The sequence below is a fragment of the Lithobates pipiens genome, unplaced genomic scaffold (genome assembly GCF_037356315.1).
Source record: "Lithobates pipiens isolate NorthernLeopardFrog02 unplaced genomic scaffold, aLitPip1_a1.2 Scaffold_23, whole genome shotgun sequence".
NCBI lineage: Eukaryota > Metazoa > Chordata > Amphibia > Anura > Ranidae > Lithobates > Lithobates pipiens.
This window is the reverse complement of record NW_027507785.1, coordinates 141856216-142124176: the sequence shown is the minus strand read 5'-3', so window position 1 is coordinate 142124176 and position 267961 is coordinate 141856216. Positions and strand designations below refer to the sequence as shown.

Genomic DNA, 267961 nt, shown 5'->3' with positions numbered 1-267961 from the left:
CTATCTCTCCCCTTTTCTTCTCCCTCTTTTTTCACTCCCCCCTTTTCCTAGGAGCCTGCTGTTGCTGCGGTCCTTACACCAGGCGGGTTGGGACGCTTGCCCAGTCCTCCACCCTCCAACTCTTCCATGTCTACACTCCAGGTAATTTCCTACAATTTACGGGGTCTCTGCTCTCCGGGGAAGAGGAACAAATTGTGGTGGGAACTTAAAAAGTTGAAGGCCCAAGTGGTCTTCCTGCAGGAAACACATTTCACCAGCCATTCCCTACCCAGGTTGCCCACCCATATGTTTAATCAGTGGTTTCACAGTACATCTCCTAAGGCCAAGTCCAGAGGGACTGCCATAGCGTTCCATAAGACGTGCCCTTTTCAGCCAGTGGATAGCAAAATTGACCCTCAGGGCCGATTTGTTTTCCTAAAGGGCACCTTCCTGGACGCTACCCTTGACCTATTGACAGACTTTAAAGCCGGGTATTTAATTTTAGGCGGGGACTTTAATGTCTGCCCGGACCATCCACACTTCGAGCACCCGACCCTCACACTCCCATGCCTTTTTCAAACACTTTCGCAAATCACTGCAGGCACACCTTTTACTTGATATCTGGAGGATTTTGCATCCCTCGGGATGAGACTTTAGCTATTACTCGTCCGTCCATGACGTATACACGTGCATAGACCATGTCTATGTTGACCGTCCCACGCTTGAGCTTCTGTAGACGGCATCCATTGGCAGCATCACCCTTTCGGACCATGCACCGGTTGGCGTGACCATTCAATTACCATCTGGTCCCCACAGGGCCTGGACGTGGAGACTGAACGAAAATCTCTTGGATGACTCTGCTGCGGTTGCCAAGGTGTCGGAGACCATCTCCCACTATTTTAGGGAAAACGCCTCGGATGAGATAAGTGCGGGTGTGCTTTGGGAGGGGCACAAAGCCGTGATTAGAGGGGAACTGATATCATTGGGTTCCCAAATCAAGAAAGCACGTCAAGAGGATTTCAACAGGGTTCTGGCCGCCTTACAGGCGGCAGAACTCTCCCATAGGCAGGGGGGGAGCCCAGAGGCTAAGCAGAAGCTTTTTGAATTGCGTGACCTGTTTTTACGTTTATTAGATCGCCACACGTGTAGGCAGGCCAGGCATCTTTCACACAGGTACTATGAACATGGAAACAAATGCGGCCGTATGCTGGCCAGGGCCCTTCGCAAGAAACATGCTCAAGCTTATGTACAGAAGCTCCGTTCCCCCTCGGCTGCCGTTTGGGTCCAATCCAACAAGATTGCCTCGGGGTTCCAGGAATTTTACGCCCAACTTTATAACCTTTCCCCGGCCTCGCCCGCACACGCTCAGCCTCCCAAGTCTGCTGCCATTCAAGAATTTTTAGCGTCGGCGAGAGTCCCTACACTTACGGCGGAACAATGCGTCGACTTGGAGCGGCCGATTTCGCCGGAGGAAATTGCGCTAACGGTGAAATCCCTGCCCAAGGGCAAGAGCCCGGGATCGGATGGTTTTTCGGGTTCCTACTATAAGATCTTCCTGCCCCTCTTAACGCCACATATGTGCACCTACTTTAATTCCATCACGGAGGGGAAGCCTATCCCAACCGAAGCACTGTTGGCACACATTACGGTGCTGCCAAAAGAGGGCAAAGATCCTACCGTCCCCCAGAGCTATCGACCGATTTCCCTTCTTAACGTCGATATTAAGATTCTAGCAAAAGTCCTGGCAAACAGAATTTGGAGTCTTATGCCCCAAATTATTCACCCAGACCAAGCAGGGTTTATTCGTGGCAGGGAGGCGAGAGATAACTCCATCAGGGCAATCCAACTCATTCATTGGGCACGTAACAGTCCTGATCCTAAACCTTGTATCGTCCTTTCGATGGACGCCGAAAAGGCGTTTGACCGCGTCGACTGGGGGTACTTATGGGCGGTACTGGAGGCTCAGGGGTTGGGGACGCATATGATGTCCTCGATTATGGCCTTGTACTCCACTCCGTGTGCACAGGTGAAGGTGAATGGGGTGCTTTCCTCCTGGTTCCCGATTCGAAACGGCACGAGACAGGGGTGTCCACTGTCTCCTCTCCTTTTTGCCTTGGTACTGGAACCACTGCTCTGCAGGGTGAGGGCGAACGCAGACATTAGAGGCCTGAAGGTTGGGATGACGGAGCACAAACTGTCGGCGTATGCGGACGATGTGCTCCTTTATCTCTCTGAACCCCTGATCTCGTTGCCGGTTCTGTTGAAGGAGCTGAGGACTTTTGGTGAGTTATCCAATTTCAAGATAAACCTTTCCAAATCGGAGATTTTGCCTATTCACCTCGCCCCGCCTCAAGCGGACCACCTGCAATTAGCATTCCCCTTTACCTGGGCCACGTCTTCTATTAAATACCTGGGCATCCAGTTGACCAACTGCTTTGATGCCTTATATGCCGCTAATTTCCCCCCCTTATTACATGCGATCAAGGCGGATTTGTTGCAGTGGACCAAAACCGCTTTTACGTGGTTCGGCCGCATTAATATTATTAAAATGAATATCCTGCCCCGAGTATTATTCTTTTTACAAATGATACCCATCTCCCTCCCTAAACTGTTTTTTACCCAATTGAATAGCATTCTGTCGACATTTGTGTGGAACACAAAGAAACCTAGAATAGCCATGGCCTTGCTGAAACGCTCGAAGCTGACGGGGGGTCTGGGGGTTCCGGATATCCAGAGGTACCACAGGGCTATTGTTCTACAGAGGATACTTAATTGGAAATTTCATACTAAGTCAAAAGTGTGGGTCTCTCTGTAAAAATGGCTAGCTGGGAGAGATTTGGCTTATGCGCCCTGGTTGTCCCCAGAATATAGGGGGTTATCGGTGGATGTCTCCCCGCTCACTGTACAGTCTCTTTTGATTTGGGACAAACTGAACAAGACGCTGGGCCTATCCCCCCCTGTTTCTCCGCTTGCCCTGCTGGGAGGGTTCTTATGGTTCCCGCCAGGGGAGCGGAGGGCCTTTTTTGTCCCCTGGGCAGCTGACGGGAATGCCAGTTGTGGACAGTTTCTCAGCGGTGGCTAAACGGTCAGCTATGAATCCCTGCAGACCGGGCATGCGCAGACAGCTATGAATTTTTGGCGATACAGGCAATTGCACCACTTTTTTGAAGCCCATGGCCACTTAATCAGGGACGAAGCGCACCTTACACCATTTGAGCGTTTTTTTGTAGCAGATGAACCCACTCCCCACCTGATCTCCGAATTATATCACTTGCTGGGCTGTGTTACCGAGGTCGCTAGACCGACATACATACGGGTCTGGGAGAGGGAGCTACAACTTGACTTTTCCGTGGCCCAACTGTCCCACCTCTACAAACTCACGTACGCTAGCTCCATGGAGTCCAAAACCCAAGAAACTAATTTTAAAGTACTGTCTCGCTGGTACAGAGTGCCGGCAGACTTAGCACGTATCTACCCTTCGGTATCGGACCGGTGCTGGAGGGAATGTGGCCAATTGGGCACCCTCCTTCATATTTGGTGGGATTGCCCACGAATCAAGCCATTCTGGGAGGACATCCGATCCCGCATAGAGGCAGTTTTGCATCTTGATGTGCCACTGTCTCCGGCCAACTATCTTTTGCACATTCCTCCGATCCCGATTGGTAGATACAAAAAAAGCCCTCTGCCGCATCTGTTGAACGCGGCCAGACGTCTTATACCGATTTACTGGAAACAAACTAGGACTCCCACAGTGGAGGACTGGGTCAAAAAAGTGAATCACATCAGAGAAGCGGAATATTGGGTGGCAACCTGTAGGGGTACACGGGCTAAGTGTGACAGCATATGGCAATCATGGACAGTCTACATGTCCGAAACTATATACGCTACCTCCAGTCTGGACTTGGCTCTACTGGAGCTAGCGGAACCCTCTTTGAGATCCCGCACACACAATGATGTTCCCACCTAGTGGCTGTTTTTCACCTTCTTGCCCCATGGACGGAGAGACGACTTTGCTGCTGAGACTCGCCTGGTGCTGGACCGCTGCACTTCGCAGGGATGTCAAGTAGGCTCCACCCTCCTCCCTTACCCTATCCCCCAATCCCCTCTCTACCCCTTCTTGCCTCTCTCTCACCCTTCCTACTGTTGTTTTTTACCTTCTTTCTCTGTATTCCACACTATAAGATGTTGCCTTTTTTTGTATAATTTGTGTTTATTAGAGAATAAAGCATAAGAAAACAGTGACATACAGTGTAATGTCAGCAATATACCATACATAGTGAGTAACATCAGGGTTACAAAAGATACATATGACGGAACATGTAACTATAACTCGCTAACCACACACTTCAACTAGGGAGCTTCTGAGTACCAGCGAAGCACACCCAAAATGCATAACAGAAGTGCTCTCCGACCCAAGTATTTGGGTAGTAGTTTTACAATCCTGCAACCCTTGATGGACCAACCAACGTGTTTTGAACCAAGTCACTGAAGAAAAAGAAAAAGACGAAAGAAAGAACAGAAGACAAAGAGAGAGTATAGTCAGAGAGAGTAAAGAGAGGGGGGATGAAGAAAGAAAAAAGAGGAGGAAAAAAAAAAGGGAGAAAAAGGAGGGGTGACAGAGGGGGGGAAGAGAAGAAGAGGGGAGCTGCCCGGTCCTGTCTCGAACCAGAAAATAAATAACACACACAAGAAAATAAAAAATAAGAAAGAATTACATCCAAACCTAAGGGTTCACCCAGGTTGCGCCATTATTTGCACATAATCTGATGTGTACTTAAAGGCTACCCAGCAGGCCCAAATCCGTTTCCCCAAGTCTGCTTTTCCTCGGAGGGAGTAGGTAAGATCTTCCAGATGATACGTACGATCCACCTCCAGCAGCCATTGGCGTAGGGATGGGATCGTGGATTGCTTCCACTGACGTGGAATAAGCGCTTTTGCAGCGTTAAGCAAGTGAGGGGTCACAGACTTCTTATAGGACCCTGCTGGGGAGCCTGTGCAGTGAAATAGTATTACCCAGGGATCATTCGGAACCTCATACCCTAAAATAACCTTCAGCCAGTGTAAAACTGTTACCCAATACGGTCTGATGAGGGGACAAAACCACCAGATATGGGCGTGAGAGGCACATTCCCCACAACCTCTCCAACAGAGAGGTGACGTTTGCGGGAAGAGTTTATGCAGGACAACCGGGGTATAATGCCATCTCGTTAACAACTTATAGTTCACTTCTGCAGCCCTTGAAGCCGTAGAAGACAAGTGGGCCATAGACAAGATAGTGAATTTTTGTGCCTCCGAGATCGTGCTGTGCAAATCGTGCTCCCATTTGGCCAAAAAGGTGGGGATACCAGTAGTCGACAGAAGCTGTAGGGTGTGGTAAAAAAAGGACAAGGGTCGCTCCACCGGTTGGTCTTCTAGAAAAGCAGATTCAATGGGGGTTAAATCCGAAAGAGAGCGAAGAGGTTTCGGGAGGGAATGAACAAAATCCACTAGTTGTCTGTAAGTCCATTGATCCATAAGAGTCGCCCTCGCAGAGGGTATCAGTTGCGGCAAGGGTAAAATACCCGCATGGTTGGCAACATGGTGCAAAAGGGGTGAATCCGCCAGCTGCCAGGAATAGATTCTGGGGTCAATATTTCCCGGAGGGAAGTAATTATGTCCGGTCAAAGGCATGATGGGGGAGTTAAAGAGCCACCCGTGTTTTCTACAGAGCAAGTCCCAATTCCGGAGAGTAGAGTGGGTCAGAGTGGAGGTATTGGGAGCCACCGACCTATATTTCTGGGGAATCCAAACTAGAGTGTATAAGTCAGTGCCGCTGAGTGCATGGTCGAGAGCAACCCACAGTTTTGAGTTTTTATGAAATTTCCAATCTGAAATCCTGCATAAGACAGTAGCCATATAATACAATTTAACATTCGGCAGAGCCAAACCCCCCAGCCGCTTGGGCCTATATAAAAGGGCTCTGGACAACCTCGGACGCCTTCTGCTCCACACGTACTGACCAATCAGAGACTCCAAGAGCCCGAAAAAACTCGCCGGGATACCCACATGGACCATCTGGAAGAGGAACAACACCCTGGGCAGGACATTCATTTTAATCACTCCAATCTTACCTAGCCATGAATGAGCAACCTGTGACCATCGACGTAGATCAGATCTAATGGCGTTAATGAGGGGAATGTAATTAGCACTAAAGAGGGCTTGGGGCATGGAGGTAAGATAAATACCTAAGTACTTCATTTTGTGGGCTTGCCATGTAAATGGGAAGGAAGCTTGGAGACGACGAACCTCCTCCACCGGGACAGTGACATTTAGAATTTCCGACTTGGACATGTTGATTTTAAAATTGGATATAAGGCCGAATTGTGCGAAGGCAGACATCAAATTGGGGAGGGTAATCATGGGTTGTTGGACATAAAACAGGATGTCATCGGCATAGGCCGCATATTTGTGTTCGGTAGCTGCAACAGTGATCCCATGAATGTTTGGGTTATTTTTAATTGTAGAGAGGAAGGGTTCTAAAGAGATGGCGAAGAGTAGCGGGGAGAGGGGGCACCCCTGACGCGTACCATTATATAGCGTAAACGAGTCGCTTAAGGAGCCATTAACCCGGATTTGAGCCGTTGGGGACTGATATAAAGCCGCGATATGGGACAAGAGAGTCCGCCCGACTCCCAGATGAGATAGGGTAGCCATCAGATACTCCCAGTCCACCCTGTCAAACGCTTTTTCAGCATCCGTTGAAAGTAACAGGGTGGACTGGGAGGTCTTCCGCACATAGTCCATCAATAAGAAAGTGCGAAGGGCATTGTCACGTGCCTCCCTACCCGGAATAAACCCAGTCTGCGCATTAGAAACCCAGCGCGGGAGGAGAGGAAGTAACCGATTCGCGAGAACTTTAGCGTATAATTTAGCATCTAAGTTCAGGAGGGATATTGGGCGATAGCTCCCGCATAGGCTAGGATCTTTCTCCGGCTTAGGAAGCACAGAGATATGTGCGTGCAAAGTTTCAGGGCGAAAAGACCCCCCCCTCGATATCGTGTTCGCGTAAGAGGCAAGGCGGGGCAGCAAGGTCCCTGCAAAGGTTTTATAATACAAGGCCGTAAAGCCATCTGGACCAGGGGCCTTGCCACTCGCCATACCCCTCAGTGCCACACTGAACTCCTGGACCGAGAGTTCCCCATCCAAAGAGTCAAGTACCGCCGGGTCCAGCTTGGGCAAATCCGCCTGTTGTAAATACTCCCGGATTAAAGACTTTTTAGCCTCCACATCCGGCACCGCTGAGGGGACTCGGTAGAGATCTTGATAAAATGCCTGGAATTCTTTGGCAATTCCGGAGGTCTCATACGTAAGTGTATCAGAAGGTGTTTTAATTTTTTCAATATACGTCCTAGTCTTAGTCAGACGTAGGGAGCGCGCCAGTAGCCTCCCCGGCTTGTTACCCCACTCATGATAAGTTTGGGACACTCTACGGGCTTCTCGCTTCCATTGCTCATGGAATAAAACCTTCAATTCCTCCCTTTTCTCCGTTAGTAAGTGAAGGGTAGCTTGCGCCAGGCTGGCCTTATGTTGGGATTCAAGAGAAGCAATGTCCGACAATAGCTTAGTCTGTCGCAATACCGCTTCCCTTTTCCTCCTAGCCCCTAACTCCATAAACTTACCCCGTATGTGGGCCTTATGGGCTTCCCAAAGTGTTCCCGGGGAAATGTCCGGTTGGGCGTTATCGAGAAAATATTGGGTGAGTTCATCCCGCATAGATATGATGTCTGCCTCCTCACTAATCAGGCTCTCATTCAACTTCCAGTTGGTAGCTTTATGGGGCAGTGAAGAAATATTAAGGGTAAGTAAAATAGGGGCATGGTCAGACAGGGGCGAAGATGCGATACTGGAATTTGCCAAGAGAGAAAGATGGTGATGGTCAAGGAAGAAATAGTCAATCCTGGAGTAAGATTGGTGAACACTCGAGAAATATGAGTAGTCCCTCGCCCTCGGATGCATTGTCCTCCAAACCTCAATTAACTGAGCGTCAAAGAGGCGTTTACGTATAAACGCCAGGCTTTTATATGAGACCGAGGACCTCCCCAGGGAGGTATCAAGCATGGGTTCTAACGGTGTATTAAAGTCCCCGGCTAGGACAACGCATCCATAAGATGTTGCCTTTTATTGACCTACGTGGTATTGAGCTGTGGTGGTGCGTTAGGCTTCCTGTGGGCTGGCTGGCCCTGCGGCCACTTTGTTTGGCTGACGGGGGGAATCCCTCTGTCCGGAGGGGTCCATGCTGGGACGTCCCTCCTGGGCGGGGGGGTTGCTGTGGGCCTGTCCTACCCCCGGGGGACGCTCGGGAGAGGTTGCTGGAGGTGATTGTGCCCCCCTCTCCTGGGCGGCCCCTGGGGGTGGTCCCATGCCTCCCCGGCCTTTTGTATGACGGGAGGTGGGGGACTGGGCTCCGGCCCGTCCTCTCCTTTCCGCTCAGAGGCACCTTGGAGCGGGGCCCTAGCCCACGGAGGCCGGACTTGATGTGTATGAGCTAGAAGACACTCCAGACGTTCATCTCCACCCGTTTGCCTAATTCATGTGTCTGGTTTGAGCCGCCAACTCTTGGCCACTGGGTCAGTTTTTATGGGTGTCATTGTTTCCTACAGTTTATTTGTTCTTTGTTTGGTCCTGACACAGCTGTCTAATGTATACTCAAGTGTGTTTCAATGTCAAAATATCTCAAAATAAAGATTTTACAAAAAAAAAAAAAGCCTCCTTTTCCATGACTGGCACTGTAGTGCAACTTACAGTCGCAGCTGTGGGGTTGTGTCAGTTCCTCAAGGAACAGGTTAAGCAGATGCTTGGCCTCCTTCCCAGTGAGGAAGTGGAGAATTATGCAGAAATACCTCAAATTCTGTGTTTCCTGATTGATGCGATTTCGGATTCTGTCCAACAAGCATCTCGTTTGTCTCTCCTGTTGGTACACATGCGAAGGGCCCTATGGCTAAATAATTGGGCAAGCTGAGCTATCATGCAAGAAGCATTTGATTGGGTTCCCGTTTAAAGGGGAACGTTTGTTTGTAGAAGAATTAGACAAATTCGTCCAAAAAATTTCAGGGGGTAAATCTACTCTCCTTCCAGTCAAAAGGAGAAAACGTCCATCATTTAGGCGTTCTCTCTCTCCCGGAGCATCAAGCTCTAAGCAGTGGTGACGGCCTTCTCAACCCCCCTCTACAGGAAAGGCTCAAGGCCGGGCCCAGGGGCAGAAGAAATCCTGAGGGCGAAAGCCTGCCAAGCAGAGCCCGAAAGCTTCCTTGTGAAGGAGCGCCCCCGCTCGGCCAAGTGGGGGGAAGGCTCTTGCAGTTTGCAGAAGCCTGGCGGGAAGAGATCCGGGATGAGTGGGTGGTCTCTTCGGTATCTCTGGGCTACAAGCTGGAGTTTCAGGAGATTCCACCTTCTCGCTTTCTAAGGTCAAGGATCCCCAGAGACCCAGTAAAGCAAAGACCGCTATTTCTGGCCTTAGATCACTTACTATCCCAGGGGGTGATAGTAGAAGTGGACCCAAAAGAACAGGGTTCAGGGTTTTACTCGAATCTCTTCACCGTTCCAAAGCCAAATGGAAGTGTCAGACCTATCCTGGATCTGAAGGATCTGAACCGGTTTTTACGCATCCGGTCCTTCTGAATACAGTCAATTCGCACTGTGGTCTCCTCCCTGCAAGGGGGAGAGTTTATGGCATCAATAGACATCAAGGATGCATATCTCCATGTGCCAATTTTTCTCGCACACCAAAAGAATCTAAGGTTTGCGGTAGAGCGGCGCCATTTTCAATTTGTGGCCTTGCCGTTCGGGCTAGCTACGGCCCCTCGAGTCTTCACAAAGATTCTGGACCCTCTCTTGGCAAACCTAAGAGCTCAGGGTATAGCCGTCATGGCTTATCTAGACGATTTGCTTCTCATAGAGAAAACAGTAGCGCTCCTGAACCACAGTGTTACCAGAACGCTAGAACAGCTGGAACGCCTAGGTTGGATTATAAACCTAGAAAAGTCGTCCCTACAGCCTGCTACCAGGTTGGAATACCTAGGTATGGTTATCGACACTGCTCAGGGCAAGGTGTTTCTACCAAGGCCAAAAGCCTTGGCCATTGTGGATCTGGTGCGTCTAATTCTGGGCAGAAGATCTTCCCCCATTCGGTTGTGCATGAGACTCTTTGGGAAAATGGTCGCCTCCTTCGAGGCCGTTCCATTCGCCCAGTTCCACTCAAGGCCTCTGCAAAGATTCATCCTTGCGGCTTGGAACAGGAAGCCCCAGTCCTTGGATCTTCCTATGCGTCTATCCCCAGGGACACGCAAGAGACTCGTCTAACGAGTCTAAGAGTCTCGTTACAAACCGAGAATTTGCTGAAAGGCAAAACTTTTCTTCCTCTTCCACGGAAGATTATTATGACAAATGGCAGCCTGACAGGCTGGGGAGCAGTGTTGGAGGAGACGTGCTCGCAGTGGAAATGGTCTGCGATCGAGAAGCTATTGCCCATAAATGTCTTGGAGATCCGGGCAGTTTATATGGCTCTCATAAACTGGTCTTTCAGACCTGTTCGGGTTCAGTCCGACAATGCCACAGCAGTGGCCTATATCAATCACCAGGGCGGTACCAGAAGTCTGGTTGCGCAAAAAGAGGTGAATCGTATACTTGTCTGGGCAGAAAGGCATGTTCCATGCCTTTCTGCAGTCTTCATTCCAGGAGTGGAAAATTGGCAGACAGATTTTCTGCGCCGCCAGCAGTTGTGCCTAGGAGAATGGGCTCTGCACCCCGACGTGTTTTGGAACATATGTCGCAGGTGGGGTACTCCAGACGTAGATCTGTTTGCGTCCAGGTTCAACAGAAAACTGGACAAATTCGTGTCAAGGACAAGAGATACACTCGCTCAGGGGTCGGATGCTCTGACAGTTCCCTGGGATCAGTACAATTTGATTTATGCCTTCCCCCCGTGCCCGCTTCTGTCGCGGTTCCTGGGAAGAGTCTAGAGGGAAACAAAGTTGCTTCTTTTGGTAGCCCCGGCTTGGCCCAGGCGACCGTGGTACGCAGAGATCATGAAGTTGGCAGTAGGCAGGCCGTGGATCCTCCCTCTCCGGCCAGATCTGCTCTCACAGGGTCCAATTTACCATGCTGCTTTACACAGTCTGAATTTGACGGTTTGGCTGCTGAGACCCACATTCTGAGAGACCGTGGGCTTTCGGGGCCAGTCCTTTCTACTCTGGTCAATGCCAGAAAGCCGGCCTCCAGGCTTATTTACTACAAAATCTGGAGGGCATATGTTTCCTGTTGTGAACTCAGGGAATGTCATCCTAGAAAGTATGTCATTAGCAGGATCTTGGCCTTCCTCCAGTCAGGCCTAGAAATGAATTTGGCCATAAGCACTATCAAGGTGCATATTTCGGCCTTGTCAGTGTTTTTTCAGAAACCACTTGCATCACATTCCCTGGTGCGGGCTTTCATCCAGGGGGCTATGCGGATAAGGCCGCCAGTCAAACCTCCGGTATGCCCATGGGATCTGAATTTGGTTCTCTCAGCTTTGCAGGGGCAACCTTTTGAACCTTTGCATCAGGCTTCGTTAGTTCTTTTGACTAAAAAATTGGTTTTCTTGGTAGCCATATCCACGGCTAGAAGAGTGTCAGAACTAGCAGCTCTCTCCAGTAAAGAACCGTATCTAATTATTCATAAGGACCTGGTGGTAATGCGTCCCAACAGGTCCTTTCTGCCTAAGGTGGTTTCAGGATTCCATTTGAATCAAGATGTAAGCCTACCATCCTTTTTTCTGGACCCACAGTCTGCAGAAGAAGAATCTTTGCACACTTTGGATGTGGTAAGGGCAATCAGTATCTATCTTCAGGCAACTGCACAGATAAGGAAAACTGATTGCTTATTTATTTTGCCGGAAGGCCCTAGGAAGGGTCAGGTGGCATCAAAATCCACTCTCTCATGGTGGATTAGACAGATTATTTCTCAGGCCTATAGTGTTAAAGGGAAGATCCCTCCTTTTCAAGTGAAAGCGCACTCAACTAGGGCTGTAAGTGCTTCTTGGGCAGTGCATCACCAGGCCTCCCTGGCTCAGATCTGTAAGGCTGCAACTTGGTCATCAGTCCACATATTCACCAGATTCTATCAGGTGGATGTCAGAGGGCAAGAGGATATCGCCTTTGGGCGCAGTGTACTGCAGGCTGCAGTTTAGGTCCTCCGGTCCTTGGCGGTCTATATATTATGATCTGTGTCTCCCTCCCCTCAATCTGAGCATTGCTTTGGGACATCCCACTATGTAATGAAGCTCCTGTGTCCCCTGATGTATGATCAAGAAAATAGGATTTTTATACACAGCTTACCTGTAAAATCCTTTTCTTGAGAGTACATCACGGGACACAGGGCTCCCACCCCTCTTGGGTTTTACGTGGTTTCCTATTGCTTTGCTACAAAACTGAGGTGCCTCCCATATGGGAGGGGTAATATAGGGGAGGAATTCTCCTTAATTGGGGGTTAACCAGTGTCCAATCACCAGAGGTGCCTATATAATTGGTTTTCTTGGTAGCCATATCCACGGCTAGAAGAGTGTCAGAACTAGCAGCTCTCTCCAGTAAAGAACCGTATCTAATTATTCATAAGGACCTGGTGGTAATGCGTCCCAACAGGTCCTTTCTGCCTAAGGTGGTTTCAGGATTCCATTTGAATCAAGATGTAAGCCTACCATCCTTTTTTCTGGACCCACAGTCTGCAGAAGAAGAATCTTTGCACACTTTGGATGTGGTAAGGGCAATCAGTATCTATCTTCAGGCAACTGCACAGATAAGGAAAACTGATTGCTTATTTATTTTGCCGGAAGGCCCTAGGAAGGGTCAGGTGGCATCAAAATCCACTCTCTCATGGTGGATTAGACAGATTATTTCTCAGGCCTATAGTGTTAAAGGGAAGATCCCTCCTTTTCAAGTGAAAGCGCACTCAACTAGGGCTGTAAGTGCTTCTTGGGCAGTGCATCACCAGGCCTCCCTGGCTCAGATCGGTAAGGCTGCAACTTGGTCATCAGTCCACATATTCACCAGATTCTATCAGGTGGATGTCAGAGGGCAAGAGGATATCGCCTTTGGGCGCAGTGTACTGCAGGCTGCAGTTTAGGTCCTCCGGTCCTTGGCGGTCTATATATTATGATCTGTGTCTCCCTCCCCTCAATCTGAGCATTGCTTTGGGACATCCCACTATGTAATGAAGCTCCTGTGTCCCCTGATGTATGATCAAGAAAATAGGATTTTTATACACAGCTTACCTGTAAAATCCTTTTCTTGAGAGTACATCACGGGACACAGGGCTCCCACCCCTCTTGGGTTTTACGTGGTTTCCTATTGCTTTGCTACAAAACTGAGGTGCCTCCCATATGGGAGGGGTTATATAGGGGAGGAATTCTCCTTAATTGGGGGTTAACCAGTGTCCAATCACCAGAGGTGCCTATATAACCCACTATGTAATGAAGCTCCTGTGTCCCGTGATGTACTCTCAAGAAAAGGATTTTACAGGTAAGCTGTATATAAAAATTCTATTTTTTATGTTGTTGGCGTTGACCTGTTTTTTTTTCACTTGTTTCCCAAGATGACCATCTTGGCGTTTGTCAAGAGGGTGAGAGTGCCCAAAGAAAGTGCCTACGGCCAAATCACCCTGAAAGTGCCCGATCTTGTCTGATCTCGGAGGTTAAGCATTGTCGGGCCTGATTAGTAACTGGATGGGAGACCGACTGGGAATACCAGGTGCCGTAGGCTTCTTTTTATGCTGTTGGCGTTGACATTTTTTTTTTTCCGCTTGTTTCCCAAGGTGACCATCTTGGCATTTGTCAAGAGGGCTGAGAGAGCCCGAAGAAATCTCCTACGGCCACATCACCCTGAAAGCGCCCGATCTCATCTGATCTCGGAGGCTAAGCAGGGTCCGGTCTGGATAGTACCTAATTACAGGTGCCGTAGGAATCTTTTTATATTGTTGGCTTTGACCTGTTTTTTTTTCGCTTGTTTCCCAAGGTGACCATTTTAGCATCTGTCAAGAGTTTTGAGTATGTCCCGAAGCATTCGCCTAAGGCCACATCACCCTGAAAGCGCCCGATCTCAGAGGCTAAGCAGGGTCAGGGTCAGGGTCAGATGGGAGACCGCCAGGGTCTATGTTGTTGGCGTTGACCTGTTTTTTTTTCACTTTTTTCCCAAGATGACCATCTTGGCATTTGTCAAGAGGGTTGAGAGTGTCTGAATAGAACACCTATGGCCACATCACCCTGAAAGCGCACAATCTCATCTGATCTCAGAGGCCTAGCAGTGTACGGCCTGGTTAATACCTGTATGGGAGACCATCTGTGAATACCAGGTGCCGTAGGCTTCTTTTTATGTTGTTGGTGTTGACCTGTTTATTTTCGCTTGTTTCCCAAGGTGACCATCTTGGCTTTTAAAAAGAGGGTCGAGAGTGCCTAAAGAGATCACCTACGGCCCCATCACCTTGAAAACACCCGATCTTGTCTGATCTTGGAGGCTAAGCCGTGTTGGGCCTGGTTAATACCAGGATAGGAGAACGTCTGGGAATAACAGGTGCCGTATGCTTCTTTTTCTGTTATTGACCTTGACCTGTTTTTTTTTTTTCACTTGTTTCCCAAGGTGACCATCTTGGCATTTGTCAAGAGGGTTGAGAGTGCCCGAAGAGATCACCTACGGCCCCATCACCCTGAAAGCGTCCAATCTCGTCTGATCTCGGAGGCTAAACAGTGTCAGGCCTGGTTAGTACCTGGATGGGAGACCGCCTGGGAATACCAGGTGCCATAGGCTTCTTTTTATGTTGTTGGCTTTGACCTGTTTTTTTCGCTTGTTTCTGAAGGCGACCATCTTGGCGTTTGTCAAGAGGGTTGGGCGTGTCTTGAAGAGAATGCTTACGGCCACATCACCCTGAAAGCACCCAATCTCGTCTGATTTCAGAGGCTAAGCAGTGTCAGGCCTGGTTAGTACCTGGATGGGAGACTGCCTGGGAAGACCAGGTGCCATAGAAGGATCTGGCCTGGTTAGTGTCTTGATTGGGAGATCGCCTGGGAATACCGGATGCCGTAGACTTCTTTTTATGTTGTTGGCTTTGACCTGTTTTTTTTAGCTTTTTTCCCAAGGTGAGCATCTTGGCCTTTGTCAAGAGGCTTCAGAGTGCCCAAAGAGAGTGCCTACGGCCAAATCACCCTGAGAGAGCCCAATCTCATCTGATCTTGGAGGCTAAGCAGCGATGGGCCTGGTTAGTACCTGGACGGGAGACAGCCTGGGAATACCAGGTGCCGTAGGCTTCTCATTATGTTGTCGGCGTTGACCTGTGTTTTTTCCCTTTTTTCCCAAGGTGACCATCTTGCCATTTGTCAAGAGGGTTGAGAGTGCGCAAAGAAATTGCCTACGGCCACAACACCCTTAAAGCACCCAATCTCGTCTGGTCTCAGAGGCTAAGCAGGGTTGGGCCTGGTTTGTACCTGGATGGGAGACCGCCTGGGTTTTCCAGATGCCGCAGGCTTCTTTTTATGTTGTTGGTGTTGACCTGTTTTTTTCGCTTGTTTCCCAAAGTGATCATCTTGGCATTTGTCAAGAGGGTAGAGAGTGCTTAAAGAGATCGCTTACAGCAGCATCACCCTGAAAGCACCCTATCTCTTCTGATCTCGGAGGCTAAGAAGGGTTGGGCCTAGTTAGTACTTGAATGGGAGATGGCCTTGGAATACCAGGTGCCGTATTCTTCTTTTCATGTTGTTGGCGTTGACCTGTTTTTTTTCGCTTGTTTCCCAGGGTGACTATCTTGGCATTTTTCAAGAGGGATGAGAGTGCCCAAAGAGATTGCCTATGGGCCCATCACCCTGAAAGCACCCAATCTCCTCTGATCTCAGAGGCTAGAAAGGGTCGTGCCTTGTTAATACCTGGATGGGAGACCGCCTGGGAATACTAGGTGCTGTAGGCTTCTTTTTATGTTGTTGGCGTTGACTTGATTTTTTGTTTGCTTCCCAAGGTGACCATCTTGGCGTTTGTCAAGAGGGTTGAGCGTGCCTGAAAAAAATCTACTATGGCTGCATCACCCTGAAGGAGCCCAATCTCATTTGATCTCAGAGGCTAAGCAGGGTTGGGACCTGGTTAGTACCTGGATGGGAGACCGCCTGGGATTTCTCAATGCCATAGGCTTTTTTTTTAAGTTGTTGCTTGATTCCCAAGGTGACCATCTTGGCGTTTGTCAAGAGGGTTGAAATTGCCTGAAGGGATTGCCTACGGGCACATAACCCTGAAAGCACCCGATCTCATTTGATGTTGGAGGCTAAGAAGAGTCAGGCCTTGTTAGTACGCGGATGGGAGACCGCCTGGGAATACCAGGTGTCGTAGGCTTCTTTTTATATTGTTGGCGTTGACCTGTTTTTTTAGCTTGTTTCCCAAGGTCACCATCTTGGTGTTTGTCAAGAGGGTTGAGAGTGCCTGAAGAGATTGCCTATGGCCACATCACTCTGAAAGCACCCAATCTTGTCTGATCTTGGAGGCTAAGAATAGTCAGGCCTGGTTAGTACCTGGATGGGAGACCACCTGGGAATACCAGTTATTGTAGGCTTCTATTTATGTTGTTGGCGTTGATTCGTTTGTTTTTTTCCGCTTGTTTCCCAAGGTGACCATCTTGGCATTTGTCAAGAGGGTTGAGAGTGCCCAAAGAGATCGCTTACAGCAGCATCACCCTGAAAAAGCCCTAGCTCTTCTTATCTCTGAGGCTAAGAAGGGTTGGGCCTAGTTAGTACCTGTATGGGAGATGGCGTTGGAATACCAGGTGCCGTATTCTTCTTTTTATGTTGTTGACATTGACCTGTCTTTTTTCGCTTGTATCTCAAGGTGACTATCTTGGCATTTGTCAAGAGGGTTGAGAGTGCCCAAAGAGATTGCATATGGGCACATAACCCTGAAAGCGCCCGATCTCCTCTGATCTCAGAGGCTAAACAGGGTTGGGCCTTGCTAGTACCTGGATTGGAGACAACCTGGGAATACTAGGTGCTGTAGGCTTCTTTTTATGTTGTTGGCGTTGACTTGTTTTTGTTTTGTTTGTTTACCAAGGTGACCATCTTGGTGTTTGTCAAGAGGGTTGAGAGTGCCTGAAGAGCTTGCCTATGGCCACATAACCCTGAAAGCACCAGATCTCGTCTGATCTCAGAGACTAAACAGGGTCGGGCCTTGTTAATACCTGGATGAGAGACCACCTGGGAATACTAGGTGCTGTAGACTTCTTTTTATGTTGTTGGTGTTGACTTGTTTTTTTTTTGTTTCTTTCCCAAGGTGACCATCTTGGCGTTTGTCAAGAGAGTTGAGAGTGCCTGAAGTTATTGGCTACGGCCACATCCCCCTGAATCTGTTCCATCTCGTCTGATCTTGGAGGCTAAGCAGGGTCGGGCCTGGTTAATGCCTGGATGGCAGACCGCCTGGGAATACCAGGTGTCGTAGGCTTCTTTTTTTTTTCAAATATAATTTTTTCTCCAAACAGGGGAAGACGGTCCCCCGAGTACATAATGCAACAGAGAAATACAGAGCAAAAAGCAGCTGAACAATACTTGATACAGGTATATTCGCAACTGTGAGTCTGCCTTCCATCAATCATAATGATTCAAGGCACGGATAAAGTACTGTACCAAGATCCAGGGTCACACAAACCCCAGGTCCCTCCGGCATAATCCATCCAGAGGGGGGGGGTGGGGCCGTCATTCCCAATTTTCCACTTTTTCCAAAAGAGAGAGTGGGTGGAGGGGGTGAGAGATAGGGGAGGAAGGCAGAAAAGAGAAGGGGTGAAAGATCAGGAAAGGAGAAGAGGGGACGAGACACAATGGCAGCCACTGTCCAAGGGGCCAGTCAAGGAAAGCTCAGAGCATTAAGGTGATAGCAGGCGACATCCTTCCAGCGAGAATATAAAGGTATTCCAGATGTCCCAGGTTTGTTTAAAAAATTCTTGTTTACCTTGTGATGTGAGGATCAAGTCCTCCATTTTTTTTAATGTCCTCTATTTTCCTAAGCCAGTGAGTAATGAAAGGGGGGGGACATTTTTTCCAATAGAGAGGGATGCAGGATTTCGCCACATTTATCACATGCCGTAAAATTTATTTTTTTGTACTTCTTAATGGGAATCTGTCAATGGTGCAAGAGAAAGAATGCAGCCTCTTCCGGGATGGAGAAGTCTGTGAATTTTTGTGTTATGCATCGGATCTCTGTCCAGAAGTCCACCAAGCTGGGGCAGGACCAAAAAATGTGGATCAACGTGCCCTCTTCTTCTCCACACCTCCAGCATATGTTCGAGGAAGAGGGGAATTATTTATGCAGCTTTGATGGTGTCAAATACCACCTGGTGAGAAGTTTAAAATTTGTCTCCTGTATCTTCGTGCACAGCGAGGTTTTGAGAGCCAAAGTGATAATGCGTTGTCTCTATGCTGGGGAAAACGAGCAATTAAGGTCCTTTTCCCAGTTGGACAGGCAGGTTAAGTGTGGGTGATCTGTTTGAGAGAGAATGTGGACCAAAGGGCCTTCGCTCCTGCATAGAGCCTCAAACTCCGTCTGAGGGCGTGCGAAAGTTTGAGTATTGGGGATGGAATGGAAAAAATGATGTTGTTGCGCCGCTCTCCAAAAAGGCATTTGGAAAAGCCCTGTCGGATCTGTTAGGGTTGAGAAAGAAGGTCATTTTCCATCAATGACGAATTTAGACGCATGGTCTAGGTTGGAATTTCTAAGTGGGTCCCCGGTTCCAAGTTCGGATGGCCACGTATAGGGAATAGGGGGGAAGTCAAAGACGTGAGTGTGTTTTGGGTAGCGATCAGGTGACTGACTTTCAATGAAGCCCCTATAGTGGGATATGACGTCAATTCTGTGGGTAAATCCTTATAGCACCACATGGTGCTTCTTAGCGGAATTTGGGAGTGAGATTGTCCTAGTAGCACCCAGAGCTTAGAAAGTTTGTTTCCATTCCAGTCCAATACACGCCCCAGATGGGAGGCCAGGTAGTAGCATCGCAAGTCAGGGAGAACCAACCCTCCCTGTTGTTTAGACAATGTCAGCTGTGACCACTTAAGTCTGGGATTTTTGTGGGCCCAGTTAAATTGAGTGAGCAGGGATTGAGCTTGCTTAAAAAACGGGACTGGAATCTGGATCGGGAGAGCTTGGAAAAGATAGGTAAATTTAGGGAGTATGTTCATTTTAATGAGATTGCATCTCCTGAACCAGGAATGGAGGCCAGAATGCCACCCGTGAAGCAAACTGCGGATCTTAGTGACAAGGGGTGGGGGGAAGTTCAACATAAACGTATGCGCGTTGTCCTGTGGAATGTAAGTACCTAAGTACTTAAGGGCTGTATGGGTCCATTTAAATCGAAAATTGGACTACAAGTCTAGTAACGTTTGCGGGCGGACTTCGACCCCCATGGCCTCTGATTTCAAGAAGTATCCTGTATATCTGGAATTCCCGAAGGAGATTTGGCAAGGAAACTCTGGGATTCGTCAATGAGAACAGCATGTCATCTACGTAGGCAGATGTCAATAGTACCGATTTGGAGTCGCGTTATGTCTGAGTTTTGTCGAATTGTGGAGAGAAAGGGTTCCAATGACAGTGCGAATAACTGGGGCGACAGGGGGCAACCCTGTCTGGTCCCATTCCCGATGTCAAGGGGAGATGAGAGCACCCCATTCGCTTTGAGTTGAGCTGAAGGGCGTGAGTATATCTTACTTATCCATGCCAACATCCGTTCACTCAGACCTATATGGCGAAGGACCGAGAACATGAATGTCCATTTGACCCGATCAAAAGCCTTCTCGGCATCAGTACTTACGAAAAGACAAGGGGTCCCAGATGACTTTGCTTTATGGACCAGGGTAAGCACCTTAATGGTGTTGTCCCTATCTTCCCTGGTGGGAATAAAACCTAACTGGTCAATATGTATAAGGGACTGCAAGTGCTGTGCCAATCACGTGGCGAGGATTTTAGAGAATCGTTTTAGGACCGAATTTAGGAGGGAAATGGGTCTGTAGCTCCCACATAGGCCCGGGTCTTTGCCCTCCTTAGGTATCAACGAGATGTGGGCTCTAAGGGTATGCTCAGGAAAATCCCCATTCAAGCTCAGAGTATTCAATAAATTCACCAAGCGCGGGCCGAGAAAAGGGAGGAAGGTCTTATAGTATTGTGCGGTATATCCGTCAGGGCCGGGAGCCTTACCCACCTTCGGAGGTCCCACGGCCATCTGGACTTCTTCCAGTGTGATCGGGTTGGTAGACCAGAACCGGTTACATATCTGTCTATATTGTCCTGTCCGGACCCTGAATCGGGCAGGTTGTAGAGATCAGAGTAGCATTTTTCAAAGACTTTGGCTATTTGGGTTGGGGTAGAGCCCCTCTGGCCATTCTCATCTATCAACTGTTGTATGTAAGAGGCAGATTTCCACTCCTTTTACTGACCTGGCAAAGATTTTTCCGCATTTGTCCCCTGATTCCTACATCAGTTTACGACAAAACTGGAGTACTGCTTTCGCTTTATAATGGAGTAGGTCAGTAATCTGGGTACGGAGTGTCCCCAATTCAATCTCTAAGGTCCGTGAGGGGGCATGTTTATGTTTCGCTTCCACAGAGGCAAGTTCACAAAACAGATTAGCAATTTGTTCCTTCCGTGTTCGTTTGATGCGTGCCCCGTGCCTGATAAGTACCCTGCGGAGTACTGACTTGTGAGCCTCCCAAATTATCCCCGGGTCGCAGTCCTGCGTTTAGTTTTCTTGGAAATAAAGGTCCAATTCCCTGGTCACATCTGCTAAAACTTCCGGTATCTGGAGGAGGCTCTCATTAAGGTGCCAGAATAGAGACCTAGGTGAGGGGTTCCTAGGGAGAGTGTAGGTAAGGGCTACAGGAGCGTGGTCGGACCAAGTAATATGGCCGATGGAGGAAGAGCTCACCAAGTGCAGTTGGTCATGTGGAATCAAGAAGAAGTCTATCCTCAAGTATGATTTGTGAGGGGAAGAGCAAAAAGAGTAGTCCCTTTCCCCGGAGTGTTGCAGACACCAGACATCAACTAATTGGTCATTCAGTAAACACTTAGTAATCCGCTTTCTAGAGGAAATGAGGAGCGAGGAGCAAGAGGCAGAAGTGTCAACCGATGGCGAAAGGGGACATTAAAGTCCCCACCTAATATCAACTGGCCCTCCCGAAAGTCACATCATCTGTGCAGGGTAGTTCTGAGGAATGTGTCTTGGTGATCATTGGGAGTGTACACAGTGGCAAATGTAAAAAGGAGTTCTCCAATGTGGCCCCTAAGAAAAAGATATCGGCCCCAGGGTCCACCAGAGAATCCTGGAGAACCGAGGGGAGCCTGCTAGAGATCAGAATGGAGATTCCCTTGGTCTTAGAGGAGGGGTTAGTAGAGTGGTAGACCTTAGCGAAGGATCTTGACCGTAGAAAGGGGAGGCTAGTATTTTTAAAATGTGTTTCTTGTATAAAGGCCACATCAGTACAGGAAGTCTTCAGTTCTCACAGGAGGATCCACCGTTTTTCAGAGGAGTTCAGTCCCTTAACGTTTAGAGAGGTGACCTTGACTGAGTCTGCCATCGCTCCTCGGGGAGGGGAAGGGGGACGTCCGAGAAAAGCAAAGAAAGTTGAACCAAGGTAGGTATTGGGTAGGTAATGGATGGAGGGAACTAAGGGGGAAAAAGGAAGGGCAAATGGAAGGAAAGGTAAGGGGAAAAAGAGGCCGGGCACCTCAACCCCAGGGGGAGAGGGAAATTAAGGGTTGTCCGCACTCAACAGTACAGGAATTGTATACTAAAACAGCACAATTATGCTATAGCGTTTACCAGATGTACACTGGGTTTAAAGCGCCGTCCTACTTGGGTTGGTGGGTAGACAGGTCGGAGAGGGAGCCCCCGGATCCCAGTCTCCCCAGTCCCGGCAGTGGTAAATGTCACGTCTGATACCGGTATGCAAATAAAAGACAATCAGTAACATCATAGAACCAAAAAACAATAGTATAATTAAAACAGAGGTAGAGCATAGAACTGTCAGCACTGAGGGGTCTCCTCAGCTCGTCCTAAATGTAGGCATGCATGAGGGAGCCCGTCACAACAGAAAAGGCATCACAGAATGGGATCCACCACCCCCCGTCCCATACCCCAAAAGTACATGCAGCCCCCGAACAAATGTATTTCTCTCTTTGGCAGATTGTCCTCTTCTTACCCCCTCTCCTCCATCCACGCCCCGGGGGAAAAGGGGGAGGGAAGGGGGGAAAAGAGGGGGGTAAGGGGGGAAAGGGGGAGTGAAAGGGGGGAGGGAAGGGGGGAGGGAAGGGAAGGAGGTAAGGGAGGGAAGGGGGGAGGGAAGGAGGGGCAGCAAAGGAGAGGGGACAAACATGCGGAAAGGTCAAGTCCTTTAGCGTGCTCACACCAGCAACCACCCGGACCCCATAAGTTTCAACTCCTCCCCTCCATGGTCACCACATGAAGATGAAAGAGGAGCAGCCCTGGTCGGTGCATGGAGAATCCGGCAGGCAAGGGGCTGGGGCCACCATCCCTCCATCCAACGGGAGACTTCACCCGAGCAGCAGTTCTGGGGCCCGCCAATTAGTGTCTCTCCTGCATCACCTTTGGGGGCTGTGTAGAGCATCCAGAGGGAGGCTGGGACCGCCAAAACAGTAAGGGGTAAATCCTCCAGGGGGGTCCAGAGTCAAACTGGAGGGAAGCAGTGTCTCGCACCAATAGGCTCAATAAATAAGTCATCCAGGGTGTCCCCGAAAGCTGCAGAAGGCAATCTCGGCAAAGAGTAGGTGGGGGCCAGAGGGGGGGACGAGGGGCGCAACCAGGGAGAGGGGACACATATGCGGGAATGTCAAGCCCTTCCAGTACAGCGCACTAGGTATCACTCAGACCCCCCAAAGTGCAACTCCCCCCTCTAAGGTCAAGAATCCAGAAGGGAAGATGAGCCGCCCTGGTCTGTACATGAAAGAACCTGCTGCCAAGGGGTTGGGGCCATCATCCCTTCCTCCAATGGGAGATGCCACCTGTCAAGTGGTGCCCCTCCGACAATGTCGTCGGGGTATATGTGGAGCATCCAGGGGGAGGCAGGGACCACCCAAACAGTGAGGGGTAACGCCTCCAATGGGGACCGGTGTCAGACAGGAGGATAGCGGTGTCTTGTACAAGTTGGTTAATTAGACAAGTCATCCAGTATGTTCCTGTGAGCAGCGGAAGGAAAGGTCGGTAAGGATTATGAATGGGTGGGGGCCAGGGAATGCATAAAACTGCCACCAGATGACCGGGGCAGAGAGGGCAAGGGGATGAAAGTCGGATCTGGTAGGTGGGGGGGGGGGGGTGAGGAGTCTCACTCATATTACTCACGTTGGCCATCCCTTGAAGCTGAGCTCTCTGCATACCCAGGATGTTCTTCTGTATAATCTAGCCTATCTGTATACATTAGCCTGTCTTTTGTACACATTAGCCTCTCTGTATCAACTAGCCGGTCTTCTGTATACACTAGTCCGTCCCTAGCTTGTCTTTTATACACATAGTCTCTCGGTATACCCCGCCTTTCTGTATACATCTTTATACCCTAGCCTCTATGTATAATCTTGCCTCTCATTATACCCCAGCCTGTATTCTGTTTACCCAATTTTGTCTTTTATATAAACTAGCCTGTCTACTGTATAACGTAGCTTCTCATTATACCCCGGCCTCACTGTCAGCTTGTCTCTGTACACTAGCCTCTCTGTTTTCCCTAGTCTCTCTGTTTAAAATAGCCTCTCTGTATACACTAGTCTGTCCGTATACTTTAGCAAGTCTGCACACACTAGCCTCTTTGTGTAAAACAGCCTCTCCCTCAGTATAACCTCGCCTCCATCTCTGCATATCCAGTACGTTCTTCTGTATAATCTAGCCTGTCTTTTGTACACATTAGCCTCTCTGTATAAACTAGCTGGTCTTCTGTATACACTATTCCGTCTGTATACACTAGCAAGTCTGTGTAACCCGGTCTCTCTCTCCCTAGAAAACACCAACCCTGACCCTGACAGAGGAGGAGGGTTTAATAGTCCCTCAGACTCCTCCCACAAATACGGGCTGGCCTGCGGCCAGCCTTCCCACTTGTAATCGGAGTCTTCAAGTGGGAAATGCGATATTACTTAACCACTTCCCACCCGGCCAATGCACATATATGGCCGGGTGGGAGCCGTCTACTTCTGATAGGACGTTCAGGAATGTCAATCAGGGCTCTGTGATTGGCCCTCCTGATCACATGACGTCCGTGTCCAATCACGGCCGTCATGTGATGTAAACAAACAGCAGGTTGCTAGGCAATCGGCTCCTCCTCTCCTCACACAGAAGTCATCGCTGAGGAGAGGAGAGTAGATTGCTGCAGCCGGCTGATGATCAGTGAGTATGAGCTGTTTTTTACAGCTTTTTACTCACTGATCTTCAGTCTAGTGTAAACACACAACACACCACACAGTGTAAACACAGTCCCCACATATGTCCCCATAACACACATGTCCCCAAAACATACATGTCCCCAAAAAATAAAAACACATGTCCCTAATAATAAAAACATGTCCCCCACATATGTCCCACTAAAATCACTTGTCCCAATGATTATGTGCACACATATGTACGTGATCACCTGCACACATATGTACATGATCATTTGCGTACATATGTCCGTGATCACACAAACCAATTATTATACACTTAACGGATTTTTTTTTACCAAAAACATGTAGCAGAATACATTTTGGCTTAAATTTATGACAAAATTTGATTTTATTGGATTTCTTTTAAAATAGAAAAAAGAAAATATTGTTTTTTTTCCAAATTTCCGCTTTTTTGCGCTTATATCGCAAAAAATAAAAAACGGAGTCGTGAATAAATACCACCAAAATAAATCTCTATTTGTGCGAACAAAATGATAAAAATTTCATTTGGGTACAGTGTAGCATGACCGCGCAATTGTCACTGAAAGCGCTAGAGTGATGAAAGCTGAAAATTGGGCTGGGAAGGAAGGGGGCGAAAGTGCCCTGTATTGTAGTGGTTAAGAACCAAGGCCTGAGGTGTGCCATGGCCTGGATGGTCAGTATGCTTGAAAAGAGGGCAAAAAGACACAAGTATAGGTGGAAAAGGAAAGGTAAAGATCCCATCCATAAAATGACATATGCCCAAACGCCAACTGTAAGTTACCGCTGTGAGAGTAGAACCCACCGACTCTTGACCTGAAGATGAGAAGGAACCCCTTAAGAGCCTGCAAGCTACGCAAACCCAAATGAATGTCCCGTGAAGGATAGGATGAGCCTGATGCCCAAGGTAACCCAGACATGAGAATGAACTTCTTGTGAATGAGAGGATACGTGGGGAAAAGGGAGCAAGGGCTGACCCAAAGAACCCTACAAGAAGATGGCTGAGCAGACTGAAAAAACCCAACACAAGACTGCCTGGGGTATACAGTGAGGCTATTATAATTGGAATGAGGCTGGGGTAATAAGATTGGCTTGGGTATACGGCGAGGTAGACCCTAGAAAAGAAACAGAAATCAGAAAAGTCAAACAAGGTAATACAGATAGGCTAATGTTATTCCCCTGAGCCTGGTGTATACAGAAGAATGGCTAGTGTATACAGAGAGGCTAGTGTGTACAGATGACAAGCTATTGTTTACAGATAGGCTTGTGTATACAGAAGAGAGTCTGGGGAATTCAGTGAGGCTAGTGTATGCAGAGAGGCTGGGACACCGAGACTATTGTAAAAAGAAGGCAGGCTAGTGTATATAGGTTACGGGCACGTGTATACAGAAGACAGAGAGGCTAGTCTATATAGAGGGACTGGTGTACACAGAAAGATTACTGTATACAGAAAGGCTAGCGTGTACAGAAGACATGATTTTATTTTTTGCTAATGCAACTACTTCTAATTAATGTAAAGAGTTACAGTGCTTTTTTCATATTTGGTGCTGTTAAAAGGTCAGTAGTGTGTTGTCAGTGGTGATATCAATGTGACAGTTAATGTAGAGAACCACATATATAAAAAATAGAGCAAAAGAGTGCTAAGTTTATTTTGTTAAGTCATTGACTGATAGACGTTAAGTAATTGGCCGTTATTGGTTTGGCAGTACATGGTTTATTTTGATGTAAGATAGTTTTATTCTCTACCTATAGCCGAGTTTTAGACGACTTTATTATTAGCATTAGTCGCATTAATCATATTTATTATGCAGAGTGTAAGTATTGTAGTGAGACGATATTGCTTTTGAAATATTTGTATTATTATACATAGCATTGTTAGTAGACCAATAGGACAATTTACATGGCTTAATATTGCAGAGCGTAATTTAACAGGAAAGAAATCCAAAGCGTTAGTTGCAGTAGCTTCATAAAACTGAGAAATCGTTGCATTACTCTAAATGTAAAAGTTGTTCCGGTAGCACTGAGAAGACTGATATTAGATGAGTGATCTACCCATTCCGTTTACTATTGCAGAGAGATACCGGTTAAATGTTAATATCTTAATATTTATTGCTGCGTGTAAGGTAGAAATAAGATGGTTTTGTGTGAGTTGGTTTACCAGGATATAGAGATCGTAATCTGGTTATTCTAATAATAAATATAGCAAAATAACACAGATTAATATTGAGACGGTATATACAAGTCGAGTTTAAGTGGAAATACAGGAAATGACAGCAACGACGTGTGTAGGTTTTTATCAATCGGGTTCATTACGTGTCTTTAATAATGTAGTAAATATACCCCAAATATAGCATAAGGATAAGAAAGGAAAATAACTGGCAGAGGATGACATGGCAAAAAGACAAACTGCATTAGAAATGTGAATGTGAATTAGAGATGAAATGTCAATCCCCATTGGTAACCATTAATAAAGTTAACACGGCTACGTACAGCAAAGTTTGAGCTAAGCAGCTAAATATTCCTTTATATTGCAGAGCTTAAGTATTGCAGTTGAAAAGAGATCGGAAGCGTTTTTTGCAGTAGCTTCAAAATGACTGAGAAATCATTTCATTACTCTAAATGAAAAAGTTATCCCGGTAGCACTGAGTGGACTGATATTAGATGAGTTATCGTTGTAATACAAATTCAGTTTCCTATGGCAGAGAGATACCAGCTAAATGTAAGAAGAGCAATTGAACTGTTCACATCGGTAGCATTGCATTACTCTTAATATGTGAAGCGTGTAAAGAAGCAAAAGATGGTTTTGTATTATCCTAAAAGTAGCAGTATACGTAATAAAGGTGGATTTAGACATAGCAAACCCTATAATCTAATTTAGCAAAATTAGAAAGGATAATATTGAGACAGTATAAACAGGTCGAGTTTAAGTGGAAATACACAAAATATCTAGCTTACCTTTACATTGTTCAATAGAGCCTTGCAAAGTAATACCAAGTTAGAATATCGGACTAGCAATTAGATGAGATGATTGCTGTAATCATAAAATATCAGCAACTTGTCTTTAAGGATGAGAAAGTATAATAACCGGAAAAGTATGAAATTTTAAAGAGACAAATTGCATTAGAGATGTGAGATAGACATGAAATGTCAATCCCCATTGGTTACTTACATGAAACCATTAATACAGTTAACGCGGCTACATACAGCAAAGTGTGAGCTAAGCAGCTAAAGGGTATACATTATTTAAGAGTAAATTAACGTAGCTTGTAAATTCCAACGTGTAAATCGTTCCATTAATTTTGTTACGCACGAAGACGGCTTACACTGACTTTTCTCCGTTTCCACTGGTTATCCGCATAATGTATCAGTAACCCTGAAAATTAATAGTGATAGACAGTTTACAATAGGATGTATGCTTGATGTGAATGTAAAATAGTTGCATTATGTGTTATTAATGTAATCAAACTTTATAGCTATCCTTTGCTACTGCAACCACTTTCTCGCATTTTGCTGCTTTTAAAAAATGTGTTGCCAGTGTTATGTGTTACAAATGGTTATCAGTGTGACAGTTGAAGTAATATACAAAATAGAGTCAGAAAGAGAATCCTATTGCATAGGGGTAGAGAGATGGTTGCATTATTCTTAATGTGCCGGCTTTAAAAGGTTTTAAAAAGATGGTTTTGTGTGAATTTTGCTTTAACGTAAAATTAGCTGTAGACATTATATCTATGGTTACGTTTACAATGATTTAGAGATAGTAATCTCTATAATATAATAATAATAAGTATATTGAGGCAGTAAATATAAATACAGATAAAGTGAATACACAAAAGTGATCAAGAGATTGTTGCAAAGTAATATGCTCATTAAGGCCGATTGTCGGAATAGCAACATAACACGAAATATGAGCACGGCTAAAATACAGAAAAACAGTACATTATTTAGGAGTACAGTAGAATATAGTATAAATTATTTAAGATTAAATTGACTTAGCCTGAAAAAATCTAAGTTTAAATCGTTGAGTAAATCGTAAATTTATCAGCTAAGTTAACTCTGAGATTATGATTAATTTGACAATTCCATTACGCGGTCCATTTCCACTGGTATAATCATAATGTAATATCAGTAATTGCTTTCAGTAAATGTTAAAATTTTAGACAGTTTACATTAGGATGTGGAATTGATATGGATTTAAAAGCGGTACATTAATTTTCTGAAGCATATGGCAGAAAGACGGCTTACACTGCTTTTCTCACATTTTGCTGCGGTAAAAAGAAATGTTTTGTCACTGTGTTTTAACTGTGCAATGATCCTAGTGCAGAGAGATACTCAGTTAATGTCAGAGATTCTCGGTTAATGTCAGAAAAGCAATAAAACTTTTTACATCGTTAGCGAGCGATAGTTACATTACTCATAATATGTGCAGCATGTCTGGTAGCAAATGGATGGTTTTGTGAACATTTTGCATTACCGTACAATTAGCGGTAGACCTCATCGAAGTGAATAGATTTAACTGGTTTTGAGATAGTACTCTCTATTTCTAATAATAAATAAAGCAAAATAAGTCAGGATGGTGTGTCGTCAGTGGTGATATCAAAGTGACAGTTGATGTGGAGAATTACAAATATGCAAAATAGAGCAAAAGAGTGCAAAGTTTATTTTGTTAAGTCATTGACTGATAAGTAATTTTTTAAGTTATTGGCCGTTATTGTTTTGGCAGTACATGGTTTATTTTGATGTATGATAGTTTTATTGCATGCTTGATGTGGGTGATTAAAATCGTGTAGTCTATATTTAGCATAAGAATGAAAAGGCATAACATGGCAATGAGACAAACTCCATTAGAGATGCGAACTAGATGAAATGATGAAATGTGTCTGTATATCCAAGATTGTCTATTGTTATCACTTAGCCTACCCTCTAAATTCACTAGCCTCTCTATATACACGAGCATGTTTTCTGTTTCTGTATACATTACTCTGTCTTCTTTACACCCTGGCCTGTCTTCTATATACACTCTGTTATACACTAGTTTCTCTGTATACACTAGCCGGTCTTCTGCATACAAAAGCCTGTCTTCGGTATACACTAGCCTATTTTCTGAATACACTAGCCCGTCTTCTGTATGCCCTAGCCTGTCTTCTGTATACATTAGTCTCTCTGTATAAACTAGCATCTCTCTATACCCCAAACTGTCCTCTGTAAACACTTGTCTCTCTTTATAGCCTGTCTAGCCTTTCATCTGTACACACTAGCTTCTCTGTATACACTAAACAGGCTTCTATATAAAATAGCTTCACTGTATGCACTAGCCTCTCTGTATAATCTAGCCTTTATTCTGTATTCACTAGCCTTTCTTCTGTATGCTGTAGTCTTCTATATATACTAGCTTCTCTGTACACCCTTGCATCTCTATAAACACTGTGTAAACTAGCCAGTCTTATTTACACACTCGCCGACTGTATACACTAGACTCTCTGAATACCTAGCCTATGTTCTGAATACACTAGCCCGTCTTCTGTCTTCTGTATGCCCTCTCTGTATAAACTAGCATCTCTCTATACCCCAAACTGTCCTCTGTAAACACTTGTCTCTCTTTATAGCCTTTCTAGCCTTTATTCTGTACACACTAGCTTCTCTGTATACACTAAACAGGCTTCTATATAAAATAGCTTCACTGTATGCACTAGCCTCTCTGTATAATCTAGCCTCTCTTTATACCCTAGATAGTGTTCTGCATACACTAGCCTCTCCGTAGAAGCCAGCCTTTATTCTGTATTCACTAGCCTTTCTTCTGTATGCTGTAGTCTTCTATATATACTAGCTTCTCTGTACACCCTTGCATCTCTGTAAACCCTGTGTAAACTAGCCAGTCTTATGTATACACTCGCCGACTGTATACACCAGACTCTCTGAATACACTAAACCCTCTGTATACTACATCCTGTCTTCTGTATACACTAGACTGTAAAAATTAGCTAGAATACACCAGCCTGTCTTCTGTACCCACTAGACTCTCTGTATAAACTACCCAGTCTTCTGTATACACTATCAGCTTTGATGTATACCCAAGCCTATCTTCTGTATATGCACTGTCCTTTCTGTATACACTCGACTCTCTCTTTACACTAATCTCTCTATATACACTAACATCTTTGTATATACTAGCCTCTCTTTAAACTAGCATCTCTGTATACTCAAGCCTATCTGCATGCACGAGTCTGTATTCTGTATTCACTAGCGTTTCTTCTGTATGCTGTAGTCTTCTTTATATACCAGCTGCTCTGTACACCCTTGCATCTCTGTAAACACTGTGTAAACTAGCCAGTCTTATTTATACACTCGCCGACTGTATACACTAGACTCTCTGAATACCTAGCCTATGTTCTGAATACACTAGCCCGTCTTCTGTCTTCTGTATGCCCTCTCTGTATAAACTAGCATCTTTCTATACCCCAAACTGTCCTCTGTAAACACTTTTCTCTCTTTATAGCCTGTTTAGCCTTTCTTCTGTACACACTAGCTTCTCTGTATACACTAACCAGGCTTCTATATAAAATAGCTTCACTGTATGCACTAGCCTCTCTGTATAATCTACCCTCTCTTTATACCCTAGAGAGTGTTCTGCATACACTAGCCTCTCCGTAGAAGCCAGCCTTTATTCTGTATTCACTAGCCTTTCTTCTGTATGCTGTAGTCTTCTATATATACTAGCTTCTCTGTACACCCTTGCATCTCTATACACCAGACTCTCTGAATACACTAAACCCTCTGTATACCACAGCCTGTCTTCTGTTTACACTAGACTTTAAAAACTAGCTAGAATACACCAGCCTGTCTTCTGTATCCACTAGATTCTCTGTATACACTACCCAGGCTTCTGTATACACTGTCAGCTTGGATGTATACCCAAGCCTGTCTTCTGTATACACTAGTCTCTCTATATGCACTGTCCTATCTGTATACACTCGACTCTCTCTATACACCAACATCTTTGTATATACTAGCCTCTCTTTAAACTAGCCTCTCTGTGTACCCCAGCCTCACTGTTCACTCTAGCATCTCTGTATACTCAAGCCTATCTGCATACACGAGTCTGTATTCTGTATACACTAGCCTCTCTTTAAACTAGCCTCTCTGTATACCCCAGAATAACTGTATACTATAGCCTCTCTGTATACACTAGCATTTCTGTACACATCACCCTATCTGTATTCACTAGCCTCTCTGTATACCCCAGCCTGCCTCTCTCTATACACTAGCTTTTCTTCTGAATATAATAGTCTCAGTCTCTCTCTATAACCAAGCCTGTTTTCTCTATACATTAGCATGTGTCCTGTATACACTAGCCTGTCTTCTTTATTCTCTAGCCTACCTTCTGTATACCTTAGCCTCTCTGTATAAACTAGCCTTCCTTCTATATACACTGCCATTTATGAGGTAAACAAAGAGTCTAGTGTACATAAACGACATGCTAGAGTATAAAGAGAGGATAGGGTATACAGAAGAAAGCCTAGTGTATACAGAACACAGGCTAGTACCCTGAGCCTGGGTGAGAGAGGATGAGGAGCATTAGGAGGGCTTGGTCTTTCACATCCAACCAAGCCATGATGTGGCTCAACACGTCCAGCTGCCGAAAATAAGGACAAGCGTGGGAGGCACACAACACCCACTGTAACAGTGCTAGGTTCCTGCATTACAGAAACAGAACACCAGCAATAAGGGGTATCTTCAGGTGTATACTGTGCAGGAGGCACACAACACCCACTCTAACTTCTGCACTGCCGATGCCTGTATTGCAAAAATTGAACACCAGTAATAAAGGGTAGCTTCAGGTGTGTACTGTGCAGGAGGCACAAAACACCCACTGTAACAGTGCTAGGTTCCCAAGCAGTAAAGACACTGTCCCTGCCTATCGTCCTCTTTCCCTGACCGCCGCAACACACTATACAAGGCCGCCGCGCTGGCTGCCTTATATAGTGTGGGGTGTGTACTAAACCCCCTTGAGCTATAATTGGCCACAGGAATACTATTCCTGTGGTCAATTGTGGCTCTCCTCTCAGAGGATGTCACATCTGTTCTTATTATATAGAACTTATTATGCTCCTCGTAAACTTTTTCAATTTGGCCGAACGGCCGGACGCAAGTTGCCCCCGGTGCGGGAACATGGGGGGAGACATGATGCACATGTTTTGGAGATGCCCGAAGTTGATCTGCTACTGGACGGAGGTGACAGGAACCATTGATCGGGTGTTTGGAACCTCCACCAGGATGGAGGCGAAGTATTGTCTCCTGGGATTAGTTGAAGGAGTTGGAAACCCGGGAAGCAGCCAGATGGCAGTTCTGAGATGCCTATTTCAGGCAAGTAAACTGATTGCCCAACCCTGCTTAGCCTCCAATGTTGGCATTGACTTGGTTTTTTTAGCTTGTTTCCCAAGATCACCATGTTGGCGTTTGTCAAGATGGTTGAGAGTGCCCAAAGAGATCGCCTATGGCCCCATCCCCTTGAAAGTGCCCGATCTTGTCTGATCTCGGAGGTTAAGCATTGTCGGGCCTGATTAGTAACTGGATGGAAGACCGACTGGGAATACCAGGTGCCGTATGCTTATTTCTTGATCATACATCACGGGACACAGGATCATTACATAATGAGTTATATAGGCACCTCTGGTGATGGGACACTGGTTAACCCCCAATTAAGGAGAATTCCTTCCCTATATAACCCCTCCCATATGGGAGGCACCTAATTTTTCCCTTTGCCAGTGGTGGTTTGTCACATAAAACATGTTCTATGAAGAAAGTTCTGTGCAGGTCCCTGCGGGGGCCTAAGGGCTACAACAAACCGGATCCATATCTCGGGCCGATATTTTGACTCCCAAGATGTTTTGCCTGTAAGTCCTCTCCTATTGGAAGACTGGGCTCTGGGAAAACCAGACTTACTGTACTATTTACATAGTGGCACGAAAGTTTCTGGCAGAGTCTTTTACAAGGTCCAGGTAGGAGGTTCTTCTGAGAAGGAACCCCAAAAAAAACCTGAAGGTTGGCACAATTCTGCCCGCCGTGATGGGTGAAGGCTGGAATCTGTCTGTTTTCAGCAATTCCTGCGGCGAGGACAGGTAAGGGAAGTTAATCCTGTATAAATTATATTATGGATTTCTTCATTGAGTAGTTGTATGTCTTACTTGGTTTCCACCACTAGGGGGAGTAAGAGCAGCCTGATGCATACTTACATGCCTTTCAGATGCACACGCTCAGTGAAGCCTGGTTCTCCCAGATGACTCATGTCTCCACTGCAATCTCAGCCACAATGAAGGTAATACGTAGTCTGGGGGTCCCAGACAGCTCCGATGGCAATTCCCTTCCCCCCTGGATACCGGCAGTCCTCGTGCATGCACACCAAGCACGCTTCCGTGCTAATGGAGGAGGCGGGAGTGTGTTTGCGAGCCGCGTCGTTCGGTGTGCACGGCGCTGTACTGCGCAGTTTTACAGCCCAGAGCGTCAGGGGGCTGTAAGTGGAGACACAGGAGCTGTGGGCAGTAAGCATCCCAAGGGATTGGATCCAGGCAAACCTAAGACAAACCTACTCAGCATCAGGTTGTGCAGTTTAAGCATATGTATTTATTGTGAGACTTTAAGCACAACAGTGATTGCACTTTGTACTAGTACCTCTGCTTTGTAGCTTAGGGCTATGTCTCCTTGTAAGAGGGTCTCAGGGGGAGATAACAAGGACACTGGTAAGTCACCGCCTAGGTCTAGGGGTTCTAAAAATGCCAGTAGGTTACCATCCCCCCCCTGCAAGACTGGAGTCAGCCTCACAGGATGAGTCAGTGCCCCTGTCAGGATTTGCAGCCTCTCCTGATATTTCAGCCCCGGTATACATCACTGAGGACTCCCTTAGGGCTACATTGGAAGGTTTTGAAGGGAGAATCAAGAATTTTATTTCAGCTTCCCTGAAAGAAAGCAGGAAAAGGGGTAGATCCCCTCCCTCTGCTGAGATTCCTCTTTCAGATGACACTTCTGACAATGAGGAGAGATCCCTATCTTGGGACAGGTATCTTGAGCAGTCGGATGAATCAGAGGAAGAGGAGAGAGTCCCCTCCTCCCAGGCGCTCAGAAAACAGGTGCAGTATTATACTGAATTGGTGCGTACCACATTCAGAATGCCTGCTGCTGAGATCGCTACGTCCTCTGTTTCTTCCCTGGGAGTCAGGAAAATCCCACAACCTGCCTTTTCCTTTCCAATTAATCCCTTAATGGATAAATTGTTGTATGAGGATTGGGGACATCCCGATAAACTGTTTGCTCCTCCTAAAAGGTTTTCTATGCTTTATCCTCTGGAGGAAAGTTTCACCAAGAAATGGGGGGTCCCATCTGTCGATGCGGCTGTTTCTTGCGTGAATAGAAATCTGACCTGTCCTTTGGATAATGCTCAGGTATTTAAAGATCCAACTGATAAGAAGCTGGAAACATTATTAAAAGCCTCCTTTTGGGGGGGCGTGTCCTGACCATGGAGGAGTGAGGAAGTACTTCACCTCAGCTCCGCTCCATCGCCGCACATATCAGCTGCCCTCAGCGGGGAAATCCGATCCACATCACCGGGCTCAATGTCCCAACGATCCCGGCAGTCTTCCCGACCGCCGCAGGGTAACAAGAAGCGGCAGGGACAGCTGGATCAGTTCTTCCCGGGCCCCCACAGACAGGGCCGCGATGGACCCAATATCGACCGGGAAACTTCAGAAAGCTGGGAAATCCTCACAGCCTGCTACAGCGACGCCTTCCCAGTCGACCGGACCGTCTCCCCTGGCTTCTCCGGTGCCCTCCCCAGGATCGGTAAGCGATTCGGCCCCCCCTGCATCCCCCGGGTCCCTGGATGGCCGCTCAGAGGTCTCAGACCTCATGGGAGATGACACAATACGCCGCCATATTATGTCTCTCCCCACCAGAGAGGACCTAGAAAAGTTCACTAGCAGAGTGGAGAAGGCTTTCACCGCTGATATTGCCCAGCTTAAAGCTGATACTACACATCTGGGTCACAGAGTGGAGGCCCTGGAGGAAAAACTAGAGGAGACTCTCCCCGCTATTGCTCTGCTGCAATCTAGGTGCCAAACACAAGACCATCAGCTTGAGGTACTGCTGGGGCAATTGGATGATGTTGAAAACCGCAGCAGGAGGGCCAATATCAGGATCAGGGGGCTCCCGGAGGCTACTGGACCCAGGGATATTGTCCCCACTCTGACTGATATCTTTAGGGACATATTGGGAGTCCCAGCCACTGCTCCTATTGAAATAGACCGAGCCCACAGAGCACTGCGCCCCCCGTCTCAAGACGCTGACAATCCCAGGGATATAATCTGTAAACTTCACAAATATACTATCAAGGACCGGATTATGAAAAAAGTGCGGGGTAAGCCCTTTTATGATTTTGATGGTGCTCGACTGACTTTCTATCAGGATCTCTCGCGGCGCACCCTCATGCGGCGGAGAGCCCTTCGCCCGCTCCTTTCTGTGCTCCAGGCTGCAGGACTGTCCTACCGCTGGGGCTTCCCCTTCTCTCTGCATGTGCTTAAGGATGGCAGGCAGGTGACCCTGTGCACAAAAGACGATCTTCCACATTTTCTATCCTCTCTGGGGCTGAATCCCGTGGACTTTCTGGATTGGAGAGGACCCCCGAGCGACTTGCTTGTCCCCCCCCTTCCTCACAGATGGTCTACAGTCACACGCAAGCATCGAGGGACAGACATAGTTCAACCCGCAACTCTTCAGTGGTTCCTTCTACCACCCGAGACTGATACCGAGCCTGGGCTGTGTGATAGACGGCTGATTGCGGACTTTTTCTACTATGATTGCTGGTGTCTGGGCCTCCCCCCACGGGAATTGTAAATGGGATGTTTTGACCCTGTACCCCCCCCCCCCGGGTGTTCCAGGGACCTGGATGTGCCCTATGCGGCCGAAGACTGTGGCTGCCGTGGCCGCAAGAATTTTTGGTGACTTCTCTCCAGCCCTTGTTACTGTTTGACTATCAGATTAGGCCTACAGGGTGGAGAATGTTTACATTCCCAATGTTGTAAGGTGGTCTGCCACGGCGCCCCCTTTTTCTTCCCTTTGCGGGGCACCAGGGGTGGGGGGAGGGGGGTTTTTTAATGTGTTTTGGTTTCTGTTTTTATTTCCCCCTTTTCTTTTGCCATCGTAGCTACCTCCGTGACCCCCCCCCCCTCCGCGGTCTGCAGTTTGCTGTGCGGCTACCGTGGCGGGGGGGCCTCTGCCAGGGATCGGCCAGACTCCACGTCCCCGAATGCAATCAGCCCACACTGGGCTTCACCCCTTTTTTCCTCCTCTTTTATTTTTTACTTTTGTTGCTTTTTTGGATCGGTTTTTCTCCCGAATTGAGGCTATTCTGCTCTCAGATGTGGTGGGCGGGGCGGGGACCTTCCTTTTCCCCCTTGTTTTGGTTTACGTTCCCCACATAGGCCATCCATCCATGGGTTTAGTTCCCTGTTGGGACTTTAGGAGGGGGCTAGGAGCCCCCCCGGATAGTGGGGTGGGTCCCATCTCCCCCCAAACTGCTGCATTGTCTAATTTTGATGTAGCTGTTTTGTTTTTATGTTGTTGGTATTTTTGTACTATTTTTTTGTGTTTTTTATCTCCCTATCTCTCCCCTTTTCTTCTCCCTCTTTTTTCACTCCCCCCTTTTCCTAGGAGCCTGCTGTTGCTGCGGTCCTTACACCAGGCGGGTTGGGACGCTTGCCCAGTCCTCCACCCTCCAACTCTCCCATGTCTACACTCCAGGTAATTTCCTACAATTTACGGGGTCTCTGCTCTCCGGGGAAGAGGAACAAATTGTGGTGGGAACTTAAAAAGTTGAAGGCCCAAGTGGTCTTCCTGCAGGAAACACATTTCACCAGCCATTCCCTACCCAGGTTGCCCACCCATATGTTTAATCAGTGGTTTCACAGTACATCTCCTAAGGCCAAGTCCAGAGGGACTGCCATAGCGTTCCATAAGACGTGCCCTTTTCAGCCAGTGGATAGCAAAATTGACCCTCAGGGCCGATTTGTTTTCCTAAAGGGCACCTTCCTGGACGCTACCCTTGACCTATTGACAGACTTTAAAGCCGGGTATTTAATTTTAGGCGGGGACTTTAATGTCTGCCCGGACCATCTGCTCGACACTTCGAGCACCCGACCCTCACACTCCCATGCCTTTTTCAAACACTTTCGCAAATCACTGCAGGCACACCTTTTACTTGATATCTGGAGGATTTTGCATCCCTCGGGACGAGACTTTAGCTATTACTCGTCCGTCCATGACGTATAACCATGCATAGACCATGTCTATGTTGACCGTCCCACGCTTGAGCTTCTGTAGACGGCATCCATTGGCAGCATCACCCTTTCGGACCATGCACCGGTTGGCGTGACCATTCAATTACCATCTGGTCCCCACAGGGCCTGGACGTGGAGACTGAACGAAAATCTCTTGGATGACTCTGCTGCGGTTGCCAAGGTGTCGGAGACCATCTCCCACTATTTTAGGGAAAACGCCTCGGATGAGATAAGTGCGGGTGTGCTTTGGGAGGGGCACAAAGCCGTGATTAGAGGGGAACTGATATCATTGGGTTCCCAAATCAAGAAAGCACGTCAAGAGGATTTCAACAGGGTTCTGGCCGCCTTACAGGCGGCAGAACTCTCCCATAAGCAGGGGGGGAGCCCAGAGGCTAAGCAGAAGCTTTTTGAATTGCGTGACCTGTTTTTACGTTTATTAGATCGCCACACGTGTAGGCAGGCCAGGCATCTTTCACACAGGTACTATGAACATGGAAACAAATGCGGCCGTATGCTGGCCAGGGCCCTTCGCAAGAAACATGCTCAAGCTTATGTACAGAAGCTCCGTTCCCCCTCGGGTGCCGTTTGGGTCCAATCCAACAAGATTGCCTCGGGGTTCCAGGAATTTTACGCCCAACTTTATAACCTTTCCCCGGCCTCGCCCGCACACGCTCAGCCTCCCAAGTCTGCTGCCATTCAATAATTTTTAGCGTCGGCGAGAGTCCCTACACTTACGGCGGAACAATGCGTCGACTTGGAGCGGCCGATTTCGCCGGAGGAAATTGCGCTAACGGTGAAATCCCTGCCCAAGGGCAAGAGCCCGGGATCGGATGGTTTTTCGGGTTCCTACTATAAGATCTTCCTGCCCCTCTTAACGCCACATATGTGCACCTACTTTAATTCCATCGCGGAGGGGAAGCCTATCCCAACCGAAGCACTGTTGGCACACATTACGGTGCTGCCAAAAGAGGGCAAAGATCCTACCGTCCCCCAGAGCTATCGACCGATTTCCCTTCTTAACGTCGATATTAAGATTCTAGCAAAAGTCCTGGCAAACAGACTTTGGAGTCTTATGCCCCAAATTATTCACCCAGACCAAGCAGGGTTTATTCGTGGCAGGGAGGCGAGAGATAACTCCATCAGGGCAATCCAACTCATTCATTGGGCACGTAACAGTCCTGATCCTAAACCTTGTATCGTCCTTTCGACGGACGCCGAAAAGGCGTTTGACCGCGTCGACTGGGGGTACTTATGGGTGGTACTGGAGGCTCAGGGGTTGGGGACGCATATGATGTCCTCGATTATGGCCTTGTACTCCACTCCGTGTGCACAGGTGAAGGTGAATGGGGTGCTTTCCTCCCGGTTCCCGATTCGAAACGGCACGAGACAGGGGTGTCCACTGTCTCCTCTCCTTTTTGCCTTGGTACTGGAACCACTGCTCTGCAGGGTGAGGGCGAACGCAGACATTAGAGGCCTGAAGGTTGGGATGACGGAGCACAAACTGTCGGCGTATGCGGACGATGTGCTCCTTTATCTCTCTGAACCCCTGATCTCGTTGCCGGTTCTGTTGAAGGAGCTGAGGACTTTTGGTGAGTTATCCAATTTCAAGATAAACCTTTCCAAATCGGAGATTTTGCCTATTCACCTCGCCCCGCCTCAAGCGGACCACCTGCAATTAGCATTCCCCTTTACCTGGGCCACGTCTTCTATTAAATACCTGGGCATCCAGTTGACCAACTGCTTTGATGCCTTATATGCCGCTAATTTCCCCCCCTTATTACATGCGATCAAGGCGGATTTGTTGCAGTGGACCAAAACCGCTTTTACGTGGTTCGGCCGCATTAATATTATTAAAATGAATATCCTGCCCCGAGTATTATTCTTTTTACAAATGATACCCATCTCCCTCCCTAAACTGTTTTTTACCCAATTGAATAGCATTCTGTCGACATTTGTGTGGAACACAAAGAAACCTAGAATAGCCATGGCCTTGCTGAAACGCTCGAAGCTGACGGGGGGTCTGGGGGTTCCGGATATCCAGAGGTACCACAGGGCTATTGTTCTACAGAGGATACTTAATTGGAAATTTCATACTAAGTCAAAAGTGTGGGTCTCTCTGTAAAAATGGCTAGCTGGGAGAGATTTGGCTTATGCGCCCTGGTTGTCCCCGGAATATAGGGGGTTATCGGTGGATGTCTCCCCGCTCACTGTACAGTCTCTTTTGATTTGGGACAAACTGAACAAGACGCTGGGCCTATCCCCCCCTGTTTCTCCGCTTGCCCTGCTGGGAGGGTTCCTATGGTTCCCGCCAGGGGAGCGGAGGGCCTTTTTTGTCCCCTGGGGAGCTGACGGGAATGCCAGTTGTGGACAGTTTCTCAGCGGTGGCCAAATGGTCAGCTATGAATCCCTGCAGACCGGGCATGCGCAGACAGCTATGAATTTTTGGCGATACAGGCAATTGCACCACTTTTTTGAAGCCCATGGCCACTTAATCAGGGACGAAGCGCTCCTTACACCATTTGAGCGTTTTTTTGTAGCAGATGAACCCACTCCCCACCTGATCTCCGAATTATATCACTTGCTGGGCTGTGTTACCGAGGTCGCTAGACCGACATACATACGGGTCTGGGAGAGGGAGCTACAACTTGACTTTTCCGCGGCCCAACTGTCCCACCTCTACAAACTCACGTACGCTAGCTCCATGGAGTCCAAAACCCAAGAAACTAATTTTAAAGTACTGTCTCGCTGGTACAGAGTGCCGGCAGACTTAGCACGTATCTACCCTTCGGTATCGGACCGGTGCTGGAGGGAATGTGGCCAATTGGGCACCCTCCTTCATATTTGGTGGGATTGCCCACGAATCAAGCCATTCTGGGAGGACATCCGATCCCGCATAGAGGCAGTTTTGCATCTTGATGTGCCACTGTCTCCGGCCAACTATCTTTTGCACATTCCTCCGATCCCGATTGGTAGATACAAAAAAAGCCCTCTGCCGCATCTGTTGAACGCGGCCAGACGTCTTATACCGATTTACTGGAAACAAACTAGGACTCCCACAGTGGAGGACTGGGTCAAAAAAGTGAATGACATCAGAGAAGCGGAATATTGGGTGGCAACCTGTAGGGGTACACGGGCTAAGTGTGACAGCATATGGCAATCATGGACAGTCTACATGTCCGAAACTATATACGCTACCTCCAGTCTGGACTTGGCTCTACTGGAGCTAGCGGAACCCTCTTTGAGATCCCGCACACACAATGATGTTCCCACCTAGTGGCTGTTTTTCACCTTCTTGCCCCATGGACGGAGAGACGACTTTGCTGCTGAGACTCGCCTGGTGCTGGACCGCTGCACTTCGCAGGGATGTCAAGTAGGCTCCACCCTCCTCCCTTACCCTATCCCCCAATCCCCTCTCTACCCCTTCTTGCCTCTCTCTCACCCTTCCTACTGTTCTTTTTTACCTTCTTTCTCTGTATTCCACACTATAAGATGTTGCCTTTTATTGACCTACGTGGTATTGAGCTGTGGTGGTGCGTTAGGCTTCCTGTGGGCTGGCTGGCCCTGCGGCCACTTTGTTTGGCTGACGGGGGGAATCCCTCTGTCCGGAGGGGTCCATGCTGGGACGTCCCTCCTGGGCGGGGGGGTTGCTGTGGGCCTGTCCTACCCCCGGGGGACGCTCGGGAGAGGTTGCTGGAGGTGATTGTGCCCCCCTCTCCTGGGCGGCCCCTGGGGGTGGTCCCATGCCTCCCCGGCCTTTTGTATGACGGGAGGTGGGGGACTGGGCTCCGGCCCGTCCTCTCCTTTCCGCTCAGAGGCACCTTGGAGCGGGGCCCTAGCCCACGGAGGCCGGACTTGATGTGTATGAGCTAGAAGACACTCCAGACGTTCATCTCCACCCGTTTGCCTAATTCATGTGTCTGGTTTGAGCCGCCAACTCTTGGCCACTGGGTCAGTTTTTATGGGTGTCATTGTTTCCTACAGTTTATTTGTTCTTTGTTTGGTCCTGACACAGCTGTCTAATGTATACTCAAGTGTGTTTCAATGTCAAAATATCTCAAAATAAAGATTTTACAAAAAAAAAAAAAGCCTCCTTTTCCATGACTGGCACTGTAGTGCAACTTACAGTCGCAGCTGTGGGGTTGTGTCAGTTCCTCAAGGAACAGGTTAAGCAGATGCTTGGCCTCCTTCCCAGTGAGGAAGTGGAGAATTATGCAGAAATACCTCAAATTCTGTGTTTCCTGATTGATGCGATTTCGGATTCTGTCCTACAAGCATCTCGTTTGTCTCTCCTGTTGGTACACATGCGAAGGGCCCTATGGCTAAAGAATTGGGCAAGCTGAGCTATCATGCAAGAAGCATTTGATTGGGTTCCCGTTTAAAGGGGAACGTTTGTTTGTAGAAGAATTAGACAAATTCGTCCAAAAAATTTCAGGGGGTAAATCTACTCTCCTTCCAGTCAAAAGGAGCAAACGTCCATCATTTAGGCGTTCTCTCTCTCCCGGAGCATCAAGCTCTAAGCAGTGGTGACGGCCTTCTCAACCCCCCTCTACAGGAAAGGCTCAAGGCCGGGCCCAGGGGCAGAAGAAATCCTGAGGGCGAAAGCCTGCCAAGCAGAGCCCGAAAGCTTCCTTGTGAAGGAGCGCCCCCGCTCGGCCAAGTGGGGGGAAGGCTCTTGCAGTTTGCAGAAGCCTGGCGGGAAGAGATCCGGGATGAGTGGGTGGTCTCTTCGGTATCTCTGGGCTACAAGCTGGAGTTTCAGGAGATTCCACCTTCTCGCTTTCTAAGGTCAAGGATCCCCAGGGACCCAGTAAAGCAAAAACCGCTATTTCTGGCCTTAGATCACTTACTATCCCAGGGGGTGATAGTAGAAGTGGACCCAAAAGAACAGGGTTCAGGGTTTTACTCGAATCTCTTCACCGTTCCAAAGCCAAATGGAAGTGTCAGACCTATCCTAGATCTGAAGGATCTGAACCGGTTTTTACGCATCCGGTCCTTCTGAATACAGTCAATTCGCACTGTGGTCTCCTCCCTGCAAGGGGGAGAGTTTATGGCATCAATAGACATCAAGGATGCATATCTCCATGTGCCAATTTTTCCCGCACACCAAAAGAATCTAAGGTTTGCGGTAGAGCGGCGCCATTTTCAATTTGTGGCCTTGCCGTTCGGGCTAGCTACGGCCCCTCGAGTCTTCACAAAGATTCTGGACCCTCTCTTGGCAAACCTAAGAGCTCAGGGTATAGCCGTCATGGCTTATCTAGACGATTTGCTTCTCATAGAGAAAACAGTAGCGCTCCTGAACCACAGTGTTACCAGAACGCTAGAACAGCTGGAACGCCTAGGTTGGATTATAAACCTAGAAAAGTCGTCCCTACAGCCTGCTACCAGGTTGGAATACCTGGGTATGGTTATCGACACTGCTCAGGGCAAGGTGTTTCTACCAAGGCCAAAAGCCTTGGCCATTGGGGATCTGGTGCGTCTAATTCTGGGTAGAAGATCTTCCCCCATTCGGTTGTGCATGAGACTCTTTGGGAAAATGGTCGCCTCCTTCGAGGCCGTTCCATTCGCCCAGTTCCACTCAAGGCCTCTGCAAAGATTCATCCTTGCAGCTTGGAACAGGAAGCCCCAGTCCTTGGATCTTCCTATGCGTCTATCCCCAGGGACACGCAAGAGTCTCGTCTAACGAGTCTAAGAGTCTCGTTACAAACCGAGAATTTGCTGAAAGGCAAAACTTTTCTTCCTCTTCCATGGAAGATTATTATGACAAATGGCAGCCTGACAGGCTGGGGAGCAGTGTTGGAGGAGACGTGCTCGCAGTGGAAATGGTCTGCGATCGAGAAGCTATTGCCCATAAATGTCTTGGAGATCCGGGCAGTTTATATGGCTCTCATAAACTGGTCTTTCAGACCTGTTCGGGTTCAGTCCGACAATGCCACAGCAGTGGCCTATATCAATCACCAGGGCGGTACCAGAAGTCTGGTTGCGCAAAAAGAGGTGAATCGTATACTTGTCTGGGCAGAAAGGCATGTTCCATGCCTTTCTGCAGTCTTCATTCCAGGAGTGGAAAATTGGCAGACAGATTTTCTGCGCCGCCAGCAGTTGTGCCTAGGAGAATGGGCTCTGCACCCCGACGTGTTTTGGAACATATGTCGCAGGTGGGGTACTCCAGACGTAGATCTGTTTGCGTCCAGGTTCAACAGAAAACTGGACAAATTCGTGTCAAGGACAAGAGATACACTCGCTCAGGGGTCGGATGCTCTGACAGTTCCCTGGGATCAGTACAATTTGATTTATGCCTTCCCCCCGTGCCCGCTTCTGTCGCGGTTCCTGGGAAGAGTCTAGAGGGAAACAAAGTCGCTTCTTTTGGTAGCCCCGGCTTGGCCCAGGCGACCGTGGTACGCAGAGATCATGAAGTTGGCAGTAGGCAGGCCGTGGATCCTCCCTCTCCGGCCAGATCTGCTCTCACAGGGTCCAATTTACCATGCTGCTTTACACAGTCTGAATTTGACGGTTTGGCTGCTGAGACCCACATTCTGAGAGACCGTGGGCTTTCGGGGCCAGTCCTTTCTACTCTGGTCAATGCCAGAAAGCCGGCCTCCAGGCTTATTTACTACAAAATCTGGAGGGCATATGTTTCCTGTTGTGAACTCAGGGAATGTCATCCTAGAAAGTATGTCATTAGCAGGATCTTGGCCTTCCTCCAGTCAGGCCTAGAAATGAATTTGGCCATAAGCACTATCAAGGTGCATATTTCGGCCTTGTCAGTGTTTTTTCAGAAACCACTTGCATCACATTCCCTGGTGCGGGCTTTCATCCAGGGGGCTATGCGGATAAGGCCGCCAGTCAAACCTCCGGTATGCCCATGGGATCTGAATTTGGTTCTCTCAGCTTTGCAGGGGCAACCTTTTGAACCTTTGCATCAGGCTTCGTTAGTTCTTTTGACTAAAAAATTGGTTTTCTTGGTAGCCATATCCACGGCTAGAAGAGTGTCAGAACTAGCAGCTCTCTCCAGTAAAGAACCGTATCTAATTATTCATAAGGACCTGGTGGTAATGCGTCCCAACAGGTCCTTTCTGCCTAAGGTGGTTTCAGGATTCCATTTGAATCAAGATGTAAGCCTACCATCCTTTTTTCTGGACCCACAGTCTGCAGAAGAAGAATCTTTGCACACTTTGGATGTGGTAAGGGCAATCAGTATCTATCTTCAGGCAACTGCACAGATAAGGAAAACTGATTGCTTATTTATTTTGCCGGAAGGCCCTAGGAAGGGTCAGGTGGCATCAAAATCCACTCTCTCAAGGTGGATTAGACAGATTATTTCTCAGGCCTATAGTGTTAAAGGGAAGATCCCTCCTTTTCAAGTGAAAGCGCACTCAACTAGGGCTGTAAGTGCTTCTTGGGCAGTGCATCACCAGGCCTCCCTGGCTCAGATCTGTAAGGCTGCAACTTGGTCATCAGTCCACATATTCACCAGATTCTATCAGGTGGATGTCAGAGGGCAAGAGGATATCGCCTTTGGGCGCAGTGTACTGCAGGCTGCAGTTTAGGTCCTCCGGTCCTTGGCGATCTATATATTATGATCTGTGTCTCCCTCCCCTCAATCTGAGCATTGCTTTGGGACATCCCACTATGTAATGAAGCTCCTGTGTCCCCTGATGTATGATCAAGAAAATAGGATTTTTATACACAGCTTACCTGTAAAATCCTTTTCTTGAGAGTACATCACGGGACACAGGGCTCCCACCCCTCTTGGGTTTTACGTGGTTTCCTATTGCTTTGCTACAAAACTGAGGTGCCTCCCATATGGGAGGGGTTATATAGGGGAGGAATTCTCCTTAATTGGGGGTTAACCAGTGTCCAATCACCAGAGGTGCCTATATAACCCACTATGTAATGAAGCTCCTGTGTCCCGTGATGTACTCTCAAGAAAAGGATTTTACAGGTAAGCTGTATATAAAAATTCTATTTTTTATGTTGTTGGCGTTGACCTGTTTTTTTTCACTTGTTTCCCAAGATGACCATCTTGGCGTTTGTCAAGAGGGTGAGAGTGCCCAAAGAAAGTGCCTACGGCCAAATCACCCTGAAAGTGCCCGATCTTGTCTGATCTCGGAGGTTAAGCATTGTCGGGCCTGATTAGTAACTGGATGGGAGACCGACTGGGAATACCAGGTGCCGTAGGCTTCTTTTTATGCTGTTGGCGTTGACATTTTTTTTTTTTTCCGCTTCTTTCCCAAGGTGACAATCTTGGCATTTGTCAAGAGGGCTGAGAGAGCCCGAAGAAATCTCCTACGGCCACATCACCCTGAAAGCGCCCGATCTCATCTGATCTCGGAGGCTAAGCAGGGTCCGGTCTGGATAGTACCTAATTACAGGTGCCGTAGGAATCTTTTTATATTGTTGGCTTTGACCTGTTTTTTTTTCGCTTGTTTCCCAAGGTGACCATTTTAGCATCTGTCAAGAGTTTTGAGTATGTCCCGAAGCGTTCGCCTAAGGCCACATCACCCTGAAAGCGCCCGATCTCAGAGGCTAAGCAGGGTCAGGGTCAGATGGGAGACCGCCAGGGTCTATGTTTTTGGCGTTGACCTGTTTTTTTTTCACTTTTTTCCCAAGATGACCATCTTGGCATTTGTCAAGAGGGTTGAGAGTGTCTGAATAGAACACCTATGGCCACATCACCCTGAAAGCGCACAATCTCATCTGATCTCAGAGGCCTAGCAGTGTACGGCCTGGTTAATACCTGTATGGGAGACCATCTGTGAATACCAGGTGCCGTAGGCTTCTTTTTATGTTGTTGGTGTTGACCTGTTTATTTTCGCTTGTTTCCCAAGGTGACCATCTTGGCTTTTAAAAAGAGGGTCGAGAGTGCCTAAAGAGATCACCTACGGCCCCATCACCCTGAAAACACCCGATCTTGTCTGATCTCGGAGGCTAAGCCGTGTTGGGCCTGGTTAATACCAGGATAGGAGAACGTCTGGGAATAATAGGTGCCGTAGGCTTCTTTTTATGTTATTGACCTTGACCTGTTTTTTTTTTTTTCACTTGTTTCCCAAGGTGACCATCTTGGCATTTGTCAAGAGGGTTGAGAGTGCCCGAAGAGATCACCTACAGCCCCATCACCCTGAAAGCGTCCAATCTCGTCTGATCTCGGAGGCTAAACAGTGTCAGGCCTGGTTAGTACCTGGATGGGAGACCGCCTGGGTATACCAGGTGCCATAGGCTTCTTTTTATGTTGTTGGCTTTGACCTGTTTTTTTCGCTTGTTTCTGAAGGCGACCATCTTGGCGTTTGTCAAGAGGGTTGGGCGTGTCTTGAAGAGAATGCTTACGGCCACATCACCCTGAAAGCACCCGATCTCGTCTGATTTCAGAGGCTAAGCAGTGTCAGGCCTGGTTAGTACCTGGATGGGAGACTGCCTGGGAAGACCAGGTGCCATAGAAGGATCTGGCCTGGTTAGTGTCTTGATTGGGAGATCGCCTGGGAATACCGGATGCCGTAGACTTCTTTTTATGTTGTTGGCTTTGACCTGTTTTTTTTAGCTTTTTTCCCAAGGTGAGCATCTTGGCCTTTGTCAAGAGGCTTCAGAGTGCCCAAAGAGAGTGCCTACAGCCAAATCACCCTGAGAGAGCCCAATCTCATCTGATCTCGGAGGCTAAGCAGCGATGGGCCTGGTTAGTACCTGGACGGGAGACAGCCTGGGAATACCAGGTGCCGTAGGCTTCTCATTATGTTGTCGGCGTTGACCTGTGTTTTTTCCCTTTTTTCCCAAGGTGACCATCTTGCCATTTGTCAAGAGGGTTGAGAGTGCACAAAGAAATTGCCTACGGCCACAACACCCTTAAAGCACCCAATCTCGTCTGGTCTCAGAGGCTAAGCAGGGTTGGGCCTGGTTTGTACCTGGATGGGAGACCGCCTGGGTTTTCCAGATGCCGCAGGCTTCTTTTTATGTTGTTGGTGTTGACCTGTTTTTTTTCGCTTGTTTCCCAAAGTGATCATCTTGGCATTTGTCAAGAGGGTAGAGAGTGCTTAAAGAGATCGCTTACAGCAGCATCACCCTGAAAGCACCCTATCTCTTCTGATCTCGGAGGCTAAGAAGGGTTGGGCCTAGTTAGTACTTGAATGGGAGACGGCCTTGGAATACCAGGTGCCGTATTCTTCTTTTCATGTTGTTGGCGTTGACCTGTTTTTTTTCGCTTGTTTCCCAGGGTGACTATCTTGGCATTTTTCAAGAGGGATGAGAGTGCCCAAAGAGATTGCCTATGGGCACATCACCCTGAAAGCACCCAATCTCCTCTGATCTCAGAGGCTAGAAAGGGTCGTGCCTTGTTAATACCTGGATGGGAGACCGCCTGGGAATACTAGGTGCTGTAGGCTTCTTTTTATGTTGTTGGCGTTGACTTGATTTTTTGTTTGCTTCCCAAGGTGACCATCTTGGCATTTGTCAAGAGGGTTGAGCGTGCCTGAAAAAAATCTACTATGGCTGCATCACCCTGAAGGAGCCCAATCTCATTTGATCTCAGAGGCTAAGCAGGGTTGGGACCTGGTTAGTACCTGGATGGGAGACCGCCTGGGATTTCTCAATGCCATAGGCTTTTTTTTTAAGTTGTTGCTTGATTCCCAAGGTGACCATCTTGGCGTTTGTCAAGAGGGTTGAAAGTGCCTGAAGGGATTGCCTACGGGCAATCTTAGAAGTTGGCAGTAGGCAGGCCGTGGATCCTCCCTCTCCGGCCAGATCTGCTCTCACAGGGTCCAATTTACCATGCTGCTTTACACAGTCTGAATTTGACGGTTTGGCTGCTGAGACCCACATTCTGAGAGACCGTGGGCTTTCGGGGCCAGTCCTTTCTACTCTGGTCAATGCCAGAAAGCCGGCCTCCAGGCTTATTTACTACAAAATCTGGAGGGCATATGTTTCCTGTTGTGAACTCAGGGAATGTCATCCTAGAAAGTATGTCATTAGCAGGATCTTGGCCTTCCTCCAGTCAGGCCTAGAAATGAATTTGGCCATAAGCACTATCAAGGTGCATATTTCGGCCTTGTCAGTGTTTTTTCAGAAACCACTTGCATCACATTCCCTGGTGCAGGCTTTCATCCAGGGGGCTATGCGGATAAGGCCGCCAGTCAAACCTCCGGTATGCCCATGGGATCTGAATTTGGTTCTCTCAGCTTTGCAGGGGCAACCTTTTGAACCTTTGCATCAGGCTTCGTTAGTTCTTTTGACTAAAAAATTGGTTTTCTTGGTAGCCATATCCACGGCTAGAAGAGTGTCAGAACTAGCAGCTCTCTCCAGTAAAGAACCGTATCTAATTATTCATAAGGACCTGGTGGTAATGCGTCCCAACAGGTCCTTTCTGCCTAAGGTGGTTTCAGGATTCCATTTGAATCAAGATGTAAGCCTACCATCCTTTTTTCTGGACCCACAGTCTGCAGAAGAAGAATCTTTGCACACTTTGGATGTGGTAAGGGCAATCAGTATCTATCTTCAGGCAACTGCACAGATAAGGAAAACTGATTGCTTATTTATTTTGCCGGAAGGCCCTAGGAAGGGTCAGGTGGCATCAAAATCCACTCTCTCATGGTGGATTAGACAGATTATTTCTCAGGCCTATAGTGTTAAAGGGAAGATCCCTCCTTTTCAAGTAAAAGCGCACTCAACTAGGGCTGTAAGTGCTTCTTGGGCAGTGCATCACCAGGCCTCCCTGGCTCAGATCTGTAAGGCTGCAACTTGGTCATCAGTCCACATATTCACCAGATTCTATCAGGTGGATGTCAGAGGGCAAGAGGATATCGCCTTTGGGCGCAGTGTACTGCAGGCTGCAGTTTAGGTCCTCCGGTCCTTGGCGGTCTATATATTATGATCTGTGTCTCCCTCCCCTCAATCTGAGCATTGCTTTGGGACATCCCACTATGTAATGAAGCTCCTGTGTCCCCTGATGTATGATCAAGAAAATAGGATTTTTATACACAGCTTACCTGTAAAATCCTTTTCTTGAGAGTACATCACGGGACACAGGGCTCCCACCCCTCTTGGGTTTTACGTGGTTTCCTATTGCTTTGCTACAAAACTGAGGTGCCTCCCATATGGGAGGGGTAATATAGGGGAGGAATTCTCCTTAATTGGGGGTTAACCAGTGTCCAATCACCAGAGGTGCCTATATAACCCACTATGTAATGAAGCTCCTGTGTCCCGTGATGTACTCTCAAGAAAAGGATTTTACAGGTAAGCTGTATATAAAAATTCTATTTTTTATGTTGTTGGCGTTGACCTGTTTTTTTTCACTTGTTTCCCAAGATGACCATCTTGGCGTTTGTCAAGAGGGTGAGAGTGCCCAAAGAAAGTGCCTACGGCCAAATCACCCTGAAAGTGCCCGATCTTGTCTGATCTCGGAGGTTAAGCATTGTCGGGCCTGATTAGTAACTGGATGGGAGACCGACTGGGAATACCAGGTGCCGTAGGCTTCTTTTTATGCTGTTGGCGTTGACATTTTTTTTTTTCCGCTTGTTTCCCAAGGTGACAATCTTGGCATTTGTCAAGAGGGCTGAGAGAGCCCGAAGAAATCTCCTACGGCCACATCACCCTGAAAGCGCCCGATCTCATCTGATCTCGGAGGCTAAGCAGGGTCCGGTCTGGATAGTACCTAATTACAGGTACCGTAGGAATCTTTTTATATTGTTGGCTTTGACCTGTTTTTTTTTCGCTTGTTTCCCAAGGTGACCATTTTAGCATCTGTCAAGAGTTTTGAGTATGTCCCGAAGCATTCGCCTAAGGCCACATCACCCTGAAAGCGCCCGATCTCAGAGGCTAAGCAGGGTCAGGGTCAGGGTCAGATGGGAGAATGCCAGGGTCTATGTTGTTGGCGTTGACCTGTTTTTTTTTCACTTTTTTCCCAAGATGACCATCTTGGCATTTGTCAAGAGGGTTGAGAGTGTCTGAATAGAACACCTATGGCCACATCACCCTGAAAGCGCACAATCTCATCTGATCTCAGAGGCCTAGCAGTGTACGGCCTGGTTAATACCTGTATGGGAGACCATCTGTGAATACCAGGTGCCGTAGGCTTCTTTTTATGTTGTTGGTGTTGACCTGTTTATTTTCGCTTGTTTCCCAAGGTGACCATCTTGGCTTTTAAAAAGAGGGTCGAGAGTGCCTAAAGAGATCACCTACGGCCCCATCACCCTGAAAACACCCGATCTTGTCTGATCTCGGAGGCTAAGCCGTGTTGGGCCTGGTTAATACCAGGATAGGAGAACGTCTGGGAATAACAGGTGCCGTATGCTTCTTTTTATGTTATTGACCTTGACCTGTTTTTTTTTTTCACTTGTTTCCCAAGGTGACCATCTTGGCATTTGTCAAGAGGGTTGAGAGTGCCCGAAGAGATCACCTACGGCCCCATCACCCTGAAAGCGTCCAATCTCGTCTGATCTCGGAGGCTAAACAGTGTCAGGCCTGGTTAGTACCTGGATGGGAGACCGCCTGGGAATACCAGGTGCCATAGGCTTCTTTTTATGTTGTTGGCTTTGACCTGTTTTTTTCGCTTGTTTCTGAAGGCGACCATCTTGGCGTTTGTCAAGAGGGTTGGGCGTGTCTTGAAGAGAATGCTTACGGCCACATCACCCTGAAAGCACCCGATCTCGTCTGATTTCAGAGGCTAAGCAGTGTCAGGCCTGGTTAGTACCTGGATGGGAGACTGCCTGGGAAGACCAGGTGCCATAGAAGGATCTGGCCTGGTTAGTGTCTTGATTGGGAGATCGCCTGGGAATACCGGATGCCGTAGACTTCTTTTTATGTTGTTGGCTTTGACCTGTTTTTTTTAGCTTTTTTCCCAAGGTGAGCATCTTGGCCTTTGTCAAGAGGCTTCAGAGTGCCCAAAGAGAGTGCCTACGGCCAAATCACCCTGAGAGAGCCCAATCTCATCTGATTCTTGGAGGCTAAGCAGCGATGGGCCTGGTTAGTACCTGGACGGGAGACAGCCTGGGAATACCAGGTGCCGTAGGCTTCTCATTATGTTGTCGGCGTTGACCTGTGTTTTTTCCCTTTTTTCCCAAGGTGACCATCTTGCCATTTGTCAAGAGGGTTGAGAGTGCACAAAGAAATTGCCTACGGCCACAACACCCTTAAAGCACCCAATCTCGTCTGGTCTCAGAGGCTAAGCAGGGTTGGGCCTGGTTTGTACCTGGATGGGAGACCGCCTGGATTTTCCAGATGCCGCAGGCTTCTTTTTATGTTGTTGGTGTTGACCTGTTTTTTTTCGCTTGTTTCCCAAAGTGATCATCTTGGCATTTGTCAAGAGGGTAGAGAGTGCTTAAAGAGATCGCTTACAGCAGCATCACCCTGAAAGCACCCTATCTCTTCTGATCTCGGAGGCTAAGAAGGGTTGGGCCTAGTTAGTACTTGAATGGGAGATGGCCTTGGAATACCAGGTGCCGTATTCTTCTTTTCATGTTGTTGGCGTTGACCTGTTTTTTTTCGCTTGTTTCCCAGGGTGACTATCTTGGCATTTTTCAAGAGGGATGAGAGTGCCCAAAGAGATTGCCTATGGGCACATCACCCTGAAAGCACCCAATCTCCTCTGATCTCAGAGGCTAGAAAGGGTCGTGCCTTGTTAATACCTGGATGGGAGACCGCCTGGGAATACTAGGTGCTGTAGGCTTCTTTTTATGTTGTTGGCGTTGACTTGATTTTTTGTTTGCTTCCCAAGGTGACCATCTTGGCGTTTGTCAAGAGGGTTGAGCGTGCCTGAAAAAAATCTACTATGGCTGCATCACCCTGAAGGAGCCCAATCTCATTTGATCTCAGAGGCTAAGCAGGGTTGGGACCTGGTTAGTACCTGGATGGGAGACCGCCTGGGATTTCTCAATGCCATAGGCTTTTTTTTTAAGTTGTTGCTTGATTCCCAAGGTGACCATCTTGGCGTTTGTCAAGAGGGTTGAAAGTGCCTGAAGGGATTGCCTACGGGCACATCACCCTGAAAGCACCCGATCTCATTTGATGTTGGAGGCTAAGAAGAGTCAGGCCTTGTTAGTACGCGGCTGGGAGACCGCCTGGGAATACCAGGTGTCGTAGGCTTCTTTTTATGTTGTTGGCGTTGACCTGTTTTTTTTAGCTTGTTTCCCAAGGTCACCATCTTGGTGTTTGTCAAGAGGGTTGAGAGTGCCTGAAGAGATTGCCTATGGCCACATCACTCTGAAAGCACCCAATCTTGTCTGATCTTGGAGGCTAAGAATAGTCAGGCCTGGTTAGTACCTGGATGGGAGACCACCTGGGAATACCAGTTATTGTAGGCTTCTTTTTATGTTGTTGGCGTTGATTCGTTTGTTTTTTTCCGCTTGTTTCCCAAGGTGACCATCTTGGCATTTGTCAAGAGGGTTGAGAGTGCCCAAAGAGATCGCTTACAGCAGCATCACCCTGAAAAAGCCCTAGCTCTTCTTATCTCTGAGGCTAAGAAGGGTTGGGCCTAGTTAGTACCTGGATGGGAGATGGCGTTGGAATACCAGGTGCCGTATTCTTCTTTTTATGTTGTTGACATTGACCTGTCTTTTTTCGCTTGTATCTCAAGGTGACTATCTTGGCATTTGTCAAGAGGGTTGAGAGTGCCCAAAGAGATTGCATATGGGCACATAACCCTGAAAGCGCCCGATCTCCTCTGATCTCAGAGGCTAAACAGGGTTGGGCCTTGCTAGTACCTGGATTGGAGACAACCTGGGAATACTAGGTGCTGTAGGCTTCTTTTTATGTTGTTGGCGTTGACTTGTTTTTGTTTTGTTTGTTTACCAAGGTGACCATCTTGGTGTTTGTCAAGAGGGTTGAGAGTGCCTGAAGAGCTTGCCTATGGCCACATAACCCTGAAAGCACCAGATCTCGTCTGATCTCAGAGACTAAACAGGGTCGGGCCTTGTTAATACCTGGATGAGAGACCACCTGGGAATACTAGGTGCTGTAGACTTCTTTTTATGTTGTTGGTGTTGACTTGTTTTTTTTTTTGTTTCTTTCCCAAGGTGACCATCTTGGCGTTTGTCAAGAGAGTTGAGAGTGCCTGAAGTTATTGGCTACGGCCACATCCCCCTGAATCTGTTCCATCTCGTCTGATCTTGGAGGCTAAGCAGGGTCGGGCCTGGTTAATGCCTGGATGGCAGACCGCCTGGGAATACCAGGTGTCGTAGGCTTCTTTTTTTTTTCAAATATAATTTTTTCTCCAAACAGGGGAAGACGGTCCCCCGAGTACATAATGCAACAGAGAAATACAGAGCAAAAAGCAGCTGAACAATACTTGATACAGGTATATTCGCAACTGTGAGTCTGCCTTCCATCAATCATAATGATTCAAGGCACGGATAAAGTACTGTACCAAGATCCAGGGTCACACAAACCCCAGGTCCCTCCGGCATAATCCATCCAGAGGGGGGGGGTGGGGCCGTCATTCCCAATTTTCCACTTTTTCCAAAAGAGAGAGTGGGTGGAGGGGGTGAGAGATAGGGGAGGAAGGCAGAAAAGAGAAGGGGTGAAAGATCAGGAAAGGAGAAGAGGGGACGAGACACAATGGCAGCCACTGTCCAAGGGGCCAGTCAAGGAAAGCTCAGAGCATTAAGGTGATAGCAGGCGACATCCTTCCAGCGAGAATATAAAGGTATTCCAGATGTCCCAGGTTTGTTTAAAAAATTCTTGTTTACCTTGTGATGTGAGGATCAAGTCCTCCATTTTTTTTAATGTCCTCTATTTTCCTAAGCCAGTGAGTAATGAAAGGGGGGGAACATTTTTTCCAATAGAGAGGGATGCAGGATTTCGCCACATTTATCACATGCCGTAAAATTTATTTTTTTGTACTTCTTAATGGGAATCTGTCAATGGTGCAAGAGAAAGAATGCAGCCTCTTCCGGGATGGAGAAGTCTGTGAATTTTTGTGTTATGCATCGGATCTCTGTCCAGAAGTCCACCAAGCTGGGGCAGGACCAAAAAATGTGGATCAACGTGCCCTCTTCTTCTCCACACCTCCAGCATATGTTCGAGGAAGAGGGGAATTATTTATGCAGCTTTGATGGTGTCAAATACCACCTGGTGAGAAGTTTAAAATTTGTCTCCTGTATCTTCGTGCACAGCGAGGTTTTGAGAGCCAAAGTGATAATGCGTTGTCTCTGTGCTGGGGAAAACGAGCAATTAAGGTCCTTTTCCCAGTTGGACAGGCAGGTTAAGTGTGGGTGATCTGTTTGAGAGAGAATGTGGACCAAAGGGCCTTCGCTCCTGCATAGAGCCTCAAACTCCGTCTGAGGGCGTGCGAAAGTTTGAGTATTGGGGATGGAATGGAAAAAATGATGTTGTTGCGCCGCTCTCCAAAAAGGCATTTGGAAAAGCCCAGTAAGGGGTAAATCCTCCAGGGGGGTCCAGAGTCAAACTGGAGGGAAGCAGTGTCTCGCACCAATAGGCTCAATAAATAAGTCATCCAGGGTGTCCCCGAAAGCTGCAGAAGGCAATCTCGGCAAAGAGTAGGTGGGGGCCAGAGGGGGGGACGAGGGGCGCAACCAGGGAGAGGGGACACATATGCGGGAATGTCAAGCCCTTCCAGTACAGCGCACTAGGTATCACTCAGACCCCCCAAAGTGCAACTCCCCCCTCTAAGGTCAAGACTCCAGAAGGGAAGATGAGCCGCCCTGGTCTGTACATGAAAGAACCTGCTGCCAAGGGGTTGGGGCCATCATCCCTTCCTCCAATGGGAGATGCCACCTGTCAAGTGGTGCCCCTCCGACAATGTCGTCGGGGTATATGTGGAGCATCCAGGGGGAGGCAGGGACCACCCAAACAGTGAGGGGTAACGCCTCCAATGGGGACCGGTGTCAGACAGGAGGATAGCGGTGTCTTGTACAAGTTGGTTAATTAGACAAGTCATCCAGTATGTTCCTGTGAGCAGCGGAAGGAAAGGTCGGTAAGGATTATGAATGGGTGGGGGCCAGGGAGTGCATAAAACTGCCACCAGATGACCGGGGCCGAGAGGGCAAGGGGATGAAAGTCGGATCTGGTAGGTGGGGGGGGGGTGAGGAGTCTCACTCATATTACTCACGTTGGCCATCCCTTGAAGCTGAGCTCTCTGCATACCCAGGATGTTCTTCTGTATAATCTAGCCTATCTGTATACATTAGCCTGTCTTTTGTACACATTAGCCTCTCTGTATCAACTAGCCGGTCTTCTGTATACACTAGTCCGTCCCTAGCTTGTCTTTTATACACATAGTCTCTCGGTATACCCCGCCTTTCTGTATACATCTTTATACCCTAGCCTCTATGTATAATCTTGCCTCTCATTATACCCCAGCCTGTATTCTGTTTACCCAATTTTGTCTTTTATATAAACTAGCCTGTCTACTGTATAACGTAGCTTCTCATTATACCCCGGCCTCACTGTCAGCTTGTCTCTGTACACTAGCCTCTCTGTTTTCCCTAGTCTCTCTGTTTAAAATAGCCTCTCTGTATACACTAGTCTGTCTGTATACTTTAGCAAGTCTGCACACACTAGCCTCTTTGTGTAAAACAGCCTCTCCCTCAGTATAACCTCGCCTCCATCTCTGCATATCCAGTACGTTCTTCTGTATAATCTAGCCTGTCTTTTGTACACATTAGCCTCTCTGTATAAACTAGCTGGTCTTCTGTATACACTATTCCGTCTGTATACACTAGCAAGTCTGTGTAACCCGGTCTCTCTCTCCCTAGAAAACACCAACCCTGACCCTGACAGAGGAGGAGGGTTTAATAGTCCCTCAGACTCCTCCCACAAATACGGGCTGGCCTGCGGCCAGCCTTCCCACTTGTAATTGGAGTCTTCAAGTGGGAAATGCGATATTACTTAACCACTTCCCACCCGGCCAATGCACATATACGGCCGGGTGGGAGCCGTCTACTTCTGATAGGACGTTCAGGAATGTCAATCAGGGCTCTGTGATTGGCCCTCCTGATCACATGACGGCCGTGTCCAATCACGGCCGTCATGTGATGTAAACAAACAGCCGGTTGCTAGGCAATCGGCTCCTCCTCTCCTCACACAGAAGTCATCGCTGAGGAGAGGAGAGTAGATTGCTGCAGCCGGTGTCTTGTGAAATAGGGTCCTCCATCAGATGCTGTCCCCTGCGTACTGCGCATGCGCAGTACACAGGAGCACAGATTCCGAAAATTGCCGAGGACGAACGGCGCCTGCGCCGTGAGTCCAGGTTCTATCCCCACTATCCAAGTGGACATAGAGTTAGAATAAAAAAGAGCCGAGCGCAGCGAGGCCGAGCCCGAAGCGTGGCGAGCGAAGCTCGCCCGCGAGGGGCCCTCTAAAATTCTAAACCCTATGTCCGCTTGGATAGTGGGGCTACCTCCTCCACTCACGGCGCAGGCGCCGTTCAGCTTCGGAGATTTTCCGAAGCTCCGTCTGCTCCGTACTGCGCATGCGCAGTACGGAACGGACACATATCGATGGCCGGACTCTATTAGGCAGAACACCGGCTGATGATCAGTGAGTATGAGCTGTTTTTTACAGCTTTTTACTCACTGATCTTCAGTCTAGTGTAAACACACAACACACCACACAGTGTAAACACAGTCCCCACATATGTCCCCATAACACACATGTCCCCAAAACATACATGTCCCCAAAAAATAAAAACACATGTCCCTAATAATAAAAACATGTCCCCCACATATGTCCCACTAAAATCACTTGTCCCAATGATTATGTGCACACATATGTACGTGATCACCTGCACACATATGTACATGATCATTTGCGTACATATGTCCGTGATCACACAAACCAATTATTATACACTTAACGGATTTTTTTTTACCAAAAACATGTAGCAGAATACATTTTGGCTTAAATTTATGACAAAATTTGATTTTATTGGATTTCTTTTAAAATAGAAAAACGAAAATATTGTTTTTTTTCCAAATTTCCGCTTTTTTGCGCTTATATCGCAAAAAATAAAAAACGGAGTCGTGAATAAATACCACCAAAATAAATCTCTATTTGTGCGAACAAAATGATAAAAACTTCATTTGGGTACAGTGTAGCATGACCGCACAATTGTCACTGAAAGCGCTAGAGCGATGAAAGCTGAAAATTGGGCTGGGAAGGAAGGGGGCGAAAGTGCCCTGTATTGTAGTGGTTAAGAACCAAGGCCTGAGGTGTGCCATGGCCTGGATGGTCAGTATGCTTGAAAAGAGGGCAAAAAGACACAAGTATAGGTAGAAAAGGAAAGGTAAAGATCCCATCCATTAAATGACATATGCCCAAACGCCAACTGTAAGTTACCGCTGTGAGAGTAGAATCCACCGACTCTTGACCTGAAGATGAGAAGGAACCCCCTAAGAGTCTGCAAGCTACGCAAACCCAAATTAATGTCCCGTGAAGGATAGGATGAGCCTGATGCCCAAGGTAACCCAGACATGAGAATGAACTTCTTGTGAATGAGAGGATACGTGGGGAAAAGGGAGCAAGGGCTGACCCGAAGAACCCTACAAGAAGATGGCTGAGCAGACTGAAAAAACCCAACACAAGACTGCCTGGGGTATACAGTGAGGCTATTATAATTGGAATGAGGCTGGGGTAATAAGATTGGCTTGGGTATACGGCGAGGTAGACCCTAGAAAAGAAACAGAAATCAGAAAAGTCAAACAAGGTAATACAGATAGGCTAATGTTATTCCCCTGAGCCTGGTATATACAGAAGAATGGCTAGTGTATACAGAGAGGCTAGTGTGTACAGATGACAAGCTATTGTTTACAGATAGGCTTGTGTATACAGAAGAGAGTCTTGGGAATTCAGTGAGGCTAGTGTATGCAGAGAGGCTGGGACACCGAGACTATTGTAAAAAGAAGGCAGGCTAGTGTATATAGGTTACGGGCACGTGTATACAGAAGACAGAGAGGCTAGTCTATATAGAGGGACTGGTGTACACAGAAAGATTAATGTATACAGAAAGGCTAGCGTGTACAGAAGACATGACTTTATTTTTTGCTAATGCAACTACATCTAAATCATGTAAAGAGTTACAGTGCTTTTTTCATATTTGGTGCTGTTAAAAGGTCAGTAGTGTGTTGTCAGTGGTGATATCAATGTGACAGTTAATGTAGAGAACTACATATATAAAAAATAGAGCAAAAGAGGGCTAAGTTTATTTTGTTAAGTCATTGACTGATAGACGTTAAGTAATTGGCCGTTATTGGTTTGGCAGTACATGGTTTATTTTGATGTAAGATAGTTTTATTCTCTACCTATAGCCGAGTTTTAGACGACTTTATTATTAGCATTAGTCGCATTAATCATATTTATTATGCAGAGTGTAAGTATTGTAGTGAGACGATATTGCTTTTGAAAGATTTGTATTATTATACATAGCATTGTTAGTAGACCAATAGGACAATTTACATGGCTTAATATTGCAGAGCGTAATTTAACAGGAAAGAAATCCAAAGCGTTAGTTGCAGTAGCTTCATAAAACTGAGAAATCGTTGCATTACTCTAAATGTAAAAGTTGTTCCGGTAGCACTGAGAAGACTGATATTAGATGAGTGATCTACCCATTCCGTTTACTATTGCAGAGAGATACCGGTTAAATCTTAATATCTTAATATTTATTGCTGCGTGTAAGGTAGAAATAAGATGGTTTTGTGTGAGTTGGTTTACCAGGATATAGAGATCGTAATCTGGTTATTCTAATAATAAATATAGCAAAATAACACAGATTAATATTGAGACAGTATATACAAGTCGAGTTTAAGTGGAAATACACGAAATGACAGCAACGACGTGTGTAGGTTTTTATCAATCGGGTTCATTACGTGTCTTTAATAATGTAGTAAATATACCCCAAATACAGTATAAGGATAAGAAAGGAAAATAACTGGCAGAGGATGACATGGCAAAAAGACAAACTGCATTAGAAATGTGAATGTGAATTAGAGATGAAATGTCAATCCCCATTGGTAACCATTAATAAAGTTAACACGGCTACGTACAGCAAAGTTTGAGCTAAGCAGCTAAATATTCCTTTATATTGCAGAGCTTAAGTATTGCAGTTGAAAAGAGATCGGAAGCGTTTTTTGCAGTAGCTTCAAAATGACTGAGAAATTGAGAGCAATTGAACTGTTCACATCGGTAGCATTGCATTACTCTTAATATGTGAAGCGTGTAAAGAAGCAAAAGATGGTTTTGTATTATCCTAAAAGTAGCAGTATACGTAATAAAGGTGGATTTAGACATAGCAAACCCTATAATCTAATTTAGCAAAATTAGAAAGGATAATATTGAGACAGTATAAACAGGTCGAGTTTAAGTGGAAATACACAAAAGCTTACCTTTACATTGTTCAATAGAGCCTTGCAAAGTAATACCAAGTTAGAATATCGGACTAGCAATTAGATGAGATGATTGCTGTAATCATAAAATATCAGCAACTTGTCTTTAAGGATGAGAAAGTATAATAACCGGAAAAGTATGAAATTTTAAAGAGACAAATTGCATTAGAGATGTGAGATAGACATGAAATGTCAATCCCCATTGGTTACTTACATGAAACCATTAATACAGTTAACGCGGCTACATACAGCAAAGTGTGAGCTAAGCAGCTAAAGGGTATACATTATTTAAGAGTAAATTAACGTAGCTTGTAAATTCCAACGTGTAAATCGTGCCATTAATTTTGTTACGCACGAAGGCGGCTTACACTGACTTTTCTCCGTTTCCACTGGTTATCCGCATAATGTATCAGTAACCCTGAAAATTAATAGTGATAGACAGTTTACAATAGGATGTATGCTTGATGTGAATGTAAAATAGTTGCATTATGTGTTATTAATGTAATCAAACTTTATTGCTATCCTTTGATACTGCAACCACTTTCTCGCATTTTGCTGCTTTTAAAAAATGTGTTGCCAGTGTTATGTGTTACAAATGGTTATCAGTGTGACAGTTGAAGTAATATACAAAATAGAGTCAGAAAGAGAATCCTATTGCATAGAGGTAGAGAGATGGTTGCATTATTCTTAATGTGCCGGCTTTAAAAGGTTTTAAAAAGATGGTTTTGTGTGAATTTTGCTTTAACGTAAAATTAGCTGTAGACATTATATCTATGGTTACGTTTACAATGATTTAGAGATAGTAATCTCTATAATATAATAATAATAAGTATATTGAGGCAGTAAATATAAATACAGATAAAGTGAATACACAAAAGATTGTTGCAAAGTAATATCCTCATTAAGGCCGATTGTCGGAATAGCAACATAACACGAAATATGAGCACGGCTAAAATACAGAAAAACAGTACATTATTTAGGAGTACAGTAGAATATAGTATAAATTATTTAAGATTAAATTGACTTAGCCTGAAAATATCTAAGTTTAAATCGTTGAGTAAATCGTTGAGTAAATCGTAAATTTATCAGCTAAGTTAACTCTGAGATTATGATTAATTTGACAATTCCATTACGCGGTCCATTTCCACTGGTATAATCATAATGTAATATCAGTAATTGCTATCAGTAAATGTTAAAATTTTAGACAGTTTACATTAGGATGTGGAAATGATATGGATTTAAAAGCGGTACATTAATTTTCTGAAGCATATGGCAGAAAGACGGCTTACACTGCTTTTCTCACATTTTGCTGCGGTAAAAAGAAATGTTTTGTCACTGTGTTTTAACTGTGCAATGATCCTAGTGCAGAGAGATACTCAGTTAATGTCAGAGATACTCGGTTAATGTCAGAAAAGCAATAAAACTTTTTACATCGTTAGCGAGCGATAGTTACATTACTCATAATATGTGCAGCATGTCTGGTAGCAAATGGATGGTTTTGTGAACATTTTGCATTACCGTACAATTAGCGGTAGACCTCATCGAAGTGAATAGATTTAACTGGTTTTGAGATAGTACTCTCTATTTCTAATAATAAATAAAGCAAAATAAGTCAGGATGGTGTGTCGTCAGTGGTGATATCAAAGTGACAGTTGATGTGGAGAATTACAAATATGCAAAATAGAGCAAAAGAGTGCAAAGTTTATTTTGTTAAGTCATTGACTGATAAGTAATTTTTTAAGTTATTGGCCGTTATTGTTTTGGCAGTACATGGTTTATTTTGATGTATGATAGTTTTATTGCATGCTTGATGTGGGTGATTAAAATCGTGTAATCTATATTTAGCATAAGAATGAAAAGGCATAACATGGCAATGAGACAAACTCCATTAGAGATGCGAACTAGATGAAATGATGAAATGTGTCTGTATATCCAAGATTGTCTATTGTTATCACTTAGCCTACCCTCTAAATTCACTAACCTCTCTATACACACGAGCATGTTTTCTGTTTCTGTATACATTACTCTGTCTTCTTTACACCCTGGCCTGTCTTCTATATACACTCTGTTATACACTAGTTTCTCTGTATACACTAGCCGGTCTTCTGCATACAAAAGCCTGTCTTCGGTATACACTAGCCTATTTTCTGAATACACTAGCCCGTCTTCTGTATGCCCTAGCCTGTCTTCTGTATACATTAGTCTCTCTGTATAAACTAGCATCTCTCTATACCCCAAACTGTCCTCTGTAAACACCTGTCTCTCTTTATAGCCTGTCTAGCCTTTCATCTGTACACACTAGCTTCTCTGTATACACTAAACAGGCTTCTATATAAAATAGCTTCACTGTATGCACTAGCCTCTCTGTATAATCTAGCCTTTATTCTGTATTCACTAGCCTTTCTTCTGTATGCTGTAGTCTTCTATATATACTAGCTTCTCTGTACACCCTTGCATCTCTATAAACACTGTGTAAACTAGCCAGTCTTATGTATACACTCGCCGACTGTATACACCAGACTCTCTGAATACACTAAACCCTCTGTATACCACATCCTGTCTTCTGTATACACTAGACTGTAAAAAATAGCTAGAATACACCAGCCTGTCTTCTGTACCCACTAGACACTCTGTATACACTACCCAGTCTTCTGTATACACTGTCAGCTTTGATGTATACCCAAGCCTGTCTTCTGTATATGCACTGTCCTTTCTGTATACACTCGACTCTCTCTATACACTAATCTCTCTATATACACTAACATCTTTGTATATACTAGCCTCTCTTTAAACTAGCCTCTCTGTGTACCCCAGCCTCACTGTTTACCCTAGCATCTCTGTATACTCAAGCCTATCTGCATGCACGAGTCTGTATTCTGTATTCACTAGCCTTTCTTCTGTATGCTGTAGTCTTCTTTATATACCAGCTTCTCTGTACACCCTTGCATCTCTGTAAACACTGTGTAAACTAGCCAGTCTTATTTATACACTCGCCGACTGTATACACTAGACTCTCTGAATACCTAGCCTATGTTCTGAATACACTAGCCCGTCTTCTGTCTTCTGTATGCCCTCTCTGTATAAACTAGCATCTTTCTATACCCCAAACTGTCCTCTGTAAACACTTGTCTCTCTTTATAGCCTGTTTAGCCTTTCTTCTGTACACACTAGCTTCTCTGTATACACTAACCAGGCTTCTATATAAAATAGCTTCACTGTATGCACTAGCCTCTCTGTATAATCTAGCCTCTCTTTATACCCTAGATAGTGTTCTGCATACACTAGCCTCTCCGTAGAAGCCAGCCTTTATTCTGTATTCACTAGCCTTTCTTCTGTATGCTGTAGTCTTCTATATATACTAGCTTCTCTGTACACCCTTGCATCTCTATACACCAGACTCTCTGAATACACTAAACCCTCTGTATACCACAGCCTGTCTTCTGTATGCACTAGACTTTAAAAACTAGCTAGAATACACCAGCCTGTCTTCTGTATCCACTAGATTCTCTGTATACACTACCCAGGCTTCTGTATACACTGTCAGCTTGGATGTATACCCAAGCCTGTCTTCTGTATACACTAGTCTCTCTATATGCACTGTCCTATCTGTATACACTCGACTCTCTCTATACACTAACATCTTTGTATATACTAGCCTCTCTTTAAACTAGCCTTTCTGTGTACCCCAGCCTCACTGTTTACTCTAGCATCTCTGTATACTCAAGCCTATCTGCATACACGAGTCTGTATTCTGTATACACTAGCCTCTCTTTAAACTAGTCTCTGTATACCCCAGAATAACTGTATACTCTAGCCTCTCAGTATACACGAGCATTTCTGTACACATCACCCTATCTGTATTCACTAGCCTCTCTGTATACCCCAGCCTGCCTCTCTGTATACACTAGCTTTTCTTCTGAATATAATAGTCTCAGTCTCTCTCTTTAACCAAGCCTGTTTTCTCTATACATTAGCATGTGTCCTGTATACACTAGCCTGTCTTCTTTATTCTCTAGCCTACCTTCTGTATACCTTAGCCTCTCTGTATAAACTAGCCTTCCTTCTATATACACTGCCATTTATGAGGTAAACAAAGAGTCTAGTGTACATAAACGACAGGCTAGAGTATAAAGAGAGGATAGGGTATACAGAAGAAAGCCTAGTGTATACAGAACACAGGCTAGTACCCTGAGCCTGGGTGAGAGAGGATGAGGAGCATTAGGAGGGCTTGGTCTTTCACATCCGACCAAGCCATGATGTGGCTCAACACGTCCAGCTGCCGAAAATAAGGACAAGCGTGGGAGGCACACAACACCCACTGTAACAGTGCTAGGTTCCTGCATTACAGAAACAGAACACCAGCAATAAGGGGTATCTTCAGGTGTATGCACGGCGCTGTACTGCGCAGTTTTACAGCCCAGAGCGTCAGGGGGCTGTAAGTGGAGACACAGGAGCTGTGGGCAGTAAGCATCCCAAGGGATTGGATCCAGGCAAACCTAAGACAAACCTACTCAGCATCAGGTTGTGCAGTTTAAGCATATATATTTATTGTGAGACTTTAAGCACAACAGTGATTGCACTTTGTACTAGTACCTCTGCTTTGTAGCTTAGGACTATGTCTCCTTGTAAGAGGGTCTCAGGGGGAGATAACAAGGACACTGGTAAGTCACCGCCTAGGTCTAGGGGTTCTAAAAATGCCTGTAGGTTACCATCCCCCCCCTGCAAGACTGGAGTCAGCCTCACAGGATGAGTCAGTGCCCCTGTCAGGATTTGCAGCCTCTCCTGATATTTCAGCCCCGGTATACATCACTGAGGACTCCCTTAGGGCTACATTGGAAGGTTTTGAAGGGAGAATCATGAATTTTATTTCAGCTTCCCTGAAAGAAAGCAGGAAAAGGGGTAGATCCCCTCCCTCTGCTGAGATTCCTCTTTCAGATGACACTTCTGACAATGAGGAGAGATCCCTATCTTGGGACAGGTATCTTGAGCAGTCGGATGAATCAGAGGAAGAGGAGAGAGTCCCCTCCTCCCAGGCGCTCAGAAAACAGGTGCAGTATTATACTGAATTGGTGCGTACCACATTCAGAATGCCTGCTGCTGAGATCGCTACGTCCTCTGTTTCTTCCCTGGGAGTCAGGAAAATCCCACAACCTGCCTTTTCCTTTCCAATTAATCCCTTAATGGATAAATTGTTGTATGAGGATTGGGGACATCCCGATAAACTGTTTGCTCCTCCTAAAAGGTTTTCTATGCTTTATCCTCTGGAGGAAAGTTTCACCAAGAAATGGGGGGTCCCATCTGTCGATGCGGCTGTTTCTTGCGTGAATAGAAATCTGACCTGTCCTTTGGATAATGCTCAGGTATTTAAAGATCCAACTGATAAGAAGCTGGAAACATTATTAAAAGCCTCCTTTTGGGGGGGCGTGTCCTGACCATGGAGGAGTGAGGAAGTGCTTCACCTCAGCTCCGCTCCATCGCCGCACATATCAGCTGCCCTCAGCGGGGAAATCCGATCCACATCACCGGGCTCAATGTCCCAACGATCCCGGCAGTCTTCCTGACCGCCGCAGGGTAACAAGAAGCGGCAGGGACAGCTGGATCAGTTCTTCCCGGGCCCCCACAGACAGGGCCGCGATGGACCCAATATTAACCGGGAAACTTCAGAAAGCTGGGAAATCCTCACAGCCTGCTACAGCGACGCCTTCCCAGTCGACCGGACCGTCTCCCCTGGCTTCTCCGGTGCCCTCCCCAGGATCGGTAAGCGATTCGGCCCCCCCTGCATCCCCCGGGTCCCTGGATGGCCGCTCAGAGGTCTCAGACCTCATGGGAGATGACACAATACGCCGCCATATTATGTCTCTCCCCACCAGAGAGGACCTAGAAAAGTTCACTAGCAGAGTGGAGAAGGCTTTCACCGCTGATATTGCCCAGCTTAAAGCTGATACTACACATCTGGGTCACAGAGTGGAGGCCCTGGAGGAAAAACTAGAGGAGACTCTCCCCGCTATTGCTCTGCTGCAATCTAGGTGCCAAACACAAGACCATCAGCTTGAGGTACTGCTGGGGCAATTGGATGATGTTGAAAACCGCAGCAGGAGGGCCAATATCAGGATCAGGGGGCTCCCGGAGGCTACTGGACCCAGGGATATTGTCCCCACTCTGACTGATATCTTTAGGGACATATTGGGAGTCCCAGCCACTGCTCCTATTGAAATAGACCGAGCCCACAGAGCACTGCGCCCCCCGTCTCAAGACGCTGACAATCCCAGGGATATAATCTGTAAACTTCACAAATATACTATCAAGGACCGGATTATGAAAAAAGTGCGGGGTAAGCCCTTTTATGATTTTGATGGTGCTCGACTGACTTTCTATCAGGATCTCTCGCGGCGCACCCTCATGCGGCGGAGAGCCCTTCGCCCGCTGCTTTCTGTGCTCCAGGCTGCAGGACTGTCCTACCGCTGGGGCTTCCCCTTCTCTCTGCATGTGCTTAAGGATGGCAGGCAGGTGACCCTGCGCACAAAAGACGATCTTCCACATTTTCTATCCTCTCTGGGGCTGAATCCCGTGGACTTTCTGGATTGTAGAGGACCCCCGAGCGACTTGCTTGTCCCCCCCCTTCCTCACAGATGGTCTACAGTCACACGCAAGCATCGACGGAGGGACAGACATAGTTCAACCCGCAACTCTTCAGTGGTTCCTTCTACCACCCGAGACTGATACCGAGCCTGGGCTGTGTGATAGACGGCTGATTGCGGACTTTTTCTACTATGATTGCTGGTGTCTGGGCCTCCCCCCACGGGAATTGTAAATGGGATGTTTTGACCCTGTACCCCCCCCCCGGGTGTTCCAGGGACCTGGATGTGCCCTATGTGGCCGAAGACTGTGGCTGCCGTGGCCGCAAGAATTTTTGGTGACTTCTCTCCAGCCCTTGTTACTGTTTGACTATCAGATTAGGCCTACAGGGCGGAGAATGTTTACATTCCCAATGTTGGAAGGTGGTCTGCCACGGCGCCCCCTTTTTCTTCCCTTTGCGGGGCACCAGGGGTGGGGGGAGTTTTTTTTTTAATGTGTTTTGGTTTCTGTTTTTATTTCCCCCTTTTCTTTTGCCATCGTAGCTACCTCCGTGACCCCCCCCCCTCCGCGGTCTGCAGTTTGCTGTGCGGCTACCGTGGTGGGGGGGCCTCTGCCAGGGATCGGCCAGACTCCACGTCCCCGAATGCAATCAGCCCACACTGGGCTTCACCCCTTTTTTCCTCCTCTTTTATTTTTTACTTTTGTTGCTTTTTTGGATCGGTTTTTCTCCCGAATTGAGGCTATTCTGCTCTCAGATGTGGTGGGCGGGGCGGCGACCTTCCTTTTCCCCCTTGTTTTGGTTTACGTTCCCCACATAGGCCATCCATCCATGGGTTTAGTTCCCTGTTGGGACTTTAGGAGGGAGCTAGGAGCCCCCTCGGATAGTGGGGTGGGTCCCATCTCCCCCCAAACTGCTGCATTGTCTAATTTTGATGTAGCTGTTTTGTTTTTATGTTGTTGGTATTTTTGTACTATTTTTTTGTGTTTTTTATCTCCCTATCTCTGCCCTTTTCTTCTCCCTCTTTTTTCACTCCCCCCTTTTCCTAGGAGCCTGCTGTTGCTGCGGTCCTTACACCAGGCGGGTTGGGACGCTTGCCCAGTCCTCCACCCTCCAACTGTCCCATGTCTACACTCCAGGTAATTTCCTACAATTTACGGGGTCTCTGCTCTCCGGGGAAGAGGAACAAATTGTGGTGGGAACTTAAAAAGTTGAAGGCCCAAGTGGTCTTCCTGCAGGAAACACATTTCACCAGCCATTCCCTACCCAGGTTGCCCACCCATATGTTTAATCAGTGGTTTCACAGTACATCTCCTAAGGCCAAGTCCAGAGGGACTGCCATAGCGTTCCATAAGACGTGCCCTTTTCAGCCAGTGGATAACAAAATTGACCCTCAGGGCCGATTTGTTTTCCTAAAGGGCACCTTCCTGGACGCTACCCTTGACCTATTGACAGACTTTAAAGCCGGGTATTTAATTTTAGGCGGGGACTTTAATGTCTGCCCGGACCATCTGCTCGACACTTCGAGCACCCGACCCTCACACTCCCATGCCTTTTTCAAACACTTTCGCAAATCACTGCAGGCACACCTTTTACTTGATATCTGGAGGATTTTGCATCCCTCGGGACGAGACTTTAGCTATTACTCGTCCGTCCATGACGTATACACGTGCATAGACCATGTCTATGTTGACCGTCCCACGCTTGAGCTTCTGTAGACGGCATCCATTGGCAGCATCACCCTTTCGGACCATGCACCGGTTGGCGTGACCATTCAATTACCATCTGGTCCCCACAGGGCCTGGACGTGGAGACTGAACGAAAATCTCTTGGATGACTCTGCTGCGGTTGCCAAGGTGTCGGAGACCATCTCCCACTATTTTAGGGAAAACGCCTCGGATGAGATAAGTGCGGGTGTGCTTTGGGAGGGGCACAAAGCCGTGATTAGAGGGGAACTGATATCATTGGGTTCCCAAATCAAGAAAGCACATCAAGAGGATTTCAACAGGGTTCTGGCCGCCTTACAGGCGGCAGAACTCTCCCATAAGCAGGGGGGGAGCCCAGAGGCTAAGCAGAAGCTTTTTGAATTGCGTGACCTGTTTTTACATTTATTAGATCGCCACACGTGTAGGCAGGCCAGGCATCTTTCACACAGGTACTATGAACATGGAAACAAATGCGGCCGTATGCTGGCCAGGGCCCTTCGCAAGAAACATGCTCAAGCTTATGTACAGAAGCTCCGTTCCCCCTCGGGTGCCGTTTTGGGTCCAATCCAACAAGATTGCCTCGGGGTTCCAGGAATTTTACGCCCAACTTTATAACCTTTCCCCAGCCTCGCCCGCACACGCTCAGCCTCCCAAGTCTGCTGCCATTCAAGAATTTTTAGCGTCGGCGAGAGTCCCTACACTTACGGCGGAACAATGCGTCGACTTGGAGCGGCCGATTTCGCCGGAGGAAATTGCGCTAACGGTGAAATCCATGCCCAAGGGCAAGAGCCTGGGATCGGATGGTTTTTCGGGTTCCTACTATAAGATCTTCCTGCCCCTCTTAACGCCACATATGTGCACCTACTTTAATTCCATCGCGGAGGGGAAGCCTATCCCAACCGAAGCACTGTTGGCACACATTACGGTGCTGCCAAAAGAGGGCAAAGATCCTACCGTCCCCCAGAGCTATCGACCGATTTCCCTTCTTAACGTTGATATTAAGATTCTAGCAAAAGTCCTGGCAAACAGACTTTGGAGTCTTATGCCCCAAATTATTCACTCAGACCAAGGAGGGTTTATTCGTGGCAGGGAGGCGAGAGATAACTCCATCAGGGCAATCCAACTCATTCATTGGGCACGTAACAGTCCTGATCCTAAACCTTGTATCGTCCTTTCGATGGACGCCGAAAAGGCGTTTGACCGCGTCGACTGGGGGTACTTATGGGCGGTACTGGAGGCTCAGGGGTTGGGGACGCATATGATGTCCTCGATTATGGCCTTGTACTCCACTCCGTGTGCACAGGTGAAGGTGAATGGGGTGCTTTCCTCCCGGTTCCCGATTCGAAACGGCACGAGACAGGGGTGTCCACTGTCTCCTCTCCTTTTTGCCTTGGTACTGGAACCACTGCTCTGCAGGGTGAGGGTGAACGCAGACATTAGAGGCCTGAAGGTTGGGATGACGGAGCACAAACTGTCGGCGTATGCGGACGATGTGCTCCTTTATCTCTCTGAACCCCTGATCTCGTTGCCGGTTCTGTTGAAGGAGCTGAGGACTTTTGGTGAGTTATCCAATTTCAAGATAAACCTTTCCAAATCGGAGATTTTGCCTATTCACCTCGCCCCGCCTCAAGCGGACCACCTGCAATTAGCATTCCCCTTTACCTGGGCCACGTCTTCTATTAAATACCTGGGCATCCAGTTGACCAACTGCTTTGATGCCTTATATGCCGCTAATTTCCCCCCCTTATTACATGCGATCAAGGCGGATTTGTTGCAGTGGACCAAAACCGCTTTTACGTGGTTCGGCCGCATTAATATTATTAAAATGAATATCCTGCCCCGAGTATTATTCTTTTTACAAATGATACCCATCTCCCTCCCTAAACTGTTTTTTACCCAATTGAATAGCATTCTGTCGACATTTGTGTGGAACACAAAGAAACCTCGAATAGCCATGGCCTTGCTGAAACGCTCGAAGCTGACGGGGGGTCTGGGGGTTCCGGATATCCAGAGGTACCACAGGGCTATTGTTCTACAGAGGATACTTAATTGGAAATTTCATACTAAGTCAAAAGTGTGGGTCTCTCTGTAAAAATGGCAAGCTGGGAGAGATTTGGCTTATGCGCCCTGGTTGTCCCCGGAATATAGGGGGTTATCGGTGGATGTCTCCCCGCTCACTGTACAGTCTCTTTTGATTTGGGACAAACTGAACAAGACGCTGGGCCTATCCCCCCCTGTTTCTCCGCTTGCCCTGCTGGGAGGGTTCTTATGGTTCCCGCCAGGGGAGCGGAGGGCCTTTTTTGTCCCCTGGGCAGCTGACGGGAATGCCAGTTGTGGACAGTTTCTCAGCGGTGGCCAAATGGTCAGCTATGAATCCCTGCAGACCGGGCATGCGCAGACAGCTATGAATTTTTGGCGATACAGGCAATTGCACCACTTTTTTGAAGCCCATGGCCACTTAATCAGGGACGAAGCGCACCTTACACCATTTGAGCGTTTTTTTGTAGCAGATGAACCCACTCCCCACCTGATCTCCGAATTATATCACTTGCTGGGCTGTGTTACCGAGGTCGCTAGACCGACATACATACGGGTCTGGGAGAGGGAGCTACAACCGCGGCCCAACTGTCCCACCTCTACAAACTCACGTACGCTAGCTCCATGGAGTCCAAAACCCAAGAAACTAATTTTAAAGTACTGTCTCGCTGGTACAGAGTGCCGGCAGACTTAGCACGTATCTACCCTTCGGTATCGGACCGGTGCTGGAGGGAATGTGGCCAATTGGGCACCCTCCTTCATATTTGGTGGGATTGCCCACGAATCAAGCCATTCTGGGAGGACATCCGATCCCGCATAGAGGCAGTTTTGCATCTTGATGTGCCACTTTCTCCGGCCAACTATCTTTTGCACATTCCTCCGATCCCGATTGGTAGATACAAAAAAAGCCCTCTGCCGCATCTGTTGAACGCGGCCAGACGTCTTATACCGATTTACTGGAAACAAACTAGGACTCCCACAGTGGAGGACTGGGTCAAAAAAGTGAATGACATCAGAGAAGCGGAATATTGGGTGGCAACCTGTAGGGGTACACGGGCTAAGTGTGACAGCATATGGCAATCATGGACAGTCTACATGTCCGAAACTATATACGCTACCTCCAGTCTGGACTTGGCTCTACTGGAGCTAGCGGAACCCTCTTTGAGATCCCGCACACACAATGATGTTCCCACCTAGTGGCTGTTTTTCACCTTCTTGCCCCATGGACGGAGAGACGACTTTGCTGCTGAGACTCGCCTGGTGCTGGACCGCTGCACTTCGCAGGGATGTCAAGTAGGCTCCACCCTCCTCCCTTACCCTATCCCCCAATCCCCTCTCTACCCCTTCTTGCCTCTCTCTCACCCTTCCTACTGTTCTTTTTTACCTTCTTTCTCTGTATTCCACACTATAAGATGTTGCCTTTTATTGACCTACGTGGTATTGAGCTGTGGTGGTGCGTTAGGCTTCCTGTGGGCTGGCTGGCCCTGCGGCCACTTTGTTTGGCTGACGAGGGGAATCCCTCTGTCCGGAGGGGTCCATGCTGGGACGTCCCTCCTGGGCGGGGGGGTTGCTGTGGGCCTGTCCTACCCCCGGGGGACGCTCGGGAGAGGTTGCTGGAGGTGATTGTGCCCCCCTCTCCTGGGCGGCCCCTGGGGGTGGTCCCATGCCTCCCCGGCTTTTTGTATGACGGGAGGTGGGGGACTGGGCTCCGGCCCGTCCTCTCCTTTCTGCTCAGAGGCACCTTGGAGCGGGGCCCTAGCCCACGGAGGCCGGACTTGATGTGTATGAGCTAGAAGACACTCCAGACGTTCATCTCCACCCGTTTGCCTAATAAGTTCTATATAATAAGAACAGATGTGACATCCTCTGAGAGGAGAGCCACAATTGACCACAGGCAGTATTCCTGTGGCAGAAGAAATCCTGAGGGAGAAAGCCTGCCAAGCAGAGCCCGAAAGCTTCCTTGTGAAGGAGCGCCCCCGCTCGGCCAAGTGGGGGGAAGGCTCTTGCAGTTTGCAGAAGCCTGGCGGGAAGAGATCCGGGATGAGTGGGTGGTCTCTTCGGTATCTCTGGGCTACAAGCTGGAGTTTCAGGAGATTCCACCTTCTCGCTTTCTAAGGTCAAGGATCCCCAGGGACCCAGTAAAGCAAAAACCGCTATTTCTGGCCTTAGATCACTTACTATCCCAGGGGGTGATAGTAGAAGTGGACCCAAAAGAACAGGGTTCAGGGTTTTACTCGAATCTCTTCACTGTTCCAAAGCCAAATGGAAGTGTCAGACCTATCCTAGATCTGAAGGATCTGAACCGGTTTTTACGCATCCGGTCCTTCTGAATACAGTCAATTCGCACTGTGGTCTCCTCCCTGCAAGGGGGAGAGTTTATGGCATCAATAGACATCAAGGATGCATATCTCCATGTGCCAATTTTTCCCGCACACCAAAAGAATCTAAGGTTTGCGGTAGAGCGGCGCCATTTTCAATTTGTGGCCTTGCCGTTCGGGCTAGCTACGGCCCCTCGAGTCTTCACAAAGATTCTGGACCCTCTCTTGGCAAACCTAAGAGCTCAGGGTATAGCCGTCATGGCTTATCTAGACGATTTGCTTCTCATAGAGAAAACAGTAGCGCTCCTGAACCACAGTGTTACCAGAACGCTAGAACAGCTGGAACGCCTAGGTTGGATTATAAACCTAGAAAAGTCGTCCCTACAGCCTGCTACCAGGTTGGAATACCTGGGTATGGTTATCGACACTGCTCAGGGCAAGGTGTTTCTACCAAGGCCAAAAGCCTTGGCCATTGGTGATCTGGTGCGTCTAATTCTGGGCAGAAGATCTTCCCCCATTCGGTTGTGCATGAGACTCTTTGGGAAAATGGTCGCCTCCTTCGAGGCCGTTCCATTCGCCCAGTTCCACTCAAGGCCTCTGCAAAGATTCATCCTTGCGGCTTGGAACAGGAAGCCCCAGTCCTTGGATCTTCCTATGCGTCTATCCCCAGGGACACGCAAGAGTCTCGTCTAACGAGTCTAAGAGTCTCGTTACAAACCGAGAATTTGCTGAAAGGCAAAACTTTTCTTCCTCTTCCATGGAAGATTATTATGACAAATGGCAGCCTGACAGGCTGGGGAGCAGTGTTGGAGGAGACGTGCTCGCAGTGGAAATGGTCTGCGATCGAGAAGCTATTGCCCATAAATGTCTTGGAGATCCGGGCAGTTTATATGGCTCTCATAAACTGGTCTTTCAGACCTGTTCGGGTTCAGGCCGACAATGCCACAGCAGTGGCCTATATCAATCACCAGGGCGGTACCAGAAGTCTGGTTGCGCAAAAAGAGGTGAATCGTATACTTGTCTGGGCAGAAAGGCATGTTCCATGCCTTTCTGCAGTCTTCATTCCAGGAGTGGAAAATTGGCAGACAGATTTTCTGCGCCGCCAGCAGTTGTGCCTAGGAGGATGGGCTCTGCACCCCGACGTGTTTTGGAACATATGTCGCAGGTGGGGTACTCCAGACGTAGATCTGTTTGCGTCCAGGTTCAACAGAAAACTGGACAAATTCGTGTCAAGGACAAGAGATACACTCGCTCAGGGGTCGGATGCTCTGACAGTTCCCTGGGATCAGTACAATTTGATTTATGTCTTCCCCCCGTGCCCGCTTCTGTCGCGGTTCCTGGGAAGAGTCTAGAGGGAAACAAAGTCGCTTCTTTTGGTAGCCCCGGCTTGGCCCAGGCGACCGTGGTACGCAGAGATCATGAAGTTGGCAGTAGGCAGGCCGTGGATCCTCCCTCTCCGGCCAGATCTGCTCTCACAGGGTCCAATTTACCATGCTGCTTTACACAGTCTGAATTTGACGGTTTGGCTGCTGAGACCCACATTCTGAGAGACCGTGGGCTTTCGGGGCCAGTCCTTTCTACTCTGGTCAATGCCAGAAAGCCGGCCTCCAGGCTTATTTACTACAAAATCTGGAGGGCATATGTTTCCTGTTGTGAACTCAGGGAATGTCATCCTAGAAAGTATGTCATTAGCAGGATCTTGGCCTTCCTCCAGTCAGGCCTAGAAATGAATTTGGCCATAAGCACTATCAAGGTGCATATTTCGGCCTTGTCAGTGTTTTTTCAGAAACCACTTGCATCACATTCCCTGGTGCGGGCTTTCATCCAGGGGGCTATGCGGATAAGGCCGCCAGTCAAACCTCCGGTATGCCCATGGGATCTGAATTTGGTTCTCTCAGCTTTGCAGGGGCAACCTTTTGAACCTTTGCATCAGGCTTCGTTAGTTCTTTTGACTAAAAAATTGGTTTTCTTGGTAGCCATATCCACGGCTAGAAGAGTGTCAGAACTAGCAGCTCTCTCCAGTAAAGAACCGTATCTAATTATTCATAAGGACCTGGTGGTAATGCGGCCCAACAGGTCCTTTCTGCCTAAGGTGGTTTCAGGATTCCATTTGAATCAAGATGTAAGCCTACCATCCTTTTTTCTGGACCCACAGTCTGCAGAAGAAGAATCTTTGCACACTTTGGATGTGGTTAGGGCAATCAGTATCCATCTTCAGGCAACTGCACAGATAAGGAAAACTGATTGCTTATTTATTTTGCCGGAAGGCCCTAGGAAGGGTCAGGTGGCATCAAAATCCACTCTCTCATGGTGGATTAGACAGATTATTTCTCAGGCCTATAGTGTTAAAGGGAAGATCCCTCCTTTTCAAGTGAAAGCGCACTCAACTAGGGCTGTAAGTGCTTCTTGGGCAGTGCATCACCAGGCCTCCCTGGCTCAGATCTGTAAGGCTGCAACTTGGTCATCAGTCCACATATTCACCAGATTCTATCAGGTGGATGTCAGAGGGCAAGAGGATATCGCCTTTGGGCGCAGTGTACTGCAGGCTGCAGTTTAGGTCCTCCGGTCCTTGGCGGTCTATATATTATGATCTGTGTCTCCCTCCCCTCAATCTGAGCATTGCTTTGGGACATCCCACTATGTAATGAAGCTCCTGTGTCCCCTGATGTATGATCAAGAAAATAGGATTTTTATACACAGCTTACCTGTAAAATCCTTTTCTTGAGAGTACATCACGGGACACAGGGCTCCCACCCCTCTTGGGTTTTACGTGGTTTCCTATTGCTTTGCTACAAAACTGAGGTGCCTCCCATATGGGAGGGGTTATATAGGGGAGGAATTCTCCTTAATTGGGGGTTAACCAGTGTCCAATCACCAGAGGTGCCTATATAACCCACTATGTAATGAAGCTCCTGTGTCCCGTGATGTACTCTCAAGAAAAGGATTTTACAGGTAAGCTGTATATAAAAATTCTATTTTTTATGTTGTTGGCGTTGACCTGTTTTTTTTCACTTGTTTCCCAAGATGACCATCTTGGCGTTTGTCAAGAGGGTGAGAGTGCCCAAAGAAAGTGCCTACGGCCAAATCACCCTGAAAGTGCCCGATCTTGTCTGATCTCAGAGGTTAAGCATTGTCGGGCCTGATTAGTAACTGGATGGGAGACCGACTGGGAATACCAGGTGCCGTAGGCTTCTTTTTATGCTGTTGGCGTTGACATTTATTTTTTTTTCCGCTTGTTTCCCAAGGTGACCATCTTGGCATTTGTCAAGAGGGCTGAGAGAGCCCGAAGAAATCTCCTACGGCCACATCACCCTGAAAGCGCCCGATCTCATCTGATCTCGGAGGCTAAGCAGGGTCCGGTCTGGATAGTACCTAATTACAGGTGCCGTAGGAATCTTTTTATATTGTTGGCTTTGACCTGTTTTTTTTTCGCTTGTTTCCCAAGGTGACCATTTTAGCATCTGTCAAGAGTTTTGAGTATGTCCCGAAGCGTTCGACTAAGGCCACATCACCCTGAAAGCGCCCGATCTCAGAGGCTAAGCAGGGTCAGGGTCAGGGTCAGATGGGAGACCGCCAGGGTCTATGTTGTTGGCGTTGACCTGTTTTTTTTTCACTTTTTTCCCAAGATGACCATCTTGGCATTTGTCAAGAGGGTTGAGAGTGTCTGAATAGAACACCTATGGCCACATCACCCTGAAAGCGCACAATCTCATCTGATCTCAGAGGCCTAGCAGTGTACGGCCTGGTTAATACCTGTATGGGAGACCATCTGTGAATACCAGGTGCCGTAGGCTTCTTTTTATGTTGTTGGTGTTGACCTGTTTATTTTCGCTTGTTTCCCAAGGTGACCATCTTGGCTTTTAAAAAGAGGGTCGAGAGTGCCTAAAGAGATCACCTACGGCCCCATCACCCTGAAAACACCCGATCTTGTCTGATCTCGGAGGCTAAGCCGTGTTGGGCCTGGTTAATACCAGGATAGGAGAACGTCTGGGAATAACAGGTGCCGTAGGCTTCTTTTTATGTTATTGACCTTGACCTGTTTTTTTTTTTTCACTTGTTTCCCAAGGTGACCATCTTGGCATTTGTCAAGAGGGTTGAGAGTGCCCGAAGAGATCACCTACGGCCCCATCACCCTGAAAGCGTCCAATCTCGTCTGATCTCGGAGGCTAAACAGTGTCAGGCCTGGTTAGCCATAGGCTTCTTTTTATGTTGTTGGCTTTGACCTGTTTTTTTTCGCTTGTTTCTGAAGGCGACCATCTTGGCGTTTGTCAAGAGGGTTGGGCGTGTCTTGAAGAGAATGCTTACGGCCACATCACCCTGAAAGCACCCGATCTCGTCTGATTTCAGAGGCTAAGCAGTGTCAGGCCTGGTTAGTACCTGGATGGGAGACTGCCTGGGAAGACCAGGTGCCATAGAAGGATCTGGCCTGGTTAGTGTCTTGATTGGGAGATCGCCTGGGAATACCGGATGCCGTAGACTTCTTTTTATGTTGTTGGCTTTGACCTGTTTTTTTTAGCTTTTTTCCCAAGGTGAGCATCTTGGCCTTTGTCAAGAGGCTTCAGAGTGCCCAAAGAGAGTGCCTACGGCCAAATCACCCTGAGAGAGCCCAATCTCATCTGATCTTGGAGGCTAAGCAGCGATGGGCCTGGTTAGTACCTGGACGGGAGACAGCCTGGGAATACCAGGTGCCGTAGGCTTCTCATTATGTTGTCGGCGTTGACCTGTGTTTTTTCCCTTTTTTCCCAAGGTGACCATCTTGCCATTTGTCAAGAGGGTTGAGAGTGCACAAAGAAATTGCCTACGGCCACAACGCCCTTAAAGCACCCAATCTCATCTGGTCTCAGAGGCTAAGCAGGGTTGGGCCTGGTTTGTACCTGGATGGGAGACCGCCTGGGTTTTCCAGATGCCGCAGGCTTCTTTTTATGTTGTTGGTGTTGACCTGTTTTTTTTCGCTTGTTTCCCAAAGTGATCATCTTGGCATTTGTCAAGAGGGTAGAGAGTGCTTAAAGAGATCGCTTACAGCAGCATCACCCTGAAAGCACCCTATCTCTTCTGATCTCGGAGGCTAAGAAGGGTTGGGCCTAGTTAGTACTTGAATGGGAGACGGCCTTGGAATACCAGGTGCCGTATTCTTCTTTTCATGTTGTTGGCGTTGACCTGTTTTTTTTCGCTTGTTTCCCAGGGTGACTATCTTGGCATTTTTCAAGAGGGATGAGAGTGCCCAAAGAGATTGCCTATGGGCACATCACCCTGAAAGCACCCAATCTCCTCTGATCTCAGAGGCTAGAAAGGGTCGTGCCTTGTTAATACCTGGATGGGAGACCGCCTGGGAATACTAGGTGCTGTAGGCTTCTTTTTATGTTGTTGGCGTTGACTTGATTTTTTGTTTGCTTCCCAAGGTGACCATCTTGGCGTTTGTCAAGAGGGTTGAGCGTGCCTGAAAAAAATCTACTATGGCTGCATCACCCTGAAGGAGCCCAATCTCATTTGATCTCAGAGGCTAAGCAGGGTTGGGACCTGGTTAGTACCTGGATGGGAGACCGCCTGGGATTTCTCAATGCCATAGGCTTTTTTTTTAAGTTGTTGCTTGATTCCCAAGGTGACCATCTTGGCGTTTGTCAAGAGGGTTGAAAGTGCCTGAAGGGATTGCCTACGGGCACATCACCCTGAAAGCACCCGATCTCATTTGATGTTGGAGGCTAAGAAGAGTCAGGCCTTGTTAGTACGCGGATGGGAGACCGCCTGGGAATACCAGGTGTCGTAGGCTTCTTTTTATGTTGTTGGCGTTGACCTGTTTTTTTTAGCTTGTTTCCCAAGGTCACCATCTTGGTGTTTGTCAAGAGGGTTGAGAGTGCCTGAAGAGATTGCCTATGGCCACATCACTCTGAAAGCACCCAATCTTGTCTGATCTTGGAGGCTAAGAATAGTCAGGCCTGGTTAGTACCTGGATGGGAGACCACCTGGGAATACCAGTTATTGTAGGCTTCTTTTTATGTTGTTGGCGTTGATTGCTCAGCTGCCCAATTCTTTAGCCATAGGGCCCTTCGCATGTGTACCAACAGGAGAGACAAACGAGATGCTTGTAGGACAGAATCCGAAATCGCATCAATCAGGAAACACAGAATTTGAGGTATTTCTGCATAATTCTCCACTTCCTCACTGGGAAGGAGGCCAAGCATCTGCTTAACCTGTTCCTTGAGGAACTGACACAACCCCACAGCTGCGACTGTAAGTTGCACTACAGTGCCAGTCATGGAAAAGGAGGCTTTTAATAATGTTTCCAGCTTCTTATCAGTTAGATCTTTAAATACCTGAGCATTATCCAAAGGACAGGTCAGGTTTCTATTCACGCAAGAAACAGCCGCATCGACAGATGGGACCCCCCATTTCTTGGTGAAACTTTCCTCCAGAGGATAAAGCATAGAAAAACTTTTAGGAGGAGCAAACAGTGTATCGGGATGTCCCCAATCCTCATACAACAATTTATCCATTAAGGGATTAATTGGAAAGGAAAAGGCAGGTTGTGGGATTTTCCTGACTCCCAGGGAAGAAACAGAGGATGTAGCGATCTCAGCAGCAGGCATTCTGAATGTGGTACGCACCAATTCAGTATAATACTGCACCTGTTTTCTGAGCGCCTGGGAGGAGGGACTCTCTCCTCTTCCTCTGATTCATCCGACTGCTTAAGATAGGGATCTCTCCTCATTGTCAGAAGTGTCATCTGAAAGAGGAATCTCAGCAGAGGGAGGGGATCTACCCCTTTTCCTGCTATCTTTCAGGGAAGCTGAAATAAAATTCATGATTCTCCCTTCAAAACCCTCCAATGTAGCCCTAAGGGAGTCCTCAGTGATGTATACCGGGGCTGAAATATTAGGAGAGGCTGCAAATCCTGACAGGGGCACTGACTTATCAGTCATGCAGGGGGGGGGATGGTAACCTACAGGCATTTTTAGAACCCCTAGACCCCTAGACCTAGGCGGTGCCTTACCATTGTCCTTGTTATCTCCCCCTGAGACCCTCTTACGAGGAGACATAGTCCTAAGCTACAAAGCAGAGGTACTAGTAAGTGCAATCACTGTTGTGCTTAAAGTCTCACAATAAATTTATATGCTTAAACTGCACAACCTGATGCTGAGTAGGTGTCTTAGGTTTGCCTGGATCCAATCCCTTGGGATGCTTACTGCCCATAGCTCCTGTGTCTCCACTTACAGCCCCCTGACGCTCTGGGCTGTAAAACTGCCGCCTGGCGCCTGCGCAGTACAGCGCCGTGCACACCGAACGACGCGGCTCGCAAACACACTCCCGCCTCCTCCATTAGCACGGGAGTGTGCTTGGCGCGCATGCACGAGGACTGCCGGTATCCAGGGGGGAAGGGAATTGCCATCTGAGCTGTCTGGGACCCCCAGACTACGTGGGACCCCTGTATTACCTTCATTGTGGCAGAGATTGCAGTGGAGACATGAGTCATCTGAGAGAACCAGGCTTCACTGAGCGTGTGTATCTGAAAGGCATGTAAGTATGCATCAGGCTGCTCTTACTCCCCCTAGTGGTGGAAACCAGGTAAGACATACAACTACTCAATGAAGAAATCCATAATATAATTTATACAGGATTAACTTCCCTTACCTGTCCTCGCCGCAGGAATTGCTGAAAACAGACAGATTCCAGCCTTCACCCATCACGGCGGGCAGAGTTGTGACAACCTTCAGGTTTTTTTGGGGTTCCTTCTCAGAAGAACCTCCTACCTGGACCTTGTAAAAGACTCTGCCAGAAACTTTCGTGCCACTATGTAAATAGTACAGTAAGTCTGGTTTTCCCAGAGCCCAGTCTTCCAATAGGAGAGGACTTACAGGCAAAACCTCGTTTCTTCAGATGACGAGGCCCGGGTACCATATCATCTTGGGAGTCAAAATATCGGCCCGAGATATGGATCCGGTTTGTTGTAGCCCTTAGGCCCCCGCAGGGACCTGCACAGAACTTTCTTCATAGCACATGTTTTACGTGACCAACCACCACTGGCGAAGGAAAAAATGAGGTGCCTCCCATATGGGAGGGGTTATATAGGGAAGGAATTCTCCTTAATTGGGGGTTAACCAGTGTCCAATCACCAGAGGTGCCTATATAACCCACTATGTAATGATCCTGCGTCCCGTGATGTATGATCAAGAAATAAGCATACGGCACCTGGTATTCCCAGTCGGTCTTCCATCCAGTTACTAATCAGGCCCGACAATGCTTAGCCTCCGAGATCAGACAAGATCGGGCACTTTCAAGGTGATGGGGCCATAGGCGATCTCTTTGGGCACTCTCAACCATCTTGACAAACGCCAACATGGTCATCTTGGGAAACAAGCGAAAAAAAACAAGTCATTGCCAACATTGGAGACTAAGCAGGGTTGGGCAATCAGTTTTCTTGCCTGAAATAGGCATCTCAGAACTGCCATCTGGCTGCTTCCCGGGTTTCCAACTCCTTCAACTAATCCCAGGAGACAATACTTCGCCTCCATCCTGGTGGAGGTTCCAAACACCCGATCAATGGTTCCTGTCACCTTCGTCCAGTAGCAGATCAACTTCGGGCATCTCCAAAACATGTGCATCATGTCTCCCCCCATGTTCAAATTGAAAAAGTTTACGAGGAGCATAATATATAATAAGAACTTATTCTATATAATAAGAACAGATGCGACATCCTCTGAGAGGAGAGCCACAATTGACCACAGGCAGTATTCCTGTGGCCAATTATAGCTCAAGGGGGTTTAGTACACACCCCACACTATATAAGGCCGCCAGCGCGGCGGCCTTGTATAGTGTGTTGCGGCGGTCAGGGAAAGAGGACGATAGGCAGGGACAGTGTCTTTACTGCTTGGGAACCTAGCACTGTTACAGTGGGTGTTATGTGTCTCCTGCACAGTACACACCTGAAGCTACCCTTTATTACTGGTGTTCAATTGTTGCAATACAGGCATCTGCAGTGCAGAAGTTAGAGTGGGTGTTGTGTGCCTCCTGCACAGTACACACCTGAAGATACCCCTTATTGCTGGTGTTCTGTTTCTGTATTGCAGGAACCTAGCACTGTTACAGTGGGTGTTGTGTGCCTCCCACGCTTGTCCTTATTTTCGGCAGCTGGACGTGTTGAGCCACATCATGCCGAACACTTGGTCGGATGTGAAAGACCAAGCCCTCCTAATGCTCCTCATCCTCTCTCACCCAGGCTCAGGGTACTAGCCTGTGTTCTGTATACACTAGGCTTTCTTCTGTATACCCTATCCTCTCTTTATACTCTAGCCTGTCGTTTATGTACACTAGACTCTTTGTTTACCTCATAAATGGCAGTGTATATAGAAGGAAGGCTAGTTTATACAGAGAGGCTAAGGTATACAGAAGGTAGGCTAGAGAATAAAGAAGACAGGCTAGTGTATACAGGACACATGCTAATGTATACAGAAAACAGGCTTGGTTATAGAGAGAGACTGAGACTATTATATTCAGAAGAAAAGCTAGTGTATAGAGAGAGGCAGGCTGGGGTATACAGAGAGGCTAGTGAATACAGATAGGGTGATGTATACAGAAATGCTAGTGTATACAGAGAGGCTAGAGTATACAGTTATTCTGGGGTATACAGAGAGGCTAGTTTAAAGAGAGGCTAGTGTATACAGAATACAGACTCGTGTATGCAGATAGGCTTGAGTATACAGAGATGCTAGAGTAAACAGTGAGTCTGGGGTACACAGAGAGGCTAGTTTAAAGAGAGGCTAGTATATACAAAGATGTTAGTGTATAGAGAGAGTCGAGTGTATACAGATAGGACAGTGCATATAGAGAGACTAGTGTATACAGAAGACAGGCTTGGGTATACATCCAAGCTGACAGTGTATACAGAAGCCTGGGTAGTGTATACAGAGAATCTAGTGGGTACAGAAGACAGGCTGGTGTATTCTAGCTAGTTTTTACAGTCTAGTGTATACAGAAGACAGGCTGTGGTATACAGAGGGTTTAGTGTATTCAGAGAGTCTGGTGTATAGAGATGCAAGGGTGTACAGAGAAGCTAGTATATATAGAAGACTACAGCATACAGAAGAAAGGCTAGTGAATACAGAATAAAGGCTGGCTTCTACGGAGAGGCTAGTGTATGCAGAACACTATCTAGTGTATAAAGAGAGGCTAGATTATACAGAGAGGCTAGTGCATACAGTGAAGCTATTTTATATAGAAGCCTGGTTAGTGTATACAGAGAAGCTAGTGTGTACAGAAGAAAGGCTAGACAGACTATAAAGAGAGACAAGTGTTTACAGAGGACAGTTTGGGGTATAGAGAGATGCTAGTTTATACAGAGAGGGCATACAGAAGACAGAAGACGGGCTAGTGTATTCAGAACATAGGCTAGGTATTCAGAGAGTCTAGTGTATACAGTCGGCGAGTGTATAAATAAGACTGGCTAGTTTACAGAGATGCAAGGGTGTACAGAGAAGCTGGCATATAAAGAAGACTACAGCATACAAAAGAAAGGCTAGTGAATACAGAATACAGACTCGTGCATGCAGATAGGCTTGAGTATACAGAGATGCTAGAGTAAACAGTGAGGCTGGGGTACACAGAGAGGCTAGTTTAAAGAGAGGCTAGTATATACAAAGATGTTAGTGTATATAGAGAGGTTAGTGTATACAGAGGGTCGAGTGTATACAGAAAGGACAGTGCATATAGAGAAACTAGTGTATACAGAAGACAGGCTTGGGTATACATCAAAGCTGACAGTGTATACAGAAGACTGGGTAGTGTATACAGAGTGTCTAGTTGGTACAGAAGACAGGCTGGTGTATTCTAGCTAATTTTTACAGTCTAGTGTATACAGAAGACAGGATGTGGTATACAGAGGGTTTAGTGTATTCAGAGAGTCTGGTGTATACAGTCGGCGAGTGTATACATAAGACTGGCTAGTTTACACAGTGTTTACAGAGATGCAAGGGTGTACAGAGAAGCTAGTATATATAGAAGACTACAGCATACAGAAGAAAGGCTAGTGAATACAGAATAAAGGCTGGCTTCTACAGAGAGGCTAGTGCATACAGTGAAGCTATTTTATATAGAAGCCTGGTTAGTGTATACAGAGAAGCTAGTGTGTAAAGAAGAAAGGCTAGACAGGCTATAAAGAGAGACAAGTGTTTACAGAGGACAGTTTGGGGTATAGAGAGATGCTAGTTTATACAGAGAGACTAATGTATACAGAAGACAGGCTAGGGCATACAGAAGACGGGCTAGTGTATTCAGAAAATAGGCTAGTGTATACCGAAGACAGGCTATTGTATGCAGAAGACCGGCTAGTGTATACAGAGAAACTAGTGTATAACAGAGTGTATATAGAAGACAGGCCAGGGTGTAAAGAAGACAGAGTAATGTATACAGAAACAGAAAACATGCTCGTGTATATAGAGAGGCTTGTGAATTTAGGGGGTAGGCTAAGTGATAACAGAAGACAATCTTGGATATACAGACACATTTCATCATTTCATCTAGTTCGCATCTCTAATGGAGTTTGTCTCATTGCCATGTTATGCCTTTTCATTCTTAAGCTAAATATAGATTATACTCACTACACGATTTTAATCACCCACATCAAGCATGCAATAAAACTATCATACATCAAAATAAACCATGTACTGCCAAAACAATAACGGCCAATAACTTAAAAAATGACTTATCAGTCAATGACTTAACAAAATAAACTTTGCACTCTTTTGCTCTATTTTGCATATTTGTAATTCTCCACATCAACTGTCACTTTGATATCACCACTGACGACACACCATCCTGACTTATTTTGCTTTATTTATTATTAGTACTATCTCAAAAGCAGTTAAATCTATTCACTTCGATGAGGTCTACCGCTAATTGTACGGTAATGCAAAATGTTCACAAAACCATCCATTTGCTACCAGACATGCTGCACATATTATGAGTAATGTAACTATCGCTCGCTAACAATGTAAACAGTTTTATTGTTTTTCTGACATTAACCGAGTATCTCTGACATTAACTGAGTAACTCTCTGCACTAGGATTTGCACAGTTAAAACACAGTGACAAAACATTTCTTTTTACCGCAGCAAAATGTGAGAAAAGCAGTTTAAGCCGTCTTTCTGCCATATGCTTCAGAAAATTAATGTACCGCTTTTAAATCCATATCAATTCCACATCCTAATGTAAACCGTCTAAAATTTTAACATTTACTCATAGCAATTACTGATATTACATTATGATTATACCAGTGGAAATGGACCGCGTAATGGAATTGTCAAATTAATCATAATCTCAGAGTTAACTTAGCTGATAAATTTACGATTTACTCAACCATTTACTCAACGATTTAAAGTTAGATTTTTTCAGGCTAAGTCAATTTAATCTTAAATAATTTATACTATATTCTACTGTACTCCTAAATAATGTACTGTTTTTCTGTATTTTAGCCGTGCTCATATTTCGTGTTATGTTGCTATTCCGACAATCGGCCTTAATGAGGATATTACTTTGCAACTATCTCTTGATCCCTTTTGTGTATTCACTTTATCTGTATTTATATTTACTGCCTCAATATACTTATTATTATTATATTATAGAGATTACTATCTCTAAATCATTGTAAGCGTAACCATAGTTATAATGTCTACAGCTAATTTTACGTTAAAGCAAAATTCACACAAAACCATCTTTTTAAAACCTTTTACAACCGGCACATTAAGAATAATGCAACCATCTCTCTACCTCTATGCAATAGAGTCTTTCTGACTCTATTTTGTGTATTACTTCAACTGTCACACTGATGACCATTTGTAACACATAACACTGGCAACACATTTTTTAAAAGCAGCAAAATGCGAGAAAGTGGTTGCAGTAGCAAAGGATAGCAATAAAGTTTGATTACATTAATAACACATAATGCAACTATTTTAAATTCACATCAAGCATACATCCTATTGTAAACTGTCTATCACTATTAATGTTCAGGGTTACTGATACATTATGCGGATAACCAGTGGAAACGGAGAAAAGTCAGTGTAAGCCGTCTTCGTGCGTAACAAAATTAATGGATCGATTTACACGTTGGAATTTACAAGCTACGTCAATTTACTCTTAAATAATGTATACCCTTTAGCTGCTTAGCTCACACTTTGCTGTATTTAGCCGCGTTAACTGTATTAATGGTTACATGTAAGTAACCAATGGGGATTGACATTTCATGTCTATCTCACATCTCTAATGCAATTTGTCTCTTTAAAATTTCATACATTTCCGGTTATTATACTTTCTCATCCTTAAAGACAAGTTGTGGATATTTTATGATTACAGCAATCATCTCATCTAATTGCTAGTCCGATATTCTAACTTGGTATTACTTTGCAAGGCTCTATTTAACAATGTAAAGGTAAGCTAGCTATTTTGTGTATTTCCACTTAAACTCGACCTGTATATACTGTCTCAATATTATCCTTTCTAATTTTGCTAAATTAGATTATAGGGTTTGCTATGTCTAAATCCAGGTAACCTACTCACCTTTATTACGTATACTGCTACTTTTAGGATAATACAAAACCATCTTTTGCTTCTTTACACGTTTCACATATTAAGAGTAATGCAATCCTACCGATATGAACAGTTCAATTGCTCTTCTTACATTTAGCTGGTATCTCTCTGCTATAGGAAACTGAATTTTTACTACAACGATAACTCATATAATATCAGTCCACTCAGTGTTACCGGGATAACTTTTGCATTTAGAGTAATGAAATGATTTCTCAGTAATTTTGAAGCTACTGCAAAAAACGCTTCCGATCTCTTTTCAACTGCAATACTTTAGCTCTGCAATATAAAGGAATATTTAGCTGCTTAGCTCAAACTTTGCTGTACGTAGCCGTGTTAACTTTATTAATGGTTACCAATGGAGATTGACATCTCTAATTCACATTCACATTTCTAATGCAGTTTGTCTTTTTGCCATGTCATCCTCTGCCAGTTATTTTCCTTTCTTATCCTTATGCTATATTTGGGGTATATTCACTACATGATTAAAGACACGTAATGAACCCGATTGATAAAAACCTACACACGTCGTTGCTGTCATTTCGTGTATTTCCACTTAAACTCGACTTGTATATACTGTCTCAATATTAATCTGAGATATTTTGATATATTTATTATTAGAATAACCAGATTACGATCTCTAAATCCTGGTAAACCAACTCACACAAAACCATCTTATTTCTACCTTACACGCAGCAATAAATATTAAGATATTAACATTTAACCGGTATCTCTCTGCAATAGTAAACGGAATAAGTAGAACACTCATCTAATATCAGTCTTCTCAGTGCTACCGGAACAACTTTTACATTTAGAGTAATGCAACGATTTCTCAGTTTTATGAAGCTACTGCAACTAACGCTTTGGATTTCTTTCCTGTTAAATTACGCTCTGCAATATTAAGCCATGTAAATTGTCCTATTGGTCTACTAACAATGCTATGTATAAAAATACAAATCTTTCAAAAGCAATATCGTCTAACTACAATACTTAAACTCTGCATAATAAATATGATTAATGCGACTAATGCTAATAATAAAGTCGTCTAAAACTCGGCTATAGGTAGAGAATAAAACTATCTTACATTAAAATAAACCATGTACTGCCAAACCAATAACGGCCAATTACTTAACGTCTATCAGTCAATGACTTAACAAAATAAACTTAGCACTCTTTTGCTCTATTTTGTATATATGTAGTTCTCCACATTAACTGTCACATTGATATCACCACTGACAACACACCACTGACCTTTTAACAGCACCAAATCTGAAAAAAGCACTGTAACTCTTTACCTCATTTAGAAGTAGTTGCATTAGCAAAAAATAAAGTCCTGTCTTCTGTACACGCTAGCCTTTCTGTATACATTAATCTTTCTGTGTACACCAGTCCCTCTATATAGACTAGCCTCTCTGTCTTCTGTATACACGTGCCCGTAACCTATATACACTAGCCTGCCTTCTTTTTACAATAGTCTCGGTGTCCCAGCCTCTCTGCATACACTAGCCTCACTGAATTCCCCAGACTCTCTTCTGTATACACAAGCCTATCTGTAAACAATAGCTTGTCATCTGTACACACTAGCCTCTCTGTATATACTAGCCATTCTTCTGTATACACCAGGCTCAGGGGAATAACATTAGCCTATCTGTATTACCTTGTTTGACTTTTCTGATTTCTGTTTCTTTTCTAGGGTCTACCTCGCCGTATACCCAAGCCAATCTTATTACCCCAGCCTCATTCCAATTATAATAGCCTCACTGTATACCCCAGGCGGTCTTGTGTTGGGTTTTTTCAGTCTGCTCAGCCATCTTCTTGTAGGGGTTCTTCGGGTCAGCCCTTGCTCCCTTTTCCCCACGTATCCTCTCATTCACAAGAAGTTCATTCTCATGTCTGGGTTACCTTGGGCATCAGGCTCATCCTATCCTTCATGGGACATTCATTTGGGTTTGCGTAGCTTGCAGGCTCTTAGGGGGTTCCTTCTCATCTTCAGGTCAAGAGTCGGTGGGTTCTACTCTGACAGCTGTAACTTACCGGTTACTTACAGTTGGCGTTTTGGCATATGTCATTTTATGGATGGGATCTTTACCTTTCCTTTTCCACCTATACTTGTGTCTTTTTGCCCTCTTTTCAAGCATACTGACCATCCAGGCCATGGAACACCTCAGGCCTTGGTTCTTAAGTAATATCGCATTTCCCACTTGAAGACTCCGATTACAAGTGGGAAGGCTGGTCAAAGGCCAGCCCGTATTTGTGGGAGGAGTCTGTCAGGGCCAGGGTTGGTGTTTTCTAGGGAGAGAGAGACTGGGTTACACAGACTTGCTAGTGTATACAGACGGAATAGTGTATACAGAAGACCAGCTAGTTTATACAGAGAGGCTAATGTGTACAAAAGACAGGCTAGATTATACAGAAGAACATACTGGATATGCAGAGATGGAGGCAAGGTTATACAGAGGGAGAGGCTGTTTTACACAAAGAGGCTAGTGTATGCAGACTTGCTAGAGTATACGGACAGACTAGTGTATACAGAGAGGCTATTTTATACAGAGAGACTAGGGAAAACAGAGAGGCTAGTGTACAGAGACAAGCTGACAGTGAGGCCGGGGTATAATGAGAAGCTAAGTTATACAGTAGACAGGCTAGTTTATATAAAAGACAAAATTGGGTAAACAGAATACAGGCTGGGGTATAATGAGAGGCAAGATTATACAGAGAGGCTAGGGTATAAAGATGTATACAGAAATGCGGGGTATACCGAGAGACTATGTGTATAAAAGACAAGCTAGGGACAGACTAGTGTATACAGAAGACTGGCTAGTTGATACAGAGAGGCTAATGTGTACAAAAGACAGGCTAATGTATACAGATAGGCTAGATTATACAGAAGAACATCCTGGCAGAGAGCTCAGCTTCACGGGATGGCCAACGTGAGTAATATGAGTGAGACTCCTCACCCCCCCCCACCTACCAGATCTGACTTTCATCCCCTTGCCCTCTCTGCCCCGGTCATCTGGTGGCAGTTTTATGCACTCCCTGGCCCCAACCCATTCATAATCCTTACCGACCTTTCCTTCCGCTGCTCACAGGAACACACTGGATGACTTGTCTAATTAACCAACTTGTACAAGACACCGCTATCCTCCTGTCTGACACCGGTCCCCATTGGAGGCTTTACCCCTCACTGTTTGGGTGGTCCCTGCCTCCCCCTGGATGCTCCACATATACCCCGACGACATTGTCGGAGCGGCACCACTTGACAGGACACGGGGCTGTCATGCTGGTGGCATCTCCCATTGGAGGAAGGGATGATGGCCCCAATCCCTTGGCAGCAGGTTCTTTCATGTACAGACCAGGGCGGCTCATCTTCCCTTCTGGAGTCTTGACCTTAGAGGGGGGAGTTGCACTTTGGGGGGTCTGAGTGATACCTAGTGCGCTGTACTGGAAGGGCTTGACATTCCCGCATATGTGTCCCCTCTCCCTGGTTGTGCCCCTCGCCCCCCCCCCCTCTGGCCCCCACCTACTCTTTGCCGATATTGCCTTCTGCAGCTTTCGGGGACACCCTGGATGACTTATTTATTGCGCCTATTGGTACGAGACACTGCTTCCCCCCTGGAGGATTTACCCCTTACTGTTTGTCCCAGCCTCCCTCTGGATGCTCTACACAGCCCCCGATGGCGATGCAGGAGAGATGCTAATTGGCGGGCCCCAGGACTGCTGCTCGGGTGAAGTCTCCCGTTGGATAGAGGGATGGTGGCCCCAGCCCCTTGCCTGCCGGATTCTCCATGCACCGACCAGGGCTGCTCATCTTTCATCTTGATGTGGTGACTATGGAGGGGAGGAGTTGAAACGTATGGGGTCCGGGTGGTTGCTGGTGTGGGTGCGCTAAAGGACTTGACCTTTCCGCATGTTTGTCCCCTCTCCCTTGCTGCCTCCTTCCCTCCCCCCTTCCCTCCCTTACCTCCTTCCCTTCCCTCCCCCCTTCAATCCCCCCTCTCCCCCCCCTTTCCCCCCTTCCCTCCCCCTTTTCCCCCGGGGCGTGGACGGAGGAGAGTGGGTAAGGAGAGGACAATCTGCCAAAAGGAGAAATGCATCTGTTCGGGGGCTGCATGTACTTTTGGGGTATGGGACGGGGGGTGGTGGATCCCATTCTGTGATGCCTTTTCTGTTGTGACGGGCTCCCACATGCATGCCTACATTTAGGGCGAGCTGAGGAGACCCCTCAGTGCTGACAGTTATATGCTCTACCTCTGTTTTGATTATACTATTGTTTTTTGGTTCTATGATGTTACTGATTATCTTTTATTTGCATACCGGTATCAAACGTGATATTTACCACTGCCGGGACTGGGGGGACTGGAATCCGGGGGCTCCCTCTCCGACCTGTCTACCCACCAACTCAAGTAGGACGGCGCTTTAAACCCAGTGTACATCTGGTAAATGCTATAGCATAATTGTGCTGTTTAGTATACAATTCCTGTAGTGTTGAGTGCGGACAACCCTTAATTTCCCTCTCCTCGCCTGACCTCTTTTTCCCCTTACCTTTCCTTCCTTTCTCCCCCTTAGTTCCCGTCATCCATTACCTACCCAATACCTACCTTGGTTCAACTTTCTTTGCTTTTCTCTGACGTCCCCCTTCCCCTCCCCGAGGAGCGATGGCAGACTCAGTCAAGGTCACCTCTCTAAACGTTAAGGGACTGAACTCCTCTGAAAAACGGTGGATCCTCCTGTGAGAACTGAAGACTTCCTGTACTGATGTGGCCTTTATACAAGAAACACATTTTAAAAATACTAGCCTCCCCTTTCTACGGTCAAGATCCTTCCCTAAGGTCTACCACTCTACTAACCCCTCCTCTAAGACCAAGGGAATCTCCATTCTGATCTCTAGCAGGCTCCCCTCGGTTCTCCAGGATTCTCTGGTGGACCCTGGGGGCCGATATCTTTTTCTTAGGGGTCACATTGGAGAGCTCCTTTTTACATTTGCCACTGTGTACGCTCCCAATGATCACCAAGACACATTCCTCAGAACTACCCTGCACAGATTATGTGACTTTCGGGAGGGCCAGTTGATATTAGGTGGGGACTTTAATGTCCCCTTTCGCCATCGGTTGACACTTCTGCCTCTTGCTCCTCGCTCCTCATTTCCTCTAGAAAGCGGATTACTAAGTGTTTACTGAATGACCAATTAGTTGATGTCTGGTGTCTGCAACACTCCGGGGAAAGGGACTACTCTTTTTGCTCTTCCCCTCACAAATCATACTTGAGGATAGACTTCTTCTTGATTCCACATGACCAACTGCACTTGGTGAGCTCTTCCTCCATCGGCCATATTACTTGGTCCGACCACGCTCCTGTAGACCTTACCTACACCCTCTCTAGGAACCCCTCACCTAGGTCTCTATTCTGGCACCTTAATGAGAGCCTCCTCCAGATACCGGAAGTTTTAGCAGATGTGACCAGGGAATTGGACCTTTATTTCCAAGAAAACTAAACTGCCACCCGGGGATAATTTGGGAGGCTCACAAGTCAGTACTCCGCAGGGTACTTATCAGGCACGGGGCACGCATCAAACGAACACGGAAGGAACAAATTGCTAATCTGGTTTGTGAACTTGCCTCTGTGGAAGCGAAACATAAACATGCCCCCTCACGGACCTTAGACCTTAGAGATTGAATTGGGGACACTCCGTACCCAGATTACTGACCTACTCCATTATAAAGCGAAAGTGGCACTCCAATTTTGTCGTAAACTGATGTAGGAGTCAGGGGACAAATGCGGAAAAATCTTTGCCAGGTCGGTAAAGGAGTTGAAATCTGCCTCTTACATACAACAGTTGATAGATGAGAATGGCCAGAGGGCCTCTACCCCAACCCAAATAGCCAAAGTCTTTGAATAATGCTACTCTGATCTCTACAACCTGCCCGATTCAGGGTCTGGACAGGACAATATAGACAGATATGTAACCGGTTCTGGTCTACCAACCCTCTCATCGGAATCACGGGAGTACTTGGAGAACCCGATCACACTGGAAGAAGTCCAGATGGCCGTGGGACCTTCGAAGGTGGGTAAGGCTCCGGGCCATGACGGATATACCGCACAATACTATAAGACCTTCCTCCCTATTCTCGGCCCGCGCTTGGTGGATTTATTGAATACTCTGAGCTCGAATGGGGATTTTCCTGAGGATACCCTTAGAGCCCACATCTCGTTGATACCTAAGGAGGGCAAAGACTCGGGCCTATGTGAGAGCTACAGACCAATTTCCCTCCTAAATTCGGTCCTAAAACGATTCTCTAAAATCCTCGCTACGTGATTGGCACAGCACTTGCAGTCCCTTATACATATTGACCAGTTAGGTTTTATTCCCACCAGGGAAGATAGGGACAACACCATTAAGGTGCTTACCCTGGTCCATAAAGCAAAGTCATCTGGGACCCCTTGTCTTTTCGTGAGCACTGATGCCGAGAAGGCTTTTGATCGGGTCAAATGGACATTCATGTTCTCGGTCCTTAGCCATATAGGTCTGAGTGAACGGATGCTGGCATTGAAAAGTAAGATATACTCACGCCCTTCAGCTCAACTCAAAGCGAATGGGGTGCTCTCATCTCCCCTTGACATCGGGAATGGGACCAGACAGGGTTGCCACCTGTCGCCCCAATTATTCGGACTGTCATTGGAACCCTTTCTCTCCACAATTCGACAAAACTCAGACATAACGGGACTCCAAATGGGTACTATTGACATCTGCCTACGTAGATGACATGCTGTTCTTGTTGACGAATCCCAGAGTTTCCTTGCCAAATCTCCTTCGGGAATTACAGATATACGGGATACTTCTTGAAATCAGAGGCCATGGGGGTCGAAGTCCCCCCGCAAACGTTACTAGACTTGTAGTCCAATTTTCGATTTAAATGGACCCATACAGCCCTTAAGTACTTAGGTTCTTGCTTCACGGGTGGCATTCTGGCCTCCATTCCTGGTTCAGGAGATGCAATCTCATTGAAATGAACATACTCCCTAAATTTACCTATCTTTTCCAAGCTCTCCCGATCCAGATTCCAGTCCCGTTTTTTAAGCAAGCTCAATCCCTGCTCACTCAATTTAACTGGGCCCACAAAAATCCCAGACTTAAGTGGTCACAGCTGACATTGTCTAAACAACAGGGAGGGTTGGTTCTCCCTGACTTGCGATGCTACTACCTGGCCTCCCATCTGGGGCGTGTATTGGACTGGAATGGAAACAAACTTTCTAAGCTCTGAGTGCAACTCGGACAATCTCACTCCCGAATTCCGCTAAGAAGCGCCATGTGGTGCTATAAGGATTTACCCACAGAATTGACGTCACATCCCACTATAGGGGCTTCATTGAAAGTCAGTCACCTGATCGCTACCCAAAACACACTCACGTCTTTGACTTCCCCCCTATTCCCTATACGTGGCCATCCGAACATGGAACCGGGGACCCACTTAGAAATTCCAACCTAGACCATGCGTCTAAATTCGTCATTGATGGAAAATGACCTTCTTTCTCAACCCTAACAGATCCGACAGGGCTTTTCCAACTGCCTTTTTGGAGAGCGGCGCAACAACATCATTTTTTCCATTCCATCCCCAATACTCAAACTTTCGCACGCCCTCAGACGGAGTTTGAGACTCTATGCAGGAGCGAAGGCCCTTTGGTCCACATTCTCTCTCAAACAGATCACCCACACTTAACCTGTCTGTCCAACTGGGAAAAGGACCTTAATTGCTTGTTTTCCCCAGCACAGAGACAACGCATTATCACTTTGGCTCTCAAAACCTCGCTGTGCACGAAGATACAGGAGACAAATTTTAAACTTCTCACCAGGTGGTATTTGACACCATCAAAGCTGCATAAATAATTCCCCTCTTCCTCGAACATATGCTGGAGGTGTGGAGAAGAAGAGGGCACGTTGATCCACATTTTTTGGTCCTGCCCCAGCTTGGTGGACTTCTGGACAGAGATCCGATGCATAACACAAAAATTCACAGACTTCTCCATCCCGGAAGAGGCTGCATTCTTTCTCTTGCCCCATTCACAGATTCCCATTAAGAAGTACAAAAAAATCAATTTTACGGCATGTGATAAATGCGGCGATATCCTGCATCCCTCTCTATTGGAAAAATGTCCCCCCCCTTTCATTACTCACTGGCTTAGGAAAATAGAGGACATTAAAAAAAATGGAGGACTTGATCCTCACATCACAAGGTAAACAAGAATTTTTTAAACAAACCTGGGACATCTGGAATACCTTTATATTCTCGCTGGAAGGATGTCGCCTGCTATCACCTTAGTGCTCTGAGCTTTCCTTGACTGGCCCCTTGGACAGTGGCTGCCATTGTGTCTCGTCCCCTCTTCTCCTTTCCTGATCTTTCACCCCTTCTCTTTTCTGCCTTCCTCCCCTATCTCTCACCCCCTCCACCCACTCTCTCTTTTGGAAAAAGTGGAAAATTGGGAATGACGGAGGGACCTGAGGTTTGTGTGACCCTGGATCTTGGTACAATACTTTATTCGTGCCTTGAATCATTATGATTGATGGAAGGCAGACTCACAGTTGCGAATATACCTGTATCAAGTATTGTTCAGCTGCTTTTTGCTCTGTATTTCTCTGTTGCATTATGTACTCGGGGGACCCGTCTTCCCCTGTTTGGAGAAAAAATTATATTTGAAAAAAAAAAGAAGCCTACGACACCTGGTATTCCCAGGCGGTCTCCCATCCAGGCATTAACCAGGCCCGACCCTGCTTAGCCTCCAAGATCAGATGAGATGGAACAGATTCAGGGTGATGTGGCCATAGCCTATAACTTCAGGCACTCTCAACTCTCTTGACAAACGCCAAGATGGTCATCTTGGGAAAGAAACAAAAAAAAAACAAGTCAACACAAACAACATAAAAAGAAGTCTACAGCACCTAGTATTCCCAGGTGGTCTCTCATCCAGGTATTAACAAGGCCCGACCCTGTTTAGTCTCTGAGATCAGACGAGATCTGGTGCTTTCAGGGTTATGTGGCCATAGGCAAGCTCTTCAGGCACTCTCAACCCTCTTGACAAACACCAAGATGGTCACCTTGGTAAACAAACAAAACAAAAACAAGTCAACGCCAACAACATAAAAAGAAGCCTACAGCACCTAGTATTCCCAGGTTGTCTCCAATCCAGGTACTAGCAAGGCCCAACCCTGTTTAGCCTCTGAGATCAGAGGAGATCGGGCGCTTTCAAGGTTATGTGCCCATATGCAATCTCTTTGGGCACTCTCAACCCTCTTGACAAATGCCAAGATAGTCACCTTGAGATACAAGTGAAAAAAGACAGGTCAATGTCAACAACATAAAAAGAAGAATACGGCACCTGGTATTCCAACGCCATCTCCCATCCAGGTACTAACTAGACCCAACCCTTCTTAGCCTCAGAGATAAGAAGAGCTAGGACTTTTTCAGGGTGATGCTGCTGTAAGCGATCTCTTTGGGCACTCTCAACCCTCTTGACAAATGCCAAGATGGTCACCTTGGGAAACAAGTGGAAAAAAACTAACGAATCAACGCCAACAACATAAAAAGAAGCCTACAATAACCGGTATTCCCAGGTGGTCTCCCATCCAGGTACTAAGCAGGCCTGACTATTCTAAGGCCGCGTACACATGGGCGGACTATCCGTCCAACTAAGTCTGTCAGACAATCCGACAGACAGTCCGTCCTACTTTTGAATGAACGGACTTGACCACACACCACGAACAGACAGTCCGCTGAAAGCTTGCGCGATGACGTGTACAGCACGTACGACGGGACTAGAAATTCGACGTCCAATACACTGCAATGCAACCTTCGGCCGTGTAAATCCTTTCTGAGCATGCGCCATACTTAGTCCGTCGAACTAGCCTACTCACGAGCGGACTGTCCGCTGAAACCAAGTTTGGACGGACAATATTACGGAAATTCCGAAAGACTTAGTCCGCCAGACTGTCCGCTGAAAAAGTCCGCTGAAGCCCACACACCAGCGCATTGTCCGCTGAAACACGTTTCAGCGGACCAAGTCCGTCAGACAGTCCGCCCGTGTCTACGCGGCCTTAGCCTCCAAGATCAGACAAGATTGGGTGCTTTCAGAGTGATGTGGCCATAGGCAATCTCTTCAGGCACTCTCAACCCTCTTGACAAACACCAAGATGGTGACCTTGGGAAACAAGCTAAAAAAAAACAGGTCAACGCCAACAACATAAAAAGAAGCCTACGACACCTGGTATTCCTAGGCGGTCTCCCATCCACGTACTAACAAGGCCCGACTCTTCTTAGCCTCCAACATCAAATGAGATCGGGTGCTTTCAGGGTGATATGCCCGTAGGCAATCCCTTCAGGCACTTTCAACCCTCTTGACAAACGCCAAGATGGTCACCTTGGGAATCAAGCAACAACTTAAAAAAAAAGCGTATGGCATTGAGAAATCCCAGGCGGTCTCCCATCCAGGTACTAACCAGGTCCTAATCCTGCTTAGCCTCTGAGATCAAATGAGATTGGGCTCTTTCAGGGTGATGCAGCCATAGTAGATTTTTTTCAGGCACGCTCAACCCTCTTGACAAATGCCAAGATGGTCACCTTGGGAAGCAAACAAAAAATCAAGTCAACGCCAACAACATAAAAAGAAGCCTACAGCACCTAGTATTCCCAGGCGGTCTCCCATCCAGGTATTAACAAGGCACGACCTTTTCTAGCCTCTGAGATCAGAGGAGACTGGGTGCTTTCAGGGTGATGTGCCCATAGGCAATCTCTTTGGGCACTTTCATCCCTCTTGAAAAATGCCAAGATAGTCACCCTGGGAAACAAGCGAAAAAAAACAGGTCAACGCCAACAACATGAAAAGAAGAATACGGCACCTGGTATTCCAAGGCCGTCTCCCATTCAAGTACTAACTAGGCCCAACCCTTCTTAGCCTCCGAGATCAGAAGAGATAGGGTGCTTTCAGGGTGATGCTGCTGTAAGCGATCTCTTTAAGCACTCTCTACCCTCTTGACAAATGCCAAGATGATCACTTTGGGAAACAAGCGAAAAAAAACAGGTCAACACCAACAACATAAAAAGAAGCCTGCGGCATCTGGAAAACCCAGGCGGTCTCCCATCCAGGTACAAACCAGGCCCAACCCTGCTTAGCCTCTGAGACCAGACGAGATTGGGTGCTTTCAGGGTGTTGTGCCCATAGGCAATTTCTTTGTGCACTCTCAACCCTCTTGACAAATGGCAAGATGGTCACCTTGGGAAAAAAGGGAAAAAAAACAGGTCAACGCCGAAAACATAATGAGAAGCCTACGGCACCTGGTATTCCCAGGCTGTCTCCCGTCCAGGTACTAACCAGGCCCATCGCTGCTTAGCCTCCAAGATCAGATGAGATTGGGCTCTCTCAGGGTGATTTGGCCGTAGGCACTCTCTTTGGGCACTCTGAAGCCTCTTGACAAAGGCCAAGATGCTCACCTTGGGAAAAAAGCTAAAAAAAACAGGTCAAAGCCAACAACATAAAAAGAAGCCTACGGCATCCGGTATTCCCAGGCGATCTCCCAATCAAGACACTAACCAGGCCAGATCCTTCTATGGCACCTGGTCTTCCCAGGCAGTCTCCCATCCAGGTACTAACCAGGCCTGACACTGCTTAGCCTCTGAAATCAGACGAGATCGGGTGCTTTTAGGGTGATGTGGCCGTAAGCATTCTCTTCAAGACACGCCCAACCCTCTTGACAAACGCCAAGATGGTCGCCTTCAGAAACAAGCAAAAAAAACAGGTCAAAGCCAACAACATAAAAAGAAGCCCATTGGCACCTGGTATTCCCAGGCGGTCTCCCATCCAGGTACTAACCAGGCCTGACACTGTTTAGCCTCCGAGATCAGACGATATCTTCGGGCACTCTCAACCCTCTTGACAAATGCCAAGATGGTCACCTTGGGAAACAAGTGAAAAAAAAAAAACAGGTCAAGGCCAATAACATAAAAAGAAGCCTACGGCACCTGTTATTCCCAGACGTTCTCCTATCCTGGTATTAACCAGGCCCGACACTGCTTAGCCTCCGAGATCAGACAAGATCGGGTGCTTTCAGGGTGATGGGGCCATAGGTGATCTCTTTAGGCACTCTCGACCCTCTTGTTAAAAGCCAAGATGGTCACCTTGGGAAACAAGCGAAAATAAACAGGTCAATACCAACAACATAAAAAGAAGCCTACGGCACCTGGTATTCACAGATGGTCTCCCATACAGGTATTAACCAGGCCGTACACTGCTAGGCCTCTGAGATCAGATGAGATTGTGCGCTTTCAGGGTGATGTGGCCATAGGTGTTCTATTCAGACACTCTCAACCCTCTTGACAAATGCCAAGATGGTCATCTTGGGAAAAAAGTGAAAAAAAAAACAGGTCAACGCCAACAACATAGACCCTGGCGGTCTCCCATCTGACCCTGACACTGCTTAGCCTCTGAGATCGGGCGCTTTCAGGGTGATGTGGCCTTAGGCGAACGCTTCAGGACATACTCAAAACTCTTGACAGATGCTAAAATGGTCACCTTGGGAAACAAGCGAAAAAAAAACAGGTCAAAGCCAACAATATAAAAAGATTCCTACGGCACCTGTAATTAGTTACTATCCAGACCGGACCCTGCTTAGCCTCCGAAATCAGATGAGATCGGGCGCTTTCAGGGTGATGTGGCCGTAGGAGATTTCTTTGGGTTCTCTCAGCCCTCTTGACAAATGCCAAGATGGTCACCTTGGGAAACAAGCGGAAAAAAAAAACGTCAACGCCAACAGCATAAAAAGAATGGTATTCCCAGTCGGTCTCCCATCCAGTTACTAATCAGGCCCGACAATGCTTAGCCTCCGAGATCAGACAAGATCGGGCACTTTCAGGGTGATTTGGCCGTAGGCACTTTCTTTGGGCACTCTCACCCTCTTGACAAACGCCAAGATGGTTATCTTGGGAAACAAGCGGAAAAAAAACAGGTCAACGCCAACAACATAAAAAATAGAATTTTTATATACAACTTACCTGTAAAATCCTTTTCTTGAGAGTACATCACGGGACACAGGAGCTTCATTACATAGTGGGTTATATAGGCACCTCTGGTGATTGGACACTGGTTAACCCCCAATTAAGGAGAATTCCTCCCCTATATAACCCCTCCCATATGGGAGGCACCTAAGTTTTGTAGTAAAGCAATAGGAAACCACGTAAAACCCAAGAGGGATGGGAGCCCTGTGTCCCGTGATGTACTCTCAAGAAAAGGATTTTACAGGTAAGCTGTATATAAAAATCCTATTTTCTTGATCATACATCATGGGACACAGGAGCTTCATTACATAGTGGGATGTCCCAAAGCAATGCTCAGATTGAGGGGAGGGAGACACAGATCATAATATATAGGCCGCCAAGAACCGGAGGACCTAAACTGCAGCCTGCAGTACACTGCGCCCAAAGGCGATATCCTCTTGCCCTCTGACATCCACCTGATAGAATCTGGTGAATGTGTGGACTGATGACCAAGTTGCAGCCTTACAGATCTGAGCCAGGGAGGCCTGGTGATGCACTGCCCAAGAAGCACTTACAGCCCTAGTTGAGTGCGCTCTCACTTGAAAAGGAGGGATCTTCCCTTTAACACTATAGGTCTGAGAAATAATCTGTCTAATCCACCATGAGAGAGTGGATTTTGATGCCACCTGACCCTTCCTAGGGCCTTCCGGCAAAATAAATAAGCAATCAGTTTTCCTTATCTGTGCAGTTGCCTGAAGATAGATACTGATTGCCCTTACCACATCCAAAGTGTGCAAAGATTCTTCTTCTGCGGACTGTGGGTCCGGAAAAAAGGATGGTAGGCTCACATCTTGATTCAAATGGAATCCTGAAACCACCTTAGGCAGAAAGGACCTGTTGGGATGCATTACCGCCAGGTCCTTATGAATAATTAGATACGGTTCTTTACTGGAGAGAGCTGCTAGTTCTGACACTCTTCTAGCCGTGGATATGGCTACAAGAAAACCAATTTTTTAGTCAAAAGAACTAACGAAGCCTGATGCAAAGGTTCAAAAGGTTGCCCCTGCAAAGCTGAGAGAACAAAATTCAGATCCCATGGGCATACCGGAGGTTTGACTGGCGGCCTTATCCGCATAGCCCCCTGGATGAAAGCCCGCACCAGGGAATGCGATGCAAGTGGTTTCTGAAAAAACACTGACAAGGCCGAAATATGCACCTTGATAGTGCTTACGGCCAAATTCATTTCTAGGCCTGACTGCAGGAAGGCCAAGATCCTGCTAATGACATACTTTCTAGGATGACATTCCCTGAGTTCACAACAGGAAACATATGCCCTCCAGATTTTGTAGTAAATAAGCCCAGAGGCCGGCTTTCTGGCATTGACCAGAGTAGAAAGGACTGGCCCCGAAAGCCCACGGTCTCTCAGAATGTGGGTCTCAGCAGCCAAACCGTCAAATTCAGACTGTGTAAAGCAGGACTGTGTAAAGCAGGACCCTGTGAGAGCAGATCTGGCCGGAGAGGGAGGATCCACGGCCTGCCTACTGCCAACTTCATGATCTCTGCGTACCACGGTCGCCTGGGCCAAGCCGGGGCTACCAAAAGAACCGACTTTGTTTCCCTCTTGACTCTTCCCAAAAACCGCGACAGAAGCAGGCACGGGGGGAAGGCATAAATCAAATTGTACTGATCCCAGACTCCTGGTACCGCCCTGGTGATTGATATAGGCCACTGCTGTGACATTGTCGGACTGAACCCAAACAGGGAGACCCTGTAGTCTGAAAGACCAGTTTATGAGATCCATATAAACTGCCCGGATCTCCAAGACATTTATGGGCAATAGCTTCTCGATCGCAGACCATTTCCCCTGCAAGCACGTCTCCTCCAACACTGCTCCCCAGCCTGTCAGGCTGGCATCTGTCATAATAATCTTCCATGGAAGAGGAAGAAAAGTTTTGTCTTTCAGCAAATTCTCGGTTTGTAACCACCAGACGAGGCTCTTGCGTGTCCCTGGGGATAGACGCATAGGAAGATCCAAGGATTGGGGATTCCTGTTCCAAGCCGCAAGGATGCATCTTTGCAGAGACCTTGAGTGGAACTGGGCGAATGGAACGGCCTCGAAGGAGGCGACCATTTCCCCTAACAGTCTCATGCACAACCGAATGGGGGAAGATCTTCTGCCCAGAATTAGGCGCACCAGATCCCCAATGGCCAAGGCTTTTGGCCTTGGTGGAAACACCTTGCCCTGAGCAGTGTCGATAACCATACCCAGGTATTCCAACCTGGTAGCAGGCTGTAGGGACGACTTTTCTAGGTTTATAATCCAACCTAGGCGTTCCGGGTATTCTAGCGTTCTGGTAACACTGTGGTTCAGGAGCGCTATTGTTTTCTCTATGAGAAGCAAATCGTCTAGATAAGCCATGATGGCTATACCCTGAGCTCTTAGGTTTTGAGAGGGTCCAGAATCTTTGTGAAGACTCGAGGGGCCATAGCTAGCCCGAACGGCAAAGCCACAAATTGAAAATGGTGCTGCTCTACCTTTGAACCTTAGATACTTTTGGTGTGCGGGAAAAATTGGCACATGGAGATATGCATCCTTGATGTCTATTGATGCCATAAACTCTCCCCCTTGCAGGGAGGAGACCACAGTGCGAATTGACTGTATTCGGAAGGACCTGATGCGTAAAAATCGGTTCAGATCCTTCAGATCCAGGATAGGTCTGACACTTCCATTTGGCTTTGGAACGTTAAAGAGATTTGAGTAAAACCCTGAACCCTGTTCTTTTGGGTCCACTTCTACTATCACTCCCTGGGATAGTAAGTGATCTAAGGCCAGAAATAGCGGTCTTTGCTTTACTGGGTCCCTGGGTATCCTTGACCTTAGAAAGCGAGAAGGTGTAATCTCCTGAAACTCCAGCTTGTAGCCCAGGGATACCGAAGAGACCACCCACTCGTCCCGGATCTCTTCCCGCCAGGCTTCTGCAAACTGCAGGAGCCTTCCCCCCACTTGGCCGAGCGGGGGCGCCCCTTCACAAGGAAGCTTTCGGGCTCTGCTTGGCAGGCTTTCGCCCCCAGGATTTCTTCTGCCCCTGGGCCCAGCCTTGAGCCTTTCCTGTAGAGGGGGGTTGAGAAGGCCGTCGCCACTGCTTAGAGCTTAATGCTCCGGGAGAGAGAGAACGCCTAAATGATGGACGTTTGCTCCTTTTGACTGGAAGGAGAGTAGATTTACCCCCTGAAATTTTTTGGACGAATTTGTCTAATTCTTCTCCAAACAAACGTTCCCCTTTAAACGGGAACCCAATCAAATGCTTCTTGCATGATAGCTCAGCTGCCCAATTCTTTAGCCATAGGGCCCTTCGCATGTGTACCAACAGGAGAGACAAACGAGATGCTTGTTGGACAGAATCCGAAATCGCATCAATCATGAAACACAGAATTGGAGGTATTTCTGCATAATTCTCCACTTCCTCACTGGGAAGGAGGCCAAGCATCTGCTTAACCTGTTCCTTGAGGAACTGACACAACCCCACAGCTGCGACTGTAGCTTGCACTACAGCGCCAGTTATGGAAAAGGAGGCTTTTATTAATGTTTCCAGCTTGTTATCAGTTGGATCTTTAAATACCTGAGCATTATCCAAAGGACAGGTCAGGTTTCTATTCACGCAAGAAACAGCCGCATCGACAGATGGGACCCCCCATATCTTTTTTTTTATCAGAAAAAGTTTTTATATTAAAACATAATGGTACAAGACATCCACAACAATGACCACACAGTGTACCGCCACACATAATATGAAATCTGAGTAACAAACAAATTCTTCACATAGGTATCAAATCAAGGAGGAATATTAAATGGAAATAAGTGAGACCGAATCGTTGGTGAAGAAACAAAATAAAATAAACAGGGTGTCAGCAGACAGGATATCTGCACAATACACAAGAGGGAAGGAAAGAGGTCTTTTGTGCATTCACAATACTGAACTTTTCGTTTTATTTTTTATTTTTAACCACTTGGGATCCGCGCTATTGCAAAATGACGGCAATAGCGCGGACCCACATTTTCGGGACTACGTCTATTGACGTAGTCCCGGTTACGAGCGGCCTGCGCGCCCCCTGAGGGGCGCGCGCTCTGTGATCGGCGAGTCCGTGAGACTCGCCTGATCACCGATCCGTGTAAGGGGTCGATCCCGACCCCTTATCACGTGATCAGCTGTCAGCCAATGACAGCTGATCATGTGATAAAACGGAGCCGGTAATCGGCTAGTATTCCTCCTCGCGCTGACAGCGCGAGGAGAAAAAAAAAAAGCCGATCGCCGGCGGCCGTGTTCGGGACATCAGTCCCGATCACGGCCAGCAATTTAAACAGACACCTGCCCCCTGCCAGTGCCCACCTGCCATCCGCAGTGCCATCCTGAAATAAAGTAAGTGCCCCCCTGTCAGTGCCACCCAGCAGTGCCCATAGTGCCCACAGTGCCACCCAGCAGTGCCCACAGTGCCACCCAGCAGTGCCCACAGTGCCACCCACAGTGCCACCCAGCAGTGCCACCCACAGTGCCACCCAAAATCTGCCTCAAAGGTGCTGCACCCCAGTGCCGCCCATCAGTGCCCAGCAGTGCCGCCCATCAGTGCCCAGCAGTGCCGCCCATCAGTGCCCAGCAGTGCCACCTATCAGAGCCACCTATCAGTGCCACCTATCAGTGCCCATCAGTCCCATCTATCTGTGGTACCTATCAGTGCCCATCCGTGCCACCCATCCGTGCCACTTCTCCGTGCCACCCATCCGTGCCATCTTATCTGTGCCCATCTTTGCCCATCAGTGCCGCCTTATCTGTGCCCATCGGTGCCGCCTTATCTGTGCCTATTAGTGCCGCCTTAACTATGCCTATCAGTGCCCACCAGTGCAGCCTATCAGTGCCCACCAATGCAGCCCATCAGTGCCCACCAATGCAGCCCATCAGTGCCCACCAATGCAGCCTATCAGTGCCGCCTAATCAGCGCACTTCAATGAAGGAGAAAAATGACCCGTTTGCAAAATTTTATAACAAACTATTAAAACATGATTTTTTTTTTTTTTGCATCTTTTTTTGTTTGTTTAGCAAAAAATAAAACTCCGAGCTGTAACTAAATACCACCAAAAGAAAGCTCTATTTGTGGGAAAAAAATTATAAAAATTTCATTTGGGTACAGTGTTGTATGACCGCGTAATTGTCACTCAAAGTGCATCAGCGCTGAAAGCTGAAAATTGGTCTGGGACTGAGGGGGGTTTAAGTGCCCAGTAAGCAAGTGGTTAAGAGACAAAATAAAAGAGAAAAAGGAAAAAACAGAGAATAGGGGAAGGGAAAGAGAGTCAGGCCGCGTACACACGCCCAACTTTGTCCGTCAAACAGTTTCGGCAAACAGTCCGCTCAAAATTAGCATGGACGGACATGGCCACACACGACGGACGAACAGTTTGCTGAAACCGTGCGCGATGACGTGAACGGCACGTACGACGGGACGAAAAATACGACGTTCTATACACTGCATTATAACTTTCGGCGTGAAAATCCTTTCTGAGCATGCGCGCAACTTTGTTTGACGAACAAGCATACACACGAGCGGACTGTTCGCTGAAACAAGGTTTCAGCGGACAGTTTTTCGGAAATTCCGAAAAACCTTGTCCGTCAAACTGTCCGCTGAAACTGTCCGCTGAAAGCCCACACACGAGCGGACTGTCCGCCCAAACACTGTTCAGCGGACAAAGTTGGGCGAACAGTCCGCCCGTGTGTACGCGGCCTCAGAGATCCCTTAGGAACAGAACACATGGAGATAGTATCGTACATAACACCCACATCTATCAGCACTCAATATCATGCCCCAACAGTTATGTACAAAAACTCTAGACAGGTTATTCAGAGCTCATGACAGAAGTGGAGGTCAGATCAGCCCTGCAGCAACCTATTTTGAATCAATTGGTGCGGAGCCAGGCCTGGTAGGTCTAGCCAGTCTTGCCATAGGTTATAAAACTTTTGGGGGGTGTTCCTATGTTGGTATGCCAGCTTCTCACGTATCAAACCCCCCATATCTTGGTGAAACTTTCCTCCAGAGGATAAAGCATAGAAAACCTTTTAGGAGGAGAAAACTGTTTATCGGGATGTCCCCAATCCTCATACAACAATTTATCCATTAAGGGATGAATTGGAAAGGAAAAGGCCGGTTGTGGGATTTTCCTGACTCCCAGGGAAGAAACAGAGGACGTAGCGATCTCAGCAGCAGGCATTCTGAATGTGGTACACACCAATTTAGTATAATACTGCACCTGTTTTCTGAGGGCCTGCGAGGAGGGGACTCTCTCCTCTTCCTCTGATTCATCTGACTGCTCAAGATCCCTGTCCCAAGATAGGGATCTCTCCTCATTGTCAGAAGTGTCATCTGAAAGAGGAATCTCAGCAGAGGGAGGGGATCTACCCCTTTTCCTGCTATCTTTCAGGGAAGCTGAAATAAAATTCATGATTCTCCCTTCAAAACCCTCCAATGTAGCTCTAAGGGAGTCCTCAGTGACGTATACCTGGGCTGAAATATTAGGAGAGGCTGCAAATCCTGACAGGGGCACTGACTCATCCTGTGAGGCTGACTCCAGTCTTGCAGGGGGTGATGGTAACCTACAGGCATTTTTAGAACACCTAGAACTAGGCGGTGACTTACCAGTGCCCTTGTTATCTCCCCCTGAGACCCTCTTATGAGGAGACATAGTCCTAAGCTACAAAGCAGAGGTACTAGTACAAAGTGCAATCACTATTGTGCTTAAAGTCTCACAATAAATATATATGCTTAAACTGCACAACCTGATGCTGAGTAGGTGTCTTAGGTTTGCCTGGATCCAATCCCGTGGGATGCTTACTGCCCACAGCTCCTGTGTCTCCACTTACAGCCCCCTGACGCTCTGAGCTGTAAAACTGCCGTCTGACGCCTGCACAGTACAGCGCCGTGCACACCGAACGACACAGCTCGCAAACACACTCCCCCTCCTCCATTAGCATGGGAGCAAGCTCGGTGCACGAGGACCGCCGGTATCCAGGGGGGAAGGGAATTGCCATTGGAGCTGCCTGGGACCCCCAGACTACGTGGGACCCCTGTATGACCTTCATTGTGGCAGAGATTGCAGTGGAGACGTGAGTCATCTGGGAGAACCAGGCTTCACTGAGCATGTGTATCTGAAAGGCATGTAAGTATGCATCAGGCCGCTCTTACTCCCTCTAGTGGTGGAAACCAGGTAAGACGTAAAACTACTCAATGAAGAAATCCATAATATAATTTATACAGGATTAACTTCCCTTACCTGTCCTGAAATTGCTGAAAACAGACAGATTCCAGCCTTCACCCATCACGGCGGGCAGAATTGTGCCAACTTCAGGTTTTTTTGGGGTTCCTTCTCAGAAGAACCTCCTACCTGGACCTTGTAATAGACTCTGCCAGAAACTTTCGTGCCACTATGTAAATAGTACAGTAAGTCTGGTTTTCCCAGAGACCAGTCTTCCAATAGGAGAGGACTTACAGGCAAAACCTCGTTTCTTCAGATGACGGGGCCTGGGTATCATATCATCTTGGGGGTCAAAATATCGGCCCGAGATATGGATCCAGTTTGTTGTAGCCCTTAGGTCCCTGCAGGGACCTGCACAGAGCTTTCTTCATAGCACATGTTTTACGTGACCAACCACCATAGATACAGGCGAAAAAATGGAGGTGCCTCCCATATGGGAGGGGTTATATAGGGAAGGAATTTTCCATAATTGGGGGTTAATCAGTGTCCAATCACCAGAGGTGCCTATATAACCCACTATGTAATGATCCTGTGTCCCGTGATGTATGATCAAGAAATAAGCATAAGGCACCTGGTATTTCCCAGTCGGTCTTCCATCCAGTTACTAATCAGGCCCGACAATGCTTAACCTCCGAGATCAGACAAGATCGGGCACTTTTTTCTGGTTTTCCCAGAGCCCAGTCTTCCAATAGGAGAGGACTTACAGGCAAAACCTCGTTTCTTCAGATGACGAGGCCCGGGTACCATATCATCTTGGGAGTCAAAATATCGGCCCGAGATATGGATCCGGTTTGTTGTAGCCCTTAGGCCCCCGCAGGGACCTGCACAGAACTTTCTTCATAGCACATGTTTTACGTGACCAACCACCATAGATACAGGTGACAAAATGGAGGTGCCTCACATATGGGAGGGGTTATATAGGGAAGGAATTCTCCTTAATTGGGGGTTAACCAGTGTCCAATCAATAGAGGTGCCTATATAACCCATTATGTAATGATCCTGTGTCCCGTGATGTATGATCAAGAAATAAGCATACGGCACCTGGTATTCCCAGTCGGTCTTCCATCCAGTTACTAATCAGGCCCGACAATGCTTAACCTCCGAGATCAGACAAGATCGGGCACTTTCAAGGGGATGGGGCCATAGGCGATCTCTTTGGGCACTCTCAACCATCCTGACAAACGCCAACATGGTGATCTTGGGAAACAAGCTAAAAAAAACAAGTCATTGCCAACATTGGAGGCTAAGCAGGGTTGGGCAATCAGTTTACTTGCCTGAAATAGGCATCTCAGAACTGCCATCTGGCTGCTTCCCGGGTTTCCAACTCCTTCAACTAATCCCAGGAGACGATACTTCGCCTCCATCCTGGTGGAGGTTCCAAACACCCGATCAATGGTTCCTGTCACCTCCGTCCAGTAGCAGATCAACTTCGGGCATCTCCAAAACATGTGCATCATGTCTCCCCCCATGTTCCCGCATCGGGGGCAACTTGCGTCCAGCCGTTCGGCCAAATTGAAAAAGTTTACGAGGAGCATAATAAGTTCTATATAATAAGAACAGATGTGAAATCCTCTGAGAGGAGAGCCACAATTGACCACAGGCAGTATTCCTGTGGCCAATTATATCTCAAGGGGGTTTAGTACACACCCCACACTATATAAGGCCGCCAGCGCGGTGGCCTTGTATAGTGTGTTGCGGCGGTCAGGGAAAGAGGACGATAGACATGGACAGTGTCTTTACTGCTTGAGAACCTAGCACTGTTACAGTGGGTGTTATGGGCCTCCTGCGCAGTACACACCTGAAGCTACCCTTTATTACTGGTGTTCAATTTCTGAAATACAGGCATCTGCAGTGCAGAAGTTAGAGTGGGTGTTGTGTGCCTCCTGCACAGTATACACCTGAAGATACCCCTTATTGCTGGTGTTCTGGTTCTGTAATGCAGGAACCTAGCACTGTTACAGTGGGTGTTGTGTGCCTCCCATGCTTGTCCTTATTTTCGGCAGCTGGACGTGTTGAGCCACATCATGCTGAACACTTGGTCGGATGTGAAAGACCAAGCCCTCCTAATGCTCCTCATCCTCTCTCACCCAGGCTCAGGGTACTAGCCTGTGTTCTGTATACACTAGGCTTTCTTCTGTATACCCTATCCTCTCTTTATACTCTAGCCTGTCGTTTATGTACACTAGACTCTTTGTTTACCTCATAAATGGCAGTGTATATAGAAGGAAGGCAAATTTATACAGAGAGGCTAAGGTATACAGAAGGTAGGCTAGAGAATAAAGAAGACAGGCTAGTGTATACAGGACACATGCTAATGTATACAGAAAACAGGCTTGGTTATAGAGAGAGACTGAGACTATTATATTCAGAAGAAAAGCTAGTGTATATAGAGAGGCAGGCTGGGGTATACAGAGAGGCAAGTGAATACAGATAGGGTGATGTATACAGAAATGCTAGTGTATACAGGGAGCCTAGAGTATACAGTTAATCTGGGGTATACAGAGAGGCTAGTTTAAAGAGAGGCTCGTGTATACAGAATACAGACTCATGTATGCAGATAGGCTTCAGTATACAGAGATGCTAGAGTAAACAGTGAGGCTGGGGTACACAGAGAGGCTAGTTTAAAGAGAGGCTAGTATATACAAAGATGTTAGTGTATATAGAGAGGTTAGTGTATAGAGAGAGTCGAGTGTATACAGATAGGACAGTGCATATAAAGAGACTAGAGTATACAGAAGACAGGCTTGGGTATACATCCAAGCTGACAGTGTATACAGAAGACTGGGTAGTGTATACAGAGAATCTAGTGGGTACAGAAGACAGGCTGGTGTATTCTATTTAGTTTTTACAGTCTAGTGTATACAGAAGACAGGCTGTGGTATACAGAGGGTTTAGTGTATTCAGAGAGTCTAGTGTATACAGTCGGCGAGTGTATACATAATACTGGCTAGTTCACACAGTGTTTACAGAGATGCAAGGGTTTACAGAGAAGCTAGTGTATATAGTAGACAACAGCATACAGAAGAAAGGCTAGTGAATACAGAATACAGACTCGTGTATGCAGATAGGCTTGAGTATACAGAGATGCTAGAGTAAACAGTGAGGCTGGGGTACACAGAGAGGGTTTAGTGTATTCAGAGAGTCTAGTGTATACAGTCGGCGAGTGTATACATAATACTGGCTAGTTCACACAGTGTTTACAGAGATGCAAGGGTGTACCGAGAAGCTAGTACAAGCTAGTAGAAGACTACAGCATACAGAAGAAAGGCTAGTGAATACAGAATAAAGGCTGGCTTCTACGGAGAGGCTAGTGTATGCAGAACACTATCTAGGGTATAAAGAGAGGCTAGATTATACAGAGAGGCTAGTGCATACAGTGAAGCTATTTTATATAGAAGCCTGGTTAGTGTATACAGAGAAGCTAGTGTGTACAGAAGAAAGGCTAGACAGGCTATAAAGTTTGGGGTATAGAGAGATGCTAGTTTATACAGAGAGGGCATACAGAAGACAGAAGACGGGCTAGTGTATTCAGAACATAGGCTAGGTATTCAGAGAGTCTAGTGTATACAGTCGGCGAGTGTATACATAAGACTGGCTAGTTTACACAGTGTTTACAGAGATGCAAGGGTGTACAGAGAAGCTGGTATATATAGAAGACTACAGCATACAGAAGAAAGTCTAGTGAATACAGACTCGTGCATGCAGATAGGCTTGAGTATACAGAGATGCTAGAGTAAACAGTGAGGCTGGGGTACACAGAGAGGCTAGTTTAAAGAGAGGCTAGTATAAACAAAGATGTTAGTGTATATAGAGAGGTTAGTGTATACAGAAAGGACAGTGCATATAGAGAAACTAGTGTATACAGAAGACAGGCTTGGGTATACATCAAAGCTGACAGTGTATACAGAATACTGGGTAGTGTATACAGAGTGTCTAGTGGGTACAGCTAATTTTTACAGTCTAGTGTATACAGAAGACAGGCTGAGGTATACAGAGGTTTTAGTGTATTCAGAGAGTCTGGTGTATACAGTCGGCGAGTGTATACATAAGACTGGCTAGTTTACACAGTGTTCACAGAGATGCAAGGGTGTACAGAGAAGCTAGTATATATAGAAGACTACAGCATACAGAAGAAAGGCTAGCGAATACAGAATAAATGCTGGCTTCTACAGAGAGGCTAGTGCATACAGTGAAGCTATTTTATATAGAAGCCTTGTTAGTGTATACAGAGAAGCTAGTGTGTACAGAAGAAAGGCTAGACAGGCTATAAAGAGAAAGTGTTTACAGAGGACAGTTTGGGGTATAGAGAGATGCTAGTTTATACAGAGAGACTAATGTATACAGAAGACAGGCTAGGGCATACAGAAGACAGAAGACGGGCTAGTGTATTCAGAAAATAGGCTAGTGTATACCGAAGACAGGCTATTGTATGCAGAAGACCGGCTAGTGTATACAGAGAAACTAGTGTATAACAGAGAGCGTAGTGTATATAGAAGACAGGCCAGGGTATAAAGAAGACAGAGTAATGTATACAGAAAACGGAAAACATGCTCCTGTATATCTTGGATATACAGAGACATTTCATCATTTCATCTAGCTCACATCTCTAATGGAGTTTGTCTCATTGCCATGTTATGCCTTTTCATTCTTATGCTAAATATAGATTATACTCACTACACGATTTTAATCATCCACATCAAGCATGCAATAAAACTATCATACATCAAAATAAACTATGTACTGCCAAAACAATAACGGCCAATAACTTAAAAAATGACTTATCAGTCAATGACTTAACAAAATAAACTTTGCACTCTTTTGCTCTATTTTGCATATTTGTAATTCTCCACATCAACTGTCAGATTGATATCACCACTTGAGGACACACCATCCTGACTGATTTTGCTTTATTTATTATTAGAAATAGAGAGTACTATCTCAAAACCAGTTAAATCTATTCACTTCGATGAGGTCTACTGCTAATTGTACGGTATTGCAAAATGTTCACAAAACCATCCATTTGCTACCAGACATGCTGCACATACTAAGAGTACATTACTATCGCTCGCTAACGATGTAACGATGTAAACAGTTTTATTGCTTTTCTGACATTAACCGAGTATCTCTGACATTAACTGAGTATCTCTATGCACTGGGATCTTAATAATAATAATAGGATTGTGTAAGGCAAAGATCAACTAGTCTAATATAAGCTTTCTCAGTGGTACCGACATATCCTTTAAATTTAGACTATCAAGCTAAGCTTTCAATCTCTTACCGTTGAATAGCGATACTTCCTCCCTGCAAATGTCCTATTGGTCTTCTATATTATACAACTCTCTGAAAAGCATATATGTAGAGAATAAATCTAGTCTTACATCTTAATAAAACAGTTTTATTGCTCAACCCGTATGAAGCTGTCATGACATAAGCAAATAAGTCACACTTAAAACACAGTGACAAAACATTTCTTTTTACCGCAGCAAAATGTGAGAAAAGCAGTGTAAGCCGTCTTTCTGCCATATGCTTCAGAAAATTAATGTACCGCTTTTAAATCCATATCAATTCCACATCCTAATTTAAACCGTCTTAAAATTTTAACATTAACTGATAGCAATTACTGATATTGCATTATGATTATACCAGTGAAAAGGACCGCGTAATGGAACTGTGAAATTAATCATAATCTCAGAGTTAACTTTAATTTATACTATATTCTACTGTACTCTTAAATTATGTACTGTTTTACTGTATTTTAGCCGTACTCAAATTTCGTGTTATGTTGCAACCATCTAATCTCATTGCTATTCCGACATTCTGCCTTAGTGAGGATATTACTTTAACTATCCCTTGAACCATTTTGTGTATTCACTTTATCTCGACCTATATATACTGCCTTAATATACTTATTATTATTATATTATAGAGATTACTATCTCTAAATCATTGTAAACGTAACCATAGTTATAATGTACAGCTAATTTTACGTTAAAGCAAACTTCACACAAAACCATATTTTTAAAACCTTTTACACACTGCACATTAAGAGTAATGCAACCATCTCTCTACCTCTATGCAATAGGATTCTCTTTCTGACTCTATTTTGTGTATTACTTCTTCTCCACATTAACTGTCACACTGATAACCATTTGTAACACATAACACTGGCAACCCATTTTTTAACAGCAGCAAAATGTGAGAAAAGCAGTGGGACGGTTTACTTGATTGAGAAGTGGTTGCAGTACCAAAGGATAGCAATAAAAGTTTGATTACATTAATCAAGCATACATCCTAATGTAAACTGTCTATCACTATTAAAATTCAGGGTTACTGATACATTATGCCGATAACTAGTGGAAACGGAAAACAGTCAGTCGTCGTGCGTAACTAAATTAATGGAACGATTTACACGTTGGAATTTACAAGCTACGTCAATTTACTCTTAAATAATGTATACCCTTTAGCTGCTTAGCTCACATTTTGCTGTATGTAGCCGCGTTAACTGTATTAATGGTTACATCTAAGTAACCAATGGGTATTGACATTTCATGTCTATCTCACATCTCTAATGCAATTTGTCTCTTTCAGACACGTTGCTGATATTTGCTGATATTTCATGATTACAGCAATCATCTCATCTTATTGCTATTCCAACATTTTGCCTTGGTATTACTTTGCAACGCTCTATTGAACAATGTAAAGGTAAGCTAGATATTTTGTGTATTTCCACTTAAACTAGACCTGTATATACTGTCTCAATATTATCCTTTCTCATTTTGCTAAATTAGATTATAGAGTTTGCTATGTCTAAATCCAGGTTACCTACTCACCTTTATGACGTATACTGCTACTTTTAGGATAATACAAAACCATCTTCTGCTTCTTTACACGCTTCACATATTAAGAGTAATGCAATGCTATCGATGTGAACAGTTTAATTGCTCTTCTTACATTTAGCTGGTATCTCTCTGCTATAGGAAACAGAATTTGTACTACATCGATAACACGTCTAATATCAGTCCACTCAGTGCTACCGGGATAACTTTTGCATTTAGAGTAATGAAATGATTTCTCAGTCATTTTGAAGCTACTGCAACAAAACGCTCTCTTTTCAACTGCAATACTTAAGCTCTGCAATATTAAGGAATATTTAGCTGCTTAGCTGAAACTTTGCTGTACGTAGCCGTGTTAACTTTATTAATGGTTACCTGTAAGTAACCAATGGGGATTGACATTTCATGTCTAATTCACATTCACATTTCTAATGCAGTTTGTCTTTTTTGTCTCTTTTATCCTTTCTCTTCCTTATGCTGATTAAAGACACGTAATGAACCTGATTGATAAAAACCTACACTCGTCGTTGCTCTTATTTCGTGTATTTCCACTTAAACCCGACCTGTATATACTGTCTCAATATTAATCTGAGTTATTTTGCAATCTTTATTATTAGAATAACCAGATTACGATCTCTAAATCCTGGTAAACCAACTCACACAAAACCATCTTATTCCTACCTTACACGCAGCACATTACATATTAAGATATTAACATTTAACCGGTATCTCTCTGCAATAGTAAACGAAATGTGTAGATCACTCATCTAATATCAGTCTTCTCAGTGCTACCGGAACAACTTTTAAATTTAGAGTAATGCAGCGATTACTCAGTTTTATGAAGGTACTGCAACTAACGCTTTGGATTTCTTTCCTGTTAAATTACGCTCTGCAATATTAAGCCATGTAAATTGTCCTATTGGTCTACTAACAATGCTATGTATAATAATACAAATCTTTCAAAAGCAATATCGTCTCACTACAATACTTACACTCTGCATAATAAATATGAATAATGCAACTAATGCTAATAATAAAGTCGTCTAAAACTCGGCTATAGGTAGAGAATAAAACTATCTTACATCAAAATAAACCATGTACTGCCAAACCAATAACAGCCAATTACTGAACGTCTATCAGTCAATCTCTTAACAAAATAAACTTAGCACTCTTTTGCTCTATTTTGTATATTTGTAGTTCTCCACATTAACTGTCACATTGATATCACCACTGACAACACACCACTGAGTTTTTAACAGCACCAAAATATGAAAAAAGCACTGTAACTCTTTACATGATTTAGAAGTAGTTGCATTAGCAAAAAATAAAGTCCTGTTTTCTGTACACGCTAGCCTTTCTGTATACATTAATCTTTCTGTGTACACCAGTCCCTCTATATAGACTAGCCTCTCTGTCTTCTAAACGTGCCCGTAACCTATATACACTAGCCTGCCTTCTTTTTACAATAGTCTCGGTGTCCCAGCCTCTCTGCATACTCTAGCCTCACTGAATTCCCCAGACTCTCTTCTGTATACACAAGCCTATCTGTAAACAATAGCTTGTCATCTGTACACACTAGCCTCTCTGTATACACTAGCCATTCTTCTGCCTTCTTTTTACAATAGTCTCGGTGTCCCAGCCTTTCTGCATACTCTAGCCTCACTGAATTCCCCAGACTCTCTTCTGCCTTCTTTTTACAATAGTCTCGGTGTCCCAGCCTTTCTGCATACTCTAGCCTCACTGAATTCCCCAGACTCTCTTCTGTATACACAAGCCTATCTGTAAACAATAGCTTGTCATCTGTACACACTAGCCTCTCTGTATACACTAGCCATTCTTCTGTATACACTAGGCTCAGGGGAATAATATTAGCCTATCTGTATTACTTTGTTTAACTTTTCTGTTTTCTCTTTCTTTTCTAGGGTGTACATCGCCGTATACCCAAGCCAGTCTTATTACCCCAGCCTCATTCCAATTATAATAGCCTCACTGGGTTTTTGACAGGCGGTCTTGTGTTGGGTTTTTTCAGTCTGCTCTGCCATCTTCTTGCAGGGCTTCTTCGGGTCAGCCCTTGCTCCCTTTTCCCCACGTATCCTCTCATCCTCTGGGTTACCTTGGGCATCAGGCTCATCCTATCCTTCACGGGACATTAATTTGGGTTTGCATAGCTTGCAGGCTCTTAGGGGGTTCCTTCTCATCTTCAGGTCAAGAGTCGGTGGGTTCTACTCTCACAGCGGTAACTTACCGGTTACTTACAGTTGGCATTTGGGCATACGTCATTTTATGGATGGGATCTTTACCTTTCCTTTTCCACCTATACTTGTGTCTTTTTGCCCTCTTTTCAAGCATACTGACCATCCAGGCCATGGCACACCTTAGGCCTTGGTTCTTAAGTAATATCGCATTTCCCACTTGAAGACTCCGATTAAAAGTGGGAAGGCTGGCCGCAGGGAGGAGCCTGAGGGACTATTTAACCCTCCTCCTCTGTCAGGGCCAGGGTTGGTGTTTTCTAGGGAGAGAGAGACTGGGTTACACAGACTTGCTAGTGTATACAGACTGAATAGTGTAGTGTACAGAGACAAGCTGACAGTGAGGCCGGGGTATAATGAGAAGCTAGGTGTATAACAGGGTAGCAGACAGGCTAGTTTATATAAAAGCAAAATTGGGTAAAAAGAATACAGGCTGGGAAATAATGAGAGGCAAGATTATACAGAGAGGCTAGGGTACACAGAGAGGCTAGTGTATAGATACAGAAAGGCGGGGTATACCGAGAGACTAGGTGTATAAAAGACAAGCTAGGGATGGACTAGTGTATACAGAGGATCGGCTAGTTGATACAGAGAGGCTAATGTGTACAAAAGACAGGCTAATGTATACAGATAGGCTAGATTATACAGAAGAACGTCCTGGGTATGCAGAGCGCTCAGCTTCAAGGGAAGGCCAACGTGACTTTCTGACAGATCTGACTTTCATCCCCTTGCCCTCTCTGCCCCGGTCATCTGGTGGCAGTTTTATGCACTTCCCTGGCCCCCACCCATTTATAATCCTTACCGACCTATCCTTCCGCTGCTCACAGGAACACACTGTATGACTTGTCTAATTAACCAACTTGTACAAGACACCGCTATCCTCCTGTCTGACACCGGTTCCCCTTGGAGGATTTACCCCTCACTGTTTGGGTGGTCCCTGCCTCCACCTGGATGCTCCACATATACCCCGACGACATTGTCGAAGGGGCACCACTTGACAGGCCACGGGGCTGTCATGCCGGTGGCATCTCCCATTGGAAGAAGGGATGATGGCCCCAACCCCTTGGCAGCATGTTCTTTCATGTACAGACCAGGGCGGCTCATCTTCCCTTCTGGAGTCTTGACCTTAGAGGGGGGAGTTGCACTTTGGGGGGTCTGAGTGATACCTAGTGCGCTGTACTGGAAGGGCTTGACATTCCCGCATCTGTGTCCCCTCTCCCTGGTTGTGCCCCTCGTCCCCCCCCCCTCTGGCCCCCACCTACTCTTTGCCGACATTGCCTTCTGCAGCTTTCGGGGACACCCTGGATGACTTATTTATTGAGCCTATTGGTACGAGACACTGCTTCCCTCCAGTTTGACTCTGGACCCCCCTGGAGGATTTACCCCTTACTGTTTGGGCGGTCCCAGCCTCCCTCTGGATGCTCTACACAGCCCCTGATGGCGATGCAGGAGAGACACTAATTGGCGGGCCCCAGAACTGCTGCTCGGGTGAAGTCTCCCGTTGGATGGAGGGATGGTGGCCCCAGCCCCTTGCCTGCCGGATTCTCCATGCACCGACCAGGGCTGCTCCTCTTTCATCTTGATGTGGTGACCATGGGGGGGATTAGTTGAAACTTATGGGGTCCAGGTGGTTGCTGGTGTGAGTGCGCTAAAGGACTTGACATTTCCGCATGTTTGTCCCCTCTCCCTTGCTGCCCCCCCCTTCCCTTCCCCCTTACCTCCTTCCCTTCCCTCCCCCTTTCCCCCCTTCCCCCCCCTCTTTTCCCCCCTCCCCCCCCTCTTTTCCCCCCTTCCCTCCCCCTTTCCCCCCGGAGCGTGGACGGAGGAGAGGGGGTAAGGATAGGACAATCTGCCAAAGGGAGAAATGCATTTGTTCGGGGGCTGCATGTACTTTTGGGGTATGGGACGGGGGGTGGTGGATCCCATTCTGTGATGCCTTTTCTGTTGTGACGGGCTCCCTCGTGCATGCCTACATTTAGGGCGAGCTGAGGAGACCCCTCAGTGCTGACAGTTCTATGCTCTACCTCTGTTTTGATTATACTATTGTTTTTTGGTTTTATGATGTTACTGATTGTCTTTTATTTGCAGACCGGTATCAGACGTGACATTTACCACTGCCGGGACTGGGAGGACTGGGATCCTTGGGCTCCCTCTCCGACCTGTCTACCCACCAACCCAAGTAGGACGGCGCTTTAAACCCAGTGTACATGTGGTAAGTGCTATAGCATAATTGTGGTGTTTTAGTGTACAATTCCTGTACTGATGAGTGCGGACAACCCTTAATTTCCCTCTCCCTCTGGGGTTGAGGTGCCCGGCCTCTTTTTCCCCTTACCTTTTCTTCCATTTTCCCTTCCTTTCTCCCCCTTAGTTCCCGCCATCCATTACCTACCCAATACCTACCTTGGTTCAACTTTCTTTGCTTTTCTCTGATGTCCCCCTTCCCCTCCCCGAGGAGCGATGGCAGACTCAGTCAAGGTCACCTCTCTAAGGAACTAAGGAAAGGTTAAGGGACTGAACTCCTCTGAAAAAAGGTGAATCCTCCTGTGAGAACTGAAGACTTCCTGTACTGATGTGGCCTTTATACAAGAAACACATTTTAAAAATACTAGCCTCCCCTTTCTACGGTCAAGATCCTTCCCTAAGGTCTACCACTCTACTAACCCCTTCTATAAGACCAAGGGAATCTCCATTCTGATCTCTAGCAGGCTCCCCTCGGTTCTCCAGGATTCTCTGTTGGACCCTGGGGGCCGATATCTTTTTCTTAGGGGCCACATTGGGGAGCTCCTTTTTACATTTGCCACTGTGTAAGCTCCCAATGATCACCAAGACACATTCCTCAGAACTACCCTGCACAGATTATGTGACTTTCGGGAGGGCCAGTTGATATTAGGTTGGGACTTTAATGTCCCCTTTTGCCATCGGTTGACACTTCTGCCTCTTGCTCCTCGCTCCTCATTTCCTCTAGAAAGCGGATTACTAAGTGTTTACTGAATGACCAATTAGTTGATGTCTGGTGTCTGCAACACTCCGGGGAAAGGGACTACTCTTTTTGCTCTTCCTCTCACAAATCATACTTGAGGATAGACTTCTTCTTGATTCCACATGACCAACTGCACTTGGTGAGCTCTTCCTCCATCGGCCATATTACTTGGTCCGACCATGCTCCTGTAGCCCTTACCTACACCCTCTCTAGGAACCCCTCACCTAGGTCTCTATTCTGGCACCTTAATGAGAGCCTCCTCCAGATACCGGAAGTTTTAGCAGATGTGACCAGGGAATTGGACCTTTATTTCCAAGAAAACTAAACGCAGGACTGCGACCCTGGGATAATTTGGGAGGCTCACAAGTCAGTACTCCGCAGGGTACTTATCAGGCACGGGGCGCGCATCAAACGAACATGGAAGGAACAGCTTGCTAATCTGTTTTGTGAACTTGCCTCTGTGGAAGCGAAACCTAAACATGCCCCCTCATGGACCTTAGAGATTGAATTGGGGACACTCCGTACCCAGATTACTGACCTACTCCATTATAAAGCGAAAGCGGCACTCCAGTTTTGTCGTAAACTGACGTAGGAGTCAGGGGACAAATGCGGAAAAATCTTAGCCAGGTCGGTAAATGAGTTGAAATCTGCTTCTTACATACCACAGTTGATAGATGAGAATGGCCAGAGGGCCTCTACCCCAACCCAAATAGCCAAAGTCTTTGAAAAATGTTACTCTGATCTCTACAACCTGCCCGATTCAGGGTCCGGACAGGACAATATAGACAGATATGTAACCGGTTCTGGTCTACCAACCCTCTCATCGGAATCACGGGAGTACTTGGAGGACCCAATCACACTGGAAGCAGTCCAGATGGCCGTGGGACCTCCGAAGGTGGGTAAGGTTCTGGGCCCTGACGGATATACCGCACAATACTATAAGACCTTCCTCCCTATTCTTGGCCCGCGCTTGGTGAATTTATTTAATACTCTGAGCTCGAATGGGGATTTTCCTGAGGATACCCTTAGAGCCCACATCTCGTTGATACCTAAGGAGGGCAAAGACCCGGGCCTATGTGGGAGCTACAGACCCATTTCCCTCCTAAATTCGGTCCTAAAACGATTCTCTAAAATCCTCGCCACGTGATTGGCACAGCACTTGCAGTCCCTTATACATATTGACCAGTTAGGTTTTATTCCCACCAGGGAAGATAGGGACAACACCAATAAGGTGCTTACCCTGGTCCATAAAGCAAAGTCATCTGGGACCCCTTGTCTTTTCGTGAGTACTGATGCAGAGAAGGCTTTTGATCGGGTCAAATGGACATTCATGTTCTCGGTCCTTCGCCATATAGGTCTGAGTGAACGGATGCTGGCATGGATAAGTAAGATATACTCACGCCCTTCAGCTCAACTCAAAGCGAATAGGGTGCTCTCATCTCCCCTTGACATCGGGAATGTGACCAGACAGGGTTGCCCCCTGTCGCCCCTATTATTCGCACTGTCATTGGAACCCTTTCTCTCCACAATTCGACAAAACTCAGACATTACGGGACTCCAAATGGGTACTATTGACTGCAAGATATCTGCCTACGTGGATGACATGCTGTTCTCGCTGACGAATCCCAGAGTTTCCTTGCCAAATCTCCTTTGGGAATTCCAGATATACGGGATACTTCTTGAAATCAGAGGCCATGGGGGTCGCAGTCCCCCTGCAAACGTTACTAGACTTGCAGTCCAATTTTCGATTTAAATGGACCCATACAGCACTTCCCTGGCCCCCACCCATTCATAATCCTTACTGACCTTTCCTTCCGCTGCTCACAGGAACACACTGGATGACTTGTCTAATCAACCAACTTGTACAAGACACCACTATCCTCCTGTCTGACACCGGTCCCCTTGGAGGCTTTACCCCTCACTGTTTGGGTGGTCCCTGCCTCCCCCTGGATGCTCCACATATACCCCGACGACATTGTCAGAGGGGCACCACTTGACAGGACACGGGGCTGTAATGCCGGTGGCATCTCCCATTGGAGGAAGGGATGATGGCCCCAACCCCTTGGCAGCAGGTTCTTTCATGTACAGACCAGGGCGGCTCATCTTCCCTTCTGGAGTCTTGACCTTAGAGGGGGGAGTTGCACTTTGGGGGGTCTGAGTGATACCTAGTGCGGTGTACTGGAAGGGCTTGACATTCCCGCGTATGTGTCCCCTCTCCCTGGTTGCGCCCCTTGTTCCCCACCCTCTGGCCCCCACCTACTCTTTGCCGACATTGCCTTCTGCAGCTTTCGGGGACACCCTGGATGACTTATTTATTGAGCCTATTGGTACGAGACACTGCTTCCCTCCAGTTTGACTCTGGACCCCCCTGGAGGATTTACCCCTTACTGTTTGGGCGGTCCCAGCCTCCCTCTGGATGCTCTACACAGCCCCCGATGGCGATGCAGGAGAGACACTAATTGGCGGGCCCTAGAACTGCTGCTCGGGTGAAGTCTCCCGTTGGATGGAGGGATGGTGGCCCCAGCCCCTTGCCTTCCGGATTCTCCATGCACCGACCAGGGCTGCTCCTCTTTCATCTTGATGTGGTGACCATGGAGGGGAGGAGTTGAAACTTATGGGGTCCGGGTGGTTGCTGGTGTGAGTGCGCTAAAGGACTTGACATTTCCACATGTTTGTCCCCTCTCCCTTGCTGCCCCCCTTCCCTCCCCCCTTCCCTCCCTTACCTCCTTCCCTTCCCTCTTCCCCCCCTCTTTTCCCCCCTTCCCTCCCCCTTTTCCCCCGGTGAGTGGAAGGAGGAGAGGGGGTAAGGAGAGGACAATCTGCCAAAGGGAGAAATGCATTTGTTCGGGGGCTGCATGTACTTTTGGGGTATGGGACGGGGGGTGGTGGATCCCATTCTGTGATGCCTTTTCTGTTGTGACGGGCTCCCTCGTGCATGCCTATGTTTAGGGCGAGCTGAGGAGATCCCTCAGTGCTGACAGTTCTATGCTCTACCTCTGTTTTGATTATACTATTGTTTTTTGGTTCTATGATGTTACTGATTGTCTTTTATTTGCATACCGGTATCAGACGTGACATTTACCACTGCCGGGACTGGGGGGACTGGGGGGACTGGGAACCGGGGGCTCCCTCTCCGACCTGTCTACCCACCAACCCCAGTAGGACGGCGCTTTAAACCCAGTGTACATCTGGTAAGCGCTATAGCATAATTGTGCTGTTTTAGTATACAATTCCTGTACTGTTGAGTGCGGACAACCCTTAATTTCCCTCTCCCCCTGGGGTTGAGGTGCCCGGCCTCTTTTTCCCCTTACCTTTCCTTCCATTTGCCCTTTCTTTCTCCCACTTAGTTCCCGCCATCCATTACCTACCCAATACCTACCTTGGTTCAACTTTCTTTGCTTTTCTCGGACGTCCCCCTTCCCCTCCCCGAGGAGCGATGGCAGACTCAGTCAAGGTCACCTCTCTAAACGTTAAGGGACTGAACTCCTCTGAAAAACGGTGGATCCTCCTGTGAGAACTGAAGACTTCCTGTACTGATGTGGCCTTTATACAAGAAACACATTTTAAAAATACTAGCCTCCCCTTTTTACGGTCAAGATCCTTCGCTAAGGTCTACCACTCTACTAACCCCTCCTCTAAGACCAAGATAATCTCCATTCTGATCTCTAGCAGGCTCCCCTCGGTTCTCCAGGATTCTCTGGTGGACCCTGGGGGCCGATATCTTTTTCTTAGGGGCCACATTGGACAGCTCCTTTTTACATTTGCCACTGTGTACGCTCCCAATGATCACCAAGACACATTCTTCAGAACTACCCTGCACAGATTATGTGACTTTCGGGAGAGCCAGTTGATATTAGGTGGGGACTTTAATGTCCCCTTTCGCCATCGGTTGACACTTCTGCCTCTTGCTCCTCGCTCCTCATTTCCTCTAGAAAGCGGATTACTAAGTGTTTACTGAATGACCAATTAGTTGATGTCTGGTGTCTGCAACACTCCGGATAAAGGGACTACTCTTTTTGCTCTTCCCCTCACAAATCATACTTGAGGATAGACTTCTTCTTGATTCCACATGACCAACTGCACTTGGTGAGCTCTTCCTCCATCGGCCATATTACTTGGTCCAACCACGCTCCTGTAGCCCTTACCTACACCCTCTCTAGGAACCCCTCACCTAGGTCTCTATTCTGGCACCTTAATGAGAGCCTCCTCCAGATACCGGAAGTTTTAGCAGATGTGACCAGGGAATTGGACCTTTATTTCCAAGAAAACTAAACGCAGGACTGCTACCCGGGGATAATTTGGGAGGCTCACAAGTCAGTACTCCGCAGGGTACTTATCAGGCACGGGGCACGCATCAAACGAACACGGAAGGAACAGCTTGCTAATCTGTTTTGTGAACTTGCCTCTGTGGAAGCAAAACATAAACATGCCCCCTCACGGACCTTAGAGATTGAATTGGGGACACTCCGTACCCAGATTACTGACCTACTCCATTATAAAGCGAAAGCGGCACTCCAGTTTTGTCGTAAACTGACGTAGGAGTCAGGGGACAAATGCTGAAAAATCTTAGCCAGGTCGGTAAATGAGTTGAAATCTGCCTCTTACATACCACAGTTGATAGATGAGAATGGCCAGAGGGCCTCTACCCCAACTCAAATAGCCAAAGTCTTTGAAAAATGTTACTCTGATCTCTACAACCTGCCCGATTCAGGGTCCGGACAGGACAATATAGACAGATATGAAACCGGTTCTGGTCTACCAACCCTCTCATCGGAATCACAGGAGTACTTGGAGGACCCGATCACACTGGAAGAAGTCCAGATGGCCGTGGGACCTTCGAAGGTGGGTAAGGCTCTGGGCCCTGACGGATATACCGCACAATACTATAAGACCTTCCTCCCTATTCTCGGCCCGCGCTTGGTGAATTTATTTAATACTCTGAGCTCGAATGGGGATTTTCCTGAGGATACCCTTAGAGCCCACATCTCGTTGATACCTAAGGAGGGCAAAGACCCGGGCCTATGTGGGAGCTACAGACCCATTTCCCTCCTAAATTCGGTCCTAAAACGATTCTCTAAAATCCTCGCCACGTGATTGGCACAGCACTTGCAGTCCCTTATACATATTGACCAGTTAGGTTTTATTCCCACCAGGGAAGATAGGGACAACACCATTAAGGTGCTTACCCTGGTCCATAAAGCAAAGTCATCTGAGACCCCTTGTCTTTTCGTGAGTACAGATGCCGAGAAGGCTTTTGATCGGGTCAAATGGACATTCATGTTCTCGGTCCTTCGCCATATAGGTCTGAGTGAACGGATGCTGGCATGGATAAGTAAGATATACTCACGCCCTTCAGCTCAACTCAAAGCGAATGGGGTGCTCTCATCTCCCCTTGACATCGGGAATGTGACTCCCCTATTATTCGCACTGTCATTGGAACCCTTTCTCTCCACAATTCGACAAAACTCAGACATAACGGGACTCCAAATGGGTACTATTGACTGCAAGATATCTGCCTACGTGGATGACATGCTGTTCTCGCTGACGAATCCCAGAGTTTCCTTGCCAAATCTCCTTCGGGAATTCCAGATATACGGGATACTTCTTGAAATCAGAGGCCATGGGGGTCGCAGTCCCCCCGCAAACGTTACTAGACTTGCAGTCCAATTTTCGATTTAAATGGACCCATACAGCACTTCCCTGGCCCCCACCCATTCATAATCCTTACCAACCTTTCCTTCCGCTGCTCACAGAAACACACTGGATGACTTGTCTAATTAACCAAATTGTAAAAGACACCGCTATCCTCCTGTCTGGCACCGGTCCCCTTGGAGGCTTTACCCCTCACTGTTTGGGTGGTCTCTGCCTCCCCCTGGATGCTCCACATATACCCAGACGACATTGTCAGAGGGGCACCACTTGACAGGACACGGGGCTGTCATGCCGGTGGCATCTCCCATTGGAGGAAGGGATGATGGTCGGTAAATGAGTTGAAATCTGCCTCTTACATACCACAGTTGATAGATGAGAATGGCCAGAGGGCCTCTACCCCAACTCAAATAGCCAAAGTCTTTGAAAAATGTTACTCTGATCTCTACAACCTGCCCGATTCAGGGTCCGGACAGGACAATATAGACAGATATGAAACCGGTTCTGGTCTACCAACCCTCTCATCGGAATCACGGGAGTACTTGGAGGACCCGATCACACTGGAAGAAGTCCAGGGACCTCCGAAGGTGGGTAAGGCTCCGGGCCCTGACGGATATACCGCACAATACTATAAGAACTTATTCTATTCTCGGCCCGCGCTTGGTGAATTTATTTAATACTCTGAGTTTGAATGGGGATTTTCCTGAGGATAACCTTAGAGCCCACATCTCGTTGATACCTAAGGAGGGCAAAGACCCGGGCCTATGTGGGAGCTACAGACCCATTTCCCTCCTAAATTCGGTCCTAAAACGATTCTCTAAAATCCTCGCCACGTGATTGGCACAGCACTTGCAGTCCCTTATACATATTGACCACTTAGGTTTTATTCCCACCAGGGAAGATAGGGATAACACCATTAAGGTGCTTACCCTGGTCCATAAAGCAAAGTCATCTGGGACCCCTTGTCTTTTCGTGAGTACTGATGCCGAGAAGGCTTTTGATCGGGTCAAATGGACATTCATGTTCTCGGTCCTTCGCCATATAGGTCTGAGTGAACGGATGCTGGCATGGATAAGTAAGATATACTCACGCCCTTCAGCTCAACTCAAAGCGAATGGGGTGCTCTCATCTCCCCTTGACATCGGGAATGGGACCAGACAGGGTTGCCCCCTGTCGCCCCTATTATTCGCACTGTCATTGGAACCCTTTCTCTCCACAATTCGACAAAACTCAGACATAACGGGACTCCAAATGGGTACTATTGAGTGCAAGATATCTGCCTACGTGGATGACATGCTGTTCTCGTTGAAGAATCCCAGAGTTTCCTTGCCAAATCTCCTTCGGGAATTCCAGATATACGGGATACTTCTTGAAATCAGAGGCCATGGGGGTCGCAGTCCCCCCGCAAACGTTACTAGACTTGCAGTCCAATTTTCGATTTAAATGGACCCATACAGCCCTTAAGTACTTAGGTACTTACATTCCACCGGACATCGCGTGTACGTTTATGTTGAACTTTCCCCCACCCCTTGTCACTAAGATCTGCAGTTTGCTTCACGGGTGGCATTCTGGCCTCCATTCCTGGTTCAGGAGATGCAATCTCATTAAAATGAACATACTCCCTAAATGTACCTATCTTTTCCAAGCTCTCCTGATCCAGAGTCCAGTGCCGTTTTTTAAGCAAGCTCAATTCCTGCTCACTCAATTTAACTGGGCCCACAAAAATTCAGACTTAAGTGGTCACAGCTGACATTGTCTAAACAACAGGGAGGGTTGGTTCTCCCTGACTTGCGATGCTACTACCTGGCCTCCCATCTGGGGTGTGTATTGGACTGGAATGGAAACAAACTTTCTAAGCTCTGGGTGCAACTAGGACAATCTCACTCCCGAATTCCGCTAAGAAGTGCCATGTGGTGCTATAAGGATTTACCCACAGAATTGACGTCACATCCCACTATAGGGGCTTCATTGAAAGTCAGTCACCTGATCGCTACCCAAAACACACTCACGTCTTTGACTTCCCCCCTATTCCCTATACGTGACCATCCGAACTTTGAACCGGGGACCCACTTAGAAATTCCAACCTAGACCATGCGTCTAAATTCGTCATTGATGGAAAATGGCCTTCTTTCTGAACCCTAACAGATCCGACAGGGCTTTTCCAACTGCCTTTTTGGAGAGCGGCGCAACAACATAATTTTCTCCATTCCATCCCCAATACTCAAACTTTCACCCGCCCTCAGACGGAGTTTGAGACTCTATGCAGGAGCGAAGGCCCTTTGGTCCACATTCTCTCTCAAACAGATCACCCACACTTAACCTGTCTGTCCAACTGGGAAAAGGACCTTGATTGCTCGTTTTCCCCAGCACAGAGACAACGCATTATCACTTTGGCTCTCAAAACCTCGCTGTGCACGAAGATACAGGAGACAAATTTTAAACTTCTCATCAGGTGGTATTTGACACTATCAAAGCTGCATAAATAATTCCCCTCTTCCTCGAACATATGCTGGAGGTGTGGAGAAGAAGAGGGCACATTGCTCCACATTTTTTGGTCCTGCCCCAGCTTGGTGGACTTCTGGACAGAGATCCGATGCATAACACAAAAATTCTTGTACTTTATCCGTGCCTTGAATCATTATGATTGATGAAAGGCAGACTCACATTTGCGAATATACCTGTATCAAGTATTGTTCAGCTGCTTTTTGCTCTGTATTTCTCTGTTGCATTATGTACTCGGGGGACCGTCATTCCCTGTTTGTAGAAAAAAAAAAAGAAGCCTACGACACCTGGTATTCCCAGGCGGTCTCCCATCCAGGCATTAACCAGGCCCGGCCCTGCTTAGCCTACAAGATCAGATGAGATGGAACAGATTCAGGGTGATGTGGCCATAGCCAATATCTTCAGGCACTCTCAACTCTCTTGAAAAATGCCAAGATGGTCACCTTGGGAACAAGCAGAAAAAAATAGGTCAACGGCAACAACATAACAAGAAGACTACGGCATCTGGAAATCCCAGGTGGTCTCCCATCCAGGAATTAAACTGGTCCCAACCCTGCTTAGCCTCTGAGATCAGATGAGATTGGGCTCTTTCAGGGTGATGTGGCCGTAGGAGATTTCTTCAGGCACTCTCAACCCTCTTGACTAATGCCAAGATGGTCACTTTGGGAAAAAAACAAAAAAAAACAAGTTAACGCCAACAACATAAGAAGAAGTCTACAGCACCTAGTATTCCCAGGTGGTCTCCCATCCAGGTATTAACAAGGCCCGACCCTGTTTAGTCTCTGAGATCAGACGAGATCTGGTGCTTTCAGGGTTATGTGGCCATAGGCAAGCTCTTCAGGCACTCTCAACCCTCTTGACAAACACCAAGATGGTCACCTTGGTAAACAAACAAAACAAAAACAAGTCAACGCCAACAACATAAAAAGTATTCCCAGGTGGTCTCCAATCCAGGTACTAGCAAGGCCCAACCTTGCGAAAAAAGACAGATCAATGTCAACAACATAAAAAGAAGAATACGGCACCTGGTATTCCAACGCCATCTCCCATACAGGTACTAACTAGGCCCAACCCTTCTTAGCCTCAGAGATGAGAAGAGATAGGGCTCTTTCAGGGTGATGCTGCTGTAAGCGATCTCTTTGGGCACTTTAAACCCTCTTGACAAATGCCAAGATGGTCACCTTGGGAAACAAGCGAAAAAAAAAAAAACGAATCAACGCCAACAACATAAAAAGAAGCTTACAATAACTGGTATTCCCAGGTGGTCTCCCATCCAGGTACTAACCAGGCCTGACTCTTCTTAGCCTCCAAGATCAGACAAGATTGGGTGCTTTCAGTGTGATGTGGCCATAGGCAATCTCTTCAGGCACTCTCAACCCTCTTGACAAACACCAAGATGGTGACCTTGGGAAACAAGCTAAAAAAAACAGGTCAACGCCAACAACATAAAAAGAAGCCTACGACACCTGGTATTCCCAGGCGGTCTCCCATCCACGTACTAACAAGGCCAGACTCTTCTTAGCCTCCAACATCAAACGAGATCAGGTGCTTTCAGGGTGATGTGCCCGTAGGCAATCCCTTCAGGCACTTTCAACCCTCTTGACAAACGCCAAGATGGTCACCTTGGGAAACAAGCAAAAAAAAACTAAGTCAATGCCAACAACTTAAAAAAAAAGCATATGGCATTGAGAAATCCCAGGCGGTCTCCCATCCAGGTACTAACCAGGTCCCAACCCTGCTTAGCCTCTGAGATCAAATGAGATTGGGCTCTTTCAGGGTGATGCGGCCATAGTAGATTTTTTCAGGCACGCTCAACCCTCTTGACAAACGCCAAGATGGTCACCTTGGGAAGCAAACAAAAAATCAAGTCAATGCCAACAACATAAAAAGAAGCCTACAGCACCTAGTATTCCCAGGCGGTCTCCCATCCAGGTATTAACAAGGCACGACCCTTTCTAGCCTCTGAGATCAGAGGAGATTGGGTGCTTTCAGGGTGATGTGCCCATGGGCAATCTCTTTGGGCACTCTCATCCCTCTTGAAAAATGGCAAGATAGTCACCCTGGGAAACAAGTGGAAAAAAACAGGTCAACGCCAACAACATGAAAAGAAGAATACGGCACCTGGTATTCCAAGGCCATCTCCCATTCAAGTACTAACTAGGCCCAACCCTTCTTAGCCTCCGAGATCAGAAGAGATAGGGTGCTTTCAGGGTGATGCTGCTGTAAGCGATCTCTTTAAGCACTCTCTACCCTCTTGACAAATGCCAAGATGATCACTTTGGGAAACAAGCGAAAAAAAACAGGTCAACGCCAACAACATGAAAAGAAGAATACGGCACCTGGTATTCCAAGGCCATCTCCCATTCAAGTACAAACCAGGCCCAACCCTGCTTAGCCTCTGAGACCAGATGAGATTGGGCGCTTTCAGGGTGTTGTGCCCGTAGGCAATTTCTTTGTGCACTCTCAACCCTCTTGACAAATGCCAAGATGGTCACCTTGGGAAAAAAGGGAAAAAAAACAGGTCAACGCCGACAACATAATGAGAAGCCTACAGCACCTGGTATTCCCAGGCTTTCTCCCATCCAGGTACTAACCAGGCCCATCGCTGCTTAGCCCCCGAGATCAGATGAGATTGGGCTCTCTCAGGGTGATTTGGCCGTAGGCATTCTCTTTGGGCACTCTGAAGCCTCTTGACAAAGGCCAAGATGCTCACCTTGGGAAACAAGCTAAAAAAAAACAGGTCAAAGCCAACAACATAAAAAGAAGCCTACGGCATCCGGTATTCCCAGGCGATCTCCCAATCAAGACACTAACCAGGCCAGATCCTTCTATGGCACCTGGTCTTTCCAGGCAGTCTCCCATCCAGGTACTAACCAGGCCTGACACTGCTTAGCCTCTGAAATCAGATGAGATCGGGTGCTTTCAGGGTGATGTGGCCGTAAGCGTTCTCTTCAAGACACGCCCAACCCTCTTGACAAACGCCAAGATGGTCGCCTTGAGAAACAAGTGAAAAAAACAGGTCAAAGCCAACAACATAAAAAGAAGCCTATGGCACCTAGTATTCCAAGGCGGTCTCCCATCCAGGTACTAACCAGGCCCGACACTGTTTAGCCTCCGAGATCAGACAAGATTGGGTGCTTTCATGGTGATGGGGCCGTAGGTGATCTCTTTGGGCACTCTCAACCCTCTTGACAAATGCCAAGATGGTCACCTTGGGAAACAAGTGAAAAAAGAAACCAGGTCAAGGCCAATAACATAAAAAGAAGCCTACGGCACCTGTTATTCCCAGACGTTCTCCCATCCTGGTATTAACCAGGCCTGACACTGCTTAGCCTCCGAGATCAGACAAGATTGGGTGCTTTCAGGGTGATGGGGCCGTAGGTGGTCTCTTTGGGCACTCTGGACCCTCTTGTTAAACGCCAAGATGGTCACCTTGGGAAACAAGCGAAAATAAACAGGTCAACACCAACAACATAAAAAGAAGCCTACGGCACCTGGTATTCACAGATGGTCTCCCATACAGGTATTAACCAGGCCGTACACTGCTAGGCCTCTGAGATCAGATGAGATTGTGCGCTTTCAGGGTGATGTGGCCATAGGTGTTCTATTCAGACACTCTCAACCCTCTTAACAAATGCCAAGATGGTCATCTTGGGAAACAAGTGAAAAAAAACAGGTCAACGCCAACAACATAGACCCTGGCGGTCTCCCATCTGACCCTGACCCTGCTTAGCCTCTGAGATCGGGCGCTTTCAGGGTGATGGGGCCTTAGGCGAACGCTTTGGGACATACTCAAAACTCTTGACAGATGCTAAAATGGTCACCTTGGGAAACAAGCGAAAAAAAACAGGTCAAAGCCAACAATATAAAAAGATTCCTACGGCACCTGTAATTAGGTACTATCCAGGCTGGACCCTGCTTAGCCTCTGAGATCAGATGAGATCGGGCGCTTTCAGGGTGATGTGGCCGTAGGAGATTTCTTTGGGCTCTCTCAGCCCTCTTGACAAATGCCAAGATGGTCACCTTGGGAAACAAGCGGAAAAAAAAAAATGTCAACGCCAGCAACATAAAAAGAAGCCTACGGCACCTGGTATTCCCAGTCGGTCTCCCTTCCAGTTACTAATCAGGCCCGACAATGCTTAGCCTCCGAGATCAGACAAGATCGGGCACTTTCAGGGTGATTTGGCCGTAGGCACTTTCTTTGGGCACTCTCACCCTCTTGACAAACGCCAAGATGGTCATCTTGGGAAACAAGCAAAAAAAAACAGGTCAACGCCAACAACATAAAAAATAGGATTTTTATATACAACTTACCTGTAAAATCCTTTTCTTGAGAGTACATCACGGGACACAGGAGCTTCATTACATAGTGGGTTATATAGGCACCTCTGGTGATTGGACACTGGTTAACCCCCAATTAAGGAGAATTCCTCCCCTATATAACCCCTCCCATATGGGGGGCACCTCAGTTTTGTAGCAAAGCAATAGGAAACCATGTAAAACCCAAGAGGGGTGGGTGCCCTGTGTCCCGTGATGTACTCTCAAGAAAAGGATTTTACAGGTAAGCTGTATATAAAAATCCTATTTTCTTGATCATACATCACAGGACATAGGAGCTTCATTACATAGTGGGATGACCCAAAGCAATGCTCAGATTGAGGGCAGGGAGACACAGATCATAATATATAGACCGCCAAGGACCTAAACTGCAGCCTGCAGTACACTGCGCCCAAAGGCGATATCCTCTTGCCCTCTGACATCCACCTGATAGAATCTGGTGAATGTGTGGACTGATGACCAAGTTGCAGCCTTACAGATCTGAGCCAGGGAGGCCTGGTGATGCACTGCCCAAGAAGCACTTACAGCCCTAGTTGAGTGCGCTCTCACTTGAAAACGAGGGATCTTCCCTTTAACACTATAGGCCTGAGAAATAATCTGTCTAATCCACCTTGAGAGAGTGGATTTTGATGCCGCCTGGCCCTTCCTAGGGCCTTCCGGCAAAATAAATAAGCAACCAGTTTTCCTTATCTGAGCAGTTGCCTGAAGATAGATACTGATTGCCCTTACCACATCCAAAGTGTGCAAAGATTCTTCTTCTGCGGACTGTGGGTCCGGAAAAAAGGATGGTAGGCTTAAATCTTGATTCAAATGGAATCCTGAAACCACCTTAGGCAGAAAGGACCTGTTGGGACGCATTACCACCAGGTCCTTATGAATAATTAGATACGGTTCTTTACTGGAGAGAGCTGCTAGTTCTGACACTCTTCTAGCCGTGGATATGGCTACCAAGAAAACCAATTTTTTAGTCAAAAGAACTAACGAAGCCTGATGCAAAGGTTCAAAAGGTTGCCCCTGCAAAGCTGAGAGAACCAAATTCAGATCCCATGGGCATACCGGAGGTTTGACTGGCAGCCTTATCCTCATAGCCCCCTGGATGAAAGCCCGCACCAGGGAATGTGATGCAAGTGGTTTCTGAAAAAACACTGACAAGGACGAAATATGCACCTTGATAGTGCTTACGGCCAAATTCATTTCTAGGCCTGACTGGAGGAAGGCCAAGATCCTGCTAATGACATACTTTCTAGGATGACATTCCCTGAGTTCACAACAGGAAACATATGCCCTCCAGATTTTGTAGTAAATAAGCCTGGAGGCCGGCTTTCTGGCATTGACCAGAGTAGAAAGGACTGGCCCCGAAAGCCCACGGTCTCTCAGAATGTGGGTCTCAGCAGCCAAACCGTCAAATTCAGACTGTGTAAAGCAGCATGGTAAATTGGACCCTGTGAGAGCAGATCTGGCCGGAGAGGGAGGATCCACAGCCTGCCTACTGCCAACTTCATGATCTCTGCGTACCACGGTCGCCTGGGCCAAGCCAGGGCTACCAAAAGAAGCGACTTTGTTTCCCACTAGACTCTTCCCAGGAACCGCGGCAGAAGCGGGCACGGGGGGAGGCATAAATCAAATTTTACTGATCCCAGGGAACTGTCAGAGCATTCGACCCCTGAGCGAGTGTATCTCTTGTCCTTGACACGAATTTGTCCAGTTTTCTGTTGAACCTGGACGCAAACAGATCTACGTCTGGAGTACCCCACCTGCGACATATGTTCCAAAACACGTCGGGGTGCAGAGCCCATTCTCCTAGGCACAACTGCTGGCGGCGCAGAAAATCTGCCTGCCAATTTTCCACTCCTGGAATGAAGACTGTAGAAAGGCATGGAACATGCCTTTCTGCCCAGACAAGTATGCGATTCACCTCTTTTTGCGCAACCAGACTCCTGGTACCACCCTGGTGATTGATATAGGCCACTGCTGTGGCATTGTCGGACTGAACTCGAACAGGGAGACCCCGTAGTCTGAAAGAACAGTTTATGAGAGCCATATAAACTGCCTGGATCTCCAAGACATTTATGGGCAATAGCTTCTCGATCACAGACCATTTCCACTGCGAGCACGTCTCCTCCAACACTGCTCCCCAGCCTGTCAGGCTGCCATTTGTCATAATAATCTTCCATGGAAGAGGAAGAAAAGTTTTGCCTTTCAGCAAATTCTCGGTTTGTAACGAGACTCTTAGACTCGTTAGACGAGACTCTTGCGTGTCCCTGGGGATAGACGCATAGGAAGATCCAAGGACTGGGGCTTCCTGTTCCAAGCCGCAAGGATGCATCTTTGCAGAGGCCTTGAGTGGAACTAGGCGAATGGAACGGCCTCGAAGGAGGCAACCATTTTCCCTAACAGTCTCATGCACAACCGAATGGGGGAAGATCTTCTGCCCAGAATTAGGCGCACCAGATCCCCAATGGCCAAGACTTTTGGCCTTGGTAGAAACACCTTGCCCTGAGCAGTGTCGATAACCATACCCAGGTATTCCAACCTGGTAGCAGGCTGTAGGGACGACTTTTCTAGGTTTATAATCCAACCTAGGCGTTCCAGCTGTTCTAGCGTTCTGGTAACACTGTGGTTCAGGAGCGCTACTGTTTTCTCTATGAGAAGCAAATCGTCTAGATAAGCCATGACGGCTATACCCTGAGCTCTTAGGTTTGCCAAGAGAGGGTCCAGAATCTTTGTGAAGACTCGAGGGGCCGTAGCTAGCCCGAACGGCAAGGCCACAAATTGAAAATGGCGCCGCTCTACCGTGAACCTTAGATACTTTTGGTGTGCGGGAAAAATTGGCACATGGAGATATGCATCCTTGATGTCTATTGATGCCATAAACTCTCCCCCTTGCAGGGAGGAGACCACAGTGCGAATTGACTGTATTCAGAAGGACCGGATGCGTAAAAAACGGGTCAGATCCTTCAGATCCAGGATAGGTCTGACACTTCTATTTGGCTTTGGAACGGTGAAGAGATTCGAGTAAAACCCTGAACCCTGTTCTTTTGGGTCCACTTCTACTATCACCCCCTGGGATAGTAAGTGATCTAAGGCCAGAAATAGCGGTCTTTGCTTTACTGGGTCCCTGGGGATCCTTGACCTTAGAAAGCGAGAAGGTGGATTCTCCTGAAACTCCAGCTTGTAGCCCAGGGATACCAAAGAGACCACCCACTCGTTTCGCTTCCACAGAGGCAAGTTCACAAAACAGATTAGCAAGCTGTTCCTTCCGTGTTCGTTTAATGCGCGCCCCGTGCCTGATAAGTACCCTGCAGAGTACTGACTTGTGAGCCTCCCAAATTATCCCCGGGTCGCAGTCCTGCGTTTAGTTTTCTTGGAAATAAAGGTCCAATTCCCTGGTCACATCTGCTATAACTTCCGGTATCTGGAGGAGGCTCTCATTAAGGTGTCAGAATAGAGACCTAGGTGAGGGGTTCCTAGAGAGGGTGTAGGTAAGGGCTACAGGAGCGTGGTCGGACCAAGTAATATGGCCGATGGAGGAAGAGCTCACCAAGTGCAGTTGGTCATGTGGAATCAAGAAGAAGTCTATCCTCAAGTATGATTTGTGAGAGGAAGAGCAAAAAGAGTAGTCCCTTTCCCCAGAGTGTTGCAGACACCAGACATCAACTAATTGGTCATTCAGTAAACACTTAGTAATCCGCTTTCTAGAGGAAATGAGGAGCGAGGAGCAAGAGGCAGAAGTGTCAACCGATTGCGAAAGGGGACATTAAAGTCCCCACCTAATATCAACTGGCCCTCCCGAAAGTCACATAATCTGTGCAGGGTAGTTCTGAGGAATGTGTCTTGGTGATCATTGGGAGCGTACACAGTGGCAAATGTAAAAAGGAGCTCCCCAATGTGGCCCCTGAGAAAAAGATATCGGCCCCCAGGGTCCACCAGAGAATCCTGGAGAACCGAGGGGAGCCTGCTAGAGATCAGAATGGAGATTCCCTTGGTCTTAGAGAAGGGGTTAGTAGAGTGTGTAGAGCACACTCTTCAAGTCTTCAAGTGGGAAATGCGATATTACTTAAGAACCAAGGCCTAAGGTGTGCCATGGCCTGGACGGTCAGTATGCCTGAAAAGAGGGCAAAAAGACACAAGTATAGGTGGAAAAGGGAAGTTAAAGATCCCATCCATAAAATGACGTATGCCAAAATGCCAACTGTAAGTAACCGGTAAGTTACCGCTGTGAGAGTAGAACCCACCGACTCCTGATCTGGAGATGAGAAGGAACCCCCTAAGATCCTTAGGGAAGGATCTTGACCGTAGAAAGGGGAGGCTAGTATTTTTAAAATGTGTTTCTTGTATAAAGGCCACATCAGTACAGGAAGTCTTCAGTTCTCACAGGAGATTTCACCGTTTTTCAGAGGAGTTCAGTCCCTTAACCTTTCCTTAGTTCCTTAGAGAGGTGACCTTGACTGAGTCTGCCATCGCTCCTCGGGAAGGGGGACGTCAGAGAAAAGCAAAGAACTGAGGTAGGTATTGGGTAGGTAATGGATGACGGGAACTAAGGGGGAGAAAGGAAGGGCAAATGGAAGAAAAGGTAAGGGGAAAAAGAGGCCGGGCACCTCAACCCCAGGGGGAGAGGGAAATTAAGGGTTGTCCGCACTCAACAGTACAGGAATTGTACACTAAAACAGCACAATTATGCTATAGCGCTTACCAGATGTACACTGGGTTTAAAGCGCCGTCCTACTTGGGTTGGTGGGTAGACAGGTCGGAGAGGGAGCCCCCGGATCCCAGTCCCCCCAGTCCCGGCAGTAGTAAATGTCACGTCTGATACCGGTATGCAAATAAAAGACAATCAGTAACATCATAGAACCAAAAAACAATAGTATAATCAAAACAGAGGTAGAGCATAGAACTGTCAGCACTGTCAGCACTGAGGGGTCTCTCCCTTTGGCAGATTGTCCTCTCCTTACCCCCTCTCCTCCGTCCACGCTCCGGGGGAAAAAGGGGAGGGAAGGGGGGGAAAGAGGGGGGGAAGGGGGGAAAGGGGGAGGGAAAGGGGGAGGGAAGGGAAGGAGGTAAGGGAGGGAAGGGGGGAGGGAAGGGGGGGCAGCAAGGGAGAGGGGACAAACATGCGGAAATGTCAAGTCCTTTAGCACACTCACACCAGCAACCACCCGGACACCATAAGTTTCAACTAATCCCCTCCATGGTCACCACATCCAGATGAAAGAGGAGCAGCCCTGGTCGGTGCATGGAGAATCCGGCAGGCAAGGGGCTGGGGCCACCATCCCTCCATCCAACGGGAGACTTCACCCGAGCAGCAGTTCTGGGGCCTGCCAATTAGTGTCTCTCCTGCATCGCCATCAGGGGCTGTGTAGAGCATCCAGAGGGAGGCTGGGACTGCCCAAACAGTAAGGGGTAAATCCTCCAGGGGGGTCCAGAGTCAAACTGGAGGGAAGCAGTGTCTCGTACCAATAGGCTCAATAAATAAGTCATCCAGAGTGTCCCCGAAAGCTGCAGAAGGCAATGTCGGCCAAGAGTAGGTGGGGGCCAGAGGGGGGGGGACGAGGGGCGCAACCAGGGAGAGGGGACACAGATGTGGGAATGTCAAGCCCTTCCAGTACAGCGCACTAGGTATCACTCAGACCCCCCAAAGTGCAACTCCCCCCTCTAAGGTCAAGACTCCAGAAGGGAAGATGAGCCGCCCTGGTCTGTACATGAAAGAACCTGCTGCCAAGGGGTTGAGGCCATAATCCCTTCCTCCAATGGGAGATGCCACCAGCATGACAGCCCCGTGTCCTGTCAAGTGGTGCCCCTCCGACAATGTCGTCGGGGTATATGTGGAGCATCCAGGGGGAGGCAGGGACCACCCAAACAGTGAGGGGTAAAGCCTCCAAGGGGGACCGGTGTCAGACAGGAGGATAGCGGTGTCTTGTACAAGTTGGTTAATTAGACAAGTCATCCAGTGTGTTCCTGTGAGCAGCGGAAGGAAAGGTCGGTAAGGATTATGAATGGGTGGGGGCCAGGGAAGAGCATAAAACTGCCACCAGATGACCGGGGCAGAGAGGGCAAGGGGATGAAAGTCAGATCTGTCAGAAAGTCATGTTGGCCTTCCCTTGAAGCTGAGCGCTCTGCATACCCAGGACGTTCTTCTGTATAATCTAGCCTATCTGTATACATTAGCCTGTCTTTTGTACACATTAGCCTCTCTGTATCAACTAGCCGGTCCTTTGTATACACTAGTCCGTCCCTAGCTTGTCTTTTATACACCTAGTCTCTCTGTATACCCCGCCTTTCTGTATACATCTTTATACACTAGCCTCTCTGTGTACCCTAGCCTCTCTGTATAATCTTGCCTCTCATTATACCCCAGCCTGTATTCTGTTTACCCAATTTTGTCTTTTATATAAACTAGCCTGTCTACTGTATAACCCAGCTTCTCATTATACCCCGGCCTCACTGTCAGCTTGTCTCTGTACACTACACTATTCCGTCTGTATACACTAGCAAGTCTGTGTAACCCAGTCTCTCTCTCCCTAGAAAACACCAACCCTGGCCCTGACAGAGGAGGAGGCTTAAATAGTCCCTCAGGCTCCTCCCACAAATACTGCGGCCAGCCTTCCCACTTTTAATCGGAGTCTTCAAGTGGGAAATGCGATATTACTTAAGAACCAAGGCCTAAGGTGTGCCATGGCCTGGACGGTCAGTATGCCTGAAAAGAGGGCAAAAAGACACAAGTATAGTTGGAAAAGGGAAGGTAAAGATCCCATCCATAAAATGACGTATGCCCAAATGCCAACTGTAAGTAACCAGTAAGTTACCGCTGTGAGAGTAGAACCCACCGACTGCTGACCTGGAGATGAGAAGGAACCCCCTAAGAGCCTGCAAGCTACGCAAACCCAAATGAATGTCCCGTGAAGGATAGGATGAGCCTGATGCCCAAGGTAACCCAGACATGAGAATGAACTTCTTGTGAATGAGAGGATACGTGGGCAAAAGGGAGCAAGGGCTGACCCGAAGAACCCCTGCAAGAAGATGGCTGAGCAGACTGAAAAAACCCAACACAAGACCGCCTGTCAAAAACCCAGTGCGGCTATTATAATTGGAATGAGGCTGGGGTAATAAGACTGGCTTGGGTATACGGCGAGGTACACCCTAGAATAGAAAGAGAAAACAGAAAAGTCAAACAAGGTAATACAGATAGGCTAATGTTATTCCCCTGAGCCTAGTGTATACAGAAGAATGGCTAGTGTATACAGAGAGGCTAGTGTGTACAGATGACAAGCTATTGTTTACAGATAGGCTTGTGTATAGAAGAAGAATAGAAGAGAGTCTGGGGAATTCAGTGAGGCTAGAGTATGCAGAGAGGCTGGGACACCGAGACTATTGTAAAAAGAAGGCAGGCTAGTGTATATAGGTTACGGGCACGTGTATACAGAAGACAGAGAGGCTAGTCTATATAGAGGGACTGGTGTACACAGAAAGATTAATGTATACAGAAAGGCTAGCGTGTACAGAAGACAGAACTTTATTTTTTGCTAATGCAACTACTTCTAAATCATGTAAAGAGTTACAGTGCTTTTTTCATATTTTGGTGCTGTTAAAAAGTCACTGGTGTGTTGTCAGTGGTGATATCAATGTGACAGTTAATGTGGAGAATTACAAATATACAAAATAGAGCAAAAGAGTGCTAAGTTTATTTTGTTAAGTCATTGACTGATAGACGTTCAGTAATTGGATGTTATTGGTTTCGCAGTACATGGTTTATTTTGATGTAAGATAGTTTTATTCTCTACCTATAGCCGAGTTTTAGACGACTTTATTATTAGCATTAGTCGCATTATTCATATTTATTATGCAGAGTGTAAGTATTGTAGTGAGACGATATTGCTTTTGAAAGATTTGTATTATTATACATAGCATTGTTAGTAGACCAATAGGACAACTTACATGGCTTAATATTGCAGAGCGTAATTTAACAGGAAAGAAATCCAAAGCGTTAGTTGCAGTACCTTCATAAAACTGAGTAATCGCTGCATTACTCTAAATTTAAAAGTTGTTCCGGTAGCACTGAGAAGACTGATATTAGATGAGTGATCTACACATTTCGTTTACTATTGCAGAGAGATACCGGTTAAATGTTAATATCTTAATATGTAATGTGCTGCGTGTAAGGTAGAAATAAGATGGTTTTGTGTGAGTTGGTTTACCAGGATTTAGAGATCGTAATCTGGTTATTCTAATAATAAATATAGCAAAATAACTCAGATTAATATTGAGACAGTATATACAGGTCGGGTTTAAGTGGAAATACACGAAATAAGAGCAACGACGAGTTTAGGTTTTTATCAATCAGGTTCATTACGTGTCTTTAATCATGTAGTGAATATACCCCAAATATAGCATAATGAAGAGAAAGGATAATAACTGGCAAAGGATGACATGGCAAAAAGACAAACTGCATTAGACATGTGAATGTGAATTAGACATGAAATGTCAATCCCCATTGGTTACTTACAGGTAACCATTAATAAAGTTAACACGGCTACGTACAGCAAAGTTTCAGCTAAGCAGCTAAATATTCCTTAATATTGCAGAGCTTATGTATTGCAGGGGAAAAGAGATCGGAAGTTTGTTGCAATAGCTTCAAAATGACTGAGAAATCATTTCATTACTCTAAATGCAAAAGTTATCCCGGTAGCACTGAGTGGACTGATATTAGACGAGTTATCGTTGTAGTACAAATTCAGTTTCCTATAGCAGAGATATACCAGCTAAATGTGAGAAGAGCAATTAAACTGTTCACATCGATAGCATTGTATTACTCTTAATATGTGCAGCGTGTAAAGAAGCAAAAGATGGTTTTGTTTTATCCTAAAATTAGCAGTATACGTAATAAAGGTGAGTAGGTAACCTGGATTTAGACATAGCAAACTCTATAATCTAATTTAGCAAAATTAGAAAGGATAATATTGAGACAGTATATACAGGTCGAGTTTAAGTGGAAATACACAAAATATCTAGCTTACCTTTACATTGTTCAATAGAGCGTTGCAAAGTAATACCAAGGCAAAATGTTGGAATAGCAATTAGATGAGATGATTGCTGTAATCATGAAATATCAGCAAATATAAGCAACGTGTCTCAAAGAGACAAATTGCATTAGAGATGTGAGATAGACATGAAATGTCAATACCCATTGGTTACTTACATGTAACCATTAATACAGTTAATGCGGCTACATACAGCAAAGTGTGAGCTAAGCAGCTAAAGGGTATACATTATATAAGAGTAAATTGACGTAGCTTGTAAATTCCAACGTGTAAATCGTTCCATTAATTTTGTTACGCACGAAGACGGCTTACACTGACTGTTTTCCGTTTCCACTGGTTATCGGCATAATGTATCAGTAACCCTGAACATTAATAGTGATAGACAGTTTACATTAGGATGTATGCTTAATGTGATTGTAAAATAGTTGCATTATGTGTTATTAATGTAATCAAACTTTATTGCTATCCTTTGGTACTGCAACCACTTCTCAATCAAGTAAACCGTCCCACTGCTTTTCTCACATTTTGCTGCTGTTAAAAAATGGGTTGCCAGTGTTATGTGTTACAAATGGTTATCAGTGTGACAGTTAATGTGGAGAAGACGTAATACACAAAATAGAGTCAGAAAGAGAATCCTATTGCATAGAGGTAGAGAGATGGTTGCATTACTCTTAATGTGCAGTGTGTAAAAGGTTTTAAAAAGATGGTTTTGTGTGAAGTTTGCTTTAACGTAAAATTACCTGTACATTATAACTATGGTTACGTTTACAATGATTTAGAGATAGTAATCTCTATAATATAATAATAAGTATATTGAGGCAGTATATATAGGTCGAGATAAAGTGAATACACAAAAGGGTTCAAGGGATAGTTGCAAAGTAATATCCTCATTAAGGCAGAATGTCGGAATAGCAATGAGATTAGATGGTTGCAACATAACACGAAATATGAGTACGGCTAAAATACAGAAAAACAGTACATAATTTAAGAGTACCGTAGAATATAGTATAAATGATTTAAGATTAAATTGACTTTGCTTGAAAAAATCTAAGTTTAAACCGTAGCGTAAATCGTAAATTTATCAGCTAAGTTAACTCTGAGATTATGATTAATTTGACAGTTCCATTACGCGGTCCTTTTCACTGGTTTAATCATAATGTAATATCAGTAATTGCTATCAGTAAATGTTAAAATTTTAAGACGGTTTAAATTAGGATGTGGAATTGATATGGATTTAAAAGCGGTACATTATTTTTCTGAAACATATGGCAGAAAGACGGCTTACACTGCTTTTCTCACATTTTGCTGCGGTAAAAAGGAATGTTTTGTCACTGGGTTGAGCAATAAAACAGTTTTATTAAGATGTAAGACTAGTTTTATTCTCTACATATATGCTTTTCAGAGAGTTGTATAATATAGACGACCAATAGGACATTTAAATGGCTTAATATTGCAGGGAGGAAGTATCGCTGTTCAACGGTAAGAGATTGAAAGCTTAGCTTGATAGTCTAAATTTAAAGGATATGCCGGTACCACTGAGAAAGCTTATATTAGACTAGTTGTTCTTTGCCTTACACAATCCTATTATTATTATTATTAATAAGATCCTAGTGCAGAGAGATACTCAGTTAATGTCAGAGATACTCGGTTAATGTCAGAAAAGCAATAAAACTGTTGATGTGGATGATTAAAATCGTGTAGTGAGTATAATCTATATTTAGCATAAGAATGAAAAGGCATAACATGGCAATGAGACAAACTCCATTAGCGATGTGAGCTAGATGAAATGATGAAATGTCTCTGTATATCCAAGATTGTCTTCTGTTATCACTTAGCCTACCCTCTAAATTCACTAGCCTCTCTATATACACGAGCATGTTTTCTGTTTCTGTATACATTACTCTGTCTTCTTTATACCCTGGCCTGTCTTCTATATACACTACGCTCTCTGTTATACACTAGTTTTTCTGTATACACTAGCCGGTCTTCTGCATACAATAGCCTGTCTTCGGTATACACTAGCCTATTTTCTGAATACACTAGCCCGTCTTCTGTCTTCTTTATGCCCTAGCCTGTCTTCTGTATACATTAGTCTCTCTGTATAAACTAGCATCTCTCTATACCCCAAACTGTCCTCTGTAAACACTTGTCTCTCTTTATAGCCTGTCTAGCCTTTCTTCTGTACACACTAGCTTCTCTGTATACACTAACCAGGCTTCTATATAAAATAGCTTCACTGTATGCACTAGCCTCTCTGTAGAAGCCAGCCTTTATTCGGTATTCACTAGCCTTTCTTCTGTATGCTGTAGTCTTCTATATATACTAGCTTCTCTGTACACCCTTGCATCTCTGTAAACACTGTGTAAACTAGCCAGTCTTATGCATACACTCGCCGACTGTATACACCAGACTCTCTGAATACACTAAACCCTCTGTATACCACAGCCTGTCTTCTGTATACACTAGACTGTAAAAATTAGCTAGAATACACCAGCCTGTCTTCTGTACCCACTAGACTCTCTGTATACACTACCCAGTCTTCTGTATACACTGTCAGCTTTGATGTATACCCAAGCCTGTCTTCTGTATACACTCGACTCTCTCTATACACTAACCTCTCTATATACACTAACATCTTTGTATATACTAGCCTCTCTTTAAACTAGCCTCTCTTTAAACTAGCCTCTCTGTGTACCCCAGCCTCACTGTTTACTCTAGCATCTCTGTATACTCAAGCTTATCTGCATACACAAGTCTGTATTCTGTATTCACTAGCCTTTCTTCTGTATGCTGTAGTCTTCTATATACACTAGCTTCTCTGTAAACCCTTGCATCTCTGTAAACACTGTGTGAACTAGCCAGTATTATGTATACACTCGCCGACTGTATACACTAGACTCTCTGAATACACTAAACCCTCTGTATACCACAGCCTGTCTTCTGTATACACTAGACTGTAAAAACTAGCTAGAATACACCAGCCTGTCTTCTGATAGGGAGTAAGAGCAGCCTGATGCATACTTACATGCCTTTCAGATACACACGCTCAGTGAAGCCTGGTTCTCCCAGATGACTCATGTCTCCACTGCAATCTCTGCCACAATGAAGGTAATACAGGGGTCCCAGACAGCTCCGATGGCAATTCCCTCCCCCCCTTGATACCGGCAGTCCTCGTGCACGCGCGCCAAGCACGCTCCCGTGCTAATGGAGGAGGCAGGAGTGTGATTCGAGCTGCGTCGTTCGGTGTGCACGGCGCTGTACAGCGCAGGCGCCAGGCGGCAGTTTTACAGCCCAGGGCATCAGGGGGCTGTAAGTGGAGACACAGGAGCTGTGGGCAGTAAGCATCCCAAGGGATTGGATCCAGGCAAACCTAAGACACCTACTCAGCATCAGGTTGTGCAGTTTAAGCATATATATTTATTGTGAGACTTTAAGCACAACAGTGATTGCACTTTGTACTAGTACCTCTGCTTTGTAGCTTAGGACTATGTCTCCTCGTAAGAGGGTCTCAGGGGGAGATAACAAGGACACTGGTAAGTCACCGCCTAGGTCTAGGGGTTCTAAAAATGCCTGTAGGTTACCATCCCCCCCCCCTGCAAGACTGGAGTCAGCCTCACAGGATGAGTCAGTGCCCCTGTCAGGATTTGCAGCATCTCCTAATATTTCAGCCCCGGTATACATCACTGAGGACTCCCTTAGGGCTACATTGGAGGGTTTTGAAGGGAGAATCATGAATTTTATTTCAGCTTCCCTGAAAGATAGCAGGAAAAGGGGTAGATCCCCTCCCTCTGCTGAGATTCCTCTTTCAGATGACACTTCTGACAATGAGGAGAGATCCCTATCTTGGGACAGGAATCTTGAGCAGTCGGATGAATCAGAGGAAGAGGAGAGAGTCCCCTCCTCCCAGGCTCTCAGAAAACAGGTGCAGTATTATACTGAATTGGTGCGTACCACATTCAGAATGCCTGCTGCTGAGATCGCTACGTCCTCTGTTTCTTCCCTGGGAGTCAGGAAAATCCCACAACCTGCCTTTTCCTTTCCAATTAATCCCTTAATGGATAAATTGTTGTATGAGGATTGGGGACATCCCGATAAACTGTTTGCTCCTCCTAAAAGGTTTTCTATGCTTTATCCTCTGGAGGAAAGTTTCACCAAGAAATGGGGGGTCCCATCTGTCGATGCAACTGTTTCTTGCATGAATAGAAACCTGACCTGTCCTTTGGATAATGCTCAGGTATTTAAAGATCCAACTGATAAGAAGCTGGAAACATTATTAAAAGCCTCCTTTTCCATGACTGGCACTGTAGTGCAACCTACAGTCGCAGCTGTGGGGTTGTGTCAGTTCCTCAAGGAACAGGTTAAGCAGATGCTTGGCCTCCTTCCCAGTGAGGAAGTGGAGAATTATGCAGAAATACCTCAAATTCTGTGTTTCATGATTGATGCGATTTTGGATTCTGTCCAACAAGCATCTCGTTTGTCTCTCCTGTTGGTACACATGCGAAGGGCCCTATGGCTAAAGAATTGGGCAGCTGAGCTATCATGCAAGAAGCATTTGATTGGGTTCCCGTTTAAAGGGGAACGTTTGTTTAAAGAAGAATTAGACAAATTCGTCCAAAAAATTTCAGGGGGTAAATCTACTCTCCTTCCAGTCAAAAGGAGCAAACGTCCATCATTTAGGCGTTCTCTCTCTCCCGGAGCATCAAGCTCTAAGCAGTGGCGACGGCCTTCTCAACCCCCCTCTACAGGAAAGGCTCAAGGCCGGGCCCAGGGGCAGAAGAAATCCTGGGGGCAAAAGCCTGCCAAGCAGAGCCCGAAAGCTTCCTTGTGAAGGGGCGCCCCCGCTCGGCCAAGTGGGGGGAAGGCTCCTGCAGTTTGCAGAAGCCTGGCGGGAAGAGATCCGGGACGAGTGGGTGGTCTCTTTGGTATCCCTGGGCTACAAGCTGGAGTTTCAGGAGATTCCACCTTCTCGCTTTCTAAGGTCAAGGATCCCCAGGGACCCAGTAAAGCAAAGACCTCTATTTCTGGCCTTAGATCACTTACTATCCCAGGGGGTGATAGTAGAAGTGGACCCAAAAGAACAGGGTTCAGGGTTTTACTCGAATCTCTTCACCGTTCCAAAGCCAAATGGAAGTGTCAGACCTATCCTGGATCTGAAGGATCTGAACCGTTTTTTACGCATCCGGTCCTTCTGAACACAGTCAATTCGCACTGTGGTCTCCTCCCTGCAAGGGGGAGAGTTTATGGCATCAATAGACATCAAGGATGCATATCTCCATGTGCCAATTTTTCCCGCACACCAAAAGTATCTAAGGTTCGCGGTAGAGCGGCGCCATTTTCAATTTGTGGCCTTGCCATTCGGGCTAGCTACGGCCCCTCGAGTCTTCACAAAGATTCTGGACCCTCTCTTGGCAAACCTAAGAGCTCAGGGTATAGCCGTCATGGCTTATCTAGACGATTTGCTTCTCATAGAGAAAACAGTAGCGCTCCTGAACCACAGTGTTACCAGAACAATAGAACAGCTGGAACGCCTTGGTTAGATTATAAACCTAGAAAAGTCGTCCCTACAGCCTGCTACCAGGTTGGAATACCTGGGTATGGTTATCGACACTGCTCAGGGCAAGGTGTTTCTACCAAGGCCAAAAGCCTTGGCCATTGGGGATCTGGTGCGCCTAATTCTGGGCAGAAGATCTTCCCCCATTCGGTTGTGCATGAGACTGTTAGGGAAAATGGTCGCCTCCTTCGAGGCCATTCCATTCGCCCAGTTCCACTCAAGGCCTCTGCAAAGATGCATCCTTGCGGCTTGGAACAGGAAGCCCCAGTCCTTGGATCTTCCTATGCGTCTATCCCCAGGGACACGCAAGAGTCTCGTCTAACGAGTCTAAGAGTCTCGTTACAAACCGAGAATTTGCTGAAAGGCAAAACTTTTCTTCCTCTTCCATGGAAGATTATTATGACAAATGGCAGCCTGACAGGCTGGGGAGCAGTGTTGGAGGAGACGTGCTCGCAGTGGAAATGGTCTGTGATCCAGAAGCTATTGCCCATAAATGTCTTGGAGATCCAGGCAGTTTATATGGCTCTCATAAACTGTTCTTTCAGACTACGGGGTCTCCCTGTTCGAGTTCAGTCCGACAATGGCCTATATCAATCACCAGGGTGGTACCAGGAGTCTGGTTGCGCAAAAAGAGGTGAATCGCATACTTGTCTGGGCAGAAAGGAATGTTCCATGCCTTTCTGCAGTCTTCATTCCAGGAGTGGAAAATTTGCAGGCAGATTTTCTGCGCCGCCAGCAGTTGTGCCTAGGAGAATGGGCTCTGCACCCCGACGTGTTTTGGAACATATGTCGCAGGTGGAGTACTCCAGACGTAGATCTGTTTGCGTCCAGGTTCAACAGAAAACTGGACAAATTCGTGTCAAGGACAAGAGATACACTCGCTCAGGGGTCGAATGCTCTGACAGTTCCCTGGGATCAGTACAATTTGATTTATACCTTCCCCCCGTGCCCGCTTCTGCCGCGGTTCCTGGGAAGAGTCTAGAGGGAAACAAAGTCACTTCTTTTGGTAGCCCTGGCTTGGCCCAGGCGACCGTGGTACGCAGAGATCATGAAGTTGGCAGTAGGCAGGCTGTGGATCCTCCCTCTCCGGCCAGATCTGCTCTCACAGGGTCCAATTTACCATGCTGCTTTACACAGTCTGAATTTGACGGTTTGGCTGCTGAGACCCACATTCTGAGAGACCGTGGGCTTTCGGGGCCAGTCCTTTCTACTCTGGTCAATGCCAGAAAGCCGGCCTCCAGGCTTATTTACTACAAAATCTGGAGGGCATATGTTTCCTGTTGTGAACTCAGGGAATGTCATCCTAGAAAGTATGTCATTAGCAGGATCTTGGCCTTCCTCCAGTTAGGCCTAGAAATTAATTTGGCCGTAAGCACTATCAAGGTGCATATTTCGTCCTTGTCAGTGTTTTTTCAGAAACCACTTGCATCACATTCCCTGGTGCGGGCTTTCATCCAGGGGGCTATGAGGATAAGGCTGCCAGTCAAACCTCCGGTATGCCCATGGGATCTGAATTTGGTTCTCTCAGCTTTGCAGGGGCAACCTTTTGAACCTTTGCATCAGGCTTCGTTAGTGAAAGCGCACTCAACTAGGGCTGTAAGTGCTTCTTGGGCAGTGCATCACCAGGCCTCCCTGGCTCAGATCTGTAAGGCTGCAACTTGGTTATCAGTCCACACATTCACCAGATTTTATCAGGTGGATGTCAGAGGGCAAGAGGATATCGCCTTTGGGCGCAGTGTACTGTAGGCTGCAGTTTAGGTCCTTCGGTCCTTGGCGGTCTATATATTATGATCTGTGTCTCCCTCCCCTGAATCTGAGCATTGCTTTGGGTCATCCCACTATGTAATGAAGCTCCTGTGTCCCGTGATGTATGATCAAGAAAATAGGATTTTTATATACAGCTTACCTGTAAAATCCTTTTCTTGAGAGTACATCACGGGACACAGCGCTCCCACCCCTCTTGGGTTTTACGTGGTTTCCTATTGCTTTGCTACAAAACTGAGGTGCCTCCCATATGGAAGGGGTTATATAGGGGAGGAATTCTCCTTAATTGGGGGTTAACCAGTGTCCAATCACCAGAGGTGCCTATATAACCCACTATGTAATGAAGCTTCTGTGTCCCGTGATGTACTCTCAAGAAAAGGATTTTACAGGTAAGCTGTATATAAAAATCCTATTTTTTATGTTGTTGGCGTTGACCTGTTTTTTTTTGCTTGTTTCCCAAGATGACCATCTTGTCGTTTGTCAAGAGGGTGAGAGTGCCCAAAGAAAGTGCCTACGGCCAAATCACCCTGAAAGTGCCCGATCTTGTCTGATCTCGGAGGCTAAGCATTGTCGGGCCTGATTAGTAACTGGAAGGGAGACCGACTGGGAATACCAGGTGCCGTAGGCTTCTTTTTATGTTGCTGGCGTTGACATGTTTTTTTTTTCCGCTTGTTTCCCAAGGTGACCATCTTGGCATTTGTCAAGAGGGCTGAGAGAGCCCAAAGAAATCTCCTACGGCCACATCACCCTGAAAGCCCCCGATCTTATCTGATCTCAGAGGTTAAGCAGGGTCCAGCCTGGATAGTACCTAATTACAGGTGCCGTAGGAATCTTTTTATATTGTTGGCTTTGACCTGTTTTTTTTCGCTTGTTTCCCAAGGTGACCATTTTAGCATCTGTCAAGAGTTTTGAGTATGTCCCAAAGCGTTTGCCTAAGGCCCCATCACCCTGAAAGCGCCCGATCTCAGAGGCTAAGCAGGGTCAGGGCCAGATGGGAGACCGCCAGGGTCTATGTTGTTGGCGTTGACCTGTTTTTTTTCACTTGTTTCCCAAGATGACCATCTTGGCATTTGTTAAGAGGGTTGAGAGTGTCTGAATAGAACACCTATGGCCACATCACCCTGAAAGCGCACAATCTCATCTGATCTCAGAGGCCTAGCAGTGTACGGCCTGGTTAATACCTGTATGGGAGACCATCTGTGAATACCAGGTGCCGTAGGCTTCTTTTTATGTTGTTGGTGTTGACCTGTTTATTTTCGCTTGTTTCCCAAGGTGACCATCTTGGCTTTTAACAAGAGGGTCCAGAGTGCCCAAAGAGACCACCTACGGCCCCATCACCCTGAAAGCACCCAATCTTGTCTGATCTCGGAGGCGAAGCAGTGTCAGGCCTGGTTAATACCAGTACGGGAGAACGTCTGGGAATAACAGGTGCCGTAGGCTTCTTTTTATGTTATTGGCCTTGACCTGGTTTCTTTTTTCACTTGTTTCCCAAGGTGACCATCTTGGCATTTGTCAAGAGGGTTGAGAGTGCCCAAAGAGATCACCTACGGCCCCATCACCATGAAAGCACCCAATCTTGTCTGATCTCGGAGGCTAAACAGTGTCGGGCCTGGTTAGTACCTGGATGGGAGACCGCCTGGGATTTCTCAATGCCATATGCTTTTTTTTTTAAGTTGTTGGCATTGACTTAGTTTTTTTTTGCTTGTTTCCCAAGGTGACCATCTTGGCGTTTGTCAAGAGGGTTGAAAGTGCCTGAAGGGATTGCCTACGGGCACATCACCCTGAAAGCACCTGATCTCGTTTGATGTTGGAGGCTAAGAAGAGTCTGGCCTTGTTAGTACGTGGATGGGAGACCACCTGGGAATACCAGGTGTCGTAGGCTTCTTTTTATGTTGTTGGCGTTGACCTGTTTTTTTTTAGCTTGTTTCCCAAGGTCACCATCTTGGTGTTTGTCAAGAGGGTTGAGAGTGCCAGAAGAGATTGCCTATGGCCACATCACTCTGAAAGCACCCAATCTTGTCTGATCTTGGAGGCTAAGAAGAGTCAGGCCTGGTTAGTACCTGGATGGGAGACCACCTGGGAATACCAGTTATTGTAAGCTTCTTTTTATGTTGTTGGCGTTGATTCCTTTTTTTTTTTTTCGCTTGTTTCCCAAGGTGACCATCTTGGCATTTGTCAAGAGGGTTGAGAGTGCCCAAAGAGATCGCTTACAGCAGCATCACCCTGAAAAAGCCCTATCTCTTCTCATCTCTGAGGCTAAGAAGGGTTGGGCCTAGTTAGTACCTGGATGGGAGATGGCGTTGGAATACCAGGTGCCGTATTCTTCTTTTTATGTTGTTGACATTGACCTGTCTTTTTTCGCTTGTATCTCAAGGTGACTATCTTGGCATTTGTCAAGAGGGTTGAGAGTGCCCAAAGAGATTGCATATGGGCACATAACCCTGAAAGCGCCCGATCTCCTCTGATCTCAGAGGCTAAACAGGGTTGGGCCTTGCTAGTACCTGGATTGGAGACAACCTGGGAATACTAGGTGCTGTAGGCTTCTTTTTATGTTGTTGGCGTTGACTTGTTTTTGTTTTGTTTGTTTACCAAGGTGACCATCTTGGTGTTTGTCAAGAGGGTTGAGAGTGCCTGAAGAGCTTGCCTATGGCCACATAACCCTGAAAGCACCAGATCTCGTCTGATCTCAGAGACTAAACAGGGTCGGGCCTTGTTAATCCCTGGTGGATCCTAGGTCGTGGAGGCTGTTGTCTTATGCCGACCTTCAATCTAAATTTGATCTCCCACGACAGAGTTTTTATAGTTATTTACAGATACGACATTACGCCCAGACCATATCTTCTGACCTGCGCTTTTCTCCACCCTCCGCATTTGAGACTGTGATCCTAGCGGGCTCGGCCCAAAGGGGATTGGTATCAACCATCTATAAAATAATCAACGCTCCCCCTAAAGCTTTGAAAGGCAACCATACCTATATGCAAGTGGGAGGAGGCGTTGGGTGAGGAGATTACGGAGGAGCAGTGGCAGTTGATATGGTCCCAGGCCTCGAAAAGCTCGATGTGCACACTGTCCCGGGAGAATGCGTATAAAATTTTATTTTTTTGGTATATGACCCCGGACGTTTTACATGCCATCTATCCCGCCTCATCCGACAGATGCTGGAGATGCCAGGCCCACAGGGGAACATTGTTCCACATTTACTGGCGGTGCCCCCTCGTGGTTCCCTTCTGGGAAGAGGTCCAGCGCCTCTTGACTACTGTACTAGATCAGCAAGTGACATTAGACCCTAATGCCCCGTACACACGAGCGGACTTTTCGACATCCAAACTCCGACGGACTGAGTCCGTCAGACTATCCGATCGTGTGTGGGCTGCAACGGACTTTAGCTTTGCTAAAGTCTGACGGACTTTAGAAATGAAGCATGCTTCAAATTTTCCAGACGGAACTCCGCCGGACCCGGTCCCCTTCGAAAAATCCGCTCGTGTGTGTGCTACTCCGACGGACTAAAACCGACGCTAGGGCAGCTATTGGCTACTGTCTATGAACTTCCTACGTCGAATCCAGTCGTACGTCATCACGTTCGACTCCGTCGGAGTTTGGTGTGATGGTGTGTGGTCAAGTCCGTTCGGTCGAAAAGTCCGCCAGAACTCCGGCGGAACTCCGCTAGAACTCCGTCGGAAGTCTGTCAGACTTAATCCCTCTCGTGTGTACGGGGCATAAGACTTTCCTGCTGGGCATCCCCTTTCCCAAATTGACAAAGTCCCGAAAGAAACTGTCGAGACATATCCTGACAGCGGCGAGGTGTCTCATTGCCCTGCATTGGAAAAAAGTACAGCCTCCCACCCTAGACGTGCTCCATACTAGAATTAGAGACGTGGAATTGATGGAGAGGATGACCGCCAGGATACAGGACCGGATAGAGGCTCATGACGTGGTTTGGAGCCCATGGAAACTTCGGGAGGACCAGCTGTGATTCGCTGCCGAGACCGCACACGAGTGAAATATTTGTAGATCTAAGCATATAGATATTGGGATCTCTCGCTGGCTAATGTGACGGTTGGCGCTATACTCTTGTATCCAGTGTTGGCCTGGTTGATCGGGGGGGAGTCTATTTGGCCAGATCTATGCCTGTTCCAGAGGGCTGCCTGTGGATCGAAGGGCGGAAGATCCCATAGTTTGCTCATTTTCTTTCTTGTGGAACTATTCTAATGTAATGCGACATGATGTGTAATGCATTGTTGGAAACAATAAAAAGTTAATTGACAAAAAAAAATGAACATACTCCCTAAATGTACCTATCTTTTCCAAGCTCTTCTGATCCAGAGTCCAGTCCCGTTTTTTAAGCAAGCTCAATCCCTGCTCACTCAATTTAACTGGGACCACAAAAATCCCAGACTTAAGTGGTCACAGCTGACATTGTCTAAACAACAGGGAGGGTTGGTTCTCCCTGACTTGCGATGCTACTACCTGGCCTCCCATCTGGGGTGTGTATTGGACTGGAATGGAAACAAACTTTCTAAGCTCTGGGTGCAACTAGGACAATCTCACTCCCGAATTCCGCTAAGAAGCGCCATGTGGTGCTATAAGGATTTACCCACAGAATTGACGTCACATCCCACTATAGGGGCTTCATTGAAAGTCAGTCAACTGATCGCTACCCAAAACACACTCACGTCTTTGACTTCCCCCCTATTCCCTATACGTGACCATCCGAACGTTGAACCGGGGACCCACTTAGAAATTCCAACCTAGACCAATGCGTCTAAATTCGTCATTGATGGAAAATGGCCTTCTTTCTCAACCCTAACAGATCCCACAGGGCTTTTCCAACTGCCTTTTTGGAGAGCGGCGCAACAACATCATTTTCTCCATTCCATCCCCAATGCTCAAACTTTCGCCCGCCCTCAGATGGAGTTTGAGACTCTATGCAGGAGCGAAGGCCCTTTGGTCCACATTCTCTCTCAAACAGATCACCCACACTTAACCTGTCTGTCCAACTGGGAAAAGGACCTTAATTGCTCGTTTTCCCCAGCACAGAGACAACGCATTATCACTTTGGCTCTCAAAACCTCGCTGTGCACGAAGATAGAAACTTTAAACTTCTCACCAGGTGGTATTTGACACCATCAAAGCTGCATAAATAATTCCCCTCTTCCTCGAACTTATGCTGGAGGTGTGGAGAAGAAGAGGGCACGTTGCTCCACATTTTTTGGTCCTGCCCCAGCTTGGTGGACTTCTGGACAGAGATCCGATGCATAACACAAAAATTCTTGTACTTTATCCGTGCCTTGAATCATTATGATTGATGGAAGGCAGACTCACATTTGCGAATATACCTGTATCAAGTATTGTTCAGCTGCTTTTTGCTCTGTATTTCTCTGTTGCATTATGTACTCTGGGGACCGTCTTCCCCTGTTTGGAGAAAAAAAAAAGAAGCCTACGACAACTGGTATTCCCAGGCGGTCTCCCATCCAGGCATTAACCAGGCCCAACCCTGCTTAGCCTCCAAGATCAGATGAGATGGAACAGATTCAGGGTGATGTGGCTGTAGCCAATATCTTCAGGCACTTTCAACTCTCTTGACAAATGCCAAGATGGTCACCTTGGGAACAAGCGGAAAAAAATAGGTCAACAGCAACAACATAACAAGAAGCCTATGGCATCTGGAAATCCCAGGCGGTCTCCCATCCAGGGATTAAACTGGTCCCAACCCTGCTTAGCCTCTGAGATCAGATGAGATTGGGCTCTTTCAGGGTGATGTGGCCGTAGGAGATTTCTTCAGGCACTCTCAACCCTCTTGACTAACGCCAAGATGGTCACTTTGGGAAACAAACAAAAAAAAACAAGTTAACGCCAACAACATAAGAAGAAGTCTACAGCACCTAGTATTGGGAATACTAGGTGCTGTAGACTTCTTGTGGTCTCCCATCCAGGTATTAACAAGGCCCGACCCTGTTTAGTCTCTGAGATCAGAGGAGATCTGGTGCTTTCAGGGTTATGTGGCCATAGGCAAGCTCTTCAGGCACTCTCAACCCTCTTGACAAACACCAAGATGGTCACCTTGGTAAACAAACAAAACAAAAACAAATCAACGCCAACAACATAAAAAGAAGCCTACAGCACCTAGTATTCCCAGGTGGTCTCCAATCCAGGTACTAGCAAGGCCCAACCCTGTTTAGCCTCTGAGATCAGAGGAGATCGGGCGCTTTCAGGCTTATGTGCCCATATGCAATCTCTTTGGGCACTCTCAATCCTCTTGACAAATGCCAAGATAGTCACCTTGAGAAACAAGCGAAAAAAGACAGGTCAATGTCAACAACATAAAAAGAAGAATACGGCACCTGGTATTCCAACGCCATCTCCCATCCAGGTACTAACTAGGCCCAACCCTTCTTAGCCTCAGAGATGAGAAGAGATAGGGCTTTTTCAGGGTGATGCTGCTGTAAGCGATCTCTTTGGGCACTCTCAACCCCCTTGACAAATGCCAAGATGGTCACCTTGGCAAACAAGCGGAAAAAAACAAACTAATCAACGCCAACAACATAAAAAGAAGCCTACAATAACTGGTATTCCCAGGTGGTCTCCCAGTACTAACCAGGCCTGACTCTTCTTAGCCTCCAAGATCAGACAAGATTGGGTGCTTTCAGAGTAATGTGGCCATAGGCAATCTCTTCAGGCACTCTCAACCCTCTTGACAAACACCAAGATGGTGACCTTGGGAAACAAGCTAAAAAAAAACAGGTCAACGCCAACAACATAAAAAGAAGCCTATGACACCTGGTATTCCCGGGTGCTTTCAGGGTGATGTGCCCGTAGGCAATCCCTTCAGGCACTTTCAACCCTCTTGACAAGCGCCAAGATGGTCACCTTGGGAATCAAGCAACAACTTAAAAAAAAGCCTATGGCATTGAGAAATCCCAGGCGGTCTCACATCCTGGTACTAACCAGGTCCCAACCCTGCTTAGCCTCTGAGATCAAATGAGATTGGGCTCTTTCAGGGTGATGCAGCCATAGTAGATTTTTTTCAGGCACGCTCAACCCTCTTGACAAACGCCAAGATGGTCACCTTGGGAAGCAAACAAAAAATCAAGTCAACGCCAATAACATAAAAAGAAGCCCAGTATTAGCCCAGTAAGTATTCCCAGGTGGTCTCCCATCCAGGTATTAACAAGGCACGACCCTTTCTAGCCTCTGAGATCAGAGGAGATTGGGTGCTTTCACGGTGATGTGCCCATGGGCAATCTCTTTGGGCACTCTCATCCCTCTTGAAAAATGGCAAGATAGTCACCCTGGGAAACAAGCGAAAAAAAACAGGTCAACGCCAACAACATGAAAAGAAGAATACGGCACCTGGTATTCCAAGGCCATCTTCCATTCAAGTACTAACTAGGCCCAACCCTTCTTAGCCTCCAAGATCAGAAGAGATAGGGTGCTTTTAGGGTGATGCTGCTGTAAGCGATCTCTTTAAGCACTCTCTACCCTCTTGACAAATGCCAAGATGATCACTTCGGGAAACAAGCGAAAAAAAACAGGTCAACACCAACAACATAAAAAGAAGCCTGCGGCATCTGGAAAACCCAGGCGGTCTCCCATCCAGGTACAAACCAGGCCCAACCCTGCATAGCCTCTGAGACCAGACGAGATTGGGTGCTTTCAGGGTGTTGTGCCCGTAGGAAATTTCTTTGTGCACTCTCAACCCTCTTGACAAATGGCAAGATGGTCACCTTGGGAAAAAAAGGGAAAAAAAACAGGTCAACGCCGACAACTTAATGAGAATCCTACGGCACCTGGTATTCCCAGGCTGTCTCCCGTCCAGGTACTAACCAGGCCCATCGCTGCTTAGCCTCCAAGATCAGATGAGATTGGGCTCTCTCAGGGTGATTTGGCCGTAGGCACTCTCTTTGGGCACTCTGAAGCCTCTTGACAAAAGCCAAGATGCTCACCTTGGGAAAAAAGCTAAAAAAAACAGGTCAAAGCCAACAACATAAAAAGAAGCCTACGGCATCCGGTATTCCCAGGCGATCTCCCAATCAAGACACTAACCAGGCCACATCCTTCTATGGCACCTGGTCTTCCCAGGCAGTCTCCCATCCAGGTACTAACCAGGCCTGACACTGCTTAGCCTCTGAAATCAGACGAGATCGGATGCTTTCAGGGTGATGTGGCCATAAGCATTCTCCTCAAGACACGCCCAACCCTCTTGACAAACGCCAAGATGGTCGCCTTCAGAAACAAGCGAAAAAAACAGGTCAAAGCCAACAACATAAAAAGAAGCCTATGGCACCTGGTATTCCCAGGCGGTCTCCCATCCAGGTACTAACCAGGCCTGACACTGTTTAGCCTCCGAGATCAGACGAGATTGGGCGCTTTCAGGGTGATGGGGCCGTAGGTGATCTCTTCGGACACTCTCAACCCTCTTGACAAATGCCAAGATGGTCACCTTGGGAAACAAGTGAAAAAAAAAAAACAGGTCAAGGCCAATAACATAAAAAGAAGCCTACGGCACCTGTTATTCCCAGACATTCTCCTATCCTGGTATTAACCAGGCCCGACACTGCTTAGCCTCCGAGATCAGACAAGATCGGGTGCTTTCAGGGTGATGGGGCCGTAGGTGATCTCTTTGGGCACTCTCGACCCTCTTGTTAAACGCCAAGATGGTCAACTTGGGAAACAAGCGAAAATAAACAGGTCAACACCAACAACATAAAAAGAAGCCTACGGCACCTGGTATTCACAGATGGTCTCCCATACAGGTATTAACCAGGCCGTACACTGCTAGGCCTCTGAGATCAGATGAGATTGTGCGCTTTCAATGTGATGTGGCCATAGGTGTTCTATTCAGACACTCTCAACCCTCTTGATAAATGCCAAGATGGTCATCTTGGGAAAAAAGTAAAAAAAAAACAGGTCAACGCCAACAACATAGACCCTGGCGGGCTCCCATCTGACCCTGACCCTGCTTAGCCTCTGAGATCGGGCGCTTTCAGGGTGATGTGGCCTAAGGCGAACGCTTCGGGACATACTCAAAACTCTTGACAGATGCTAAAATGGTCACCTTGGGAAACAAGCGGAAAAAAAACAGGTCAAAGCCAACAATATAAAAAGATTCCTACGGCACCTGTAATTAGGTACTATCCAGACCGGACCCTGCTTAGCCTCTGAGATCAGATGAGATCAGGCGCTTTCAGGGTGATGTGGCCGTAGGAGATTTCTTTGGGCTCTCTCAGCCCTCTTGACAAATGCCAAGATGGTCACCTTGGGAAACAAGCGGAAAAAAAAAACATGTCAACGCCAACAGCATAAAAAGAAGCCTACGGTACCTGGTATTCCCAGTCGGTCTCCCCTCCAGTTACTAATCAGGCCCGACAATGCTTAGCCTCCGAGATCAGACAAGATTGGGCACTTTCAGGGTGATTTGGCCGTAGGCACTTTCTTTGGGCACTCTCACCCTCTTGACAAACGCTAAGATGGTCATCTTGGGAAACAAGCAAAAAAAAACAGGTCAACGCCAACAACATAAAAAATAGGATTTTTATATACAGCTTACCTGTAAAATCCTTTTCTTGAGAGTACATCACGGGACACAGGAGCTTCATTACATAGTGGGTTATATAGGCACCTCTGGTGATTGGACACTGGTTAACCCCCAATTAAGGAAAATTCCTCCGCTATATAACCCCTCCCATATGGGAGGCACCTCAGTTTTGTAGCAAAGCAATAGGAAACCACGTAAAACCCAAGAGGGGTGGGAGCCCTGTGTCCCGTGATGTACTCTCAAGAAAAGGATTTTACAGGTAAGCTGTATATAAAAATCCTATTTTCTTGATCATACATCACGGGACACAGGAGCTTCATTACATAGTGGGATGTCCCAAAGCAATGCTCAGATTGAGGGGAGGGAGACACAGATCATAATATATAGACCGCCAAGGACCGGAGGACCTAAACTGCAACCTACAGTACACTGCGCCCAAAGGCGATATCCTCTTGCCCTCTGACATCCACCTGATAGAATCTGGTGAATGTGTGGACTGTTGACCAAGTTGCAGCCTTACAGATCTGAGCCAGGGAGGCCTGGTGATGCACTGCCCAAGAAGCACTTACAGCCCTAGTTGAGTGCGCTTTCACTTGAAAAGGAGGGATCTTCCCTTTAACACTATAGGCCTTGCCCTTACCACATCCAAAGTGTGCAAAGATTCTTCTTCTGCGGACTGTGGGTCCGGAAAAAAGGATGGTAGGCTTACATCTTGATTCAAATGGAATCCTGAAACCACCTTAGGCAGAAAGGACCTGTTGGGACGCATTACCACCCGGTCCTTATGAATAATTAGATACGGTTCTTTACTGGAGAGAGCTGCTAGTTCTGACACTCTTCTAGCCGTGGATATGGCTACCAAGAAAACCAATTTTTTAGTCAAAAGAACTAACGAAGCCTGATGCAAAGGTTCAAAAGGTTGCCCCTGCAAAGCTGAGAGAACCAAATTCAGATCCCATGGGCATACCGGAGGTTTGACTGGCGGCCTTATCCGCATAGCCCCCTGGATGAAAGCCCGCACCAGGGAATGCGATGCAAGTGGTTTCTGAAAAAACACTGACAAGGCCGAAATATGCACCTTGATAGTGCTTACGGCCAAATTCATTTCTAGGCCTGACTGGAGGAAGGCCAAGATCCTGCTAATGACATACTTTCTAGGATGACATTTCCTGAGTTCACAACAGGAAACATATGCCCTCCAGATTTTGTAGTAAATAAGCCTGGAGGCCGGCTTTCTGGCATTGACCAGAATAGAAAGGACTGGCAACGAAAAGCCCACGGTCTCTCAGAATGTGGGTCTCAGCAGCCAAACCGTCAAATTCAGACTGTGTGAAGCAGGACTGTGTAAAGCAGGACCCTGTGAGAGCAGATCTGGCTGGAGAGGGAGGATCCACGGCCTGCCTACTGCCAACTTCATGATCTCTGCGTACCACGGTCGCCTGGGCAAAGCAAGGGGCTACCAAAAGAACCGACTTTGTTTCCCTCTTGACTCTTCCCAGGAACCGCAACAGAAGCAGGCACGGGGGGAAGGCATAAATCAAATTGTACTGATCCCAGGGAACTGTCAGAGCATCCGACCCCTGAGCGAGTGTACCTCTTGTCCTTGACACAAATTTGTCCAGTTTTCTGTTGAACCTGGACGCAAACAGATCTACGTCTGGAGTACCCCACCTGCGACATATGTTCCAAAACACGTCGGGGTGCAGAGCCCATTCTCCTGGGCACAACTGCTGGTGGCGCAGAAAATCCGCCTGCCAATTTTCCACTCCTGGAATGAAGACTGCAGAAAGGCATGGAACATGCCTTTCTGCCCAGACAAGTATGCGATTCACCTCTTTTTGCGCAACCAGACTCCTGGTACCGCCCTGGTGATTGATATAGGCCACTGCTGTGGCATTGTCGGACTGAACCCAAACAGGGAGACCCCGTAGTCTGAAAGACCAGTTTATGAGAGCCATATAAACTGCCCGGATCTCCAAGACATTTATGAGCAATAGCTTCTCGATTGCAGACCATTTCCACTGCGAGCACGTCTCCTCCAACACTGCTCCCCAGCCTGTCAGGCTGCCATTTGTCATAATAATCTTCCATGGAAGAGGAAGAAAAGTTTTGCCTTTCAGCAAATTCTCGGTTTGTAACGAGACTCTTAGACTCATTAGACGAGACTCTTGCGTGTCCCTGGGGATAGACGCATAGGAAGATCCAAGGACTGGGGCTTCCTGTTCCAAGCCGCAAGGATGCATCTTTGCAGAGGCCTTGAGTGGAACTGGGCGAATGGAACGGCCTCAAAGGAGGCGACCATTTTCCCTAACAGTCTCATGCACAACCGAATGGGGGAAGATCTTCTGCCCAGAATTAGGCGCACCAGATCCCCAATGGCCAAGGCTTTTGGCCTTGGTAGAAACACCTTGCCCTGAGCAGTGTCGATAACCATACCCAGGTATTCCAACCTGGTAGCAGGCTGTAGGGACGACTTTTCTAGGTTTATAATCCAACCTAGGCGTTCCAGCTGTTCTAGCGTTCTGGTAACACTGTGGTTCAGGAGCGCTACTGTTTTCTCTATGAGAAGCCAATCGTCTAGATAAGCCATGACGGCTATACCCTGAGCTCTTAGGTTTGCCAAGAGAGGGTCCAGAATCTTTGTGAAGACTCGAGGGGCCATAGCTAGCCCGAACGGCAAGGCCACAAATTGAAAATGGCGCCGCTCTACCGCGAACCTTAGATACTTTTGGTGTGCGGGAAAAATTGGCACATGGAGATATGCATCCTTGATGTCTATTGATGCCATAAACTCTCCCCCTTGCAGGGAGGAGACCACAGTGCGAATTGACTGTATTCAGAAGGACCGGATGCGTAAAAAACGGTTCAGATCCTTCAGATCCAGGATAGGTCTGACACTTCCATTTGGCTTTGGAACGGTGAAGAGATTCGAGTAAAACCCTGAACCCTGTTCTTTTGGGTCCACTTCTACTATCACCCCCTGGGATAGTAAGTGATCTAAGGCCAGAAATAGCGGTCTGTGCTTTACTGGGTCCCTGGGGATCCTTGACCTTAGAAAGCGAGAAGGTGAAATCTCCTGAAACTCCAGCTTGTAGACCAGAGATACCGAAGAGATCACCCACTCATCCCGGATCTCTTCCCGCCAGGCTTCTGCAAACTGCAAGAGCCTTCCCCCCACTTGGCCGAGCGGGGGCGCCCCTTCACAAGGAAGCTTTCGGGCTCTGCTTGGCAGGCTTTCACCCCCAGGATTTCTTCTGCCCCTGGGCCCGGCCTTGAGCCTTTCCTGTAGAGGGGGGTTGAGAAGGCCGTCGCCACTGCTTAGAGCTTGATGCTCTGGGAGAGAGAGAACGCCTAAATGATGGACGTTTGCTCCTTTTGACTGGAAGGAGAGTAGATTTACCCCCTGAAATTTTTTGGACGAATTTGTCTAATTCTTCTCCAAACAAACGTTCCCCTTTAAACGGGAACCCAATCAAATACTTCTTGCATGATAGCTCAGCTGCCCAATTCTTTAGCCATAGGGCCCTTCGCATGTGTACCAACTGGAGAGACCAACGAGATGCTTGTTGGACAGAATCCAAAATCGCATCAATCATGAAACACAGAATTTGAAGTATTTCTGCATAATTCTCCACTTCCTCACTGGGAAGGAGGCCAAGCATCTGCTTAACCTGTTCCTTGAGGAACTGACACAACCCCACAGCTGCGACTGTAGGTTGCACTACAGTGCCAGTCATGGAAAAGGAGGCTTTTAATAATGTTTCCAGCTTCTTATCAGTTGGATCTTTAAATACCTGAGCATTATCCAAAGGACAGGTCAGGTTTCTATTCACGCAAGAAACAGCCGCATCGACAGATGGGACCCCCCATTTCTTGGTGAAACTTTCCTCCAGAGGATAAAGCATAGAAAACCTTTTAGGAGGAGCAAACAGTTTATCGGGATGTCCCCAATCCTCATACAACAATTTATCCATTAAGGGATTAATTGGAAAGGAAAAGGCAGGTTGTGGGATTTTCCTGACTCCCAGGGAAGAAACAGAGGACGTAGCGATCTCAGCAGCAGGCATTCTGAATGTGGTACGCACCAATTCAGTATAATACTGCACCTGTTTTCTGAGCGCCTGGGTGGAGGGGACTCTCTCCTCTTCCTCTGATTCATCCGACTGCTCAAGATCCCTGTCCCAAGATAGGGATCTCTCCTCATTGTCAGAAGTGTCATCTGAAAGAGGAATCTCAGTAGAGGGAGGGGATCTACCCCTTTTCCTGCTATCTTTCAGGGAAGCTGAAATAAAATTCATGATTCTCCCTTCAAAACCCTCCAATGTAGCCCTAAGGGAGTCCTCAGTGATGTATACCGGGGCTGAAATATTAGGAGAGGCTGCAAATCCTGACGGGGCACTGACTCATCCTGTGAGGCTGACTCCAGTCTTGCAGGGGGGGGGATGGTAACCTACAGGCATTTTTAGAACCCCTAGACCTAGGCGGTGACTTACCAGTGTCCTTGTTATCTCCCCCTGAGACCCTCTTACGAGGAGACATAGTCCTAAGCTACAAAGCAGAGGTACTAGTACAAAGTGCAATCACTGTTGTGCTTAAAGTCTCACAATAAATATATATGCTTAAACTACACAACCTGATGCTGACTAGGTGTCTTAGGTTTGCCTGGATCCAATCCCTTGGGATGCTTACTGCCCACAGCTCCTGTGTCTCCACTTACAGCCCCCTGACGCTCTGGGCTGTAAAACTGCCGCCTGGCGCCTGCGCAGAACAGGAGTACCGAACGACGCGGCTCGCAAACACACTCCTGCCTCCTCCATTAGCACGGGAGCGTGCTTGGCGCGCGTGCACGAGGACTGCCGGTATCCAGGGGGAAGGGAATTGCCTTTGGAGCTGTCTGGGACCCCCAGACTACGTGGGACCCCTGTATTACCTTCATTGTGGCAGAGATTGCAGTGGAGACATGAGTCATCTGGGAGAACCAGGCTTCACTGAGCGTGTATATCTGAAAGGCATGTAAGTATGCATCAGGCTGCTCTTACTCCCCCTAGTGGTGGAAACCAGGTAAGACATACAACTACACTGAAGAAATCCATAATATAATTTATACAGGATTAACTTCCCTTACCTGTCCTCGCCACAGGAATTGCTGAAAACAGACAGATTCCAGCCTTCACCCATCACGGCAGGGCAGAGTTGTGCCAACCTTCAGGTTTTTTTTTGGGGTTCCTTCTCAGAAGAACCTCCTACCTGGACCCTGTAAAAGACTCTGCCAGAAACTTTCGTGCCACTATGTAAATAGTACAGTAAGTCTGGTTTTCCCAGAGCCCAGTCTTCCAATAGGAGAGGACTTACAGGCAAAACCTTGTTTCTTCAGATGACGAGGCCCGGGTACCATATCATCTTGGGAGTCAAAATATCGGCCCGAGATATGGATACGGTTTGTTGTAGCCCTTAGGCCCCCGCAGGGACCTGCACAGAACTTTCTTCATAGCACATGTTTTACGTGACCAACCACCACTGGCGAAGGGAAAAATGAGGTGCCTCCCATATGGGAGGGGTTATATAGGGAAGGAATTCTCCTTAATCGGGAGTTAACCAGTGTCCAATCACCAGAGGTGCCTATATAACCCATTATGTAATGATCCTGTGTCCCGTGATGTATAATCAAGAAATAAGCATACGGCACCTGGTATTCCCAGTCGGTCTTCCATCCAGTTACTAATCAGGCCCGACAATGCTTAACCTCCGAGATCAGACAAGATCGGGCACTTTCAAGGGGATGGGGCCATAGACGATCTCTTTGGGCACTCTCAACCATCTTGACAAACGCCAACATGGTGATCTTGGGAAACAAGCTAAAAAAAACAAGTCATTGCCAACATTGGAGGCTAAGCAGGGTTGGGCAATCAGTTTCCTTGCCTGAAATAGGCATCTCAGAACTGCCATCTGGCTGCTTCCCGGGTTTCCAACTCCTTCAACTAATCCCAGGAGACAATACTTCGCCTCCATCCGGGTGGAGGTTCCAAACACCCGATCAATGGTTCCTGTCACCTCCGTCCAGTAGGAGATCAACTTCGGGCATCTCCAAAACATGTGCATCATGTCTCCCCCCATGTTCCCGCACCGGGGGCAACTTGCGTGCGGCCGTTCGGCCAAATTGAAAAAGTTTACGAGGAGCATAATAAGTTCTATATAATAAGAACAAATGTGACATCCTCTGAGAGGAGAGCCACAATTGACCACAGGCAGTATTCCTGTGGCCAATTATAGCTCAAGGGGGTTTAGTACACACCCCACACTATATAAGGCCGCCAGCGCGGCGGCCTTGTATAGTGTGTTGCGGCGGTCAGGGAAAGAGGACGATAGGCAGGGACAGTGTCTTTACTGCTTGGGAACCTAGCACTGTTACAGTGGGTGTTATGTGCCTCCTGCACAGTACACACCTGAAGCTACCCTTTATTACTGGTGTTCAATTTTTGCAATACAGGCATCTGCAGTGCATAAGTTAGAGTGGGTGTTGTGTGCCTCCTGCACAGTATACACCTGAAGATACCCCTTATCGCTGGTGTTCTGTTTCTGTAATGCAGGAACCTAGCACTGTTACAGTGGGTGTTGTGTGCCTCCCACGCTTGTCCTTATTTTCGGCAGCTGGACGTGTTGAGCCACATCATGCCGAACACTTGGTCGGATGTGAAAGACCAAGCCCTCCTAATGCTCCTCATCCTCTCTCACCCAGGCTCAGGGTACTAGCCTGTGTTCTGTATACACTAGGCTTTCTTCTGTATACCCTATCCTCTCTTTATACTCTAGCCTGTCGTTTATGTACACTAGACTCTTTGTTTACCTCATAAATGGCAGTGTATATAGAAGGAAGGCTAGTTTATACAGAGAGGCTAAGGTATACAGAAGGTAGGCTAGAGAATAAAGAAGACAGGCTAGTGTATACAGGGCACATGCTAATGTATACAGAAAACAGGCTTGGTTATAGAGAGAGACTGAGACTATTATATTCAGAAGAAAAGCTAGTGTATATAGAGAGGCAGGCTGGGGTATACAGAGAGGCTAGTGAATACAGATATGGTGATGTATACAGAAATGCTAGTGTATACAGAGAGGCTAGAGTATACAGTTATTCTGGGGTATACAGAGAGGCTAGTTTAAAGAGAGGCTAGTGTATACAGAATACAGACTCGTGTATGCAGATAGGCTTGAGTATACAGAGATGCTAGAGTAAACAGTGAGGCTGGGGTACACAGAGAGGCTAGTTTAAAGAGAGGCAAGTATATACAAAGATGTTAGTGTATAGAGAGAGTCGAGTGTATACAGATAGGACAGTGCATATAGAGAGACTAGTTTATATAGAAGACAGGCTTGGGTATACATCCAAGCTGACAGTGTATACAGAAGACTGGGTAGTGTATACAGAGAATCTAGTGGGTACAGAAGACAGGCTGGTGTATTCTAGCTAGTTTTTACAGTCTAGTGTATACAGAAGACAGGCTGTGGTATAGTGTATTCAGAGAGTCTGGTGTATAGAGATGCAAGGGTGTAGAGAGAAGCTAGTATATATAGAAGACTACAGCATACAGAAGAAAGGCTAGTGAATACAGAATAAAGGCTGGCTTCCATGGAGAGGCTAGATAGAACACTATCTAGGGTATAACGAGAGGCTAGATTATACAGAGAGGCTAGTGCATACAGTGAAGCTATTTTATATAGATGCCTGGTTAGTGTATACAGAGAAGCTAGTGTGTACAGAAGAAAGGCTAGACAGGCTATAAATAGAGACAAGTGTTTACAGAGGACAGTTTGGGGTATAGAGAGATGCTAGTTAATACAGAGAGGGCATACAGAAGACAGAAGACGGGCTAGTGTATTCAGAACATAGGCTAGGTATTCAGAGAGTCTAGTGTATACAGTCGGCGAGTGTATACATAAGACTGGCTAGTTTACACAGTGTTTACAGAGATACAAGGGTGTACAGGGAAGCTGGTATATATAGAAGACTACAGCATACAGAAGAAAGGCTAGTGAAAACAGAATACAGACTCGTGCATGCAGATAGGCTTGAGTATACAGAGATGCTAGAGTAAACAGTGAGGCTGGGGTACACAGAGAGGCTAGTTTAAAGAGAGGCTAGTATATACAAAGATGTTAGTGTATATAGAGAGGTTAGAGCATAGAGCAAAGACTAGAGCATACAGAAGAAAGGCTAGTGAATACAGAATAAAGGCTGGCTTCAACAGAGAGGCTAGTGCATTCAGTGAAGCTATTTTATATAGAAGCCTGGTTATATATAGCCTGGTATACAGAGAAGCTAGTGTGTACAGAAGAAAGGCTAGACAGGCTATAAAGAGAGACAAGTGTTTACAGAGGACAGTTTGGGGTATAGAGAGATGCTAGTTTATACAGAGAGACTAATGTATACAGAAGACAGGCTAGGGCATACAGAAGACAGAAGACGGGCTAGTGTATTCAGAAAATAGGCTAGTGTATACCGAAGACAGGCTATTGTATGCAGAAGACCGGCTAGTGTATACAGAGAAACTAGTGTATAACCGAGAGCGTAGTGTATATAGAAGACAGGCCAGGGTATAAAGAAGACAGAGTAATGTATACAGAAAACAGAAAACATGCTCGTGTATATAGAGAGGCTAGTGAATTTAGAGGGTAGGCTAAGTGATAACAGAAGACAATCTTGGATATACAGAGACATTTCATCATTTCATCTAGCTCACATCTCTAATGGAGTTTGTCTCATTGTCATGTTATGCCTTTTCATTCTTATGCTAAATATAGATTATACTCACTACACGATTTTAATCATCCACATCAAGCATGCAATAAAACTATCATACATCAAAATGAACTATGTACTGCCAAAACAATAACGGCCAATAACTTAACAAATGACTTATCAGTCAATGACTTAACAAAATAAACTTTGCACTCTTTTGCTCTATTTTGCATATTTGTAATTCTCCACATCAACTGTCACTTTGATATCACCACTGACGACACACCATCCTGACTTATTTTGCTTTATTTATTATTAGAAATAGAGAGTACTATCTCAAAACCATTTAAATCAATTCACTTCGATGAGGTCTACCGCTAATTTTACGGTAATGCAAAATGTTCACAAAACCATCCATTTGCTACCAGACATGCTGCACATATTATGAGTAATGTAACTATCGCTCGCTAACGATGTAAACAGTTTTATTGCTTTTCTGACATTAACCGAGTATCTCTGACATTAACTGAGTATCTCTATGCACTAGGATCTTAATAATAATAAAAGGATTATGTAAGGCAAAGATCAACTAGTCGAATATAAGCTTTCTCAGTGGTACCGGCATATCCTTTAAATTTAGACTATCAAGTTAAGCTTTCAATCTCATACCGTTGAACAGCGATACTTCCTCCCTGCAATATTAAGCCATTTAAATGTCCTATTGGTCGTCTATATTATACAACTCTCTGAAAAGCATATATGTAGAGAATAAAACTAGTCTTACATCTTAATAAAACTGTTTTATTGCTCAACCCGTATGAAGCTGTCATGACATAAGCAAATAAGTCACAGTGAAAACACAGTGACAAAACATATCTTTTTAACGCAGCAAAATGTGAGAAAAGCAGTGTAAGCCGTCTTTCTGCCAGAAATGCTTCAGAAAGATAATGTACCGCTTTTAAATCCATATCAATTCCACATCCTAATTTAAACCGTCTTAAAATTTTAACATTTACTGATATCAATTACTGATATTACATTATGATTATACTAGTGAAAAGGACCGCGTAATGGAACTGTCAAATTATTCATAATCTCAGAGTTAATTTAGCTGATACATTTACGATTTACTCAACGATTTACTCAACGATTTAAACTTAGATTTTTTCAAGCTAAATCAATTTAATCTTAAATAATTTATAGTATATTCTACGGTACTATTAAATTATGTACTGTTTTTCTGTATTTTAGCCGTACTCATATTTCGTGTTATGTTGCAACCATCTAATCTCATTGCTATTCCGACATTCTGCCTTAATGAGGATATTACTTTGCAACTATCCCTTGAACCCTTCTGCCTCATTATACTTATTATTATTATATTATAGAGATTACTATCTCTAAATCATTGTAAACGTAACCATAGTTATAATGTACAAGTAATTTTACGTTAAAGCAAACTTCACACAAAACCATCTTTTTAAAACCTTTTACATACTGCACATTAAGAGTAATGCAACCATTTCTCTACCTCTATGCAATAGGATTCTCTTTCTGACTCTATTTGGTGTATTACGTCTTCTCCACAATAACTGTCACACTGATAACCATTTGTAACAGATAACACTGGCAACCCATTTTTTAACAGCAGCAAAATGTGAGAAAAGCAGTGGGACGGTTTACTTGACTGAGAAGTGGTTGCAGTACCAAAGGATAGCAATAAAGTTTGATTACATTAATAACACATAATGCAACTATTTTACATTCACATTAAGCATACATCCAAACCACCAGACATGCTGCACATACTAAGAGTAATGTAACTATCGCTCGCTAACGATGTAAACAGTTTTATTGCTTTTCTGACATTAACCGAGTATCTCTGACATTAACTGAGTATCTCTCTGCACTAGGATCTTAATAATAATAATAGGATTGTGTAAGGCAAAGAACAACTAGTCTACTATAAGCTTTCTCAGTGGTACCGGCATATCCTTTAAATTTAGACTATCAAGCTAAGCTTTCAATCTCTTACCGTTGAACAGCGATACTTCCTCCCTGCTATATTAAGCCATTTAAATGCCCTATTGGTCGTCTCTATTATACAACTCTCTGAAAAGCATATATGTAGAGAATAAAACTAGTCTTACATCTTAATAAAACTGTTTCATTGCTCAACCCGTATGAAGCTGTCATGACATAAGCAAACAAGTCACAGTTAAAACACAGTGACAAAACATTTCTTTTTACCGCAGCAAAATGTGAGAAAAGCAGTGTAAGCCGTCTTTCTGCCATATGCTTCAGAAAATTTATGTACCGCTTTAAAATCCATATCAATTCCACATTCTAATTTAAACCGTCTTAAATTTTTAACATTTACTGATAGCAAATACTGATATTACATTATGATTATACCAGTGAAAAGGACCGCGTATTGGAACTGTCAAATTAATCATAATCTCAGAGTTAACTTAGGTGATAAATTTACGATTTACTCAACGATTTACTCAACGATTTACTCAACGATTTAAACTTTTTTCAAGCTAAGTCAATTTAATCTTAAATAATTTATACTATATTCTACTGTACTCTTAAATTATGTACTGTTTTTCTGTATTTTAGCCGTACTCATATTTCTCATATTGCAACCATCTAATCTCATTGCATATTCCGACATTCTGCCTTTGCAACTGAACCCTTTTGTGTATTCACTTTATCTCGACCTATATATACTGCCTCAATATACTTATTATTATTATATTATAGAGATTACTATCTCTAAATCATTGTAAACGTAACCATAATGTACAGCTAATTTTACGTTAAAGAAAACTTCACACAAAACCATCTTTTTAAAACCTTTTACACACTGCACATTAAGAGTAATGCAACCATCTCTCTAGCTCTATGCAATAGGATTCTCTTTCTGACTCTATTTTGTGTATTACTTCTTCTCCACATTAACTGTTACACTGATAACCATTTGTAACACATAACACTGGCAACCCATTTTTTAACAGCAGCAAAATGTGAGAAAAGCAGTGGGACGGTTTACTTGATTGAGAAGTGGTTGCAGTACCAAAGGATAGCAATAAAGTTTGATTACATTAATAACACATAATGCAACTATTTTACATTCACATCAAGCATACATCCTAATGTAAACTGTCTATCACTATTAATGTTCAGGGTTACTGATACATTATGCCGATAACCAGTGGAAACGAAAAACAGTCAGTTGTAAGCCGTCTTCGTGCGTAACAAAATTAATGGAACGATTTACACGTTGGAATTTACAAGCTACGTCAATTTACTCTTAAATAATATATACCCTTTAGCTGCTTAGCTCACACTTTGCTGTATGTAGCCGCGTTAACTGTATTAATGGTTACATGTAAGTAACCAATGGGTATTGACATTTCATGTCTATCTCACATCTCTAATCCAATTTGTCTCTTTGAGACACGTTGCTGATATTTGCTGATATTTCATGATTACAGCAATCATCTCATCTAATTGCTATTCCAACATTTTGCCTTGGTATTACTTTGCAACGCTCTATTGAACAATGTAAAGGTAAGCTAGATATTTTGTGTATTTCCACTTAAACTCGACCTGTATATACTGTCTCAATATTATCCTTTCTAATTTTGCTAAACCTTTATTACGTATACTGCTAATTTTAGGATAAAACAAAACAATATTTTGCTTCTTTACACGCTGCACATATTAAGAGTAATACAATGCTATCGATGTGAACAGTTTAATTGTTCTTCTCACATTTAGCTGGTATATCTCTGCTATAGGAAACTGAATTTGTACTACAACGATAACTCGTCTAATATCAGTCCACTCAGTGCTACCGGGATAACTTTTGCATTTAGAGTAATGAAATGATATCTCAGTCATTTTGAAGCTACTGCAACAAACGCTTCCGATCTCTTTTCAACTGCAATACTTAAGCTCTGCAATATTAAGTAATATTTAGCTGCTTAGCTGAAACTTTGCTGTACGTAGCCGTGTTACTTTTATTAATGGCTACCTGTAAGTAACCAATGGGGATTGACATTTCATGTCTAATTCACATTCACATTTCTAATGCAGTTTGTCTTTTTGTCATGTCATCCTTTGACAGTTATTATCCTTTCTCTTCCTTATGCTATATTTGGGGTATATTCACTACATGATTAAAGACACGTAATGAACCTGATTGATCAAAACCTACACTCGCCGTGGCTCTTATTTCGTGTATTTCCACTTAAACCCGACCTGTATATACTGTCTCAATATTAATCTGAGTTTTTTTGCTATATTTATTATGAGAATAACCAGATTACGATCTCTAAATCCTGGTAAACCAACTCCCACAAAACCATCTTATTTCTACCTTACACGCAGCACATTAAATATTAAGATATTAACATTTAACCGGTATCTCTCTGCAATAGTAAACAAAATGTGTAGATCACTCATCTAATATCAGTCTTCTCAGTGCTACCGGAACAACTTTTAAATTTAGAGTAATGCAGCGATTACTCAGTTTTATGAAGGTACTGCAACTAACGCTTTGGATTTCTTTCCTGTTAAATTACGCTCCGCAATATTAAGCCATGTAAGTTGTCCTATTGGTCTACTAACAATGCTATGTGTAATAATACAAATCTTTCAAAAGCAATATCGTCTCACTACAATACTTACACTCTGCATAATAAATATGAATAATGCGACTAATGCTAATAATAAAGTCGTCTAAAACTCGGCTATAGGGAGAGAATAAAACTATCTTACATCAAAATAAACCATGTACTGCCAAACCAATAACATCCAATTACTGAACGTCTATCAGCCAATGACTTAACAAAATAAACGTAGCACTCTTTTGCTCTATTTTGTATATTTGTAGTTCTCCACATTAACTGTCACATTGATATCACCACTGACAACACACCACTGACCTTTTAACAGCACCAAAATATGAAAAAAGCACTGTAACTCTTTACATGATTTAGAAGTAGTTGCATTAGCAAAAAATAAAGTCCTGTCTTCTGTACACGCTAGCCTTTCTGTATACATTAATCTTTCTGTGTACACCAGTCCCTCTATATAGACTAGCCTCTCTGTCTTCTGTATACACGTGCCCGTAACCTATATACACTAGCCTGCCTTCTTTTTACAATAGTCTCGGTGTCTCAGCATCTCTGCATACTCTAGCCTCACTGAATTCCCCAGACTCTCTTCTGTATACACAAGCCTATCTGTAAACAATAGCTTGTCATCTGTACACACTAGTCTCTCTGTATACACTAGCCATTCTTCTGTATACACTAGGCTCAGGGGAATAACATTAGCCTATCTGTATTACCTTGTTTGACTTTTCTGTTTTCTCTTTCTTTTCTAGGGTGTACCTTGCCATATACCCAAGCCAGTCTTATTACCCCAGCCTCATTCCAATTATAATAGCCTCACTGGGTTTTTGACAGGCGGTCTTGTGTTGGGTTTTTTCAGTCTGCTCAGCCATCTTCTTGCAGGGGTTCTTCGGGTCAGCCCTTGCTCCCTTTTCCCCACGTATCCTCTCATTCACAAGAAGTTCATTCTCATGTCTGGGTTACCTTGGGCATCAGGCTCATCCTATCCTTCACGGGACATTCATTTGGGTTTGCGTAGCTTGCAGGCTCTTAGGGGGTTCCTTCTCATCTCCAGGTCAGGAGTCGGTGGGTTCTACTCTCACAGTGGTAACTTACCGGTTACTTACAGTTGGCATTTGGGCATACGTCATTTTATGGATGGGATCTTTACCTTCCCTTTTCCACCTATACTTGTGTCTTTTTGCCCTCTTTTCAGGCATACTGACCGTCCAGGCCATGGTACACCTTAGGCCTTGGTTCTTAAGTAATATCGCATTTCCCACTTGAAGACTCCGATTAAAAGTGGGAAGGCCGCAGGCCAGCCTGTATTTGTGGGAGGAGCCTGAGGGACTATTTAACCCTCCTCCTCTGTCAGGGCCAGGGTTGGTGTTTTCTAGGGAGAGAGAGACTGGGTTACACAGACTTGCTAGTGTATACAGACGGAATAGTGTAGTGTACAGAGACAAGCTGACAGTGAGGCTGGGGTATAATGAGAAGCAAGGTTATACAGTAGACAGGCTAGTTTATATAAAAGACAAAATTGGGTAAACAGAATACAGGCTTGGGTATAATGAGAGGCAAGATTATACAGAGAGGCTAGGGTACACAGAGAGGCTAGTGTATAAAGATATATACAGAAAGGCGGGGTATACCGAGAGACGAGGTGTATAAAAGACAAACTAGGGATGGACTAGTGTATCGAGAGGACTGGCTAGTTGATACAGAGAGGCTAATGTGTACAAAAGACAGGCTAATGTATACAGATAGGCTAGATTACACAGAAGAACGTCCTGGGTATGCAGAGCGCTCAGCTTCAAGGGATGGCCAACGTGACTTTCTGACAGATCTGACTTTCATCCCCTTGCCCTCTCTGCCCCGGTCATCTGGTGGCAGTTTTATGCACTTCCCCGGCCCCCACCCATTCATAATCCTTACCGACCTTTCCTTCCGCTGCTCACAGGAACACACTGGATGACTTGTCTAATTAACCAACTTTTACAAGATACCACTATCCTCCTGTCTGGCACCGGTCCCCTTTGGAGGCTTTACCCCTCACTGTTTAGGTGGTCCCTGCCTCCCCCTGGATGCTCCACATATACCCCGACGACATTGTCGAAGGGGCACCACTTGACAGGCCACGGGGCTGTCATGCCGGTGGCATCTCCCATTGGAGGAAGGGATGATGTACAGACCAGGGCGGCTCATCTTCCCTTCTGGAGTCTTGACCTTAGAGGGGGGAGTTGCACTTTGGGGGGTCTGAGTGATACCTAGTGCGCTGTACTGGAAGGGCTTGACATTCCCGCATCTGTGTCCCCTCTCCCTGGTTGCGCCCCTCGTCCCCCCCTCTGGCCCCCACCTACTCTTTGCCGACATTGCCTTCTGCAGCTTTCGGGGACACCCTGGATGACATATTTATTGAGCCTATTGGTACGAGACACTGCTTCCCTCCAGTTTGACTCTTGGACCCCCCTGGAGGATTTACCCCTTACTGTTTGGGCGGTCCCAGCCTCCCTCTGGATGCTCTACACAGCCCCCGATGGCGATGCAGGAGAGACACTAATTGGTGGGCCCCAGAACTGCTGCTCGGATGAAGTCTCCCGTTGGATGGAGGGATGGTGGCCCCAGCCCCTTGCCTGCCGGATTCTCCATGCACCGACCAGGGCTGCTCCTCTTTCATCTTGATGTGGTGACCATGGAGGGGAGGAGTTTAAACTTATTGGGTCCGGGTGGTTGCTGGTGTGAGTGCGCTAAAGGACTTGACATTTCCACATGTTTGTCCCCTCTCCCTTGCTGCCCCCCTTCCCTCCCCCCTTCCCTCCCTTACCTCCTTCCCTTCCCTCCCCCCTTCCCTCCCCTCTTTCTCTCCCCCTTTCCCCCCTCTTTTCCCCCCTTCCCTCCCCCTTTTCCCCCGGGGCGTGGAAGGAGGAGAGGGGGTAAGGAGAAGACAATCTGCCAAAGGAAGAAATACATTTGTTCGGGGGCTGCATGTACTTTTGGGGTATGGGACGGGAAACACATTTTTAAAATACTAGCCTCCCCTTTCAAAGGTCAAGATCCTTCGCTAAGGTCTACCACTCTACTAACCCCTCCTCTAAGACCAAGGGAATCTCCATTCTGATCTCTAGCAGGCTCCCCTCGGTTCTCCAGGATTCTCTGGTGGACCGTGGGGGCCGATATCTTTTTCTTAGGGGCCACATTGGAGAGCTCCTTTTTACAATTGCCACTGTGTACGGTCCCAATGATCACCAAGACACATTCCTCAGAACTACCCTGCACAGATTATGTGACTTTCGGGGGGGGGGCAAGTGGATATTAGGTTGGGACTTTAATGTCCCCTTTTGCCATCGGTTGACACTTCTGCCTCTTGCTCCTCGCTCCTCATTTCCTCTAGAAAGCGGATTACTAAGTGTTTACTGAATGACCAATTAGTTGATGTCTGGTGTCTGCAACACTCCGGATAAAGGGACTACTCTTTTGCTCTTCCCCTCACAAATCATACTTGAGGATAGACTTCTTCTTGATTCCACATGACCAACTGCACTTGGTGAGCTCTTCCTCCATCGGCCATATTACTTGGTCCGACCACGCTCCTGTAGCCCTTACCTACACTCTCTCTAGGAACCCCTCACCTAGGTCTCTATTCTGGCACCTTAATGAGAGCCTCCTCCAGATACCGGAAGTTTTAGCAGATGTGACCAGGGAATTGGACCTTTATTTCCAAGAAAACTAAACGCAGGACTGCGACCCGGGGATAATTTGGGAGGCTCACAAGTCAGTACTCCGCAGGGTATTTATCAGGCACGGGGCGCGCATCAAACGAACACGGAAGGAACAGCTTGCTAATCTGTTTTGTGAACTTGCCTCTGTGGAAGCGAAACATAAACATGCCCCGTCACGGACCTTAGAGATTGAATTGGGGACACTCCGTACCCAGATTACTGACCTACTCCATTATAAAGCGAAAGCGGCACTCCAGTTTTGTCGTAAACTGACGTAGAAGTCAGGGGACAAATGCGGAAAAATCTTAGCCAGGTCGGTAAATGAGTTGAAATCTGCCTCTTACATACCACAGTTGATAGATGAGAATGGCCAGAGGGCCTCTACCCCAACCCAAATAGCCAAAGTCTTTGAAAAATGTTACTCTGATCTCTACAACCTGCCCGATTCAGGGTCCGGACAGGACAATATAGACAGATATGTAACCGGTTCTGGTCTACCAACCCTCTCATCAGAATCACGGGAGTACTTGGAGGACCCGATCACACTGGAAGAAGTCCAGGTGGCCGTGGGACCTCCGAAGGTGGGTAAGGCTCTGGGCCCTGACGGATATACCGCACAATACTATAAGACCTTCCTCCCTATTCTCAGCCGGCGATTGGTGAATTTATTGAATACTCTGAGCTCGAATGGGGATTTTCCTGAGGATACCCTTAGAGCCCACATCTCGTTGATACCTAAGGAGGGCAAAGACCCGGGCCTATGTGGGAGCTACAGACCCATTTCCCTCCTAAATTCGGTCCTAAAACTATTCTCTAAAATCCTCGCCATCTGATTGGCACAGTACTTGCAGTCCCTTATACATATTGACCAGTTAGGTTTTATTCCCACCAGGGAAGATAGAGACAACACCATTAAGGTGCTTACCCTGGTCCATAAAGCAAAGTCATCTGGGACCCCTTGTCTTTTCGTGAGTACTGATGCCGAGAAGGCTTTTGATCGGGTCAAATGGACATTCATGTTCTCGGTCCTTCGCCATATAGGTCTGAGTGAACGGGTGCTGGCATGGATAAGTAAGATATACTCACGCCCTTCAGCTCAACTCAAAGCGAATGGGGTGCTCTCATCTCCCCTTGACATCGGGAATGGGACCAGACAGGGTTGCCCCCTGTCGCCCCTATTATTCGCACTGTCATTGGAACCCTTTCTCTCCACAATTCAACAAAACTCAGACATAACGGGACTCCAAATGGGTACTATTGAGTGCAAGATATCTGCCTACGTGGATGACATGCTGTTCTCGCTGACGAATCCCAGAGTTTCCTTGCCAAATCTCCTTCGGGAATTCCAGATATACGGGATACTTCTTGAAATCGGAGGCCATGGGGGTCGCAGTCCCCCCGCAAACGTTACTAGACTTGCAGTCCAATTTTCAATTTAAATGGACCCATACCGCACTTCCCTGGCCCCCACCCATTCATAATCCTTACCAACCTTTCCTTCCGCTGCTCACAGGAACACACTGGATGACTTGTCTATTTAACCAACTTGTAAAAGACACCACTATCCTCCTGTCTTGCACCGGTCCCCTTGGAGGCTTTACCGCTCACTGTTTGGGTGGTCTCTGCCTCCCCCTGGATGCTTCACATATACCCCGACGACATTGTCAGAGGGGCAACACTTGACAGGACACGGGGCTGTCATGCCGGTGGCATCTCCCATCGGAGGAAGGGATGATGGCCCCAACCCCTTGGCAGCAGGTTCTTTCATGTACAGACCAGGGCGGCTCATCTTCCCTTCTGGAGTCTTGACCTTAGAGGGGGGAGTTGCACTTTGGGGGGTCTGAGTGATACCTAGTGCGCTGTACTGGAAGGGCTTGACATTCCCGCATCTGTGTCCCCTCTCCCTGGTTGCGCCCCTCGTCCCCCCCTCTGGCCCCCACCTACTCTTTGCCGACATTGCCTTCTGCAGCTTTCGGGGACACCCTGGATGACATATTTATTGAGCCTATTGGTACGAGACACTGCTTCCCTCCAGTTTGACTCTTGGACCCCCCTGGAGGATTTACCCCTTACTGTTTGGGCGGTCCCAGCCTCCCTCTGGATGCTCTACACAGCCCCCGATGGCGATGCAGGAGAGACACTAATTGGCGGGCCCCAGAACTGCTGCTCGGATGAAGTCTCCCGTTGGATGGAGGGATGGTGGCCCCAGCCCCTTGCCTGCCGGATTCTCCATGCACCGACCAGGGCTGCTCATCTTTCATCTTGATGTGGTGACCATGGAGGGGAGGCGTTGAAACTTATGGGGTCCGGGTGGTTGCTGGTGTGAGTACGCTAAAGGACTTGACATTTCCGCATGTTTGTCCCCTCTCCCTTGCTGCCCCCCCTTCTCTCCCCCTTCCCTCCCTTACCTCCTTCCCTTCCACTCCCCCTTTCCCCCCTTACCCCCCTCTTTTCCCCCCTTCCCTCCCCCTTTTCCCCCGGGGCGTGGACGGAGGAGAGGGGGTAAGGAGAGGACAATCTGCCAAAGGGAGAAATACATTTGTTCGGGGGCTGCATGTACTTTTGGGGTATGGGAGGGGTTGTGGTGGATCCCATTCTGTGATGCCTTTTGTGTTGTGACGGGCTCCCTCGTGCATGCCTACATTTAGGGCGAGCAGAGGAGACCCCTCAGTGCTGACAGTTCTATGCTCTACCTCTGTTTTGATTATACTATTGTTTTTTGGTTCTATGATGTTACTGATTGTCTTTTATTTGCATACCGGTATCAGACGTGACATTTACCACTGCTGGGGATTGGGGAGACTGGGATCCGGGGGCTCCCTCTCCGACCTGTCTACCCACCAACCCAAGTAGGATGGCGCTCTAAACCCAGTGTACATCTGGTAAACGCTATAGCATAATTGTGCTGTTTTAGTATACAATTCCTGTACTGTTGAGTGCGGACAACCCTTAATTTCCCTCTCCCCCTGGGGTTGAGGTGCCCGGCCTCTTTTTCCCCTTACCTTTCCTTCCATTTCCCCTTCCTTTCTCCCCCTTAGTTCCCGCCATCCATTACCTACCCAATACCTACCTTGGTTCTTTGCTTTTCTCTGACGTCCCCCTTCCCCTCCCCGAGGAGCGATGGCAGACTCAGTCAAGGTCACCTCTCTAAGGAACTAAGGAAGGGTTAAGGGACTGAACTCCTCTGAAAAACGGTGAATCCTCCTGTGAGAACTGAAGACTTCCTATAATGATGTGGCCTTTATACAAGAAACACATTTTAAAAATACTAGCCTCCCCTTTCTACGGTCAAGATCCTTCCCTAAGGTCTACCACTCTACTAACCCCTCCTCTAAGACCAAGGGAATCTCCATTCTGATCTCTAGCAGGCTCCCCTCGGTTCTCCAGGATTCTTTGGTGGACCCTGGGGGCCGATATCTTTTTCTTAGGGGCCACATTGGAGAGCTCCTTTTTACATTTGCCACTGTGTACGCTCCCAATGATCACCAAGACACATTCCTCAGAACTACCCTGCACAGATTATGTGACTTTCGGGAGGGCCAGTTGATATTAGGTGGGGACTTTAATGTCCCCTTTCGCCATCGGTTGACACTTCTGCCTCTTGCTCCTCGCTCCTCATTTCCTCTAGAAAGCGGATTACTAAGTGCTTACTGAATGACCAATTAGTTGATGTCTGGTGTCTGCAACACTCTGGATAAAGGGACTACTCTTTTTGCTCTTCCCCTCACAAATCATACTTGAGGATAGACTTCTTCTTGATTCCACATGACCAACTGCACTTGGTGAGCTCTTCCTCCATCGGCCATATTACTTGGTCCGACCACGCTCCTGTAGCCCTTACCTACACCCTCTCTAGGAACCCCTCACCTAGGTCTCTATTCTGGCACCTTAATGAGAGCCTCCTCCAGATACCGGAAGTTTTAGCAGATGTGACCAGGGAATTGGACCTTTATTTCCAAGAAAACTAAACGCAGGACTGCGACCCGGGGATAATTTTGGAGGCTCACAAGTCAGTACTCCGCAGGGTACTTATCAGGCACGGGGCACGCATCAAACGAACACGGAAGGAACAGCTTGCTAATCTGTTTTGTGAACTTGCCTCTGTGGAAGCAAAACATAAACATGCCCTCTCACGGCCCTTAGAGATTGAATTGGGGACACTCCGTACCCAGATTACTGACCTACTCCATTATAAAGCGAAAGCGGCACTCCAGTTTTGTCGTAAACTGACGTAGGAGTCAGGGGACAAATGCGGAAAAATCTTAGCCAGGTCGGTAAAGGAGTTGAAATCTGCCTCTTACATACCACAATTGATAGATGAGAATGGCCAGAGGGCCTCTACCCCAACCCAAATAGCCAAAGTCTTTGAAAAATGTTACTCTGATCTCTACAACCTGCCCGATTCAGGGTCTGGACAGGACAATATAGACAGATATGTACCCGGTTCTGGTCTACCAACCCTCTCATCGGAATCACAGGAGTACTTGGAGGACCCGATCACACTGGAAGAAGTCCAGGGACCTCCGAAGGTGGGTAAGGCTCCGGGCCCTGACGGATATACCGCACAATACTATAAGACCTTCCTCCCTATTCTCGGCCCGCGCTTGGTGAATTTATTTAATACTCTGAGTTCGAATGGGGATTTTCCTGAGGATACCCTTAGAGCCCACATCTCGTTGATACCTAAGGAGGGCAAAGACCCGGGCCTATGTGGGAGCTACAAACCCATTTCCCTCCTAAATTCGGTCCTAAAACGATTCTCTAAAATCCTCACCACGTGATTGGCACAGCACTTGCAGTCCCTTATACATATTGACCAGTTAGGTTTTATTCCCACCAGGGAAGATAGGGACAACACCATTAAGGTGCTTACCCTGGTCCATAAAGCAAAGTCATCTGGGACCCCATGTCTTTTCGTGAGTACTGATGCCGAGAAGGCTTTTGATCGGGTCAAATGGACATTCATGTTCTCGGTCCTTCGCCATATAAGTCTGAGTGAACGGATGCTGGCATGGATAAGTAAGATATACTCACGCCCTTTAGCTCAACTCAAAGCGAATGGGGTGCTCTCATGTCCCCTTGACATCGGGAATGTGACCAGACAGGGTTGCCACCTGTCGCCCCTATTATTCGCACTGTCATTGGAACCCTTTCTCTCCACAATTCGACAAAACTCAGACATAACGGGACTCCAAATGGGTATTATTGAGTGCAAGATATCTGCCTACGTAGATGACATGCTGTTCTCGTTGAAGAATCCCAGAGTTTCCTTGCCAAATCTCCTTCGGGAATTCCAGATATATGGGATACTTCTTGAAATCAGAGGCTATGGGGGTCGCAGTCCCCCCGCAAACATTACTAGACTTGCAGTCCAATTTTCGATTTAAAAGGACCCATACAGTCCTTAAGTACTTAGGTACTTTCCCCCAGACATCGCGCGTACGTTTATGTTGAACTTCCCCCCACCCCTTGTCACTAATATCTGCAGTTTGCTTCACGGGTGGCATTCTGGCCTCCATTCCTGGTTCAGGAGATGCAATCTCATTAAAATGAACATACTCCCTAAATGTACCTATCTTTTCCAAGCTCTCCCCATCCAGAGTCCAGTCCCGTTTTTTAAGCAAGCTCAATCCCTGCTCACTCAATTTAACTGGGCCCACAAAAATCCCAGACTTAAGTGGTCACAGCTGACATTGTCTAAACAACAGGGAGGGTTGGTTCTCCCTGACTTGCGATGCTACTACCTGGCCTCCCATCTGGGGCGTGTATTGGACTGGAATGGAAACAAACTTTCTAAGCTCTGGGTGCAACTAGGACAATCTCACTCCTTAATTCCGCTAAGAAGCGCCATGTGGTGCTATAAGGATTTACCCACAGAATTGACGTCACATCCCACTATAGGGGCTTCATTGAAAGTCAGTCACCTGATCGCTACCCAAAACACACTCACGTCTTTGACTTCCCCCCTATTCCCTATACGTGACCATCCGAACTTTGAACCGGGGACCCACTTAGAAATTCCAACCTAGACCATGCGTCTAAATTCGTCATTGATGGAAAATGGCCTTCTTTCTCAACCCTAACAGATCCGACAGGGCTTTTCCAACTGCCTTTTTGGAGAGCGGCGCAACAACATTCCATCCCCAATACTCAAACTTTCGCCCGCCTCAGACGGAGTTTGAGACTCTGTGCAGGAGCGAAATCCCTTTGGTCCACATTCTCTCTCAAACAGATCACCCATACTTAACCTGTCTGTCCAACTGGGAAAAGGACCTTAATTGCTCGTTTTCCCCAGCACAGAGACAACGCATTATCACTTTGGCTCTCAAAACCTTGCTGTGCACGAAGATACAGGAGGCAAATTTTAAAATTCTCACCAGGTGGTATTTGACACCATCAAAGCTGCATAAATAATTCCCCTCTTCCTCGAACATATGCTGGAGGTGTGGAGAAGAAGAGGGCACGTTGCTCCACATTTTTTGGTCCTGCCCCAGCTTGGTGGACTTCTGGACAGAGATCCGATGCATAACACAAAAATTCACAGACTTCTCCATCCCGGAAGAGGCTGCATTCTTTCTCTTGCACCATTCACAGATTCCCATTAAGAAGTACAAAAAATCTATTTTACGGCATGTGATAAATGCAGCGAAATCCTGCATCCCTCTCTATTGGAAAAAATGTTCCCCCCCTTTCATTACTCACTGGCTTAGGAAAATAGAGGACATTAAAAAAAATGGAGGACTTGATCCTCACATCACAAGGTAAACAAGAATTTTTTAAACAAACCTGGGACATCTGGAATACCTTTATATTCTCGCTGGAAGGATGTCGCCTGCTATCACCTTAGTGCTCTGAGCTTTCCTTGACTGGCCCCTTGGACAGTGGCTGCCATTGTGTCTCATCCCCTCTTCTCCTTTCCTGATCTTTCACCCCTTCTCTTTTCTGCCTTCCACCCCTATCTCTCACCCCCTCCACCCCCTCTCTCTTTTGGAAAAAGTGGAAAATTGGGAAAGACGGCCCCACCCCCCCCCTCTGGATGGATTATGCCGGAGGGACCTGGGGTTTGTGTGACCCTGGATCTTGGTACAGTACTTTATCCGTGCCTTGAATCATTATGATTGATGGAAGGCAGACTCACAGTTGCGAATATACCTGTATCAAGTATTGTTCAGCTGCTTTTTGCTCTGTATTTCTCTGTTGCATTATGTACTCGGGGGACCGTCTTCCCCTGTTTGGAGAAAAAATTATATTTGAAAAAAAAAAGAAGCCTACAACACCTGGTATTCCCAGGCGGTCTCCCATCCAGGCATTAACCAGGCCCGACCCTGCTTAGCCTCCAAGATCAGACGAGATGGAACAGATTCAGGGTGATGTGGCCGTAGCCAATATCTTCAGGCACTCTCAACTCTCTTGACAAACGCCAAGATGGTCACCTTGGGAAAGAAACAAAAAAAAACAAGTCAACGCCAACAACATAAAAAGAAGTCTACAGCACCTAGTATTCCCAGGTGGTCTCTAATCCAGGTATTAACAAGGCCCGACCCTGTTTAGTCTCTGAGATCAGACGAGATCTGGTGCTTTCAGGGTTATGTGGCCATAGGCAAGCTCTTCAGGCACTCTCAACCCTCTTGACAAACACCAAGATGGTCACCTTGGTAAACAAACAAAACAAAAACAAGTCAACGCCAACAATATAAAAAGAAGCCTACAGCACCTAGTATTCCCAGGTTGTCTCCAATCCAGGTACTAGCAAGGCCCAACCCTGTTTAGCCTCTGAGATCAGAGGAGATCGGGCGCTTTCAGGGTTATGTGCCCATATGCAATCTCTTTGGGCACTCTCAACCCTCTTGACAAATGCCAAGATAGTCACCTTGAGATACAAGCGAAAAAAGACAGGTCAATGTCAACAACATAAAAAGAAGAATACGGCACCTGGTATTCCAACACCATCTCCCATCCAGGTACTAACTAGGCCCAACCCTTCTTAGCCTCAGAGATGAGAAGAGATAGGGCTTTTTCAGGGTGATGCTGCTGTAAGCGATCTCTTTGGGCACTCTCAACCCTCTTGACAAATGCCAAGATGGTCACCTTGGGAAACAAGCGGAAAAAAACAAACGAATCAACGCCAACAACATAAAAAGAAGCCTACAATAACTGGTATTCCCAGGTGGTCTCCCATCCAGGAACTAACCAGGCCTGACTCTTCGTAGCCTCCAAGATCAGACAAGATTGGGTGCTTTCAGAGTGATGTGGCCATAGGCAATCTCTTCAGGCACTCTCAACCCTCTTGACAAACACCAAGAAGGTGACCTTGGGAAACAAGCTAAAAAAAAACAGGTCAACGCCAACAACATAAAAAGAAGCCTACGACACCTGGTATTCCCAGGCGGTCTCCCATCCACGTACTAACAAGGCCCGACTCTTCTTAGCCTCCAACATCAAATGAGATCGGGTGCTTTCAGGGTGATGTGCCCGTAGGCAATCCCTTCAGGCACTTTCAACCCTCTTGACAAACGCCAAGATGGTCACCTTGGGAATCAAGCAACATCTTAAAAAAAAAGCCTATGGCATTGAGAAATCCCAGGCGGTCTCCCATCCAGGTACTAACCAGGTCCCAACCCTGCTTAGCCTCTGAGATCAAATGAGATTGGGCTCTTTCAGGGTGATGCAGCCATAGTAGATTTTTTTCAGGCACGCTCAACCCTCTTGACAAACGCCAAGATGGTCACCTTGGGAAGCAAACAAAAAATCAAGTCAACGCCAACAACATAAAAAGAAGCCTACAGCACCTAGTATTCCCAGGCGGTCTCCCATCCAGGTATTAACAAGGCACGACCCTTTCTAGCTTCTGAGATCAGAGGAGATTGGGTGCTTTCAGGGTGATGTGCCCATAGGCAATCTCTTTGGGCACTCTCATCCCTCTTGAAAAATGCCAAGATAGTCACCCTGGGAAACAAGCGAAAAAAAAACAGGTCAACGCCAACAACATGAAAAGAAGAATACGGCACCTGGTATTCCAAGGCCGTCTCCCATTCAAGTACTAACTAGGCCCAACCCTTCTTAGCCTCTGAGATCAGAAGAGATAGGGTGCTTTCAGGGTGATGCTGCTGTAAGCGATCTCTTTAAGCACTCTCTACCCTCTTGACAAATGCCAAGATGATCACTTTGGGAAACAAGCGAAAAAAAAACAGGTCAACACCAACAACATAAAAAGAAGCCTGCGGCATCTGGAAAACCCAGGCGTTCTCCCATCCAGGTACAAACCAGGCCCAGCCCTGCTTAGCCTCTGAGACCAGACGAGATTGGGTGCTTTCAGGGTGTTGTGCCCGTAGGCAATTTCTTTGGGCACTCTGAAGCCTCTTGACAAAGGCCAAGATGGTCACCTTGGGAAAAAAGGGAAAAAAAACAGGTCAAAGCCAACAACATAAAAAGAAGCCTACGGCATCCGGTATTCCCAGGCGATCTCCCAATCAAGACACTAACCAGGCCAGATCCTTCAATGGCACCTGGTCTTCCCAGGCAGTCTCCCATCCAGGTACTAACCAGGCCTGACACTGCTTAGCCTCTGAAATCAGACGAGATTGGGTGCTTTCAGGGTGATGTGGCCGTAAGCATTCTCTTAAAGACACGCCCAACCCTCTTGACAAACGCCAAGATGGTCGCCTTCCGAGACAAGCGAAAAAAACAGGTCAAAGCCAACAACATAAAAAGAAGCCTATGGCACCTGGTATTCCCAGGCGGTCTCCCATCCAGGTACTAACCAGGCCTGACACTGTTTAGCCTCCGAGATCAGACGAGATTGGGCGCTTTCAGGGTGATGGGGCTGTAGGTGATCTCTTCGGGCACTCTCCACCCTCTTGACAAATGCCAAGATGGTCACCTTGGGAAACAAGTGAAAAAAAAAGAACATGTCAACGCCAACAGCATAAAAAGAAGCCTACGGCACCTGGTATTCCCAGTCGGTCTCCCATCCAGTTACTAATCAGGCCCGACAATGCTTAGCCTCCGAGATCAGACAAGATCGGGCACTTTCAGGGTGATTTGGCCATAGGCCAACAACATAAAAAATAGGATTTTTATATACAGCTTACCTGTAAAATCCTTTTCTTGAGAGTACATCACGGGACACAGGAGCTTCATTACATAGTGGGTTATATAGGCACCTCTGGTGATTGGACACTGGTTAACCCCCAATTAAGGAGAATTCCTCCCCTATATAACCCCTCCCATATGGGAGGCACCTCAGTTTTGTAGCAAAGCAATAGGAAACCACGTAAAACCCAAGAGGGGTGGGAGCCCTGTGTCCCATTATGTACTCTCAAGAAAAGGATTTTACAGGTAAGCTGTATATAAAAATCCTATTTTCTTGATCATACATCATGGAACACAGGAGCTTCATTGCATAGTGGGATGTCCCAAAGCAATGCTCAGATTGAGGGGAGGGAGACACAGATCACAATATATAGACCGCCAAGGACCGGAGGACCTAAACTGCAGCCTGCAGTACACTGCGCCCAAAGGCGATATCCTCTTGCCCTCTGACATCCACCTGATAGAATCTGGTGAATGTGTGGACTGATGACCAAGTTGCAGCCTTACAGATCTGAGCCAGGGAGGCCTGGTGATGCACTGCCCAAAAAGCACTTACAGCCCTAGTTGAGTGCGCTTTCACTTGAAAAGGAGGGATCTTCCCTTTAACACTATAGGCCTGAGAAATAATCTGTCTAATCCACCTTGAGAGAGTGGATTTTGATGCCGCCTGACCCTTCCTAGGGCCTTCCGGCAAAATAAATAAGCAATCAGTTTTCCTTATCTGTGCAGTTGCCTGAAGATAGATACTGATTGCCCTTACCACATCCAAAGTGTGCAAAGATTCTTCTTCTGTGGACTGTGGGTCCGGAAAAAAGGATGGTAGGCTTACATCTTGATTCAAATGGAATCCTGAAACCACCTTAGGCAGAAAGGACCTGTTGGGACGCATTACCACCAGGTCCTTATGAATAATTAGATACGGTTCTTTACTGGAGAGAGCTGCTAGTTCTGACACTCTTCTAGCCGTGGATATGGCTACCAAGAAAACCAATTTTTTAGTCAAAAGAACTAACGAAGCCTGATGCAAAGGTTCAAAAGGTTGCCCCTGCAAAGCTGAGAGAACCAAATTCAGATCCCATGGGCATACCGGAGGTTTGACTGGCGGCCTTATTCGCATAGCCCCCTGGATGAAAGCCCGCACCAGGGAATGCGATGCAAGTGGTTTCTGAAAAAACTCTGACAAGGCCGAAATATGCACCTTGATAGTGCTTACGGCCAAATTCATTTCTAGGCCTGACTGGAGGAAGGTTAAGATCCTGCTAATGACATACTTTCTAGGATGACATTCCCTGAGTTCACACCAGGAAACATATGCCCTCCAGATTTTGTAGTAAATAAGCCTGGAGGCCGGCTTTCTGGCATTGACCAGAGTAGAAAGGACTGGCCCGAAAGCCCACGGTCTCTCAAAATGTGGGTCTCAGCAGCCAAACTGTCAAATTCAGACTGTGTAAAGCAGGACTGTGTAAAGCAGGACCCTGTGAGAGCAGATCTGGCCGGAGAGGGAGGATCCACGGCCTGCCTACTGCCAACTTCATGATCTCTGCGTACCACAGTCGCCTGGGCCAAGCCGGGGCTACCAAAAGAACCGACTTTGTCTCCCTCTTGACTATTCCCAGGAACCGCGACAGAATGGGGCACGGGGGGAAGGCATATATCAAATTGTACTGATCCCAGGGAACTGTCAGAGCATCCGACCCCTGAGCGAGTGTATCTCTTGTCCTTGACACAAATTTGTCCAGTTTTCTGTTGAACCTGGACGCAAACAGATCTACGTCTGGAGTACCCCACCTGCGACTTATGTTCCAAAACACGTCGGGGTGCAGAGCCCATTCTCCTGGGCACAACTGCTGGTGGCGCAGAAAATCCGCCTGCCAATTTTCCACTCCTGGAATGAAGACTGCAGAAAGGCATGGAACATGCCTTTCTGCCCAGACAAGTATGCGATTCACCTCTTTTTGCGCAACCAGACTCCTGGTACCGCCCTGGTGATTGATATAGGCCACTGCTGTGGCATTGTCGGACTGAACCCAAACAGGGAGACCCTGTAGTCTGAAAGACCAGTTTATGAGATCCATATAAACTGCCCGGATCTCCAATACATTTATGGGCAATAGCTTCTCGATCGCAGACCATTTCCCCTGCGAGCACGTCTCCTCCAACACTGCTCCCCAGCCTGTCAGGCTGGCATCTGTCATAATAATCTTCAATGGAAGAGGAAGAACATTTTTAACTTTCAGCAAATTCTCGGTTTGTAACCACCAGACGAGGCTCTTGCGTGTCCCTGGGGATAGACGCATAGGAAGATCCAAGGATTGGGGCTTCCTGTTCCAAGCCGCAAGGATGCATCTTTGCAGAGGCCTTGAGTGGAACTGAGTGAATGGAACGGCCTCGAAGGAGGCGACCATTTCCCCTAACAGTCTCATGCACAACCGAATGGGGGAAGATCTTCTGCCCAGAATTAGGCGCACCAGAACCCCAATGGCCAAGGCTTTTGGCCTTGGTAGAAACACCTTGCCCTGAGCAGTGTCGATAACCATACCCAGGTATTCCAACCTGGTAGCAGGCTGTAGGGACGGCTTTTCTAGGTTTATAATCCAACCTAGGCATTCCAGGTGTTCTAGCGTTCTGGTAACACTGTGGTTCAGGAGCGCTACTGTTTTCTCTATGAGAAGCAAATCGTCTAGATAAGCCATGATGGCTATACCCTGAGCTCTTAGGTTTGCCAAGAGAGGGTCCAGAATCTTTGTGAAGACTCGAGGGGCCGTAGCTAGCCCGAACGGCAAAGCCACAAATTGAAAATAGTGCTGCTCTACCGCAAACCTTAGATACTTTTGGTGTGCGGGAAAAATTGCCACATAGAGATATGCATCCTTGATGTCTATTGATGCCATAAACTCTCTCCCTTGCAGGGAGGAAACCACAGTGCGAATTGACTGTATTCGGAAGGACCGGATGCGTAAAAATCGGTTCAGATCCTTCAGATCCAGGATAGGTCTGACACTTCCATTTGGCTTTGGAACGATGAAGAGATTCGAGTTAAACCCTGAACCCTGTTCTTTTGGGTCCACTTCTACTATCACCCCCTGGGATAGTAAGTGATCTAAGGCCAGAAATAGCGGTCTTTGCTTTACTGGGTCCCTGGGGATCCTTGATCTTAGAAAGCGAGAAGGTGGAATCTCCTGAAACTCCAGCTTGTAGCCCAGGGATACCGAAGAGACCACCCACTCGTCCCGGATCTCTTCCCGCCAGGCTTCTGCAAACTGCAGGAGCCTTCCCCCCACTTGGCCGAGCGGGGGCGCCCCTTCACAAGGAAGCTTTCGGGCTCTGCTTGGCAGGCTTTCGCCCCCAGGATTTCTTCTGCCCCTGGGCCCGGCCTTGAGCCTTTCCTGTAGAGGGGGGTTGAGAAGGCCGTCGCCACTGCTTAGAGCTTGATGCTCCGGGAGAGAGAGAACGCCTAAATGATGGACGTTTGCTCCTTTTGACTGGAAGGAGAGTAGATTTACCCCCTGAAATTTTTTGGACGAATTTGTCTAATTCTTCTCCAAACAAACGTTCCCCTTTAAACGGGAACCCAATCAAATGCTTCTTGCATGATAGCTCAGCTGCCCAATTCTTTAGCCATAGGGCCCTTCGCATGTGTACCAACAGGAGAGACAAACGAGATGCTTGTTGGACAGAATCCAAAATCGCATCAATCATGAAACACAGAATTTGAGGTATTTCTGCATAATTCTCCACTTCCTCACTGGGAAGGAGTCCAAGCATCTGCTTAACCTGTTCCTTGAGGAACTGACACAACCCCACAGCTGCGACTGTAGCTTGCACTACAGCGCCAGTCATGGAAAAGGAGGCTTTTATTAATGTTTCCAGCTTCTTATCAGTTGGATCTTTAAATACCTGAGCATTATCCAAAGGACAGGTCAGGTTTCTATTCGCGCAAGAAACAGCCGCATCGACAGATGGGACCCCCCATATCTTGGTGAAACTTTCCTCCAGAGGATAAAGCATAGAAAACCTTTTAGGAGGAGAAAACTGTTTATCGGGATGTCCCCAATCCTCATACAACAATTTATCCATTAAGGGATGAATTGGAAAGGAAAAGGCCGGTTGTGGGATTTTCCTGACTCCCAGGGAAGAAACAGAGGACGTAGCGATCTCAGCAGCAGGCATTCTGAATGTGGTACGCACCAATTCAGTATAATACTGCACCTGTTTTCTGAGCGCCTGGGAGGAGGGGACTCTCTCCTCTTCCTCTGATTCATCCGACTTCTCAAGATCCCTGTCCCAAGATAGGGATCTCTCCTCATTGTCAGAAGTGTCATCTGAAAGAGGAATCTCAGCAGAGGGAGGGGATCTACCCCTTTTCCTGCTATCTTTCAGGGAAGCTGAAATAAAATTCATGATTCTTCCTTCAAAACCCTCCAATGTAGCCCTAAGGGAGTCCTCAGTAGTGACGTATACCGGGGCTGAAATATTAGGAGAGGCTGCAAATCCTGACAGGGGCACTGACTCATCCTGTGAGGCTGACTCCAGTTTTGCAGGGGGGGATGGTAACCTACAGGCATTTTTAGAATACCTAGAACTAGGCGGTGACTTACCAGTGCCCTTGTTATCTCCTCCTGAGACCCTCTTACGAGGAGGCATAGTCCTAAGCTACAAAGCAGAGGTACTAGTACAAAGTGCAATCACTGTTGTGCTTAAAGTCTCACAATAAATATATATGCTTAAACTGCACAACCTGATGCTGAGTAGGTGTCTTAGGTTTGCCTGGATCCAATCCCGTGGGATGCTTACTGCCCACAGCTCCTGTGTCTCCACTTACAGCCCCCTGATGCTCTGAGCTGTAAAACTGCCGTCTGGCGCCTGCACAGTACAGCGCCATGCACACCGAACGACACGGCTCGCAAATACACTCCATTAGCATGGGAGCAAGCTTGGCACGCATGTGCACGAGGACCGCCGGTATCCAGGGGGGAAGGGAATTTCCATCGGAGCTGCCTGGGACCCCCAGACTACGTGGGACCCCTGTATTACCTTCATTGTGGCAGAGATTGCAGTGGAGACGTGAGTCATCTGGGAGAACCAGGCTTCACTGAGCGTGTGTATCTGAAAGGCATGTAAGTATGCATCAGGCTGCTCTTACTCCCTCTAGTGGTGGAAACCAGGTAAGACATACAACTACTCAATGAAGAAATCCATAATATAATTTATACAGGATTAACTTCCCTTACCTGTCCTCGCCTCAGGAATTGCTGAAAACAGACAGATTCCAGCCTTCACCCATTACGGCGGGCAGAATTGTGCCAACCTTCAGGTTTTTTTTGGGGTTCCTTCTCAGAAGAACCTCCTACCTGGACCTTGTAATAGACTCTGCCAGAAACTTTCGTGCCACTATGCAAATAGTACAGTAAGTCTGGTTTTCCCAGAGACCAGTCTTCCAATAGGAGAGGACTTACAGGCAAAACCTCGTTTCTTCAGATGATGGAGCCTGGGTATCATATCATCTTGGGAGTCAAAATATCGGCCCGAGATATGGATCCGGTTTGTTGTAGCCCTTAGGCCCCCGCAGGGACCTGCACAGAGCTTTCTTCATAGCACATTTTTTACGTGACCAACCACCATAGATACAGGCGAAAAAATGGAGGTGCCTCCCATATGGGAGGGGTTATATAGGGAAGGAATTTTCCTTAATTGGGGGTTAATCAGTGTCCAATCACCAGAGGTGCCTATATAACCCACTGTGTAATGATCCTGTGTCCCGTGATCTATGATCAAGAAATAAGCATAAGGCACCTGGTATTTCCCAGTCGGTCTTCCATCCAGTTACTAATCAGGCCCGACAATGCTTAGCCTCCGAGATCAGACAATATCGGGCACTTTCAAGGTAATGGGGCCATAGGCGATCTCTTTGGGCACTCTCAACCATCTTGACAAACGCCAACATGGTCATCTTGGGAAACAAGCGAAAAAAAACAAGTCATTGCCAACATTGGAGGCTAAGCAGGGTTGGGCAATCAGTTTCCTTGCCTGAAATAGGCATCTCAGAACTGCCATCTGGCTGCTTCCCGGGTTTCCAACTCCTTCAACTAATCCCAGGAGACAATACTTCGCCTCCATCCTGGTGGAGATTCCACACACCCGATCAATGGTTCCTGTCACCTCCGTCCAGTAGCAGATCAACTTCGGGCATCTCCAAAACATGTGCATCATGTCTCCCCCCATGTTCCCGCACCGGGGACAACTTGCGTCCAGCCGTTCGGCCAAATTGAAAAAGTTTACGAGGAGCATAATAAGTTCTATATAATAAGAACAGATGTGACATCCTCTGAGAGGAGAGCCCCAATTGACCACAGGCAGTATTCCTGTGGCCAATTATATCTCAAGGGGGTTTAGTACACACCCCACACTATATAAGGCCGCCAGCGTGGCGGCCTTGTATAGTGTGTTGCGGCGGTCAGGGAAAGAGGACGATAGGCATGGACAGTGTCTTTACTGCTTGGGAACCTAGCACTGTTACAGTGGGTGTTATGTGCCTCCTGCAGAGTACACACCTGAAGCTACCCTTTATTACTGGTGTTCAATTTCTGCAATACAGGCATCTGCAGTGCAGAAGTTAGAGTGGGTGTTGTGTGCCTCCTGCACAGTATACACCTGAAGATACCCCTTATTGCTGGTGTTCTGGTTCTGTAATGCAGGAACCTAGCACTGTTACAGTGGGTGTTGTGTGCCTCCCATGCTTGTCCTTATTTTCGGCAGCTGGACGTGTTGAGCCACATCATGCTGAACACTTGGTCGGATGTGAAAGACCAAGCCCTCCTAATGCTCCTCATCCTCTCTCACCCAGGCTCAGGGTACTAGCCTGTGTTCTGTATACACTAGGCTTTCTTCTGTATACCCTATCCTCTCTTTATACTCTAGCCTGTCGTTTATGTACACTAGACTCTTTGTTTACCTCATAAATGGCAGTGTATATAGAAGGAAGGCAAGTTTATACAGAGAGGCTAAGGTATACAGAAGGTAGGCTAGAGAATAAAGAAGACAGGCTAGTGTATACAGGACACATGCTAATGTATACAGAAAACAGGCTTGGTTATAGAGAGAGACTGAGACTATTATATTCAGAAGAAAAGCTAGTGTATATAGAGAGGCAGGCTGGGGTATACAGAGAGGCTAGTGAATACAGATAGGGTGATGTATACAGAAATGCTAGTGTATACAGAGAGGCTAGAGTATACAGTTATTCTGGGGTATACAGAGAGGCTAGTTTAAAGAGAGGCTAGTGTAAACAGAATACAGACTCATGTATGCAGATAGGCTTGAGTATACAGAGATGCTAGAGTAAACAGTGAGGCTGGGGTACACAGAGAGGCTAGTTTAAAGAGAGGCTAGTATATACAAAGATGTTAGTGTATATAGAGAGGTTAGTGTATAGAGAGAGTCGAGTGTATACAGATAGGACAGTGCATATAAAGAGACTAGTCTATACAGAAGACAGGCTTGGGTATACATCCAAGCTGACAGTGTATACAGAAGACTGGGTAGTGTATACAGAGAATCTAGTGGGTACAGAAGACAGGCTGGTGTATTCTAGATAGTTTTTACAGTCTAGTGTATACAGAAGACAGGCTGTGGTATACAGAGGGTTTAGTGTATTCAGAGAGTCTGGTGTATACAGTCGGCGAGTGTATACATAAGACTGGCTAGTTTACACAGTGTTTACAGAGATGCAAGGGTGTACAGAGAAGCTAGTAAATATAGAAGACTACAGCATACAGAAGAAAGGCTAGTGAATACAGAATAAAGGCTGGCTTCTACAGAGAGGCTAGTGCATACAGTGAAGCTATTTTATATAGAAGCCTGGTTAGTGTATACAGAGAAGCTAGTGTGTACAGAAGAAAGGCTAGACAGGCTATAAAGAGAGACAAGTGTTTACAGAGGACAGTTTGGGGTATAGAGAGATGCTAGTTTATACAGAGAGACTAATGTATACAGAAGACAGGCTTGGGTATACATCCAAGCTGACAGTGTATACAGAAGACTGGGTAGTGTATACAGAGAATCTAGTGGGTACAGAAGACAGGCTGGTGTATTCTAGATAGTTTTTACAGTCTAGTGTATACAGAAGACAGGCTGTGGTATACAGAGGGTTTAGTGTATTCAGAGAGTCTGGTGTATACAGTCGGCGAGTGTATACATAAGACTGGCTAGTTTACACAGTGTTTACAGAGATGCAAGGGTGTACAGAGAAGCTGGTATATATAGAAGACTACAGCATACAGAAGAAAGGCTAGTGAATACAGACTCGTGCATGCAGATAGGCTTGAGTATACAGAGATGCTAGAGTAAACAGTGAGGCTGGGGTACACAGAGAGGCTAGTTTAAAGAGAGGCTAGTATATACAAAGATGTTAGTGTATATAGAGAGGTTAGTGTATACAGAGGATCGAGTGTATACAGAAAGGACAGTGCATATAGAGAAACTAGTGTATACAGAAGAAAAACTTGGGTATACATCAAAGCTGACAGTGTATACAGAAGACTGGGTAGTGTATACAGAGTGTCTAGTGGGTACAGAAGACAGGCTGGTGTATTCTAGCTAATTTTTACAGTCTAGTGTATACACAAGACAGGCTGTGGTATACAGAGGGTTTAGTGTATTCAGAGAGTCTGGTGTATACAGTCGGCGAGTGTATACATAAGACTGGCTAGTTTACACAGTGTTTACAGAGATGCAAGGGTGTACAGAGAAGCTAGTATATATAGAAGACTACAGCATACAGAAGAAAGGCTAGTGAATACAGAATAAAGGCTGGCTTCTACAGAGAGGCTAGTGCATACAGTGAAGCTATTTTATATAGAAGCCTGGTTAGTGTATACAGAGAAGCTAGTGTGTACAGAAGAAAGGCTAGACAGGCTACAAAGAGAGACAAGTGTTTACAGAGGACAGTTTGGGGTATAGAGAGATGCTAGTTTATACAGAGAGACTAATGTATACAGAAGACAGGCTTGGGTATACATCCAAGCTGACAGTGTATACAGAAGACTGGGTAGTGTATACAGAGAATCTAGTGGGTACAGAAGACAGGCTGGTGTATTCTAGATAGTTTTTACAGTCTAGTGTATACAGAAGACAGGCTGTGGTATACAGAGGGTTTAGTGTATTCAGAGAGTCTGGTGTATACAGTCGGCGAGTGTATACATAAGACTGGCTAGTTTACAGTGTTTACATAGATGCAAGGGTGTACAGAGAAGCTAGTATATATAGAAGACTACAGCATACAGAAGAAAGGCTAGTGAATACAGAATAAAGGCTGGCTTCTACGGAGAGGCTAGTGTATGCAGAACACTATCTAGGGTATAAAGAGAGGCTAGATTATACAGAGAGGCTAGTGCATACAGTGAAGCTATTTTATATAGAAGCCTGGTTAGTGTATACAGAGAAGCTAGTGTGTACAGAACAAAGGCTAGACAGGCTATAAAGAGAGACAAGTGTTTACAGAGGACAGTTTGGGGTATAGAGAGATGCTAGTTTATACAGAGAGGGCATACAGAAGACAGAAGACGGGCTAGTGTATTCAGAACATAGGCTAGGTATTCAGAGAGTCTAGTGTATACAGTCGGCGAGTGTATACATAAGACTGGCTAGTTTACACAGTGTTTACAGAGATGCAAGGGTGTACAGAGAAGCTGGTATATATAGAAGACTACAGCATACAGAAGAAAGGCTAGTGAATACAGACTCGTGCATGCAGATAGGCTTGAGTATACAGAGATGCTAGAGTAAACAGTGAGGCTGGGGTACACAGAGAGGCTAGTTTAAAGAGAGGCTAGTATATACAAAGATGTTAGTGTATATAGAGAGGTTAGTGTATACAGAGGGTCGAGTGTATACAGAAAGGACAGTGCATATAGAGAAACTAGTGTATACAGAAGACAAACTTGGGTATACATCAAAGCTGACAGTGTATACAGAAGACTGGGTAGTGTATACAGAGTGTCTAGTGGGTACAGAAGACAGGCTGGTGTATTCTAGCTAATTTTTACAGTCTAGTGTATACAGAAGACAGGCTGTGGTATACAGAGGGTTTAGTGTATTCAGAGAGTCTGGTGTATACAGTCGGCGAGTGTATACATAAGACTGGCTAGTTTACACAGTGTTTACAGAGATGCAAGGGTGTACAGAGAAGCTAGTATATATAGAAGACTACAGCATACAGAAGAAAGGCTAGTGAATACAGAATAAAGGCTGGCTTCTACAGAGAGGCTAGTGCATACAGTGAAGCTATTTTATATAGAAGCCTGGTTAGTGTATACAGAGAAGCTAGTGTGTACAGAAGAAAGGCTAGACAGGCTACAAAGAGTGACAAGTGTTTACAGAGGACAGTTTGGGGTATAGAGAGATGCTAGTTTATACAGAGAGACTAATGTATACAGAAGACAGGCTTGGGTATACATCCAAGCTGACAGTGTATACAGAAGACTGGGTAGTGTATACAGAGAATCTAGTGGGTACAGAAGACAGGCTGGTGTATTCTAGATAGTTTTTACAGTCTAGTGTATACAGAAGACAGGCTGTGGTATACAGAGGGTTTAGTGTATTCAGAGAGTCTGGTGTATACAGTCGGCGAGTGTATACATAAGACTGGCTAGTTTACAGTGTTTACATAGATGCAAGGGTGTACAGAGAAGCTAGTATATATAGAAGACTACAGCATACAGAAGAAAGGCTAGTGAATACAGAATAAAGGCTGGCTTCTACGGAGAGGCTAGTGTATGCAGAACACTATCTAGGGTATAAAGAGAGGCTAGATTATACAGAGAGGCTAGTGCATACAGTGAAGCTATTTTATATAGAAGCCTGGTTAGTGTATACAGAGAAGCTAGTGTGTACAGAACAAAGGCTAGACAGGCTATAAAGAGAGACAAGTGTTTACAGAGGACAGTTTGGGGTATAGAGAGATGCTAGTTTATACAGAGAGGGCATACAGAAGACAGAAGACGGGCTAGTGTATTCAGAACATAGGCTAGGTATTCAGAGAGTCTAGTGTATACAGTCGGCGAGTGTATACATAAGACTGGCTAGTTTACACAGTGTTTACAGAGATGCAAGGGTGTACAGAGAAGCTGGTATATATAGAAGACTACAGCATACAGAAGAAAGGCTAGTGAATACAGACTCGTGCATGCAGATAGGCTTGAGTATACAGAGATGCTAGAGTAAACAGTGAGGCTGGGGTACACAGAGAGGCTAGTTTAAAGAGAGGCTAGTATATACAAAGATGTTAGTGTATATAGAGAGGTTAGTGTATAGAGAGAGTCGAGTGTATACAGATAGGACAGTGCATATAAAGAGACTAGTCTATACAGAAGACAGGCTTGGGTATACATCCAAGCTGACAGTGTATACAGAAGACTGGGTAGTGTATACAGAGAATCTAGTGGGTACAGAAGACAGGCTGGTGTATTCTAGATAGTTTTTACAGTCTAGTGTATACAGAAGACAGGCTGTGGTATACAGAGGGTTTAGTGTATTCAGAGAGTCTGGTGTATACAGTCGGCGAGTGTATACATAAGACTGGCTAGTTTACACAGTGTTTACAGAGATGCAAGGGTGTACAGAGAAGCTAGTAAATATAGAAGACTACAGCATACAGAAGAAAGGCTAGTGAATACAGAATAAAGGCTGGCTTCTACAGAGAGGCTAGTGCATACAGTGAAGCTATTTTATATAGAAGCCTGGTTAGTGTATACAGAGAAGCTAGTGTGTACAGAAGAAAGGCTAGACAGGCTATAAAGAGAGACAAGTGTTTACAGAGGACAGTTTGGGGTATAGAGAGATGCTAGTTTATACAGAGAGACTAATGTATACAGAAGACAGGCTTGGGTATACATCCAAGCTGACAGTGTATACAGAAGACTGGGTAGTGTATACAGAGAATCTAGTGGGTACAGAAGACAGGCTGGTGTATTCTAGATAGTTTTTACAGTCTAGTGTATACAGAAGACAGGCTGTGGTATACAGAGGGTTTAGTGTATTCAGAGAGTCTGGTGTATACAGTCGGCGAGTGTATACATAAGACTGGCTAGTTTACACAGTGTTTACAGAGATGCAAGGGTGTACAGAGAAGCTGGTATATATAGAAGACTACAGCATACAGAAGAAAGGCTAGTGAATACAGACTCGTGCATGCAGATAGGCTTGAGTATACAGAGATGCTAGAGTAAACAGTGAGGCTGGGGTACACAGAGAGGCTAGTTTAAAGAGAGGCTAGTATATACAAAGATGTTAGTGTATATAGAGAGGTTAGTGTATACAGAGGGTCGAGTGTATACAGAAAGGACAGTGCATATAGAGAAACTAGTGTATACAGAAGACAAACTTGGGTATACATCAAAGCTGACAGTGTATACAGAAGACTGGGTAGTGTATACAGAGTGTCTAGTGGGTACAGAAGACAGGCTGGTGTATTCTAGCTAATTTTTACAGTCTAGTGTATACAGAAGACAGGCTGTGGTATACAGAGGGTTTAGTGTATTCAGAGAGTCTGGTGTATACAGTCGGCGAGTGTATACATAAGACTGGCTAGTTTACACAGTGTTTACAGAGATGCAAGGGTGTACAGAGAAGCTAGTATATATAGAAGACTACAGCATACAGAAGAAAGGCTAGTGAATACAGAATAAAGGCTGGCTTCTACAGAGAGGCTAGTGCATACAGTGAAGCTATTTTATATAGAAGCCTGGTTAGTGTATACAGAGAAGCTAGTGTGTACAGAAGAAAGGCTAGACAGGCTACAAAGAGAGACAAGTGTTTACAGAGGACAGTTTGGGGTATAGAGAGATGCTAGTTTATACAGAGAGACTAATGTATACAGAAGACAGGCTTGGGTATACATCCAAGCTGACAGTGTATACAGAAGACTGGGTAGTGTATACAGAGAATCTAGTGGGTACAGAAGACAGGCTGGTGTATTCTAGATAGTTTTTACAGTCTAGTGTATACAGAAGACAGGCTGTGGTATACAGAGGGTTTAGTGTATTCAGAGAGTCTGGTGTATACAGTCGGCGAGTGTATACATAAGACTGGCTAGTTTACAGTGTTTACATAGATGCAAGGGTGTACAGAGAAGCTAGTATATATAGAAGACTACAGCATACAGAAGAAAGGCTAGTGAATACAGAATAAAGGCTGGCTTCTACGGAGAGGCTAGTGTATGCAGAACACTATCTAGGGTATAAAGAGAGGCTAGATTATACAGAGAGGCTAGTGCATACAGTGAAGCTATTTTATATAGAAGCCTGGTTAGTGTATACAGAGAAGCTAGTGTGTACAGAACAAAGGCTAGACAGGCTATAAAGAGAGACAAGTGTTTACAGAGGACAGTTTGGGGTATAGAGAGATGCTAGTTTATACAGAGAGGGCATACAGAAGACAGAAGACGGGCTAGTGTATTCAGAACATAGGCTAGGTATTCAGAGAGTCTAGTGTATACAGTCGGCGAGTGTATACATAAGACTGGCTAGTTTACACAGTGTTTACAGAGATACAAGGGTGTACAGAGAAGCTGGTATATATAGAAGACTACAGCATACAGAAGAAAGGCTAGTGAATACAGACTTGTGCATGCAGATAGGCTTGAGTATACAGAGATGCTAGAGTAAACAGTGAGGCTGGGGTACACAGAGAGGCTAGTTTAAAGAGAGGCTAGTATATACAAAGATGTTAGTGTATATAGAGAGGTTAGTGTATACAGAGGGTCGAGTGTATACAGAAAGGACAGTGCATATAGAGAAACTAGTGTATACAGAAGACAAACTTGGGTATACATCAAAGCTGACAGTGTATACAGAAGACTGGGTAGTGTATACAGAGTGTCTAGTGGGTACAGAAGACAGGCTGGTGTATTCTAGCTAATTTTTACAGTCTAGTGTATACAGAAGACAGGCTGTGGTATACAGAGGGTTTAGTGTATTCAGAGAGTCTGGTGTATACAGTCGGCGAGTGTATACATAAGACTGGCTAGTTTACACAGTGTTTACAGAGATGCAAGGGTGTACAGAGAAGCTAGTATATATAGAAGACTACAGCATACAGAAGAAAGGCTAGTGAATACAGAATAAAGGCTGGCTTCTACAGAGAGGCTAGTGCATACAGTGAAGCTATTTTATATAGAAGCCTGGTTAGTGTATACAGAGAAGCTAGTGTGTACAGAAGAAAGGCTAGACAGGCTACAAAGAGAGACAAGTGTTTACAGAGGACAGTTTGGGGTATAGAGAGATGCTAGTTTATACAGAGAGACTAATGTATACAGAAGACAGGCTTGGGTATACATCCAAGCTGACAGTGTATACAGAAGACTGGGTAGTGTATACAGAGAATCTAGTGGGTACAGAAGACAGGCTGGTGTATTCTAGATAGTTTTTACAGTCTAGTGTATACAGAAGACAGGCTGTGGTATACAGAGGGTTTAGTGTATTCAGAGAGTCTGGTGTATACAGTCGGCGAGTGTATACATAAGACTGGCTAGTTTACAGTGTTTACATAGATGCAAGGGTGTACAGAGAAGCTAGTATATATAGAAGACTACAGCATACAGAAGAAAGGCTAGTGAATACAGAATAAAGGCTGGCTTCTACGGAGAGGCTAGTGTATGCAGAACACTATCTAGGGTATAAAGAGAGGCTAGATTATACAGAGAGGCTAGTGCATACAGTGAAGCTATTTTATATAGAAGCCTGGTTAGTGTATACAGAGAAGCTAGTGTGTACAGAACAAAGGCTAGACAGGCTATAAAGAGAGACAAGTGTTTACAGAGGACAGTTTGGGGTATAGAGAGATGCTAGTTTATACAGAGAGGGCATACAGAAGACAGAAGACGGGCTAGTGTATTCAGAACATAGGCTAGGTATTCAGAGAGTCTAGTGTATACAGTCGGCGAGTGTATACATAAGACTGGCTAGTTTACACAGTGTTTACAGAGATGCAAGGGTATACAGAGAAGCTGGTATATATAGAAGACTACAGCATACAGAAGAAAGGCTAGTGAATACAGACTCGTGCATGCAGATAGGCTTGAGTATACAGAGATGCTAGAGTAAACAGTGAGGCTGGGGTACACAGAGAGGCTAGTTTAAAGAGAGGCTAGTATATACAAAGATGTTAGTGTATATAGAGAGGTTAGTGTATACAGAGGGTCGAGTGTATACAGAAAGGACAGTGCATATAGAGAAACTAGTGTATACAGAAGACAAACTTGGGTATACATCAAAGCTGACAGTGTATACAGAAGACTGGGTAGTATATACAGAGTGTCTAGTGGGTACAGAAGACAGGCTGGTGTATTCTAGCTAATTTTTACAGTCTAGTGTATACAGAAGACAGGCTGTGGTATACAGAGGGTTTAGTGTATTCAGAGAGTCTGGTGTATACAGTCGGCGAGTGTATACATAAGACTGGCTAGTTTACACAGTGTTTACAGAGATGCAAGGGTGTACAGAGAAGCTAGTATATATAGAAGACTACAGCATACAGAAGAAAGGCTAGTGAATACAGAATAAAGGCTGGCTTCTACAGAGAGGCTAGTGCATACAGTGAAGCTATTTTATATAGAAGCCTGGTTAGTGTATACAGAGAAGCTAGAGTGTACAGAAGAAAGGCTATAAAGAGAGACAAGTGTTTACAGAGGACAGTTTGGGGTATAGAGAGATGCTAGTTTATACAGAGAGACTAATGTATACAGAAGACAGGCTAGGGTATACAAAAGACAGAAGACGGGCTAGTGTATTCAGAAAATAGGCTAGTGTATACCGAAGACAGGCTATTGTATGCAGAAGACCGGCTAGTGTATACAGAGAAACTAGTGTATAACAGAGAGCGTAGTGTATATAGAAGACAGGCCAGGGTATAAAGAAGACAGAGTAATGTATACAGAAAACAGAAAACATGCTCGTGTATATAGAGAGGCTAGTGAATTTAGAGGGTAGGCTAAGTGATAACAGAAGACAATCTTGGATATACAGAGACATTTCATCATTTCATCTAGCTCACATCTCTAATGGAGTTTGTCTCATTGCCATGTTATGCCTTTTCATTCTTATGCTAAATATAAATTATACTCACTACACGATTTTAATCATCCACATCAAGCATGCAATAAAACTATCATACATCAAAATAAACTACCGTGTTTCCCCGAAAGTAAGACAGTGTCTTACTTTTTTTTTATCCCCAAAAGCCCCACTATGTCTTACTTTCGGGGTATGTCTTATATTGGAATAAAAAGTGTCGAATTTTTTGTTTTAACCTATGGAGGACTACAAGTCCAAGCATACAAAGCTGCTATGCTCAGCAGAGGAGAACTGTAAGCACACACAGCCCGGTATGTTGGGACTTGTAGTCCTCCTCAGCTGCATCTTGCGGTTACAAGAGCTGCAGAGAATCTCTTCACACCCCCCCTCCCCCTCCCCCTCCTTGGTCTCTCTCTGTATGCACTGACCTTTTTCCGGGAGGGCACAGAGCCAGTGACACCTGCGTCGCGCCGTTCTGATCAGTCTTGGGCAGCGGCTGTCACTCACAGCCGAGCAGAGTGAAGCCGCCTCCCCCTCCTCTTGTATGGCTACACAGTGCTGTCCATGAAGGAGAAGGAGGGGGAGGCGGCTTCACTGAAGCCGCCTCCCCCTCCTCCTCCTCCATACACAGCACTGTGTAGCCATACAAGAGGAGGGGGAGGCGGCTTCACTCTGCTCGGCCGAGACTGATCAAAACGGCGCTGTCTCTTCAGTCGGAGGGGGAGGGCGCTGGCCTGGCACCCCCCCCAGGGTGCGGCCCGCACCCCCCGCCCCACTCTTAGTACCGTACGTCACTGGAGGCGGCAATACCCCCGTGTTTCCCCGAAAGTAAGACATACGTCTTACTTTCGGGGTACGGCTTATATTAGCCGACCCCTATGAAACTCCCGATACGTCTTACAATCGGGGGTGTCTTACTATCGGGGAAACACGGTATGTACTGCCAAAACAATAACGGCCAATAACTTAACAAATGACTTATCAGTCAATGACTTAACAAAATAAACTTTGCACTCTTTTGCTCTATTTTGCATATTTGTAATTCTCCACATCAACTGTCACATTGATATCACCACTGACGACACACCATCCTGACTTATTTTGCTTTATTTATTATTAGAAATAGAGAGTACTATCTCAAAACCAGTTAAATCTATTCACTTCGATGAGGTCTACCGCTAATTGTACGGTATTGTAAAATGTTCACAAAACCATCCATTTGCTACCAGACATGCTGCACATACTAAGAGTAATGTAACTATCGCTCGCTAACGATGTACAAACAGTTTTATTGCTTTTCTGACATTAACCGAGTATCTCTGACATTAACTGAGTATCTCTCTGCACTAGGATCTTAATAATAATAATAATAATAATAATAGGATTGTGTAAGGCAAAGATCAACTAGTCTAATATAAGCTTTCTCAGTGGTACCGGCATATCCTTTAAATTTAGACTATCAAGCTAAGCTTTCAATCTCTTACCGTTGAACAGCAATACTTCCTCCCTGCAATATTAAGCCATTTAAATGTCCTATTGGTCGTCTATATTATACAACTCTCTGAAAAGCATATATGTAGAGAATAAAACTAGTCTTACATCTTAATAAAACTGTTTTATTGCTCAACCCGTATGAAGCTGTCATGACATAAGCAAATAAGTCACAGTTAAAACACAGTGACAAAACATTTCTTTTTACCGCAGCAAAATGTGAGAAAAGCAGTGTAAGCCGTCTTTCTACCATATGCTTCAGAAAATTTATGTACCGCTTTTAAAAAATGCTAGAGTATAAAGAGAGGATAGGGTATACAGAATAAAGCCTAGTGTATACAGAACACAGGCTAGTACCTTGAGCCTGGGTGAGAGAGGATGAGGATCATGCGAAGTGTTCGGCATGATGTGGCTCAACATGTCCAGCTGCCAAAAATAAGGACAAGCGTGGGAGGCACACAACACCCACTGTAACAGTGCTAGGTTCCTGTATTACAGAAACAGAACACCAGCAATAAGGGGTATCTTCAGGTGTATACTGTGCAGGAGGCACACAACACCCACTCTAACTTCTGCACTGCAGATGCCTGTATTGCAGAAATTGAACACCAGTAATAAAGGGTAGCTTCAGGTGTGTACTCTGCAGGAGGCACATAACACCCACTGTAACAGTGCTAGGTTCCCAAGCAGTAAAGACACTGTCCCTGCCTATCATCCTCTTTCCCTGACCGCCGCAACACACTATACAAGGCTGCCACGCTGGCGGCCTTATATAGTGTAGGGTGTGTACTAAACCCCCCTGAGCTATAATTGGCCACAGGAATCCTGCCTGTGGTCAATTGTGGCTTTCCTCTTAGAGGATGTCACATCTGTTATTATATAGAACTTATTATGGTCCTCGTAAACTTTTTAAATTTGGCCGAACGGCCGGGCGCAAGTTGCTCCCGGTGCGGGAACATGGGGGGAGACATGATGCACATGTTTTGGAGATGCCCGAAGTTGATCTGCTACTGGACGGAGGTGACAGGAACCATTGATCGGGTGTTTGGAACCTCCACCAGGATGGAGGCGAAGTATTGTCTCCTGGGATTAGTTGAAGGAGTTGGAAACCCGGGAAGCAGCCAGATGGCAGTTCTGAGATGCCTATTTAAGGCAAGGAAACTGATTGTCCAACCTTGCTTAGCCTCCAATGTTGGCAATGACTTGGTTTTTTTCACTTGTTTCCCAAGATGACCATGTTGGCGTTTGTCAAGATGGTTGAGAGTGCCCAAAGAGATCGCCTACGGCCCCATCACCCTGATAGAACCCGATCTTGTCTGATCTCGGAGGCTAAGCAGTGTCGGGCCTGGTTAGTACCAGGATGGGAGAACGTCTGGGAATAACAGGTGCCATAGGCTTCTTTTTATGTTGTTGGCTTTGACCTGTTTTTTTCGCTTGTTTCTCAAGGCGACCATCTTGGCGTTTGTCAAGAGGGTTGGGCGTGTCTTGAAGAGAACGCTTATGGCCACATAACCCTGAAAGCACCTGATCTCGTCTGATTTCAGAGGCTAAGCAGCGTCAGGCTTGATTAGTACCTGGATGGGAGACTGCCTGGGAAGACCAGGTGCCATAGAAGGATCTTGCCTGGTTAGTGTCTTGATTGGGAGATCGCCTTGGAATACCGGATGCCGTAGGCTTCTTTTTATGTTGTTGGCTTTGACCTGTTTTTTTTTTTAGCTTGTTTCCCAAGGTGACCATCTTGGCCTTTGTCAAGAGGCTTCAGAGTGCCCAAAGAGAGTCCCTACGGCCAAATCACCCTGAAAGAGCCCAATCTTATCTGATCTTTGAGGCTAAGCAGCGATGGGCCTGGTTAGTACCTGGATGGGAGACAGCCTGGGAATACCAGGTGCCATAGGCTTCTCATTATGTTGTCGGCGTTGACCTGTTTTTTTCCCTTGTTTCCCAAGGTGACCATCTTGGCATTTGTCAAGAGGGTTGAGAGTGCACAAAGAAATTGCCTACGGGCACAACACCCTGAAAGCGCCCAATCTTGTCTGGTCTCAGAGGCTAAGCAGGGTTGGGCCTGGTTTTTACCTGGATGGGAGACCGCCTGGGTTTTCCAGATGCCGCAGGCTTCTTTTTATGTTGTTGGTGTTGACCTGTTTTTTTCGTTTTTTTCGCTTGTTTCCCAAAGTGATCATCTTGGCATTTGTCAAGAGGGTTGAGAGTGCCTAAAGAGATCGCTTACAGCCGCATCACCCTGAAAGCACCCTATCTCTTCTGATCTCGGAGGCTAAGAAGGGTTGGGCCTAGTTAGTACTTGAATGGGAGATGGCCTTGAAATACCAGGTGCCCTATTCTTCTTTTTATGTTGTTGGCGTTGACCTGTTTTTTTTTCGCTTGTTTCCCAGGGTGACTATCTTGGCATTTTTCAAGAGGGATGAGAGTGCCCAAAGAGATTGCCTATGGGCACATCAACCTGAAAGTGCCCAATCTCCTCTGATCTCAGAGGCTAGAAAGGGTTGCACCTTGTTAATACCTGGATGGGAGACCGCCTGGGAATACTAGGTGCTGTAGGCTTCTTTTTATGTTGTTGGCGTTGACTTGTTTTTTTTGTTTGTTTCCCAAGGTGACCATCTTGGCGTTTGTCAAGAGGGTTGAGCGTGCCTGGAATAATCTACTATGGCTGCATCACCATGAAAAAGCCCAATCTCATTTGATCTCAGAGGCTAAGCAGGGTTGGGACCTGGTTAGTACCTGGATGGGAGACCGCCTGGGATTTCTTGATGCCATAGGCTTTTTTTTTCAGTTGTTGGCATTGACTTATTTTTTTTTTTGCTTGTTTCCCAAGGTGACCATCTTGGCGTTTGTCAAGAGGGTTGAAAGTGCCTGAAGGGATTGCCTACGGGCACATCACCCTGAAAACACCAGATCTCATTTGATGTTGGAGGCTAAGAAGAGTCGGGCCTTGTTAGTACGTGGATGGGAGACCGCCTGGGAATACCAGGTGTCATAGGCTTCTTTTTATGTTGTTGGCGTTGACCTGTTTTTTTTCCGCTTGTTTCCCAAGGTGACCATTTTGGTGTTTGTCAAGAGGGTTGAGAGTGCCTGAAGAGATTGCCTATGGCCACATCACACTGAAAGCACCCAATCTCATCTGATCTTGGAGGCTAAGAAGAGTCAGGCCTGGTTAGTACCTGGAAGGGAGACCACCTGGGAATACCAGTTATTGTAGGCTTCTTTTTATGTTGTTGGCCCAAGGTGACCATCTTGGCATTTGTCAAGAGGGTTGAGAGTGTACAAAGAAATTGCCTACGGGCACAACACCCTGAAAGCGCCCAATCTTGTCTGTTGTTGGTGTTGACCTGTTTTTTTCGCTTGTTTCCCAAAGTGATCATCTTGGCATTTGTCAAGAGGGTTGAGAGTGCCTAAAGAGATCGCTTACAGCCGCATCACCCTGAAAGCACCCTATCTCTTCTGATCTCGGAGGCTAAGAAGGGTTAGGCCTAGTTAGTACTTGAATGGGAGATGGCCTTGGAATACCAGGTGCCGTATTCTTCTTTTTATGTTGTTGGCGTTGACCTGTTTTTTTTCGCTTGTTTCCCAGGGTTGGCATTTTTCAAGAGGGATGAGAGTGCCCAAAGAGATTGCCTATGGGCAAATCACTCTGAAAGCGCCCAATCTCCTCTGATCTCAGAGGCTAGAAAGGGTCGCGCCTTGTTAATACCCGGATGGGAGACCACCTGGGAATACCAGTTATTGTAGGCTTCTTTTTATGTTGTTGGCGTTGATTCGTTTTTTTATTTCGCTTGTTTCCTAAGGTGACCATCTTGGCATTTGTCAAGAGGGTTGAGATTGCCCAAAGAGATCACTTACAGCAGCATCACCCTGAAAGAGCCCTATCTCTTCTCATCTCTGAGGCTAAGAAGGGTTGGGCCTAGTTAGTACCTGGATGGGAGATGGCGTTGGAATACCAGGTGCCGTAGTCTTCTTTTTATGTTGTTGACATTGACCTGTTTTTTTTCCGCTTGTTTCCCAAGGTGACCATTTTAGCATCTGTCAAGAGTTTTGAGTATGTCCTGAAGCATTCGCCTAAGGCCACATCAGCCTGAAAGCGCCTGATCTCAGACAGAGGCTAAGCAGGGTCAGGGTCAGATGGGAGACCACCAGGGTCTATGTTGTTGGCGTTGACCTGTTTTTTTTTCACTTGTTTCCCAAGATGACCATCTTTGCACTTGTCAAAAGGGTTGAGAGTGTCTGAATAGAACACCTATGGCCACATCACCCTGAAAGCGCACAATCTCATCTGATCTCAGAGGCCTAGCAGTGTACGGCCCGGTTAATACCTGTATGGGAGACCATCTGTGAATACCAGGTGCCGTAGGCTTCTTTTTATGTTGTTGGCGTTGAGCTGTTTATTTTCGCTTGTTTCCCAAGGTGACCATCTTGGCGTTTAACAAGAGGGTTGAGAGTGCCCAAAGAGATCACCTACAGCCCCATCACCCTGAAAGCGCCCAATCTTGTCTGATTTTGGAGGCTAAACAGTGTCGGGCCTGGTTAGTACCTGGATGGGAGACCGCCTGGGAATACCAGGTGCCATAGGCTTCTTTTTATGTTGTTGGCTTTGACCTATTTTTTTCTCTTGTTTCTGAAGGTGGCCATCTTGAGCGTGTCTTGAAGAGAACGCTTACGGCCACATCACCCTGAAAGCACCCGATCTCGTCTGATTTCCGAGGCTAAGCAGTGTCAGGCCTGGTTATTACCTGGATGGGAGACTGCCTGGGAAGGCCAGGTGCCATAGAAGGATCTGGCCTGGTTAGTGTCTTGATTGGGAGATCGCCTGGGAATACCGGATGCCGTAGGCTTCTTTTTATGTTGTTGGCTTTGACCTGTTTGTTTTAGCTTGTTTCCCAAGGTGACCATCTTGGCCTTTGTCAAGAGGCTTCAGAGTGCCCAAAGAGAGTGCCTATGGCCAAATCACCCTGAAAGAGCCCAATCTCATCTGATCTTGGAAGCTAAGCAGCGATGGGCCTGGTTAGTACCTGGATGGGAGACAGCCTGGGAATACCAGGTGCCGTAGGCTTCTCATTATGTTGTCGGCGTTGACCTGTTTTTTTTCCCTTGTTTCCCAAGGTGACCATCTTGGCATTTGTCAAGAGGGTTGAGAGTGCACAAAGAAATTGCCTACGGGCACAACACCCTGAAAGCGCCCAATCTCGTCTGGTCTCAGAGGCTAAGTAGGGTTGGGCCTGGTTTGTACCTGGATGGGAGACCGCCTGGGTTTTCCAGATGCCGCAGGCTTCTTTTTATGTTGTTGGTGTTGACCTGTTTTTTTCGCTTGTTTCCCAAAGTGATCATCTTGGCATTTGTCAAGAGGGTTGAGAGTGCCTAAAGAGATCGCTTACAGCCGCATCACCCTGAAAGCACCCTATCTCTTCTGAACTCGGAGGCTAAGAAGGGTTTGGCCTAGTTAGTACTTGAATGGGAGACGGCCTTGGAATACCAGGTGCCGTATTCTTCTTTTTATGTTGTTGGCGTTGACCTGTTTTTTTTCGCTTGTTTCCCAAGGTGACCATCTTGGCGTTTAAAAAGAGGGTTGAGAGTGCCCAAAGAGATCACCTACGGCCCCATCACCCTGAAAGCACCCGATCTTGTCTGATCTCGGAGGCTAAGCAGTGTCGGGCCTGGTTAGTACCAGGATGGGAGAACGTCTGGGAATAACAGGTGCCGTAGGCTTCTTTTTATGTTGTTGGCCTTGACCTGTTTTTTTCTTTCACTTGTTTCCCAAGGTGACCAACTTGGCGTTTGTCAAGAGGGTTGAGAGTGCCCGAAGAGATTACCTATGGCCCCATCACCCTGAAAGCGTCCAATCTCGTCTGATCTCGGAGGCTAAACAGTGTCGGGCCTGTTTAGTACCTGGATGGGTGACCGACTGGGAATAACAGGTGTCGTAGGCTTCTTTTTATGTTGTTGGCGTTGACCTGTTTTTTTTTCGCTTGTTTCCCAAGGTGACCATCTTGGTGTTTGTCAAGAGGGTTGAGAGTGCCTGAAGAGATTGCCTATGGCCACATCACTCTGAAAGCACCCAATCTTGTCTGATCTTGGAGGCTGAGAAGAGTCAGGCTGGTTAGTACATGGATGGGAGACCACATGGGAATACCAGTTATTGTAGGCTTCTTTTTATGTTGTTGGCGTTGATTTGTTTGTTTTTTTCGCTTGTTTCCCAAGGTGACCATCTTGGCATTTGTCAAGAGGGTTGAGAGTGCCCAAAGAGATCGCTTACAGCAGCATCACCCTGAAAGAGCCCTATCTCTTCTCATCTCTGAGGCTAAGAAGGGTTGGGCCTAAATAGTACCTGGATGGGAGATGGCGTTGGAATACCAGGTGCCGTATTCTTCTTTTTATGTTGTTGACATTGACCTGTTTTTTTTCGCTTGTATCTTGGAGGCTACGAAGAGTCAGGCCTGGTTAGTTCCTGGATGGGAGACCACCTGGGAATACCAGTTATTGTAGGCTTCTTTTTATGTTGTTGGCGTTGATTCGTTTGTTTTTTTCCGCTTGTTTCCCAAGGTGACCATCTTGGCATTTGTCAAGAGGGTTGAGAGTGCCCAAAGAGATCGCTTACAGCAGCATCACCCTGAAAAAGCCCTATCTCTTCTCATCTCTGAGGCTAAGAAGGGTTGGGCCTAGTTAGTACCTGGATGGGAGATGGTGTTGGAATACCAGGTGCCGTATTCTTCTTTTTATGTTGTTGACATTGACCTGTTTTTTTTCGCTTGTATCTCAGGGTGGCTATCTTGGCATTTGTCAAGAGGGTTGAGAGTGCCCAAAGAGATTGCCTATGGGCACATAACCCTGAAAGCGCCCGATCTCCTCTGACCTCAGAGGCTAAACAGAGTTGGGCCTTGCTAGTACCTGGATTGGCGACCACCTGGGAATACTAGGTGCTGTATGCTTCTTTTTATGTTGTTGGCGTTGACTTGTTTTTGTTTTGTTTGTTTACCAAGGTGACCATCTTGGTGTTTGTCAAGAGGATTGAGAGTGCCTAAAGAGCTCGCCTATGGCCACATATCCCTGAAAGCACCAGATCTCGTCTGATTTCAGAGACCAAACAGGGTCGGGCCTTGTTAATACCCGCATGGGAGACCACCTGGGAATACTAGGTGCTGTAGACTTCTTCTTATGTTGTTGGCGTTGACTTGTTTTTTCCGCTTGTTCCCAAGGTGACCATCTTGACGTTTGTCAAGAGAGTTGAGAGTGCCTGAAGATATTGGCTACGGCCACATCACCCTGAATCTGTTCCATCTCGTCTGATCTTGGAGGCTAAGCAGGGTCGGGCCTGGTTAATGCCTGGATGGGAGACCGCCTGGGAATACCAGGTGTCGTAGGCTTCTTTTTTTTTTCAAATATAATTTTTTCTCCAAACAGGGGAAGACGGTCATCCGAGTACATAATGCAACAGAGAAATACAGAGCAAAAAGCAGCTGAACAATACTTGATACAGGTATATTCGCAACTGTGAGTCTGCCTTCCATCAATCATAATGATTCGAGGCACGGATAAAGTAGTGTACCAAGATCCAGGGTCACACAAACCCCAGGTCCCTCCGGCATAATCTATCCAGAGGGGGGTATGGGGCCGTCATTCCCAAAGTCAAAGACGTGAGTGTGTTTTGGGTAGCGATCAGGTGACTGACTTTCAACAAAGCCCCTATAGTGGGATGTGACATCAATTCTGTGGGTAAATCCTTATAGCACCACATGGCGCTTCTTAGCGGAATTCGGGAGTGAGATTGTTCTAGTAGCACCCAGAGCTTAGAAAGTTGTTTCAATTCCAGTCCAATAAACGCCCCAGATGGGAGGCCAGGTAGTAGCGTCGTAAGTCAGGGAGAACCAACCCTCCCTGTTGTTTAGACAATGTCAGCTGTGACCACTTAAGTCTGGAATTTTTGTGGGCCCAGTTAAATTGAGTGAGCAGGGATTGAGCTTGCTTAAAAAACGGGACTGGAAGCTGGATCGGGAGAGCTTGGAAAAGATAGGTAAATTTATGGAGTATGTTCATTTTAATGAGATTGCATTTCCTGAACCAGAATGGAGGCCAGAATGCCACCCGTGAAGCAAACTGCGGATCTTAGTGACAAGGGGTGGGGGGAAGTTCAACATAAACGTACGCGCGATGTCCGGTGGAATGTAAGTACCTAAGTACTTAAGGGCTGTATGGGTCCATTTAAATCAAAAATTGGACTGCAAGTCTAGTAACGTTTGCGAGGGGACTGCAGCCCCCATGGCGTCTGATTTCAAGAAGTATCCCGTATATCTTGAATTTCCGAAGGAGATTTAGCAAGGAAACTCTGGGATTCATCAGCGAGAACAGCATGTCATCCACGTAGGCAGATATCTTGCACTCAATAGTACCCATTTGGAGTCCCGTTATGTCTGAGTTTTGTCAAATTGTGGAGTGAAAGGGTTCCAATGACAGTGCGATTAATTGGGGTGACAGGGGGCAACCATGTCTGGTCCCATTCCCGATGTCAAGGGCATGATGAGAGCACCCCATTCGCTTTGAGTTGAGCTGAAAGGCGTGAGTATATCTTACTTATCCATGCCAGCATCCATTCACTCAGACCTATATGGTGAAGGACCGAGAACATGAATGTCCATTTGACTCGATCAAAAGCCTTCTCGGCATCAGTACTCACGAAAAGACAAGGGGTCCCAGATGACTTTGCTTTATGGACCAGGGTAAGCACCTTAATGGTGTTTTCCCTATCTTCCCTGGTGGGAATAAAACCTAACTGGTCAATGTGTATAAGGAAGTGCAAGTGCTGTGCCAATCGCGTGGCGAGGATTTTAGAGAATAGTTTTAGGACCGAATTTAGGAGGGAAATGGGTCTGTAGCTCCCACATAGGCCCGGGGTCTTTGCCCTCCTTAGGTATCAACGAGATGTGGGCTCTAAGGGTATCCTCAGGAAAATCCCCATTCAAGCTCAGAGTATTAAATAAATTCACCAAGCGCGGGCCGAGAATAGGGAGGAAGGTCTTATAGTATTGTGCAGTATATCCTTCAGGGCCCGGAGCCTTACCCACCTTCGGAGGTCCCACGGCCGTCTGGACTTCTTCCAGTGTGATCGGGTCCTCCAAGTACTCCCGTGATTCCGATGAGAGGGTTGGTAGACCAGAACCGGTTTCCTATCTGTCTATATTGTCCTGTCCGGACCCTGAATCGGGCAGGTTGTAGAGATCAGAGTAAAATTTTTCAAAGACTTCGGCTATTTGGGTTGGGGTAGAGGCCCTCTGGCCATTCTCATCTATCAACTGTGGTATGCAAGAGGCAGATTTCAACTCCTTTACCGACCTGGCTAAGATTTTTCCACATTTGTCCCCTGACTCCTACGTCAGTTTATGACAAAACTGGAGTGCCACTTTCGCTTTATAATGGAGTAGGTCAGTAATCTGGGTATGGAGTGTCCCCAATTCAATCTCTAAGCCCTTGTACACACGGTCGGAGATTCCGTCGGAATGTGTCCGATCGGAGCGGTTTGTCGGATATTCCGACTGTGTGTGGTATGCATCGGACTGTTTCCGTCGGAAAATCCTTCGGACCAAATTTTCCAACTTGCTGGAAATATTTTGCGACAAGCTGCTCTGATCGGACATACACCGATCATGTGTAGAGAATTCCGATCGAACAAAGTGCCACGCATGCTCAGATCAAATTCCTACATCAAAGCTATTGGCTACTAGCCTGAACGTAGTCCCATTGTAACGAAATTACGTCATCACGTTCTGAAAGATCGGATTTTCCGAAAACTTTGTCCGACCGTGTGTATGCAACAGTTTTGGACAAGATCCGTCGGACAAAATCCGACGAATTTGGTTGTCGGAATCTGTACAAGTTGTGTACAAGGGCTAAGGGCCATGAGGGGGCATGTTTATGTTTCGCTTCCACAGAGGCAAGTTCATGAAACAGATTAGCAAGCTGTTCCTTCCGTGTTCGTTTGATGGTAAATACCAACTATGTTTGTCAAAACCTTTTTTAATGTTCTGGACGTGTTCTCTAAGTCTTTTCCATAATTTTCTTTTTGTTCTTCCCACATATTGAATGTGGCAAGGACATTCCAAAAGATAAACTACACCTTCACTATGACAGGTAATCAGATCATCTATCTTATATTCTTTCTGCGTTACTGTAGATCTAAATGACTTCTTCTTGCTGTTTTCCTTTATATGTCTACACGCGTAGCACCTTCTGCAAGGATAGAATCCTTTTCCCTCAAAGAAAGAAAACGGCCTTTTGGGGGGATCAAGCACATTTTTGGCCAGATTGTCCCTCAGAGATGGAGATCTCCTATACACAAACTTTGGTATTTCCGGTAAAATATTTCCAAGATGCCGATCCATTTTGATAATCTCCCAATGTTTTTTTATAATTTTTTCTATCTGTTTGTGTTGAATATTATAGTTCATAATGATGGATACCATATCTTGTTTTTCCGAATTAGCTATGTTATCCTGTATTAATTTCTCTCTATCCAATAGTGCTACACTTTTTATTTGATCTTCAATAAAATCGGTATGGTAACCCTTTTGAATAAATCTGTCTCCAATCAGTCTAGCCTGTTCACAAAACACTGATTCATTAGAACAATTACGTCTTATTCTAATCATCTGCCCCCTGGGTATATTCTCTAGCCATCTCTGATGATGGCAACTATCCAGGGGTAGATAACTGTTTCTATCCACTGCTTTAAAGTGGGTAAAGGTGTTTAATAAATTTTCTTTTTTCTCAATCACTAAATCTAAAAAGGATATTTTTTCTTCAATAATGTCCCACACCAATTTAATATTTTTATCGTTCATGTTAAGGCTAAAACAAAAGTCATTTAGACTTTCTCTATCACCTGACCAGATTAGAATGAGGTCATCAATATATCGCTTGTACAATATTACTTGTTTAGGCAGGTTTTTATATACCATTTCTTCCTCCCACTGTGCCATATATAGGTTAGCTACACTGGGTGTGTATTTTGCTCCCATGGCAATGCCACATATTTGTTTATAATGGCAATTATTGAACCAAAAATAATTCGAATCCAATCCGAAACGCAAACATTCAACAATAAACCTTCTTTGTCTGCATTTCAGATTACTCAGATTCCTTAAACCCCATTTAGTAGCTTGTACTGCCTCTTCATGATTAATGATGGTGTATAAAGAAGTTACATCGGCAGTGACTAAATAAGTGGGAACATCATCTAATCTGATATTATTTAATAGTTGAATCAGGTGCTTGGTATCCCTTAAGAAAGATTTTGTCTCCTTTACTATGGGCTGCGAAAAGAAGTCAACGTATTCTCCTAATCTCGCACAAACAGAATTTATTCCATTCACTATAGGTCTACCAGGGGGTTTTGTCTCATTCTTATGCATTTTGGGAATGGTGTAGATCACTGGTACCCTACAGGTATTGGGTACTAAGTATTTAGCTTCTTTTTTATTTAACAGACCCTTATCAGATCCTTTCTGGATAATCTTGGCCAATTCTTTCTTATAACGTGAGGTGGGGTTACTATGTAGCTTTAAATATGTGGTTTCGTCACTTAACTGTCTATTTAATTCCTCATTGTAATCATCTTTAGACTGTATAACTATAGCCCCACCTTTATCGGCTTGCCTTATAACAATGTCTTTTCTAGACTCCAGTTGGCGAATACCTTTTCTAATATCAACAGGGTCATACACCTTCTTGGTCTTCAATTCTTGTACATCATTTAAAACCATTTTTTTGAACACCTCAATGTGACCATCATTTACCCCCCGTGGATTAAAGAGGGATTTGTTCCGTAAATTCGTATATTGTATGCCATTCTGTTCCGGAAGTTTTATTCCTCTTCCTATTCCTGAATCACTTAGCATGTATTTTTTTATATTCATGCTCCTTACAAACTTATTAATATCTACATAAGTATTGAATTTATTCAGATTTCTTTTTGGAGCAAACTTTAATCCTTTGTCTAGTACTTTTATTTCCTCTTTTGTCAATATGGCTCCACTAAGATTAATAATGCCCTCTCCTATCTTTCTCTTTTTCTTTTGATTTTTGATTCCTGCTCTGCACCCTCTTCTCGTTTTTCGTTTCTTCCATTTCGTCTGTCCGGTTTTTCTGGTGATCTTCTGGGTGTTTTGCTCCTTTGGGGATCCTTCTTGTCCTTGTTTTTCTGGTACTCTTGTTTCCTGGGGCTCCTGTTTTCCCTGCATTCCGGAGAACAACTGTCTACTTTCCATGGGGTCACATTTTGATCATGGTACCGAGGAGGATCCCACCGACGTTGATCTAAAAAATGATAGGGTGTCTTTTCATATCTTTGTCTTTCCGACTGATGATATTGTCGTGTAGGGGTCCTAGTATCTTCATACTGTCTTTGGTCACCATATCTCCTCAGTTGTTCGAACCTATTGTGAACTGGTACTGTATAGTGATCTTTCTGCGGTGATCTTTCTCTTCGTCTGGTTTGCTGATAGTAATAATTTTGGGGAGACCTCTCTCTTTTATCATGATATTGTGCATATACCCGTTCTTCTTCTCTTCTTATTTGATCTCCATATTGGTACCCTGTATAGTTCTCATCCTGGTACCTCCTTCGAGGAGAGGGTGATCTTCTAGCATAATGTGGGGGTCTAAATGCTTTCCCTTTAAAATTATTATTATGACCATTCCTTTTCCAGAATGGTTTTTTCCAGTTTTTGTGATTCCCATTCCATCCATATCTTTTATTTGGTGTATCCTGTCTTTTTTGAATAAATTGTCTGGGAACCACATCATCCGTTTTAGTTCCTTTTATCTCCTCTTTGACTGGAGAGCTGCTATTGGAATTAATGACAGGTTCTTCCATTTTTTTCTGCCATTTAAATACCAAATCGTCTTCGAAATCCTTTATATCCCTTTGGTATTTTCTCTTTTTTCTTGCAGCTGTTTCATTATCCTTCTGTTCCAAATCATTGTTTAATTGTTTGGATAATGTGATAAATTCTGGGAGATCTTTTAATGGCTCTAAATTAGCTCTAATTTCCCCCACCATTTTATCTATCATCCTAATCTTTTTTTGTTTACGTTTTATTAAGAAATCCAGCAATTCTAAACCTTTATCATTAAAAAAATGAAACCATTCATCTATGGACTCTTTATCCATAAGGCGATCATTAATGGGAACATCCCATCGTAACCTTCTAGGTACTATTTTATCTTTAATATATTTTTCGTGAGTCACCATATCCCACCATGCATTAATTTTCTTTTCCATCAAATGACCAATTTTCCTGAATGAATTTTCGATTGATCCTATATTGTTAACTTCCTGTTTCTCAAAAAATTCATCTACATCAATAGTTCTACTGTTTAAAAAATTAAACACTTCCATGGTGTGCTGCACTAGGAAAGGAGATGATTAATCAAATATAAACAAAAAGTACTAATGCGCTCCACCTAACCGATATAAATACTAACTATCTAAGGATGTGGAAGCTGCCAGCATAAATAGTGATCTCAGCACCAATAGATAAATAAAAATAAAAATATATATGCGGCGCTACCTAAGCTATTAAATAAAAACCAAATAAAATAATTTACTAAAGTGCGAAAACTGCAATAAGTTGCAGACCAAAAGTGCAAAAGTGTATCCACCTCACTATAGTGGTATAATGTGCAATAATATGCCAATAAATATAATACATCTAATATAAAATAATATAATGAAAGAAAAGTCAACAATCATATACGTGCATAAATATCCAAAAATCCATATGTGAAACACATTACAAAAAATTAAAAAATGAAGATGCTTAGTAAGCAATAATGTGCCAAATACAATAATAAATAGTGATCATCAAGCAAAAGTCCATGCAGGTAAGTAGTGACCATAAAGCAAAGTCCATGCAAAAAAATATATAATAGCTTCCAATGCGTGACACTCCACCACAAACTTCAGTGCTCAACTTGTGCACCACCAGTTTCCCCCAGCCTCTCTCCAAAAAGAAATCTGAATAAATTCAATACTTATGTAGATATTAATAAGTTTGTAAGGAGCATGAATATAAAAAATACATGCTAAGTGATTCAGGAATAGGAAGAGGAATAAAACTTCCAGAACAGAATGGCATACAATATACGAATTTAGGGAACAAATCCCTCTTTAATCCACGGGGGGGTAAATGATGGTCACATTGAGGTGTTCAAAAAAAAAAATGGTTTTAAATGATGTACAAGAATTGAAGACCAAGAAGGTGTATGACCCTGTTGATATTAGAAAAGGTATTCGCCAACTGGAGTCTAGGAAAGACATTGTTATAAGGCAAGCCGATAAAGGTGGGGCTATAGTTATACAGTCTAAAGATGATTACAATGAGGAATTAAATAGACAGTTAAGTGATGAAACCACATATTTAAAGCTACATAGTAACCCCACCTCATGTTATAAGAAAGAATTGGCCAAGATTATCCAGAAAGGATCTGATAAGGGTCTGTTAAATAAAAAAGAAGCTAAATACTTAGTACCCAATACCTGTAGGGTACCAGTGATCTACACCATTCCCAAAATACATAAGAATGAGACAAAACCCCCTGGTAGACCTATAGTGAATGGAATTAATTCTGTTTGTGCGAGATTAGGAGAATACGTTGACTTCTTTTTGCAGCCCATAGTAAAGGAGACAAAATCTTTCTTAAGGGATACCAAGCACCTGATTCAACTATTAAATAATATCAGATTAGATGATGTTCCCACTTATTTAGTCACTGCCGATGTGACTTCTTTATACACCATCATTAATCATGAAGAGGCAGTACAAGCTACTAAATGGGGTTTAAGGAATCTGAGTAATCTGAAATGCAGACAAAGAAGGTTTATTGTTGAATGCTTGCGTTTCGGATTGGATTCGAATTATTTTTGGTTCAATAATTGCCATTATAAACAAATATGTGGCATTGCCATGGGAGCAAAATACGCACCCAGTGTAGCTAACCTATATATGGCACAGTGGGAGGAAGAAATGGTATATAAAAACCTGCCTAAACAAGTAATATTGTACAAGCGATATATTGATGACCTCATTCTAATCTGGTCAGGTGATAGAGAAAGTCTAAATGACTTTTGTTTTAGCCTTAACATGAACGATAAAAATATTAAATTGGTGTGGGACATTAATGAAGAAAAAATATCCTTTTTAGATTTAGTGATTGAGAAAAAAGAAAATTTATTAAACACCTTTACCCACTTTAAAGCAGTGGATAGAAACAGTTATCTGAGATTTTTTTTTTTTTTTTGGACGGGGGGTGTGGCTTGATGATGGCGGAGTAGGAGACACACGCTCGCACAAGCTCCTGCCCTCCACCCGGTCTCTCAGTAATGTTACGGACTCAGCGTGCTTAGTCCTCTCTACTCTCTCTAAGCAGTACGGTACAGAGAGTGCAGTGTGATGCTACGGACACAGGCTACCGACCCCTCCTCTCCAAGCAGCTTGATATAGAGTAAGCGCCTACCTGGGGATGAGGAAGAAGGAGAAGGGGGCACAAAAACCGGGGGAACAGCCGGAGATAGAACGCTTCTTCCCCCATACGAGAGCGGCGGTATCCAGGAAACAACCAGCGGGACCACGTGACCCAACGGGGGGTGGAGACAAGCCGAGTGAGTGTGTATCGGTGCCCGCCGGAAGAGAGACAAGCGAGATGCAGGAACGAAGAAAATCTACGCCCCAGCTGCAGACGGGTAAGACGAGGGGACTACAGAGAGAGGAAGTAAGGGAGGAGAGTGAAAACCCCCAGGAATACCAGGGAGATGTACAGCTATATATGGGAAATCCAGAACTTAGAGCGCTGTTTCAAGCGCTCCCCACACGTGCAGATATTGAAACAATGGTGACTAGGTTTGAGGATACACTTAGACGGGAGATGAAGTTGGTTCAAACCGAAGTGCAGCATCTATCAGAAAGGCTTCTAAGGGAGGAAGACCACAGGGTATCCCTGGAGAAGCGTGTGCATCAGCTGGAACAGGTACAGACTTTACAAGTTTTATATGTTTCTAATATGCAGTTGCAAATAGAGGAAATGGAAGACCGCAGCCGCCGTCAGAATCTGAGATTCAGGGGGATCCCTGAGACAGTAGGGCGGGACGCATTGCTGCTTACGGTACAAACTATCTGCCAACAATTGCAAGCGCTTGCTCTCCCCCAGGATTGGGAGTTTGAGAGAGTGCACAGAGCCCTAGGACCCCCGTCAGTAAATGTAAATAGACCGAGAGATGTTATATGCAAATTCTTTCGTTTTTCCCAGAAAGAGTTAATAAGTCGCAAAGCATGGGAGGCAGGTGATATAGAATATGATGGAGTAAAGGTGAAAGTATTGCCTGACCTATCCCGGGCTACTCTGCAGCGAAGGGCAATGATGCGCCCACTCTTGGACAGAATTAAACATACAGGAGGGGCCTACAAGTGGGGTTACCCTATAGCGTTGACTGTAAGAAAAGATGCGATGACTTTTAGTCTGCGACACCCGGCAGAACTCCCGGATTTGTTTTCCTTTCTAGGAACAGAAGCCTTAGAGGTACCGAACTGGCTCCAATCAATAACAGGACCCCTGAAAAGTAAAGACCTTTCAAAGGGGGAGGGACTTAAACCCCCAGAGAAGAGGAGAAATTAGAATTTTCAGCGGAACAATGGGGGGGGGAGGTGGGGTGAGACTCTGCTAGGGACCATCTTTTCTGGACTCTTTTCTGGACTCTCTTGAAAAATATCTGCCCCTGTTTGGCCCCCCCTTCTTTTATTTATTTTTTTTTTTTTCAGAAGAAATGTTTTTGATTTCCCCTCCCCCTTTTTCCTTTTTTTTTTTTTTTTTTGGAGGTCTCCCTCGTGTCCCCCTTGTCCCTTGAATGAAAATTGGTAGAGGGTCCCCCTTTTTTCCCTTTTTTTTTTTTCCTTTCCCAGAAGGAGAGGGAGAGGGGGGGGGGAGGGTTGGGCGTGGATGGGAAGATAGTGGTTGAGAATTTTTTTTTTTTTTTTTGTAACACGGAGACTACTGTGTGGGCATTGATGATAGTGATGTAGTTGCACATTTGATTTTGATTCTGGTTTGTTGGGGTAAAGAAAGGGAAATGCTTGTCTATTTGATTATTCTTTTTTGGGGTGTAGAGAAGAAAGAGAAGTTTGGCGGGAACACCCAAAGGGGAAAAAAAAATGGGGTGCTCTCCGCTTACTCCTCTCTAAGGGAGTTAATGGGGGGGGGGGGGGGAATATATAGTATATAAATATATAAAACATAATTTCATTTAATTATTATTATTTTTTTTTTTTTTTTTCTGTCACAGCTTTTATATAAGAATACACGAGAACACATTTGGGTAGTATTGGGAGTAATAATGGGAATATTGGCACTAATGGGGGTTGGTCCCCCTTTCTTTCTTTTCTAGACAGGGAGGGGACCTACCCCTGCGCAAGGATGACACGCAAATTGTGAAGCATTCTATATTTTTGATTGAGGGGGGTATAAATGTATAAAGCTTATAAGGGGGGGAGGGAAAGGGAAGAAAGGGGGAAAACGGGAAAAAGGGGGGAAGGAAATATAATATTGATATGTATGAGTTATATATATATGTATATATGTTAATATGTATAAGGTAAGAGGGAAATAGGGGGAGGAAGGAAAGAGAAGGGGAAGGAAAAAGAGAAAAGGGGTTAAATCCCTTGGTAAACTAGTGAAGTAGGGAATGATGGTCCTTCCCCTCCCCAGTTGGCCCCCCCCAAGAGGAAAGTAGGGAAGAAAGAGAGAAAAAGAGAAAAAAGCTCTCCTTCAATAATCTTCAAAAATTGGAAATAGGCAATATGTTGATCAAGGAATGAGATAAACCCCTTCAGAAAACTTCACCACTTAATTCCATCATACCGCAGAGGGATTTAAAAACTCCCTTCTTTCTTTTTTTTTTTTTTTTTTTTTTCCCGGGGGCTTGGGTATTTAGTTATTATACTGTCTGTTATACTGTCTATGAAAATAGGAAAATGAAACACAAGAAAGGATAAGGTAACAACACAAATAGGATAGGAGGAAGAGGGAGGGGGAAGGGCAAGAAGGAAGGGGAAAGAGGGGGAGGGGAATGGGAGAGAAAGAAGGGAAAGGGAGAAGGAGGAAAAGAAAAAAGAAAAGGGAAATAACACGGGCACCTATTAAAGTAGGAAGTAGGAAGATAGCGGTGCGTAAGAGAAATAGCGGGAGGTGGGGTAAAGAGGAGGGGGGAGTAGTAAAGTAGAAGATAGTAAAGGGGGGGAGGGGCAAGGGCACTCTAATTCACGCTGTCACTGTTAGGGTGAGTTCGGTAGGTTTGGTAGGTTTGGTAGGTATATAGGACGGGGAGGACCCTGTGGAGTAATTAAACAGAAGGAATAGGAGTTAGAGGTAATAAGAGGAGTGAAGTTAAAGAAAGGGAAGCAGTAAGAAAGAAGTAAAATTCTAGGGGAAAGGAGAAGGGGAAAGGAAGGGGGGAAGAGAAAGAAGGGGAAAGGAGAAGGAAGGGAAGGAAAGGTTGGAGGGGGGTTTTGGGGGGGGGGAGGAGGGGCGGTGGAGAGAGGAAATAGAAGCCAAGGGAAGAGAAAATATAGAAGGGACAGGGGAAAAGATAAGAGTATGAGAAGATAGAGGGAGGCCCAGGAATGAGAATGAGGGGGAAGGAAGGGGAAGGAAGGGGAAGGGAGGGGAAGGAAAAGATTAGAGGAATAGAAGAGAGAGGAGGAGGAAAGATGGAGAAGAGAGAGAGGGGGACCACGATAGTAAATGATGGGAATCACTCCCAATATGGAAATAAAATGTGCTGTGTAGTTGAAAAAAGTAAAGGTTGAGAAAGGGGGGGACTGGAGGGAGGGTATAGGAGCAGAGCACTCTGGCCGATTCAAGCCAACCCCCTAAATAGGTCTGCACCCACGTGAACCGTATAATTGGAGGTTCAGAGCGGGGTGCCTCCCTTAGGGGTGGATAGGACAGGAGGGGGGTTAGATTTAGATTAGAAAAGATTGGGTTTTTTTTTTTTGCTCCTTTTCTGCCCACTACTGCCTTCTCATATCCCTCTGAAAGATGGAGGGGATAAGGGTAACTTCCATAAATGCAAAAGGATTGAATGTACCGGAGAAACGGAAGATACTCCTTAATGAATTAAAACGATCCAGTACGGACGTGGCGTTCATACAAGAAACACATTTTAAAAAGAGTGACCTTCCGTATCTCCAGAATAGATTCTTCCCATGTGTATACCATGTACATAATCAAGTATCGAAGTCTAAGGGAGTGTCCATCTTAATTTCGAACCGGGTACCTTGGGCTCTCCTGGATATGCGGAAAGATGTAGATGGACGCTTCCTTTTTATAAAGGGACAAATAGGGGGGGCAAAAGTTACGTTAGCTACTGTATACGTGCCAAATGTACATCAAGATAATTTTATAAGTAAAACTCTGACTAAATTAATGGAATTTGCAGAAGGGAAAGTGATCTTAGGTGGAGATTTGAATATACCACTAAACCCTAAGGAAGATACATCATCAGGAGTCTCATCAGTCCCTAAGGGTGTCAGGGGGAAGATAGTGCGGAAGCTGCAAGAGATGCATTTGGTGGATGTATGGAGGCTATTACATGAAGGAGAGAGAGATTATACATTCTTCTCAAATCCGCATCAACTTTACTCCCGCATTGATCTCTTTCTGATACCCCATTACTTATTGCCATCAGTACAGAAAGTAGAGATAGGAAATATAACTTGGTCAGATCACGCACCAGTGACACTACAGATATCCATGTCGGGCCCGGCTCTATCCAAGGGGCGTCAATGGCGGCTAAATGAAAGTTTGTTGCAGATTCCCGAAATACGGGAAGATGTAGGGAAAGAAATGGAAATATATTTCCAGATAAACGACACCCAGGGGAGCGACCCGGGCATGATATGGGAGGCGCATAAGGCGGTAATGAGAGGAGTGCTGATTAAACATGGCTCTAGATTAAAGAAAAGACGAGAAGAACAGATGGTAAAATTAGCAGATGAAATTCAGAAGTTGGAGACTCTCCACAAGAATATACAAACTACATCTATAGGAAATGAGTTGGCACATCTGAGGAGACAGTTGACCGATCTCCTCTGATGTAAAGCGAAGGCGGCAATCCAGTTCGGCAGGAAAATAACTAGGGGATAAGTGTAGCAAAGCATTAGCAGGGAAACTTAAAGAAAAGGGGAAGATGGTTTATGTCCCTCATATTAAAGGAGAAAATGGACGTCTGTTTTTCCGACCCAATGAGATAGCTAAAAGATTTGGAGAATACTACTCTTCGTTATACAACTTGTCACTACCCCGAGTTCCCCAGGCTAAAATGGAGGAGTATTTATCAGCAGCAGGCCTATGTAGGCTCTCTTCCACGGAACGTAGTAGACTGGAAGCTCCTATAACGATAGAGGAGTTAAATGTAGTAATGAAAACAGTTAAACAAGGGAAAGCACCGGGGCCGGATGGATTTTCAATCCAGTATTATAAGAGTTTCCTCCCAATCTTAGGTTCGCATATGTTAAAGGCCTTTAATGCGATTGGTCAAGCCGCGGCCCTCCCACAGGATGCACTTAGAGCACACATCTCGGTAATTCCAAAGGAAGGGAAGGATCCCGCGGACTGTGGGAGCTATCGGCCTATCTCATTGCTAAACTGTGATTTGAAGCTTTTTACCAAACTGTTGTCCTCTCGCCTCCAACCATTATTAAACCAACTGGTACATCGAGACCAAGTAGGGTTTATCCCTACTAGGGAGGCGAGAGACAACACGGTTAAGGTACTCAACCTGGTCCACTATGCCAATCAAACTAAAACACCCTCTATTTTTTTAAGTACAGATGCTGAAAAAAGCATTTGATAGGGTGAACTGGGGGTTTATGTTTGAAGTATTGAGGCATATGGGACTAGGTGAGCATATGATAAAGTGGATATCCGGAATATACTCCTCCCCGCAAGCTCTGGTTAAAGTCAATGGGGTACTTTCAGAGCCGATTAAAATCTCAAATGGAACACGGCAAGGGTGCCCACTTTCTCCTATGCTGTTCGCTCTTTCGATAGAACCATTACTGAATAAAATTAGGCTAAATTCAGATATTAGAGGTCTACAAGTTGGAGATAGGTGCTATAAAATCTCTGCTTATGCAGATGATCTGCTGTTCTCACTGGTTAGCCCACATATCTCACTGCCAAATTTAATGAAGGAAATAGAAGAGTATGGTGCATTAGCAAATTTTAAAATCAATTACTCAAAGTCAGAGGCAATGGGGGTAGCCCTTCCCCGGGAAAAACAACAAGTGTTACAACCCAATTTTAAATTTAAATGGGTAGGGACGGCCTTGAAATACCTGGGCACACAGATCCCAGTAAAGATAGAAGAGACATTTAAGATGAACTTTCCCCCGCTCCTTAAGGCAGTTCGAACATTGTTAGAGAAATGGCAACAGGGACGGCATTCATGGTTTGGTCGTTGTAACTCCATTAAAATGAGTATTTTGCCAAAATTTCTGTATCTATTACAGGCTTTACCGATAGAAATCCCACCTGATTTTTTCCGTAAAATAGATACGATGTTTACGAAATTTATTTGGGCAGGTAAGCGACCGAGGATCAGTAGAAGCCGGATGACCATGCTAAAAAGAGACGGAGGCCTAGCAGTACCAGATTTACTTAAATATTATAAGGCAGTTCATATTGGGAGGATTATCGACTGGTGCCGACATACAGAATTTAAGATATGGATAGAATTAGAGCAAGAAATGTGTATAGTACCTCTCCGAAGAGTGATATGGTGCTATACAAAACTACTGGAATCCATGAAAAAACATCCTCTTATAGGCCCAACATTGCAAATAGGGTTTAGAATCAGTCAGAACCCTAAATTCTCGTCAGCACATTCCCCATTAGTTCCGGTGCTAGGTAACCCCAGTTTTAAACCAGGAATGGAGAGGAGGGAGCTTGCGGGAAAAGTGGTATATGCAGGTATCACAGTTTTTGCAATCTAATTTCTGGCCAACAGTGACCATATTGACTCAACAGGGGGGCCAATTTGAAGTGAAGGTGTGGCAGGCAATGCAGCTTCGGCACTTTTTTGAGTCATTAGGTCCAGCAATAAACTATAAACGAGATCTAACTAGATTTGAAATATACTGTGAAGAGAAGGAACCTCTGTCTCGAACGATATCAAAGATATATACAATGCTTATAGCCCCTCCAGATAACTATGAGATGCCATGCTTTGTAAAGTGGGAAAGGGACTTGGACAGGACATTCTCATTAGATCAACGTCAGAGGATGATATACCTCTCGTTAAATACATCAATCTGCACTGGAATTCAGGAATTAAATTACAAGTTGTTGACGAAGTGGTACTATACTCCATCGAAGCTCCAGAGGTTTTCCCCTGGAGCTTCAGATCAATGTTGGAGGTGCAACGGGGGACGGGGGACTTTATTACATATTTTCTGGACAAAAAATTATGCAAAAATTTACAGAATATCCAATACCAGATGACCCGGCTTTTTTTCTGTTGCACCTCTCACATATCCCAATAAGAAAATATAAGGGCTCGGCATTGTGTCATATGGTTAATGAGGCCAAGGGATGTATTGCCCGTTCTTGGAAAGATTCTAAACCACCAACAATAGCAATGTGGTTAAATAAAGTGAGGAAGGTGGGGGCCGTGGAAGATTTAATATACTCGGCCCAGGATAGAAGTGAGCAATATGCCAGGATATGGGCGGTATGGAATGTTTTCCTCTCTTCAGAAGAGGGAAAGAAACTGCTGGGGAACAGGGAAAGATAAGGAAACCACTATGTAGTGGGAGTAAGTAAATTGTATTCGTGGGAGGCAGAAAGGGGGCTCTTCTTCTTTTTTTTTTTTTTTTTTTTTGGGAGGGTGGGAGGGTAGGGGGGAAAAAATTAAAATAAAAGGAGGGAAAGTGAAATACTTAATAATAGCAGAGATAAATAAGAAAGGGCTCTCAGTTATGTAAACCAGGGAAATAGTATTTTCGGCTGAGAATAAGACGGGCTGAGAACCGATGAACGTCTGTATGTAATTATGAAGATGTGTGTAATTTGATTCTGTAACCTCCTTGAAGTTTAAATAAAGAATATATAAAAAAAAAAGAAACAGTTATCTACCCCTGGATAGTTGCCATCATCAGAGATGGCTAGAGAATATACCCAGGGGGCAGATGATTAGAATAAGACGTAATTGTTCTAATGAATCAGTGTTTTGTGAACAGGCTAGACTGATTGGAGACAGATTTATTCAAAAGGGTTACCATACCGATTTTATTGAAGATCAAATAAAAAGTGTAGCACTATTGGATAGAGAGAAATTAATACAGGATAACATAGCTAATTCGGAAAAACAAGATATGGTATCCATCATTATGGACTATAATATTCAACACAAACAGATAGAAAAAATTATAAAAAAACATTGGGAGATTATCAAAATGGATCGGCATCTTGGAAATATTTTACCGGAAATACCAAAGTTTGTGTATAGGAGATCTCCATCTCTGAGGGACAATCTGGCCAAAAATGTGCTTGATCCCCCCAAAAGGCCGTTTTCTTTCTTTGAGGGAAAAGGATTCTATCCTTGCAGAAGGTGCTACGCGTGTAGACATATAAAGGAAAACAGCAAGAAGAAGTCATTTAGATCTACAGTAACGCAGAAAGAATATAAGATAGATGATCTGATTACCTGTCATAGTGAAGGTGTAGTTTATCTTTTGGAATGTCCTTGCCACATTCAATATGTGGGAAGAACAAAAAGAAAATTATGGAAAAGACTTAGAGAACACGTCCAGAACATTAAAAAAGGTTTTGACAAACATAGTTTGTCAAGACATTATGCAAAATTCCATAAAAAAGATCCTTCGTCACTAATTATTTGTGGTATCCAAAAATATAAACCACATTGGAGAGGTGACAATAAGGTGATCAAAATTAGTCAGGCTGAATCCCGGTGGATACATGAACTCCGTACTTTGACACCTTTGGGTCATAACGTAGAGTTCGATCTAAATTGTTTCATCTCTAATTATTGATATACATGTATGCAAGAGATCTTATTGGTATTATCAATAGAATGGAGAGAGACGGGTCCTTACTCCTTCTAAAAAAATATAATTTTAAATATTACATTTTTTATTCAGTACTGTATAGGTATAATATGTTGGTATTTTATGGTGGATATTATTTTATTTTATTTTTATTTTATTTTGTTTTATTATAATTTATTTTATCTAGTTACTCCCATTGATATATTAAGTTGTCACTGATTTAACAATTAGCGTTAACAGGAGCCCGGGGAGACATCAACATTTATACTTGGGCTTTTATTTTTGTGTGAAACTATTAGATGGTGATACTCACATTTTTTCACACATTTTTTCACACATTTTTCATACATTTTTAAGATATTTTATATATACAATATGTTCTATCACTTGAACAGTAAATTTGAGGTATAGCCACTAGATGTCGCTCTGTAAATGTTTTAATATATTATTGTGTATTTTTATTGCAATTTTGAATCTATATGCATAGTTTTGTCAGATTACCTCATAGGATAGTAGAATGTTTTGACTTATTTATGCAGGCATATATTTTAATTGTTGATCGCTGCTGCTATTATTTTTTGGATATGTGTGCGGAAGCGCCGCCGCCTGTGGTTGCTATGACGACGGCGCTGACCGCATATAAGCTCCGAGGACACCTATCTCCCTTCACCCTTTGATAAAGTCACGAGGTTGTGATGCAACGCGTCAGAGAAGGAGCTAGGTGTTACACATATTACTTCCGGTCGCGGCCGAGACAGGAAGTCGGTGTTGCTACGAATTCGCTGTTATCTGCCTACATGTAAGTGTGGATATTGTTTTATTAAAGCTGTGTTTTGATACTTCACATGGGAGCCCCCCTTGTCTTTCTTCCATTCCCTATGTACCATTTTATTAACCGGATGCATGTGGAGAAATTGGGGAAGTGATACCTATACACGTACAGCGTTATAGATCTGAGGCTGGACGGATAAGGACGGAGTGGCATCTGTGTATATACAGCGCTTTAATGCTATATATTTGAGGTGAGAGGCTGGGGGAAACTGGTGGTGCACAAGTTGAGCACTGAAGTTTGTGGTGGAGTGTCACGCATTGGAAGCTATTATATATTTTTTTGCATGGACTTTGCTTTATGGTCACTACTTACCTGCATGGACTTTTGCTTGATGATCACTATTTATTATTGTATTTGGCACATTATTGCTTACTAAGCATCTTCATTTTTTAATTTTTTGTAATGTGTTTCACATATGGATTTTTGGATATTTATGCACGTATATGATTATTGACTTTTCATTCATTATATTATTTTATATTAGATGTATTATATTTATTGGCATATTATTGCACATTATACCACTATAGTGAGGTGGATACACTTTTGCACTTTTGGTCTGCAACTTATTGCAGTTTTCGCACTTTAGTAAATTATTTTATTTGGTTTTTATTTAATAGCTTAGGTAGCGCCGCATATATATTTTTATTTTTATTTATCTATTGGTGCTGAGATCACTATTTATGCTGGCAGCTTCCACATCCTTAGATAGTTAGTATTTATATCGGTTAGGTGGAGCGCATTAGTATTTTTTGTTTATATCCTGGGTATGCAGAGATGGAGGCTAGGGTATACAGAGAGAGAGGCTGGGTTACAAAGAGAGGCTAGTGTATGCAGACTTGCTAGTGTATACAGGCGGACTAGTGTATACAGAGAGGCTTGGGTATACAGAGAGATAATGTATAAAGAGATGCTAGTGTATACAAAAGACAACCAAGGGTATACAGTGAGGCTCGTGTATACAGAAGACCGGCTACAGAGAGGCTAATTTGTACAAAAGACAGGCTAGTCTATACAGATAGGCTAGATTATAGAGAGGAAGGTCCTGGGTATGCAGAGATGGAGGCTAGGGTACACAGAGAGAGACTGTGTTACACAGAGAAGCTAGAGTTTGCACACTTGCTAGTGTATGCAGACGGACTAGTGTATACAGAGAGGCTTGGGTATACAGAGAGCTAATGTATAAAGAGAAGCTAGTGTATACAAAAGACAACCAAGGGTATACAGAGAGGCTCGTGTATACAGCAGACCGGCTAGTTTATACAGATAGGCTAATGAGTAGAAAAGACAGGCTAGTGTATACAGATAGGCTAGATTATACGGAAAAACTTCCTAGTTATGCAGAGATGGAGGCTATGGTATACAGAGAGAGAGGCTGGGTTACACAGACTTGCTAGTGTATACAGACGGAATAGTGTATACAGAAGACCGGCTAGTTTATACAGAGAGGCTAATGTGTACAAAAGACAGGCTAGATTATACAGAAGAACGTCCTGGGTATGCAGTGATGGAGGCTCGGTTATACAGAGGGAGAGGCTGTTTTACACAGAGAGGCTAGTGTATGCAGACTTGCTAGAGTATACAGACAGACTAGTTTATACAGAGAGGCTAGCTGACAGTGAGGCTGGGGTATAAAGAGAAGCTAGGTTATACAATAGACAGGCTAGTTTATCTAAAAGACAAAATTGGGTAAACAGAATACAGGCTGGGGTATAATGAGAGGCAAGATTATACAGAGAGGCTAGGGTACACAGAGAGGCTAGTGTATAAAGATGTACAGAGAGGCTAGTGTATAAAGATGTAGATGTAGAGATGTAGAGGCTAGTGTGTACAGATAGGCTTGTTTATACAGAAGACAGTCTGGGGAATTCAGTGAGGCTAGTGTATGCAGAGAGGCTGGGACACCGAGACTATTGTAAAAAGAAGGCAGGCTAGTGTATATAGATTATGGGCACGTGTATACAGAAGACAGAGAGGCTAGTCTATATAGAGAGTCTGGTGTACACAGCGAGATTAATGTATACAGAAAGGCTAGCGTGTACAGAAGACAAGACTTTATTTTTTGCTAATGCAACTACTTCTGAATCATGTAAAGAGTTATTCATTCATTCATTCATTATTTGGTGCTGTTAAAAGGTCAGTGGTGTGTTGTCAGTGGTTATATCAATGTGACAGTTAATGTGGAGAACTACAAATATACAAAATAGAGCAAAAGAGTGCTAAGTTTATTTTGTTAAGTCATTGACTGATAGACGTTAAGTAATTGGCCGTTATTGGTTTGGCAGTACATGGTTTATTTTGTTCTGGTAGCACTGAGAAGACTGATATTATCTACACATTTAGTTTACTATGGCAGAGAGATACCGGCTAAATGTTTATATCTTAATATGTGTTGCGTGTAAGGTAGAAATAAGATGGTTTTGTGTGAGTTGGTTTACCAGGATTTAGAGATAGTAATCTGTTTATTCTGATAATAAATATAGCAAAATAACTCAGATTAATATTGAGACAGTATATACAGGTCGGGTTTAAGTGAAAATACACGAAATAACAGCAACGACGTGTGTAGGTTTTTATCAAGCAGGTTCATTACGTGTCTTTAATCATGTAGTGAATATTCCCCAAATATAGCATAAGGATGAGAAAGGATAATAACTGGCAGAGAATGACATGGCAAAAAGACAAACTGCATTAGACGTGAATGTGAATTAGAGATGAAATGTAAATCCCCATTGGTTACTTACAGGTAACCATTAATACAGTTTACATGGCTACGTAAAGCAAAGTGTGAGCTAAGCAGCTAAATATTTCTTAATATTGCAGAGATTAAGTATTGCGGTTGAAAAGAGATCGAAAGCGTTAGTTGCAGTAGCTTCAAAATGACTGAGAAATCATTTCATTACTCTAAATGTAAAAGTTATCCCGGTAGCACTGAGATGAGTTGTAGTACAAATTCAGTTTCCTATAGCAAAGAGATACCAGCTAAATGCGAGAATAGCAATTAAACTGTTCACATTGGTAGCATTGTATTACTCTTAATATGTGCAGTGTGTAAAGAAGCAATAAGATGGTTTTGTATTATCCTAAAATTAGCAGTATACGTAATAAAGGTGAGTAGGAAACCAGGATTTTTTTTTGTTTAATAAATGTTTATTGGAGATAAACAACAAACATGTACTGTAGAATTCACAAACATACATACATACAATGCCCAATCCCACAAACCAGGGGGCAGGATGATCAATTAGCACTAGAGCATCTTGGAATCAATACAGTAAAACAATAATAACGGAAGTACCAATGGAACAAACATTCTGGAAGGTATGAACAGAGTGCGCAGCACCGATAAAAGGACCGGGCAACATGTTGTCTATCATAGAAACAGAGAGGTGTAATTAAAGAACAGATAAAGGCAAAAGAGTGTAAAGAAAGGGGGGGGGGAAGAACAGAAAAGAGTCAGGGAGGGGAAGGGAAGGGTGGGGGAATGGTGGCCTGCGTGATAACTTTCAGCACACACGGCTCAGTGGGGTTGCGTTAAGATATCTGTGTAGAATGTAGTTGAGGTAAATTCCCTCCAACAAGACCAAGTCAAGAGGGTTTTTTGAGAGGTATTCTTATTAGTATGAGTAAAGTCCTCCATGAGGTAAACTGCCACTATTTTATGCATCCAGGTTTTCAGTGACGGGATCTTGGGTTGACCCCAGTGGGCAGGAATAAGTGCCTTAGCTGCGTTCAGTAGGTGGGGGATGATGGAGCGTTTGTACCGGCCCACCGGATCTGTAGTAGCATGGAAGAGAATGGTCCAGGGTTCATTAGGGAGGAGGATGCCAGTGATACGTTGTATAATCTGGATGACGCTAGACCAAAACGGCTGAATAAGGGGGCATGACCACCAGATGTGTGCATGAGTGGCCCTAAATCCACAGTTCCTCCAGCACAACGGGGAATTTTCAGGGAACATCTGGTGTAATTTCGCAGGGGTGTAGTGCCATCTGGTGAGCAATTTATAATTAACTTCGGCCATTTGAGTAGCAATGGATGAGACATGACATAGTTGTAGTACCTTCCTTTTTTGTAGGTCTGTGAGGCTGGTATTTAACTCTTCCTCCCATTTGGCTAGATAGGGCGGGAATGAGTTGTGAAGGAGTCTGATGAGGGCCTTATAGAACAATGAAATGCAGCGTAAGGGAGGGTCTTTGGGGTAGAACACTACCTCAATTTCATTCAAAGTCTTGGAACCTCTCAGTGGTTGGGGCAAGGCCCTCAGGAAGCACCGTAACTGAGCATATTGCCACCTGTCAAGGAATGTAGCTGGTTTAGCACCGAGTATGTCCGACAAAGACTTAATGGTAGAGCTCCGGAGGACCTGGTGTATCATCAGGTGCCCAAAGTACTGATGGTGAAGAAGGGGCATTAAAGGGAAGTTGTAAGACCAGGAGCACTGTCTGTGAAGGTTGTCCCATATAGCCAGGGTGGAGGAAGTAAGGGAAGAGGTTTCAGTGCCAAGGTGTCTGTGTATTCGAGGGATCCACGGTGCAACCGTGAGGTCTGCCCCACACAAAAAGTGCTCCGTGGCCACCGACAGCTTGGTGTTAGCAGCGTACTTCCAGTCTGCCACCCTGGAGAGTACGACTGCATAGTAATACATCCTAAAGTTTGGAAGGGCCAGGCCCCCAGCATCTTTGGCACGATATAAAACGTCCCTAGACACTCTGGGATGACTGTTCCTCCAGACATAGCGGGAGATCATGGTCTGTAAAATTGCAAAAAAACCTATGGGTACACCCAGGGGAATCATTTGGAATAGGAATAAGACTCTGGGTAATACGTTCATTTTAATTACGTTAACCCTCCCCAGCCAGGAATGTGAAAGATTCTTCCATTTCCTCAAGTCTTCCCTGAGATTGTTTAGTAGTGGGAGGTAGTTATATCGGAAGAGGGAGTGAATATTTGGTGTAAGGTAAATACCGAGGTATTTCATACTACGCTGAACCCATTTAAAAGGGAAGAGGGGCCGGATTAGATCTGCTTCCCGTCTGGGGAGGTTAATATTTAGAATTTCCGATTTAGAAAAGTTTATTTTAAAATTGGAGAGTTTTTGGTAGGTAGAGAGGGCCGACATCAGATTAGGCAGGGAGACACGGGGCCGTTGAACAAAAAAAAAGGTATCATCAGCATATGCTGCATATTTATGGGTCACTATCTGAACACCGTGGATATCAATATTATGCCTAATGGTGGACAGGAAGGGTTCGAGGGTAAGAGCAAATAGGAGCGGGGATAGAGGACAGCCCTGTCTGGTCCCGTTGTACAGCGAGAATGATTCACTCAGAGAGCCGTTTATGCGGGAGTGGAGTAAAGTGAGGTTATCCGGTAGAACATTTTAGGGCCAAGACCTAGGTGATGCAAAGTCGTTTTGAGGTAGTCCCAGTCCACACTATCAAACGCCTTTTCGGCATCCGTAGAAACAAGTAGTGTGGGCTGAGAGCACCGACGAACGTATTGAATCAGGGATATGGTCCGGAGGGAGTTATCCCTGGCTTCCCTACCAGGTATGAAGCCAGTCTGGTCTTTAGAAACCCAACCAGGTATTAAGGGAAGTAGCCGATTAGCCAGGACCTTGGAGTATAGCTTGACATCCACATTAAGTAGGGAAATTGGTCTATAACTACTACACGCTGTGGGGTCCTTACCTGGTTTAGGTAAAACTGTTATGTGGGCCGCAAGAGATTCCGGGCGCAAACATGAATTGCGAGAGATAGAGTTGGCGTAAGCCGTGAGGTGAGGGAGTAAAATGTCGCTAAACGTGCTGTAATAGCAGACAGTATATCCGTCGGGGCCGGGGGCCTTTCCCGTTGGGGATGACTTCAGGGCTGCCTGGAAGTCCTCTTCTAGGGCCTGAAGTGCGGACGTGGATAACGTGGGCAAATTGGCCTCTCGTAAGTATGCCTGTATGCGATTGCGTTTTTCCCCCAGTGTTAGCGAGGCAATTTCGCTCTGTACCTTATACAAATCTGCATAATAATCGCTAAAAGCCGCAGCAATGTGGGGAGTGGAGTGTACTATATTGCCATTGGGGAGTTTTATTTTGGGGATGAACGACCTGGTTTGTTTCGCCTTGAGGGATCTCGCCAGTTGTCTGCCGGGTTTATTTCCCCATTCATACAACGACGAAGCGTCGGAATTTCCTGGCAGTGTCCAGATCAAGGAGGGTTTTTAATTCTTCCCTCTTCAGAGTAAGAGCTTTTAAATGGGCCACGTGTAAGGTAAGTTTATGCTGCTTGTCTAATTCTGCAATTTGTCCGATGACCTGTTCGATTTGCTGGCCATGCTCCCTCTTCTTTCTAGCTCCCAGTTCAATGAGTCGTCCCCGCATGGTAGCCTTGTGAGCTTCCCATACAACAGAGGGGGAGGACTCGGGAGAAGTATTTTCGATGAAATACTGTTTCATATGTGAGGCTAACTCAGCCACTTCAACCTCGGTAGAGAGGAGAGAGTCGTTGAGCTTCCAATTATTGGAGCGTTGTACTAAGGAGGGCATGGCCATGCACATCGATACAGGCACATGATCAGAAATAGTAGCTGTACCTATATGAGTGGACTGCAGAAGTTGGAGATGATGGTGATCTAAAAAGATATTATCAATGCGCGAGTACGATTGATGCGTTTTAGAAAAATGGGAGTAATCCCTGTCTTTGGGGTGAAGTATGCGCCAGACGTCGATCAATTGTAGCTCGATGAGCTTGCGTTTAAGTGCGGACAGCCTTTTAAATGGAATGTGGGATCGGCCCTGGGAGGTGTCCATTATGGGATCAAGAGGTAGATTGATATCACCCGCTAGGATAGTTATACCAACAGCGAAGTGGGCTAATTTAGAGAGGATCTGGGAGAGGAAGGCAGGTTGATGCCGGTTAGGGCAATACACGTTAGCCAAAGTGCAGCGCGTGTTGCCCAGATATCCCTTCAAAAAAAGATACCGACCATGATCGTCCGCTATCATTTCAACAAGGCGGAAGGGAACACTGCTGCTGAAACCTATGGTCACTCCTTTCGCCTTATTAGTATCAGACAGGCTGTAGTACCATTGGGGAAATTGGGGGGAGGTCAGCTTGACTGGTGTTGTATGCGTCAAGTGCGTCTCTTGAAGAAAGGCAATTGAGCATGCAGTCTTTTTCAATTCACGGGTAATTTGGTGCCTTTTTGCGGCAACATGGAGGCCCCTCACATTATATGAGGAAATTTTTATGGAAGCCATATCATCAGCAGAGTGTTACCCTTCAGCTTGAATTTCCACGCAAGCCACCTGGGGGAGAGTAATAGGGGGGAAAAGGAGACAGAGGGAAGAGAGAGAAATTGAAGTAGAGAAAACAATCTGAGATGTCTGAAAATCATTTCTGACATTAAACCAGTGGGAACAATTAGTAAGTCACGCAGTAAACTGCCTTGATCCCTGAGGGGAGAGGGAGAGCAGGCGGCAATTCCGTCCTCAAACCATGAGCCGGGATTTGTAGAGTAAATGCCATCCGCTCCCCCCAGCCCCAAAAGGAGGGGGGGGGGGTAGGGGGTTTGCCGAGCGAGAGGCACATGGGAGCAATGTGCCCCGCCAGCGTTCAGCAAAGCGTTCTTGTAGAAAGAAAAAAAAAACATAACACACAAGTAACAATATGCAATGTATTAAGTAACAGCAACTGAAACCTTCGACTACATTTAAGAACCCGTGAACCGTATCTCGGCCCACGGGGATACATACTTGCAGGGAACTCCCTTCGGTCCGGAGCATAAAAAGAGAGAAAAAAAAAAGACACAACAGACCCCTGCTAGGTGGGGTACCCTAAGTCCACCAAGGTAGTGCAAAGTAGTCAAACTGCAAGAAGTTATGGACCCTCTCCCAGCAAATAGGTATGTTAGTTCTAAACAGGGGCCAGGAATGTCCAGCAGCGTTGAACAAATGATCCGGATCGGGGAGTGCAAGCAGCAAATTAGGAGTTGAAGGAGCAAGTAAAAAGAATAAAAAAAAAAAAGGAAAGGGAAGAACAAAGCGCTCACTAGGTGGCTGCACTCATCCATTCTTTTGAGTAGACCCTGGAAGGTATGTGCGTCGTTTTTTGGACGGGGTTCGCCGCCATTGGGCATCCGAAGTAGAGGAGAAATGGGGGATGTGGGCCTGCCAACCCGGGAGATCAACTTGTGGTAAATTGAGGTCCTTCAGGAACGTGGGTAGATCTTCTGGGAACCTTAAGGTGTGGGAGCGGCCGTTTTTGGTGCCAATTAGGCAGGCCGGGAACCCCAATCTGTAATTGATCCCATCAGCACGAAGAAGATCCAGCAGGGGTTTAAGGGCTCTGCGATGGTCAAGCGTGTCTTTAGAGAGGTCCGGGAAGATGCTGATGGTGGCCCCATCAAAGTCTATGGTAGGTGTACTCAGCATTTTGAGCATTACAGCATTTTTGTCTGAGAAGTAGTGTAGGCGGCATATGACGTCCCGCGGTTGATCCGAAGGAGAAATTGCAGGGGCGGAGGGCCCGGTGCACACGGTCAAACCGCAGCGGCTCAGTGACCGGGTTTCCCAGGATCGTGTTAAGGATGCCCCGGATCGACGGTTCAAGATCATTGTCACCAGTGGCTTCCGGGAGACCCCGCACCCGCAAATTATTCCTGCGGTTTCTGTTTTCAAGGTGTTCAAGCTTGTAGGATGAGGCTCTCTGGGCAAACGCCAGCTGTGTGACCGTCTCTTGCAACTCTGTAATAGCGGAGGCCTGCAAGTCCTGTCTGAGCTCCGTTTCCTCTACCCTATCCAGAAGGTGCGCCATGTCTGCTCTAACTCCGGTGATCTCCTTTTTTATAGATTTCTCTAGGCCATGGAACATCCCCGCCATCTCCTTCTTAAGACAGTTGACTAAGGTGGACATGTCGGAGCCCCCAGGGGACCCGGGGTCTTCCATAAGTTCGGAGCAGTAGGAGGAGGCCGGTGAGCTTTCCCGAATAGAGGCGGCGAGAGAGGGAGGGGAGAAAGAGCGTTTAGGGGTTCTGGTTCGGCCACCCGTTCGTCCGACGTCGATTTCCCTGCGGCAAATAAGTGCTGTATTGATCCGGAGCCTGATTGGGTTAAAGCTGGCCCCTTTCCAGATCCTTTGTTAGTTGTAGAACGAGGTCTAGGTTTCTTTGTTGGCATAATTGTGGCAATGAAGCTGAACGCTGGACGGGCTCAAGGTCAATCACATTTAATTAAGCATAGCATGTGAGGGTTGTAAGAGCCATTAGTAGTTGATGTGGGGGACTCTGACAGCGATGTGTATTTGGCAGTGCAAAACAAAAGGGGGAGACCCCCCAGGCCACAGCCGTCCCCCGAGGCAGATGGAGCTCTGGCAGTCACAATGGGTAGCTTCTCGCAAATCCTGATGGCGTGCGGAGGGACCCGGGCCGTCTAGCATGAGGGAAAGGCCCTGATGAGGCCCCCGTGGGGTGTGCTAAGGGGTCCTAAAATCCTGCTGTGCGGGCACTAGGCTTCAGCCTGCTACCCAGGCCTCTGAGGGTGTGAGATGGCTCCTACAGGGGAAGTAGGGGAAAGGGCCGCAGGGAGGTGGCAGCTTTTCACAGTTCTGACCCCCCAGAAGCTTATGGGGTAGCACAATAGAGTCAAATAGCACTCACCCCGGCATCAGGCCCTTGGGCCTACTTAAGATGGCGGCCATTTTGTCCGCATCCGCGGCTCTGCTGCGCTATGGCCCAGGGAGGCCCCCAATGCCTTCCGGAGTCCAGCGGGGGTCCCCGGGTTGTCAGGGGTTGCAGATGAGCCTCCGGGATGGCGTCCGCGGCGAATAGGCCGCAAGATGGCGGCGGCGTGTAGGCCACAAGATGGCCGCGATGCAGGACTGGGCCGCGCGTATAGAGCCCCACTCGGCACAACTAGCACCTCGGACACCTCCCGCCGCGGCTCGCCCACCTCCTGGTGCTCGTGGCGGGCCAATGGAGTCTCTTGCGGCGGTGGATGGCACACGATTGAGGGCGGTGGAGCGGAGCTCTGTCTCCACACGTCCGCTCGGCTGCTCGTCCGGCCACGCCCCCCAGGAAACCAGGATTTAGACATAGCAAACTCTATAATCTAATTTAGCAAAATTAGAAAGGATAATATTGAGACAGTATATACAGGTCGAGTTTAAGTGGAAATACACAAAATATCTAGCTTACCTTTAATAGAGCGTTGCAAAGTAATACCAAGGCAGAATGTCGGAATAGCAGTTAGATGAGATGATTGCTGTAATCATGAAATATCAGCAACGATGTGACTAGGTTTCTATCGTTTTTCAGGATCCTAAGGATGAGAAAGTATAATAACTGGCAAACTATGACATGGCAAAGAGACAAATTGCATTAGAGATGTGAGATAGACATGAAATGTCAATCCCCATTGGTTACTTACATGTAACCATTAATACAGTTAACGCGGCTACATACAGCAAAGTGTGAGCTAAGCAGCTAAAGGGTATACATTATTTAAGAGTAAATTGACGTAGTTGGAAATTCCAACGTGTAAATCGTTCCATTAATTTTGTTACGCACGAAGACGGCTTACACTGACTGTTTTCCGTTTCCACTGGTTACCGGCACATTGTATCAGTAACCCTGAACATTAATAGTGATAGACAGTTTACATTAGGATGTATGCTTGATGTGAATGTAAAATAGTTGCATTATGTGTTATTAATGTAAACAAACTTTATTGCTCTCCTTTGCTACTGCAATCACTTCTCAATCAAGTAAACCGTCCCACTGCTTTTCTCACATTTTGCTGCTGTTAAAAAATGTGTTGCCAGTGTTATGTGTCACTTAATAAGTGTTAATAAGTATAGCAAAACAAATTAGGAAAATGTTGAGGCAGTATATATAGGTCGAGATAAAGTGAATACACAAAAGGGATCAAGGGATAGTTGCAAAGTAATATCCTCATTAAGGCGGAATAGCAATGAGATTAGATGGTTGCAACATAACACGAAATATGAGCACGGCTAAAATACAGAAAAACAGTACATAATTTAAGAGTACAGTAGAATATAGTATACATTATTTGAGATTAAATTGATTTAGCTTGAAAAAAAAATCTAAGTTTAAATCGTTGAGTAAATCGAAAATTTATCAGATAAGTTAACTCTGAGATTATGATTAATTTGACAGTTCCATTACGCGGTCCTTTCCCACTGGTATAATCATAATGTAATATCAGTAATTGCTATCAGTAAATGTTAAAATTGTAAGATGGTTGACATGAGGATGTGGAATTGATATGGATTTAAAAGCGGTACATTATTTTCTGAAGCATATGGCAGAAAGACGGCTTACACTGCTTTTCTCACATTTTGCTGCGGTAAAAAGAAATGTTTTGTCACTGTGTTTTAACTGTGACAGTTAAGGTGGAGAAAAAGAAGTAATACAGAAAATAGAGTCAAACAGTGGAAACGTTTATTTTCTTATGTCATGACAGCTGATACTGGTTGAGCAATAAAACTGTTTTATTAAGATGTAAGACTAGTTTTATTCTCTACATATATACTTTTCAGAGAGTTGTATAATATAGGCGACCAATAGGACATTTAAATGGCTTAATATTGCAGGGAGGAAGTATCGCTGTTCAATGGTAAGAGATTGAAAGCTTAGCTTGAAAATGGCTGAGAAATAGTTGCGTTAGTCTAAATTTAAAGGATATGCCGGTACAACTGAGAAAGCTTATATTAGACTAGATGATCTTTGCATTACACAATCCTATTATTATTATTATTACAATCCTAGCACAGAGAGATACTCAGTTAATGTCAGAGATACTCGGTTAATGTCAGAAAAGCAATAAAACTGTTTACATAGTTAGCGAGCAATAGTTACATTATTCTTAGTATGTGCAGCATGTCTGGTAGCAAATGGATGGTTTTGTGAACATTTTGCATTACCGTACAATTAGCGGTAGACCTTATTTTGATGTATGATAGTTTTATTGCATGCTTGATGTGGATGATTAAAATCGTGTAGTGAGTATAATCTATATTTAGCATAAGAATGAAAAGGCATAACATGGCAATGAGACAAACTCTATTAGAGATGTGAGCTAGATGAAATGATGAAATGACTCTGTATAGCCCAGATTGTCTTCTGTTATCACTTAGCCTACTCTCTAAATTCACTAGCCTCTCTGTATACACCAGCATGTTTTCTGTTTTCTGTATACATTACTCTGTCTTCTTTATACCCTGGCCTGACTTCTATATACACTAACCTCTCTGTTATACACTAGTTTCTGTGTACACTAGCCGGTCTTCTATATACAACAGCTTCACTGTCTGCACTAGCCTCTCTGTATAATCTAGCCTCTCCATAGAAGCCAGCCTTTATTCTGTATTCACTAGCCTTTCTTCTGTATGCTGTAGTCTTCTATATATACTAGCTTCTCTGTACACCTTTGCATCTCTGTAAACACTGTGTAAACTAGCCAGTCTTATGTATACACTCGCCGACTGTATACACTAGACTCTCTGAATACACTAAACCCTCTGTATACCACAGCCTGTCTTCTGTATACACTAGAATGTAAAAACTAGCTAGAATACACCAGCCTGTCTTCTGTACCCACTAGACTCTCTGTATACACTACCCAGTGTTCTGTATACACTGTCAGCTTTGATGTATACCCAAGCCTGTCTTCTGTATACACTAGTTTCCCTATATGCACTGTCCTTTCTGTATACACTCGACTCTCTCTATACACTAACCTCTCTATATACAATAACATCTTTGTATATACTAGCCTCTCTTTAAACTAGCCTCTCTGTGTACCCCAGCCTCACTGTTTACTCTAGCATCTCTATATACTAAAGCCTATCTGCATACACGAGTCTGTATTCTGTATTCACTAGCTTTTCTTCTGTATGCTGTAGTCTTATATATATACCAGCTTCTCTGTACACCCTTGCATCTCTGTAAACACTGTGTAAACTAGCCAAACTTATCTATACACTCGCCGACTGTATACACTAGACTCTCTGAATACACTAAACCCTCTGTATACCACAGCCTGTCTTCTGTATACACTAGAATGTAAAAACTAGCTAGAATACACCAGCCTGTCTTCTGTACCCACTAGACTCTCTGTATACACTACCCAGTCTTCTGTATACACCGTCAGCTTTGATGTATACTCAAGCCTGTCTTCTGTATACACTAGTTTCTCTATATGCACTGTCCTTTCTGTATACACTCGACTCTCTCTATACACTAACCTCTCTATATACACTAACATCTTTGTATATACTAGCCTCTCTTTAAACTAGCCTCTCTGTGTACCCCAGCCTCACATTTTACTCTAGCATCTCTGTATACTCAAGCCTATCTGCATACACGAGTCTGTATTCTGTATACACTAGCCTCTCTTTAAACTAGCCTCTCTGTATACCCCAGAATAACTGTATACTCTAGCCTCTCTGTATACACTAGCATTTCTCTATACATCACCCTATCTGTATCCATTAGCCTCTCTGTATACCCCAGCCTGCCTCTCTATATACACTAGCTTTTCTTCTGAATATAATAGTCTCAGTCTCTCTCTATAACCAAGCCTGTTTCTGTATACATTAGCATGTGTCCTGTATACACTAGCCTGTCTTATTTATTCTCCAGCCTCTCTGTATACAATAGCCTGCCATCTAAATAAAATACATACTTTGTATTCCCAACCTGTTTTCTGTATAATCTAGCCTACCTTCTGTATACCTTAGCCTCTCTGTATAAACTAGCCTTCCTTCTATATACACTGCCATTTATGATTAAACAAAGAGTCTAGTGTACATAAACGACAGGCTGTGTCCTGTAAACACTAGCCTGTCTTCTTTGTTCTCTAGCCTATCTGTATACAATAGCCTGCCATCTAAATAAATTACATACTTTGTATACCCAAACAGTTTTCTGTATAAACTAGCCTACCTTCTGTATACCTTAGCCTCTCTGTATAAACTAGCCTTCCTTCTATATACACTGTCATTTATGAGGTAAACAAAGAGTCTAGTGTACATAAACGACAGGCTAGAGTATAAAGAGAGGATAGGGTATACAGAAGAAAGCCTAGTGTATACAGAACACAGGCTAGTATCTTGAGCCTGGGTGAGAGAGGATGAGGAGCATTGGGAGGGCTTGGTCTTCCACATCCGACCAAGTGTTCGGCATGATGTGGCTCAACATGTCCAGCTGCTGAAAATAAGGACAAGCGTGGGAGGCACACAACACCCACTGTAACAGTGCTAGGTTCCTGTATTACAGAAACGGAACACCAGCAATAAGGGGTATCTTCAGGTGTATACTGTGCAGGAGGCACACAACACCCACTCTAACTTCTGCACTGCAGATGCCTATATTGCAGAAATTGAACACCAGTAATAAAGGGTAGCTTTAGTACTGTGCAGGAGGCACATAACAACCACTGTAACAGCGCTAGGTTCCCAAGCAGTAAAGACACTGTCCCTGCCTATCGTCCTCTTTCCCTGACCACCGCAACACACTATACAAGGCCGCCGTGCTGGCGGCCTTATATAGTGTGGGGTGTGTACTAAACCCCTCCTGAGTTATAATTGGCCACAGGAATCCTGTGGTCAATTGTGGCTCTCCTCTCAGAGGATGTCACATCTGTTCTTATTATATAGAACTTATTATGCTCCTCGTAAACTTTTTCAATTTGGCCGAACGGCCGGACGCAAGTTGCCCCCGGTGCGGGAACATGGGGGGAGACATGATGCACATGTTTTGGAGATGCCCGAAGTTTATCCGCTACTGGACGGAGGTGACGGGAACCATTGATCGGGTGTTTGGAACCTCCACCAGGATGGAGGCGAAGTATTGTCTCCTGGGATTAGTTGAAGGAGTTGGAAACCCGGGAAGCAGCCAGATGGCAGTTCTGAGATGCCTATTTGAGGCAAGGAAACTGATTGCCCAACCTTGCTTAGCCTCCAATGTTGGCAATGACTTGGTTTTTATCGTCTGTATTTCCCAAGATGACCATGTTGGCGTTTGTCAAGATGGTTGAGAGTGCCCAAAGAGATCGCCTATGGCCCCATCACCTTGAAAGTGCCCGATCTTGTCTGATCTCGGAGGCTAAGCATTGTCGGGCCTGATTAGTAACTGGATGGAAGACTGACTGGGAATACCAGGCGCCGTATGCTTATTTCTTGATCATACATCACGGGACACAGGAGCTTCATTACATAGTGGGTTATATAGGCACCTCTGGTGATTGGACACTGGTTAACCCCCAATTAAGGAGAATTCCTCCCCTATATAACCCCTCCCATATGGGAGGCACCTCAGTTTTTCCGCCAGTGTCTATGGTGGTTGGTCACGTAAAACATGTGCTGTGAAGAAAGCTCTGTGCCGGTCCCTGCGGTGGCCTAAGGGCTACAACAAACCGGATCCATATCTTGGGCCGATATTTTGACTCCCAAGATGATATGGTACCAGGGCCTCGTCATCTGAAGAAACAAGGTTTTGCCTGTAAGTCCTCTCCTATTGGAAGACTGGGCTCTGGGAAAACCAGACTTGGTGTACTATTTACATAGTGGCACGAAAGTTTCTGGCAGAGTCTTTTACAAGGTCCAGGTAGGAGGATCTTCTGAGAAGGAACCCCAAAAAAAACCTGAAGGTTGGCACAACTCTGCCTGCCGTGATGGGTGACGGCTGGAATCTGTCTGTTTTCAGCAATTCCTGCAGCAAGGACAGGTAAGGGAAGTTAATCCTATATAAATTATATTATGGATTTTTTTATTGAGTAGTTGTATGTCTTACCTGGTTTCCACCACTAGAGGGAGTAAGAGCAGCCTGATGCATACTTACATGCATTTCAGATACACACGCTCAGTGAAGCCTAGTTCTCACAGATGACTCACGTCTCCACTGCAATCTCTGCCACAATGAAGGTAATACAGGGGTCCCACGTAGTGTGGGGGTCCAACGCAGCTCCGATGGTGATTCCCTTCTCCCCTGGATAACGGCGGTCCTCGTGCACATGAGCACAGACTCCCGTGCTAATGGAGGAGAGGAGGGTGTGGTTGCGAGCCGTGCACGTCGGTGTGCACGCCGCTGTACTGCGCAGGCGCCAGTTTTAAAAAGCCCAGAGCGTCAGGGGGCTGTAAGTGGAGACACAGGAGCTGTGGGCAGTAAGCATCCCAAGGGATTAGATCCAGGCAAACCTAAGACACCTACTCAGCATCAGGTTGTGCAGTTTAAGCATATATATTTATTGTGAGACTTTAAGCACAACAGTGATTGCACTTTGTACTAGTACCTCTGCTTTGTAGCTTAGGACTTTGTCTCCTCGTAAGAGGGTCTCAGGGGGAGGTAACAAGGGCACTGGTAAGTCACCGCCTAGGTCTAGGGGTTCTAAAAATGCCTGTAGGTTACCATCCCCCCCTGCAAGACTGGAGCCAGCCTCACAGGATGAGTCAGTGCCCCTGTCAGATTTTGCAGCCTCTCCTAATATTTCAGCCCCGGTATACATCACTGAGGACTCCCTTAGGGCTACATTGGAGGGGTTTGAAGGGAGAATCATGAATTTTATTTCAGCTTCCCTGAAAGATAGCAGGAAAAGGGGTAGATCCCCTCCCTCTGCTGAGATTCCTCTTTCAGATGACACTTCTGACAATGAGGAGAGATCCCTATCTTGGGACAGGGATCTTGAGCAGTCAGATGAATAAGAGGAAGAGGAGAGAGTCCCCTCCTCCCAGGCGCTCAGAAAACAGGTGCAGTATTATACTGAATTGGTGCGTACCACATTCAGAATGCCTGCTGCTGAGATCGCTACGTCCTCTGTTTCTTCCCTGGGAGTCAGGAAAATCCCACAGACTGCCTTTTCCTTTCCAATTCATCCCTTAATGGATAAATTGTTGTATGAGGATTGGGGACATCCCGATAAACTGTTTGCTCCTCCTAAAAGGTTTTCTATGCTTTATCCTCTGGAGGAAAGTTTCACCAAGAAATGGGGGGTTAAATCTGTCGATGCGGCTGTTTCTTGCGTGAATAGAAACCTGACCTGTCCTTTGGATAATGCTCAGGTATTTAAAGATCCAACTGATAAGAAGCTGGAAACATTATTAAAAGGCTCCTTTTCCATGACTGGCACTGAAGTGCAACCTACAGTCGCAACTGTGGGGTTGTGTCAGTTCCTCAAGGAACAGGTTAAGCAGATGCTTGGCCTCCTTCCCAGTGAGGAAGTGGAGAATATATAATGTTTTATGATTGATGCGATTTTGGATTCTGTCCAACAAACATCTCGTTTGTCTCTCCTGTTGGTACACATGTGAAGGGCCCTATGGCTAAAGAATTGGGCAGCTGAGCTATCATGCAAGAAGCATTTGATTGGGTTATCGTTTAAAGGGGAACGTTTGTTTGGAGAAGAATTAGACAAATTCGTCCCAAAAATTTCTGGGGGTAAATCTACTCTCCTTCCAGTCAAAAGGAGCAAACGTCCATCATTTAGGCATTCTCTCTCTCCCAGAGCATCAAGCTCTAAACAGTGGCGATGGCCTTCTCAACCCCCCTCTACAGGAAAGGCTCAAGGCCGGGCCCAGGGGCAGAAGAAATCCCGGGGGTGAAAGCCTGCCAAGCAGAGCCCAAAAGCTTCCTTGTGAAGGGGTGCCCCCGCTCGGCCGTGTGGGGGGAAGGCTCCTGCAGTTTGCGGAAGCCTGGTGGGAAGAGATTCGGGACAAGTGGGTGGTCTCTTCGGTATCTCTGGGCTACAAGCTGGAGTTTCAGGAGATTCCACCTTCTCGCTTTCTAAGGTCAAGGATCCCCAGGGACCCAGTAAAGTAAAGACCGCTATTTCTGGCCTTAGATCACTTACTATTCCAGGGGGTGATAGTAGAAGTGGACCCAAAAGAACAGGGTTCAGGGTTTTACTCGAATCTCTTCACCGTTCCAAAGCCAAATGGAAGTGTCAGACCTATCCTGGATCTGAAGGATCTGAACCGGTTTTTACGCATCCGGTCCTTTCCGAATACAGTCAATTTGCACTGTGGTCTCCTCCCTGCAAGGGGGAGAGTTTATGGCATCAATAGACATCAAGGATGCATATCTCCATGTGCCAATTTTTCCCGCAAACAAAAGTATCTAAGGTTCGTGGTAGAGCGGCACCATTTTCAATTTGTGGCCTTGCCGTTTGGGCTAGCTACGGCCCCTCGAGTCTTCACAAAGATTCTGGACCCTCTCTTGGCAAACCTAAGAGCTCAGGGTATAGCCGTCATGGCTTATCTAGACGATTTGCTTCTCATAGAGAAAACAGTAGCGCTCCTGAACCACAGTGTTACCAGAACGCTAGAACACCTGGAACGCCTAGGTTGGATTATAAACCTAGAAAAGTCACCCCTACAGCCTGCTACCAGGTTGAATACCTGGGTATGGTTGTAGACACCGCTCAGGGCAAGGTGTTTCTACCAAGGCCAAAAGCCTTGGCCATTGGGGATCTGGTGCACCTAATTCTGGGCAGAAGATCTTCCCCCATTCGGTTGTGCATGAGACTGTTAGGGAAAATGGTCGCCTCCTTCAAGGCCGTTACATTCGCCCAGTTCCACTCAAGGCCTCTGCAAAGATGAATCCTTGCGGCTTTGAACAGGAAGCCCCAGTCCTTGGATCTTCCTATGCGTCTATCCCCAGGGACACGCAAGAGTCTTGTCTGGTGGTTACAAACCGAGAATTTGCTGAAAGGCAAAACTTTTCTTCCTCTTACATGGAAGATTATTACAAAAGATGCCAGCCTGACAGGCTGGGGAGCAGTATTGAAGGAGAGGTGCTCGCAGGGGAAATGGTCTGCGATCGAGAAGCTATTGCCCATAAATGTCTTGGAGATCCGGGCAGTTTATATGGCTCTCATAAACTGGTCTTTCAGACTACGGGGTCTCCCTGTTCGGGTTCAGTCCGACAATGCCACAGCAGTGGCCTATATCAATCACCAGGGCGGTACCAGGAGTCTGGTTGCGCAAAAAGAGGTGAATCGCATAATTGTCTGGGCAGAAAGGCATGTTCCATGCCTTTCTGCAGTCTTCATTCCAGGAGTGGAAAATTGGCAGGCGGATTTTCTGAGCTGCCAGCAGTTGTGCCCAGGAGAATGGGCTCTGCCCCCCGACGTGTTTTGGAACATATGTCACAGGTGGGGTACTCCAGACGTAGATCTGTTTGCGTCCAGGTTCAACAGAAAACTGGACAAATTCGTGTCAAGGACAAGAGATACACTCGCTCAGGGGTCGGATGCTCTGACAGTTCCCTGGGATCAGTACAATTTGATTTATGCCTTCCCCCCGTGCCCGCTTCTGCCGCAGTTCCTGGGAAGAGTCAAGAGGGAGACAAAGTGGGTTCTTTTGGAAGCCCCGGCTTGGCCCAGGCGACCGTGGTACGCAGACATCATGAAGTTGGCAGTAGGCAGGCCGTGGATCCTCCCTCTCCGGCCAGATCTGCTCTCACAGGGTCCAATTTACCATGCTGCTTTACACAGTCTGAATTTGACGGTTTGGCTGCTGAGACCCACATTCTGAGAGACCGTGGGCTTTCGGGGCCAGTCCTTTCTACTCTGGTCAATGCCAGAAAGCCGGCCTCCAGGCTTATTTACTACAAAATCTGGAGGACATATGTTTCCTGGTGTGAACTCAGGGAATGGCATCCTAGAAAGTATGTCACTAGCAGGATCTTTGCCTTCCTCCAGTCAGTCCTAGAAATGAATTTGGCCGTAAGCACTATCAAGGTGCAGATTTCGGCCTTGTCAGTGTTTTTTCAGAAGCCACTAGCATCGCATTCCCTGGTGCGGCCTTTCATCCAGGGGGCTATGCGGATAAGGCCGCCAGTCAAACCTCCGGTATGCCCATGGGATCTGAATTAGGTTCTCTCAGCTTTACAGGGGCAACCTTTTGAACCTTTGCATCAGGCTTCGTTAGTTCTTTTGACTAAAAAATTGGTTTTCTTGGTAGCCATATCCACGGCTAGAAGAGTGTCAGAACTAGCAGCTCTCTCCAGCAAAGAGCCGTATCTAATTATCCATAAGGACCGGGTGGTAATGTGTCCCAACAGGACCTTTCTGCCTAAGGTGGTTTCAGGATTCCATTTGAATCAAGATGTAATCCTACCATCCTTTTTTCCGGACCCACAGTCCCCAGAAGAAGAATCTTTGCACACTTTGGATGTGGTAAGGGCAATCAGTATCTATCTTCAGGTGCGGGGAGGGGCACCAGGCGGTTCCCGCATGGATGGTATCCTGTGGGCCCTCTCCACCGCATAATGGGGAGAGAACGCTGCTGCTGGTAAGAGAGTGCGGAGAAGATGCTCAGCAAAAGATGCAGGGTCTTGTCCCTCCTTCCCCTCCGGTAGGCCCACCACGCGGAGGTTGTTCCTTCTGCTCCTATTTTCACTGTCCTCCGCTCGGGACTCTAGCGCCCACACCCGCACCTGAAGAGTATGGAGGGAGGCGCGGTGGTCTCTGAGGGCATCTTCGGTGTCACCCACCCTCCGCTCCACCTCCCACCACCCGCTCCCGGAACTTGTCCATATCGCGACGCACCAACCCCACATCCGTCTGCAGGAGGTACATTTTTTGCTGTCAGGGTCGTTTTGCACCCTGAAATAGCCTGCATCAGCGCTTGAAATCTGTCCTCCTCCACGGTGGCCGGGTCTTGTGGCGGGGTTTGAGTCGCCATGTTGGCGCCAACAGGTAGGGGTTGCTGCTGTTGCACGTGCTGCGGGGACGGTACTGGGGCAGAAGAAGTCTTCCGTCTGGAGATATGCTTACCCCCTCTCATGCCCAAAAGGCCAGTTCAATGGTGCCAGGACTCAGATGTGGGCAGAGGAAGACAGTGCAGCATTGGTGGAACACAGATGCTAGTATAGGGAGGCAGTTCAGTATCGTTATGTCACAGGCAATAGCGCAGTGAGGCAGTTCAACAGCTCTATGGCACAGGTGGAAGCACGGAAAGGCAGTTCAGGATAGCTGTGGCACAGAGCATAACACAGGGAGGCAGGTCAGTACTTGGGTGCAGTTCAGTAAAGCTGTAGCATAAATAGCAGTACAGGCAAGCAGTTCAATATGGCTTGTGCACAGATGGTGACATGAGGCAGACAGCCCAACACAGCTGAAGCTCAGGGGGTGACACAGGGGAGGCACCGCAGCACGCTGCGGCCAGTGCAGAGGTGGTGGCTATGGGGGAACAGGCCTGACAAGCAGAAACAGAGTACCTGAGGTCTTCCCGGTCACAGTAGGCCGCAAGATGGCGGCGGGCCTCAGGCGTTGGAAACCGGCCGCCACGGGGCTGCCAGCAGCCGATGGGGGCCCCCACAGCTCACAGCATCCTCCGGGGGGAATCACCACCAGCGAGATGCCCAGGATGGCGCCGCTCGGTCCGATTTCTGGTGGGACAGGAGCCTGGTCTGTCTGGCAGCTGATGTGGAGGGTTTGGAGGGTCTCCTGGTCAGTGGCGGTGAAGGATGGCGGTGGATGGAAGGAGGATCAGCGGAGCTCCACAGCGGCACGTCTATCCCCTTCTACATCCGGACACGCCCCCCTTTTTCACTTGTTTCCCAAGGTGACCATCTTGGCATTTGTCAAGAGGGTTGAGAGTGCCCGAAGAGATCACCTACGGCCCCATCACCCTGAAAGCGCCCAATCTTGTCTGATCTCGGAGGCTAAACAGTGTCGGGCCTGGTTAGTACCTGGATGGGAGACCGCCTGGGAATACCAGGTGCCATAGGCTTCTTTTTATGTTGTTGGCTTTGACCTGTTTTTTTTTTGCTTGTTTCTCCTGGCGACCATCTTGGCGTTTGTCAAGAGGGTTGGGCGTGTCTTGAAGAGAACGCTTACGGCCACATCACCCTGAAAGCACCCGATCTCGTCTGATTTCAGAGGCTAAGCAGTGTCAAGCCTGGTTAGTACCTGGATGGGAGACTGCCTGGGAAGACCAGGTGCCATAGAAGGATCTGGCCTGGTTGGTGTCTTGATTGGGAGATCGCCTGGGAATACCGGATGCCGTAGGCTTCTTTTTATGTTGTTGGCTTTGACCTGTTTTTTTTAGCTTGTTTTCCCAAGGTGACCGTTTTGGCCTTTGTCAAGAGGCTTCAGAGTGCCCAAAGAGAGTGCCTACGGCCAAATCACCCTGAAAGAGCCCAATCTCATCTGATCACGGAGGCTAAGCAGCGATGGGCCTGGTTAGTACCTGCATGGGAGACAGCCTGGGAATACCAGGTGCCGTAGGCTTCTCATTATGTTGTTGGCGTTGATCTGTTTTTTTTCCCTTGTTTCCCAAGGTGACCATCTTGGCATTTGTTGAGAGTGCACAAAGAAATTGCCTATGGGCACAACACCCTGAAAGCGCCCAGTCTCGTCTGGTCTCAAAGGCTAAGCAGGGTTGGGCCTGGTTTGTACCTGGATGGGAGACCGCCTGGGTTTTCCAGATGCCGCAGGCTTCTATTTATGTTGTTGGTGTTGACCTGTTTTTTCGCTTGTTTCCCAAATCATCTTGGCATTTGTCAAGAGGGTTGAGAGTGCCTAAAGAGATCGCTTACAGCAGCATCACCCTGAAAGCACCCTATCTCTTCTGATCTTGGAGGCTAAGAAGGGTTGGGCCTAGTTAGTACTTGAATGGGAGACGGCCTTGGAATACCAGGTGCTGTATTCTTCTTTTTATGTTGTTGGCGTTGACCTGTTTTTTTTCGCTTGTTTCCCAGGGTGACTATCTTGGCATTTTTCAAGAGGGATGAGAGTGCCCAAAGAGATTGCCTATGGGCACATCATTTTAAGTTGTTGGCATTGACTTATTCTTTTTTCGCTTGTTTCCCAAGGTGACCATCTTGGCGTTTGTCAAGAGGGTTGAAAGTGCCTGAAGAGATTGCCTATGGCCACATCACCCTGAAAGCACCCGATCTCGTTTGATGTTGGAGGGTAATAAAGTGAGGCCTGGTTAGTACCTAGATGGGAGACCACCTGGAAATACCAGTTATTGTAGGCTTGTTTTTTTTTTGTTAATGACAATTTTATTGAAGATTACATACCGGAACAGGTAAGCAAAACAATATATAGTCAGTAGCAGTTGGTTTGGTTACATTTGGCATAAGACAAATGCGGACGCAGCCGCTATCAAGCAGTTGGTAACCTTGAATAAAAACGATGCGACTTATCGTTAAACATAGCAAAGCAAAACACGATATAATAAAACATAACAAAGCAGGCTTCCTCGCCTCCTAGACACTAGGAGATAGTCTTCAGTGTTTCAGTTTTTGTTTTGGTTTAGGTATTTGTGTCTGTAGGTCCATATGTCATGGGGGTGCACCTGGGGGATTAAAGACTAACGGATGTGAGGGTATCTCGGTGTAAGGAAATATCAGGATCGTATATATCCATGAGATAGGCGGGTATGTGTATCTTATTATTTATTGATAGAGGTCCAGAGAAATCCAAGATTGTGTATGAAGGAATGTCTCACAGTTGAGGAGTATGACCTTGTGAAAGAGGTCTGTTCTCGTTTTCAAGAAGATCATGTCTGTATAAGGCGTTTGTAGGAATCTGTGGTCTTGAAATGAATCCAACAAGCCCAAGTGGTCGTGAATTTCGTAGGGGTATCTTTAGCTTGGTGTATAAGGTCTTCCATTATCATAATCACGTCAATGCGGTTAAACCAGTCTCGGATTAGTGGAGGGTCGGGTGAACGCCATTTGCGTGGGATGCATATTCTGGCAGCATTTACCATATGCATGGCTAAAGACTTGTAATAAGGGCGAGTGGGCTTGTCTGAGTGATGTAATAAAAATTGGGCTGGGGACTTATCCAATTGGTAGGTAGTAACAGTGGTTATCGTCTTGTGTACCTCCGACCAGTATGGTTGTAGGATGGGGCACGTCCACCAAATGTGTATAAATGTTCCCACTTCCGCGTTGCATCTCCAACACATCTGGGAATTAGAGGGGTTAATTAGGTGGAGTTTATGGGGCGTATTGTACCATCTAGAAGCTATTTTAAAAGCATTTTCCTGCGTGTGAACGTTGACCGTTCCCTTATGGACAAACCCGAAGATATTTTCCCAGTCCACATCAGTAATGTTCACTTGAAGGCCATTAGTCCATTTTTGCCTTGTTCGTAGGTCTAACTGTTCACAATCTCGGAATAAGAGGAATAAGAGAGAGTAAGTGAGTGAGATCAGGTGGCGCTGGGGTTCTTCATTAGAGCATAAGTTCTCAAAAGTAGTCAGTGCTCTGGACCACTGTGGTCTGAGTTTGTGGTTGAGTAGAAAATGACGGATCTGCAGGTATGCCCATAAGGGAAAGGCCCCGTGAGATGTAAGAGTTGCCAAATCTTCTCTGGAGAGGAGTGTATCATTACGAAAGAAATGCGTTGCTCTAACTGTAGTGTGAGGCCATCCAGCTGTCGGAAAGGATGGGTGTGTGCCTGGAATGAAATACGGGTTACCTCTAAGAGGAGTCATCGGTCCATTGGTGGAGGAGATTTTGTGGTGATCACTGGCCCAGTGGAAAGAATGTAACGTCGGAGCTATCAAAGGGTGAGTTTTGTGTATTCGGGACTGGTATTTATAGCTAAGCCAAGGAAGGGAAGTCAGTGGATCGGGAGAGAGTGCTTGCTCAAGACGAACCCAGTCTTTAAGTGAGGCGTGAATATGCCAGTCGATTATCCGAGTAAGGTGGCAAGCAACCTGGTATTTACGGATATCTGGGAGGCCGGTTCCTCCTCGAAGTTTTGGGGTAGTTAATTTAGAAAAGCTTAGGCGGGGGGGGGGGGGGCCTTTGTTCCATACAAACAATGTGCATAATTTGCGATATGTGGAAAAGAAGTTTGGAGGGAGTTTTATCGGGATAGTTTGCATTAGGTACAGAATACGTAGGAGAATGTTCATCTTAATTATGGCGATTCTGCCGAACCAGGAGAATCGTTCTGGGGTCCAAGTCTGTAAGTCAGCACAGATCTTCTTCATCAAAGGAATGTCATTTAAATTGTACAGGTCTGATAAGGAGGCTTGGAGTTGAATTCCTAAGTATGTAATGGATTTATCTTTCCATTGAAAGGGAAAGTTGGTACGGCAGAGAGAACATAAAGGTTTGGGTAGGGTAATATTCAGGGCACTGGATTTGTTGAAGTTGATCTGCAAATTCTAAAGGGTCTTGAAGTTGGCGAAGTCTTGTAATAGATTAGGAATGGTAGTGAGGGGGGCAGATAGGAAGAGGAGAATATCGTCCGCGAATGCGGCTACCTTATACGTGCGGTCCTTAATGTCAATTCCTCTAATGTCGGGGTTGGCTCTAAGTCTTCTCAAGAGGGGTTCTAATGTCAGTATGAAAATCAAGGGGGATAAAGGGCATCCCTGGCGTGTACCATTCGATATGGAGAAGGCGTCCGACAGGTGGCCATTCACCCTAACCTTCGCAGTTGGGATTGAGTATAGGGCTTGTATAAGATTTAACATTCTGGGGGGTAAATGTATAGTTCTAAGAACTTCGGACATATAGTCCCAGGCCACTCTGTCGAATGCCTTCTCCGCATCCAACGACAATATGAAACCAGGCGTCTGAGAGGTCAAAAGCCAATGGCTGGCGTTTATTGCTTTAAGGGTATTGTCCCTTGCTTCCCTACCCGGGATAAACCCGACTTGATCAAGACTGATGAGCTGAGGTAGGAGCGATAGTATTCTATTTGCCAATGTTTTTGCGTACCATTTAAGGTCCACATTTAATAGGGAGATAGGTCTGTAGTTTGTCACCACTGAGGGATCTTTACCTGATTTTGGGATGACAGTAATGTGGGCTTGCAAAAATTCCACGGGAGGAGGAATGGGTTCAGAGAATGATTGAAAGGCCGAAAGAAAGTGTGGCTTGAGAATGTCCGCAAAAGTTTTGTAATAGGCCACTGTGAGGCCATCCGGGCCTGGGCTCTTACCCGGTTTAAGTTGTTTTAGAGCAATAGAAATTTCTTCCATCGTCAAGGGGGAGTCTAAGTCTCGAGCAGTGTCTTCTGAGATGGGGGTGGGGCTGTATTGGTGGAGGAATTCCTTAATTTTTTCAAGTCTAGATGAGTGGTCTTCAGATGGGGCCGTTGGGGGGAGGTTATAAAGTTTGGTGTAATATTGAACGAAGTGGTTAGCAATATCTGTAGATTTATGTAGCCGTCTTCCAGTAGTGTTGGTTAAAGAATGAATAGTATTGGAAGCCCTTTTAGCTTGAAGTGCTCTGGCCAGTAGTTTGCTAGTTTTGTTGCCGTATTCGTAGAACGTTTTTTTGTAGAGTATATATTTACGTTGGGTTTGTTTATCTAGAATTTCTAGGAGTTTCGAGCGAGCTTTTGTGAGCTCCTGAAGCGTAGCTAGAGCTTGGGTATGCTTGTGTACTAATTCTAGTTTCCTAATTTGGGCTATGAGGTCGTGTATAATTTCTTCCTTTCACGGTTACGTTTGGCCGCCAATGCTATAAGGGTTCCCCTGATAACACATTTGTGAGATGCCCAATTATTTAAGGGGGAGGTATCGGACTCATGGTTTTCGTCGAAGAAGTGTTTTAGATGGGTAGTGAGTTCCGCCAGGACAGATGGGTCGGTGAGTAGGGAGGAATCGAGTCTCCATATAGGAGTAGAGGATTTAGTCTCAGGAAATTGTAGCGTCATCGAAATCGGGTGGTGGTCTGACAGGACCATCGGGTCGATAGAGGCATTTTGTAGTAATGGGAGATCCTTCTGTGTCAGAAATAAAAAGTCAATGCGTGAGTACTTGTTGTGGGGGGTGGAATAGTACGTGTAGTCTTTACAGTCAGGGTTTAGAGTGCGCCAGGTGTCGTGTAGCAAAACGGTTGTCAGAGAGGAGTTAATGGTCTTCAGGGCTCGATATGGGAGCGAGGAGGTGCCGGAGGACGTATCAAGGATGGGATTGAGAGGGACATTAAAATCCCCGCCTAAGATCACAATCCCTTCCTGAAAGGAGATCAGGGAGGTTGTTATATCTTTAAAGAAAGCCACTTGATGAGTATTTGGGGCATATAGATTGACTAAGGTGATGTTTGTGCCTGCATACTGACCTTTAAGAAAAATATACCTGCCATTGATGTCTATCAATTGATCGGCGAGTTGGAAGGGGCAGTTTTTGTGGAAAAGGATAGATACTCCTTTCGATTTTGTTAGGGGGGAGGTTGCGTGAAAGGCAGTGGGGTAGCGGTGATCACGGATTTTCGGGACTGAGTTCGTCTTGAAGTGGGTTTCCTGGAGAAAAATAATATCTGCTTTATTTCTATGCATTATAAGGAGGAGTTTGGACCGTTTCTCTGGAATGTTTAAGCCTTTAATATTAAGTGAGACAATTTTTGCCCTGAGGGGTGCGGTCGGACCTGGGCGAGAAGACATTTTCATGCTATGAAATTAGAGAAATAGGAGTGTCTGTGGAGAGTGTGTCTGTCGCTGAGGAGAATACAATCCGGGAAGGTAGGTTATTGATTATGGAAAATATTTCCGTCTGTTTAGGATAAAAAGGAGCAGATAAAGCAAAGCTGATCCGGTAATCTGAAAGATTTCGACTATCTAACGTCGATTAGATAATCAACTGGCGTCGGGGAGTTCCCTAGAACCTCTGGGGGATCAAAGGAACTGCCTATGTACAATCGCCAGGTAGAATCAGTGGCGTCAGTAAGTATTATGTATTATAAAGATCGTAGGTACCACTGCGGTGGGGTTGACTCAGTTATGGACGAAGTCAAATGTGTAGGTGGACACAATCAAACAATGCAGGTATAAGTAGCGTGTAAGACCAATGGTTTCAGCTGTTCGTTAATGAAACCGGTGGTCTAACTCTGTCTAGGTGGAGTATCAAGTTGAATTTCGATCCGTCTAGCCTGCAACCCGAACCATAATTGTTATAGAAATGATGATTATGATTAGGGGATGTCAGCCGAGGCCGGTTATTAATTAGAGGAGGGGCATGAGGGTAAGAAATTGAATGGTCGAGATGGGGATAACAGTGTGTTGCTAGCTCAGAAGATAACTTCTATCTTGTAGAGATTCCTACAGCATATTGATAACAAAACGTCCCTACTTACAGGGAGAATATAGACTAAGTGTAAGGTCACTTTTGGAACAGACCCAACTGATAAGTGTTATAACTATATAACTGTTGCAGGAGGAAAGAGAAATGAAAAAACAGAACATAAAACCAATGGCAAACTGAAACAAGGTAAAACTGCGGTATCACTCCTGAGAGATCGGTCAGACTTGGTGTCCCCCCGCATGTGAATGAGGTTTCCCGGTCTAAAAAGTTGGACAGGACAGCATGAGGAGAGCGATGCCTATGATCATATATGAAAAGAAGAAAAAACATCTTACTAACATATATATGCAGTACCCCTTGGAAGGTCTACCAGGTGGAGTATTGTGAGAGACGGGAGGTACTGAAGGGTAGAGTGAGTCTGCTCGGCCCTACCGTCCCCTCTCGTCAGGAGGACAGGGTCTCATTGAGGTTCTACATTGTTCTCCCCTCCGGGGGTGGGAGAACCATTAATCTTTCCAACCTGACGAGCTGGGGAAGGGTAGACTGGACCGGGACCTACTGCTAGGGAAACATACAATGCAGCAAACCGAAGCATATAGGGTTAACGCCCCCTAAACACGACTTATCTATGTACCTACTTACAGTCCCTCCAAAATGGATCGGTATGCAAAGAAAAGTCGTTGCGACGGGCAAAGGCACTGCATAATGCAGAGCCGAACGGTTGCCCCCCAATGTCTCTTCCAGGATCCTGAGCCTGTGTATATAAGATCATCCAAGGCTCACGTTAGGAGGCACGGTGGAGTTGATCATCGATTAAAGCAACTGTAGAAACACTTCGTCTGATGTAGTGAGGGGGTCCAGGTGAGTCCAACAGTGCGGCAGTGGGTCGTAGAGAAGTCCTAGATCCTCATGCTGGGGCATCGTGAGGGCTGTTCGTAAGGTCTATGCAGGGTGGGCGGCCTGTGGGGAATGCGGAGGGTGCTGGAGTCTTGTCCGGTGCGGAAGCCGAGGGTAAAGTTCTCATTCAAGACAGGTAATCAAGGGGCCAAGGTGAAATGCAGTCCGTCTCGCATGTCGTGGGGTAAGATCTGCTAGATGTGATTCAGTTTGACCGGGAGCCTACGGGTCATTAAGCATCTTGCGTGGGACGGGGGGTCACATCAGGGAGCCAAGTTGTGAGTGCGGGAAGGAGCGATGTCGCGTGTAAACAGGTATGGTGGTATAGCCAGACATTGGTAGAAAAAGAGAGGACTCACCATTTTAGCGGTCCCTGCGTGCTCTCCGTTGCAGCAGTGCTGCGATCGGGCTCGTAGGTGGGTGTCTGATGTGAGAACCCCCACCTGGTCTGCCTGTGGATGGTGATCTGCGTCTTCTGTAATTAGAAGTTTGGATCTCCATATGGTCAAATTCTAGGCCGCTGCTGCTGCGAAAGGGGATATGGAAGTCTGCATACCAGTTCGGTAAGTCTATGTACGGTATGTCCAGCGTGCGGCAGAACAGGTCCAATTCCTCAGGAACCTGTAATGTAGCAGTGCGGCCTTGGTGAGAGGCTTGGAGGGCAAACGGGAACCTCCATCGGTATCGTATCTCCCTGTTTTTGAGAATCTCCAGTAGTGGACGGAGGTCTCTCCTGTGTCTTAGCGTGATCGCTGACAGATCCTGAAAGATGTGGATAGGGTGGTCCTCGTATAGTAGCTGCGGTTGTTCTCGGGCCTTCTTGAGGACGTCCTCTTTAATCGTGAAGTCGTTGATATAGCAGATGATATCTCTAGGTGGGTCTGCATCCTTGCCCTTGGGACGGAGAGCTCTATGGATGCGTTCCATAGCGATGACTGTTTGTGGGGGTCTTTCTAGAAGTTGGTTAAAAATGGAAGTGACTGCAGGCATCAGCTGGTCCTGGTCGACCGATTCTGGTAGGCCGCGCACTCTAAGATTGTGCCTGCGGCCTCTATTATCAATGTCCTCGACATGCCGCTGGATGTCATGGAGTTGCATAGTGTGGGTGTCTACCCGTCGGTCGGTCCTTTGGATCGCCTGTTGTTGTTGTGAGGCCTGAGTTTCAACCGCCTGTACTCGGCCGGAGATCACTTGCAGTTCGCGGCGGAGGTCGGAAATGGCGGCCGTGAGCGTGTCTTCGATGTCAGTTGCTACCGCTCTCAGGTCTTGTAGGCTAGGGTGCTGATGTTGCGGTTGGCGATTGACTCCCGGTTTTGGTAGTTGATCCGTGGGGGTAAGTGTGATCCCGATGTGGCCACGGGCGGGAGAATTCGCCGCCATATTGGATCCTTGGCTCCTGAAAAGTTCCGGGATAGTCGGAGATGTACGGGTATCTAAGTCTCTCGGAGAGCGCGAGCGGGATGCTGAACGGCTCCGGGAGGATGTGCCCATGATCGTTCGGTAAAGCGGTGTGACAATCCCCAATAGCAGGAGTTTAGGACACAGGCTAGACGGAGCTCGGGAGTTAAGCGGCCATCTTCGTCCAAGGCAAGCCACGCCCCCCTGTAGGCTTCTTTTTATGTTGTTGGCGTTGATTGTTGTTTTTTTTTCCGCTTGTTTCCCAAGGTGACCATCTTGGCATTTGTCAAGAGGGTTGAGAGTGCCCAAAGAGATCGCTTACAGCAGCATCACCCTGAAAGAGCCCTATCTCTTCTCATCTCTGAGGCTAAGAAGTGTTGGGCCTAGTTAGTACCTGGATGGGAGATGGCGTTGGAATACCAGGTGCCGTATTCTTTTTTTTATGTTTGCGACATTGACCTGTTTTTTTTCGCTTGTATCTCAAGTTGACTATCTTGGTATTTGTCAAGAGGGTTGAGAGTGCCCAAAGAGATTGCCTATGGGCACATAACCCTGAAAGCGTCCGATCTCCTCTGATCTCAGAGGCTAAACAGGGTTGGGCCTTGCTAGTACCTGGATTGGAGACCACCTGGGAATACTAGGTGCTGTAGGCTTCTTTTTATGTTGTTGGCGTTGACTTGTTTTTGTTTTGTTTGTTTACCAAGGTGACCATCTTGGTGTTTGTCAAGAGGGTTGAGAGTGCCTGAAGAGCTCGCCTATGGCCACATAACCCTGAAAGCACCAGATCTCGTCTGATTTCAGAGACTAAACAGGGTCGGGCCTTGTTAATACCTGGATGGGAGACCACCTGGGAATACTAGGTGCTGTAGACTTCTTCTTATGTTGTTGGCGTTGACTTGTTTTTTCTGTTTGTTTCCCAAGGTGACCATCTTGGCGTTAGTCAAGAGGGTTGAGAGTGCCTGAAGAAATCTCCTACGGCCACATCACCCTGAAAGAGCCCAATCTCATCTGATCTCAGAGGCTAAGTAGGGTTGGGACCAGTTTAGTACCTGGATGGGAGACCGCCTGGGATTTCGAGATTCCGTAGGCTTCTTTTTATGTTGTCGCCGTTGACCTATTTTTTCCCGCTTGTTCCCAAGGTGACCATCTTGGCGTTTGTCAAGAGAGTTGAGAGTGCCTGAAGATATTGGCTACGGCCACATCACCCTGAATCTGTTCCATCTTGTCTGATCTTGGAGGCTAAGCAGGGTCGGGCCTGGTTAATGCCTGCATGGGAGACCGCCTGGGAATACCAGGTGTCGTAGGCTTCTTTTTTTTTCAAATATAATTTTTTCTCCAAACAGGGGAAGACGGTCCCCCGAGTACATAATGCAACAGAGAAATACAGAGCAAAAAGCAGCTGAACAATACTTGATACAGGTAAATTCGAAACTGTGAGTCTGCCTTCCATCAATCATAATGATTCGAGGCACGGATTAAGTACTGTACCAAGATCCAGGGTCACACAAACCCCAGGTCCCTCCGGCATAATCCATCCAGAGGGGGGTGTGGGGCCGTCATTCCCAATTTTCCACTTTTTCCAAAAGAGAGAGGGGGTGGAGGGGGTGAGAGATAGGGAAGGAAGGCAGAAAAGAGAAGGGGTGAAAGATCAGGAAAGGAGAAGAGGGGACGAGACACGATGGCAGCCACTGCCCAAGGGGCCAGTCAAGGAAAGCTCAGAGCACTAAGGCGATAGCAGGCGACATCCTTCCAGCGAGAATATAAAGGTATTCCAGATGTCCCAGGTTTGTTTAAAAAATTCTTGTTTAGCTTGTGATGTGAGGATCAAGTCCTCCATTTTTTTAATGTCCTCTATTTTCCTAAGCCAGTGAGTAATGAAAGGGGGGGAACATTTTTTCCAATAGAGAGGGATGCAGGATTTCGCTGCATTTATCACATGCCGTAAAATAGATTTTTTGTACTTCTTAATGGGAATCTGTGAATGGTGCAAGAGAAAGAATGCAGCCTCTTCCGGGATGGAGAAGTCTGTGAATTTTTGTGTTATGCATCGGATCTCTGTCCAGAAGTCCACCAAGCTGGGGCAGGACCAAAAAATGTGGAGCAACGTGCCCTCTTCTTCTCCACACCTCCAGCATATGTTCGAGGAAGAGGGGAAACATTTATGCAGCTTTGATGGTGTCAAATACCACCTGGTGAGAAGTTTAAAATTCGTCTCCTGTATCTTCGTGCACAGCGAGGTTTTGAGAGCCAAAGTGATAATGCGTTGTCTCTGTGCTGGGGAAAATGAGTAATTAAGGTCCTTTTCCCAGTTGGACAGACAGGTTAAGTGTGGGTGATCTGTTTGACAGAGAATGTGGGCCAAAGGGCCTTCGCTCCTGCACAGAGTCTCAAACTCCGTCTGAGGGCAGGCAAAAGTTTGAGGATTGGGGATGGAATGGAGAAAATGATGGGCAGTTGGAAAAGCCGATCTGATCTGTTAGGGTTGAGAAAGAAGGCAATTTTCCGTCAATGACGAATTTAGAGGCATGGTCTAGGTTGGAATTTCTAAGTGGGTCCCCGGTTCAAAGTTCGGATGGCCACGTATAGGGAATAGGGGGGAAGTCAAAGACGTGAGTGTGTTTTGGGTAGCGATCAGGTGACTGACTTTCAACAAAGCCCCTATAGTGGGATGTGATGTCAATTCTGTGGGTAAATCCTTATAGCACCACATGGCGCTTCTTAGCGGAATTCGGGAGTGAGATTGTTCTAGTTGCACCCAGAGCTTAGAAAGTTTGTTTCAATTCCAGTCCAATACACGCCCCAGATGGGAGGCCAGGTAGTAGCGTCGCAAGTCAGGGAGAACCAACCCTCCCTGTTGTTTAGACAATGTCAGCTGTGACGACTTAAGTCTGGGATTTTTGTGGGCCCAGTTAAATTGAGTGAGCAGGGATTGAGCTTGCTTAAAAAACGGGACTGGAATCTGGATCGGGAGAGGAGAGCTTGGAAAAGATAGGTAAATTTATGGAGTATGTTCATCTTAATGAGATTGCATCTCCTGAACCAGGAATGGAGGCCAGAATGCCACCCGTGAAGCAAACTGCGGATCTTAGTGACAAGGGGTGGGGGGAAGTTCAACATAAACTTATGTGCGATGTCCGGTGGAATGTAAGTACCTAAGTACTTAAGGGCTGTATGGGTCCATTTAAATCGAAAATTGGACTGCAAGTCTAGTAACGTTTGCAGGGGGACTGCAGCCCCCATGGCCTCTGATTTCAAGAAGAATCCCGTATATCTGGAATTCCCGAAGGAGATTTGGCAAGGAAACTCTGGGATTCGTCAGCGAGAACAGCATGTCATCCATGTAGGCAGATATCTTGCACTCAATAGTACCCATTTGGAGTCCCGCTATGTCTGAGTTTTGTCGAATTGTGGAGAGAAAGGGTTCCAATGACAGTGCGAATAATAGGGGCGACAGGGGGCAACCCTTCTGGTCCCATTCCCAATGTCAAGGGGAGATGAGAGCACCCCATTCACTTTGACTTGAGCTGAAGGGCGTGAGTATATCTTACTTATCCATGCCAGTAACTGTTCACTCAGACCTATATGGCGAAGGACCGAGAACATGAATGTCCATTTGACCCGATCAAAAGCCTTCTCGGCATCAGTACTCACGAAAAGACAAGGGGTCCCAGATGACTTTGCTTTATGGACCAGGGTAAGCACCTTAATGGTGTTGTCCCTATCTTCCCTGTGTATAAGGGACTGCAAGTGCTGTGCCAATCGCGTGGCGAGGATTTTAGAGAATAGGTTTAGGACCGAATTTAGGAGGGAAATGGGTCTGTAGCTCCCACATAGGCCCGGGTCTTTGCCCTCCTTAGGTATCAACGAGATGTGGGCTCTAAGGGTATCCTCAGGAAAATCCCCATTCGAGCTCAGAGTATTAAATAAATTCACTAAGCGCGGGCCGAGAATAGGGAGGAAGGTCTTATAGTATTGTGCGGTATATCCGTCAGGGCCTTGAGCCTTACCCACCTTCGGAGGTCCCACTGCCGTCTGGACTTCTTCCAGTGTGATTGGGTCCTCCAAGTACTTCCGTGATTCCAATCAGAGGGATGGTAGACCAGAACCGATTTCATATCTGTCTATATTGTCCTGTCCGGACCCTGAATTGGGCAGGTTGTAGAGATCAGAGTAAAATTTTTCAAAGACTTCGGCTATTTGGGTTGGGGTAGAGGCCCTCTGGCCATTCTCATCTATCAACTGTGGTATGTAAGAGGCAGATTTCAACTCCTTTACCGACCTAGCTAAGATTTTTCCGCATTTGTCCCCTGACTCCTACGTCAGTTTACGACAAAACTGGAGTGCCGCTTTCGCTTTATAATGGAGTAGGTCAGTAATCTGTCCCCAATTCAATCTCTAAGCCATTGTACACACGGTCAGAGATTCCGTCGGAATGTGTCCGATCGGAGCGGTTTGTCGGATATTCCGACTGTGTGTGGTATGCATCGGACTGTTTCCGTCTGAATATCCATCGGACCAAATTTTCCAACTTGCTGGAAATATTTTCCGACAAACTGCTCTGATCGGACATACTACAATCATGTGTAGAGAATTCCGATTGGACAAAGTGCCACGCATGCTCAGATCAAATTCCTACATCAAAGCTATTGGCTACTAGACTGAAAGTAGTCCCATCATAACGAAATTACGTCATCACGTTCTGAAAGATCGGATTTTCCGACAACTTTGTCCGACCGTGTGTATGCAACAGTTTCGGACAAGATCCGTCGGACAAAATCCGACGGATTTGGTTGTCGGGATCTCCGACCGTGTGTACAAGGGCTAAGGGCCGCGAGGGGGCATGTTTATGTTTCACTTCCACAGAGGCAAGTTCACGACACAGACCCTGCGGAGTACTGACTTTTGAGCCTTCCAAATTATCCCCGGGTTGCAGTCCTGCGTTTAGTTTTCTTGGATATAAAGGTCCAATTCCCTGGTCACATCTGCTAAAACTTCCGGTATCTGGAGGAGGCTCTTATTAAGGTGCCAGAATAGAGACCTAGGTGAGGGGTTCCTAGAGAGGGTGCAGGTAGGGGCTACAGAAGCGTGGTCCGACCAAGTAATAGGCCGATGGAGAAAGAGCTCACCAAGTGCAGTTGGTCATGTGGAATCAAGAAGAAGTCTATCCTTAAGTATGATTTGTGAGGGGAAGAGCAAAAAGAGTAGTCCCTTTCCCCGGAGTGTTGCAGACGCCAGACATCAACTAATCGGTCATTCAGTAAACACTTAGTAATCTGCTTTCTAGAGGAAATGGGGAGTGAGGAGCAAGAGGCAGAAGTGACAACCGATGGCGAAAGGGGACATTAAAGTCCCCACCTAATATCAACTGGCCCTCCCGAAAGTCACATAATCTGTGCAGGGTAGTTCTGAGAAACGTGTCTTGGTGATCATCGGGAGCGTACACAGTGGCAATCTCCAATGTGGCCCCTAAGAAAAGGATATTGGCCCTCAGGGTCCACCAGAGAATCCTGGAGAACCCAGGGGAGCCTGCTAGAAATCAGAATGGAAACTCCCTTGGTCTTAGAGGAGGGGTTAGTAGAGTGGTAGACCTTAGGGAAGGATCTCGACCGTAGAAAGGACAGGCTAGTAGTTTTAAAATGTGTTTCTTGTATAAAGGCCACATCAGTACAGGAAGTCTTCAGTTCTCACAGGAGGATCCTCCGTTATTCAGGGGAGTTCAGTCCTTTAACGTTTAGAGAGGTGACCTTGACTGAGTCTGCCATCGCTCCTTGGGGAGGGGGAGGGGGACGTCAGAGAAAAGCAAAGAAAGTTGAACTAAGGTAGGTATTGGGTAGGTAATGAATGGAGGGAACTAAGGGGGAGAAAGGAAGGGCAAATGGAAGGAAAGATAAGGGGAAAAAGAGGCCGGGCACCTCAACCCCAAGGAGGAGAGGGAAATTAAGGGTTGTCCGCACTTAACAGTACTGGAAGGGTATACCAAAACAGCACAATTATGCTATAGCCCTTACCAGATGTACACTGGGTTTAAAGCGCCGTCCTACTTGGGTTGGTGGGTAGACAGGTCGGAGAGGGAGCCCCGGATCCCAGTCCCCCCAGTCCCGGCAGTGGTAAATGTCTGATACCGGTATGCAAATAAAAGACAATCAGTAACATCATAGAACCAAAAAACAATAGTATAATCAAAACAGAGGTAGAGCATATAACTATCAGCACTGAGGGGTCTCCTTCGGCTCGCCCTAAACGTAGGCATGCACGAGGGAGCCCGCCACAACAGAAAAGGCATCACAGAATGGGATCCACCACCCCCCGTCCCATACCCCAAAAGTACATGCAGTCCCCGAACAAATGCATTTCTCCCTTTGGCAGATTGTCCTCTCCTTACCCCCTCTCCCCCGTCTATGCCCCGGGGGGAAAGGGGAGGGAAAGGGGGAGGGAAGGGGGAAAGGGGGGAGGGAAGGGAAGGAGGGTATACAGAAGACCGGCTAGTTTATACAGAGAGACTAATTTGTACAAAAGACAGGCTAGTGTATACAGATAGGCTAGATTATACAGAAGAACGTCCTGGGTATGCAGAGATGGAGGCTAGGGTATACAGAGAGAGAGGTTGGGTTACACAAAGAGGCAGGAGTATGAAGACTTGCTAGTGTATACAGATGGACTAGTGTATACAGTAGACCAGCTAGTTTATACAGAGAGGCAATTGTGTACAAAAGACAGGCTAGTGTATACAGATAGGCTAGATTATACAGAAGAACGTCCTGGTTATGCAGAGATGGAGGCTAGGGTATACAGAGAGAGAGGCTTGGTTACACAGACTTGCTAGAGTATACAGACGGACTAGTGTATACAGAGGACCGGCTAGTTTATACAGAGAGGCTGATGTGTACAAAAGACAGGCTAGTGTATACAAATAGGCTAGATTATACAGAAGAACGTCCTGGGTATGCAGAGATGGAGGCTAGGGTATACAGAGAGAGAGGCTAGAGTATGCATACTTGCTAGTGTATACAGATGGACTAGTGTATACAGAAGACCTTTCTAGTTTATACAGAGAGGCTAATGTGTACAAAAGACAGGCTAGTATATACAAATAGGCTAGATTATAGAGAAGAACGTCCTGGGTATGCAGAGATGGAGGCTAAGGTATACAGAGAGAGAGGCTGGGTTACACAGAGAGGCTAGTGTCTACAGAAGACCGTCTAGTGTATACAGATAGGCTAGATTATAGAGAAGAACATCCTGGGTATGCAGAGATGGAGGCTGGGTTACTCAGAGAGGCTAGTGTATGCAGACTTGCTAGTGTATACAGACGGACTAGTGTATACAGTAGACCGGCTAGTTTATACAGGGAGGCTAATGTCTACAGAAGACCGGATAGTGTATACAGATAGGCTAGACTATAGAGAAGAATGTCCTGGGTATGCAGAGATGGAGGCTAGGGTATACAGAGAGAGAGGCTGGGTTACAAAGAGAGGCTAGTGTATGCAGACTTGCTAGTGTATACAGGCAGACTAGTGTATACAGAGAGGCTCGGGCATACAGAGAGATAATGTATAAAGAGATGCTAGTGTATACAAAAGACAACCACGGGTATACAGTGAGGCTCTTGTATACAGAAGACCGGCTACAGAGAGGCTAATTTGTACAAAAGACAGGCTAGTGTATACAGATAGGCTGGATTATAGAGAGGAAGGTCCTGGGTATGCAGAGATGGAGGCTAGGGTACACAGAGAGAGACTGTGTTACACAGAGAGGCTAGAGTTTGCAGACTTGCTAGTGTATGCAGACGGACTAGGTATACAGAGAGCTAATGTATAAAGAGAAGCTAGTGTATACAAAAGACAACCAAGGGTATACAGAGAGGCTCGTGTATACAGAAGACCGGCTAGTTTATACAGAGAGGCTAATGAGTAGAAAAAACAGGCTAGTGTATACAGATAGGTTAGATTATACAGAAAAACTTCCTGGTTATGCAGAGATGGAGGCTATGGTATACAGAGAGAGAAGCTGGGTTACACAGACTTGCTAGTGTATACAGACGGAATAGTGTATATAAAAGACCGGCTAGTTTATACAGAGAAGCTAATGTGTACAAAAGACAGGCTAGATTATACAGAAGAACGTCCTGGGTATGCAGTGATGGAGGCTGTTTTACACAGAGAGGCTAGTGTATGCAGACTTCCTAGAGTATACAGACAGACTAGTGTATACAGAGAGGCTATTTTATACAGAGAGACTAGGGAAAACAGAGAGGCTAGTGTACAGAGACAAGCTGACACTGAGGCTGGGGTATAAAGAGAATCTAGGTTATACAGTAGACAGGCTAGTTTATATAAAAGACAAAATTAGGTAAACAGAATACAGGCTGGGGTATAATGAGAGGCAAGATTATACAGAGAGGCTAGGGTACACAGAGAGGCTAGTGTATAAAGATGTATACAGAAAGGCTGGGGTATACCATAGACTAGGTGTATAAAAGACAAGCTAGGGTATACATAAGACCGCCTGGGGTATACAGTAAGGCTATTATAATTGGAATGAGGCTGGGGTAATAAGATTGGATCGGGTATACAGGAGGTACACCCTAGAAAAGAATAAAAAAACAGAAAAGTCAAACAAGGTAATACAGATAGGCTAATGTTATTTCCCTGAGCCTAGTGTATACAGAAGAATGGCTAGTGTATACAGAGAGGCTAGTGTGTACAGATATGCTTGTGTATACAGATAACAGTCTGGGGAATTCAGTGAGGCTAGTGTATGCAGAGAGGCTGGGACACCGAGACTATTGTAAAGAGAAGGCAGGCTAGTGTATATAGATTATGGGCACGTGTATACAGAAGACAGAGAGGCTAGTCTATATAGAGAGGCTGGTGTACACAGAGAGATTAATGTATACAGAAAGGCTAGCGTGTACAGAAGACAGGACTTTATTTTTTGCTAATTCAACTACTTCTGAATAATGTAAAGAGTTACAGTGCTTTTTTCATTCTTTGGTGCTGTTAAAAGGTCAGTGGTATGTTGTCAATGGTGATATCAATGTGACAGTTAATGTGGAGAACTACAAATATACAAAATAGAGCAAAAGAGTGCTAAGTTTATTTTGTTAAGTCATTGACTGATAGACGTTAAGTAATTGGCCTTTATTGGTTTGGCAGTACATGGTTTATTTTGTTCTGGCAGCACTGAGAAGACTGATATTAGATGAGTGATCTACACATTTCGTTTACTATTGCAGAGAGATACCAGCTAAATGTTAATATCTTAATATGTGCTGCGTGTAAGGTAGAAATAAGATGGTTTTGTGTGAGTTGGTTTACCAGGATTTAGAGATAGAAATCTGTTTATTCTAATAATAAATATAGCAAAATAACTCAGATTAATATTGAGACAGTATATACAGGTCGGGTTTAAGTGAAAATACACGAAATAACAGCAACGACGTGTGTAGGTTTTTATCAATCAGGTTCATTACGTGTCTTTAATCATGTAGTGAATATACCCGAAATATAGCATAAGGATGAGAAAGGATAATAACTGGCAGAGGATGACATGGCAAAAAGACAAACTGCATAAAACATGTGAATATGAATTAGAGATGAAATGTCAAGCCCCATTGGTTACTTACAGGTAACCATTAATACAGTTAACACGGCTAAGTACAGCAAAGTGTGAGCTAATATTACTTAATATTGCAGAGATTAAGTATTGCAGTTGAAAAGAGATCGGAAGCCTTAGTTGCAGTAGCTTCAAAATGACTGAGAAATCATTTCATTACTCTAAATGTAAAAGTTATCCCAGTAGCACTAAGTGGACTGATATTAGATGAGTGATCGTTGTAGTACAAATTCAGTTTCCTATAGCAAAGAGATACCAGCTAAATGTGAGAATAGCAATTAAACTGTTCACATTGGTAGCATTGTATTACTCTTAATATGTGCAGCGTGTAAAGAAGCAATAAGATGGTTTTGTATTATCCTAAAATTTGCAGTATACGTAATAAAGGTGAGTTAGGTAACCTGGATTTAGACATAGCAAACTCTATAATCTAATTTAGCAAAATTAGAAAGGATAATATTGAGACAGTATATACAGGTCGAGTTTAAGTGGAAATACACAAAATATATAGCTTACCTTTAAATTGTTCAATAGAGCGTTGCAAAGTAATACCAAGGCAGAATGTCGGAATAGCAATTAGATGAGATGATTGCTGTAATCATGAAATATCAGCAACGACGTGACTAGTTTTCTATCGTTTTTCAGGATCCTTACGTGTGTTTAAGAAAAAGAAAGTATAATAACTGGCAAAGTATGACATGGCAAAGAGACAAATTGCATTAAAGATGTGAGATAGACATGAAATGTCAATCCCCATTGGTTACTTACTGTAACCATTAACCACTTCAGGACCGCCGTATTGCCAATGTACGTCAGCACAATGGCACAGGCAGGCACAATCACGTAGATGTACGTGATTGCCTTCCAGCGGGTGGGGGGTCCGATCGGACCCCCTCCCGTTGGATACGACGGTCCGGTTCACTCCAGGAGCGCTCCGTGATGAGGGGATGGTCGTTGGTTTTCGGCCACCCCCTCTGGATCGCTCCTGGCCAATGAGAAGCTTCCTCCCACTGTGTATTATTTACACAGGAAGGAGGAAGTGATGTCATTCTCCTCGGGGCAGTCTTTTTGACCGGACTATGAGGAGAAGACTAATAGTAAGTGTGCACCAACACTACACTGACATGTAGGTACACACAGGCACACAAACCCCCCCCCCGATCGCCCCCCGATCCCCCCCGCCCCCCCCCCCCCAGTCACAGTGTCACTGATTGCATTGATCATTTCTTTACTGATCAATGCATTCAGTGTCAGTTGTGACAGTAAACATTTTTATATCGCTAGGTACCCCGATATACTACCCAATAATGTTTTTAACCCCCTGATTGCCGCTAGTTAACCCTTTCACCCCCTTTTGCCAGTGTCACT

General features: G+C 45.9%; 72 pseudogenes; 42 read left to right on the top strand and 30 right to left on the bottom strand.

The window, feature by feature from the left end:
• Positions 1-13629: 13629 nt before the first annotated feature.
• Positions 13630-13748, top strand: LOC143928478 (5S ribosomal RNA; annotated as a pseudogene).
• A 922-nt stretch (positions 13749-14670) lies between these two features.
• LOC143928835 (5S ribosomal RNA) lies at positions 14671-14789 on the top strand (annotated as a pseudogene).
• Positions 14790-15167: 378 nt separating this feature from the next.
• LOC143928499 (5S ribosomal RNA) lies at positions 15168-15286 on the top strand (annotated as a pseudogene).
• A 1167-nt stretch (positions 15287-16453) lies between these two features.
• LOC143928904 (5S ribosomal RNA) lies at positions 16454-16572 on the top strand (annotated as a pseudogene).
• A 321-nt stretch (positions 16573-16893) lies between these two features.
• On the top strand, positions 16894-17012 carry LOC143928939 (5S ribosomal RNA; annotated as a pseudogene).
• Positions 17013-17112: 100 nt separating this feature from the next.
• Positions 17113-17231, top strand: LOC143929063 (5S ribosomal RNA; annotated as a pseudogene).
• Positions 17232-32879: 15648 nt separating this feature from the next.
• LOC143929039 (5S ribosomal RNA) lies at positions 32880-32998 on the top strand (annotated as a pseudogene).
• Positions 32999-45773: 12775 nt separating this feature from the next.
• LOC143928477 (5S ribosomal RNA) lies at positions 45774-45892 on the top strand (annotated as a pseudogene).
• A 1137-nt stretch (positions 45893-47029) lies between these two features.
• Positions 47030-47148, top strand: LOC143928948 (5S ribosomal RNA; annotated as a pseudogene).
• A 160-nt stretch (positions 47149-47308) lies between these two features.
• On the top strand, positions 47309-47427 carry LOC143928891 (5S ribosomal RNA; annotated as a pseudogene).
• A 2620-nt stretch (positions 47428-50047) lies between these two features.
• LOC143928476 (5S ribosomal RNA) lies at positions 50048-50166 on the top strand (annotated as a pseudogene).
• Positions 50167-51087: 921 nt separating this feature from the next.
• LOC143928834 (5S ribosomal RNA) lies at positions 51088-51206 on the top strand (annotated as a pseudogene).
• A 99-nt stretch (positions 51207-51305) lies between these two features.
• Positions 51306-51424, top strand: LOC143928947 (5S ribosomal RNA; annotated as a pseudogene).
• Positions 51425-51584: 160 nt separating this feature from the next.
• LOC143928836 (5S ribosomal RNA) lies at positions 51585-51704 on the top strand (annotated as a pseudogene).
• Positions 51705-52873: 1169 nt separating this feature from the next.
• LOC143928903 (5S ribosomal RNA) lies at positions 52874-52992 on the top strand (annotated as a pseudogene).
• Positions 52993-53313: 321 nt separating this feature from the next.
• LOC143928938 (5S ribosomal RNA) lies at positions 53314-53432 on the top strand (annotated as a pseudogene).
• A 100-nt stretch (positions 53433-53532) lies between these two features.
• LOC143929062 (5S ribosomal RNA) lies at positions 53533-53651 on the top strand (annotated as a pseudogene).
• Positions 53652-75737: 22086 nt separating this feature from the next.
• On the top strand, positions 75738-75856 carry LOC143928755 (5S ribosomal RNA; annotated as a pseudogene).
• Positions 75857-76558: 702 nt separating this feature from the next.
• Positions 76559-76677, top strand: LOC143929055 (5S ribosomal RNA; annotated as a pseudogene).
• A 287-nt stretch (positions 76678-76964) lies between these two features.
• On the top strand, positions 76965-77083 carry LOC143928946 (5S ribosomal RNA; annotated as a pseudogene).
• A 160-nt stretch (positions 77084-77243) lies between these two features.
• LOC143928498 (5S ribosomal RNA) lies at positions 77244-77362 on the top strand (annotated as a pseudogene).
• A 99-nt stretch (positions 77363-77461) lies between these two features.
• On the top strand, positions 77462-77580 carry LOC143929129 (5S ribosomal RNA; annotated as a pseudogene).
• A 733-nt stretch (positions 77581-78313) lies between these two features.
• On the top strand, positions 78314-78432 carry LOC143928423 (5S ribosomal RNA; annotated as a pseudogene).
• Positions 78433-78531: 99 nt separating this feature from the next.
• On the top strand, positions 78532-78650 carry LOC143928901 (5S ribosomal RNA; annotated as a pseudogene).
• Positions 78651-80837: 2187 nt separating this feature from the next.
• LOC143928976 (5S ribosomal RNA) lies at positions 80838-80956 on the bottom strand (annotated as a pseudogene).
• Positions 80957-94937: 13981 nt separating this feature from the next.
• On the bottom strand, positions 94938-95056 carry LOC143929012 (5S ribosomal RNA; annotated as a pseudogene).
• A 100-nt stretch (positions 95057-95156) lies between these two features.
• LOC143929060 (5S ribosomal RNA) lies at positions 95157-95275 on the bottom strand (annotated as a pseudogene).
• Positions 95276-95375: 100 nt separating this feature from the next.
• Positions 95376-95494, bottom strand: LOC143929030 (5S ribosomal RNA; annotated as a pseudogene).
• A 981-nt stretch (positions 95495-96475) lies between these two features.
• Positions 96476-96594, bottom strand: LOC143928863 (5S ribosomal RNA; annotated as a pseudogene).
• Positions 96595-97545: 951 nt separating this feature from the next.
• On the bottom strand, positions 97546-97664 carry LOC143928497 (5S ribosomal RNA; annotated as a pseudogene).
• Positions 97665-97824: 160 nt separating this feature from the next.
• On the bottom strand, positions 97825-97943 carry LOC143929134 (5S ribosomal RNA; annotated as a pseudogene).
• Positions 97944-98229: 286 nt separating this feature from the next.
• LOC143928928 (5S ribosomal RNA) lies at positions 98230-98348 on the bottom strand (annotated as a pseudogene).
• A 9230-nt stretch (positions 98349-107578) lies between these two features.
• Positions 107579-107697, bottom strand: LOC143929038 (5S ribosomal RNA; annotated as a pseudogene).
• A 19340-nt stretch (positions 107698-127037) lies between these two features.
• LOC143928441 (5S ribosomal RNA) lies at positions 127038-127156 on the bottom strand (annotated as a pseudogene).
• A 317-nt stretch (positions 127157-127473) lies between these two features.
• LOC143928813 (5S ribosomal RNA) lies at positions 127474-127592 on the bottom strand (annotated as a pseudogene).
• Positions 127593-127998: 406 nt separating this feature from the next.
• On the bottom strand, positions 127999-128117 carry LOC143929022 (5S ribosomal RNA; annotated as a pseudogene).
• A 1190-nt stretch (positions 128118-129307) lies between these two features.
• On the bottom strand, positions 129308-129426 carry LOC143928960 (5S ribosomal RNA; annotated as a pseudogene).
• Positions 129427-129587: 161 nt separating this feature from the next.
• LOC143929085 (5S ribosomal RNA) lies at positions 129588-129706 on the bottom strand (annotated as a pseudogene).
• A 99-nt stretch (positions 129707-129805) lies between these two features.
• On the bottom strand, positions 129806-129924 carry LOC143929006 (5S ribosomal RNA; annotated as a pseudogene).
• A 102-nt stretch (positions 129925-130026) lies between these two features.
• LOC143928430 (5S ribosomal RNA) lies at positions 130027-130145 on the bottom strand (annotated as a pseudogene).
• Positions 130146-130837: 692 nt separating this feature from the next.
• On the bottom strand, positions 130838-130956 carry LOC143928732 (5S ribosomal RNA; annotated as a pseudogene).
• Positions 130957-147959: 17003 nt separating this feature from the next.
• On the top strand, positions 147960-148078 carry LOC143928731 (5S ribosomal RNA; annotated as a pseudogene).
• A 1354-nt stretch (positions 148079-149432) lies between these two features.
• On the top strand, positions 149433-149551 carry LOC143928870 (5S ribosomal RNA; annotated as a pseudogene).
• Positions 149552-149873: 322 nt separating this feature from the next.
• LOC143928937 (5S ribosomal RNA) lies at positions 149874-149992 on the top strand (annotated as a pseudogene).
• A 4009-nt stretch (positions 149993-154001) lies between these two features.
• On the bottom strand, positions 154002-154115 carry LOC143929111 (5S ribosomal RNA; annotated as a pseudogene).
• A 1110-nt stretch (positions 154116-155225) lies between these two features.
• Positions 155226-155344, bottom strand: LOC143928764 (5S ribosomal RNA; annotated as a pseudogene).
• A 160-nt stretch (positions 155345-155504) lies between these two features.
• LOC143928988 (5S ribosomal RNA) lies at positions 155505-155623 on the bottom strand (annotated as a pseudogene).
• A 99-nt stretch (positions 155624-155722) lies between these two features.
• On the bottom strand, positions 155723-155841 carry LOC143928723 (5S ribosomal RNA; annotated as a pseudogene).
• A 103-nt stretch (positions 155842-155944) lies between these two features.
• Positions 155945-156063, bottom strand: LOC143928801 (5S ribosomal RNA; annotated as a pseudogene).
• A 695-nt stretch (positions 156064-156758) lies between these two features.
• On the bottom strand, positions 156759-156877 carry LOC143929101 (5S ribosomal RNA; annotated as a pseudogene).
• A 5782-nt stretch (positions 156878-162659) lies between these two features.
• On the bottom strand, positions 162660-162778 carry LOC143929120 (5S ribosomal RNA; annotated as a pseudogene).
• Positions 162779-181331: 18553 nt separating this feature from the next.
• Positions 181332-181450, bottom strand: LOC143929053 (5S ribosomal RNA; annotated as a pseudogene).
• A 318-nt stretch (positions 181451-181768) lies between these two features.
• LOC143928936 (5S ribosomal RNA) lies at positions 181769-181887 on the bottom strand (annotated as a pseudogene).
• A 540-nt stretch (positions 181888-182427) lies between these two features.
• LOC143928885 (5S ribosomal RNA) lies at positions 182428-182546 on the bottom strand (annotated as a pseudogene).
• Positions 182547-182843: 297 nt separating this feature from the next.
• Positions 182844-182962, bottom strand: LOC143929124 (5S ribosomal RNA; annotated as a pseudogene).
• Positions 182963-183778: 816 nt separating this feature from the next.
• On the bottom strand, positions 183779-183897 carry LOC143928884 (5S ribosomal RNA; annotated as a pseudogene).
• Positions 183898-184000: 103 nt separating this feature from the next.
• Positions 184001-184119, bottom strand: LOC143928565 (5S ribosomal RNA; annotated as a pseudogene).
• Positions 184120-202994: 18875 nt separating this feature from the next.
• LOC143928811 (5S ribosomal RNA) lies at positions 202995-203113 on the top strand (annotated as a pseudogene).
• Positions 203114-203212: 99 nt separating this feature from the next.
• Positions 203213-203331, top strand: LOC143928890 (5S ribosomal RNA; annotated as a pseudogene).
• Positions 203332-203494: 163 nt separating this feature from the next.
• On the top strand, positions 203495-203613 carry LOC143929072 (5S ribosomal RNA; annotated as a pseudogene).
• A 1201-nt stretch (positions 203614-204814) lies between these two features.
• On the top strand, positions 204815-204933 carry LOC143928794 (5S ribosomal RNA; annotated as a pseudogene).
• A 1248-nt stretch (positions 204934-206181) lies between these two features.
• Positions 206182-206300, top strand: LOC143928892 (5S ribosomal RNA; annotated as a pseudogene).
• A 359-nt stretch (positions 206301-206659) lies between these two features.
• LOC143928883 (5S ribosomal RNA) lies at positions 206660-206778 on the top strand (annotated as a pseudogene).
• Positions 206779-207312: 534 nt separating this feature from the next.
• On the top strand, positions 207313-207431 carry LOC143928484 (5S ribosomal RNA; annotated as a pseudogene).
• A 102-nt stretch (positions 207432-207533) lies between these two features.
• LOC143928763 (5S ribosomal RNA) lies at positions 207534-207652 on the top strand (annotated as a pseudogene).
• Positions 207653-208967: 1315 nt separating this feature from the next.
• On the top strand, positions 208968-209086 carry LOC143928997 (5S ribosomal RNA; annotated as a pseudogene).
• Positions 209087-248294: 39208 nt separating this feature from the next.
• On the top strand, positions 248295-248413 carry LOC143928709 (5S ribosomal RNA; annotated as a pseudogene).
• A 101-nt stretch (positions 248414-248514) lies between these two features.
• On the top strand, positions 248515-248633 carry LOC143928860 (5S ribosomal RNA; annotated as a pseudogene).
• Positions 248634-248794: 161 nt separating this feature from the next.
• Positions 248795-248913, top strand: LOC143928829 (5S ribosomal RNA; annotated as a pseudogene).
• A 302-nt stretch (positions 248914-249215) lies between these two features.
• Positions 249216-249334, top strand: LOC143929097 (5S ribosomal RNA; annotated as a pseudogene).
• Positions 249335-257512: 8178 nt separating this feature from the next.
• Positions 257513-257631, top strand: LOC143929114 (5S ribosomal RNA; annotated as a pseudogene).
• Positions 257632-257731: 100 nt separating this feature from the next.
• Positions 257732-257850, top strand: LOC143928970 (5S ribosomal RNA; annotated as a pseudogene).
• The last annotated feature ends 10111 nt before the right edge of the window (positions 257851-267961 follow it).